Source organism: Dipodomys spectabilis, unplaced genomic scaffold (genome assembly GCF_019054845.1).
Source record: "Dipodomys spectabilis isolate Male_0828 unplaced genomic scaffold, ASM1905484v1 ptg000360l, whole genome shotgun sequence".
Taxonomy (NCBI): domain Eukaryota; kingdom Metazoa; phylum Chordata; class Mammalia; order Rodentia; family Heteromyidae; genus Dipodomys; species Dipodomys spectabilis.
The window spans coordinates 3782957-4066636 of NW_024871037.1; the positions used below are offsets into that span (position 1 = coordinate 3782957).

General features: G+C 46.2%; 5 protein-coding genes and 1 non-coding gene across 9 annotated transcripts in view; 4 read left to right on the forward strand and 2 right to left on the reverse strand.

The window, feature by feature from the left end:
• The first annotated feature begins 17398 nt into the window (after window positions 1-17398).
• Col6a6 (collagen type VI alpha 6 chain) lies at window positions 17399-76059 on the forward strand. The gene is made up of 37 exons (XM_042666002.1): window positions 17399-17459; window positions 19477-20073; window positions 21580-22200; window positions 23420-23980; window positions 25493-26050; window positions 30255-30830; window positions 33650-34219; window positions 35621-35964; window positions 36082-36160; window positions 37799-37956; window positions 39249-39341; window positions 40083-40136; window positions 42202-42273; window positions 42369-42395; window positions 42764-42808; window positions 42916-42969; window positions 44170-44232; window positions 46187-46252; window positions 48225-48278; window positions 50933-50968; window positions 51711-51773; window positions 55227-55289; window positions 58791-58853; window positions 60552-60614; window positions 61233-61283; window positions 61776-61811; window positions 62151-62213; window positions 63455-63517; window positions 64046-64081; window positions 64175-64211; window positions 65706-65717; window positions 66235-66728; window positions 68089-68185; window positions 71541-72212; window positions 73784-73877; window positions 75392-75706; window positions 76027-76059. Exons 1-36 carry the CDS (start codon window positions 17399-17401, stop codon window positions 75666-75668), a joined length of 6873 nt encoding a protein of 2290 aa, XP_042521936.1. The 3' UTR covers window positions 75669-75706; window positions 76027-76059.
• Pik3r4 (phosphoinositide-3-kinase regulatory subunit 4) lies at window positions 58612-123144 on the reverse strand. Of its 3 annotated transcripts, none has more exons than XM_042666005.1 (21): window positions 123046-123144; window positions 118722-119495; window positions 114906-115039; window positions 113163-113745; window positions 108187-108321; window positions 105144-105365; window positions 104016-104189; window positions 100193-100338; window positions 99177-99380; window positions 95759-95960; window positions 94078-94265; window positions 85413-85623; window positions 84632-84797; window positions 83108-83272; window positions 80777-80988; window positions 79852-79983; window positions 79377-79477; window positions 78949-79037; window positions 78661-78769; window positions 77651-77839; window positions 58612-58794 (listed from the first exon to the last, which is right to left on the reverse strand). In XM_042666005.1, exons 2-20 carry the CDS (start codon window positions 119452-119454, stop codon window positions 77669-77671), a joined length of 4077 nt encoding a protein of 1358 aa, XP_042521939.1. In that variant the 5' UTR covers window positions 119455-119495; window positions 123046-123144; the 3' UTR covers window positions 58612-58794; window positions 77651-77668. The 3 variants fall into 3 exon arrangements, with proteins under 3 accessions (XP_042521939.1, XP_042521938.1, XP_042521937.1); XM_042666004.1 differs by lacking the exon at window positions 58612-58794 and adding an exon at window positions 75699-75775; XM_042666003.1 differs by lacking the exon at window positions 58612-58794 and having other exon boundaries at window positions 77406-77839.
• A 26165-nt stretch (window positions 123145-149309) lies between these two features.
• On the forward strand, window positions 149310-149435 carry LOC122095760. Its single transcript, XR_006145194.1, has one exon. It is a non-coding gene; the product is annotated as a U6atac minor spliceosomal RNA (small nuclear RNA).
• Window positions 149436-171323: 21888 nt separating this feature from the next.
• Window positions 171324-252878, forward strand: Atp2c1 (ATPase secretory pathway Ca2+ transporting 1). Of its 2 annotated transcripts, none has more exons than XM_042666099.1 (27): window positions 171324-171507; window positions 193981-194091; window positions 196042-196158; window positions 198624-198713; window positions 199704-199739; window positions 205112-205173; window positions 205950-206058; window positions 209657-209812; window positions 211032-211100; window positions 211647-211722; window positions 213242-213308; window positions 216375-216499; window positions 218109-218206; window positions 219158-219253; window positions 219342-219431; window positions 229071-229175; window positions 230425-230581; window positions 233880-234050; window positions 234845-234942; window positions 238844-238894; window positions 240033-240199; window positions 242408-242476; window positions 245251-245367; window positions 247646-247793; window positions 248945-249040; window positions 250527-250668; window positions 250872-252878. In XM_042666099.1, the coding sequence occupies exons 1-27, from the start codon at window positions 171502-171504 to the stop codon at window positions 251003-251005; spliced, it is 2763 nt and encodes a 920-aa protein (XP_042522033.1). In that variant the 5' UTR covers window positions 171324-171501; the 3' UTR covers window positions 251006-252878. The 2 variants fall into 2 exon arrangements, with proteins under 2 accessions (XP_042522033.1, XP_042522032.1); XM_042666098.1 differs by lacking the exon at window positions 171324-171507 and adding an exon at window positions 173073-173092.
• A 3488-nt stretch (window positions 252879-256366) lies between these two features.
• On the reverse strand, window positions 256367-267410 carry Aste1 (asteroid homolog 1). Its single transcript, XM_042666100.1, has 5 exons — window positions 267309-267410; window positions 263857-265182; window positions 261101-261311; window positions 258647-258833; window positions 256367-256889 (listed from the first exon to the last, which is right to left on the reverse strand). Exons 2-5 carry the CDS (start codon window positions 265162-265164, stop codon window positions 256559-256561), a joined length of 2037 nt encoding a protein of 678 aa, XP_042522034.1. The 5' UTR covers window positions 265165-265182; window positions 267309-267410; the 3' UTR covers window positions 256367-256558.
• Window positions 267411-270202: 2792 nt separating this feature from the next.
• Window positions 270203-283680, forward strand: part of Nek11 (NIMA related kinase 11) — a 65066-nt gene continuing 51588 nt past the window's right edge. Inside the window, exons 1-2 of the mRNA XM_042665917.1 lie at window positions 270203-270250; window positions 273690-273932. Of these exons, the coding sequence (XP_042521851.1) occupies window positions 273763-273932 (170 nt within the window). The 5' untranslated portion in view covers window positions 270203-270250; window positions 273690-273762. The remainder of the gene's footprint in view (window positions 270251-273689; window positions 273933-283680) is intronic.

Consider the following 283680-nt stretch of genomic DNA (forward strand, 5'->3'; position numbering starts at 1 on the left):
GGGGCTGGGAAGGTGGCTCAGTAATAGAGTGCTTGCCTCCTATGCCTGGATCCTAGGTTCGATTCCTCAGCACCACATAAGCAGAAAAAGCCAGAAGTGGCACTGTGGCTCAAGTGGTAGAGCGCTCGCCTTGAGCTGAAGAGCTGAGGGACAGCACCCAGGCCCAGAGTTCATGCCCCACGACTGACACAAATACATAAATAAATGAGTACAAATCTCTCAAAGGGATTGCAACTTGCTGCTAAGGTAGCACAAGCAAGCTTTCCCATTGGATATGATCTTTGCTCTAGTCCCTCTGTGAGCTCATGATGTTCAAGAGCCCTTCTATGTGACTGCTTTTCTTATGGGAATACCAGAATAGGTGTTATTTGCATATAGGATGTACTTTTCAAAGTAGCTTCCGGTGGACTGATGATTAGCTAGAAACCCTATCACCCAGGAGTCACGCACCTGTCTCTTTGATATGTTTGTACCGTGCAGCTTTAAAAATAATGCTGGGCTGGGAAGGTGGATCAGTGGTAGAGTGCTTGTCTAGCATGCATGAAGCCCTGGGTTCGATTCCTTAGTACCACATACACAGAAAAAGGCAGAAGAGGCACTGATGGTTGGAGTGGTAGAGTGCTAGCCTTGAGCTAAAGAAGCTCAGGGACAGTGCCCAGGCCCTGAGTTTAAGAAGTCTCAGGACTGGTAGTAGTAGTAGTAGTAGTAGTAGTAGTAGTAGTAGTAATGATAATAATAATAATGCTTTGGGTGCCATTGGTTCATGCTTGTAATCCTAGCTACTCAAGTGGTTGAGAGATCTGAGGATCAGTAGTTGAAGCCAGCCTTGGGCACAAAAGTCTGTGAGACTTTCATGGGGCCAGAACTCTGGGCCTGGGCACTGTCCCTCAGTTCTTCAGCTCAAGGCTAACGCTCTACCACTTGAGCCACAGTGCTACTTCCGGCGTTTTCTGCTTATGTGGTGCTGAGGAATCCAACCCAGGGCCTCGTGCATACAAAGCAAGCACTCTACCACTGAGCCACCTTCCCAGTCCCCTGTGAGACTTTATTTCCAGTTGAGCAGCAAAAAGCCTAAAGTGGAGCTGTGGTTCAAGTGGCAGAGTACTTGTCTTGAATTAAAAAAATAAAGATATGCCCAGGCCTTAGTTCAAGCCCAGGACTGGCATACATGCCAAATAATGCTATATGATAATATAAAAAACTTGAAAGAATTGGTTTGTTGTAATTTTAGGTGAAAATAATCCTAGTCTGAGCAATGTGAATATTGGCTCTTGTGTTTTTTTGTTTTTTTTCGGTCATGGGTCTTGAACTCTGAGCCTGGGCGCTGTTCCTTAGCTCTTCAGCTCAAGGCGAGTGCTCTACCACTTGAGCCACAGCACCACAGTACACGGAAAAGGGGGAAGTGGACACAGGAAATGGGGGCAGATGGGAAAGGTCTTTACTAGTTAAGTTCACTTGAGAAAGAAACTGAGATGAAGAATGTGGCAAGACTTTCCTTCCTTCCTTCCTTCCTTCCTTCCTTCCTTCCTTCCTTCCTTCCTTCCTTCCTTCCTTTTTTTGTTGGTCGTGGTGCTTGAACTCAGGGCCTGGGCGCTGTCCCTCAGCTCTTCAGCTCAAGGTGAGTGTTCTACCATTTGAGCCACAGCGCCACTTCCAGTGTTCTGGTGGTTTATTGGAGATAAGAGTCTCACGGACTTTCCTGCTCGGGCTGGCTTTGAACCACGATCCTCAGATCTCAGCCTCCGGAGTAGCTAGGATGACAGGCGTGAGCCACTGGCAACCGGACTCGGTGTGTGTGTATTTGTGGGGAAGTTGTAGAATTTGAACTCAGGACCTCACACTCACTAGGCAGGTGCTCTACCACGTGGGACATGCCTCTGTTTTGTTTTGCTTTTGTTGTTCTTTCAGGTAAGGTCTTACCTGTTTGCCCTGCCCTGGCCTCAGAGGATGAGCCTCCTTTTTACAGCCTCCCCCCTTCGCTGGCATGGATTACGGGTAAGTATCCTCATGCCTACATTATTGAATGGGATCTCCTTAACATTTTGCCCAAGGCTGCCCGTGAACCTTCATCTTCTCAATCTATACCCATTTTAATCTCTTTCCATTCTGTGTCTTGTTCCAACCAGCTAGGGGTGCTGAGATCTCACCTTACCGTGTGTGTGTGTGTGTGTGTGTGTGTGTGTGTGTGTGAGAGATATTCAGGCACAGATAAACAAAACAATAACATTATTCTTTGCTTGGAGCAAAGAATAGTGGGCTATTCTAGGGGTGGGAGGGGGTTCCCGAATTTGGAGCCGAGGGGCTCCTTGGTTAGATCTTGACCTCCTAGGCCCAACATAAAATTAAAAATAAAAGAGAGACAGACCTTCCCACTGCCCAAAGACTCTCGGATAACTTCCCGGCCAGGCTGCTTTGTCCACAGAAGATCCACCAAAGCAGTCCAAGCAGCAGCTCCGTGGTCCGTGCGCCCTAGCGCACACGCCTAGAAGGGTGCAGAGAAAAATCGACACCCAGGATCACCCCAATTTCCTCCCAGGGTACTCAGCTGAGGGTTGGAGATCCTGGGGGGTCAGGGGGGTGTAGGGGGCAGTGGGAAGCCCCCAGGAGAAGCAAGCGCTTGAGTCATCGTTGTCCGCCTGGGGCCTCAGTAGGGGCGGGGAAGTGGGGGGTGTCTGGCTAGGGGTGGGGGTGGGTGGGCGGGGAGACCAGGGTTTATATAGATCCAACCCAGGGGGGAGGCCCCGAGGGGTGTGGGAGCTGCCCGCAGGACAGCACAGCTCCGGACACCAGACGCGCGCTCGGGGTCTCCCCGTCTCGCGCGCTCGGGGTCTCCCCGTCTCTCTCCGTTGGCCGTGCGCCCTGGGCGCACGCGGAGCCGATCCAACCCAGCCGCAGCTCGGGGCCCCGGCCCCAGCCCCAGCCCACCCGCGAGGTAGGTATGGGCGCTGAGAAGTGGGCAGGGGCAGGGCAGCCGGCGGGATGAGTGGGGCTGGTGCCAGGGCCAGGGGAGCGGGGCGGGCGCACCCCGAGGGGATCCCAGGGCTCACGGCTGCCTGCCTGCCTGCTGCGCTTCTCTCTTCCTTCCTTCCTTCCTTCCTTCCTTTCTTCCTCCCTCCCTCCTCTCTCCCTCGCTTGCTTGCTTGCTTCCTTCCTCCCTCCCTTCCTTTTTTCTTTTCCTTCCTTCCTCCCTCCCTCCCTCCCTCCTTTCTTTCTTTCTTTCTTTTTCTTTCTTTCTTTCTCTCTTTCTTTTCCTTGCTTGCTTCTTTCCTTTCTTCCTCTCTCCCTCCCTCTCTTTCCCTCTTTCTCCCTTCCTTCTTTCTTTCCCTCCTTTCCCTCCCTCCCTCCCTTCCTTCCTTCCTCTTTCTTTGCCTTTCTTGCTTCCTTCCTTCCTTGCTTCCTTCCTTCTTTCCTTTCTTCCTCTCTCTCCCTCTTTCTCCCTTCCTTCCTTCTTTCTTTCCCTTCTTTCCCTCCCTCCCTTCTTTCCTTCCTTTCTTTCTTCCTTCTTTCCTTCCTTCCTTTCTTTTCCTTTCTTGCTTCCTTCCTTCCTTCTTTCCTTTCTTCTTTCCTTTCTTCCTCTCTCCCTCCCTCTTTCTCCGTTCCTTCCTTCTTTCTTTCCCTCCCTCCCTCTCTCCCTTCTTTCTTTCTCTCTCTTTCTTTTTCTCTTTTCTTTCTTTTCCCTCCCTCCCTTCCTTCTTTCTTCTCTCTCTCTTTCTTTCCTTCCTTCCTTTCTTTCTTTCTTTCTTCCCTCCCTCTCCCCTCCCTTCCTTCCTTCTTTTCTCCTCATCTTCCTCGTCCTCCTCCTCCTCCTCCTCCTCCTCCTCTTCTTCTTCTTCTTTTTCTTTTCTTGCTCACTTCTTGCCTACCTCTGTTTTTTCCTTTTCTGCATCCAAAGGCTCAGAGAATGCACAGCACGTTACATTGTTATTTTCTGCTTTGGGTGCTGGGTTCCTCTACTTGCACAGCGGGGTGTCTGCAAGGATGGGAGGCCTCCCTCCCACCGCCCCCTGCGACAGGGCCTGGTCCACATGGGAATCAATCCTGCATCTTCCCAGCTTGTAATTAACAAATTGTTCTTCTGGACAGGGCCCAGGCCCAGAGTTCTGGAGGGGAAGCCAGTAGAAAAGCATGCATTTGTAATCAATGACGGTTCACACCGACAGGCTCATAAAATAGGGTGAAGATCTCGGCTTCTCCTTACGCTCCTGAATGTTTTGTGAATTAGAAGATTTTTCTCAGTGTTGGCCATATATGTTTGTTTGGTTTTTTTCTTCCTTCCTGATGTGTTTGTTAATATTTTTCCCCTGCATCCCCAGCATCACTTTCAGCTTTTTGTTTTTTGTGGTACTGAGGAATTGAACCCAGGGCTTCATGGATGCTAGGCAAGCACTCTACCACTAAGCCACATCCCCAGACCTTTTGGCATTATTCTTGTAAGCAATGGCTTAGCTTGGTTCTTAGCCAGACAGATGAGCTTGGCAAAGTCACCTGAGCTCTCTTGAGTCTTCCTTCACTGGGGTGTGTGGCAAAAATAGAACCCAGGCTGGGAAGGTGGTTCAGTGGTAGAGTGCTTGCCTAGCATGCATGAGGCCCTGGGTTCAATTCCTCAGTACCACCTACACAGAAAAAGCCAGAAGTGACGCTGTGGCTCAAGTGTTAGAGCACTAACCTTGAGCAAAAGAAGTTCAGGGACAGCGCCTAGGCCCTAAGTTTAAGCCCCAGGACTGGCAAAGAAAAAAAAAGTGCATTCCGTGGTTTCTTTTGTTGTTGTTTCCACAGATAGTGATACTAAAAATAGCTTTCTATTTTAAGCAGAAGTAATTGGCTGTTAAAATTTCAAATCTCTGGCTGACAAATATTTCTTGTGTAAAACTGGAGCAGATGCATTATTTAGAAATTTTGATAAGGTGTAAAATTTTAGAGTCCTTTAAAAATCCATACCAGGTATATTTAAATTTTTAGAAGTGTGTGTGTGTGTGTGTGTGTGTGTGTGTGTGTGTGTGTGTGTGTGTGTGTGTGTTACTACTGGGACTTGAACTCAGGCCTTTGCTCAAGGCTCTATCAGTTGAGCCACAGTGCCACTTCCTATTTTTTGGTGGTTCATTGGAGATGAGTCTCACAAACTTTCCTGCCTAGGCTGGGTTTGAGCCAAGATCCTTAGATCTCAGCCCCTTGAGTAGCTAGGATGACAGGCACAAGTCACTGGTGCCTGGCTAGAGAAAATCTTTAATATACAAAATCTCCATCCAGCAAGATACCAGAAGTACCATTGCTTTTATTTGTGGTCCTGTCTCTGAAATTCAATCTTGTGACAGGAACAACTGGTTATTATTATTGTTATTATTACTATTATTTTGTGCTGGTCCTAGGGCTTGAACTCACTGTCCCTGAGTGTTTTGTTTGCTCAAAGCTAGTGCTGTACTACTTTGAAACTTCCAGCTTTTTGGTGACTAATTGGACTTCCCTGTCTGGGCTGGCTTTGAACCATGATCCTCAGATCTTAGGGTCCTCATATCTCCGTCTCCTGAGTAGCTAGGATGATAGGCTTGAGCCACCAATGCTGGCTTGACTCTAAATCGTTTTGCCTTCATGAGTTATCTTGTTTGACTGATAACTCTAAAAGCTGTCTTTTTTTTATGGTTCCATGTATAACAAGCCTAATGAAATTTACTGATTTAATTTTGGCATAGTGAGGAAGATTCTTTTCCCCCCTCCAGATGCTCAAATGATAGAAGAGAGAGAAGAAGAAAAAAAACACATGTGAACTAACTTAGTTTTTATGAATGTAAACTTCAACAAAACGGAAACTTTAAATATATACTTATTTATTCTATAACCATCAGCAGTTAAAGGACACTGATTTGACTGTAAAATATTGTGTGATGAGCTAAGAGGATTATATACTAGAAGCTAGAGGAGAAGAATTTTGCCAGAGTCCTTTCTCCAACACGTTTTTATCTTGGCTTGTAAAACCATAAGCTAAGCTCTTATTGAGTCCCTTAAAAACAACTTGATGAATGTTTGGCAAAAAATTCTGTCCCAAAGTCTCCATTCTGTGGGTCCAAAGGCAATCAGGCTTTGAAGATCATAAGCAAGTCAGTAATATTAGGCCAGTTTTTTATTTTTTAATTTGATTTTTTGGTGCTGGTCCCAGGGCTTGAACTCAGGACCTGGATGCTGTCCCCTGAGCTTTTTATTTTTGTCAAGGTTGACAATCTACTACTTGAACCACTGTTCTTCTGCTCATTTTTTGGTGATTAATTGGAAATCCAGAGTCTCACAGACTGACCTCTGGGCTTGGGCACTGTCCCTCAGCTTTCGAGTTCAAGGTTAGCACTCTCCCACTTGAGCCACAGCACCATGTCCAGTGTTCTGGTGGTTTATTGGAGATAAGAGGCTCATGGACTTTCCTGCCCGGGCTGGCTTTAAACCATGATCCTCAGATCTCAGCCTCCTGAGTAGCTAGGATGACAGGTGTGAGTCACTGGCTCAACTTCCACTTTTCTTAGAATCATTCAGTGCCAAGCTCCTTTTTGTTTTGTTCTGTTCAGACAGACTCCCTTTGATGTCTTGACCACAGAGTTCTTCCAGCCACAGGACATTGGTACCAGCCAGCTCTACTTCTGCAGTGCCATATTGTTCTTGGCTTGGTAAATTCTCTGTTTGGCTGGGCATCTATAAAGGGTGGCATTATTGGGCTGGGAAGGTGGCTCAGTGGTAGAGTGCTTGCCTCGCATGCATGAGGCCCTGGGTTCGATTCCTCAGTACCACATGAACAGAAAAAGCCAGAAATGGTCTTGTGGCTCAAGTGGTAGAGCACTAGCCTTGAGCTGAAGAGCTGAGGGACAGCGCCCAGGCCCAGAGTTCAAGCCCCAAGATCACCACCACCACCAACAACAAAAAGAGTGGCACTATTATGCTAGCCATCTTGGAGGCTCTGTTGGGGGCATCTTGAATCTTGTGATATGTCTTAGCTTCTTTTCTTCTTTAGTCCAGGCTGCTTTAACTTTTCTCCTCATTGCTGAGTGTCAGGCTGGGTTCCAGGAGAGTCAGACTAGGCCATCTGACTTGTGTCTTGTTTTGAAAGGTACTACAGATCATTGGCCAAAGGCAGCTGCTCTACTTAATCTTCGCACGAGATGTTAGCCATTCACAAATCTCCGCTGTCTCCTAGAGACATTGTGGGTCCAATCAGCTGCTGGTCAGGCCAGCTCTGATAAAGAGGGAGAAAGAGTAGGGAGAGCAATCATTTTATTTTATTTTTTTTCGGTTCTCTTGGAAGGAACTAGGAGCCCGAAATGCAACTTTCTCAGGCTGTGAGGCTTTTCTTGGCCCTCCGCCTTTCTCATTAAGTTCCTGATAGATAGGGATGTTTCAGTTGATGAACAGCTGGGGAAATTGGATTCTTGCTCGGTGCACACTTTTTTTTTTTTCAAACCAAAGCACTTTAGAATTTCTGTGTGACTGGATACGGAATATTTAACTCCATAATGCATAAGGAGGAAGTTCAATCAGGGAGATCTCAGCATCTGCCACCTGAGGTTTCATCCATTGTCATTTGTTCTCTCCTTATTTCCCTCTCTCTTTTTTTTTTTTTTTTTCTTTTTCAGTCGTGGGGCTTGAACTCTGGGCCTGGGCGCTGTCCCTCAGCTCTTCAGCTCCAGGCTAGCGCTCTACCACTTGAGCCACAGCGCCACTTCTGGTTTTCTGATGGTTCATTGGAGAGAAGAGTCTCATGGACTTTCCTGCCTGGCCTGGCTCTGAACTGTGATCTTCAGATCTCAGCCTCCTGAGTAGCTAGGATGACAGGCGTGAGCCACCAGTGCGCGGCTCCTCTTTTTTTATTTTTTATTGTGAAAATACTGTACAGAGGGGTTACAATTACATGGGCAAGATAATGAGTTCATTTCTTATCAAGCATAGTAGCCTCCTCCTTTGTTTCCCCTTCCCATCCCTTCCCAGCCTCCCCCCGCCCTCCCACGTGGCTCCTCTTTTTATTCTTTCTTTTTTCTCTTTTTTCTTTCCTCTTCTCTCTCTCTCTCTCTCTCTCTCTCTCTCTCTCTCTCTCTCTCTTTCTCTCTTTTTGTGCTGGTTCAGGGGCTTGAAGTCAAGGCCTGAATGCTATAGCTCAGCATTTTTTTTTTAAATTGTCAAACCATTTTATTTTATTTTAGCTTCTTTTTTTTTAAATTTTTTATTGTAAAGATACTATACAGAGGGTTACAGTTACATGAGCAAGGTAATGTAGCTCAGCATTTTTGCTCAAGGCTAGTGCTCTACTACTTGAGCCACAACTCCACTTCTGGCTTTTTTGGTGACTAATTGGAAATAAGAGACTTACGGATTTTCCTGCCCTAGTTGACTTCAAACAGTGATCCTTAGATTTTAGCCTCCTTAGTAGCTAGAATTGTAGATCATCAGCCACATGCCAAGCCCTCTTCCTTCCTTCCTTCCATCCTTCCATCCATCCTTCCTTCCTTCCTTTTTTCTTTCTTTCTCTCTCTCTCTCTTTCTCTCTCTCTTTCTTTCTTTCTTCCTTCCTTTCTTTCTTGCCAGTCCTGGGGCTTGAACTCTGGGCCTGGGCACTGTCCCTCAGCTCTAGGCTAATGCTCTACCACTTGAGCCACAGCACCACTTCCACTTTTCTGAGTGGTTTATTGGAGATAAGAGTCTCATGGAGTTTCCTGCTCGGGCTGGCTTTGAACTGTAACGCTCAGGTCTCAGCCTCCTGAGTAACTAAGGTTGCAGGTGTGATGCCTGGCTTCTTGCCTAGTTGTTTTCGTGTTGGCTCTCGGCTGCAGATTGGAACCACCTGGCTTTCCCAACCCAGTCACCAGACCCCTCTGATCATGAGACTGGGAACTGGTTTGTTTGCGTCTATGTAGGCTCACTATTTAAGGTGTAGCTCTCAGAGTCAGATTGAATCTTGGCTCTGTGGCTGACAGACTGGTTGTGAAGAGTCTGTCTTGCTGTGGGGGGCAGTGGGTGTGTACAAATGGAGTGGAGAAAAAACTGCAGCCGGGCACCAGTGGCTCACGCCTGTCATCCTAGCTACTCAGGAGGCTGAGATCTGAGGATCACGGTTCAAAGCCAGCCTGGGCAAGGAAAGTCCGGGAGACTCTTATCTCCAATGAACCACCAGGAAACCAGAAATGGCTCTGTGGCTCAAGCGGTAGAGCGCTGGCCTTGAGCTGAAGAGCTGAGGGACAGCGCCCAAACCCAGAGTTCAAGCCCCACGACCGACCAAAAAAAGCAGTGTCTGCAGTCAGCTTACAAGAGAGGAATGGTCACACTGTTTTCCAGAACCTGCTCCAAGTAAGTGAAGGGATTTGAAGTAGGTTATTTGTTTACAAGTTACATGCTTGCAGGGTTGCTGTGAAGATAATTTTGGTTTTTTTTTTTTTGGTTGTGGGTCTTGAACTTTGGGCCTGGGCGCTGTCCCTCAGCTCAAGGCGAGCGCTCTACCACTTGAGCCACAGCACCACTTCTGTTTTTTTCTGCTTATGGGGTGCTGAGGAATCGAACCTAGGCCCTTATGCTCCGAGGCAAGCTGAGTTGAATCTTTAAAATCAATTTCTTTCTTCCCCCAACCTCAAACACACATTGCTTGTCTCTTTGAAGATCTTGGAGCAATACCTGTTTTGTATTTGTAAGACTGGGGCTCTTGACCCAAAGAATTTCTTTATAGTTGATATTTGGATGGGGGGAAGGCAGTTAAGGGAGACAGTCCTAGCTTTCACCCAACTAGATGCCAAGAGCAACCCGTTCTTGGTCTAGCAATAAAATTAAAAAAATCTTCAGGCCAGGCACTAATACCTCATGTTTGTAGTCCTGGCTACTCAGAAGGCTGAGATTTGAGAATTGTGGTTTGAAGACAGTGCAGGAAAGTCCTCGAGACTCTTAATCGCCAATGAATCACCAGAAAGCCAAAAGTAGAGCTGAGGCTCAAGTAGTAAAGGCCTAGCCAAGAGCACAAAAACTCAGGGACAGTGCTCAGTCCCCGGTTCAAGCCCCAGAACCGACAGGGACACACACACATCTCTAGATAGGGCTGAACAAGCTGGAGGGGGTGGAAGGAAAATCCCGTCTAATTGAGAAAGGCTGGTACAGACAAATACAGGGGGGAAAAATGTAGGAGCCTTTTCACCTTAATTTCTGCCCCTGAACCTATGTTTACAGGGCTGCTCACAGCATGCCCAGGTACTCTGGTTATTGGCTTAATCTCCAACACCTGGCTGTACTTGGGGCTCCATTTGATCTTCTACACTTGGTTCTAGTTTCTCTCTCCTCTGGTCATCAGTTTCTCTCCAGCATCTGGCTAGAGTTGGGGTTCAGTGTCTCCTCCGATCCTCTGTTTCTGTCTTGCATCTGGCTAGAGTTGGGGTTCAGTGTCTCCTCCGATCCTCTGTTTCTGTCCTGCATCTGGCTAGAGTTGGGGTTCAGTGTCTCCTCCGATCCTCTGTTTCTGTCCTGCATCTGGCTAGAGTTGGGGTTCAGTGTCTCCTCCGATCCTCTGTTTCTGTCCTGCATCTGGCTAGAGTTGGGGTTCAGTGTCTCCTCCGATCATCTGTTTCTGTCCTGCATCTGGCTAGAGCTGGGGTTTGGTTTTCTCCGCTGGTCATTGGTTTTATCTCCAAAACCTGGCTCAGATGCTGGTCGCGGATGGCCTGCCCTGGACTTCCATCTTGATTTGCAGAGGGCAGCGTGGGGAATAAGATGTGTGTCACACCCCACAAGCCTGCCTGGGGTCATGGCTCAGAACATTCTTTAGGTTGTAAATCTGGGGGTTCACCTCCTGATGCAACCATTCCTCAGCTTCTATGAAGCTGGCTGTAGCTCCCACTTTTCTTCCTATTTCCTCATTGGGGGAAAGAAAGAGGTGGGAAGTTATGAAAGCTCAGACCCCTGTGCTATGTGGACCTCTTTCTATGGAACCTTCTGGAAGTCGGGTGGCCCTGAAAAAAGATGAAAGAACTGGGTGGTTTGGCATCTTGCGGCCTTGGGGGAGGCCCTGTGGTGTGTCTGGAGTTTTCAGTATTCGGATTTGGAAAGGAGAGAGAATCGGTCGCCTTGATGCAAGGGTTATAAAGTCAAATGAAGCCCCGCACCGGTGGCTCACGCCTGTCATCCCGGCTCTGCCGGAGGCTGAGATCTGAGGATTGTGGTTTGGAGGCAGCCTGGGCCGAGAAATCGGTGAGACTCTTATCTCCAGTCAGCAAAAAGCTAGCAGTGGAGGTGGTGGCTCACTCAGATGGTAGAGGGCCTACCCGAAACTGAAGCCGGACTGATGGGGGGTGGGGGGTTGGGGGAGAAAATGGCGTAGGACAGAGACCCAGCTTTGACGGTTTGGAGAACTCAGATCGTGTTGGGCCTTGAACAGGGCAAGTTGGAGAGGTGTGTGATTTGAGGTTGTGTTCTGAACTTAATGGAATAATCCGGTTGGATAAGAGGAAGAAAGTTGTCAAATTAGGTTTTTTGTTAAATCCAAGTGAGATAGGGTCTCAATTTAGGAACTATAAAGGGTGTGGGTATATACACATTTATATATAATTATATGTAATACATACATATATTCCATATGTTACATATAATCTATAATACATAAGATTATATATATTATTATAATCTATAATCTATGGAATATATGTTATGAATTATATATAATATATAGAATATACGTATATATTTACCTTATATGATATTTTTATACATTTATGCTTATATAATATCTGTTATATTTATATGAATTTTTACATATGTATATATATATTTTTCGGTGTTATGTGTGTATGTGCCAGTCTGGAGGCTTGATCTCAGGCCCTGGGCACTGACCCTGAGCATTTTTTTTGCTCAAGGCTAGTGCTTTGTCACTTGAGCTGCAACTTGACTTCTGGGCTTTTTGCTGATTAATTGAAGAGTTACAAGGACTTTCCTGCTCAGGCTGGCTTTGAACTTTGATCCTCAGACCTCAGCCTCCTGAATAGCTAGGATGACAGGTATGAGCCACTAGTGTCTGCTTTTTGTGTGTGTTTGTGTTTGCATGTTTGGGTGTTTGCATGTTTGCCAGTCTTGGGCCTTGAACTCAGGGCCCCTGGGAACTGTCCCTGAGCTGCTTTTGCTCAAGGTTAGTACTCTACCACTTGAGCCACAGTGCCACTTTGGTTTTTCTGTGTATGTGGTACTGAGGAGTCAAACCCAGGGCTTCAAGTATGCTAGGCAAGCACTCTACCACTGAGCCACATTCCCAAGGCCTCTAAGGTGTTTTATTACCTCATAAAATAATCAAATATGTTTCACTCTAGCCAATGTCTTTGTGGACTTTTATGAGTTGTGTCAGATGAGCTGCCCTTTTGTATTGTGGGCCAAACAGAAAACCAGAGCCTTGGAAATGTAGAATCTGTATTCAGGAGATCTAGAATCTGTGTTCAGGATTAATGGGTTCATTTCTCAGTGGCAAGAGTTCACAGTAATGAGTCCTTATTCCCTGAGAAGAAAGATACCTGAAGTAATCATTTCCAGCAAAACAATATGGTAATTTGGAACATAGATTAGCTGGAGGCCTGAGAAAATGCCTTTCTCTAGAGTGCGAGATAAGATGCAAAACTTTGCTTTAAGGAAAGCATTAGAAATGGTGAAATAAAACATTCTACCTCCATCCCAAGTGTTGGCTGTGATCTAGGGAAATGAATGGCTTTCCCAAGCCTCCAATGTTTCTTTGCAGAATATTTTGCCAATGAGAAAAAGCATCAGATATTGTTTAAGCCTTAGTCTCAAATGAAAAAAAAAAAAAAAAAAAGAGTTGGGCAAATGGCTCAAGTGGTAGAACCACCTACCTAGCAAATGCTAGGCCCTGAGTCCAAATACCAGTACCAAAAAAAAAAAAAGGAAATTCTCACCTTTTTCCTGATTTTGGTGGGACATCTTCTAGCTGTTGGTTGTGGGCTTGAACTCTGGGCCTGGGAGCTGTCTCTGAACTCTTTAGCTCAAGGGTAGTGTTCTACCACTTGAGCCACAGCGCCACTTCCAGTTTTCTGGTGGTTAATTGGATATAAGAGTCTTATGGATTTTCCTGCTCAGGCTGACTTTGAACTGTGATCCTCAGATCTCAGCCTCCTGAGTAGCTAGGACTACAGGCATAAGCCACCAGTGCCCAGCTTTGCTTTATTTACTTAAGTGTTTGGTAAACTCAACTGGATCTACTGTGTTATCTTCTAGAAGAGAATTATGGTTTTCATTTCTTTGGTAAATATAAACGTGTTCAGAAGGTATGTTTTATTTTTGTGCCAGTCCCAGGTCTTGAACTGGGGGTCTGGGATCTGTCTCTGATCTTCTTTTACTCAAGGATGGTGCTCTACCACTTAAGCCACACCTCCAGTTTGGGCTCTTTGGTAGTTGATTGGAGATAAGAGTCTCATCAACTTTGCTCCCTGGGCCTGATCTGAACTGCAGCCCTCAGATCTCAGCCTCCTTCTGGAAGTAGAGCTGTGGCTCAAAGTGGTAGAGTGCTAGCCTTGAGCAAAAGACAGGGACAGTGCCCAGGCCCTGAGTTTAAGTTCCATGACCCCCCAGAAAAAGGTCTTCTAAGAAGTATTTCATCTGGGTTGTCTAATTTGTGGGTATAGAGTTGTTTGTAATACTCCCTTTACCAACATGCTAATAGCTAGTGATGTTATTTAATTCCGTGTGTGTGTGTGTGTGTGTGTGTGTGTGTGTGTGTGTGTGTGTGTGTGTGTGTGTGTGTGTGTGTGTGTGTGTGTGTGTGTGTGTGTGTGTGTGTGTGTGTGTGTGTGTGTGTGTGTGTGTGTGTGTTACAGCTTTAACTGAGGACTTCAGGTCCTTGCTTGTCTTTTCCTATTGAATCTGGTGCTCTAGCACTTGAACCATACCTCCGTTTTTTGGCTTTTTGCTGATGATAGGGGATGATAGTCTCTCAGATTTGTGTGCCCTGACTGGCTTTGAACCGTCATCCTCAGATCTTCTGAGTAGGATTACAGATGCGAACTCCCATTTGCCTGGCTTTTGTATTTTACTTCTAACAGTGATTTATGTGCTTTTAGCCTGGCTAAGATATAATCAGTTTCATTGATTTTTTTTTTTTCCCTTCCCCAAATTCGGTTTTTGTGGTGATTTTTTTTTCTGTTGAGTTTTCTTGTCTTCAATTTTATTTATTTCTTCTCTAATACATATTTGCTTCAAATTTAATTTTGCCTTTTTCTTGGTTCTGAAGCAGAGATAACTTTTAGCTCTGTCATCTGATACAGGTGTTCAATGTTATATAAATTGAAGCATTGATTTTTGCTGCTGAATCTCCCCCAATTTTGATAAGTTGTGTTTCTATTTGCATTTAGTTCTTAATACTTTTTACTTTTCTTGAGATTTAATCATCAACCTATGTGTTAGTTTGGAATATGTTTGATCTCTGTGTATTTTGGGTAATCTATCTCCTCTTTTTATTTTTTGTCAAGTCTTGGGGTCTGAACTCAGAGTCTGAGCGCTGTCCCTGAGCTCTTTCATTCAAGGCTAGTGCTCTACCACTTTGAGCCACAGCACCACTTCTGGCCTTTTCTATGTGGTACTGAGTAATTGAACCCAGGGCTTCATGCAAGCTAGGCAAGTACTCTACCACTAAGCCACATTCCCAGACCCTGTCTCAGCTTAAATTTTTTAAAATTATTGAGGTGTTGTACAGAGGGGTTATCATTTCATAAGTCAGGTAATGAGTACCTTCTTTTTTCGTTGGTCATGGGGCTTGAACTCAGGGTCTGGACTGTGTCCCTGAGCTCTTTTGCTCAAGGCAAGCACTCTATCACTTTGAGCCACAGCTTTACTTCCAGTTTTCTGGTGGCTCATTGGAGGTGAGAGTCTCATGGGGACTTTTCTGCCCAGGCTGGCTTCAATCTGCGATCCTCAGATCTCAGTCTTGTGAGTAGCTAGGATGACAGCTGGGAGCCACCGGTGACTGGCATTGGTTTTGATTTCTAGTTTAATTTTATTGTCCTCTGATAGTTGACATGTGTGAGTTCTTAGTTGAGATTTGTTAGGTTTATTTTTCTTTTATTTTCTTGTGCTAGTCCTGGGCTTGAACTCAGGGCCTGGGTGCTGTCTCTGTGCTTTTTGGCCACAGTTCCACCTCCAGCTTTTTGGTGGTTCATTGGAGGTAAAAGCCTTATGGACTTTCTTGTCTGAGCTGGCTTTGAACAGTGATCGTCAGATCTCAGCCTCCTGAGTAGCTAGGATGACAGGCATGAGCCACTGGCACCTGGTTGTCTATTAGATTCTTACCTACAATAAATTACCAAAAAAGAAAAAAAAGAAGCTATAAGTGGAGCTGTGACTCAAGGGGTAGAACATTAATCTTGACCAAAAAAGTTTAGGGAGGTGCTCAAGCCCTGAGTTCAAGTCTTAGGACCAGAAAAAAAAAAAGTTAAATAAGCAAGCACGCTTCTATGTTTAACCCAGTGGCCAACACCCAGTGTTGACCTTAAGTAAAACAGCTGGTAATGTTGTTTCTGCAGAAAAAGGAAATCATTAAAAAAAAAAAAAATGTTGTGTCTTCCGTGTCTCCTTTTAAAGGAAAGGAATGACATTTGCCTCCATTGTCCTGAAGGCTCTCTGGTATCTCTTTAGGCTGGAAACATCTTCTGCACAGATCTGGCCTAGATTCGAAGTTGGCTTGTGTAGGTCAGACAGACATCTCCCGAAGCCTTTGGTTCCCAGAGCCTTAGCACAACACGTGTCCAAGTTCTGCACATTCTGGGTTTGCAGCCAAGGCCTGGGTGGTGCAGCTTCCTTCTGCAGCTGTAGTTTAAATGAGAAACAGTCTACCTCCTCAACAGGAATTTCAGAAGAATCCTAGATTTAGAAACGGGATTATTTTTTTCCCCTTTTATTGGCCATGAAGCTTGAACTCAGGGTCTGGGAGCTGTCTTTGAGCTCGTTTTGTTCAATGCGAGAGCTCTACTACTCTAAGCCAACACGCCACTTACTGGTTTTTGAGTGGTTCGTTGGAGATAAGAGTCTTAGATCTAGCTGGGTGTGCGCTGGTGGCTCACGCCTGTCATCCTAGCTACTCAGGAGGCTGAGATCTGAGGATCATGGTTCAAAGCCAGCCTATTCAGGAAAGTCCATGAGACTCTTCTCTCCAATGAACCATCAGAAAACCGGAAGTGGCTCTGTGGCTCAAGTGGTAGAGTGCTCGCCTTGAGCTAAAGAGCTGAGGGACAGCGCCCAGGCCCTGAGTTCAAGACGTACAACTGACAAAAACAAACAAAAGACCAAAACAAAAAAAACTATGCATGCATTGGCTTGAGCTTGCTGGTTTGAGAATGGATGGGAGAATGACATGAATGTCCTTTGTAGAATGACAGGCAGTCTATTGCACTGAAGTCAGATTAAGATAGGAAATCCTGCTGGGTTCCTGTGCTTCATGCCTGACATCTTAGCTACTCAGGAGGCTGAGATCTGAGGATCATGGTTCAAAGCCAGCCTGGGCAGGTAAGTGCATGAGATTCTTAGCTCCAGTAAACCACCAAAAAAAAAAAAAATCTGGAAATGGAGATGTGGCTCAAGTGGTAGAGTGCCAGCCTTCAGCAAAACAAACCTCAGGAACAGTGCCCAAGCCCTGAGTTCAAGCCCAAGGATAGGGGAAAAAAGTCCTGTGTATTTCATTGAATGCTGATTTATGTTAGGTATCTTTTTCATTCTCATGATCAGGTTTTTCAAAATCCTGGTCCTATCTGATAGAACAGCGTACAGATCATGCGCACTTCATATTTTTTCGTATGTCTATTCTGCTTGCTAGGCAGGTGCTTTTACCACTTGAGGCACAACTCCCATAGTTTTTTTTTTTTTTTGTCAGTCATGGGGCTTGAACTCTGGGCCTGGGCACTATCCCTCAGCTCTTCAGCCCAAGGCAAGTGCTCTACCGCTTGAGCCACAGCGCCACTTCTGGTTTTCTGGTGGTTCATTGGAGATAAGAGTCTCACAGACTTTCCTGGAGGGCTGGCTTTAAACCACGATCCTCAGTTCTCAGCCTCCTGAGTAGCTAGGATGACAGGCGTGAGCCACCGGGGCCCAGTTTGGGGGTTCTTATATATATGAGTCTTGATTCCCAAATAGCATCTGTAGTGATCTTATTATTTTTCTTTTATTTATTTATTTTTTGTTGTTGTTGTGGTCTTATTATTTCAGTAGCTTGTTCAGAGAGGTTTCAACTCAACAAGCCAGATTAGGGGTACAATGCATCTTGTTCAATGTCACCCCTTCCACCATTCTTCTCCCCGTTTTCCAACCCCACCCCACCTCTCAATACAATGATCTCCCCCACCCCCCCCCCCCCCCCGTTGATGCTTTTGTCTTTTTCAGATTTCAAGGTGGAGATTTTTCAGGTCCCAATATGAAAATGCTGGCCATTTTATTTCTTATTGCCGTTTGTTCCTACGTTTGTGAGAACCAAGATTCTGGTAAGGAAAACAAAATGGGGAGGATTCTTTCACAATATTTTTACATATAACAACTAGGTAATAAGTGAGTTGAACCCAATTAAATGATGTTCACCTTTTGATTTTGGTACTAGCAAGGGTAGGTGTTGAGAGACAGTTTTCTTTCCTTTTTGCCAGTCTTGGGGCTTGAACTCAGGGCCTGGGTGCTGTCCCTGAGCATTTGCTCAAGGTGAGCGCTCTACCACTTGAGCCACAGTGCTACTTCTAGTCTTTTCTGTGTATGTGGAACTGAGGAATCGAACCCAGGGCTTCATGCATGCTAGACAAGCACTGTACCACTAAGCCACCTTCCCAGCCCCAAGAGACAGTTTTCTTGAAATTATATTATGTTCCTTTGAAAATCCTAGACCTTATTCCTTAGTAACAATGAAAAGGCAAAAAAGGTGGCATTTTTGCTGGGTACTGGAAGGAGGAGGCTGAGAGTTGAGGATTGCGGTTCAAAGCCAATTCGGGCTGGAAAATCCATGAGACTCTTATGTCCAATTCACCACCAAAAAGCCCAAAGTGGAGTCATGGCTCAAGTCGTAGAACACTAGCCTTGAGTGAAGAAGTCAAGTGAAAGGTTGGGGCCCTGAGTTCAAGTCCCAGTACTAGCCCAAAGAAAAGAAAAGGGGCTGGGAAGGTGGCTCAGTGGTAGAGTGCTTGCCTTGCATGCATGAAGCCCTGGGTTCGATTCTTCAGTATCACATACACAGAAAAGGCTAGAAGTGGTGCTGTGGCTCAGGTAGAGCGCTAGCCTTGAGCAAAAAAAGCTCAGGGACAGTGCCCAGACCCTGAGTTCAAGCCCCAGGACTGACAAAAGAAGCAAGCAAGCTGGCATTTTCTCTTCTGAGTCAACCCATTTTAGGTCTGCTGGCAGGTTACATAAAAGTTCCACGACTCTTAGGTTCAGGTCTCAAAAATTTGTAATGTCTCTGCTGCTTCTGTGCCAAAAGTCTATCTTGGCTACATGTTTACATTTTTGTATTAACATGAGCGGTTGACCTGTTTCTTGTAAAGAATATTCATTCTTGTGTACACTCTGAAACGTTTCTAGCTGTCCACCATCAACAGCTGTGGTTAGCAGTTTATATTCAGTGGAATTAAAGTCAGAACATGTGGTCTGTCCTTGCTCAGTTCTGCCTCTTCTAACCAATTTTCTCCCATGCTGCCTCCTTTGGGGCCAGCACCTCCTCCCAAATTGGCTTTTATGCTGACTTAAGGACTCTGGCCTTGGAAGCAAATTTATTATTTTCTAGTCCTGGGGCTTGAACTCAGGGCCTGGGCACTGTCTCTTGAGCTTCTTTTGCTCAAGGCTAGCATTCTACCACTTGAGCCACAGCTCCACTTCTGGCTTTTTGGTGGCTCATTGGAGGTAAGAGTCTCTCAATTTTTCCTGCCCTGGCCTGGCTTTGAACCACAGTCCTCAGATCTCAACCTCCCAAGTAGCTAGGATGACAGACATGAGGCTACCAGCACCTGCCAATCAGCTAAATCTTTGCAAAAATGATCAGTGTAATTTTGGGATCCATTTCAACTGAGAAGGTCTATGAAAGAAATAGCCCAAGACCGACATCTTTTCCCTAGAGGAAAAAGTATAGTTTTAAGCCATTATTTTCAGTCTATTTGGAAGTGGCTAAAAAAGAAAAAAGTAATTGAAAGAGAATTTTCTTCTTCTTTTTTTAATCATTGGCATGCTGGGTGCTGGTGGCTCAAGCCTGTCATCCTAGCTACTCAGAAGGCTGACGTCTGAGGATCATGGTTCAAAGCCAGCCCGGGCAAGGAAAGTCTGTGAGACTCTGATCTCCAAAAAAACACTCAGGAAACCTGAAGTAGCACTGTGGTTCAAGTGGTAGAGCATTTGCCTTGAGCTAGAGAGCTGAGGGACAGCGCCCAGGCCCAGAGTTCAAGCCCCACAACCGACCAAAAAAAAAAAAAAAAACCCAAAAAATCATTGACATGAAACATTTTTGTTTTATTTGTGTTCCCGGTGATACAGGCCCTGAGTATGCAGACGTGGTATTTCTGGTGGATAGCTCCGATCACCTGGGAATTAAATCCTTCCCTCTGGTGAAAACGTTCATCAACAAAATGATCACCAGTATCCCCATTGAACCCAACAAATACCGTGTGGCGTTGGCCCAGTACAGCAATACCCTGCACAGTGAGTTCCACCTGAACACCTTTCGGAGCAGAAATCCCATGCTCAACCACCTCAAGAAGAACGTTAGCTTCCTTGGTGGTTCCCTGAAGATAGGAAACGCCTTGCAGCAAGCGCACCAGACCTATTTCTCTGCGCCTGCCAATGGGAGAGATAAGAGGCAGTTTCCCCCCATTTTGGTGGTGCTGGCTTCGGCAGAGTCTGAGGATGATGTGGAAGAGCCTTCCAAGGCCCTACAGCGAGATGGGGTGAAAATCATCTCTGTGGGGCTGCAGAAAGCATCTGAGGAAAACCTGAAGCTCATGGCCACCCCGGGGTTCCACGTCCACCTCCGGACTGCCAGGGAGCTCAGTACCTTCTCCCAGAACATGACCAAGATCATCCAGGCTGCCATCAAGCATCAAGATGGAGCAGCTGATGACATCCATGTAGAAGGTAGGCCTTGGGACTGCATGCGTGAGAAAGCTAGGAAAATCTTCCTGATGCTGGTAATCCCGCCTGTCTTCCTAGCTATTCAGGAGGCTGAGATCTGAGGATCACAGTTCAAAGCCAGCCTAGGCAGGAAAAGTCTATGAGACTCTGATCTCCAGTGAACCAACAGAAAACCAGAAGTGGTGCTGTGGTTCAAGTGGTAGAGCACTCGCCTTGAGCTGAAGAGCTGAGGGACAGCACCCAGGCCAGAGTTCAAGCCCCACGACTGACAAAAAAAAAAAAAAAAAAAACCATACAAGAAAAACAAGCTAAGGTAATTTAGTAACTAAGGCAATTTATTATTATTATTGTTATTATTCAGAGGGGTTACCACTACATTAGTCAGGTAACGGGTATAGTTGTTAGCAGTAATTTAAATTTTAAAACAAACTCATATTAACCAACTTTATAGAAAGCGAGTAACATTTTCCTAAAATTAAAATGAAGACTTGGTGAGGAAAAAAGAATTATAACACCGTGACAGCAGAAAATTAAGTCTAAGGTCCTGTATGACTTCACGTGACTCATTTTCTTTTCTTTTTAAAAAAAATTAACCATTATGAAGTTTATTTCTGCATAGCTCAGATATAGCCATAGTTCAAACACAGTGATGCATTCTTTTTACAATAGTTATTACAGTTTCGTGAGTCAGGTAATGAGTACATTTCTTTTCTTTTTTTGGTCGTGGGTCTTGAACTCTGGGCCTGGGCGCTGTCCCTCAGCTCTTCAGCTCAAGGCGAGCGCTCTACCGCTTGAGCCACAGCGCCACTTCTGGTTTTCTAATGGTTTATTGGAGATAAGAGTCTCATGGACTTTCCTGCTTGGGCTGGCTTTGAACCGTGATCCTCAGATTTCAGCCCCCTGAATAGGATGACAGGTGTGAGCCACCGACGCCCGGCTTTCTGTTTCATTTTAAGATAGGGTCTTTTCTTTTTCCCAAATGAGTCTGGATTGCAGTCTTTCTACCTATGGCCTCCTTTCTAGCTGGGCTGACACAAGTTTTTTTTAATTTAAATTTTTGCCAGTCTTGGGGCTTGAACTCAGGGCCTGGGCGCTGTCCCTGAGCTTCTTTTACTCAAGGCTAGCACTGTACCACTCAAGCCACGGCGCCACTTCTGGCTTTTTCTGCGTATGTGGCACTGAAGAATCGAACCCAGGGCCTCATGCCTGCTAGTTGAGCACTCTACCACTGAGCCACCTCCCTGCCCTGAGCTGACAGAAGTCCGCACCCTACTCCTTGCTTGTTTGCTTATATGATCAAGTCCTGTTTACATTATTTTTTTTTTGGCTTGGGCTGACCTCCAAATGCAATCCTCCTTTTTCTCTGCCTCCCCCAGTAGCTGGGATTATAAGCTTGAGCTACGGTACCTGGATTCCTCTTTGTTTCCATATGCCCCTGAGTTTGGCTGGTGTTCAGTAGAGAGAGTGAGCCTGGCGTTAAACCTGTCCTGTTCATTCCTCTCCACGCAGTGTGCCAAGGTCCTTTGGTAGCCGACCTGGTTTTCCTGCTGGACATGTCCCTCAACGACAGCCAGGAGAATCTTGACTCCCTGAAAGCCTTCCTGGAGGAGAGCGTAGCTGCCCTGGACATAAAGGCAAGCTGCACGCGGGTTGGCCTGGTGGTTTACAGCAACGAGACCCAAGTCATCAGCCATCTGAGCGCAGGCCTGAATAAGTCAGAAGTTCTCCAGCACATAGAAGACCTGGTGCCGGAGCCGGGGCTGGCCTACACGGGGGCTGCCATCAGGAAAACCAGGAAGGAAGTGTTCAACCTCCAGAGGGGCAGCCGGAAGCAGCAGGGGGTCCCCCAGATCGCAGTGCTGGTGACCCACCGAGCGTCGGAGGACAATGTCACCAAGGCGGCCGCTAGCCTCCGCCGAGAGGGCGTCACCATCTTCGCCATGGGCGTGGCAGGGGCCAGCCAATCCCAGCTGGAGAAAGTGGCCTCCCACCCTGCGGGCCAGCACCTCTCCATGCTGAGTACTTTCTCCGACCTGGCAGCCCACAACCAGACGTTTCTGAAGAAGCTCCGGAAGCAGATCACCCACAGTGTGACCGTGCTGTCGGAAAGGACACAGTCCCTGAAGTCTGGTGAGGCCTGGGCAGGCCGCCAGGAGTTTGTAGCCTTCTTCCCTTCCTTCCTTCCTTCGTGGTCCTGGGAATATCAGTGGCTCCCGCCTGTCATCCTAGCTATTCAGGAGGCTGAGATCTGAGGATCACGGTTCAAAGCCAGCCCCCAGGGAAGGAAAGTCTGTGAGACTCTGATCTCCAGTGAACCACCAGAAAACCAGAAGTGGCGCTGTGGTTCAAGTGGTAGAGCACCTGCCTTGAGCTGAAGAGCTGAGGGACAGCGCCCAGGCCCAGAGTTCAAGTCCCATGACTGACCAAAATAAATAAATAAAAATGGGGCTGGTGGGAACAAACCGGGTGGACAGAAGGAGTTACTCCTTTTTAGCCTCAGGATTTAATCTGGTACTCCTGGCTGCTAGGATTATAGGCAAAAGTCACCAGTGCCCAGCTTTATATTGTGTGTGTGTATCTGTCTGTAAGCACTTCACCATGTGCTACATTCCCAGCTCTCTTTTCCTTCCTCTCCTTCCCTTATACCCAAATTCCAACATAGGGAATAAATGAAGTTTAGACAGAAGATAAACACTTGATTAAGTACCAGTCAAGTCTGCAGTTTAGAGAGGAGACAGGGTGATATATTTCATCTGGATGCTCTCTGCATGGGGATGTATGTTATATAAATATTTCTACGGAGGGGTATATACATTCATGTGCATGTATAAATTCTGCAGCAAATATTTATATCATGCTTCCTCTGGATATGTCTTAGATGGGGTCACCATAATTGGGTGCTGTCCCTGAGCGCATCAGCTCAAGGCGAGTGCTCTACCACTTGAGCCACAGCGCCACTTCCAGTTTTCTGAGTAGTTTCTTGGAGATCAGAGGCTCACGGACTTTCCTGCCTGGGCTGGCTTTGAACCGCGATCCTCAGATCTCAGCCTCCTGAGTAGCTAGGATGACAGGTGTGAGCCACCAGCACCCAGCATGAGTGAAGACAGTAAAGCTGGGCTCTTCCTGTTTACCCAGATTCATGACACGGCTCTAGATAAATGGTCTTGAAGGAATCAGAAGTGATTGTATTTGCTCCAATAAATGCTAAGATTCCCAGATTCCCCCCTCCATCCTACAACCCTCCAATTCTGGCCTAGCAGAGCAAGTAGCCTGTATTAAAACCCCTTTCTTGTTTTCTGTCCATTCTTCCCCTTTCTGAATTCCCTTTCCCCCTCTGGTCCTATTTCAGCTTGCGTGGACACCGAGGAAGCTGACATCTATCTACTGATCGATGGCTCGGGGGACATCCAGGCGGCAGACTTCCACGAGATGAAGTCCTTCCTGTCCGAGGTGGTAGGGATGTTCAACATTGCTCCCCACAAGGTACGAGTTGGGGCCGTTCAGTACGCGGACAGCTGGGACTTAGAATTTGAGATCGACAAGTACTCCAGCAAGCAGGACCTGGGGAAAGCCATCGAAAACATCCGTCAGATGGGGGGCCGAACCCACACAGGGGCGGCCCTGAACTTTACCCTGAAGCTGTTGCAGGAGGCCAAGAAGCAACGGGGAAACAAAGTGCCCTGTCACCTGGTGGTGCTCACCAACGGCATGTCGGAGGATAACGTCTTGGAGCCTGCACACAGACTGAGAAGTGAAAACATCCGGGTCTACGCCATTGGCGTTGGGGAAGCCAACCAAACCCAGCTGCAAGAAATGGCAGGCGAGGAGAAGAGGGTCTACTACGTGCACGACTTCGACGCCCTGAAGGACATTCGGAATCAAGTGGTACAGGAGATCTGTGCCGAGGAAGGTAGAAGAGGCACCCTGGATTTCAGTGCCCATGTGCATGCCGGTTAGGTTAGGCTTTGGTGCTGTTGGAAGAGCATCTGGCTCACACCTGTAATCCCAGCCACTCAAGAGGCTGAGATCAGAGGATCGCCATTCGAAGCCAACCCAGACAGTAAAGTCTGTTGAAACTCTTGTCTCCAGTCCACCAGCCGGAAGTTGCAATTGGGGCTGTGGCTCAAGTAGTAGAACACCAGCCTTAAATGAAAGAGCTAAGCAAGACTGAGGCTCTAATTGTTGCTTTTGTTGTTGTTGGTCATGGGGCTTGAACTCTGGGCCTGGGCGCTGTCCCTCAGCTCTTCAGCTCAAGGCAAGCGCTCTACCACTTGAGCCACAGCGCCACTTGTGGTTTTCTGGTGGTTCATTGGAAATGAATCTCATGGATTTTCCTGCCCGGGCTGGCTTTGAACCACGATCCTCAGATCTCAGCCTCCTGAGTAGCTAGGATGACAGACGTGAGCCACCGGTGCCTGGTGAGGCTCTAGTTTTAACCTCAACACCAGCATACAAACACATACATACTTACAGGAAGGAATTGCTTCAAATATCACTGTTTAGGTATTAATATCACTAGATATTAAAGCAGCATGACAAGAGGCTCTTAGTTGTATTCTAGAGAGCATAATTATAAAAGTCAACCCAGCTCCACATAGGAACAAATACTTATTGTGTGTGTGTGCGTTGGTCGGTCGGTCCTGGGGCTTGAACTCACACCTTGGGTGCTGTCCCTGAGCTTTGCTGCTTAGGACTAGCACTCTACCAAGTGAGCCATGCCTCTTACTAGTGTTTTAGTGGTTCATTGGAGAAGAGTCTCATGGACTTTCCTACTCAGGCTGGCTTCTAAGCAAGATCCTCAGAGCTCAGCCTCTTGGGGTAGTTAGTGGACAGGTGTGAGCCACCGATGCCCAGCTCTTTTATTGTCTTTTTTCTTTTTTTGTTGGTTGTGGGGCCTGAACTCTGGGCCTGGGCGCTGTCCCTCAGCATTTCAGCTCAAGGCGAGCACTCTACTACTTGAGCCACAGCATCATTTCCAGCTTTTTCTGTTTATGTGGTGCTGAGGAATGGAACCCAGGGCCTCTTGAATGCAAAGCATTCAAGCTACCTTCCCAGCCCTTCTCTTTCTTTCTGGTTGGTTGTGGGGCTTGAATTGAGGGCCTGGGTGCTGTCCCTAAACTTTTTTGCTAAAGGCCAGCACTCTACCTCTTTGAACCAGTTTTCTGGTCATTTATTGAAGATAAGAGTCTCACAGACTTTCCTGCCCGGGCTGGCTTTCAACCATGATCCTCAGATCTCAGCCTCCTGAGCAGCTAGGATGACAGGCGTGAGCCACTAGCACCTGGCTTATTTGCCTTTCTTTGTTTTTTTTTTTTAACTTACCTACTAGGTATCACTGCTGAGCACGTTCTTCAAAATAGAATTCTTAGTGACTCAGATTTTTGAATAGACTTGATTAACACCCCGATGTCTTCCCTCACAGCCTGTAAGGACATGAAAGCTGACATCATGTTTCTGGTGGACAGTTCTGGCAGCATTGGTCCTGAAAACTTCAGCAAAATGAAAATCTTCATGAAGAATCTAGTGAGCAGATCTCAGATCGGGGCGGACAGGGTTCAGGTTGGTGTGGTCCAGTTCAGTGACGTCAACAGGGAAGAGTTTCAGCTGGGCACGTTCGCCACCCAAAGCGACATCTCCAACGCCATAGACCAGATGGCTCACATCGGAGAAACTACCTTGACCGGAAGTGCCCTGACCTTCGTGTCCCAGTACTTCAGCCCCACCAAGGGGGCTCGGCCCGGAGTCAGGAAGTTTCTTCTCCTCATCACAGACGGCGAAGCTCAGGACGCGGTGAAGGAGCCGGCCGAAGCGCTGCGACAAGATGGCGTCATTATCTACTCTGTGGGAGTCTTCGGCTCCAATGTCACCCAACTGGAGGAGATCAGTGGGAGGCCCGAGATGGTTTTTTATGTGGAGAACTTTGATATTCTGCAACACATCGAAGATGACCTTGTTCTGGGCATATGCAGTCCCCAGGAAGGTGAGCCTGGGCCTAGTCACATCTTGAACTTTCTCTCCAAAGATTATGTCTGGAAGTGGGGTGGGTGGTTGAGGGGAGTACTGGGAGTTGAACTCAGGACTTCATGCTTAATAAGCAGCTACTCTCCCATTTTACCTCTTCTTCCAGCTCTACCCGTTTTTTGTTGTTGTTGTGGGTCAAGGGGCTTGAACTCTGGGCCTAGGCGCTGTCCCTAAGCTCTTCAGTTCAAGGCAAGTGCTCTACCACTTGAAACACAACGTCACTTTCCGTTTTCTGGTGGTTCACTGGAGATCAGAGTCTCACTGATTTTCCTGCCTGGACTGGCTTTCAACCATGATCCTCAGATCTCAGCCTCCTGCGTAGCTAAGATGACAGGCTTGAGCCACCAATAGTTGACTTTTTTTTTTTTTTGCCAGTCCTGGGGCTTGAACTCAGGGCCTGGGCACTGTCCCCGAGCTGCACTCTACCATTTGAGCCACTTTCCCAGCCCCCACCTTCTTTTTTTATTTATTTTATTTATTTATTTATTTATTTTTGGGTTCGTTTGTAGGGCCTGAACACTAGGGCCTGGGCGCTGTCCCTCAGCTCTTCAGCTCAAGGCTAGAGCTCTACCACTTGAGCCACAGCCCCACTTCCAGCTTTTTTCTTTTTGCTTATGTGGTGCTGAGGAATCGAACCCAGGGCCTCATGCATGCAAGGCAAGCGCTCTACCACTGAGCCACCTTCCCAGCCCCCACTTTCTTTTTTTAGAGGAAGAAATAGTTTTAAAATAAAACAATCATTTAAGTCACATACATCATGATAAGAAGCAGGACTTTTATAAAAAAAAAAAAAGATAACTTGTTTTGTTTTATTTTGTTTGCCAGTCCTGGGGCTTGAACTCAGGGCCTGGGCACTGTCCCTGAGCTTTTTTTGCTCGAGGCTAGCACTCTACCACTTGAGCCACAGCCCCACTTCCGGCTTTTTCTATGTATGTGGTACTGAGGACTCAAACTCAGGTCTTCATGCATGCTAGGCAAGCACTCTACCACTGAGCCACCTTCCCAGCCCCTATAAAAGATAACATTTTAACTAGCAAGCAACATCATGTGCACATATGCAGAACTGAAAAGATGCATGTATTTAAAGTCAATATTAATTGTGTAGTATGGATCAATTATGACTCAGAGGAAGCATATTTGCTGGGTTTATTTTTTTTTTTTGGTCAGTCGTGGGGCTTGAACCCTGGGTCTGAGCACTGTCTCTCAGCTCTTCAGCTCAAGGCGAGCGCTCTACCACTTGAGCCACAGCACCACTTCTGGCTTTTTCTGGTTATGTGGTGCTGAGAAATTGAACCCAGGGCCTCATGCATGCGAGGCAAGCGCTCTACCACTGAGCCACCTTCCCAGCCCCTTGCTGGGTTTATTCAAGGCTTTTCCACTAAACACAGGCAGTCCTGATAGTTCATTGCTCGGCATACACCAGGCCATTTGCTCTTAACCGTTAGTCTCTGGAGATGCCAGTGCTATGTGTAGCTCCCCTCCTCCGAAAACTCCAACTCCCACCGCAGTACACCAAGATCTGGAAAGAACACAGTGACTTTATGATATTCTTCTGAGTAACTGGAACAGAACAGGAGGTTACTGAAATTTGGAAATGAGAAGAATCAAGTATTCACTGATTTATTGAGGCTTTTATGCTAGAAACAAAGAAGGAATTGCACACAGATTCCTTCAAAGGTAAATGAGGTTGTGACTCTTCCTTTGATCCTACAAGAGGCTTAGAAATGGTTGAATGTAGCTGGGCGTGGTGGCTCACGCCTGTCATCCTAACTACTCAGGAGGCTGAGATCTGAGGATCACAGTTCAAAGCCAGCTTGGGCAGGAAAGCCTGTGAAACTCTTATCTCCATTAAACCACTCAGAAAACCAGAAGTGGTGCTGTGGCTCAAGTGGTAGAGCACTGGCCTTGAGCTGAAGAGCTGAGGGACAGCGCCCAGGCCCAGAGTTCAGGCCCTATCACCAATCAAAAAAAAAAAGAAAAAACAACAACAACCCACCAAGAGAACCCAGTGCTGAATATGAGCCTAATAACAGAGGCCCTCTGCAAAATTTCTAGAAAGAGATGGAACTTACTGGAGTTCTAAGGGAGGAAAACTTCTTTCAAGTCACAGTTCCATTAACTCCCACTAAAACATTTGATAAGACCTGGTCTGTGTTTCGTAGGAAAAAAAGGAAAAAGAAAGGAGTCTTCTTGGCTTTTTATTCCCTGGTAATTCCATCCGTAATAAATACACACTCTCGGCCACTTGGCAACCTTCAAGCAGTCTTAGCCCCAAGTCTCCTATGGGATGGCAGCTGGCTTCACAGCTCACCAAAGGGCCACGAGAGATCTGGGATCTTTTGGTGAGATCAGCTTTTCTGAAGAATGAGGTCTTAAGGCTTTGTCCACATGGCTTTGTGGACAGTGGTAAGGATCTTTGGTTTTCTCATGTTCAACAGCTTACCACGTGGCTTCCTTGTGACTTCTTAGGAAAGAAGCAAATGTAGGAGGCCTGTGTGTATGTGGTGTGGGGGGAAATACTTTCTGACAGTTCTGTTTCTCAGGAACGGTTGACATCATGTTTGGATCCTAGGTCTGGATCAAGATGGCGCCATATAAGGACGGGATGATTAACCGTCTTTCAATCCCTCTTCTCCAACTTGGCATGGCTGAATTCCTTTCTGTGGGCCACCGTGTCCTTCCTGCTTTGCTTTTCCCTGGCATTGACCTCCACTTTCAAACACTGAGGAAGACGGGGGGGGGGGGGGGGGGGCTAGGACCACTCAGTGAGGCCGAATGAGAAATGAGTTCATTTGTATGATGAGGTCCAATCATACAAAGCGATCTTTTAAGAAAGTCAAAAAGGGAGAAATTAGAATCTTCCAACTGAGCTACGCGAGAACCATAAAAAAAAAAAGAGCATGGCCAAATTCATTTTTATTTGGTCATTTCCCCCAAGGTTTAGTTTGAGAGTGAAGTCTCAAGATCCCTAGGTCTTAAAAAAAAAGACAATATTTAAATAAATGAAAACACATGTTGAAAGAACCCGTTATAGGAGAAAAATGACACGGAACTGTGATTTTCCTTTTAGCCTCAAAGATTTAGGAATCCTTCTTGCCTTCCCTCCCTTCTTTTGCTCTCTCCCTCCCCTCCTCCCTCCCCTCCTTCCTTCCCTCCTTTCTCCTTTCTCCTTCCCTCCCCCTTCCTTCCTTCCCTTCCTCTACTTCCTTCCTTCCTTCCTCTCTTCCTTCTTCCCTCCCTCCCCCCTTCTCCTCCCTCCCTCCCTCCCTCCCTCCCCCCTCCCTCCCCCCTCCCTCCCCCCTCCCTCCCCCCTCCCTTCCTCCCTCCCTTCCTCCCTCCCTTTTTTCCTCCCTCCCTCCCCTCCTCTACTCCTTCCCTCCTTTCCCCTTTCTGTCCTTCCTTCTTTCCTTCCTCCCTTCCTCCCTCTCTCCCTCCCTCCTTTCCCCTATCCTTCCCCCCTTCCTCCCCCCTCCCCCCTCCCTCCCCCCTCCCCCCTCCCCCCTCCCTCCCCCCTCCTCCCTCCCTCCCTCCCTCCCTTCTTCCCTTCCCTCTCCTCATTTCCTTCTCCTATCCCTACCTTCCTTCTTTACTCCATGTCTTCCTCTCTTTCCCTCCGCTCCTTCCCTTTCCCTCCCCTTTCCTTCTTTCTGTGCCCTGGCACTGTCCCCTAACTTTTTATTTATTTATGTTGCCAGTCCTGGGGCCTGGGCACTGTCCCTGAGTTTCTTTTACTCAAGGCTAGCACTCTACCACTTGAGCCACAGCGCCACTTCTGGCTTTTGCTGTGTATGTGGTACAGGGGAATCAAACGCAGGGTTTCATGCGTGCTAGGCGAGCACTTTACCACTGAGCCACCTTCCCAGTGGCTCCCCGCCTCCAGCTTTTTCATTCAGGGCTGGTGCTCTACCACTTGAGCCATACCTCCACTTTGGGATTTTTGCTAGTTCATTGGAGCTAAGAGTCTCAAGGACTTTCCTGCCTAGGCTCACTTCAAACCTTGCTCCTCAGATCTCAACCACTTGAGTAGCTGGGATGTCAAGTGTGAGCCACCGGTGCCTGGCACCACCAGAAATGTAAGAACAAAGTCGAAGGCATTTCCCATGCTACCCAGAGCTGGTGTCAGCTGATTCCCCCCCCCACCCCCACCTCCCCTTCTCTTCCAGAATGCAAGCGGATTGAAGTTTTAGACGTGGTGTTCGTGATCGACAGCTCGGGCAGCATTGACCATGACGAATATAGCATCATGAAAGATTTTATGATCGGCTTGGTAAAGAAGGCCGACGTGGGCAAGAACCAAGTCCGGTTTGGCGCTCTGAAATACGCCGACGACCCCGAAGTGCTCTTTTACCTGAATGCCCTGGACACGAAAGCAGAGGTGATTTCCACCATCCAGCACGATCAACCTATGGGAGGCAACACGTACACCGCCAAAGCGCTGGCTTTCTCCGATCACATGTTCACCGAGGCCCGGGGCAGCCGTTTGCACCAGGGAGTCCCCCAAATCCTCATGGTGATCACCGACGGGGAATCCCACGACGCCGAGAAACTCAACGCCACGGCGAAGGGCCTGCGGGATAAAGGCATCGTGGTGCTGGCCGTGGGCATCGCGGGCGCCAATCCCGTGGAGCTGTTGGCCATGGCCGGGTCACAGGACAGGTACTACTTCGTGGAGACTTTCGGAGGCCTCCAGGGCATCTTTTCGGACGTGTCTGCCAGCGTGTGCAACTCTTCTAAAGTAGGTAAGGCTCGTCAGGAAGCCACCCCAACACCTTCTCCAGAGAGAAAATAAGGGCCAGGATGGGTTTGAAAACTTAGCACGGGACCAAGTAGCAAGCATTAGAAAGAGCTCCAGGATGGATGGATAGATCACCTATATCTGTCTGCCTCCCTTCCCCTCTCCTCCCCTTCCCTCTCCCTCCCTCCCTCCCCTTCCTTCCCTCCCTCTCTCTTTTTATTTCTTTTTTTTAAACTCAGGGCCTAATACTCTTGCTTGTTTTTTTTTTTTTCTTTTATTGTGTTGAGCCTGAGCATTGTCCCTGAGCCTTTCTGCTCAAGGTGAGTTAGTGTACTTGATCCACAACCCCACTTCCAGACTTTTCTTTCTTTTCTTTTTTTTTTTTTTTTGCTGGTTAATTGGAGATAAGAGGCTCAAGGTCTTTCCCTAACCAGGCTGACTTGAATCCACCCTGCTCAGATCTCAGCCTCCTTGAGTAGCTAGGATGACAGGTGTGAGCCATTGGTGCCTGGCTGAACATATTTTTTCATTAGATGAGTTGCTATTCGTCCAGCAGTGCCAACATCTGGGTACAGTTCCTTTGCAAAATCATTTGGCTTCTCTAGTTTTCTTTTTTCTTTTCTTTTTTTTTTGTTGGTAAGTCGTGGGGCTTGAACTCTGGGCCTGGGCGCTGTCCCTCAGCTCTTCAACTCAAGGCAAGCACTCTACCACTTTGAGCCACAGAACCATTTCTAGTTTTCTGGTAGTTCATTGAAGATCAGAATCTCATGGATTTTCCTGCCCAGGCTGGCTTCGAACCATGATCCTCAGATCTCAGCCTCCTGAGTAGCTAGGATGACAGGCGTGAGCCACCAGTACCCCGGCTGCTTGTCTAGTTTTCATACGCCTTGTCTCCTGGAAATGTTGGGTTTTTTTTCTTTTGACCAAACTAACAAAATCTCTCTGGATCTTACTAAAAACAACAATTTTTTTTTTTCACCTCTTGGTGATGAATGGCTAAAATTTGATCTATTCCTCTCAAGTGTCCTTGGAAAGTTGACATCTATTTTTGTGTTTCTAATTGGAAGTTCTCCTTGAAGCAGGAAAACAGTACTTACTTGTGGTTCATTGGAGATACGAGTCTCACAGACTTTCCTGCCTAGGTCTAGCTTTGAACTGAGATCCTCAGATCTCAGCCTCCTGAGTAGCTAGGATGACAGGCGTGAGCCACCGGCGCCCAGCTCATATTCTTTTTATATTTTCTATGTTAATACAGGGAAGGCATCGTACTATATTGTGTTGTGTACTCAAGAATATTTTCTCTAAAATAGGTAGTTTTGTTTTGTTTTGGTCTCCATGCACCACAAAGAGAGCTGATGTAAGATGAAGCCAAATAGATACGCATCAGAAATCATGCTTTTACACTCTCCCCTCACTTCTTCCTTCAAAATCGAGAAAAAAATTTATTGCTCAACTAACCAAAGAGGCTAAGTCAATAATACACACCATCTGTTTCTATTTGAATCCCTACATGGATAAATGTCATTATTAATTATTATTAATTATTATTATATGCTATGTTACTACTAATCGTAGGCTTTCCAGAAACTTTAGACTAAAGATAAGAAGTTTTTGTGTGTGTGTCATTCCATAACTAGTTCTCTGACTTTGCAGAAATGAAAATAGTGTAATACCAAAGTGGACAGGCCAAGAAAAATAGAAAAGGCCACGTGAGTGGTTTATCTCTTGTTGCCTTTTTAAAAGAATTCTTTGGACTTATTTCCTATCCAATTAAGTGTTTCACATGCTAGCATAAGATAAGACACTGCTTTGAGAAACATGATTTATTATGTATGAATTTGTTTATTTTTGTCGGTTGTGGGGCTTGAACTCTGGACCTCGGCGCTGTCCCTGAGCTCTTCAGCCCAAGGCAAGCGCTCTACCACTTGAACCACAGCACCGCTTCTGGCTTTTTCTGTGTATGTGCTGCTGAGGAATCGAACTCAGAGCCTCATGCATGTGAGGCAAGCACTCTACCACTAGCCACCTTCCCAGCCCCTATCATTTATTTTTAAATTAAAATATTATCTGGTGGCTAGTGGCTCATGCCTACAATGGTAGCTACTCAGGAGGCTGAGATCTGAGGATCACAGTTCTAAAGCTAGTCTGGGCAGAAAAATCCATGAGACTCTTTATCTCCAATTAACCACCAGAAAACTGGAAGTGGGATTGTGGTTCAAAATGGTAGAGCACTACCTTTGAGTACAAAAGCTCAGGGACAGTGCCCAGGTCCTGAGTTCAAGCCCCACTATCGACCATAAAGAAAAAAGAAACTTATCAGCATTAATTAGTTGAACAAAGGGGGAGTATTCACATTACCATACATGAGAACAATAGATTTCTAGCAACACCGTCCATTCAAATTACTGTCCAATATTCTTTCCTCCTTTAATTTTTTGTGTGCTAGTACTAGGCCTTGAACTCAGGGCCTAAGTGCTAAGTGCTATCTCTCAGCTTTTGCATTCAAGGCTGGTACCACTTGAGCTATATTTCCATTTCTGGGTTTTTGTCAGTTAATTGCAGAGAAGAGACCCATGGGCTTTCCTGCCCAGGTAGCTTCAAACTACGATCCTCAGATCTCAGCCTCCTGAGTCACTAGGAGCACAGGCGTGAGCCACCGGTGCCCGACATTGTTCTTTTCATATGTGCAAATAAACCGAGACCATCCTCATCCTCATTTTACCCTCTTCATCGAAATCATTTCTATGTAGATGCAAATACTCCTGAGGGGTGAAAGAAATCACAGCTCCTGCTGCTAATTGGCTCTCTTCCTTCCTTTTCTAGACTGTGATATTGACAAGGTAGACTTGGTGTTCCTCATGGATGGATCCAACAGCATCCACCCAGAGGACTTCAAGAAGATGAAGGCGTTCCTCACGTCGGTCGTTGATGACTTTGACGTTGGTCTCAACAGGGTGCAGATAGGCGTGGCCCAGTTTAGCCACACATACCGCCCTGAGTTTCCCCTGGGCACCTTCACGGGCAGAAAGAAGATCGGGCTGGAGATCGAGAAGATCCAGCAGATTTTCGGGTACACTCACATTGGGGCTGCGCTCCGGCAGGTGGCTCGTTACTTCCAGCCAGACACGGGGAGTCGGATCCAGGAAGGTACTGCGCAGGTGCTGCTGGTCCTCACCGATGGCCAGTCCCAAGACGACGTGGCCCCGGCCGCCCTGGAGCTGAGACACCAGGGTATCACCATCTACTCCGTAGGCATCGGGGACGTGGACCACCAGCAGCTCTTGCAGATCACCGGCTCTGCCGACCGGAAGCTGACAGTTCATAATTTCGATGAACTCAGAAAGGTGAAGAAGAGGATCGTTCGCAACATTTGCACATCGGGGGGTGAGAGCAGTAAGTATTTCATAAAGGTTCCATATATATCTATATATATGTACATATGTAAAATGTCCCTTCTGTCTTCCCGGACATTTTCCTCCCCTCCAGAGCTTTTCCTAAAGTTGCTGGGAGAATTTCGATTGGTTGGCTCCGATTGGAATGGGAGCTTTTTCCACAGTTGTGTGTGTGTGTGAGAGAGAGAGAGAGAGAGAGACAGACAGACAGACAGACAGACAGAGGCAGAGAGACTGTGTGTGAGTGACTTGTGGATATTTTGTGTCGTTTTCTCTTTATTGGGGGAACGTGAGCCCGCCCTTGTGTAGGAATGCTTCCATTTGGAAAGGTGTAAGACAAAGACAGACAATTGCTTACGATCTCATTGCCTCCCATTTCTCCCTTCTCTTTCCTTCCCTTCCTTCTTTCTTTTCCTTCCTTCCTTCCTTCCTTCCTTCCTTCCTTCCTTCCTTCCTTCCTTCCTTCCTTCCTTCCTTCCTTCCTTCCTCTCTCTCTCTCTGTCCCTGACTTTCTTTTGCTTAAGGCTAGCACACTACCACTTGAGCCACAGCGCCACTTCTGCCTTTTTTTTTTTTTTTTTTTTTGCCAGTCATGGGGCTTGAACTCTGGGTCTGGGCGCTGTCCCTCAGCTCTTCAGTTCAAGAAGAGCATTCTACCACTTGAGCCACAGCACCACTTCCAGTTTTCTGGTGGTTCATTGGAGATTAGAGTCTCACAGTCTTTCCTGCCCGGGCTGGCTTTGAACCGTGATCCTCAGATCTCAGCCTCCTGAGTAGCTAGGATGACAGGCGTGAGCCACCAGCTCCTGGCAGCAGCTGCTTCTTCCTTCCTTCCTTCCTTCCTTCCTTCCTTCCTTCCTTCCTTCCTTCCTTCCTTCCTTCCTTCCTTCTTTCTTTTCTTTCTTTCTTTCTCTCTCTCTTTCTTTCTCTTTCTTTTACTTTCTCTTCTCTTTCTTTTTCTCTGTAGTTTAGTTTAGTCTCACAGACTAGGGCTGGGAAGGTGGCTCAGTGGTAGAGTGCTTGCCTTGCATGCCTGAGGCCCTGGGTTCGATTCCTCAGCACCACATAAGCAAAAAGAAAAAAGCCGAAAGTGGCGCTGTGGCTCAAGTGGTAGAGCGCTAGCCTTGAGCTGAAGAGCTGAGGGACAGCGCCCAGGCCCAGAGTTCAGGCCGCACGACTGGACCCAAAAAAAAAAAAAAAAAAAGTCTCACAGACTTTCCTGCCTGGACTAACTTCAGATCTTGATCCTCAGATCTCAGCCTCCTGAATAGCTCAGATTACAGGTCTGAGCCACCGGCACACAGCCCAACTCTGGTTTATAAAGAATAAACCAGGAAAGGGGAAAAGAATCAAATGAAAGTTCGCTGTTAATGTAAACACGCTTCTTTGCTTCAAATCCTAGATTGTTTTGTGGACGTGGTGGTGGGGTTTGACATCTCCACGCAGCAGCCGGGGCAGAATTTGCTGGACAGTCAGCCCTGGATGACATCGTACCTTCCAGAAGTCTTACGTGCCATCAGCTCCCTCAATGGGGTAAGCTGTGAGGTGGGTACTGAGACGCAGGTCAGCGTGGCTTTCCAGGTCACAAATGCCGTGGAAAAATACTCCCCCAAGTTCGAGATCTACAGTGAGAACATTCTACACAGCCTGAAGGGCGTGGCTCTGCGTGGGCCTGCGCTTCTCAACACACACTTCTTGACTTCGCTCTGGGATGCCTTCCAGAACAAGTCAGCCGCCAGAGGCAAGGTAACCGTGATTTTATTTTTCCTTACAGATCTGCAGTTGCCAAAAACAAAACAAAACTCTACTTTGAAAAACATGTATTTTTTTCTTTTTCCTTTTTTCTTTTTGGAACGTGCGCAGGTGGCCCTCTTATTTTCAGATGGCGTGGATGATGATATTGAAAAGCTTGAACAAAAATCCGATGAACTGAGAAAAGCAGGTACTGGATGAGAGGGAAGGGTAGAAAAGAAGGTGCGTGCGTGTGTGCGTGTGTGCGTGCATGTGTGCGTGCGTGTGTACGTGTGTGTGTGTGTATGCTGATACTGGAGCTTGAACTTTGGGCCCCAGGCTCTCAGCTGGCTTTCTTGCCAAGTGGGAGCTCTACCACTTGAACCACACCTCCAGGGCAGCCTTTTGTGGGCATATTGAAGATAAGAGTCTTCAAAGACTCTTTACTCCCTGGCCTTGCTTCAAACCACCATCTCTCAGATCTTCTGAGTAGCCAGGATTGTAGGTGTGAACTACCAGTATCCTGTTTAAAATCCTTGGAATTTAAGAATGTGTCTGCTGTACATATGCTCAATAAGGAGAAGGGCTCAGAGGAACATTCTGTTACCGGCTTTTCTTTTCTTCTCTTTTTTCTTTTTGATTGGTCATGAGGCTTGAACTCTAGGCCTGGGCGCTGTCCCTCAGCTCTTGAGCTCAAGGCCAGCGCTCTACCACTTGAGCTACAGCGCCACTTCTGGCCTTCTCTGTTTATGTGGTGCTGAGGAATTAAACCCAGGGCTTCATACATGAAGGGCAAGCACTCTACCGCTGAGCCACCTTCCTAGCTCCTGATACGGGCTTTTCTGCTCATGTTCTGTGTGTATAGAACAGCAATTCCTGTCCTGTATTTCCTCTTCTGAGCCTTTTCCTCTTCCTTTACCCCAGCTGATGTAACATTGCTATTTCTGCTGAGTTTACAGTATTTCTCCTTCACCGAAGAATGTAGGAGTCACATTATTTTCTTCTAACATTAGAAATGTGTCTGGACAGTTGTTTCATGTTTCTAAAGCTTTTCTATCCATTCCTTCAGACCTCCAGATGGACCAACCGTGGTGTTTATGACCTCGTTAAAAAAAAACCAAACAAACAACCTGGCTTTTTCTATTCTAAACCCAATGGTCAGTCTGACTTACTGTCTCTTCTTAATAAAACAAGGATGGATGGAGACTCCCTGCAGCCATGTGTTCTGGCTTCAATACGAATAGCAATCTGGAAGCCGGGTGCTGGTGGTTCACGCCTGTCATCCTAGCTACTCAGGAGGCTGAGATCTGAGGATGGGGAGTTGAGGCCATCATAAGCGAGGGAAGTTCATGAGATTCTTATTTCCAATCAGCCACCAAAAAGCTGGCTGTGGAGGGTATGCTCTAAGTGGTAGAGCACCCAGCTCTACCACTTAAAAAAAAGCTCTGGGACAGCACCCAGGCTCAAGTTCAAGTCCAAGTAACAGTCCAAAACCCCAAACCAAACCAAAACTACAGGCATTCCCCCACTTCGTGGCAAAAATACAAGCCTTCTTTTTTCTTTTTCTTCCTCCTCCTCTCGCCTTCCTCCTCTTTCCTTTTTCCTCTTTCTCCACCTTCACTCTCTGACTTCAGATCACCAGGGAATTAAAAGCTCTGTGCCAGTGTTCCCAGGCTCCAACTTCATTCCTTTAGGATGGTTGCATTCGCTGTACATCGTGAAGCTGGGTGAGGGGAGAGGGTGGATGGGATTCTCTCAAGGCCATTGGTTCCTGAGATGGGTGATTGCAATATGCAAATAAAGACCCAAGTGGCCACGCCCACCTCACCCGGACACACTTGTTGCACAGGCCTGAATGCCCTTCTGACTGTGGCCCTGGACAGAGCTGGCCATCCCAGCGACGACCTGGCTGATCTTCTCTACATTGAATTCGGGAAAGGACTTGATTACAGGACTCAGTTCACCATGGGCATGAGGGATCTCGGGAGTCAGCTGGCAAAGCAGTTGGTGAGTTACTTACAAAGAGCTGATGGGGGGGGGGGGGAATGGGAAGGTGGCTTAGTGGTAGAGTGCTTGCCTAGCATGCTTGAAGCCCTGGGTTCCATTCCTCTGTCCCACATACACAGGAAAAGCCCGGAAGTGGCAGAGTGTTAGCCTGGAGTAAAATAGAAGCTCGGAGACAGTGTCCAGGCCCTGAGTTCAAGCCCCAGGACTGGCAAAAAAAAAAAACAAAAACTGATAAGTTTACATTTTCAGTTGTTTGTCTGTTGACTTCCTGTTTGTGGGTTTGAATTGAAACTCACCCTGATCCCTTGAGAGCCAAGAAGGTCTTCTTCTCTGAATTAACCAGCCGCCTAAAGAACGGGTTGTTTGAAAGAAATATTCTATGGTAGAGAGAAATCAATGCATGTGAAAAATACAGTTGGAGCCAGGCCCCAAGCCTGTCATTCTAATCACTCCCAGCCAGGGCAGCAAAGTCCAGCGAGACTCTTCAGCTTTACAAAAACCGGGCTGGGCACTGGTGGCTCACGCCTATCATCCCAGCTACTCAGGAGGCTGAGATCTGAGGATCACAGTTCCAAGCCAGCCTGGGCAGGAAAGGCCGTGAGACATTCATCTCCAATAAACCACTCAGAAAACTGGAAGTGGCGCTGTGGCTCAAGTGGTAGAGAGCTCGCCTTGAGCTGAAGAGCTGAGGGACAGCGCCCAGGCCCAGAGTTCAAGCCCCACAACCGACCAAACCAAAACTGGAAATGGAGCAGTGGCTTGGTGGTGGAACCTTGAACAAAATAGCTAAAGGACGCCATCTAGGCTTTGAGTTCAAATCCCGGGCACCATTTAAAAAAAAATTGACATTGGGGCTGGGAAGGTGGCTCAGTGGTAGAGCGCTTGCCTTGCATGCCTGAGGCCCTGATTCCTCAGCACCACATAAGCAAAAAGCTGGAAGTGGTGCTGTGGCTCAAGTGGTAGAGCGCTAGCCTTGAGCTAAAGAGCTGAGGGACAGTGCCCAAGCCCAGAGTTCAGGCCCCACGACTGGACCCCCCCAAAAAAAAAGAAAGAAAAAAAATTGACATTGTTTTTGGGAATTGTTCAAGAGGAGGAGAATATAGGACTTCCCCCACCCCCAAAAGGTGGGGACACCCCCTGAGAACATAATCCCTGAAGTGGTGACCAGGCCTCTTAAACTGCAGCAGAAACCCATGTGGCACCATGAGCGAGCATGCTTGTGTGCATGTACACGCGTGTGTTGTATTTAGGAAGCAATATTACAAGTGCCGTCTGTTTCCTCCACTCCTCAGATCAATGTGGCAGAAAGGACCTGTTGCTGTTTGTTCTGCAAGTGTGTGGGTGAAGATGGCACCATGGGCCACCCTGGGACACCTGGGAAAAAGGTGATTTGCATGTTAGACCGCCCCTCCCTTGATTTGGATGGTGGAATGACTCTCAGACTGGGTTTTAGGAGGAAACAACGAATCTCTGTGCATCACGAAGAGCCTGAGACTTGGAATGACACAGACCCACATTCGAATCTGACTCCCTCATTCCCTGATACACCTGTTCACCGAGTTGAGTAGAAAGGATCATTTCTGCTGGGCCCCGGTGGCTTAGGTCTGTCACCCTAGCTACTCAGGAGGCTGAGATCTGAGGATCACACCTAGTTCAAAGCCAGCCCGGGTAGGAAAGTCCATGAGACTCTTATCTCTAATGAACTACCAGAAAACCAGAAGTAGTGCCCTGGCTCAAGTGGTAGAGCGCTCACCTTGAGCTGAAGAGCTCAGGGACAGCGCCCAGGCCCAGAGTTCAAGCCCCACAACCAACAAAAAGTAAAGAATTGTGTGTGCGCTCTCTTTTCCTATGTATAGCATAAATCCTTATTTTAAAAAATTGATTTTTTTTTTCTTAAAAAGTAAATTCTGTCAGGGGTGAGGATGGTTTTGTTGGTTGGAATGCTTGTCTGGAAAGGAACTTGAGCACTGTATTCTGCCCCTGTGAATTATCCAGCTACTTATCTGGACAGTTCATTTCTTTTTATGAGTATAAATGAAGCCTGTTTTCTCGCACCTTGGCAATTTAAGATGTGCTTGGATAGTTTCTAAAACAGAAAATGTTCACGTTTTCCTTTTCTTTTTCAGGGAAGCCCGGGTGTCAAAGGCAGTGAAGGCTACTTGGGAGAAGAGGGCATTGCTGTAGGTCCAGTCTGTCTTTCCTTCCTTCCTTCCTTCCTTCCTTCCTTCCTTCCTTCCTTCCTTCCTTCCTTCCTTCCTTCCTTCCCTTTCTTTCCTTCCTTTCCTTCCTTCCTTCCTTCCTTCCTTCCTTCCTTCCCTTTCTTTCCTTCCTTTCCTTCCTTTCTTTTTTATTTTCTGAATTGCATGTCTATAATATAAAATCTCACAGGTTGGGTGTGATTGAAGCTCTTTTAGAAATCTCAAGGTTGGGGGGTAGGAAGGTGGCTCAGTGGTAGAGCGGTCCCCTAGCATGCACGAAGCCCTGAGTTCGATTCCTCAGTACCACAGACACAGAAAAAGCCGGAAGTGGCGCTGTGGTTCAGGGGGTAGAGCCTTAGCCTTGGGCCAAAGAAGCTCAGGGTCAGCGCCCAGGACTGGCAAAGAAACAACAACAACAAAAGAAATCTCGAGGTTTTCTTAAACTCTCCCTGAGCTTGGTCTCCAGCACTCAGCAGCCGTCTCTGCGTTTTACCTTTTCCTCCATCATTCCCCACTGAACTTGATGCCAAGTGACCTTTTTCTCTGGGGAGTCAGAGCTCTGCCTCCTTTCCCCTGTCCCTGGTCCACTCTGCCCAGGCAAATCAGGAGCCTGAGATCTGAGGATGTCGAGGTGGCAAGCTAGCTGGGGGCAGACCATGCTAGGGACTTTATCTCACAATGATCCAGCCCAAAAAAAAAGCAAAAAGCTGGACGTGGAGGTGTGCTGGAGCAGTTGAGTGCCACAGCCCTGAGTGATCAAAGACAAGATGAGCGCGTGGGAGGAGAGGAGGCGTGCGCAGGCGCTGTGTGGGTGGGCTCTGGCGCCTAGCGCTGATGGTGGAGCCCTGTGATTTGTTTGAGGTCTTTATAAGCATGGATTCTGGTTTGTAAACCTCGGTCACACTCTCCTCCTCCCCCTCCTCCTCAGTCTCCTCCTCCCCCTCCTCCTCCATCTCCTCCTCTTCCTCTTCCTCCTCCTCCTCTTCCCCCCCTCCTCCCCCTCCCCCTCCTCCTCAATTTCCTCCTCCCCCTCCTCCTCCCCCTCCTCCCCCCCCTCCCTCCTCTTCCCCCTCCTCCTCCTCCTCTTCCCCCTCCTCCTCCTCCTCCTCCTCCTCCATCTCCTCCTCCTCCATCTCCTCCTCCTCCATCTCCTCCTCCATCTCCTCCTCCTCCATCTCCTCCTCCTCCATCTCCTCCTCCATCTCCTCCTCCTCCATCTCCTCCTCCTCCATCTCCTCCTCCTCCATCTCCTCCTCCTCCATCTCCTCCTCCTCCATCTCCTCCTCCTCCATCTCCTCCTCCTCCATCTCCTCCATCTCCTCCTCCTCCATCTCCTCCTCCTCCATCTCCTCCTCCATCTCCTCCTCCTCCATCTCCTCCTCCTCCATCTCCTCCTCTTCCATCTCCTCCTCCTCCATGTCCTCCTCCTCCATGTCCTCCTCCTCCATGTCCTCCTCCTCCTCCTCCTCCTCCATGTCCTCCATCTCCTCCTCCTCCATCTCCTCCTCCTCCATCTCCTCCATCTCCTCCTCCTCCATCTCCTCCTCCTCCATCTCCTCCTCCTCCATCTCCTCCTCCATCTCCTCCTCCATCTCCACCTCCTCCACCTCTTCCTCCTCTTCCTCCCCCTCCTCCCTCTCCTATTCTTTCTGTCCTTCCTTCTTTCCTCCTTCCCTCCCTCCCTCCTTCCCTCCCTTCCCTCCTTCCTCCCTTCCCTCCCTCCCTCCCTTCCTTCTTTCCTTCCTTCCTTCCTCCCTCCCTCTCTTCCTTCCTTCCTTTCTTCTTCCCTCCCTCCCTTCCTTCCTCTCTCCCTTCCTCCTTCCTTCCTCCCTTCCTCTCCCCTCCTTCCTTCCTTCTCTCCTCCTTCCTTCCTTCTTTCTTCCCTCCCTCCCTTCTTTCCTTAATCCTCCCTTCCCCCTTTCCTTTCCTCCCTTCCTCCCTTCTTTCTTCCTTCTTCTTTTTCGGTTAATAAAACAAATGTACTGAGCGTCCACGCAGGCCCCTGGTTACCGTCATCCAGCTCATCTAGACCTGTGTTGTTTCTCAGGGAGAGCGAGGAGACCCTGGACCAGCAGGAGAGCCTGGCACCAAGGGTTGCCATGGCAGCAAGGGTCCGAAGGTAAGCTCCTGCACAGACAGACCCCGAGCAAGATGTCTTCTCCAGCAGCCGGCTCCACCTCCTAACCACCGCTGTCCTGTCTGTTCTGTTGGCAGGGGTCCAGAGGACTGGATGGCCAGCAGGTATGATGCCATGCCCCATCGAGTTATCTGCCCCTCTGGTCTCCAGAAGCCGTTTGACGTGGGAGACGGCTGGCAATGGATGGACTGGATCGCCAACATCGCTGCTGCCCTTCCTTTCCCCAGAGACTCATTTCTGTCTTTGATTATAGACTCTGTTTATGGCTTGCTTGTTGACAGTTCTTCTGAAATCCATCTTTGAGACTCTTCAGGCACTGCCGAACAGAGAGGCTGTTTTGTTTTATTGAGTGTGTGTGTGTGTGTGAATGCCTGGTTTTGTTGGATATCTGACTTCTTTCCACACAGATGTGACACATTGTATTCTTTCTTTTTTCTTTAATTTTATTGATTTCACATTGTATTCTTTTCAGGGAGAAGCTGGGGAAAGTGGGATTGATGGCTTAAATGGAGAGCAGGTAGACTCTTTCCTTCTATTCCCCCCACCCCCAAACCCTTCTGAGCTATTTCCCACCCAGAATAATGAGAATTTGAGCTTTTCCTTCTCTTTCTCTCTCTCTTTTAGGGTGACAGTGGTCTTCCTGGAAGAAAAGGAGAAAAGGGCGATGAGGGGTCCCAGGTAGGGTCTCAATAGAGGGAAAAATCCAAAACTCTACTTGAAAGCTATTATTTGTACAGTAAAAGAAATACCCTAAGGGCTGGAAAAGGTGGCTCAGTGGTAGAGTGCTTGCCTAGCATGCGTGAAGCCCTGGGCTTGAATCCTCAGTACTACATAACACAGAAAAAGGCAGAAGTGGCGCTGTGGCTCAAGTGGTAGAGTGCTAACCTTGAGCAAAAGAGGCTCAGGGAACAGTGCCACAACACACACACACACACACACCACACACCAACAACATGATGTCTTTAGTGGCTGAGGCGTTGGCAGTTCTATGCTGACCTGGGCCCAGTTCTGGAGGTTGGCTGGGAGTTGTGTTCACAGGTTTGTCATTCTCCTGGCCAGAGCTGAGTTCCATAAAGCACAGAGAGAAACAGAGCCTGAGGCTTAGCCTTGAACCTTCACAAAGCAGCGCGCCTGTCTCTTCCCACAGACCCCCATCAAGTCGTAGAGCCGATCAGGGGAAGGGATCATGCCCACTCCAGTGGGAAACCACCTCCACCCCCTGGGAAAGAACCTGATAAGAGAAGGAATGAAGTTTGGGGGGCAGCAAAGCAGCTGCCCCACTGAGCACAGGAGGGGGGGGGCATTGGTGACGGGGTATAGGTAGCTCCAATCTAGAAGCCACCTCTAAAGTCATCTTTCGAAAGGGAATACCTGGCCCTACAACCTGCTTTCTAGTTGAAGCCCAGACCTTGGGCAACAGGCATGGTGACACACACCTGTAATCCCTGCACTCAGGAAGCAGAAATGGAGCATCCCACATCTGAGGCCGGCCAGGGGCTACTTGGCAAGGACTCTTGTCTATCTTGATAAAGACATAAGTCGAGCCAGGCGCTGGTGGCTCACGCCTGTCATCCTAGCTGAACTCGGGAAGCTGAGCTCTGAGGATCACAGTTCAAAGCCAGCCGGGGCAGGAATGTCTGTGAGACTCTTATCTCCAGAAGGGGCGCTGTGGCTCAAGTGGTAGAGCGCCGATCTTGAGCTGAAGAGCTGAGGGACAGCGCCCAGGCCCAGAGTTCAAGCCCCACGACCGAACTTCCCCCCCAACCCCCCCCCCAAAAAGACATAAGTCAAAAAAGTTTAGGGTTTTTTTAAAAAAAATCTGAATTTTATTAAAATTTCTCATGCTGTTTTTATTCTGATTTGTGCTCGTGTTGTCAGGGAAGCCCAGGAACACAAGGGGCTCCTGGTGATCGTGGAGCAAAGGGCCTACGAGGAGACCCGGTAGGCACGTGGCTGGGGGGTGGGGGGCGGTGAGGGAGGGTGTTGACCCGACTGGCCCTCTGAGAGACAGACAGACAGATGCCTCTATCTTGGAAGTATTACAGGAGAAATCCCAGTCCAAACTTTAGAGTTGAAAAAAGCAGTATCTGTGGGCTAGGATGGTGGCTCAGTGGTAGAGTGCTCGCCTACCATGCACGAAGCCCTGGGTTCGATTCCTCAGTACCACATACATAGAAAACGCCGGAAGTGGCGCTGTGGTCAAGCGGTAGAGCGCCAGCCTTGAGCTGAAGAAGCTCAGGGACAGTGCCCAGGCCCTGAGTTCAAGTCCCAGGACTGGCAAAACAACAAAAGGTAGTATCTGTGCTTGATCTTGTTCATAGGTAGGAATTCCAGTCCATGCCAGTATCTTCCATTATTGTCCGTCTTAGTACTGCAACACGTGAACGGAGTTATTCTTGGTCTTGGTCTCTGTATCTCTTCCTCTGTCTCCTCTCCTTATTGCTTCTCCTTTCCTCTCCCCTCTCCGCTCTCAGCTCAAGGCTGGCATGCCACCGCTTGAACCATACTTCCATTCTAGTCTTTTGCTTGTTCATTTGAGATAAGTATTTGGATTTGTTGGCTTGGGCTGGGTTGGTACTGTGATCTTCAGATCTCAGCCTCCAGAGAAGCTAGGATTAGAGGTGTGAGCCAGAGTGATCTTTATTTTAAAAGAAATGTTCTATACCCTCAAGATGAGTGACAATTCAATCCACTGTGATGTGCTGGGGTTTTGTTTAACCATTACTAACGTTAGAGAGGTTTCAATATATAATGGTTCTTTCTATCCACTTGTGGTTTTAGTGGGTGATTATTTCAGGAAAAATCTGGAAGAACAAGGTTGATACAATAAATAGAATATACATATGATCAGATTTTTAAAAAATAGGAATGCAAGCAAAGGACACATTTTTTGGGGGGGGTGGGGGAGGGGTCCGGTCGTGGGGCCTGAACTCTGGGCCTGGGCGCTGTCCCTCAGCTCTTCAGCTCAAGGCTAGCGCTCTACCACTTGAGCCACAGCGCCACTTTCGACTTTTTTCTTTTTGCTTATGTGGTGCTGAGGAATCGAACCCAGGGCCTCAGGCATGCAAGGCAAGCACTCTACCACTGAGCCACCTTCCCAGCCCCAAAGGACACATTCTTGAAAGTCTAATCGGACTCAGAATTTTCTAGTTACTGGAATGCTCAGTTGGCATTTGGCACTTTCTATTTGGACTAGAAGTTTTTCTTTTTTTTGGTGCCAGTCCTGGGGCTTCAACTCCAGGCTTAGGTGCTGCCCCTGAGCTTTTTCAATCAAGGCTGGTGTTGTATCACTTGAGCCATAGCTCCGCTTCTGGCTTTTTTGGTGGTTCATTGAAGATAAGAGTTTCACAGACTTTCTCATCTAAGCTGGCTTTGAATCCTAATCTTCAGCTCTCAGCCTCCTGAGGAGCTAGAATAACAGGCGTGAGCCACCAGTGCCTGGCTCCTTTCTTTCCATTTCTTACCTTTACCTCCAAAATATAATTTTCTAGTGTTTTAAATTAGATAGTCTCTGTATAGTGTGTTTAGGATGCAACTATGTGACCAGGCGCCGGTGGCTCACGCCTGTCATCCTAGCTACTCAGGAGGCTGAGATCGGAGGATCGTGGTTCAAAGCCAACCCGGGCAGGAAAGTCCGTGAGACTCTTCTCTCTAATGAACCACCAGAAAACCAGAGTGGCACTGTGGCTCAAGTGGTAGAGCGCTGGTCTTTTTGCTGAAGAGCTGAGGGACAGCGCCCAGGCCCAGAGTTCAAGCTCTATGACCACCAACAACAGTAGCAAAAAGGCAACTACTTGAGACTTTCAGAGGCTCACTTCTGTAATTTCAACCCATTTCTGCTTTCTTTCTCTTGTCAAACTCCAAATCTATTAATCTTCTATTTGCTATTTTTTAGGGGATTCCTGGATTTGACAATAACATACAAGGATCCAAGGGCTTGCCAGGAGAACGTGGCAGACAGGTAATTAATGATGTGGGCGTTGAAAATCAACTTGTCAGGAATGGCAGGAAGGCTTAAGTTCTCAATCATAGACTTGGAAATGCCTGCTAAAAAATCTGAAATGGGGGCTGGGAAGGTGGCTCAGTGGTAGAGCGCTCGCCTTGCATGCATGAGGCCCTGGGTTCGATTCCTCAGCACCACATAAGCAAAAAGAAAAAAAGCTGGAAGTGGCGCTGTGGCTCAAGTGGTAGAGCGCTAGCCTTGAGCTGAAGAGCTGAGGGACAGTGCCCAGGCCCAGAGTTCAGGCCCCATGACCGGATGCAAAAAAAAAAAAAAAAAATCTGAAATGAAGCCAGATACTGGGAGTTCACACCTGTAATCCTAGCTACACATGAGGCTGAGATTTAAAAGTTTGAGGTTTAAAGCCAGTCCTGAGGCTTGAACTCAGGGCCTGGGTGCTTGAGCTTTTTTGCTCAAGGCTAAGTCTTTACTACATGAGCCACAGCTCTACTTCTGTTTTTTTTTTTTTTTTGTTTTGTTTTGTTTTTAGTGGTTAATTAGAAACAAAAATCCTATGGACTTTCCTGACCTGGTTGGCTTTGAACTGTGATCCTCATATCTCAGCCTCCTGAGGAGTTAAGAGATTATAAGTATAAGCCACCAGCACCCAGCTACCTTAATTTTCTTTTTTTTAAAAAGCTATTGAAGCTGGGTACCAGTGGCTCACACCTGTCATCCTAGCTACTCAGAAGGCTGAGATCTGAGGATCACAGTTCAAAGCCAGCCAGGTCAGGAAAGTCCGTGAAACTCTTCAATGAATCACCAGAAAACTGGAAGTGGTGCTGTGGCTCAAGGGGTAGAGTGCTCACCTTGAGCTGAAGAGTTGAGGGACAGCACCTAGGCCCAGAGTTCAAGCCCATCACACACACACACACACACACACACACACACACACACACACACACACACACACACACACACACACACACACACACACACACACACACACACACACACACACACACACACACACACACACACACACACACACACACACACACACACACACACACACACACACACTCTTGACCTTCCCAATGTTCAGAAGATGCATAGTCTTAGAAGACATCTGTCATTAGCACATGACAGAAGAGGATGTGGTTGGTGTGTAAGTCTCATGAGTCTCTCGGGATTGCACACACACGTACTCTCACCAATTACAATTGGCTCATATTAGCCTGTTTTTTACGATTAAAAAAAAAGTTACCTGGGTAATGTGAGTCTCTGGATTCTCTTGATGAGAAATGTAGGGGACAGTTCTGGTCTGAAGGAGACGGCAGGCCTGTGTCCTCCCTTAGCCCTGTCCCTTACCAACTTTGAGGTCTGGAGTGACTTTCTTTTTTTGTTTTTGGTCGGTCGTGGGGCCTGAACTCTGGGCCTGGGCGCTGTCCCTCAGCTCTTCAGCTCAAGGCTAGCGCTCTACCACTTGAGCCACAGCACCACTTCCGGCTTTTTTCTTTTTGCTTATGTGGTGCTGAGGAATCGAACCCAGGGCCTCAGGCATGCAAGACAAGCACTCTACCACTGAGCCACCTTCCCAGCCCCTACCTTCTTTGTCTTGACTCATCAATTACCGCACACTTTTGCATCTGAGAAGACTGTGAGTCTCTTGAGACTAGTGGTGTGAACACATCCATCACAGGTGAGCCAGGGAAGACGTCTACAAGGAGCCATCTCAGCTGCTGATAGCCAATCTGTGACTCCTAGCTCTACTTGCTGGCCACCCAAGGGGGGCGGGACTTCATCTGCATACTCCATTAGACAGTGGTGATGAGCCAGAGAAGCCAGGGCGTGGTCCTCATCCCTCATGTCCCGCCCACGAGGAGATGTGATTGGTGGCCAGTAGAAGCGACGGCACATTCCAAAGGAAGGCAACACTGTCATTGGACTGGAGCTCATCATAGCCTCCTGTGTCTGTCTGTTCCTTTGACAGGGGAGAAGAGGTTGGCCAGGTCCCCCAGGAACACCGGGCTCCAGAAGAAGGACGGTAAGAGCCCTTCCAGACCGTGATACCTGTAGCTTCTGCAACTCTATGGAAATGACACCTGATATCAGAATGCATGCTTACCAAATGTGAATGGTTACTCCTGTATGGAGGACTGGGGTGATGTATGTATTCTATTTATTATTATTATTTTGTCAGTTGTAGGGCTTGAACTCTGGGCCTGGGCTCTGTCCCTCAGCTTTTCAGCTCAAGGCTAGCGCTCTACCACTTGAGCCACAGCGCCACTTCCAGCTTTTTCTGCCAATGTGGTGCTGAGGAATTGAATCCAGGGCCTCATGCATGCAAGGCAAGCGCTCTGCCACTGAGCCACCTTCCCAGCCGTATTATTATTTTGGTGGTGGTGGTTGTGAGGCTTGAACTCTGGGCCTGGGCGCTGTCCCTCAGCTCTTCAGCTCAAGGCAAGTGCTCTACCACTTGAGCCACAGTGCCACTTCTGGTTTCCTGGTAGTTTACTGGAGATTAGAGTCTCACAGACTTCCCTTTGAACCGCAATCCTCAGATCTCAGCCTCCTGAGTAGCTAGGATGACAGACGTGAGCCACCAGTGCCCAGATAGAAATGTCATTCAGGAAGAAACTGATCTCTAAGGTTCAGAATAAAATGGTAGGCTGGGCACTGGTGGCTCACACCTGTCATCCTGGTTACTCAGGAGGCTGAGATCTGAGGATCATGGTTCGAAGCCAGCCTTGGCAGGAGAGTCTACCAGATTCTTATCGCCAATGAACCACCAGAAAACTAGAAATAGAGCTGTGGCTCAAAGTGGTAGAGCATTAGCCTTGAGCAAGGAACAGTACCCAGGCCCTTGGTTCAAGCCTCATGACCATTACCACCACCAACGAAAAAGAACAATATGGTAGAATGTATGTAGTCTCTGGGTTGAGTTGGTAGCTCAGGGGTAGAGTGATGATCTAGTATCCCCAAGGGCCTGGGTTCGATCCTCAGGAGCACTGAAAAGTCCATAGTGTTATGAAATGCTGGTGAATGGTTGAAGTTGTATACACCCATGAACATCAGGTGGACAGATCTGATCTTTATGCATTCCACAAACGGTTATTAAACACCTAGAGGGCAACATCAAGTCCACCAACCATAGAACTATGAAGCAAGCCAGGCATTGGTGGCTTACTCTTGTAATCCTAGCTACTCAGGAGGCTGAGATGTGAGGATCCTGATTTGAAACTAGCCCAGGCAGGAAAGTCTGTGAGACTCTTACTGTCAATGAACTACCAAGAACAAAAAAGCCAGAAGTGGGGTTGTGGCTTAAGTGTTGAGAATTATCTTTGAGCAAAGAAGGTCAGGAACAGTGCCCAGGCACTGAGTTCAATCCACAGGACTCACACACAAAGGATCTTTTCTCTCAAGGAGCTCAGTACCATTGGCACTTTGGGTGAATTGGTCCTGGTTATCTGTGGGCTGTCTGTGTATTCTAGAATGTTAATATCATCCTGGACCACTGCTCATGGAAGGCCAATAACATCTCTAGCTTGTGACAACAAAAGAACCATACTGCAACAGGTCTTTAGTAAATGTAAATCATGTTACTTAAATACATTAGAGGACAAGCTAAGCTCTCTCTTCCAGTTGAGAAGTGGTATAGAGGGAAGACAGACCTGTAGCCTTTTTTTTTTTTCCAGTCCTGGGGCTTGAGCTCAGGGACTGGGCACTGTCCCTGAGCTTCTTTGGCTCAAGGCTAGCACTCTACCACTTGAGCCACAGCGCCATTTCTGGCTCTTTCTGTTTATGTCATACTGAGGAATTGAACCCATGGCTTCATGCATGCTAGGTGAGCATTCTACCACTGAGCCACCTTCCCAGCCAGACCTGCTGGCTTAAGCTGCTATCAACAGCTCTCCCTGGAGGCAGAGAGGAAGGATTCAAGCCAGAAAGCAGCAGTTCTCATGAACTTTCCTGCCTGGGTTGGATGTGAACTTTGGACCTCAGACCCCAGCTTCCTGAGGATGACAGCTAGGATTACAGGAGTGAACCATGCGTGCCGGGTGTCTTTGCCTTTTAACTTCCTGATCCATTGACATGGCTCTCCTTACCTTCCCCAGAATGAAAAATGCACTGATTGTTTGGTTGGCGATCTTTTATTAATAATGCTAAATTGAGTAACTCGTGAATGTTTCAGATGATTCATTTCTGACAGGCATTCAGATTGCTTGGCCTTAAAACATTAAAAAAACCAAAATCCCCGCTCTTCTGGCTTGCTTTCCTCTCTGAATTCAAGCCATGACAAAGTTCCTGGAATTTATTCTGGTTTTTTTTTCCCTCTGGTCTCTGCTAGTCCACTGCTGACTTTTGGTGAACTTGGAGAAGAGAAAAAGAAACAATATTGGAAGCAGTCAATTGTGGGACTGGAAAGCAGCTGTAGTGAAAGTCCAATATAGGCCACATTGCTGCCCACGGCCCGTCTTCTTTCCATTAGCTATGATTTTTGTTAGAAAGGCAGGGCTGGCACCGTGTTGCTTGTCAATGAAGTGCATGATTGAATGGTTTAAGCACCCTGTGGAAATTTATCTATTTGTTGGTGCTTCAAGGTAGTTATTACTAATTGAAAGAAAACTGTGAACTGCCTTTTGTCTTGTAAATTCACACTATTTCTTTTCTTTCCTTTTTTTTTTTTTTTTTCTATAGGTAGCTCATGGCCCAAGAGGACATACAGGCCCACAGGTAACTGGGTTTTTATGTAATTATTTTTTTCTGGTCCTAGAACTTGAACTCAGGGTCTGAGTGCTGTTCCCAAGCTTCTTTGGCCCAGGGCTAGTGCTCTACCACTTGAGCCAGAGCTCTACTTCTGGTTTTCTGGTGGTTTATTGGAGATGAGAGTCTCACTGACTTTTCTGCCTGGGCTGGCTTTGAACTGCGACCCTCAGATCTCAGCCTCCTGAGTAGCTAGAATTATAGGATTACAGGCGTGAGCCACCAACTGGTGTTTGCTTTATGTTTTTTCTGTTTGTTTTTTTTTTAAACACATACTGCATTAAAAACAGAATAAGACTAGCAAAGTGGCTCAAACTTTTAATTCTGGCTACTGGAGAGAGAGAAATTGAGTAGTCATGGTTTGAGGCCAGTCTGATCATCAATAAAAATAATTATGAAGCCAGGCGCTGGTGGCTTATGCCTGTCATCCTAGCTGCTCAGGAGGCTGAGATCTAAGGATCGAGGTTCAGAGCCAGCCCAAGCAGGAGGATCTGTGAGACTCTTATGTCCAATGAACCATCAGAAAACGGAAGTGGCATTGTGGCTCAAGTGGTAGAGCACTCTCCTTGAGCTGAAGAGCTGAGGGACAATGTCTAGGCCCAGAGTTCAAGTCCCACAACCAACCAGAAAACAAAAAAAATCCTGCTCTTGAACCTATGGACCTCAAATTTCCAGGCCACAGAACTAACAGCCTAATTCATTCTCACCACAGGGTAGACCCGGGGTCCCAGGCCCAGATGGACCAGAAGGATCACCAGGACTTCAGGGCCCTCAGGTATGCATTGAGACCAGCCAAGGTATGGGAGCAGTACAGAGGAAATCTGAGTGTTGAAGAACCTTTTAAGCCTTGATCAAATAACTTCCAAAGCCAGGCACTGGTGGCTCACACCTGTCATCTTAGCTACTCAGGAGGCTGAGATCTGAGGATCCTGGTTCAAAGCCAGCCCAGGCAGGAAAGTCCATGAGACTCTGATCTCCAATGAGCTACCAGAAAACCGGAAGTGGCACTGTGGCTCAAGTGGTAGAGTGCTCGCCTTGAGCTGAAGAGCTGAGGGACATGCCCAGGCCCAGAGTTCAAGCCCCACGACCAACAAAATAAAAAAAAAAAAACTTCCGCCTTGCACAATTCCAGAGGTTTCAACTAATAAGAAGCAACCCAATCGGGCTTTGAACAAAGCACTAGATCTCTTTGATCTAAGTTGTGTCGTGGGCCAGAGAAGAAAAGAGAATGAACACAGAGGACTGCAGGCCCTGTGCAGGCTGGGTTCAAGGTTAAGAAATAATCCTGGGAACCCTTGGGCCAAAGGAAATGTTGATGCTCAAAACATCTGGGACCTGGGAGGCTCAGCCGGCACAGGAATGGTTCCATGTTGCATCTCTGGATGTCCGTGGTGTTGAGATATTGGCTCTGCTCTAGGAAAAAATTGGTCCTAATGCAGCTGGATAATTGACTGTGTGTGTGTGTGGGGGGGTCCCATCCAATCATAGGGCACTCTGCCTGTCTTTTCCAGTTCACTTCTCGAGGGAGCTGCCTTCAGCATTTTTATTTTTCTTTGCAGGGAATAAGCCATTGTTGGCTCTCTGCACAGGTCACACGAGGAGAGAGCAGAAGCGCAGGCCAGACAGGGTGAAATGTAGCCTAAAGGGCTGGGAAGGTGGCTCAGTGGTAGAGCGCTTGCCTTGCATGCATGAGGCCCCGGGTTCGATTCCTCAGCACCACAGAAGCAAAAAGAAAAAAGCCGGAAGTGGCGCTGTGCCTCAAGTGGTAGAGCGCTCGCCTTGAGCTGAAGAGCTGAGGGACAGCGCCCAGGCCCAGAGTTCAGGCCCCACGACTGGACCCCCCCCAAAAAAAATGTAGCCTAAAATAACAATGACACCTGTCATCCTAGCTACTCAGAAGGCAGTTATCTGAGGATCGCAGTTCAAAGGATCACAGTTCAAAGCCAGCCTGAGCAGGAATAGTCCATGAGAATCTTTTTGTCAGTGGTGAGGCTTGAACTCTGGGCCTGGGCGCTGTCCCTCAGCTCTTCAGCTCAAGGCGAGCGCTCTACTACTTGAGCCACAGCACCACTTCCCATTTTCTGGTGGTTCATGGGAGATAAGCGTCTCATGGACTTTCTTGCCTAGGCTGGCTTTGAACCAGGATCCTCAGATCTCAGCCTCCTGAGTAGTTAGGATGACAGGTGTGAACCACCAGCACCTGGTTATGATAATCTTTATCTCCAGTAAACCGTCAAAAAGCTGGAAGTGAGCGGGCACCGGTGGCTCACGCCTGTCATCCTAGCTACTCAGGAGGCTGAGATTTGAGAATCATGATTTGAAGCCAGCTCAGGCAGGAAATTCTGTGAGACTCTCTAATTAATCACAGAAAAAGCTCAAAGTGGTGTGGTGGCTCAAGTGATAGAGTACTAACTTTGAGCCAAAAGAGCCCACGGACAGAGCCCAGGCTCAGAGTTCAAGTCCCAAAAAAAGAAAGCTGGAAGTGGAGGGGTGGCTCAAAGTGGTAGAACATCAGCCTTGAGCAAAGCTAAGCAAGGGTGCAGGGCCCTGAGTTCAAGCCCCAGTACTGGCACAAATTAAAATAAGAGCGTCTGACATGAAAGAAGACAGAACGCAGATACGACTTGACTTTGGCCTCTTCAGACTTACTTATGAAAGCACGAGAGATAAAAGATGTTTGGCTTATGTCAGGCCAGTTGGTAGTTCTGCTATCTTTCAAAGTTTTCAAACAAACACTTAAGGAAATACAAGCCTTACACAATGATAGTGTGGTGCAGGGGAGTTGGGTAAGTTAGCCTTCATCAAGAGAAGCCAGGCGTGGCCTACATCTTACCAAGATTTCTGAGCAATCAACCATCTCTTAGCTGCCTAGTTCTCAGCAGCTGGTATTGCTTTGCTGTGTCGCTCTTGCCAGCCCAGCAAAGATCCATTTCCTTCCTTGTAAGTGGGAAATATTGGCCACTGAGATTGAAGAGACACATTTCTTTCCTTTGGCTGAGAGCAGGACTTGAACTCAGTACCTGATGCTTCTACTCACTGGCTGTCCCTCTACCAACTGAACCATGGCTCCATCCCCTAAGGGTCTATTTCTTTTCTTTTTTTTTTATTTTTGGTCATGGGCTTGAACTCTGAGCCTGGGCTCTGTCCCTCAGCTCTTCAGCTCAAGGTGAGTGCTCGCTCTACCACTTGAGCCACAGCACCACTTATGATTTTCAGGCGGTTCATTGGAGATAAGAGTCTCACAGACTTTCCTACCTGGGATGGCTTTGAACCATCATCCTCAGATCTCAGCCTCCTGAGTAGCTAGGATGACAGATGTGAGCCACTGGTCCTGGCTTTCTAAGATGCATTTCAGTAGCTAAACAAGTAACAATACAGGATCCTTTCTCCCATCTTTTCCCCCACAACATAATTTAGAAGAAGCCTAAACCAAGCACGGTCTGGAAATTTCTTAGTATATCTATGGACAATCTGAACACTAACAGGCAGGTGAGATGGCTCATGCCTTCATCCTAGCTACTCAGGAGGCTGAGATCTGAGGATCACCAAAGCTGGGCAGGAAAGCCCCTGAGACTGTGTGTGTGCATGCATGCGCACGTGCATGCCAGTCCAAGGGCTTGAACTCAGGGCCTGGGCGCTGTCCTGGAGCTCTGTGTGTGTATGTGTGTGTGTGTGTGTGTGTTGGTTGTGGGGCTTGAACTCTGGGCCTGGGTGCTGTCTCTCAGCTCTTCAGCTCAAGACAAGCACTCTACCAATTGAGCCACGCCACTTCGGGTTTTCTGGTGGTTTATTGAGATCAGAGTCTCACAGGTGTTCCTGCCGGGGGCTGGCTTAGAACAGCAATCCTCAGATCTCAGCCTGCTAAGTAGCTAGGCGTGAGCCACTGGCACCGGGCTTTGGAGCCCTGCTTTATATGGCCAGTCTTTAGTGTGGCCATGGAGTAGAAAATGTATTTAAATGATCTGGTTTTAGATTTACATAATTGACTTCTTTTTCCCCCTTTGCACCTAACAAAGTCATGGATTTAGCATATGGATCTTGAAGACAGCAATTGGGCCCCTTGCCCTAGATGAGGAAGAACGTGAATGATCCACTGTGACCTATGACGTGACTGGAGCGATGGAATCTCTATTTCTCTGTCTTACTTGGCCTTTCCATGTGTGCGAGATACTACATTCGCAAGTGTTCCTTTTTAGGGAGAAACGTAACTTCCATTCTGTACATTTAGGGACCCAGAGGAGAGGCTGGAACAAGAGGAGAAAAAGGAAGTCTGGGAATGAAAGGCCCTCAGGTATGCAATGACAGGGTGGGAGGGAAGGAGGGAAGAGAGGGAAGGAGGGAAGAAGGAAGGGAGAGAGAGGGGGAGAGAGGTTATAAGCCAAAAGTACATGTAGCTTTGATCTTGGCTTTAATGTGGAAGGATTTTTTGTCTTTTTTTGTTGTTGTTGTTCTGATCCTGGATCTTGAACTCAGGATCTGGACACTGTCCCTGAGCTCTTCAGCTCAAGGCTAGCACTCTACACTTGAGCCAGAGTGCCACTTCTGGTTTTCTGGTGGTTTATTGGAGATAAGAGTCTCATAGACTTTCCTGCCCAGGCTGGCTTTGAACTGCGATCCTCAGATCTCAGCCTCCTGAGTAGCTAGGATGACAGGCAGGAGCCCTCTTGCCCCCAGCCCATCAGTTTTCTTTTTCATCTCAATTTGTGGTGTGAGCAAACTCTTTCTTTGAATCCACAATTGTCAACTTTCCAGCAATTTAGTTCTATAATACAGTGATCAAGTTTCATGCTGCTCGAGAGAGTACTTTCGTCAAAATTGAAAACCAGTGTCTCTATGACAATTCTGTGGCAAGCTGGGCACCAGTGCCTCACACCTGTCATCCTAGCTACTCAGGAGGCTGAGATCTGAGGATCACGGTTCAAAGCCAGCCCAGGCAGGAAAGTCCGTGAGACTCTTAATCTCCAATGAACCACCAGAAAACTGGAAGTGGTGCTGTGGCTCAAGGGGTAGAGCACTTGCCTTGAGCTGAAGAGCTGAGGGACAGCGCCCAGGCCCAGAGTTCAAGACCCACGATCGAACCCTCCTCACCAAAAAAAAAGCCAGAAGTGTTGCTCTGGCTCAAGTGGTAGAGTGCTAGCCTTGCACAAAAGCAGCTCAGGGACAGCACCCAGACCCTGAGTTCAAGCCCCAGGATCTCAAAAAATAACACTGTGGCATGTTCTAGAAGACACTACTAGATGGGTTTCATCTTGGAGAAGAGGTAAGTTCAAGGCCCAGAACGAGCTCACGCCCACAGGGCAAGAAACATGGCAACAGATGCCAAAGGAAAGTCTATTGGGTGATGACCTCACTGGTCTTTGATTAAGTCTGTAGATGCAGCATGGATTACAGTCTCTTGTTGTTGTGGAATTGGTACCCACCAGCATTCCCCTTGCTAGGCAGGGCAGCTCTGGTGGGAATGGCTTGTGTTCTCTTTCCTCTTGCTTATGGTTGTCATAAATCATTCACCCTCTGGACATTGCCAGTTAGGCAAACAAAAGACTTCTTCTTGCCAGGCTTCCTTTCCATTTGGCTGGCTGGGTACCATGGCTTTCTGTGCTTGATTTTTTTTTTTTTCTGAAGCCGTCTACTTGGCATAGAGAAAATGCTGTTGGCGATTGGGGTTATTACAATTATTTATTATTATTATTTTTCTCCAGCATGATGGCCGTTGTAATTAAAACGTTGTGAATATGATTGGAACTCGCTAGTGTTTGAATGACTTTGAAGAATCTGTAGAGGGCGTTTGCCCCATGGAGATCGCTCTCGATATTATTTGGATATTCCAAAGAGGGAGATTCCCATCCAGTGTTAGGAGGAGAGAAAGGCAACTTGTGTGTGAATTGGTGTTGTAAGATTTTTGGCTCTGGAACTATTCCAGGAAAACAGGCTTTCTGGGCAGCAAGAAGGACTTATTGCACTGGTACATCATAGATTTTCCATATAGATATATTCTATGTCTATCTGTTTTGAGGGTTTTTTAAAAAAATATTCTTCAATAAGATTTTTTTTTGGTTGGTCTTAGGGCTTGAACTCTGAGCCTGGGCGCAGTCCCTGAGCTCTTCAGCTCAAGGTAATGCTCTACCACTTGAGCCATAGCACCACTTCCAGTTTATTGGAGATAAAAATCTCATGGACTTTTCCTGCCTGGGCCAGCTTTGAATCGAGATCCTCAAATCTCAGGCCTCCTGAGTAGCTAGGATGACAGGTGTGAGCCACCAGTGCCCAGCCAATAAGATCTTAAGGGCTTTCTTTCCGTGTGTCTGTGTGTGTGCATTTGTGCCAATACTGAGGCTTGAACTCAAGGCCTGATGCTTTTGCTAAAGTTCACTGAGTCTCTTATCTTGAATGAACTATCAGCAAGCAAGCAGGAAGTGGCCTGTGATTTACCATTTGAACCCACAACTCACCTTTCAGTTTGCTGATAGTTCATTGGAAATAAGAGTCTCAGTGAATTTTCCTGCCCAAGCTGGCTTTGAACTGTGATCCTCAGATCTCAACAGCCTATGTAGCAAGGTGTAAGCCACTAGTACTTGGTTTAAAGCTTTCTTTGATAAATCTTGTTAAATTTATCTTAAGGATTTCACAGTGTTTCAAACCCTCTCCCCCCTTTTTTTTTGTTGGTCTTGGGGCTGGGCGCTGTCCCTCAGCTCTTCAGCTCAAAGCAAGTGCTCTACCACTTGAGCCACAGCACCACTTCTGGTTTTCTGGTGGTTCATTGGAGATCAGAGTCTCAAGGACTTTCCTATCCAGGCTGGCTTTGAACTGTGATCCTCAGATCTCAGCCTCCTGAGTAGCTAAGATGATAAACATGAGCCACGGGTGCCAGGCACAATTGCCTTTTTTTTTTTTTTAACAGTTTCTAAGGACTATTCCAGAAGATTTATCTGGCACTTCCTGAGAAGTTTTTGTTATAAAGTGCTAGGTATTTTTCTTTAATATCTTGAGCTTTCAAATGCACAAGATGTCATTTGCAAATAAAAGTACATTTACTTTCCAAAATAATAATAAAAATAATAATAAAAGACTGATCCCTTTCTTTTTTTGGGGGGGGGGGTCTGGTTGTGGGGCCTGAACTCTGGGCCTGGGCGCTGTCCCTCAGCTCTTCAGCTCAAGGCTAGCGCTCTACCACTTGAGCCACAGCGCCACTTCCGGCTTTTTTTTTCTTTTTGCTTATGTGGTGCTGGGGAATGGAACCCAGGGCCTCATGCATTGCAAGGCAAGCGCTCTACCACTGAGCCACCTTCCCAGCCCAAGACTGATCCCTTTCTGAGGTAGAACTCATTTTTTAAGGCCAATGTCATTTGGAATAAATTTCTTCAACTATTAGACATTTTAATAACATCTGCCCCAGAAGCAAAAAACATTGAGAACCTGAATTCTCTTTCTTTCCCTCCTTCCTTTGTTTTCTTTTCTTTCTTTTCCTTCCTTCCTCCTTTCTTTTTCTCTCTCTCCATCCTTCCTTCCTTCCTTCTTTCTTTCTTTCTTTCTTCCTTCCTTTTTTGGGGGGAACCCTCCCAAGAAAGCATAAAGTCATTTGGCCACCATCTGGCTTGCTTTATTCGTTTTCTTTTATTCACTAGGCTTTCTTTGACAGCTGCAATCCTTTTTTTTCTTCCCCAGGGCAGGAGTCGGCCCGCCCTGACCATCCTCACATCTGCGCTTGATTTCACCTCTTAGAGGAGACACGGGAGGTTTCGGGGAGAGTCAGTCTGTGTGGTGCTGAAGCTTTTCGATCCTCGTTTCATTCCAGGGGCCTCCAGGACCGGGAGGAGCGGCAGGAAATCCAGGCCGTGTGGGAAGCCAAGGAAATAAAGTAGGTCACATTCTTGACACCCCTAAACTGGACCATTTCCCCCCCACCCCTCCTCAAGAGAGCTACATCGGTCTGCTGGCATTAGCCAGAACCCTTTCAACACAAAGACATAAAACACAGCTCAGCTGCCCCAGAGCCTGACTTAATTCTTCGAGAGTCAGCACCCTCCCAGGTCTAGGGTGGGGACCAGGATGAGCTCAGCCATTCCAGCTCAGCCTAATCTCATTTGCTGGGGTCCACCACACCCCATCTCCAGCCCAGGGATGGCCTGGAGTGGCCAGCTTCCTTTCTCTGCCCATTCATCTGCTCCTTCCCCCTGCCTCCTGGCCTGCCTCTTCATCTGCCTCCTTCCTTTTTTTTCCTTCTATTTGTCAGTCGTGAGGCTTGAACTCTGGGCCTGGGCACTGTCCCTCAGCTCTTCAGCTCAAGGCAAGCGCTCTACCACTTGAGCCACAGCGCCACTTCCAGTTTTGTGGTGGTTCATTGGAGAGAAGAGTCTCATGGATGTTCCTGCCCAGGGCTGGCTTTGTACCGTGATCCTCAGATCTCAGTCTCCTGAGTAGCTAGGATGACAGGCGTGAGCCACCGGCGTACAGCTGCCAGCTGATATTCCTGAGGACCCCTTCTTGAATTTTCCTTCCTAGAAATCAGCATATTTTCCTCTTTTTTTCCCCCCTTCCCACCTAATTATAATTCATTGCCATCTTCTTTCCTCTTACACATGTTGTCTGTTAGTGAGGACCATGTTTATTCTTCAAAGAAGCCTTTCTCTGCTGGGAGATGGTGTCTCATGCTTGTCATCCTAGCTACTCAGGAGGCTGAGATCTGAGGATCTCAGTTCAAAGCCAGCTGGGGCAGGAAAGTCCCTGAGACTTTTATCTCCAGTGAACCACCAGAAAACCAGAAGTGGCGCTGTGGCACAAGTGGTAGAGCACTAACCTTGAGCTGAAGAGCTGAGGGACTGAGCCCAGGCCCAGAGTTCAAGCCCCATGACTGACAAAAAAACAAAAACAGAACAACAACAAAAACCAGAAGTAGATCCATGGCTGAATTGGTAGAGCACTAGCCTTGAGCAGAAAAGCTCCAGGACAGTGTCCAGGACTAGAGTTCAAACCCTAGTATTGGCACAAACAAGAAATGAATTTTCCTTGGTTTTTTGTTGGTCGTGGGGCTTGAACTCTGGGCCTGGGCACTGTCCCTCCGCTCCTCAGCTCAAGGCAAGTGCTCTACCACTTGAGCCACAGCACCACTTCTGGTTTTCTGATGGTTCATTGGAGATAAGAGTCTCACAGTCTTTCCTGCCCAGGCTGGCTTTGAACCGTGATCCTCAGATCTCAGCCTCCTGAGTAGCTAGAATGACAGGTGTGAGCCACCAGTGCCTGTTTATGAATGTTCCTTTGTAAACCCGAATCCTACGAATGTCCCATGTAGCTGCTTCCTCCCAAAGCCCATGTGAGGTGGGTTTGTCATCGATGGGGACGCATGCCCCTCTTAAGAGGCCCCCCGCCTCCCAGGCCATGTTGAGCTTCCTGGCTGTCTCACACTTGGCCGCCTCAAAATGGACCAAGACACCTGCCATTTCTGCAGCAGCGACATCATGATGGCGCGCAGCCATGGTGCTGCGTGACTCCCATAGGCACCGCTGAACGCTGCTGCTTTAGTGCCATCTTCCTGATGCTCACTGTTGTGTTTGTGCAGGGAGAGCCTGGAGATAGCGGGAGGAGAGGCGCCGCCGGCTTCCCCGGCCCTCGAGGTGCTCAGGTGCGATCGCTGCTCTCTTTCTGGGTCTGGGAGTCATTCACTGTAGTGGCAGCTCAGGAGCAATGGATAGATGCTATCTCAATATGGCAGGGGGTGTGTGTGTGTGTGTGTGTGTGTGTGTGTGTGTGTGTGTGTGTGTGTGTGTGTGTGTGTGTGTGTGTGTGTGTGTGTGTGTGTGTGTGTGTGTGTGTGTGTGTGTGTGTGTGTGTGTGTGTGTGTGTGTGTGTGTGTGTGTGTGTGTGTGTGTGTGTGTGTGTCCTGAGGCTTGAACTCAGGGCCTGGGTCCTATCCCCCGCCCCCCGATCTGTTTATGCTCATCTGGAGCTCTACCACTTGAGCCACGGCTCCAATTCTAAAGCTATTTTTGGGAGATCAGAGTCTCACGGACTTTTCCTGCCCAGGCTGGCTTTGAACTGTGATCCTCAGATCTCAGCCTCCTGAGCAGCTAGCATGACAGGCGTGAGCCACCGGCGCCCGGCTGGGAAAAGGGTTCTGGCTTCTTCATGGACCCCAATCAAACCCAAACCCCTTGTTGTGTGTCTCCTTGTGAATAACCTGCCCCCGCTTCTGCTCCCAGTCCGTATTCCGCGGTGTTTCTCACTTAGGCTCTTTTTACAGGGTGACGATGGCCTTCCGGGTTATGGCCGTGTTGGGCGCAAAGGGGAGAAGGTAAGGCCCAGGTACCGGCATCGACCTTGGGAAACTGAGTATTCCAGGTTTGGGGTGGATGATGAATGGGGCCGAGCCTCCTATCTTGGCTCCCTCCCTGCTCCCTTAGGTCTCTTCAGGAATGGAGTCTGTGATTGGTCCATCCATAATTGTTTGCTTTCGCTATTAGCATAAGAGTTTACAGGGTTTCTCTTTGAACCAAATAGTAACTTCAGGATACTGGCCTGTCATCCTAGCTACTCAAGAGGCTGAGATCTGAGGATCGCGGTTCAAAGCCTGCCCGGGCAGGAAAGTCCATGAGACTCTTATCTCCAGTAAACCACTCAGAAAACCAGAAGGGGTGCTGAGGCTCAAGTGGTAGAGTCTTGAGCTGAACAGCTGAGGGACAGTGCCCAGGCCGAGTTCAAACCCCATGACTGACCAAAAAAAAAAAAGGGTGAATGTACCCGGTGACGCATGCGTAGATTGATTTTTCTCTGCTGTCCATTGTAGGGGCAAGAGGGATTCCCTGGAGAAATCGGACTCAAGGTACTGTGAACTTCACTGCATCTAAAGAACTGTCAGAAATACCCTCTTGGGGAGTCAGAGGTCAGTGGCTCACACCTGTCATCCTAGCTACTCAGGAGGCTGAGATCTGAGGATCACAGTTCAAGGCCAGCCCAAGTAGACAATTTAGAGAGAGACTCCCAGCAAAAAGCCAGAAATGGAGCTGTGGCTCAGGCAGAAGAGCTCCAGCATTGAGTGAAAAATCCAACTGAGCGAGGCCCTTAGTTCAAGCCTAATACCGTCTCATCCCCAATCATAACACCACAGACCCCGTGAGGTCGCTGATTTCAATAACCATTGTATTTTCATGCATGTATCTAGGGTGAGATCGGGGACCCTGGTGATCTGGGAGAAACTGGACCCAAAGGAGCCCCAGGCAGAATGGTGAGCTGCTGCCCAGGTTCCCAAGAAGGGGGCCTCTCCAACCCCTGGAACTTCTAGAAACTTGCAAGGTTATAAATGCAAAAGAGAAAAGAAAAGAAATGCCGGATGCTAGTGGCTCACACACCTGACATCCTAGCTACTCAGGAGGCTGAGATCTGAGGAGCAGGGTTCAAAGCCAGCCCCGGGCAGGAAAGTCTGTGAGACTCTAGTCTCTAATTATCCGCTTCACAATTAACCAGGAAAAAGTTGGGCTTGAGGCATAGCTCGGGTGTTAGATGCCAACCAAACAAGCCTCTGAGTGCAAGACTCTGGGTTCAAACCCTGGGACTGGCCAAAAACCAAAACAAAAAGTGACCCAATCAAGTAGTATTTTTTTTTTTCTAGTCCTGGGGCTTGAACTCAGGGCCTGGGCACTGTCTCTGACTTTCCTTTGCTCAAGGCAAGTGCTCTACCACTTGAGCCACAGCGCCACTTCTACTTTTCTGGTGGTTCATTGGAGATAGGAGTCTCACAGACTTTCCTGCCTGGGCTGGCTTTGAACCACAGTCCTCAGATCTCAGCCTCCTGAGTAGCTGGGATGACAGGCGTGAGCCACCGGTGCCCAGCCCAATTTTTGTTTGTTTATGTGTACTGAGGATTGGGCTTCATGCATGCTAGTCAAGCACTCTACCACTGAGCCACCTTCCTAGACCCCATCAAGTAGTATTTTAAAAAGAACATATCTTAATATTAAGTGAATAAGAAAATTCACTAACATGTTAGCAAGGATTATTTGGAGAAGAGATACCTGGGAAATTCCCCCTCCTTCTCTGAGTGTGTGTGTACGTGTATGTGTGTACTTTTAAATCTCTCAATTCTGTAAAATGGAAGTAAAAGATTCACTTGTGGGCTGGGAATGTGGCTCAGTGGTAGAGTGCTCACCTAGCACGCATGAAGCCCTGGGTTCGATTCCTCAGTGGTAGAGTGCTCACCTAGCACGCATGAAGCCCTGGGTTCGATTCCTCAGTATCACATACACAGAAAAAGCCGGAAGTGGCGCTGTGGCTCAAGTGGTAGAGCGCTAGCCTTGAGCAAAAGAAGCTCAAGGACAATGCCCAGGCCGAGTTCAAGCCCCAGGACTGGAAAAAGAAGAAAAAAAAGGTTCCCTTTCCACTCTTTGGTCTTTAAGTATTTTAGAACTAAATTGAAAAGACACAGGCGCATTCAACTATGATTTTCTAATCAGTCACTCTTGCTTTGAGGTGTCTTCTGGATTTCCTGGGGAGCCGGGAATTCCCGGGGAGCCAGGACCTCCAGGACGAAAGGTAAGTGGACAAGTTACCCACCACCCCAAGTCCTCTTCCATTTCAAAAGTACAATAAACTATCCAGAAAAAGCCAGAAGTGGCGCTGTGACTCAAGTGGTAGAGCGCTAGCCTTGAGCCAAAGCAGCTCAAGGACAATGCCCAGGCCCTGAGTTCAAGCCCCAGGACTGATTAAAAATGTCAATGCAAGGCTGACTCTAGTAGCTCCCGCCTGTCATCCTAGCTACTCAGGAGGCTGAGATGTGAGGATTAGAGGTTCAAAGCCAGCCCAGGTAGGGAAGTCCCTGAGACTCTCATCTCCAGTGCAGAAAAGTGGAAGTGGCGCTGTGGCTCAAGTGGTAGAACGCCAGGCTTGAGTAACAAAGCTCAGAGACAGCGCCCAGGCCCTGAGTTCAAGCCCAGGACTGGCCAAAAAAAACCCCCAAAAACAAAGCTGCTAAGATCGGTCCCCTCCCGTGACAGTGCTGGTCACCTTCCGGCTCCTACTGTGTGTGACTATGAGATCCTAAAACATTCGTTTGTCTCCTAGGGCGTGAAGGGAGCCCGGGGCTTACCCACATTCTCTGTAAGTATTTCCTCCCTCCATTTCCCCGATTGCTTTGTCAATGTGGTCACCCAGCTCCCTTGGTGAATTCTGTGTTTTGTTTTTCAACTGCAGACTTGTGACCTCATCCAGTACGTGCGGGACAGCAGCCGTAAGTACCTGCTATAGTACCCCACCGTGTGAGCTGCCACAGAAATGCCGACACAGCAGACACCATCAGCCGCCCAGTGTGGGTTTTGTTTTGTTGTCCTGTTGTTCTGGTTCTGGGGCTTGAACTCAGGGCCTGGGCTCCGTGTCTGAGCTTTTGTGCTCAACGCTAATGTTGTACCACTTGAACCATGCCTCCACTTCCGGCATTTTTGCTGGTTAATTCAAAGACTTTCTGGAGTGCAAAGCCAGTCTGAGTAGAAAAATTGTGAGTTTATCTCCAGCTAACCAGCAAAAAGCTAGACTAGAGGTGTGATCCAAGTGCTAGCCATGAGCAACGGGAAAATGGGAGACTCTGATTTCAAGACCCAGCACTCCAGGCTGGGACTGTGGCTTAGTGGTAGAATACTTGGCCTAGCATGCAGGAAGCCCTGGCTCGATTCCTCAGTCCCACATCAACAGAAAAAAAATAATAAAACTATATTTTAAAGGCTGCATCGCTGGGCACCGGTGGCTCACGCCTGTCATCCTAGCTACTCAGGAGGCTGGGATCTGAGGATCACGATTCAAAACCAGCCCAGGGCCAGGAAAGGCCCTGAGACTCTTACCTCCAATAAACCACCAGAAAACCAGAAGTGGTGCTATGGCTCAAGTGGTAGAGCGCTTGCCTTGAGCTGAAGAGCTGAGGGACAGCGCCCAGGCCCAGAGTTCAAGCCCCACGACTACCACCACCAACAAAAAGGCCTAGTATCCATGTACAGAAAAAAAAAAGTATACTAAAAATAATATATAGTTACTCTGAGGGACATGTATCAAGTGTGTACGAAACATAATTTTTTGTTGGTTGTGGGGCTTGAACTCTGGGCCTGGGCGCTGTCCTTCAGCTCAAGGCGAGCATTCTACCACTTGAGCCACAGAGCCACTTCCAGTTTTCTGAGTGGCTTATTGGAGATAAGAGTCTCATGGTCTTTCCTGCCCAGGCTGGCTTTGAACCGTGATCCTCAGATCTCAGCCTCCTGAGTAGCTAGGATGACAGGTGTGAGCCACCAGTACCCAGAGGATGAACTTCATTTTAGACTTGGATCCCATTAACGGTGAATTTATGCCAAATTCTGAAAAAAATAATCTGAAACACTTGTAATGTCAGATAGGAGTTGCTTGGCCTGCATATGCACATAAATTGTGTGTGTGTGTGTGTATTGGCAGTCATAAGTGTGTACAGACAGAGTCTCTACTCAGGTAGAGACGGTCTGTCCTTGGCTGGCCACAGGCTGCTGATGGATCACTGTGTGCTGTTCCCCCTTCTTTTCTCACCCCCCTTAAAATCAGGGGGGTGTCTCAGTGCAGATGGTAGGGTTTCTCTGCCCCATGTCTCAGCCAATTTCTGAGTGTCCCACCAAAGCATCGGGGGCAGGCAGCCGTGATATCTGTGCACAGTACAGCTCTGTTCCTTCTCTTACCGAGCATTAACCCAGTCTCCTCCATTTTTTCTCCCCAGCTTGCAGACAGGGTAAGTCGTCTCTACTTCTGGCGTGTTTGGATGAAGTTCTAAGAATGTCACACGCGGGGACAGATGGGTTCTGGCCAGTAGAAACTTTCTCCGGGCTTCCCTTCTGGCACAGCGGCCTGCAACTTCCGGCACCCCGTGGGGTTCCCCAGTGATTTGTCCGAAGAGCCAGGAGGAGGCCATTTTAGTATCAGTCGTTTGTGTGTGTGCTGGTACTGGTGCTCTACCATCTGAACCACACCCCCCGCCTCTGGCTATATTGTTGAGTCATTTACTGGAGAGAAGAGTCTCAGGGACTTTCCTGCCCGGGCTGGCTTTGAACCGTGATCCTCAGATCTCAGCCTCCTGAGTAGCTAGGATGCCAAGCGGGAGCCACCGGCGCCCAGCGTTTGTAGTTCTTATTAAGGTGCTGTGCAGAGTGGTTCTAAGTCAGGTGATGAGTGCATTTCTCTTTTTTGGGGGGAGGGCCATGTCACCCCTCCCTCCACCAGGAAGCCAGCACGCCTCACCTGTCTTTCAGGAGCACCCCGATGCCCGGTGCACCCCACCGACTTGGTGTTTGCCCTGGACGGGTCCCGCGAGGTGACGGCGCAGGAGTTCGAGCGGATGAAGGCCATGGTGGTCTCCCTGCTGCAGGACGTGCGGGTCCGCGAGCATGGGTGTCCCGCGGGCGCCCGCGTGGCCATCCTCACCTACGGCTCCCACGCCCAGCACCGGATCCGCCTCTCCGACAGCCACACGAAGCAGCAGCTGCTCCGAGAGATCGAGACGCTGCCGTTCCAGCCGGGCTCGGCCCAGAGGGAGCTGGGCCAGGCCATGAGGTTTATCTCCAGACACGTCTTCAAGCGGACACTGCCCGGGGCTCACACGAGAAGGATCGCCGCCTTTTTCACCAGCGGTCCGTCGGCTGACGCCCAGATGATCACCACGGCCGCCATGGAATTCAGCGCCCTGGATATCATACCTGTGGTCATTGCCTTCCGCCCCATACCCTCTGTAAAGCGGGCCTTTGCGGTAAGAATGAAGGCTTACAGGAAGGTGGTTCATCTTCCTTGATGGCGTCTGCAACCTAGAAACCTAGTGAGAATGCACACACACCGCATTTCCTTGTCTTCAAGCTCAGCTGGGTGCAGTAGTGCATACCTGTAATCCCAGCTACTAGGGTGAAGGTGTGGGGTGGGGATCTTGGCTCTAGGCCTGCCTGGGTGGAAAAGCCTGTGCGATTCTCTCTCAGTGGGAAGACACTGGGTGGGGACCGGTCATCCTGGCTACACCAAAAAGCCTGAACTAGGCAGATGGTGGTTCAGGGAGAAAAAAAAACTTCTGTTAGATGAGCTAGACACCCATGGCTCACGCCTGTCATCCTAGCTACTCAGGAGGCTAAGATCTGAGGACCCTGGTTCAAAGCCAGCCTGGGCAGCAAAGGCTGTGAGACTCTTTATCTCCAATGAAAATGGGAAGTGGCGCTCTGGCTCAAGTGGTAGAGCGCCTGCCCTGAGCTGAAGAGCTGAGGGACAGTGCCCAGGCCCAGAGTTCAGGCCCCACGACCGGCCTCCCCTCCCCCAAGAATGACAGCGTTTTCTGGAATTATGATGATTATAGTTCAGCAGCTTGATGCTTGGTTTGCTGACGGGAGTCTGGGAGATGCTGATGAGTTTGGCTCTGGTCTTGGAATTACGCAAATGAAGTGGTCAGTGGGGTGGGGCTTAGAGAGAATGCATGCAAATCAGGAAGGACGGGGCCAGGCTATGCAAATGACAGGGCTGTGACAAAGCCACAGCTTCAGAATTCTCTGATTATTTTCTTTTCTTGGTGCCAGTCCTGGGGTTTGGACTCTGGGCCTGGGAGCTGTCCCTCAGCTCTTCAGTTCAAGGCGACCGTTCTTCCACTTGAGCCACAGCGCCACTTCTGGTTTTCCAGTGGTTCATTGGAGATAAGAATCTCAAGGACTTTCCTGCCCGGGCTGGCTTTGAACCACGATCCTCAGATCTCAGCCTCCTGAGTAGCTAGGGTGACAGGCGTGAGCCACCGACACCAGCCCTTCTGATTAACTCAGTTTCTCCGCGTGTAGCTGAAGGCCAGGATGCGTGTGCTCTTGGGGTGATAGGCACCTGGGACAGGAAGATGTTTGGGGGGCTGCTCTGGACCCACGTGGGTCCCACTGGCCTGGGCACCAGCCAGGGCCGCTCTCAGAGTATTCCCACTTCACAGATGAGCTAAACCGAAGCAGAAACGAGTCATCAGGCTGTGGGGAGAGCCGGGTGCTCTTTACCCATACCCCCCCCCCCCCCCGCCATCTCAGGGTTGTGCAGTAGAAGAGGGAGGGTCTCACGTGCATACCCTTCACTGTCCCTCCCTCCGCCTCTGCCCACAGATGGATGACACGGGCGCGTTCCGGGTGGTCGTGGTCCCCTCGGGAGAGGACGCCGGGCCAGCCTTGGCGGCGCTGCAGCGCTGCACTGTCTGCTATGGTGAGTCCCACGCTCATCGTACCGTTATTTTTTTTGTCGGTTGTGGGGCTTGAACTCTGGGCCTGGGCGCTGTCCCTCGGCTCTTCAGCTCAAGGTGAGTGCTCTACCACTTGAACCACGGCGCCACTTCCGGTTTTCTGGTGGTTCACTGGAGAGCAGAGTCTCACTGATTTTCCTGCCCAGGCTGGCTTTGAACTGCGATCGTCAGATCTCAGCCTCCTGAGTAGCTAGGATGACAGGCGTGAGCCACCGGCGCCTGGCGTTTCCTTGGCCTTTGGAGGGTCCTCCCAGGGTTCTGGCCACACCCCACCCCACTACAGCAACCCCCACACATAGGGACTCGCCCAGCCCAGCCCTGTGGGTCTCTTCCCTGGAGGGCCGTGGGAGGGCACATTCCACGTCTCTGTAATCTCGTTTCCAGGAAAGTTTCATGGTTTTTAGGAAAAAAAGGAATATGGAGCCCGTATCTGCCAAGTGTTTCGTGCTATAAAATATTTTATAGGTGTTTTTCTTGGGTTAGTGTTCACAGCTCACAAAGAAATGGTATCCTATATTAATCTATTAAAGTGATGCATAATTATGCACTTATAAGATCGACATACTGTATTAATATAATTAATAAATTAATGTAACACGGCTTGATATAATACCCTAATTATATTAGGATATAAGCTATAAATATTACGTTAAATATATGAACATATTTTAATTAGGTGTACATATATGTATATACCTATGTGTATATGTGTGTATACACATGTATATACTTATGTATGTGTATATATGTATATACATATGTATGCATATACTTATGTGTATACGTATATACATATATATGCACATACTTGTGTATATATGTATACATATGTATGCAGTTATGTGTATATATGTATACACATGTATGCAGTTATGTGTATATATATGTATACGTATGTATATGCTTATGCGTGTGTATATGTATATGCGTATATCTGTGTGTGTATACATACATACTCATACGCACAAGCTAACATGGTAGTAGTAGTAGGAGGTCATGCATTTCTCACGGAAAGACGTCGTCCGAGATCCCCGGGGTTACGGGTGCGCACGGCTGCACGGTGATCTGTGTGCTTTGGGCGTGCTGGCGCTGGGAAATGCCCGTCCTCCGCCTATGCTTCCTAGTGATTGCCAAGACGGCGGGGAAAGCCGCTGAGATGGTGGAGGACGCCCAAGCTGCAGAACTCAGCTTTGCCAGGGGTGGGAGCTGCGTGGAGAGAGGTGGACGGTGGGGGGGGGGGGGGGGCGGGGGAGGAGGCGGCTGCTGCTGAGGCTTCGGCTAGCGCTGCTGGTGCCTCCCCAGCTCCTTTCCCTCCCCAGCTCCTTTCCCCACAGTCACCCTCCTTTGCAGTGGACTTGATGAGGAGCAGGAAGCTTAAGAGACAAAGAACTCACTTGCCAGGCACCCGTGGCTCCCGCCTGTCATCCCAGCTACCCAGGAGGCTGAGATCTGAGGATCACAGTTCAAAGCCAGCCCGGGCAGGAAAGTCCGTGAAACTCTTACCTCCAATAAACCACCAGCAAACCGGAAGTGGCGCTGTGGCTCGAGGTAGAGCGTTCACCTTGAGAACAGAAGCTCAGGGACGGCGGCCCAGACCATGAGTTCAAGCCCAGGGGGTGTGTGTTGTGTAATTGGGGGTTCAAGGCTGGAGGAAGCCCCCACAAGGCTGCTGCTCACATGCTCAGGGCTCATGAGGAAGGGAGGGGCTCTTCCTGATCTTGGCAGATCTCCAGGGGGGTGCCGCGTGCTGACTCTCAAGAGTGCCAGGCTGAGGCTCGTCCCCTCTCCTCCTACGCCACGCCCACGTCGTGGGTCACCAGCTGCAGCTTCCCACTAGGTCCACACAGCTTCATGGCACACGCCACCCAGTCAGAACTCCCATGTCCATGGCTGAGTTCCGGCTCCATTTCTTGGCTTAAGGAAGATAGTTTGGTTGTTGTTTCCAGCAATTAAGACAAGACAGAAGTGAGGGAGTGGACAGCCTGCTGTGACTGATTTTCACGAGGGGCTCTGCAGTCAGGATCAAGATGCGGAGGTCGTGAAAATCTTCGTACATTTCAGATCAAAGTCTTAATTTAGCACCATATGGCGGTGTCTGGTTGAATGTCTGCATTTGTGTTCTTCCTTCTAATTGCTCTGTTTTGTGTTTTTGTGCCAGTCCTGGGGCTTGAACTCAGGACCTAGGCACTGTCCCTGAGCTGTTTTTTTTTGCCCAAGGCGAGCACTCTCCCACTTGAGCCACAGCGCCACTTCTGGCCTTTTCTGTGTCTGTGGTACTGAGGAATGGAACCCAGGGCTTCATGCATGCTAGGCGAGTGCTCTACCACGGAGCCACCTTCCCAGCCCGCATTCTTTTGTTAAACGAGATGGGCCTGCTTATTTGAAAAGATGAGCTCACATGCTAGGGAAGCCCATGAATATGCATCAGCTCTAGTCACTGGCTTTTAACTAACGTGTCTCACTCTTTCATCTAATGAGCATTATGGAGATTTTTTTTTTTTTTTTAAGATGAGCTGTAGCTTTGCCTTTACAATGAGGTGAAGGCTTTACATCAAAATCAAAAGATGAACCGGCATTGTACTCTGCCGCTGTCAGCACATGAATCGTTCGTAAGATGACAGAAGTGCGGTGATGAGTGCATTGCTTTAATCAACAGATCAAAACACTTTTGCACCACAATGCAGTTGTCTGTCTCTTGCACTCACCAAGCCTGGAGTGAGTGGCTCACGCCTGTCATCCTAGCTACTCAGGAGGCTGAGATCTGAGGACCCAGGCTCAAAGCCAGCCCTGGCAGGAAAGTCCATAAGACTCCAATGAACCACCAGAACACCAGAAGTGGTGCTGTGGCTCAAGTGGTAGAGCGCTCGCCTTGAGCTGCAGAGCTGAAGGACAGCGCCCAGGCCCAGAGTTCAAGCACCAGGACTGACAAAAGAGGAAAAAAAAAGTAAAAAGCACAGATAAGCCAGGCGCCGGGGGCTCTCGCCTGTCATCCTAGCTACTCAAGAGGCTGAGATCTGAGGATTACGGTTCAAAGCCAGCCCAGGTAGGAAAAGTCGCTGAGACTCTTGCCTTCAATTAGCCACCAAAAAAACAGAAGTGGATCTGCGGCTCAAATGGGTAGACGCTAGCTTTGAGCATAAAAGTTCAGGGACAGTGCGCAGGGCCTGAGTTCAAGCCCCAGGATGGACACATGGACACACACACACAAACAAACTTACTGCAAACTGTGCTTGGGGAAATCCTGTCATTTCCTAACGGTGGCCCCTGACCATCTTTCCATGTCTTCCTGCGTGGTAACCCTGCCCACTTGGTTCACAGATGTGTGCCAGCCCGAGGCTTCCTGTGAGCCAGCCCGTCCACCCCCGGAGCCGGCCTACATGGATGCAGCTTTCCTGCTGGACGCCTCCCGGAACGCCGGAGCAGCCGAATTCGCAGACCTCCGCCACCTCGTGGGGTCGCTGTTGGATCATTTCGACATCACCCCACATCCCCAGACTTCCACCACGGGAGATCGGGTGGCGCTGCTGAGCCACGCGCCCCCCGACTTCCTGCCCAACACCCCGAGGAGCCCCGTGCGGACTGAGTTTAATCTCACCACCTACGGCAGTCGGCGGCTCATGAAGAGACACGTGCAGCAATCCGTGCGGCAGCTCCACGGGGAGGCGGCGGTGGGCCACGCCCTCGGGTGGGCCGTGGACCAGGTGTTTCTCAGCGCGCCCAACCCCCGAAGAAACAAGGTGATCTTTGTGATCTCGGCCGGGGAGACGAGCTACGTGGATGGGGACACGTTGCAGAGAGAGGCACTGAGAGCCAAGTGTCACGGGCACGCCGTGTTTGTGCTGTCCTTCGGCCCCGCGTGGAATGACAAGGAACTGGAAGAGCTGGCCAGCCAGCCTTTGGACCAGCACCTGATCCAACTCGGTCGAATTCACAAACCTGACTACGCATACAGCGTGAAGTTCGTGAAGTCTTTTATCAACTCAATCAGACGTAAGTCCTGAAATCTGATTTTTTTTGGGGGGGGAGGGGGGTCAGTTGTGGGGCTTGAACTCTGGGCCTGGGCGCTGTCCCTCAGCTCTTCAGCTCAAGGTGAGCGCTCTCCCACTTGAGCCATGGCACTACTTCTGGTTTTCTGGTGGTTCATTAGAGATGAGTGTCATGGGATTTTCCTTCCCAGGCTGGTTTTGAACCACGATCCTCAGAGCTCAGCCTCCTGAGTAGCTAGGATGGCAAGTGTAAGCACCAGCGCTTGGCTTCAAAAATCTGTTATTTCTTGCATATTAAGAATGAATTTGGAGGGCTGGGAAGGTGGCTCAGTGGTAGAGTGCTTGCCTCCCATGCATGAAGCCCTCAGTTCGATTCCCCAGTACTACATACACAGAAAAAGTCAGAGGTGGTGCTGTGGCTCAAGTGGTAAAGTGCTAGCCTTGAGCAAAAGAGGCTCAGAGACAGTGCCTAGGCCCCGAGTTCAAGCCCCACAAATCCCTTTCCTCCCCCCACCAAAAAACCCAAACAAAGCCAAGCAAGGGCACAAGGCCCAGATTTCTAACACCAGAAGTGGCACCAAAAATAGTATATTTGGTATTCCCCAGGAGAAGACTGACATGTTCTTGGAAACCGCTTGTGTGTCTTCAAGGGCACTTCAGGGTCAGGGAGGAAAAATCCGGCGTAATGGGGTGAAACGCGATTCCTTCGCATTGAATTTCCTGGCCGTCTTTTTTATGCCTCTGGTTCCTATGGAGAGGCAGGCATAACAGCCAGCTGTTCCCACATCTGTCAGCGTGGAGCACAGTCATCCGGGGATGCGCTTCTAGCTCCTTAGTGGGACCCTTGCCATGTTCATGTTAGCTGGCCGCCCTCTGATGGAGGCTACTGGGTAACGTGCCAAGGGAGGAGGCCAGAGAAAAGTGAAGCCATTTTGGCTTGGCTTTAATGGAGTTCGGAAGGTAGAACTTGGTGAAATGCTAGGTGACACTTCATCTACCCGTGAACGACACAGCCTTACAAAACACTCTTGTCCAGCTGGCATGGGGTGGCTCGCCCCTGTTAATCCTAGCTCCTTAGGAGGCTGAGATCTGAGGATCGGGTTTAGAATAAGGAAGTCCACTTTTTTTTTTTTGTGGGTCGTGGGGCTTGAACTCTGGGCCTGGGCGCTGTCCCTCAGCTCTTCAGCTCTTCACTACTTGAGCTACGCCACTTCCAGCTTTCTGAGTGGTTCATTGGAGATAAGAGTCTCACATGGACTTTCCTGCCCGAGCTGGCTTTGACCTATGAGCCTCAGCTCTCAGCCTCTTGAGTAGCTACGATGACAGGCGTGAAGCCACGGGCAGCCGGCTAGTCTGTGACTCTTATCTCGAATGAACTACACAAAAAGCCAAAGTGGAGCTATAGTGGTTCAGGTGGCAGAGCACCAGCCAGCTCAGCAGCAGTGCTCAGGCCCTGAGTTCAAGCTGGCAGATGTGTTGCTGCTGTGTGTGCGCATGTGCAGGGCTGTGCTCAGAACCAGCACAGCGGTGGTACCCTGGTCCTGCTCAGAACTCCCTGGGCTCCTCTCTCCCTAGGTGCCATCAACAAATACCCTCCGGTGAGCCTCCGAGTCAAGTGCAGCAGGCTCGGCTCCAGCCAGTCCACACAGTACCCACGCCAGTCTCGCAGGTAGTGTGCTGGGTAAAGCGCCACTCACGGAGCTACGCTCCCCCTTCCTGTCCGTCCCTCCTCTTCCTTTGCCTTTCCTTGCTCTCCCTCCTCCATCTTATTCAGACAGAAGTCTGTTGCAACACACTGACCTCTAACTGGAGGAAATGAGAGGATTTAAAACAAAAGTAACCAGGTGAGATTACAGGCATGCACCACTGTAACTGTTTGACAGAAAGTGTTCTGGTTTCTTATACACCTCTAAGTAATCTTAAATTCTTCATTACTTTTTTGGTGTCCCATTACTTATTTAGGAATGTGCTTTAATAGAAAATATGTGGGATTTAATATAGTTACGAACTTGTGGTTAGATAAACGGGGGCCAGGTGCCAATGGCTCACACCAGTCATCTTAGCTACTCAGGAGACAGATCTGAGAATCACGGCTCAAAGCCAGCCTGGGCTGGCTTTGAGGGAAGACTGAGACTTTTCTCCAATGAACCACCAGAAAACTGGAAGTGGTGCTGTGGCTCTAAGTTGTAGAGTGCTAGTCTTGAGTGAAAAAGCTCAGGGACAGTGCCCAGGCCCAGAGTTCAAGCCCCATGACAGAAAACAGGGTTGGAGGTATGGTTAAAAACTGTGCAATGCTGGGCTGGGAAGGTGGCTCAGTGGTAGAGCACTTGCCTTGCATGCAAGAGGCCCTGGGTTCGATTCCTCAGCACCACATAAGCAAAAAAAAAAAACAAAAAAAAACTGTGCAATGCACACCCGCACAACTCTCTATCTCCATTCAGCACTTGTGAAATGATCTGCACGTTTGTGACCCTTAAAGCGATGTATGCGAATAGTGCTTCTTCCCAGATAATCAGGCATTCGAGGCCAGAACCTCACTCCTCGGCTGCAGCCTAGAGCTCAGCGTTTCTGGGGAAGAAACCAACCTTGTGGGAAATGGTCTTTAGAAACCAAATTCTGGTCAAGAGCTTTGCTCATTGCCAATGGGGTGTCTCAACTGGGGTGTCTCAACTGGGCGTTTTATTTCAACAGTTAAAAATGACTTGGCATTAAAATTAAGTTCTCTATGTAGAGGTTTGGCCTAGATCAACCTGGTTATTTTTTTGGTTGGTTGTAGGTCTTGAACTCAGGGCCTGGGCGCTGTCCCTCAGCTCTTCAGCTCAAGGCAAGCGCTCTACCCCTTGGGCCACAGCACCACTTCCGGTTTTCTGGTGGTTCATTGGAGATGAGTCTCATGGATTTTCCTGCCTGGGCTGGCTTTGAACCGCAATCCTCAGAGGTCAGCCTCCTGAGTAGCTAGGATGACACAGGTGTGAGCCACCGACACCTGGCCAAATTATGATTTGTATGTGCTGGTTCTGGGGCTTGAACTCAGGGCCTTTTTTGGTCAAGGCTGGCACGCTACCGTTTGAGCCATGCTGCCCTTCCAGAGGAGTCGCTTGTCTGCTTCTGGTGTGCTTGCAGGCTGTGCTGGGGGCAGGGAGGGTTATTCATGTGCTGCACTGTGGCTTTTTTGTGGCACAGCTCGGTCCCCATTCCACACTCCGTGGCCGTGTCTGCGAAGGCCAGGCTCTTGCGAGGCTGGAACTCTGCGTGGATGGCCGCGGCTCGTCGGAGCCTGGCGGGAAGCACACCCCGCGCCGTTGGGAAGGTGCGAAGGGCGCCGCAGCGTGGTGAGAAGCCTCGTCAGGCCCAGGCCTTGGCTGATGGAGGGCAGGGCGTGGCTGGCAGGGACGTGGAGGTGCGCTGTGGGTCCCCTGAGGAGAAATCTAGGCCGTCTGTGTGCATCCCGAGGCTCTGAGCTGGACAGGCTGCGCGCCGCTGGTCTCCGTGGCGATGGTGAGGCGGGGCTGGTGACAGGTGGGGTGTGGACACGTGACCGTGGGCCAAGGCGAACTGTTTCCAGTGCTGGGGGGGAGGGGGGGGGGTGTTAAACCCTTTTGTGCTCTAGCTTCCTCTGCTGGGTGCAGTGTCGCTTCTCACTCCTGTGCTTTGTGCGGCACATGCCATGCTGTGGGTGGATGCTTTGTCTCTGGTAGCCTGCTGAGCCGTGGCGGGGCGCCCACCCCTCCCTCCACGCATGCCTGGTGCGCGAGAAGGCACGGCTTCTTCCCTGCTATGGCCGTGAATGGCCAGTAAGGCCTTTTTTTTTTTGCCAGGCCTGGGCGCTGTCCCTCGGCTCTTCAGCTCAGGCTAGCTCTACCACACTCGAGCCACAGCGCCACTTCTGGCTTCTCCTGTGCTGAGGAATCGAACCCAGGGCCTCATGCATGCGAGGCGAGCACTCTACCTCCTCTCCACGACGCCCAAGCTGCCTTCCCGCCCCTCTGCCGTGCTGGTCAAGCCCCTCTGCTCTCCATACTACACGGAGTGGAGCGCCCAACTCAGGAAGCAGTGCAGAGCTGGCAGGGACACGGGCTGCGGGGCCAGCTGCGCGTCAAGTGCAGGAAACTGGTGAGCAGTAGTATTTCAGAAGCATTTTAATAACAGGGACTTTTGTTTTTTAACTTTGGATTAAACAACTTCCTTCTGATTATTATTGGAAATAATTGGTAACATTTGTTCTGTTGTTGCTGGCAAGTCAAGTACACCAAACGAACATTACCTGTTCATTTCACGCCCAAGGAGAGAACACTTCTTTTTTCCCTTGAAAAGGATGGGCTGGGAAGGTGGCTCAGTGGTAGAGCGCTTGCCTTGCATGCATGAGGCCCTGGGTTCGATTCCTCAGCACCACATAAGCAAAAAGAAAAAAAGCTGGAAGTGGTGCTGTGGCTCTAGCCTTGAGCTGAATTGCTGAGGGACGGCGCCTAGGCCCAGCGTTCAGGCCCCACAACCGGACCCAAAAAAAAGATGAGGCCAGGCCTCAGTGGCTCACACCTGTCATCCTAGCTACTCAGGAGGCTGAGATCTGAGGATGGAGGTTCAAAGCCAGCCTGGGCAGGAAACTCCATGAGCCTGTTATCTCCAATGAAACACTAGAAGTGGTGCTGTGGCCCAAGGGGTATGAAGAGCGCAGGGACAGCGCCCAGGCCCAGAGTTCAAGCCCCACAACCAACAAAAAAAGGAAAGAAAAACAAAGCTAGGTGCCTGTGGCTTAGCTCAGGAGACTGAGATTTGAGGATCAAAGTTTAAAACACACCTGGGCAGGAAACTCTAAGAAACCCAGAAGTGAATTTGTGTGTGACTTAAGTGGTAGAGCATCAGCCTTGAATGAAAAAGCTAAGGGAGAGTGTCCTGACCCTGAGATCAAGCCCCAGTACAAGGAGGGACAAAAGAGGGAAGAGGAGAAAGAGCACCGGGTCACATTCTATCACTGTTCTGTGCGCCACTTAACCACTTAAAAAATGGCAGGTGGTGTTTTGTCAGTTGTGGGGCCTGAACTCTGGGCCTCAGCTCAAGGCGAGCCCTCTACCACTTGAGCCAAAGCACCACTTCTGGCTTTTTCTGCTTATGTGGTGCTGAGGAATAGAACCCAGAGCCTCATGCATGCAAGGCAAGCGCTCTACCACCGAGCCACCTTCCCAGCCCCCGCCCGCAATACCAGAGATGCTCTCATGACAATCCAAAGCATCGTACCTGCGAGCTGTCTGTCCTTTCGGAAGAGCATTTTTAATAGCAAAAACCTGTTTACAATAGCTTACAACCATTTTTCTATACAAATTTGCCTCCTGTGTGATACAGGAGAAAGTCCCACAGTGTTGTCTGTCTGACTCGTAAGAGATTCGCGTAAACCGTACACTAGACATGACTTTCAACGTGTGAGCAAGTGCACGTGAGCATTACCGGTCGGTCCGCAGGCTTCTACTTCCACACCTTCACGATGCCGTCCCGGGAGGCGGTGACGATGAAGCCCTGGGTGGTCTGGAAGGTGGCCACGTCCGTGATGATGTCGTGATGGCCCACGGGGAGCGACTCAGGGCCCCGGCGAGGGGTGTCGTCACTGGGTCCCGCCTTCTGCTTGTTTTGAATTTCCTGTGGGGTGAGGGGAAGTCAAGGAGAGAGCTGGAAGTGAACGCTTAAGCCATAGCCTACCTGACATCCGGCATCGGTGGTGCAGCCCTGTGTCCCCAATACAGAAGCGCGGCCAGAGCGACACGGTGGACCTGCACCGCCCACACTGGGGAAGGACCTGGGACGTTCTGCCAATTCCAAAGCTCCCACATGGAGGTGCACCTCCAGCACACACTACTGAAACCTGCGTCTCAGAGCCAGAGCTTTAAACTTGCCAACATCCAGGTCTGAATTGTGGTTTTCCGTCTCCTAAATAGGAGACACTTCTTGACCTTATTGTGTCTACCATTCTCATTTATATAAGTGCTTTCTTATCATTTTTTTGTTGGTTGTGGGGCTTGAACTCTGGGCCTGGGCGCTGTCCCTCAGCTCTTCAGCTCAAGGCGAGCGCTCTACCACTTGAGGCACAGCGCCACTCCGGCTTTTTTCTTTTTGCTTATGTGGTGCTGAGGAATCGAACCCAGGGCCTCAGGCATGCAAGGCAAGCGCTCTACCACTGAGCCATCTTCCCAGCCCCTAGACTTTATTTATTTTTGTCAGTCGTGGGCCTTGAACTCTGGGCCTGGGCGCTGTCCCTCAGCTCTTCAGCTCAAGGCCAGCGTTCTACCACTTGAGGCACAGCGCTACTCCCGGTTTTTGGCTTTGAACCCTTGATCCTCAGATCTCAGCCTCCTGAGTAGCTGGGATGACAGGCGTGAGCCTCCGGCGCCTGGCTTTTTTCGGTTCTTTACTGTTCAAATGCTCATGTCACCCAAAACTGGAAGAAAATGCCAGCGCCCTACCTGGACCACCTCGGTGCCTTCTATGATCTTCCGGTAGTAGGAGGCGGAGGAGCAGCCCGCGATTCCGGCCACCACATAGGACCTTTCCGGATAAGCCAGGTCCCAAAACCTAGGGAGCAAACGGGCGGTCACCGTCGGTGCAAGGTAACGGGAGGCCGAACCGCCACTGCCTTGCGCTCACGGCACTATGTGTGCGCAAACCATCTTCTAGTGTCAACAGCATAACCGCTATTTAATTCCTTGATTTGAATAAGCATGGTGGGGGGGGGGGGGGTGCACATGCCGTACCTGATCTTCATGTCTGAGCCAGCGGTGAGCAGGATGGGGTTGCCGTCCGCGGGGCTGCAGTACAGGCCGTGCACGCTGTGAGGGGATGGCTGGAAGGACACAGACAAAGAGCTGAGCATCACGGTTCAAAGCCAGCCCGGGCAGGAAAGTCAGTGAGACTCTTATCTCCAATGAACGACCAGAAAACCACAGGTGGCGCTATGGCTCAAGTGGTAGAGTGCTAGCTTTGAGCTCAAAAGTGCAGGGACAGAGCCTACACCTTGTTCAAGGAGATCACAGTGGTCAGAACACTCCACACGGCGTACATGAGCAGGCCCAAGGACCTGGACATACCTATGTGGCAGCGGCCACGCTGACATCGTGAGCAACCCAAACTTAAACTTGGAAACCCAGTGCAGACTAGATTGCATGCGCATGCGCAAGGGTACCTGTAACTCAGAGAGCGGTGGTGCGCTGCTGGCCCAGAGCGTGAACCTGCGGTCCCCGGTCTCCATGTCCCACATGGACACTTCGTTGTTGCCCTGCACAGCTGGGGGACACAGAGGGGTGGCACGGTCACTCTCGCCCCTGCCCTGGCTTGTGCACGGCTCAAAGCCAGCCCGGGCAGGAAAGTCCAAGAGGCCCTTATCTCCAATAAACCACTAAAAAACTGGCAGTGGCGCTGTGGCTCAAGTGGTAGAGCACTCGCCTTGAGCACAAAGCCGCCAGGGACAGCGCCCAGGCCCTGAGTTCAAGCCCCACACCAACAAGCCCAGGCCCTGAGTTCAAGCCCCACACCAACAAAGAAAATGAGAGCCGGTGGGTGTGTAGGAAGGAACAGTGCAGGCGGTGGCTGGTGGCGGAAGGGCAGGGTGCACCTGCCAGGCCCAGCCTCCACCTGGGAGCGGGGGCTGCAGCGCTCACCTGCGATCACCCAGGACTGGTAGAGCGGGTGCATGGAGAGGCGGCGGATCCGCGCCCTGGAAGGGTGGCAGTGACTGGAGATGGGCAGCTGGAACCTCATGTCCCAGCAGGCCATGGCGCCGCTGCTGGTGCCTGCGAGGAGAGCAGACGGGATGGCCCGGGAGCAGAGCCCACGGGCCGCGAGCGCATGGGTGGGGAGGAGCACCTGGACTTCGCGCTCGCTCGACAGTCCCCCCGCACCCACACAGCACCTGCTTGCTAAGCGCTCAGCGGCATATCCTCACAGGCCAGTCTCACGGAGATAAACTCGAAATGAATTCATTCGTGACACCGTCATGAACGGCCAAAGGCACCCACCAGACTCCCCTCCTTCTGCAGCCCAAACACGCTGTGTAGACACTCATTCAGAATGACAGAAGCCTAAATTCCAGCACATAAGACTGCAATTCAAACGTGAGGGAAAAGGATGACCGCTGGGAGCTTTCCCAGGGGTGGGCCCAACGCACAATGGGCTGTGTGCTGGGGGGTGGGGGAGACACTTAAATCCTGAAAAAGGGCCAGGCTTAGTAACTCACTCCCACAATCCCATTTAGGTGATGGTTAATGAAAAGGAAAATGCAAGAGTTAAGAAAAAAGATGGGTGACTGGTGGCGCACACCTGTCATCCTAGCTACTCAGGAGGCTGAGATCTGAAGATCAGGGTTCAAAGCCAGCCCGGGCAGGAACGTCTGTGAGACTCTGATCTTCAACGAACCACCAGAAAAGGGGAAGTGGGGGCTATGGTTCAAGTGGTAGAGCGCCAGCCTTGAGCTGAAGAGCTGAGAGACAGCGGCCAGGCCCAGAGTTCAAACCCCATGACCAGAAAGAGGAAGAAGAAAGATGGGAAGCAATCACTGGTGAGGGGCGGGGCGGGGGGCAGACTCACCAATGCAGAGCCAGCACTGGTGGATGTCCACAGCGAAGGAGGTGATGAGGCCTGACTTCAGGTCGTGCTTCAGCGTCCAGGCGTTGCTGGAGGAGCGCAGGTCCCAGCCCACCAGGGAGCCGTTGACGGTGGCGTAGGCCAGCACGGACTGCGGGCCGGAGTTGAAGTGCTGCATGTCCACCACGCAGCCATCCTGCTTTGGATCCAGAATCCTAGGGGGCAGGCGAGGGCAGGCGCGCACACGCACGCGCGCACACACACACGCTCAGTCACCAAGGTGAACTGAGGTTCTAATTCACCATCGTGACCTCCTGGAGGTCACGTTTGTAACTAGACATTGGGGGGAAAAAAGCAATTTTTTGTCCTACAGAATGACAACTCTTGTGTTCCCTTCCCTCACGGTCGCATCTTGTGTAACCTAGGGCACCTACCACAACACCAGTAAGTGCAGTACCATTTATACAGAGCAAAACACATTTTTGGTTGGTTGTGGGGCTTGAACTCTGGGCCTGGGTGCTGTCCCTGAGCTCTTCAGTTCAAGGCGGGTGATCTACCACTTGAGCCACAGCGCCACTTCCAGTTTTCTGGTGGTTGACTGGAGATAAGAGTCTCATGGACTTTCCTGCCCTAGGCTGGCTTTGAACTGCAATCCTCAGCTCTCAGCCTCCTGAATAGCTAGGATGACAGGCGTGAGCCACCAGCGCCTGGCAAACCCACTTTTTTTTTTGTATAAGTTAAATGGTTTTGTGGTGGTACTGGGACTTGAACTCAGGGCCTACATGCTGTCCCTTAGTTTTTTTTCCACTCAAGGCTGATACTCTACAACTTGAGCCACATCTTTACTTCTGGCATTCTGCTGGATAATTGGGAGATATAGAGTCTCATGACTTTTCTGCCTGGGCTGACTTTCCTCAGATCTCAGCCCGTGTAGCTAGGGGTTGGCGCCTAGCCAATGACATAATGACATAAAACTGCTTTGCCCGCCCCCCATTATCTGGTATGGCTCACTTTGTATTCCCCAACCCAACCCCTCAACTTGTGGCCAACCACATATCTGTTCTTGCTCCTTTATATTTTACAGAATGACCTGTAACTGGCAGCACACACTGCATACACAAACGTCTTTCATTAGCAAAATCCATTTAGATTCATCAGTGTTGCGCAGGCCAAAGGTTCAGTCCTTTATACTGTTCGGAACTATTTTTCTTACAAGCTGCCCAGCATGCATGAGGACTTGATCCCGGGGGTGGGGGGTGGGGGGTGGGGGGAAGGCCGATGGTATGCCAGCCACCATAATTAGTTCATGTTGTGCTTTTGCACATACTTTTTTTCTTAACCCCTTAGAGTTTAGCAAACATTTTCAATGAAGACCCAGTATTTTAGGCTCTCCAAGTAATATGTACGTCTGTTGCACAATTCTTGCTTTGTAAAGCCTTTTAAACATAAGATCATTAGTAGTGTATTCATCATTTGCAGACCATAGTTTGCTGATGCCCTATTTTATATCAACAATTATAGCAAGAAATTCCCTATGTCTGACTAAACTTCCATACAGAGGGATGGTTTTAAAAATCAAAACGGGGCCAGGTGCCCGTGGTTCATGCCTGTAATCCTAGTTACTCAGGAGGCTGAGATCTGAGGTTCAAAACCAGCCAGAGCAGTCAAGTCCATGAGACTTTTATCTCCTGGAAATGGCACTGTGGCTCAAGTAGTAGAGCATTTGTCCTCAACTGAGGACCTCAGCAGCGCCTAGGCCCAGAGTTCACGCCCCATGATCAACAAAATAAAAACTAAGGGCTAGGAAGAGTGCTTGCCTTGCATGCACGAGGGCCTGGGTTCCATTCCTCAGCACCACATAAGCAGATAAAGCCCGAAGTGGCGCTGTGGCTCAAGTGGTAGAGCACTAGCCTTAGCTGAAGAGCTGAGGGACAGCGCCCAGGCCCTGAGTTTAGGCCCCACGAACAACATCAACAACAAAATAATTAAAAATGTCACCAGGCACATGTAATCCCAGCTACTCAGGAGGCTGAGATTTGAGGGTCCTAGTTTGAAGCCAGCCAGGACAGGGAAGTCTGGGTGAGACTTTTTTCACCAATTAACCACCAGAAAACCGGAAGTGGAAATGTGGTTCAAGTGGTAGAGCACTAGCTTTGAGCTCAAAAAGCGCCTAACACCTTGTTCAAGGCCCACAACCAGCAAAAAAAAAAAAAAAAAAAAAAATTAAAAGATGAAAGTTAAAGATGTCATCAGGTGAAGCAAAGCACACTGGGAGAGGCTCCGGTCCCCCCCGTGGTGGGAAATGTAGCGTGTGGAGGGGCGCGGGACAGGTACCTGCTCTGCAGAGGGTGGATTTTAGGAGACTTGGGCAGCTTGGACGCCTCAATGCCAAGCAGCTGCACAGCGCCATTGTCCGACGCCACGGCTAAGTAGTGGGAGCCCTGGCAGAACGTGAGCGTCTTCACGCGCCCTCCGATGCGGCTATAGGTGAGAATAGACCTGAGCGGAGAAAAACAAGTTCAGTCACGTGGTCGGTGTTGAACATCCGCGGGACCATCAGCAAACACAATTCCTCTCTCCTCTGTAGACTTCAGAACTAGAACAAGGACAAGCGGGGCGCCAGTGGCTCGCGCTTGTCATCCTAGCAACTCGGGAGGCTGAGACCTCAGGACTATGGTTCAAAGCCAGCCCGGGCAGGAAAGGCTATGAGACTCTTATCTCCAAGGAACCATCTGAAAACTGGAAATGACACTGTGGCTCATGTGGTAGAGCGCTAGCCTTGAGCTGAACAGATGAGGGGACAGTGTCCAGGCCCTGAGTTCAAGACCCACAACCAACCAAAAAAAAACAACGACCAAACAAAAGTAATGGTGAAGTCGCCTCAGGGCCGCCCTCGCTCGCGCGCAGTTACAGGGCTGAGCGGCTTTCTAGGCACACTCTAGTGCTGGGGTCTCCATCCCCACAGCCCCTACTTTGGGCCGGCATGGTAGGAAAGCAGAGATGAGGTCTATGCTCAACTACCTAGCTGACCTGCCCTGTGCCTCAGTCTACTTACTCATCCGTCCGTAAGATCTGGGGGAGATGGAGTGATACGCAATCCACGAAAGCATTCAGAAACACAGCCGAGGCCCTCGCAGCCCTTCAAGCGAGCTAGCGGCTCTGTCCTCTGCTTCTCAGTTCCTCCCTCAGACGCCACTTGTCCCTGCGACTACGCCCGCGTCCACTTATCTCACATCCGCCCCGCATCCCCTCCCCCGTTCCCCATAACATCGTCTTCAACGCCTTACACCACACTTCAAGACTTCTCAGGGCTGGGAAGGTGGCTCCGTGGTGGAGTGCTCGCCTGGCATGCATGAAGCCCCGGGTTCGGTACCTCGGTGCTGCATACACAAAAAAGGCTGGGAGTGGCGCCATGGCTCAGGGGTCAAGGGCTACCCTTGAGCAAAAAAAAAAAACAAACAAAAACAAAAACAAGCCCCGAGTTCAAGCCCCCACGAGCGTCAAAATAAAACAGCTATGGGCTGGGAAGGTGGCTCCGTGGTGGAGTGCTAGCCTTGCATGCATGAGGCCGTTGGTTCCATTCCTCAGCACCAAATAAGTAGAAAAAGCCAGAAGTGGTTGCCCTGAGCTGACCTTCTTGAGCTGGTCTTCCTAAGAGCTGAGGGACAGCGCCCAGGCCCAGAGTTCAAGCCCCACAACCAACCAACCAGCAAACAAGACTTCCCATTTCTCACCAAGCTTGAGCTCCAAGAAGTGCTTCCCACTTTGTGGTGATGCTTCCCCCACCCCACCCCGGCCCCCTGAAATGGTGTCAGTGCAGAAGCATCCCGAGGCCTCTGTGGTTGGGAGACACTCTACCTCGTCGTGGTCGTCTTCCCCTCCATCTTCTGACTGTTCCAGATTTTCACCGTGCCGTCATTGGAACACGTTGCGAAGAGCGAATGTTCATCAGAGACCCGGATCCGGTTGACGGCGGATTTGTGCTCGTGCAGGTGTGCGACCAGCAGCCCTTTAGGACGCCACCCTGGGAAAAAGCAGGAGGGTGGCAGCTGAGGTTCAAGTTTACGAGCAGCTTGGGAACGATCCCAAGAACAAAGCCAGTGAGAGGCGCGAAGAACCAGTGAAGCCGTCTACCACCGCAAGACAGATGCTATTTTTGATTTATTTTTGTGCGGATCCTGGGGCTTGAACTCAGGGCCTGGGTGCTGTCTCCGAGCTTTGGTGCTCAAGGCTAGCGCTCTACCACTTTGGGCCACAGTGCTATTCCTGGGTTTTTGTAGTTAGTTGGAGATAAAAGAGTCTCAGGGACTTTCCTGCCTGGGGCTGGCTTTGGACCTGGATGCTCAGATCGCAGCTCCTGAGTAGCGAGGATGACAGGTGTGAGCCACCAAGCGCCCCGCGCTAAAGTGATAACTTTTGTTCTCATTCCCTACGGGTGGTAAAATACTTAAGGCCAAAAATATCTCAGCTTTTTGAGGTTTTCTGAACATCTCTTACCAAAATAAGCACATGAGTAAATAAATCCATAACCCAAGACGCTCAAGAAGCCTCCACCTTGTGCAGGTTTGGGGTTTGGGGACCAGGCCCGGGGGGGCGGGGACTCGGGCATCAGCGCACGCCCAGGAGGGCCGGTGCTCACCTGGGGGCGGCGGCTTGCTCTCCCACTCGGCGCTCTCCATCATCTGCTTGGCCACCCTCTCCGCACTGCACTGCTCCCGCTTCTGCTGTATGAGCTGCTCAAGCTCCGTTTTGCAAGTCGTGATCCGAATCTGATAGGTGGACGGCAAAACGGTGCTACTCAAAACCTGTACTACTGGTCTTTTACTTGGAATATTGGTTACTTCTGAAACCTGCAAAAGCAAACGGAACGGTAGGTATTAATGTGTTACCCGCAAAGCGTATCTGAAGGTAGCAATGCACTCGTGTTGTACACATTTTTATGGTCATGTGTCCTTGCTAATGTACTAATTTTAAAATCCATCTATACACACTGGCCTTGTTTTTGGTAATAACCTAGCTAAAATAAGGGTTAACTGTAAGTCCTACATTTTAAAATGTCTGTATCACATTAAAACAATTTGTATGTGTGTGTGCGCCAGTCCTGGGGCATGAACTCTGGGCCTGGGAGCTCTCCCTTAGCTTTTTTTCCCTGGTCTTAGCTTTTTTTATTCAAGGCAGGCGCCTTACCACTTAAGCCACGGCTCCACTTCTGCATTTTTGGTGGCTAAGTGCAGTTAAGAGTCTCATGAACTTTCCTGCCTGGGCTGGCTTTCAACTGTCATCTTCAAATCTCAGCCTCCTGAGTAGCTAGGATAATAGGCATGAGCCACTGGCATGCAGCTCATTTTAATTTTTTTTTTTTTTTAGTATAAAAATAACATTAAACAAAACCCTCACTAACCTAAGTAAAAAGAAGAAAAGGAATTTCAGTTTCTCAGTCTGCAATACTTCTTTGAGTATAAGGGGATAGACAGCAAGGAGTTGTGGGGCACGCCTTTAATCTCAGCTACTCAGGAGGCCAAGGCGAGGACAGAGCAAAGTAAGTGACGAGATTCTGTCAAAAGAACACAACATACGGGGCTGGGAAGGTGGCTCAGTGGCAGAGCGCTGGCCTCGCCTGCATGAGGCCCTGGGTTCCATTCCTCAGCACCACAGAAGCCGAAAAAGCCGGAAGTGGCGCTGCGGTTCAAGTGGTAGAGTGCCAGTCTTGAGCTGAAGAGCTGAGGGACAGCGCCCAGGCCCAGAGTTCAAGCCCATGACTGACAAAAATAAATAAACACAGCTCAAGTGTCAGGGCACTGGCCTTGCATGCACGAGGCCCTGGGTTCAATTCCCCGGAGCCCCTCACTACTACATATACATATACATCCCCACAGGTGGAAAGTTTCCATTACAGACTCACTTCAAACGTATCCAAATCATCGTGATTTGGGGACTTCTTCCTAGAAGTACTTTTAAGACTCGGTCATTCAAGGAGGAATAAAAAGAGACTGCAGGGGAGGAGTTCTCAAGATGGCGACGGGGCAGTAGGGAAACGCCACAGCTCTCTCCAACCAAAAAGAGAGTTCGAGTTCCAACCTTTAATCTCCCCAAGAGACCGACAACAACAAAAAGACGAACACTCAGAGAAAAACCAGAGGTGGAAAATAACAAAAAAAGAAAGAGAGGAAAAGAAGAATTTCAGAACAGAGAAGAGCGAAGACCCCTCCCCCAACCTTTACTGGCCGCGCGGCAGTGCGCCAAGCCGCCGGCCAGCCGGCCCGGCAGGGGCTGCCGGAGCCACAGAGACACAGGGGGCTGCTTGCAGATCACCAGGTACCGGATTGCAGAACAGCGGATCGCCAGGAACAGAGAAACCTACCAGCCGGGAGTCTCCACGAGGATCCCACCCCACCCATCACTCTCCACCGGAGCGGAGAGGCTCCATCCCGCCAAAGCCGCCCGGCACCAGCAGCGCCACAAAGGGACCTGTCCGCAGACCACCCGCCCAATCGCGATCGCAACGACCCGGCGGGGGGCCGCCCAACCCAGCCCGCAACCACCCCAACTGAACTCGGACTGCAACAACAACTGACGGACTGCAACAACAACTGACGACCTACAGGGTGAGTACCCATCAGGGGACAGGGAATCCATCAAGGGAGACCAGAGCTGGAGGGAATCCCCAGACCCTGACCTAGACTCCCTACCCCAACACCCGGACCACAGGACCCACTAAAACTGGGAACTGTTCGAGAGCCCCACCAGCCGGTGGAGCACACTCTGCTGGCCAGGCCAGAGCAAGAGCGCCCCGGGAAGGGAGCGTAAATGCTCAAGCCAGGAACAGTGCCCCTGGGTCAAGACTACCAACAGTAGAAGAAATTTGAACTGTGTCCTCCAGGCTGCATAACCAAGGTGGTATACACATTAGCACAGGCCTAACGAGCGCGCTCCAGGCTGGGGCCGGAACCAGGCCAGGGGACCGGCGCCTGAACAAAGCAAAAAGGGTCAGAAGTGGGGCTGTGGCTCAAATGGTAGGGTGCCAGCCCTGAGCTGAAGAGCTGAGGGACAGCACCCAAACCTAGAGTTCAAGCCCACAACCAGCCCAAAACAAACAAACAAAAACACATCAGGAGCCCATAGCAGACTCCAGTATTTGGGAGAGTGCATCCAGAGCATCTGATCTTCCCAAGAGCACCCGCAGGAGCAAACACAAGCAGTCTAGGCTGCTCAACCCTTCCAAAGGCGGGAATTGCTACAGCAGAGAGCTGAGAATCCTAAGTGAATAGCAGCTGGAAATAGGCTCCCAACAGAATCCAGATCAGACACAGACTCTCTCTACCAATAGAGAATCAGCAACCAAGCAAAGACAGACACACCAAAACAAGATTGAAGAGCAGTCTCCTGAACCCCCATGCGAAAATCACAGAGAAAAATCACAAGGTTTACCACTACCCAGGACAGCAAGCTCACCTCAAAAGCCAGCAGCCACGCAGGGGAGAGCCCCAGTGGGAGCAAAGCAGGAATGGAAGACAAAAACTACATCCAAGGGTTGCTGGAGGCAATGACTCAAGAAATAAAGCGAGAAATGGATCAGAAATTGAAAGAGCACAAGGATGAACTATCAAAAGATATACAGGATATCAAACAAAAATTGGATGCAAAAATAGAAGCTGCACAAACCTCAGTAAGAAGTGAGATAAACGCCAAATTAGAGGTAATGCATACTGATATCACCTCATTGAGAGGTGAGATCAGTACTCTGAGAACCAACATTGAATCCATAAAGGGATCCATTTCCACCATGCAAACCACAATAGAAGCCACGGTCAACAGAGTGAATGAAATGGAAGGTAGAGTGTCAGATACAGAAGACAGAATACACCAACTGGACCAAAAAGTGACAGATATGGAAAAATCACTCAAATTAAACCAAAGGGAAATTCAAGAGCAAGCAGATAATGCTAAAAAATTTAACCTTCGCATAATCGGAGTGGACGAAGGTGAGGAATTCCAGAGCAAGGGAATGCAACACCTATTTAACAAGATAGTCAATGAAAATTTTCCCCACCTCAAAAACGACCATCTTAACTACATCACAAAAGCTTATCGAACACCCAACAAGCAAGATCCCAGGAGAAACACTTCTAGGCACATAATAGTAACAATGATGGATCTGAATAATAAGGAAACAATCCTGCATGCAGCAAAAATGAAGAAGGAGCTATACTACAACGGGAAAAAAATTAGAATCACTGCAGATCTCTCCACACAAACAATGAATGCAAGAAAAGCCTGGGAAAGCACCATACGAGCCCTGAGAGCCAATAACTGCCAACCCAGACTGATATACCCGGCAAAGCTAGCATTCACATTCGATGGAGAACTGAAAACTTTTAATAGCAAAGAAAAACTAAATGAATACATAAACATTAAGCCAGCATTACAAAGAATTCTAAGAGGGGGGACACAACCTGAAGAAAGCAACCAGGAACTGGGACCTGCCCCAAACAGGCATTACTCAAAGTCTAACTGAGCAAGCACAGGAGGAAAGGAAAGAAGAAAAACTTAGGAAAACGGAATGGCAGGGACAACAATGCATCTCTCTATACTTTCTCTTAATATAAATGGGCTGAATTCGCCAATTAAAAGAAAACGAACTGAGGACTGGATCAGAAAACAAGACCCATCCATCTGTTGCCTTCAGGAGACCCACCTCTCAGCCAAACATACAAACAAACTCAGAGTGAAGGGGTGGAAAAGGATCTACCAATCAAATTCCCCCAATAAGAAAGCAGGTGTAGCTATCCTGATATCTGACAAAATAAACTTTTCATTAAAATCAGTACAGAAAGACAAGGACGGACATTACATATTAATAAAGGGAACAATCCAAGAGGAGGATATAACCATCATCAACTTATATGCCCCAAATATCGGTGCACCCAGATATGTTAAACAAATGCTCTCAAACTTACAGAATAAAATAGATCCCAATACGATAATACTAGGAGACTTTAACACGCCACTCTCACCAAAGGACAGGTCTACCAACCAGAGGATTGGCAAAGAAGCTACCGAATTAAGTGAGGCCATACTTCAAGCGGAATTAACTGACATCTACCGAGTATTTCACCCTAAAACAACACAGTACACATTCTTCTCAGCAGCTCATGGAACTTTCTCCAAAATAGACCATATCATAGTTCATTCAAGGAACTTAAGCAAATACAAAGGGATCGACATAATCCCCTGTATCCTATCTGACCACAGTGGAATCAAGCTAGCTCTCAATAACAAAGCATACCGCAGAAATTTCTCTAATACATGGAAATTGAACAGCACACTCCTTAACAAGGCCTGGGTAACAGAAGAGATCAGAGAAGAAATAAAGCATTTCCTAGAACTCAATGAAAATGAAAACACCTCACAAAGAAACTTGTGGGACACAGCAAAAGCAGTCCTGAGGGGCAAATTTATTGCCCTCAGTGCCCACATCAAGAGAATGGAGACAGACCAAGTAAATAATCTCATGTTGCAACTAAAACAGCTAGAAAAACAAGAAAAAATGGGACCTAAAGCTACTAGACGAAGCCAGATAACCAAATTGAGAGCAGAGATTAACCAATTAGAAAATCAGAAAACCATAACCAAAATAAACCAAACAAAAAGCTGGTTCTTTGAAAAAATAAACAAAATTGATGGCCCGTTGGCAAGATTAATTAAAAAAAGAAGAGAGGAAACCCATATTAATAGGATTAGGGATGCCACGGGAAACATCACAACACGTACCCAAGATATCCAAACAATTCTAACAGACTACTTTCAAAAGCTATACTCTCTAAAGGAAGAAAATCTGGCGGAAATGGATGCATTTTTAGAGAAATACAAGTTACCCAAACTGAGCAAAGAAGAAGTTAACCAATTAAATAAGCCAATATCCTATAATGAGATACAGGAAGCTATCAAAAGTCTTCCAACAAAAAAAAGCCCAGGACCAGATGGATTCACAGCAGAATTCTACAAGACCTTTAAAGAAGAACTAATACCCATACTCCTCAAGCTCTTCAGAGAAACAGAGAAGGAGGGAGCTATCCCAAACTCATTCTACGAAGCCAATATCACACTCATCCCCAAACCAGGCAAAGACCCAACCAAAAAGGAGAATTACAGGCCAATCTCCTTGATGAACACAGATGCAAAGATCCTTAACAAGATTCTAGCTAACAGAATCCAGAAACACATAAAAAAAATAATACACTATGATCAGGTAGGCTTCATCCCAGAGACACAGGGATGGTTTAACATACGTAAGTCAATAAATGTAATCCAGCATATCAACAGAGCCAAGGTCAAGAATCACATGATTATCGCCACAGATGCAGAAAAGGCCTTTGATAAAATTCAACATTCATTCATGCTAAAAGCTCTGGAGAAAATAGGAATAGAAGGAACATTTCTAAAAACAATAAAAGCCATTTATGACAGACCAATAGCCAATATTATACTTAATGGGGAAAAGCTACAACCAATCCTCCTAAAAACAGGAACAAGGCAAGGATGTCCACTGTCTCCACTCCTCTTCAACATAGTCCTAGAACCCTTAGCCAGGGCAATAAGGCAAGAAAAAGACATTAAAGGGATCCGCATAGGGAAAGAAGAAGTGAAACTATCCCTTTTTGCAGACGACATGATACTATACCTCCATGATCCCAAAAACTCCATCCCCAAACTTTTAGAAATCATAAGTCACTTCGGCAAAATAGCAGGATACAAAATAAACCCACAAAAATCAGTTGCCTTCCTATACACTGATAACGCACAGGAAGAGAGGGAAATAAAGGGAGCAACCCCATTCACAATAACCTCCCAAAAAATAAAATATTTAGGAATTAACCTAACCAAAGATGTAAAAGAACTATTTAATGAGAACTATAAAAAGTTAAAGAAAGAAATTGCAGAAGACACTAGGAAATGGAAAGACCTCCCATGCTCCTGGATAGGCCGACTTAATATAGTAAAGATGGTGATACTTCCAAAATTAATATACAAATTCAATGCAATTCCTATTAAAATCCCAATGACGTACATCACTGAAATACAGAAAACAGTCCAAAAATTTATATGGAACAACAAAAGACCTAGAATAGCCAAAACAATTCTAGGGGATAAAGACAATATGGGAGGGCTATCCATGCCGAACTTCAAACTCTACTACAGAGCTATAATCACAAAGACAGCATGGTACTGGCACAAAAACAGACCCGAAGACCAATGGAACAGAATAGAAGATCCAGATATAAATCCACAGGCCTACAGCCAGCTGATATTCGACAAAGGAGCCAAAGACATACAATGGAAGAAACACAGCCTCTTCAACCGCTGGTGCTGGGAAAACTGGGCAGCCACATGCAGAAAACTAAAAGTGGACCCCAGCCTATCACCATGCACCAACATCAACTCAAAATGGATTAAAGACCTTAACATTAAACCTGAATCTCTGAAACTACTGCAGGACAGAGTAGGAGAGACACTTGAACTAATAGGCACAGGAAGGAACTTCCTGAACAGAGTCCCAGGGTCACAACAAGTTGGAGAGAGACTCGACAAATGGGACTACCTTAAAATAAAAAGCTTCTGCACAGCTAAATCTATCGCAACTAAGCTAGAAAGACAACCAACTAATTGGGAAAAAATATTTACCAGCAATATATCAGACAAGGGGTTAACATCCTGTATATACAGGGAACTCAAGAAACTAATCCCTCCCAAACCTAACAAACCAATTACTAAATGGGCAAGGGAACTAAAGAGGGACTTCTCAAATGAAGAAATAAAAATGGCAAAGAAACACATGAGGAAATGTTCATCATCCCTGGTGGTGAAGGAAATGCAAATAAAGACAACCCTGAGATACCACCTTACCCCAGTCAGAATGTCCCACATCCACAAATCAGCCAACGACAAATGCTGGAGGGGATGTGGAGAAAGAGGAACCCTATTACACTGCTGGTGGGAATGTACACTTATACAACCACTTTGGAAAGCAGTCTGGAGGGTCCTTAGAAAGCTAAAGATTGACCTCCCTTACGACCCAGTCATACCACTTCTAGGCATCTACCCTGAACAACAGGAACCAATATACAAGGACACGTGCACCTCCATGTTTATTGCAGCACTGTTCGCAATAGCTAGGATATGGAAACAACCTAGGTGCCCCACCACAGATGAATGGATCCAAAAATTGTGGTATCTATACACAATGGAATATTATGTAGCCATTAGAAATGACAAAATAATGGCATTTGCAGGGAAATGGATGGAGCTAGAAGGAATCATGTTGAGCGAGGTAAGCCAAGAACGAAGAGACAAACGGTACATGGTCTCCCTCATAAGTGGATGCTAAATCCAAAAGGTTAGTGATACGACAAAACTAACAGGACTTAAGAAACAAAGAACTCCCGCTCATCTGGTTGAACCACTACTAAATATCCTCATGCTGCTGATCACAAATATGGTATATAACATGTGAACACTGTTATATATTACAGACTGTGGTAGACAATTTGCTCCAGGGAAGTTAGAATGAACTTGTGACTTTGAAATTATGTAATCATTTAATCACAATCAAAAAAAAAAAAAAAAAAAAAAAGAACCTCGGGGAAGGGAGGGAGGGAGGGGATGGTAGGGGGAAAACAATGGAGGGGGTAACAATGTTCAAGAGGAAGTGTACTCATAACCTCACTCATGTAACTGTGACCCTCTGTATAGTAGCTTTACAATAAAAAAATAAAATAAATAAAAAAAAAAAAAAAAAAAAAAAAAAGAGACTGCAAAGCTCCCTTGCCTAGTGTTAATTAGTTTCTAATGTCTCACGTGATCAGTTCACCTTTATCTACTGACGAGTACTACTCTTCTGTGTGGGTGCCTATCTTAGGGCTTGAACTCAGGAGCTGGGGGGCTGTCCTTGAGCATCTTTGTGCATAGCGAGTACTCTACCACTTGAGCTACAGCTCCACTTCTGGCTTGTGTGTGTGTGTGTGTGTGTGATAAGAGTCTCATGAACTTTCCTGCCCAAGCTGGCTTCAAACTGTGATCCTTAAATCAAAGCCTTCTGATAAGTTGGCATTACAGGCATGAGCCACTGGGGCCCGATTTCCCCTTTGCTATGAAATGAAAGTGAACCTGTTGTAGAAAGAAAGACAACCTCCCTATACACAATTTGTCTTCCCACCGATTTTCCCCGCGTAGCTCACGGTGGACAGGACACACATAGATGGGCGCACAGGGCCGGGAGCGGGAGCCCGCTGCCCGGGAGACGGTACCTGGGGAGAAGCTGCCGCGGGGCCGCAGAGGCCGGCTGAAGATTCGGAGCGGGGCGGCCTCCCGGCCTGACCCACCTCCTGCTCACTGGCTTTCGGCAGTGCCTGGGCGATGGCTGGTGGGTCCAGCGATCCAAACATGCTCTTCCACTCTTCGTTAACGTTTGAGTCTTGCTTTACGTGTTTCCTGGCTATGGAAATACAGTCAGAACACTTAGTCAGAGGTAACCACCCTGGTGCCGTTTATTGCCGTTTTTGCTTTTTGGTCTGAGATAGGGACTTGAACTCTGGATCTTGATGCTTTCTCTCAGAGACTAGTGTCTCCAAGCCCCTCACTGCTCGGTTTTGAAGAGGGTGGGGGTGGACTTCATGTCCTATCTGTTGACTCTCCACTTTATTCAGCTATTTTTTTGTTGGATGTGGGGCTTGAACTCTGGGCCTGGGCGCTGTCCGTCAGCTCTTCAGCTCAAGGCTAGTGCTCTATCACTTGAGCCACAGCACCACTTCCAGTTTTCTGGTGGTTTACTGGAGAGTCTCATAAGACTTTCCTGCCTGGGCTGGCTTTGAACCGTGATCCTCAGATCTCAGCCTCCTGGGTAGCTAGGATGACAGGCCTCAGCCACCAGTGCCCCACTTTGACTATTTTTGGTTTTTTTTTGTTTTTTGTTTTTTTTTTTGGTTCCAGTCCTGGGGCCTGAACTCTGGGCCTGAGCACTGTCCCTCAGCTCTTCAGCTCAAGGCTAGCGCTCTACCACTTGAACCACAGCACCACTTCCGGCTTCTTTTTGCTTATGTGGTGCTGAAGAATCGAACCCAGGGCCTCATGCATGCAAGGCAAGCGCTCTACCATTGAGCCACCTTCCCAGCCCTACTTTTGACTATTTCTTATCTGTATGAAGTGCTTATTTCCTAGGACTGTGTTCATGCTAGCTACTACTAGTCTATGCACATCACACAGAAACTGCCAACTTTACATTTGCACTCATGTAATTATTTGCTTTTCCTTTTGGTGAGCTAGCTGTTTTCTTTCTAATTTGAATGACATATAGATGTCAGTCATTAGTGGTTAAGTTGCAAATACTTCATCCTAAGTCTGGAAATTAGAGGTTTAACTTCAATATAATTTGTTTGCTGTCCTCTAAGTCTGACACTAGGATTTTGGAGGGGGGGGGGTGTATAAGTTTTGGGGCTTGACCTTGGGACGTGGGTACTGTCCTTCAGCTTTTGTGTTCAAGTCTGGCACTCTACTTTGAGCCACAGTACCACTTCCAGCTTTTTTGGTGGTTCACTGGAGGTAAGTCTCGCAGACTTACTTTCTCTGGCTCTCCAAATTCTTCCCTATCTCCATACTGAGTAACAGAGTCACTGCATCTGAAAGTTCTGTATCTGAAGCCTATTAATTGGCTAAACACCAGTCTGGTGAGAATACCAGGCCGGGTCTATTGGTTCGCGCCTGTCATCCTAGCTACTCAGGAGGCTGATCTGAGGATCGCAGCTTGAAGTCAGCCTGGGCAGGAAAATCTGTGGGACTCTTTTATCTCCAATTAATCACAGAAAAAGTGGGAAGTGGTAGAACGCCAGCCTTGCCCAAACAGGAGCTTAGGGATAGCACGCAGGTGCAGAGGCTGAGACCCAGGAATTGTAAACGTAAAGATTAGTAACAGCAAGATGAGTGCACACGTACCCCGCCTGTCCTCGGGCTCCTGCCGGGCCTTCACGAGGTCTACCTGTCTCCCGGTGATGCCCAGGGCGGCCAGGTCGATGGCCCCTTTCTGACTGCTGTCATGAAGATGGCTCTGGTCTACTATATTTGCCTTGGCTCTGTTAGATTTCATCATGAAGTCTTTTAGTGCCAGCAGTTTGTCTTCCTCTTCCTCTGTCATTCCCTAAAACCAAAGCAAACCATATTCTTTTAGATTTTTCAAAAGTAGTAACAAAGAAGGCCTCAGCATGCCGGGCGCCGGTGGCTCACGCCTATCATCCTATCTATTCAGGAGGCTGAGATCTGAGGATGGCGGTTCAAAGCCAGCCTGGGCAGGCAAGTCTGTGAGACTCTTATCTCCAATGAACCACCAGAAAAATATGGAAGTGGCGCTGTGGCTCAAGTGGTAGAGTGCTAGCCTTGAGCTGAAGAGCTGAGGGACAGCGCCCAGACCCAGAGTTCAAGCCCCACGACTGACCAAAATAAATAAATAAATAAAGCACCAACTACCTCATTGAAAACCAAGAGAATCGGAAAGATGAAATAAGCAATCAAAAGAGAAGACAGAGCATCAATACAGAGCGTACCACTGCTCTACAGAGGGGGCCCACCGAGGCCAGAGGCGCGCTTGGCTCTCGCTTCCAGGACCCGGGCCTGCCTCCCTTCTACTGGCTGAACACTGCAGGCGACTTAACCTCTGCCATCACCAGAAACAATGTAAAATGAGACCATCTGTTCCTCTCCTGTCCACTCAAAGCGAGGGATACTTGACATTTCAGAGGCACAGTGAGCTGCAGTGATGTTCTCAGCACCCAGGGGCTGGCACGGAGGGAGCAGCACTATGTAGCAGCAGCCGAGACTGGCGGGGCACGGTGAGTGGAAAGACTATGGGAACTGCTCCTCCTCCTCCCTCCTCGCACCCTGGCAAGGCCGCAGTCTCACTGAGCAAGGCGGGGAGCGAGGGCAGCTCCACGGAGTAACTAATTACGATCAAAAGGAAATAGAGCCTTTCAAGTTTAATAAACAGTTTTGGCTGGTAAGAGAGGAATACAATGAACGACAAGGGTCTAAGCCTGAAGAATCTAGTTTGGGATAGCTTTTACTGCATGCTGAAATCTTTTTGATAAAGATTTACCTACTCAGAAGACACAACCGAAAAAAATGTAATTCAGAATCCCAATTTTCCATACATTGCTTTTTTTTTTTTTTTTTTGGTCGGCCTTGGGGCTTGAACTCTGAGCCTGGGCACTGTCCCCGAGATCTTCAGCTCAAGGCAAGCGCTCTACCACTTGAGCCACAGCGCCACTTCTGTTTTTCGGATAGTTAATTGCCCAGACTGGCTTTGAATCATGATCCTCATAGCTCAGCCTCCCAAGTAGCCAGAATAATGGGCATGAGCCACCAGTGCCCAGCCCATACATTGCTTTTTTTTTTTTTTTTCAGTCATGGGGCTTGAACTCTGGGCTTGAACACTGTCCCTCAGTTCTTCAGCTCAAGGCTAGAGCTCTACCACTTGAGCTACAGAGCCACTTTCAATTTTCTGATGGCTTATTGGAGATAAGTGTTTCACGGGAGGAGGGGCTGGGAAGGTGGCTCAGTGGTAGAGAGCTTGCCTTGTATGCAGGAGGCCGTGGGTTCAATTCCTCAGCACCACATAAGCAGAAGTGGGGCTGTGGCTCAAGTGGTAGAATGCTAGCCTACAGCTAAAGACCTGAGGGTCAGTGCCCAGGCCCAGAATTCAGGCCCCACGACCAACCAAAAAAAAAAAAAAAAGCAGTTTCACGGACTTTCCTGCCCAGGCTGGCTTTGAATCGCAACCTCAGATCTCAGCCTCCTGAGTAGCTAGGATGACAGGCGTGAGCCACCTGCGCCCGGCTATACGTTGTTTTCTAAAAATACAAAACACGTCTAATGTAAAGGTTAGAAGAGACCTAAAGAAAAAGCTCTTTTATCCCATTAAATATTCTAGAAAATGGGAAACAGCACCATCCTGGAAGAGAAAGTTGGAGGCAGCTTAGCTGTCAGGCAGAGTTGCATCTAAACACCAAGCCACTGGGGCTAGGAATGTGGCTTAGTAATAAGAGTGTTTGCACAGCATGCATGAAGCCCTGGGTTCGATCCCCAGTGCTGAGGATTTACATTTGCAAAACTGATAAAAATTCTCAGTCTGACACCGAATGAATTTTTCATCATCTTGTTAGGCAAGATATAACTGACAAGCATTCTCTTTATGACAGGCATTCTCTTTATAAAATTAAGAGCAGTCACTAAAGTTGTCCCTTAGTATTTTGCTTATAGCTCACAGTGCTTAATAGTCATTATAATCTTTATTTCCAACCATTTTAATTCCTATTTCAGCTCTCTAGGTCCCTCACATCCCCCATAAAACAGGCAGATGAATCTCTAATGCCTCTAAAGAGACCTGACTACTGCCAAGAATAATAAAAAGACTACTTCCTAGTTCTAACAAGATTTGTTAATTGGTCCAAATTCACAGGCTTTTAAGATACAACAATAAACCACTGGTTTCTTCACCTAAGTAAGATACACGAGAAATCCAAGTTATAAGGTGAACAAATGCAGGCATGGAACTCAGTAGACACCAAGTGGAAAATGAGCTAGGTAAAACTTCTGGGCAGTGGCGAAAAGTGAACAAAGGGGTGACACCGTCCAAAAAAGAAATGCACTCAGAAGCCAGGCGCTGGTGGCTCACGCCTGTCATCCTAGCTACTCGGGAGGCTGAGATCTGAGGATCACGGTTCAAAGCCAGCCCCAGCAGGAAAGTCCGTGAGACTCTCATCTCCAATAAACCGTAGAACACTGGAAGTGGCGCTGTGGCTCATGTGGTGGAGCCCTCGCCTTGAGCTGAAGAGCTGAGGGACAGTGCCTAGGCCCAGCATTCAAGCCCCATGACCAACAACAACAAAAAACTGCACTCATTACCTGACTTAAACAGTAACCTCTTTGTACATCACCTTAACAACAATATCATATTGAAAAAAAAAACCAAGTTGTTTCTACTGTTTCCATGGAGTGAGAACTCAATGAATCGGGGCTGAAACAGAATTTCTTGAACAATGTATCTGTGGAGTGTTTTAGCTGGACTTCACCCATTCGGTGAAATTTAAGGAAGCAAGAGTGATACCTAACTCTCAGGCTATTCCTTCTACTCTCCTTCATGTGCTTGGTCACCACAAAGGCTGGGTCTTTACCCCTCCTCGTGTGGCTCATCCCAAGTTTTGCCAGGGGCCTGGTACCTTTGCTTCACCAACAAAACAGATGCAGAAGGTGTCTGCTGGATGTGGTTTCATTAGGTCATGTGACCTAATGGGGAAAAAAAACCTTCATCCCTAAACAGATGCTCTGACGGGGTAGGGTGAGGGGAGGAGGGAGCTACAACCTGGGAGAGCAGCTTCTTCAGGAGCTGGGCCACGGCAGGGTCCTCGGGAGGAGGGCAGTCGGCCAGGGAGCCACTGCGCTTCCTCTGCCGCAGGTGAAGGTGCCTGAACAGACTGCTGATGTCCTTGGACCGCAGGGCGTAATCAAATATAGAACGGCTCACTGGCTCTTTTAAAACACTGAGGAGAACGAGTTTCCTTTCGATCTAAATGTAGAGAGAAACAAGCAGCAGCAGTCCAACATGCCATTTCTAGCTGCATGTATTTTTCAAATTCAGTACATACAACCTGTGCAAAGTTAACGTGGGTTATGTATTTTCTATGAACCAGAGAGGTTTCAGTATGAGATCTTTTCAGGCAAAATCGAAGAATGAACTCTAAACAGTAGTTTTTATGACCATCTGTACCCATCACTGGAAGACTAGTAACAAATCCCCATGTAAGAGAATTTCAGACGGCCAGAGTTTTGTTGATTCCAGTATGTCTGAATATCTCCTACACCTAACAAAACCTGCAGCTCACAGTTCTGACACAAAGCAACTATGTCAGGCGCCAGTGGCTCACGCCTGTCATCCTAGCTACTCAGGAAGCTGAGATCTGAGGATCACGGTTCAAAGCCAGCCCGGGGAAGGAAAGTCCGTGAGACTCTGTATCTCTACTAAACCACCAAAAAACCAGAAGTGGTGCTGTGGCCTAAGTGGTTGGGTGCCCACCTTGAGCTGAAGAGCTTGGGGACAGCACCCAGGCCCACAGTGCAAGCCCTGTGACCCCAAAAATAAATAAGTAAAATAAAATTGAAAGTACTTCTAACTTCTTCTAAATGACCACTGTGGCTGGAAATCAGTTGTACTTTTTCACTTGAATGGCAGACACTTGACAGTCCAGCACAGAGTGAATAGTCACGTTTCTCTCACCTAAAAGAAGGGGCTGGTTTAGAGCTTGAAAGTGCCATCGCCCAAGGGAACTATCTGCAGGTAAGACTCTAGGAACACATTTGAAGGCCAGTCTGGGTGCCTACCTGGACGATGGGCTGGGTGATGTAGGGGTGGAGGTACGGCATGAGCTTGCAGTACACGTCTGCTGGGTTTATCTGATGGGCGAGCATGGTGATGAAGCCCACGGCCCCATAGCGGATCCACAGGTTGGGGTGACACAGGAAGGGGGCTGCAGGGGGGAAAGGCCGCAGGGATCAAACCAGGTTCCCACACAGTTGCAAACTATCACAACGGACCGAGAGAGGTTGCGCTTCCCTGTCACTGTGAAGTGCTTCCCCATACTCAATTAGCAAGTGTAAACTCAACCATTTGAACACAGGGTTCTTGTAAAATTCCCTTCTTACGTACCATAAAACCGCCTCCTTCCTGAACATTTTAAATCTTTTTTTTTTTAAGCCAGATGAGGCTGTACAATCAATACGTGTTAGTAACACTAGAATAAGAACTATTACCAAGCCAGGTGCCACTGGCTCATGTCTATCATTACTGCTGCTCAGGAGGCTGAGATCTGAGGATCCAGGTTCAAAGCCAGTAGGACAGGAAAGTCCTTGAGACTCTTATCTCCCCTCAAGCACCCTAAGAAAGCCAGAAGTGGAGCTGTGGCTCCTGTAATAGAGCACTGGTCTTGAGCTGAAGAGCTGAGGGACAGCACCCAGGCCCAGAATTTAGGCCCCACAACTAAAAGAAACAAAAACTCAGGGACAGTGCCCAGGCCCTGAGTTCAAGCTCCAGGATGGACACACACACCCACACACGCACAAACACACCAGAGACATTAAAAAAAAAATCAAGCTGGATGCTCACACCTATAATCCTAGCTACTCAGGAGGCTGAGATCCGAGGATTGAGGTTCAAAGCCAGCCCAGATGGGAAAGCTTGTGAGATTCTTATCTCCAATTAACCACCAAAACAGCTGGAAGTGGCAGAGCACTAGCCTTGGGCATAAAAGCTCAAGGACAGCACCCAGGCCCTGAGTTCAAGCCCAAAAAAAAAACTGACTGACAAAAAAAAAAAAGAATCTCAACACCAAATGCCTTAAGTACTAGTCCTACATTTACAGCCCCGGAGGGTTCAAACACAACATGCAGCACACAGGGCAGAGAACCTGGAGAGCGTTCTTCTGAAAACCACCCCGAAGGAACAAGAGGATCCTCAGATGTCCTTTTTGATGCTGGTGTTTGATCAAGTCTAGCACCCAATTCACGTATGTTCAAAAGGCATCATGACAAACTAAAAAAGATAAAAGCTCATGCCCATACTTCAAAAAGTTCAAAACCGGGGCTGGGAAGGTGGCTCAGTGGTAGAGCGCTTGCCTTGCATGCCTGAGGCCCTGGGTTCAATTCCTCAGCACCACATAAGCAAAAAGAAAAAAGCCGGAAGTGGCGCTGTGGCTCAAGTGGTAGGGCACTAGCCTTGAGCTGAAGAGCTGAGGGACAGCGCCCAGGCCCAGAGTTCAGGCCCCACAACCGGATCCAAAAAAAAAAGTTCAAAACCAAAGAAATTAAACCAGTGTCTTTTTTTCCCTCTTAGTGATTTTATGTATTAAACCTAAAAATCAATTATTTCAACCATATACTGTCGTGCTTTAGAATAAACATATCTTACAACCAATGAGAATTATGTGCCAACTAAATTATGTGCAAAGAAATGGGTTATGCGAAATGATAATTTAACTGTACAAACTCACATGCAGGAAACACATGTAAGTATAAAGGATGTTCATTGGGCTGGGAAGGTGGCTCCGTGGTAGAGCGCTTGCCTTGCAAATATGAGGCCCTGGGTTCTATTCCTCAGCACCGCAAAAGCAGAAAAGGCTGGAAGTGGTGCTGTGGCTCAAGTGGTAGAGCGCTAGCCTTGGGCTGAAGAGCTGAGGAACAGCGCCCAGGCCCAGAGTTCAGGCCCCATGACCAAAAAAAAAAAAACCGGGCTGGGAAGGTGGCTCAGTGGTAGAGCGCTGCATGCCTGAGGCCCTGGGTTCGATTCCTCAGTACCACATAAGAAAAAAGAAAAAAGCCGGAAGTGGCCCTGTGGCTCAAGTGGTAGAGCACTAGCCTTGAGCTGAAGAGCTGAGGGACAGCGCCCAGGCCCAGAGTTCAGGCCCCACAACCGGACCCTCCCGCCCCCCCCCAAAAAAAAAACCATGTGCATTAACACAGAGTACCAGCTGAGTGCTGGTGGTTCATGTCTGTCATTCTAGCTACTGAGGAGGCTGAGATCTGAAGATCATGGTTTGAAGCCAGCCCATGCAGAAAAGTCCAGGAGACCCTCATCTCCCTCTATTCCTTAGCACCACATAAGCAGAAAAAGCTAGAAGTGGTGCTGTGGCTCAAGTGTAGAGCGCTAGCCTTGAGCTGAAGAGCTGAGGGACAGCGCCCTCAGTGTTAATTTTATTTATAAATAAAATTAAAAAAGATAAAACAGATTACCATTTCTGCTCTACCCACTGCTATTCAATCTACTCTAGCCTGCCTAGCCATGGAAGGCATGAGAAGGAAATCAAAGGGATCGAATAGGAAAGAAATCAAGTCATCTCTCTTTTCAGATGCCACACTCCTATGTTTAACTGGCCTCCAGATTCCAACCAAGAATTTTCAGATCTGATAAACACCTTTGGAAATGGAGTAGGTTCCAAAATCAGCAAAAAAATCAGCAGCTTTGTTGGGCTCCAGTGGCTCATGCCCGTCATCCTAGCTTCTCAGGAGGCTGAGAAGATCACCTTGAGCACAAAGAGGCTCAGGGAGAGCGTCTGGCCCAGAGTTCAAGCCCCATGACCAACAATGCCAGCAAAAAAAAAAAAAAAAAAGAGGAAGCTGGCTCAGTGGTAGAGTGCATGCCTCACATGCATGAGGCCCTGGGTTCAATTCCTCAGCACCACACAAACAGAAAAGGCTGGAAGTGGCGCTGTGGGTAGAGTGCTAGCCTTGAGCTGAAGAGATCAGGGACAGCACCCAGGTCCAGATTTCAAGACCCTCAACTGACAAAAAATAAAACTGGAGGAGGTTACAATGCTTGATAAGAAATGTACTCATTATCTTGCCCATGTAATTGTAACCCCTCTGTACAGTATTTTCACAATAAAAAATAAAAATTAAAAAAAAAAACTGATCAAGTTTTCCCCCAAGGCTCACAAAGACAACAGCTAAAAATACAACACCGCCAACCATGCGTCAGTGGCTCACGCCTGCCATCCTGGCTATTCAGGAGGCTGAGATCTGAGGATCAACATTGAAGCTAGCCAGGGCAGAAAGTCTGTGAGACTCTTATCTTCACTAGATTACTCAAGAAAGCCAAACGTGGTGGTGTGGCTCAAGTGTTAGAGGGCTCCCCTTGAGCATGAAGAGGCTCAGGGACAGTTCCCGAGCCCTGAGTTCAAACCCCAGGACGACCACCACCAACAACAACAACAACAAAAATCACTATTTTCCACCCTCAGCAGGCAGCCCAGCCAAGTCTGTTTCTCTTACACACACACACACACACACACACACACACACACACACACACACACACACACACACACACACACACAAAAACCAATCGAGGGCTGGGAAGGTGGCTCAGTGGTAGAGTGCTTGCCTTGCATGCCTGAGGCCCTTGGTTCGATTCCTCAGCACCACATAAGCAAAAAGCCGGAAGTGGTGCTGTGGCTCAAGTGGTAGAGCGCTAGCCTTGAGCTGAAGAGCTGAGGGACAGCGCCCAGGCCCAGAGTTCAGGACCCACGACCGGACCAAAAAAAAAAAAAAACCAATCAAGGTGCCAAAATGACAAAGTAGGATGTAGACATTTCACCCCGTTAATTCCCGCGTGCTCATGTTCCCCTGCTACCTTTCCCTGACAGAAACTGACCGATGTCACTGGCAAATTCATAGACGTGGGGTTTCTGCAGCAGCCCCAGCTGGCACATACAGGTGAGGGCGTTGAGCGCTTTCACGATCACAAATTCTTCTGCGTCGCTGAGGCCTTGCTGCAGGAGAGGCTTCAGGATCGACGAGCTTTGCCAGCCAACGTAGGCAGCGACGCCTGAGAAGGAAAAGCAACGTCACCTGAGTTTTCAGTACCTGGAAATACACATGGAGGGAAACGCTGCAATGAGCCAGAGCCGGACAGACCGACAGACCCACAACCTGGGGAAAGAACACTGCACTTCCTGCCCAGCAAGATAAAACAAAGGAAACAAGACCTGCACCAAAGCCCTTTGGGAAAATTCTGGGGGCTCTAAGGGGAAACAAAACGAAACAACAGATTCTAAGAACGTTCAAAGAGGAAAACACAAGCCAACAGTGGAGGCAAGAACGTGATCACTGTTTGTGTAGGATCTTCCAGCCTCTTAATAAAGATTCAGCTTCTGCCCACCTATGCAACTGGAAGCCACACTGCATGTAGACTTACAACTTCCTTCAGGGTGCTTGTGGCTCATGTCTGTAATCCCAGCCACTCAGTAGGCTGAAACCTTAAAGATCTCAGTTCAAAGCCAGCCTGTGAGACTCTTACCTCCAATTAATCATCAAAAAGTTGGAAGTGGAGCTGTGGCTCAAGTCATAGAGCACTAGCTTTGAGCTCAAAAAAGGATCAGGGACAGGACCCAGGCCCAGAGTTCAAGACCCAGGACGGGCAAACAATAACAACAACAACAAAAAAAAAAACAAAACACCTTCCTTTAGTTACTTCAAAACTATTTCATTCTAGTCCCTCAGAGGTCATTGCTCTTTTAAAACGTAAGGTTTTAATGACCACATTCTATTTCTTCCAATGCACGAAGATTAATGAACCTTGATCAGCTAAAATATATCATCCAAAAGCAATACGATGACACACTGAATGACAAGAACTCGCTTCATTGTGAAGGGAATGTGATCACGTCCTTCCCCATCTGTGTCTTCCAGACTGGGCGGGTAGTGCCCTTGCGGGTGGAGCTAGCCAGGGCAGTGCCCTTGCGGGGGGAGCTGACCAGGGCAGTGCCCCCAGGACGCCTACCCACGATGCTGTCAAAGAACGCCCCCCGCAGCTGCCAGTCATTCTTGTCGTTCAGGAAGGTGATCATGTGGGAGAGCAGGACGTCGTTGGCCTTCTGCCGCCCGAAGAAGACACACAGCCGCGTTATCCCGTTCTCCATCAAAGTCTGCTTCACGATGTTTTCAGGGTCGCTTAACAAAGTGACAACTTTCTGTTGGACCATTTCATGTAAGGCTTGGAGTTCTTTAAAAACAAACAAGAAAGCTCAAGATCTATTTTCCTCACACACATAGGGTCCAGTCTCCCTCCTCCCTCCCTCACCCCTCCCTGGCCCTCACTCTTCCCCTCGTTCTTTTTCAGTTAAAGGTAGGATCTTCTTTTGTAGCTCATGCTGGCCTTGAACTGCTGGAAGGCTGGGATTACAGATGTGTCCCAGCCCATAGGGTAACAAAGGGATCACAGAAGGCAGCACATGAAGTCTGCACCCCCTAAGCAACTTCCCACTGGAAGCTCTGAGGGTGAGGATGAAATGTAAACTGATATATCCTACCAAGACGACACCAGCATGGCTCCCAGCTCACTATTTAAACAGGGCTGATGAGGAAGTCAAGAGAGTTAGGAGGCAGCAGAGGATCACGATCTTCCCCCCCACCCCTCCAAAAATCCATGTAAACACCAGGCTGGCTCAGGATATAAGACTGTACTGAGCAAACTTTCAGAAAGCTTTATTATTAATTATTATTATTATCATTTTGTGGTGGTGGTGCTAGAGTTTGAGCTCAGGGCCTTGCACTTACTAGGCAGGTGCTCTACCTCTTGGGCCACATTCCCGGTCCTCTTTGTTTCGGGTACTTTTTTCCCAGGGGCCAGCCTTAGAGAGACAGCCTCCTGCCCATGCCTCCCATGTGGCCAGGATTACATCACATCCAGCAGGGAAAGCATTTTTTTTGTTGTTGTTGTTCTTTTTGGTCGGTTGTGGGGCTTGAACTCTGGGCCTGAGCGCTGTCCCTCAGCTCTTCAGCTCAAGGCAAGCGCTCTACCACTTGAGCCACAACACCACTTCCAGTTTTCTGAGTGGTTTATGGGCGGTAAGAGTCTCACGGACTTTCTTGTCTGGGCTGGCTTTGAACTGTGATCCTCAGATCTCAGCCTCCTGAGTAGCTAGGATTACAGGCGTGAGCCACCGGCACCTGGCTGGGAAGGCATTTTTTACAAGCAGGTTGACTGGGCTGGGAAGGTGGCTCAGTGGTAGAGCGCTTGCCTAGCAGCTGTGAAGCCCCGGGTTCCATTCCTCAGTACCACATAAACAGAAAAAAAGCCTGAAGTGGTACTGTGGCTCAAGTGGTAGAGCGCTAGCCTTGAGCCAAAGAAGCTCAGAGACAGTGCCTAGGCCCTGAGTTCAAGCTCCATGACAGGAAAAATAAAATAAATAAATAACAAGTTGATTACATTTGAGAAATCCAGAAAATACCCTTCCAGGCCAGTCCAAGCTTTCTTGGATCTGATCGGCCTTCTCACCAACCTTCTCCTGTATTTACTTAGCTGACCTTCCCTTACTGAAATGTAAGGTCAAAGGCACAGGCCATTCTGTTTCACGGAGCACAATTTCTCTGGTGCCTGGCGTTGGCGGGTCAGTGCCTGGTGCAAAGCACATGTGTAAGGAGGAAATGAGAGAAGGCAGAGGCCCCTGCGCCACCCAGCTACTATCCAGGCGAAAGGTGGCTGCTGCGCTGATGTGCAGTATTATGTGCTCACATCCACATTTAAACCAGATTCACTCCTCAAAAGTTTCGCTATCTAGGGGCTGGGAAGGTGGCTCAGTGGTAGAGTGCTCGCCTAGCACGCATGAAGCCCTCCCTGGGTTCCATTCCTCAGTACCACATACGCAGAAAAGGTCAAAGTGGTGCTGTGGCACAAGTGGTAGAGTGCTAGCCTTGAGCTAAAGAAGCTCACGGACAGGGCCCAGGCCGAGTTCAAGCCCCAGGACTGGCAAAAAAAAAAAAAACCTTTTCATATCTAGCCAGGCACTGGTGGCTCAGATCTGTCATCTTAGCTATTCAAGAGGCTAAGATCTGAGGATCCCAGTTCAAAGCCAGCCCAGGCAGAAAAGTCCATGAGACTGACCTCCAGTTAACCACCATAAGTGGGAAGTGGAGCTGTGGTTCAAGTAGTAAAGCACTAGCTAGTTGTAAGCAGAAAAGCTCAGGGAAAGCACACAGGCCCTGAGTTCAATGATGCCCCACCCCCCAAAAAACTTTTAATATCTAAGTTCATTATCTATATACAAAGATACAATTGCTATTACAATGGTCTGCAGCACAAAAATTTATAAGCGGGCCTTTTCTTAGTATTTTCTAGCTAGAAAATAACTATCCTGAAACAGACTTAAGGATGCTGCTTTCCTTCATTCCATAGATGCTAACTACAAGCCTTATGGTCTAAAGATGGAGAGCTGGGCACCTGTGGCTCACGCCTGTCATCCTAGCTACTCAGGAGGCTGAGATCTGAGGATCGCAGTTCAAAGCCAGCCCGGGCAGGAAAGTCTGAGAGACTCTTATCTCCAATAAACTACTGGAAAACCGGAAGTGGCACTGTGGCTCAAGTGGTAGAGCGCTCACCTTGAGCTGAAAAGTGCAGGGACAGCACCCAAGCCCAGGGTTCAAACCCCATGACCGACAATAAAATAAAGATGGAGAGCTGAATGAATTTATCACCACAGCTTATGACTGAGAATACTCAAAATTACATAAAGAGAAAGGGTTTAGCTTCTTTAGCTATGACGTTTGTACTTTGCATGAGATTATACATTTCTGCTGGCTTTACAGTTCGTACCAATCAATTCTGCGTGGGAGGGAAAAGAAATGGAAGTCTGGAATCTTTGTGGCCAAGCTGGTAATTTTCCACCTAGATAAACAGTAGGTGAGGTGAAATGAGAAAGGTCAGTTAGCACCGACCCTTCCTCTCTAAGTAGCTAGTACTCCTGCACTTTAGGTGAAAACTACAAATAATGTTTTTGCAAGTAAGCATTAGGAATGCTTTCTAAATGAACAGAAAAGTACCACACCTGTGTCGTAGTTTCCTTCCGGGTGGGAAACTTCATCCATCTCTTCGCTGTTAGGGTCGTTTTCCATGTTGAGGTTTTTCAGCTGTACCAATTCCAGGAATCTCAGAGCCGTCTCTGCCAGCAGAGCTATGTTTTCTGTAAGATTTAAAAAAAAATTATATGTCATTGTTGACTTTTCATCATACTTGTAACTTTTCCCCCTGATTCATTTTGGGTTTGGTTTGTTGCTGGTGGTGGTAGCTTTTTTTTTTTGGGGTCCGGTCGTGGGGCCTGAACTCTGGGCCTGGGCGCTGTCCCTCAGGTCTTTAGCTCAAGGCTAGCACTTTACCACTTGAGCCACAGCGCCACTTCCGGCTTTTTATTTTTCTGCTTGTGTGGTGCTGAGGAATCAAACCCAGGGCCTCATGCATGCAAGGCAAGCACTCTACCACTGAGCTACTTTCCCAGCCCTGGTGGTAGCTTTTGATTTTGGGGTTTTCTCTTCTTTCTTTTTCTAGGTCTGAGACTAGAACTCAAACTCAATACCTGATGCTTTGGCTAGAACTCTACCAGCTGAGCCACACCTCCAACCTCTCTTTTCTTTTGAGGAAGTTTCTTTATGAAGCTCAGATGGGCCTTGAACTTGAGATCCTCCTGCTGCTGCCTCCTAAGTGCTGAAATTACAGCCCATACTCCCTAAATCTTTTTTTTTTTTTGTCAGTTATGGGACTTGAACTTTGGGCCTTGAGTGCTGCCCCTCAGCTCTTCAGCTCAAGCAAGAGCTCTACCAGTTAAGCCAGTGTCATTTCCAGTTTTCTGGTGGTTTATTGGAGATAAGAGTCTCATAGACTTTCCTGCCCAGGCTGGCTTTGAACCACGATCCTCAGATCTCAGCCTCCTGAGCGGCTAGGATGACAGGCGTAAGCCACTGGTGCCTGGCTCCCTAAATCTGTATAGACAGAATCATCATGGAGGGAAAGTAGGACTTTCATGTTAGCATTTAGTCAGATTGTTAATAATTAACCTCATTTCTCTGCCTGCCATAATCTCCAAACTGCCAGTTTTCACAATCTATGCTTACTTCTCCATGTGACTCTCTAGACACATACACTTGAAAGTTCTCTTTACACAAGATATGATTCTATATCTGTCATGAAAGAGAACACTGTAAAGGAAAAATAAAATCTGGTTCTCAACTTTTCTACTGACATGTATGATTTAGTCACGCTTAATCACACAGGTTCAGTCTCTTGAACCTGTGTAGAGGCTGCTTCATCATGCGCTAGCCCGAGACAGAACACTTGGGGGGGGGGGGGGGCGGGGTGCAGGCATGGATAGTGGGTTGTGGGTGCTCACTACAAAGGCCCAGGAAACCAAAGCAAATGGACTGCTTCAAAGCTCAGGTCTAGTCTAGCGGTGCTAAGGGATGAGAACCAGACCACACACGGGTGGGTTAAATTATTTGGCCTTTCCTAACCTTCAAGGTACAGATAATGTAACAGTTATTACTCAAGGTGGTTGCAAGATTAACTTGAAAGATACCACAACAGGCCCAGCAGCAATACTGTGTAGCAGACGCTATTACTTCCACGCTGGCTAGTGGAAACTGGATGTCCGTGATCATGGAACGCCGACACATCAGAACTTATTTAACACAAGTGAAAACAGGTAAGATGCACTGAGCCTGAAGGAGGGTCCTCAGAGTCTAGTAAGAGGCACAGCTTAGCCGGGCGCAGGCGGCTCCAGGCTTGTCATCCAAGCTACCTAGGAGGCTGAGATCTGAGGATCGTGGTTTGAAACCAGTGGGAGCAGGAAAGTCCGAGAGACTCTTTATCTCCAATTGGGGGGGGGGGGGGGGTCCAGTGGGAGAGCAAACGAAGGAGTCACAGACATTGTCCAGGAAGAATTATACTCATTACTTATGAAATTGTAAGCCCTCTGTATAACACCTCAATAATTAAAATACATATATATTTTTTAAAAAGCAGAATTGGATCTATGATTTAAGTGGTAGAGTTCAAGTCCCAACACACACACACACACACACACACACACACACACGCACCCACACACCCACGCACGCACGCACGCACATAAAAATAAACTTTATTTTTTGCTAGTCTCAGGGCTTGAACTCTGAGCCTGGGCACTGTCCCTGAGCTTCTCTGGCTCAAGGCTAGAGCTTGACAATTAAGTCACAGCACCACTTCCAGCTTTTTCTGCATATGTGATACTGAGTAACTGAACCCAAGGCTTCATGTGTGCAAGCAAGTACTCTACCACTAAGCCACTTGTTTTTAAAAACTGTTACATTATTTTGTCTGGCTCAATCATTTATATTTGTCGATTATAAATATGCTTGTGATAAAAATCTGATGCATCTGGGCTGGGAAGGTAGCTCAGTGGTAGAGCGCTTGCCTTGCATGCATGAGGCCCTGGGTTTGATTCTTCAGCACCACATAAGCAGAAAAATAAAAAGCTGGAAGTGGCGCTGTGGCTCAAGTGGTAGAGCGCTAGCCTTGAGCTGAAGAGCTGAGGGACAGCGCCCAGGCCCAGAGTTCAGGCCCCACGACCAGACCCAAAAAAAAAAAAAAAATCTGATGCATCTTAAAGAATCCTGGTTTTATAGGTGTAAAGGCTTAAAGTCTAATCTACATCATTATGAAAGGCAGGAACCACAACTAACCAAATATACATTGAGTTAAACTGAAGTAACACCACGTGAAAGAAAAGTGCTCACTACAACCAATGCCTCTGAAGATGTGGCTAGGCCTAAGGCTGGTCTCCAGAGACTGTGTTTCACAATAACTAAGCATGCTTCTTTCCAAACGATGATAACAGCAACACACACACACACACACACACACACACACACACACACACACACACACACACACACACACACACACACACACACACACACACACACACACACACACACACACACACACACACACACACACACACACACACACACACACACACACACACACACACACCCTCCCCCCCAACGTCCAAAGACTGAAGAGCAGAAGCTGTAGCTTCCACTGTGTTAGAGGTGTATATTATAGACTTATGCAAATGTTCCAGTATGGTTTCCTGAAATGCAGAACACAGGCAGAACACTGCAGCACAAGCAGAAGCCACTCTTCCATAGCATGAAGCGGCTGGAGGGACCTCCAAATACAGAGCACAGTAAGCCGGGCTCTTTCTTTTTTTTTTGGTCAGTCATGGGGCCTGACCTCTGGGCCTGGGCGCTGTCCCTCAGCTCTTCAGCTCAAGGCTAGAGCTGTACCACTTGAGCCACTTCTGGCCTTTTCTCCTTATGTGGTGCTAAGGAATCGAACCCAGGGCCTCATGCATGCAAGACAAGCACTCTATCACTGGGCTACCTTACTAGCCGGCCAGGCTCTTTCAACATTAAAGTCATTCAACAAAATTCATTTTTTTTTCTTTCTTGTCTGTTGTGGGGCTTGAACTCTGGGTCTGGGCGCTGTCCCTAAGCTCTTCAGCTCAAGGTTAGCACTCTACCACTTGAGCCAAAGCACCACTTCTAGTTTTCTGGTGGTTCATTGGAGATAAGAGTCTCACAGACTTTCCTTACCTGGGCTGGCTTTGAACTGCAATCCTTAGACCTCAGCCTCCTGAGTAGCTAGGATGACAGGCACGAGCCACTGGTGCCTGGCTTTTTGCTTTTTACAAGTCCTGGGGCTTGAACTCAAGGCCTGGACACTGTCCCTGAGCTTCCTTTTTTGATCAAGGCTTGCGGTCTACCGCTTGAGCCACAGCTCTACTTCCGGCTTTTTCTGATTATGTGGTACTGAGGAATTGAACCCAAGGCTTCATGCATGCTAGGCAAGCACTCTACCACTAAGTCACGTTCCCAGCCCAAAATTCATCTTTTTTGAACAGCAACACAATGTTGTACACTACAACTGAGAGTCAGACAAGGGCATCTATTAATGGTTTGTAAAGGCTCAGAGACACTAGATTAGAAGCACGTACTTAAAAACATGAGTCGTATTCCAAGTTAAATGTGATACTGCCATTAAAACTACACAATTCTTCTGTACTGTATACGTTTTCACTTGAGAGATCTGATCACTTCAAATGTAAAAGAACAGGGCTGGGAAGGTGGCTCAGTGGTAGAGTGCTCGCCTAGCATGCATGAAGCCCTGGGTTTGATTCCTCAGTACCACAAACACAGAAAAAGCTGGAAGTGGCGCTGTGGCCCAAGTGGCAGAGCACTAGCCTTGAGCCAAAGAAGTTCAGGGACAGTGCTCAGGCCCAGAGTTCAAGCCCCAGGACAGACAAAAAAAAAAAAGGTTAAAAAAAATACATAGAGGTTGGGTCCCAAGAATATATTATATTATTAAAAATGTACACACAGGGCTAGGAAGGTGGCTCAGTGGTAGAGCGCTTGCCTTGCATGCCTGAGGCCCTGAGTTCAATTCCTCAGCACCACATAAGCAAAAAGAAAAAAGCCGGAAGTGGCGCTGTGGCTCAAGTGGTAGAGCGCTAGCCTTGAGCTGAAGAGCTGAGGGATAGCATCCAAGACCAGAGTTCAGGCCCCACGACCGGACCCCCCCCCAAAAAAATAAATAAAAATAAAAATGTACACACAGCCAGACATCAGTGGCTCATGCCTGTAATCTTAGCTTCTCAGGAGGCTGAGATTTGAGGATCGCAATTCAAAGCTGGCCCAGGCAAGGAAAGTCCGTGAGACTCTTTATCTCCATTGAACCACCGGAAAGAAAACCAGAAGGGGCGCTGTGGCTCAAGTGGTAGAGCGCTCCCCTTGAGCTGAAGAGCTGAGGGACAGCACCAAGCCCAGAGTTCAAGCCCCATGACCAACAAAAATAAATAAAAATGTACATACAGTTTAAAGAGCAAAGCTCACACTTAGGATTCCCAAAGAAGTCAGAAACACAGGCAGTAGGGAAATCATGGTCATTAACGTTAATAGTGCAAGTATCTAGTTCTGCAGAACCCCTTACCAGCGTAGGCCAGCCTCACGATGGTGGCGTCGTCCTGGGCTAGGTGGGCTATGCCTGGCAGAATGTACTCTGGGTAGATATTGACATCATTCCGAGGAACTTCTTTCACAAGGGCAAGCACTTTGGTCAGCGTCCTCAAGGCTTCTGCTCGTACCCGAGGGACAGAGTCGTTGCTGAAGTGCAAAAGATACGGAGTGATCCGATCTAGAAGGATTTCCACACTTAGCCTGGGAGCCAGGTGGAGGGTGAGCTCCAAAGCGGCCAGCTTGGAATCGCAGTATTTGAGAGTCTGTAGGCAGGACGTTATCACGGACACCAAAATCACCAGCCCGTTCTCCTTTGGCTCTCCGTCGGCTTTGTCTGGTAGATCAGGTCCACAGAGGTTGTGAATAATGTTGCCCAAATCCTTCCGTATAACCAGAATACGCTCATCTGCAGAGAGGAAAGTTTCCTTGGCGAACTGGGCCATGTAAGGCTGAAGGAAGGTATAAAATACCTCAGGGAAGGCGTTGCCACGTTGCTGTTTTAAGTAATCTTCAGCCTGTAGACGTTTATCTGGCTCACGATGGATCATCTGAGTAACCTATATAGAAGGGGAGGGAGACAAGGAATAAAAACAGATTTAAGGAGAGGAAATTAGGGTGGGAAGGTGGCTCAAGTGGTAGAGTGCTTGCCTAGCAAGCATGAAGCCCTGGGTTCGATTCCTCAGTATTACATACACAGAAAAAGCTGGAAAGGGCACCGTGGCTCAGTGGTAGAGAGCTAGCCTTCAGCATAGAGAAGCTCAGGGAAAGTGCGTAGGCCTTCAGTTCAAGCCCCAGAACTGGCAAAAAAAAAAAAAAAGGAGGAAATTAAACCAGATCAAGTTTACACAGGGAATGTACATGTGTTTAAAGATTTGTGAGGTTAATTCTGATTCCTCTCAATAGTCACCTGAGGGCTGGGAAGGTGGCTCAGTGGTAGAGCACTTGCCTTGCATGCATGAGGCCCTGGGTTTGATTCTTCAGCACCACATAAGCAGAAAAACCTGGAAGTGGCATTGTGGCTCAGTAGAGCACTTGCCTTGAGCCGAAGAGCTGAGGGACAGCACCCAAGCCCAGAGTTCAGGCCCCATGACGGACCAAAAAAAAAAAAAGAAAAAGCTGGGCGCCGGTGGCTCACACCTGTAATCCTAGCTACTCAGGAGGCTGAGCTCTGAGGATCAAAGTTCAAAGCCAGCCCGGGCAAGAAAGTCCGTGAAACTCTTATCTCCAATAAACCACCAGACAACCAGAAGTGGCGCTGTAGCTCAAGTGGTAGAGAGCTAGCCTTGAGCTGAAGAGCTGAGGGACAGCAATCAGGCCTAGAGTTCAAGCCCCACGACCAACCAAAAAAAAAAAAAAAAAGGTCACCTGACAAATCTCCTTTAACAATCTAAAAACTAAACAATACAAAACTCTACTGCTGGGCACCAGTGGTTCACACCAGCAATCCTAGCTACTCAGCAGGGTGAGATCTGAGGAATGTGGTTCAAAGCCAGCCTTGTCAGGAAAGTCCAAAAGACTCTTATCTCCAACCAATCAGCAGGGGGGGGAAAAAAAAAAAGCCAAAAATGGAGATATAGCTCAAGTGTAGGGTACCAGCCTTGAGCAAAAAAGCTAAGGAACAGAACCCAGGCCCAGAGTTCAAGCCCTAGTTCCAGCACGAAAAAAAAAAAAAAAAAAAAGGAAATAACTTCACAGCAAATGTTTATAATATACTAACCAACTCTCTGATGCTACGATCTTCAATTTTATTCAGCACTTGTTCAGGGAAGAAATGTCCATTTCTGTATGCCAAAAGTTGAGAGAGATCGAACAATGGTACGCCTTCTGTAAATAGTTCAGCTATCACACAACCTGAAAACAGTGGATAAAAAGTACATTAGAGCTCATGCTGGTGGCTCATGCCTGTATCCTAGCTACTCAGGAGGATGAGAGTTGAGGGTCATGGTTCAAAGCTAGCCAGAGCATGAAAAGCCCGTGAGACTCTTAGCTCCAATTAGACAGCAAAATGCTGGAAATGGGGCTATGGCTCAAGTGGAAGGGTGCTAGTCTTGAGCAAAGACACTCACGGGCAGTGCCCAGGGCCTGAGTTCAAGCCCCAGGACCAGCACACATACACCAAAGAATTAAAACATTTAAAGAAACAAACATTAGAAATGAAATTCATAGGCTTGACACTTGTGGCTCACGCCTGTAATCCTAGCTCCTCGGGAGGCTGAGATCTGAGGATTGAGGTTCAAAGCCAGCCCAGGCAGAAAAGGCCTTTCTGAAACTCTTACCTCTAATTAACCACCAGAAAACTGGAAGTAGAGGTATGGTTCAAAGCGGTAGGGTGTTATCATTGAACAAAAGAGCTCACAGGCAGAGCCCAGGCCCTGAGTTCAAGCCTAATGACCGACGACAAAAAAAAAAAAAAGAAAAGAAAAAAGGAAAAGAAATGAGATTCATGAGATCACACAATACAACTCAGAATTCAGGAAACCCAAAAAACTCAAAATGCAAAACCAAAATGAAACGAATTAAAACGTATTGTGTAACATGCAACTGTAATCAAGCAGATGTCTCCAACTGCTTGACCAGCAGTTTCTAAAGTCCCTGTTAAAACTTTGAATGACTTCCCAGTTCTAGAACTTAAAATGGCAGCCAGGAAACCTAGAGGTACGATAAAGAGCAAGCCAAACCATGGCAACATTTACTGATTTATCAGTCCTGTCGACGAGGCCTTCCCCTGCCCAGCCTCTGGGTTCTGAGAAAACCTGCATCCACGCTGCTGCTTCTCGTGGTCTGTGTGTGAGGTACTGTCTGTGACAAGATGCACCTTTTTTCTCCTGAGGCAGGAGACCAATGATCTGAACAAATTCTGGCTAGAATCTTACTCCCTGGACTCCAGTTCCCACCTATTTCCTAGTTATGTCCCTAAAGTCCATCCGAATCTCCAACTCAGCTTTCTTCACCCCTCCTTTTCGTATTATCTTTGAACGGCTGTACAAACGAGTTGCCGTTTAATGAAGCAGTGCATGAATACTGATCATCTTGATCAGTGTCGCCTCTTACAATTTTCTCATTGAACCCCCCCGCCCCCCACAGCATTCCCCCTTAATTTTGGAGTACATGCAATTTATTTTTTGCCAGTGCTGGGGCTTGAAATAAGGGCCTGGACATTATCCTCAAGCTTTTTTGGCTCAAGGCTAGCATTCTACCACTTGAGCCACAGCGCCACTTCTGGTTTTTTTCTGTTTACGTAATACTGAGGAATCAAACCCATGGCTTCATGCATGCTAGCCAAGCACTCTACCACTAAGCCACATGACCAGCCCTAAAATCAATTCTTGACTGCATTCTCCCCCACGTCTCCTCTTCCTTTACTTACCCCTCCTGACTTGGTCCCAATTTCCCCTCTTGAAAGTATCCTGGTGCTTTTGTTTTGTTTTGTATCGGGCTTGGGGCATGAACTCTGGGCCTGGGTGCTGTCCCTCAGCTCTTCAGCTCAAGGCAAGCGCTCTACCACTTGAGCCACAGCACCACTTCTGGCCTTTTCTGGTGATTAACTGGAGTCTCACAGACTTTCTTGCCTGGACTGGCTTTGAACCACGATCCTCACATCTCAGCCTCCTGAGTAGCTAGGATGACAGGAGTGAGTCCCCCCGGGCACCTGGCTATGGTGCTCATTTTGTTGGGCTTTGACTTCGTCTAAGGAATGACATTATTTAAGCTCTCCCCAGAGTCTACCATGTTTCAGTTAATACATGTCACCACGTGCATACCTCCCCTTGTGTTTCCTTATAGATTTATAGGCAAGCAAATTCTAGCTGCAGAGGAAGGTTTAGAAGCAAATTCTAGCTACCACAAAGGAGGCTTACTTCGCTTATATACCAGACCTTGCTAGCCAACTACCTGCAGCATATCTTCTCCTAGACCCTCCAGCTTAACCTCCATCTTCTCCCACTCTGGCCCCCTCCCCTCTTGCGCCTCCGTCAGGCCCACAATCAACACCCACCGAGGAAAGGAGGCAGAGTGTTCCCCACTGCATCTACCAATCACAGAGTCCTAGCAGAAGCCAGACACCATTATGCAAACACTCCAGTGAAGATGCTTTCTCAATACGTGTCCGCCCTCCCCTATGTTCCAGCGTAAACACCCTTTTTAGAAGGTTCAAGGTGAACTTGGTACCTGACACCTCCACTCATTGGCTGCAGTTCTACTTCATGCCTCCAACCCCCTCAGGCATAAGCATTTTGAAGAGGGTCCATACATTATCCATCTGCGTTACTAGCACTTTTTTTTTTTTTTGCCAGTCCTGGGGCTTGAACTCAGAGTCTGGGCACTGTCCCTGAGCCTCTTTGTGCTCAAGGATAGTGCTCTACCACTTGAGCCACAGAGCCACTTCTGGCTTTTTCTGAGTAGTTGACGATAGGAGTCTCATGGACTTTCCTGCCCAGGCTGGTTTTGAACCATGATCCTCAGATCTCAACTGCCTGAGTAGCCAGGGTGACAAGTGTGAGCCACGGACGCCCGGCTATATATTATCCATCTGTGTCGTCAGCACTTCTAAGCATTCAAAAAACAATTTTAACTGGTAGTTAGAGTCAGGATTTCATGCTCTACCACCTGAACTATGCCCCAGTGCTTTATTTATTGGTACCTTTACTTTTCCAGGAGGGTCCTGTGTGCATGTCTGGGCCCAGGCTGCACAGTAACTGGCCTCCTTACACTTCCCACACAGCTAGGCTCACAGGTGAACACTACCTGGCTCTTTTTGTTGTTGTTATTGTTGTTGGTCATGGAGCTTGAACTCTGGGCCTGGGCGCTGTCCCTCAGCTCTTCAGCTCAAGGCGAGCGCTCTACCACTTGAGCCAATGAGCCCACTTCCGGCTTTTTCTGCTTATGTGGTGCTGAGAAATCGAACCCAGGGCCTCATGCATGCAAGGCAAGCACTCTACCGCTGAGCCACCTTCCCAGCCCCACTACCTGGCTCTTGACTTAGATGCAGTGTCACACGTATGCCTAGGGCTGGCCTTGAACCATGATCTTCCAGATTACCACCTCTAGAGTAGGTAGGATTACAAGTATGAGCCACCTGCTTCAACCATTTTTGAACAGTTAAATGAGTGAAATCCTTTTTGCATTTTCTTAAACGTGTCCCATAAATGATGCAACTATCTAAATTAATAGAGTCTGAGACAGAACCAAATAATTTCCAAATGTTTGTCAACTCTTAAAAAAGCTACAGTTGTTTTTTGTTGTTGCTGTTGTTGGTTGTGGGGCTTGAACTCTTGGGCCTGGGCGCTGTCCCTCAGCTCTTTAGCTCAAGGCGAGCGCTCTACCACTTGAGCTACAGCACCACTTTCAGTTTTCTGGTGGTTTACTGGAGATAAGAGTTTCACAGACTTTCCTGACCGGGCTGGATTTGAACTGAGATCCTCAGACCTCAGTGTCCTGAGTAGCTAGGATGACAGGCGTGAGCCACCAACACCTGGATTACATTTCTGTTTTGACCATTGAAGACACATCAATCTCCAAGCCACCATGCAGTTACCTGCTGAAAAGATGTCCATGGCTCGCTTCAACTCTCCTCTTGTTCTCTGGTTGCTATTTAAGTCTACCAGCGGGGTGGAAGCGTCTCTCATGTACTCCAGCTCAGTGGCAAACATCCCACCGTCAACGAAACGTTCCGGGGCGATGTAGCACGTCCTCCTCCGGGAGGTGTCGAAGAAGTAGTTGAAATCGGCTGGGTTGTCCTCTGGGAGGTAAGTGGGCTTGAAACTGGCAAAGTCGGTGAGGAGAACCCAGTTCCAGCTGGTCACCATCACGTTCTCCGTCTTGATGTCGCCGTGGCGGACTCCGGATTTGTGCGCCTGGTCCACGGCGGTGAGGATCTGGAAGGCGATCCAGCGCTTCTCGATGTTGTTTAGGAACGGCCGGGTGCTGATGCGGTCGTAGAGATTGTCCCGCACGTACTGCCGGAACAGCATGGCTGCTTTCTCAGAGGCTTTCTCTGCGGCTTTCTGGAAAGGGAGGCAGTTCTGGGCTGAGTGAAGCCTGATTTTGAGCTCCTCCAGCTCTTGCTTATAGCTGGTTAAGGGCAAGGTGGGGTCCTGAATCGCAAAGACCTTCACCACCACCAGGCCCTCACGGTGCTTTGCTCGAGCCACTTTAAAAAACCGAGTGCTTCCCAGGCTCTTGTCATATTCGAAGTCGTGGATGTCTGAGAAATAGCTCTCCACAGAGAGGATCTGGGAAGGAGCAATGCCAGCAAGTTGATTTCCCATAATGGCAAGTATCACTGGATCATTCAGTAAGGTTACAATGCCTATTTAAGAGAAAGAAAATTAAGAGAATTGAAATAGAGGAAAATACAATGGAAAATAAGGCTATCTAGCAACATCTGGAAAGTCCATTTCAGACACACTTATCTGGCGTTTTTGGTGTTTTCTTAAAAACTTTTTATTGGTCATGGGGCTTGAACTCAGGGCCTGGGTGCTGTTCCTGAACTCTTACCACTTTGAGCCACAAGGCCACTTCCAGTGGCTCACTGGATATAATCTGAGTCTCAGACTTTCCTGACCAAGTGGACTTTGATCCTTAGACCTCAGCCTCATGAGTAGGTAAGATTACAGGTGTAAGCTACTAGCTCTGGGCGTTTATCTTGTTACTTTATCTAAAAGGATGCTATAATTGCATACCCTCACCCCCACCAAGGGCTGAACAACATTTACATAGGTCCCTCTAGCCAACTGCTGGTGGCTCTGTAACCCTAACTACTCTGGTAGCTGAGATGTGGAGACTGACAGTCTGCTTGGTGTTTTGTTTTTTTTTTGCTGGTCCTGGGGCTTGAACTCAGGTATTGTTGTTGAACTTCTGTGCTCAAACCAAGTGCTCTACGACTTGAGCCACAGCGCCACTTCTGGCCTTTTCTGTTTATGTGGTACTGAGGAATTGAACCTGGGGCTTCATGCGTGCTAGGCAAGCACTCTACCACTAGGCCACCTTCCCAGCCCCAAGAGACTGACAGTCTGAAACCAGTGTGGGCAGAAAAAAGAAATCTGAGGCTCCAACTCCAAATAGCCAGCAAAATGATGGACTGGAAGCATGGCTGAAGTGGTAGGGCACCAGCCTTGAGAAATAAGCAAGCAGAGCCTGCATTCTGGCATAAAATTAATCAATTAATCATAAAGGTCCCTCTAACATTAAGCTGACAATGTTATTCAGATTTGCTGGTATGGGGATTGAAAACATGAATGAGCCTTTTTACTCAAAGTTCAGTACTGAATTTGGGGGATGTGAGAGTCTTCAAAATACTGTGTATGAGTCAGCCCTTGTCCAAGAAAAACAAACACACAAGCACTCCTTCTGAAAAGAAGAAACAATTTAACAGCTAAAACTAAATCACCTGATACACAAAGGCCATTTACAGCCTGGTGGATGTCTCACACTGGTAATCCTAGCTACTCAGGAGGCTAAGATCTGAGGATCACAGGTCTAAGCCAGCTGTAGCAAAGTAGTCCCTGTGAGACTCTTATCTCAAATAAACTACTCAAAAACAGGAGTGGCTGTAGCTCAAGAAGTAGAGTAGCAGAGCACAAAGAGAATCAGAGACAGTGCCCAAGCCCTGAGTTCAAGCCCCACAACTGACAAAAAAAAAAGTCCAGCTACTCAGGAGACTGAGATCTAAGGATCGGTGTTCAAAGCTAGCCGGGGCAGGAAAGTCCGAGGAACTCATCTCCAAGAAAAACACCAAAAAACCGGAAGTGGTGTTGTGGCTCAAGTGGTGGAGTGCTAGCATTGAGCTGAAGAGCTCAAGGACAGGGCCCAGGCCCAGAGTTCAAGCCCCAGGACCAACAACCAAAAAGAAGGGGGGGGGGGGGGAGTTGAGGGGGGAGGGGAGAAGAAAGAAAGAAAAAATAGAAAAGAACGATCTTGCCCCATGCTGGTGGTTCATGCCTGCCATCCTAGCTACTCAGGAGACTGAGATATGAGGATAGTGGTTCAAAGCCAGCCCGGGCAAGAAAGTCAGTGAGACTCTTATCCCCAATTATTCGCCGAAAAAGCTGGAAGTGGCACTGTGGCTCAAGTGGTAGAGTACTAACTTTGAGCAAAACAAGCTCAGTAGGGCTGGGAAGGTGGCTCAGTGGTAGAGCACTTGCCTTGCATGCATGAGGACCTGGGTTCGATTCCCCAGCACCACATAAGAAAAAAGAAAAAAGCCGGAAGTGGCGCTGTGGCTCAAGTGGTAGAGCGCTAGCCTTGAGCTGAAGAGCTGAGGGACAGCGCCCAGGCCCAGAGTTCAGGCCCCATGACCGGGCCCAAAAAAAAAAACAAGCTCAGTACACAGAGTCCAAACCCAGAGTTTGAGCTGCTGGACCAAAAAAAGAAAGTCCATTTAGTTGGAACATTTTGTAAACCCCTGTGAAAATATGAAGCAGTGGTTCACACCCATAATCCTAACTTCTCAGGAGGGCTGAGACTTGTGGCGATTTAAAACTAATCCAAGCCGGGCGCTGGTGGCTCACGCCTGTAATCCTAGCTACTCAGAAGGCTGAGATCTGAGGATCGCGGTTCAAAGCCAGCCGAGACCGTGAGACTCCTATCTCCAATAAACCACCAGAAAACAGGAAGTGGCGCTGTAGCTCAAGTGGTAGAGCGCTCGCCTTGAGCTGAAGAGCTGAGGGACAGCGCCCAGGCCCAGAGTTCAAGCCCCACGGCCGACAAAAAAAAAAAAAAACTAATCCAAGCAGGACAAACACTATAGGACATTCCATCTCCAATGAACCAGCAGAAGTCCACAAGTGCAGGTGTGGAGCGGGTAATAGAGCACCAAAACAAAAACAAACAAATAAAAACCAGAAATCAAAGAGTGTGAGGTCCCTGGGTGTGGGAAGGTGGCTTAGTGGTTGAGAGCTTGCCTGGCATGCATGAAGCCCTGGGTTCCATTCCTCAGTAGCACATACACAGAAAAAGCCAGCAGTGGTGCTGCGGCTCTCAAGTGGTAGTGCGCTCGCCTTGAGCCAAAGCAGCTGGTGACAGCGCCCAGGCCCTGAATTCAAGCCCTAGGACTGGTGAAAACAAAACAAACAAGAATATGCTTAAAAAAAAAAAAGTCATTTGATCCCAGGAAGAATTAGCCTAAGAGCCACAAAAGCCAGTCTCTCCTAGGGCCCTTGCAGCCTAATTCCAACATGCCACCCCAGCCCACCCCCCCCCAAGCAGGGGTCCAGCCAAACTTTTGTTTTTTGTTTTTTTGGGGGCGGGTCTGGTCGTGGGGCCTGAACTCTTGGCCTGGGTGCTGTCCCTCAGCTCTTCAGCTCAAGGCCAGCGCTCTACCACTTGAGCCACAGCGCCACTTTTGGCTTTTTTACTTTTTGCTTCTGTGGTGCTGAGGAATCGAACCCAGGGCCTCAGGCACGCGAGGCAAGCGCTCTACCCCTGAGCCACCTTCCCAGCCTTCCAACCAAACTTTGGAACAGGAAACTCTGCCAGAATGACAAACCCTGTTGAGAGACCACCACCCACACGGGTCCCAAGTAATCCTCACCAGCATTTTGCAGCAAACCAGCCTCTCCACCCCCCCCGCCATCTTCCTCTCCCCACCTGAGGCTTTGCTCTCCCACCCACATCCACCTAGGCCTCTGGGAAAGTTCTAGAAGAGGCTCTTCCTTCAAAGGAAGGAGGCAGGGTGTGGGAAGGGGTTGTTGGGGGGGGGGTGTATGTGAAGAAAGCAACCCCCCCCAATAACCAGGAGCCGGGGTGGGGGTGGTGCGGAGCCCAGGCCCCACCCCCCACCCTCTCCCCCCGGGGACCCCCTCCCCCGTCCCGGGCGTGGGGGGGGAACCTCGCGTTCCCGGGACTCTGGTTCCTCTTACATGAGTCGCTGCACCCCCGCGGACCCTCCTCGGGGGTGAGGGAGGTGACGGGTGCGGACGCTGGAAGGAGACACAGCGCAGCGCACCAGTTCCAGCAAAAGTCAACGCCGAACTCCCGGGGAAAAAGCCGCGGGCTGACGCCACTTCCGGCGGCGGAGCGGAAGTGACGCGCGCGCGTGAGGAGGCTTAGGGAGGAGCGGCCCTCGGGAGCTGGTTGCTAGGAAACCGGCGAGGGGCGTGGCGGGGCTGCGCCCGTGAGGAACCAATGAGGTGCTTGCCTTCCTTCCCCCCTCCCCCCTCCAGCCTTTCCCCGCCCCCTGGAGGGTGTGGCCTCGGCTCAGCCCCGCCCTTCCTTCCCAGCGCGGGGAAAACCTAGAGGCTGGAGCCGCGGGTTCAAACCCTACCACCTCACGAGGTCCGGATTCTGCAGCCTTACACAGGAAAGGTTATTCCCCACCACGGAATAATTTTCAGATGTGGTTCGTGAGTTCTTGTAGGGTCTTTGGTGGTGGTAATGTTGGGGCCTTCCATTTCCCAAGTATAGATCCCACTTCCCTCCCCCACACCCCCCCCAGGAAAATACCCCGTTCTCAGCGTTTAACCACCTACCCATTAATTAAAATATAGTATTTAAGGGCTTGGAAGGTGGCTTGGTGGTAGTAGAGTGCTTGCCTACCATGCATGAAGCCCTGGGTTCGATTCCTCAGTACCACATACACAGAAAAGGCCAGAAGTGGTGCTGTGGCTCAATTGGTAGAGTGCTAGCCTTGAGCAAAAGAAGCTAAAGGATAGTGCCCAGGTCCTGAGTTCAAGCCCCAGGACCAGCAAAAAACAAACAAAAAAACATGCAGGACCAAGTGGCTCATAACCTGTAATCCTAGCTCATCACGAAGCTGAGATCTGGGCTGGGAAGGTGGCTCAGTGGTAGAGCGCTTGCCTTGCAAGCCTGAGGCCCTGGGTTCAATTCCTCAGCACCACATAAGCAGAAAAAAAAAAGCCGGAAGTGGCGCTATGGCTCAAGTGGTAGAGCACTAGCCTTGAGCTGAAGAACTAAGGGACAGCGCCCAGACCCAGAGTTCAGGCCCCACAAGCGGACCAAAAAAAAAAAAAAACAAAGAAGCTGAGATCTGAGGATCACCATTCAAAGCCAGCCCCAAGCAGGAAAATCCATGAGACTCTTATATACAATTAAACAGCAAAAAGCCAGAGTAGAGCTATAGTTCATATGGAAGAGCACCAGTCTTGAGCAATAAGAAAAAAGTCTAATGGATAGCACCCAGACCCTGAGTTCAAGCCCAGTACACACACACACACACACACACACACACACACACACACACACCAGACTAGCTCAGAAAAGGTTGGAAAGTATGGCTCAGTAATTGAACATCTTCCTAGCAAACATGAAGGGCTGAATTCAAACCCTACAACTGCCCAAAATTAGATAAAGGGATGTAAAAAGTAAGACCATCCAACATCCAGTCTCAACCAACATTTCCCTTGCCCACTTGTGTGATGGAGTCTGGGTAAACTAAATACTTGTTTGTCTAGTCTTCCTTATGCTCAAGCATAAGCTCAATGATCTATAAGGAGAAATCTGCTGGTAATACTCATTTTACATTTGGACCTTCTGCCAGCTTTGAATGCAGATGTGATGTCCAGAGCTGCAGTAGCCACTATGTGATCATAGTTAGACACCTGAGGAAAAGGTAAAGTAACAGGAGCCGGGCACCGGTGGCTCACGCCTGTAATCCTAGCTACTCAGGAGGGTGAGGTCTGAGGATCAAGGTTCAAAGCCAGCCTGGGCAGGAAAGTCCGTGAGGCTCTTATCTCTAATAAACCAGTAGAAAACCAGAAGTGGCGCTGTGGCTCCTAAGGTATAGCTCTTACCTTGAGTGAAGAGCTGAGGAACAGTGCCCAGGCCCAGAGTTCAAGCCCCACGACAACCCCCCCCCCCCCCCCCCCCCCCGCCACACACACACCAAAAGTTGGCTCACTTATCTTGAGTTAGAACTTGAAAGTCACTCAGTTCCAGGGGACATCATGGTTCGGAGTTTACGCTTATACTGGAGATGGCTTTTCTGTAACCATCTGACCTTTCCAGTCCCCTTGTTTGCAGCAGGTGGCTATGCCCGTGTGGCTTGAAGAATAAAACTAAATCCATGGCCTTTAGTGTGTGTGTGTGTGTTTTTGACAGCTGAAAGGGGTTTGCTTGTGGGAATGAAAATGCCCCTCAAATGTTAATTGATTCAGTTTGACAGTGCTTGCCGTATCATAAATCAATACCACTATGTTTTTGTGAACTGGTGATAAAGATGCTGTGGGGGGGGGGAGTGGCGGGGAAGTCGTAGCTACTAGATGGAATGGTTGGTTTTGATCATTTGAGAGTTTTGGGTGGCCAGAAGAGGAGCTCGAACTCAGGGCCTTCAGCTTGCTAAGCTGGCGCCCTACCACTTAAGTCACAGTTCCATTGTGGCTTTTGGCTGGGTATTTTGGACATAGGGTCTGGCAAACTGTTCTGCCTGGGTTGGCCTCGAACCACAGTCCTCGGCATTTCAGCCTCCTGAGGAGCTAGGATTACAGGCGTGAGCCACCAGCCCTTGGCTGGTGCTTTGTGAGACTCTTTTTTTGTTTTTTTGTTGGTGGTGGGGCTTGAACTCTGGGCCTGGGCGCTGTCCCTCAGCTCTTCAGCTCAAGGCGAGCGCTCTACCACTTGAGCCACAGCGCCACTTCCAGCTTTTTTTTTTTCTTTTGCTTATGTGGTGCTGAGGAATTGAACCCAGGACCTCATGCATGCAAGGCAAGCGCTCTACCACTGAACAACCTTCCCAGCCCGAGATGTAATTTTCTTTTGGACCATTCTGACCTTTGTTCCCTATTGTAGATGCCTTAAACTGTTGGCTTTGCTGCCTCTCTTTTTGCACTTTGGTCATTCTTGAAGAATAATAATCTAATTTTTTTTTTTTTTTGTCAGTCATGGGGCCTGGGCGCTGTCCCTCAGCTCTTCAGCTCAAGGGGAGCGCTCTGTCACTTGAGCCACTGCGCCACTTCTGGTTTTCTGGTGGTTTATTGGAAATAAGAGTCTCACAGACTTTCCTGCCTGGGCTGGCTTTGAACCATGATCCTCAGATCTCAGCCTCCTGAGTAGCTAGGATTGCAGGTGTGAGCCACAGGCTCCTGGATGGTAATCTAATTTTTAAGAGCTAGCTCTCTACTGAGAATGAAACTGGCCATTTCCTCCCCCTCCTCCTCCCCCTCTTCCTTATCCCCTTCCTCCTTCTCCTTCTCCTCTTCCTCCCCAGTCCTCCCCCTCCTCCTCCTCTTCCTCTTCCTCCTCTTCAGCTTACACCACTGGCTCCACACTAAGTCATTACCACACACCACTCAGCCCTTTCCAAGTGTGATACTATCAGCAATTGTTGCCCAGGGCTGCTTCTTTTGATGAACAATAGCAGAAATAATGGCCTAATTTGCTCCAAAAAAAAAAAAAAAAAAAAAAACCCCATTCCTGTTGCTTACTACAAAATCCAATCCAATATAAGCTTGAGTCCTTTCTAATTAAACCTAGGCCATCCAATGATGCTATTTCATACTAGGATGATTTTTTTTTTTTGCAGTGCCAAAGTGGAAGAGATCCCATGGGGGGGTGGCGGGGGGATAATTTTAAAAACGGAGGAGAGGAAAACCAATTTTGATGCATTTGAATCTTCTGTGTTTTAACTACACATCCACAGACCATCTCTGTCCAGGACGCCTTGTGTCTCTGTGTTAGCTCTAACACAATCTGGCAGACCGTCAAGCTTTTAAATGTAATTTGAGTAAAGATGCTTGATTTGCTCCCATTTACTTGGGAGAGCGCCCGATGCCAGTCTGATTTCAACGCCATGATCATGAATTGCTATCTCATTTCTTGGAGTGCATTTTGAATTTCTCTGAGCTGTTTTTTTTTGTCCACCTGCATTAGAACAATCCTATTACCCTGTATTAGAGATAAATAAAAGGCTATATATATCTTATTATATTTCAGATGAAGCAGTAAGGGAGGCACATTTTCATCCTGAGGGAACAGTAAAAGGCATTATTGTTGGTTTTTTTTTTAAGCAAACTTCCACTAGGGGGCAGGGCATGCCAGTGGAGGTTAGGAAGACATCAGCTTTAAGATGTGATCAATACAGGAAGTGTCAATATAATTTTTGTTGTTTTGTTTTTTTGTCGGTCGAGGGACTTGAACTCAGGGCCTGGGCGCTGTCCCTCAGCTCTTCACTCAAGGTGAGTGCTCTACCACTTGAGCCACAGCACCACTTCTGGTTTTCAGGTGAGTCATTGGAGATAAGAGTCTCATAGACTTTCCTGCACAGGCTGGCTTTGAACCATGATCCTCAGATCTCAGGCTCCTGAGTAGCTAGGATGACAGGCGTGAGCCACCGGCACCTGACACCTCAGTTTCTTTAATCTGTAACATGGACATAATGAAGGATACCACATGAAAAACAATCATGGATGTAAATTGGGCACTAGTGGCTTGCACCTAGCATCATAGCTGCTCAGGAGGCTGAGATGTGAGGATCATGATGTTCGCGAAGCCATCCTAGGCAAAAAGGACTGAGAAAGTCAGCTATGTGCAAGAGTGTAAAACATCCAGCATGATATCAAGCATATAATACTGCTCAACTTTGGGTTGGAGGCATGGATCCGGTGGTAGAACACCAGCCAATCAGAAAGCATCAGATACCAAATACAAGTCCCAATCTCAGACAAAACAACAACAAAAAAAAGAATTGCTCAACAATTAACCCCCTTTCTCCCTCCTCCCCTCATACACACACAAAAGTAAGAATGGGCTGGGACGTAGCCCAGTGGTAAAATGCTTGCCTAGAAAATGCAACATCTTGAGTTTAATGCCCAGTACCAAAGAGAGAGAGAGAAAAAGAGAGAGAGAGAAAAGCTGGCGCTGGTGGTTTATGCCTGTCATCCTAGCTACTCGGTTCAAAGCCAGCCTGGGCAGGAAAGTTCGTGAGACTCTTATCTCCAATAAACTGCTAGAAAACCAGAAGTGGTGCTGTGGCTCAAGCGGTAGAGCGCTCGCCTTGAGCTGAAGAGCACAAGGACAATGCCCAAGTGCAGAGTTCAAGCCCCACAACTGACAAAAAAAGGGAGAGAGAGACAGAGAGAGAGAGAGAGAGAGAGGACCCAAAAAAAGAAAAAAGGGGCTGGGAAGGTGGCTCAGTAGTAGAGTGCTTGCCTTGCATGCCTGAGGCCCTGGGTTTGATTCCTCAGCACCACATAAGAAAAAAGCTGGAAGTAGTGCTGTGGCTCAAATGGTAGAGCACTAGCCTTGAGCTGAAGAGCTGAGGGACAGCGTCCAGGCCCCAAGACCGGATCAAAAAAAAAAAAAAAGAAAAAAGAGGGAAAAGAAAGTCAAGATGATGAGGGAAAAATACTCCTAAAAAAGGAGTCAAATCATTTTTAATTATTGGATTGAGTTGTTATGGGCCTATGACTTTTTTTTTTTTTTGTCGGTCATGGGCCTGAACTCTGGGTCTGGGCACTGTCCCTCAGCTCTTCAGCTCAAGGCTAGCACTCTACCACTTGAGCCACAGCGCCACTTCCGGCTTTTTCTGCTTATGTGGTGCTGAGGAATGGAACCCAGGGCCTCAGGCATGCAAGGCAAGCGCTCTACCACTGAGCCACCTTCCCAGCCCATGACATCATTTTACCTTGTTAAATTTACACTGGCATCGGAGATGGAAAACATGTATTTTAACTAATCTGAAATTAAATTTTTCTCTTCCATAAGCCTGTTTTTTTCTAACACCCTATGTTCAGCACTTGAAGCTCCAGAGAGAAGATTTTTTATGTAGCTACAAAAAAATTGCTATTTTTGTCATTTTAATGACTAGAATACCATTATCACAATTTTTTCCCTATTTATTTCCATTTCTTAACGAAATGATCTCCCAACATCCCAAAAGAAGAAAAACAATGGAATATAGAGCTAATTTATCTCCTAATACTTTTAAATATTTTATACTTTGTAGGCCGTAGTGCATTTCTCATAGAATTCTCAGGGTAAGAAATTTTCAGCCCATGGAAAGTTAATATATATATATGTATATATATATATTATGTATATATATATATATATACATGTATATATATATATGTAATACATTTTTCCATGTGACAGCAACTCTTTACAAAATGATATCTTTGTTTTTTTTTTTGCCAGTTGCGGGGCCTGACCTCTGGGCCTGGGCACTGTCCCTCAGCTCTTCAGTTCAAGGCTGGCATTCTACAACTTGAGCCACAGTGCTACTTCCGGCTTTTTTTTCCCTTCTGTTTATGTGGTGCTAAGGAATCGAACCCAGGGCCTCATGCATGCAAGGCAAGCGCTCTACCACTGAGCCACCTTCCCAGCCCCTTTTTTCTTTTTTTGGGTCCTCTCTCTCTCTCTCTCCCTTTTTTTGTCTGTCATGGGGCTTGAACTCTGCGCTTGGGCATTGTCCTTGTGCTCTTCAGCTCAAGGCAAGCGCTCTACCGCTTGAGCCACAGCACCACTTCTGGCTTTCTCTGTGTATGTGGTGCTGAGGAATCGAACCCAGGGCCTCATGCATGCAAGGCAAGCGCTCTACCACTGAGCCACCTTCCCAGCCCACAAAATGATATCTTTTTTTTGTTTTTTGTTTTTTGTTTTTTGTTTTTTGGGTCCGGTCGTGGGGCCTGAACTCTGGGCCTGGGTGCTGTCCCTCAGCTCTTCAGCTCAAGGCTAGCGCTCTACCTACCACTTGAGCCACAGCGCCACTTCCGGCTTTTTTCTTTTTGCTTATGTGGTGCTGAGGAATCGAACCCAGGGCCTCATGCATGCAAGGCAAGCACTCTACTACTGAGCCACCTTCCCAGCCCCACAAAATGATATCTTAAATGTGAATCCCACTAATCATTTCCCAGTCCCTTTGTGAAATCTGAGGCAAAAGGGTGCAGTAATTTACAGCTCAAATAGTCCTTCACTGGCCGGAAAAGGTCACTCAAAAATAAAAGATTTAAACCTCAGAAATGACAGGGTGAGTCAAAATGGAATTCATTACATTGATTAAACCTTGATTTATACATCGTCACTCTGTTCTTAGCCTTTAAAAACTAGCTGACCTGAGCGGGTGCTGGTGGCTCACGCCTGTCATCCTAGCTACTCAGGAGGCTGAGATCTGAGGATCGCGGTTCAAAGCCAGCCCGGGCAGGAGAGACTGTGAGACTCCTATCTCCAATAAACCACCAGAAAACCGGAAGTGGCGCTGTAGCTCAAGTGGTAGAGCGCTCGCCTTGAGCTGAAGAGCTGAGGGACAGCGCCCAGGCCCAGAGTTCAAGCCCCACGGCCGACAAAAAAATAAAATAAAATAAAAACTAGCTGACCTGAGCGGGCGCTGGTGACTCACACCTGTGATCCTATCTACTCAGGAGGCTGAGATCTGAGGATCATACTTCAAAGCCAGCCTGGGCAGAAAAGTCTTTGAGACTCTTACCTTCAATTAACCAGCAAACAAAGCTGAAAGTAATGGGATTGGGAAGGTGGCTTAGTGGTAGAGTGCTTGCCTAATATGCATGAAGCCCTAGGTTTGATTCTCCAGTACTACAAACACAGAAAAAGCCGGAAGTGGTTCTGTAGCTCAAGTGGTAGAGCGTTAGCCTTGAACAAAAGAAGCTCAGGGGCAGCGCTCCGGGCCTGAGTTTTTCAAGCCTCTGGACTTGAAAATATATATATATATACTTACAAATATGTGTATATATATACATATATATATATATATATATATATATATATATATATATATAAAATAGCTCTCTCACATACCTGAAAAATCTATTTGTTCCTCTTTGTTTAGGATTCTTTTTTCATATATTTTTTTATTGTAAAAATACTGTACAGAGGAGTTACAGTTACATGAGTAGGGTAATGAGTACATTTCCTATTGAGCATTGTTACCTCCTCCTTTGCTTTTACCCTACCATCCCTTTTTTTCTTTCTTTTTTTTTTTTCTTTCTTTTTGTTGGTCTTAGGGCTTGAAATCTGGGCCTGGGCGCTGTCCCTCAGCTCTTCAGTTCAAGGTGAGTGCTCTACCACTTGAGCCACAGCGCCACTTCTGGTTTTCTGATGGTTCATTGGAGATAAGAGTCTCATGGACTTTCCTGCTGGGGCTGGCTTTAAACCAGGATCCTCAGATCTCAGCCTTCTGAGTAGCTAGGATGATAGGCATGAAAAACCAGAACCCAACTGTTTAGAATTCTCATCAAGCATGTTGGGTACGGCGCTATGTCCCCTCGGTGGCCCCCACTTGGTAGTGCCCCTTTTACCTTCATCTGTCAGATCATAGGGGATTTACATGTGATGGATGATCTCATTATTCTCTCCTCAGTAGGTTTCCCCACCAGGAGGAAGAAACTGTGAACATATGGCTTTAAGAATATCCTTACGATGTGAGCAGAAGTCTTCTTTCCCAACTTAGCATCTGAAACTCAGAGCTCAGTTGTGCATCATGCCCGACTGTGAAATCCCAGGGAAGATCTATACCACAAAGCAGCTAATTCCCTCATAATGTAGAAAGGCTAAGCACTTGGCGCCATTCATATGCACCTGTGTTCTTCATTTAACCTAGATCCAGTGTGCAGATAAGGACCTGGCACAGTGACCAAGGCTATTTGTCTAAGGACAAATATAATTTGTTTATGGGATGTGAAGAGAGACTCACAGATGGGCACCCTGGCTCACGCCTGTCATCCTAGCTACTCAGGAGGCTGAGATCTGAGGATCACAGATCAAAGCCATCCTGGCAGGAAAGTGCAAGATTCTCCAATAAACCACCAGAAAACTGGAAATGGCACTGTGGCTCAGGTGGTAGAGCGCTCGCCTTGAGCTAAAGAGCTGAGGGACAGTGCCCAGGCCCAGAGTTCAAGCCCCTCCACCAACAAAAAATAAACACAAAAAGAAAGTATTCTGAGTAGTTTTTATTGGGGGAGGGGAGTGGTGTTTGTCGTGGGGTTTGAACTCAGGGCTTGGGTGCTGTCCCTGAGCTCTTTTGCTCTACCACTTTGAGTCAGAGCTCTACTTCCTTTTTTTTTTTTTTTTCTGTAACTAATTGGAGATAAGGGTCTCATGAACTTTCCTTGCCTGGGCTGGCTTTGAACCATGATCCTTAGATCTCAGCCTCCTGAGTAGCTAGGATGACAGGCGGGAGCCATCAGGGCCCAGCTCAAGAAATAGGTCTCTTTTAAGCAGAATTTTTAAACTTCAGGATGTATCAAAAGGGGGAAAAAAAAAACTGAGCTAAAGATGAAAGTACTCACAGGAACTAGAACAAAGATGAAAAATAACCAGACTTACAAGCCGGCAAAGGAGACTGCATCTGTTCAATTTGGCAGAATTCCTTGAAATAGCTTCTCATCGTCACCTCCCGGCTGATGATCAGCAGCCACCAAGAGGCTTCCAGACCGAATGAACCGAAATCTCCTCCGGCCAGTTAGAAACAATGGCCTCTAATCTCACTCATTCTCTTCTTTTCCTTTTTTTTTTTTTTGCCAGTCCTAGGGCTTGAACTCAGAGCCTGGGCGCTGTCCCTGAGCCTCTCTGTGCTCAAGGCTAGCACTCTATCACTTGATCCACAGCGCCACTTCTGGCTTTTTCTGTGTATGTGGTACTGAGGAATTGAACCCAGGGCTTCATGCATGCTAGGAGAGCACTCTACCACTGAGCCTGGCCACGCCTTCACATTCACGGTTGCCATCTTGGATTCCCCCATTGCCACTATGGCCTAATTTCCTGGCCACAAAACCATTGACCACCTGAGTCAAATACCTTCTCAGTTTGACTGGGGTGTTTATTTGTTTGGCTTTTGTCAGTCTTGGGGCTTGAACTCTGGGCCTGGGCGCTGTCCCTCAGCTCTTCAACTCAAGGCCAGCGCTCTACTACTTGCGTCACAGCGCCACTTCTGGCTTTTTCTGTGTCTGTGGTGCTGAGGAATCGAACCCAAGGCTTTCATGCATGCTAGGCTAGCACTCTACCACTGAGCCACCTTCCCAGCCCCTCTCCTGTTCTTCTATCATGAATAATTCCCTCTTTTCCCTCTTTTGTGTTCTGCTATTATAAAGTGTGTGCAGTTAACTTACATTCATAGTTATTTCTCTGCTCCACAGTTTATTTTTATTTTTTTTTTATTTTTGGGGTCCTGTCGTGGGGCCTGAACTCTGGGCCTGGGTGCTGTCCCTCAGCTCTTCAGCTCAAGGCTAGCGCTCTACCACTTGAGCCACAGGGCCACTTCCGGCTTTTTTCTTTTTGCTTATGTGGTGCTGAGGAATCGAACCCAGGGCCTTGAGCATGCAAGGCAAGCGCTCTACCACTGAGCCACCTTCCCAGCCCTCTGCTCCACAGTTTAAAGATAGATACAAAGTTCCATTTCATTTGTGTGTGTGTGTGTGTGTGTGTGTGTGTGTGTGCGTGTGTGTGTGCGCGCACACACTACTATCAGGACTTGAACTCAAGGCCTGGCACTCTTGCTCATGAACAAGCAATACATGCTGCTTCATTCACATTGTGTTCTGTGATAAGTTTGGCTTGCCTAGGCCACAAATGAAGATCTGGACTGGGAGCTGGTGGCTCACACCTGTCATCCTAGCTACTTAGGAGGCTGAGATCTGAGGATCATGGTTCGAAGTCAGCCCAGGCAGGAAAATCTACGAGATTCTTATTTCCAATTGTTTACAAAAAGCTAGAGTAGAAGTATGGCCCAAGTGGTAGAGAAGCAGTGTTGAGTGAAAAAGCTAAGAGTGTAAGGCCCTGAGTTCAAGCTCCAGCACAGACACATACACATACACACACACATGGAGGAAGGAAGGAAGGAAGGAAGGAAGGAAGGAAGGAAGGAAGGAAGGAGCTGGGTGCTAGTGGCTCATGCCTGTCATCCTAGCTACTCAGGAGGCTGAGATCTGAGGATCGCGATTCAAAGCCAGCCTGGGCAGGAAAGTCCATGAGACTCATCTCCAACAAACCACCAGAAAACCGGAAGTGGTGCTGTGGCTAAAGCGGTAGAGTGCTAGCCTTGAGTTGAAGAACTCAGGGACAGCGCCCAGGCCCAGAGTTCAAGCCCCACAACCGACAAGGAAAGAAAGAATGAATGTTACCTTCTGAAGGGAAAGGAGGGAGACTATATATCGAGGCTACATTTGTATCATTTAAGAACCATACACACCAACATCAACACCAAGAGTTTGGTATGAATTAAGTAACTCCATCTGATAACAGCCCTGAAGAAAGATGAGAGCTGTCTGCGCCCAGCTAAGCATGAGCTGCCCAGAACGATGTTGGTGACTGCTGGTAGTACTTGACCTGCTGCTTTTCAAAGCTGCTGCTATCTCCCCCCCCCCCCCCCCCCCCCGCTCCCCACCCCAGGGAAAACAGCTGGAAATAACAGGTAGAACTGGAAGTCCTGAGAGTCTTTTCCACTTCCAATCTTCTGAACTCAGGGCCTAGCCTGGGCTTGTCCCTTAGGTTTTTTTTCTCTCTATACCACTTGAGTCACAGCTCCACTTCTGGCTTATTTTTCTAGTGATTCATTGGAGATGAAGCGCCCTCACTGGTTTTTCTCTCTGGGCTGGATTTGAGCTGGGATCTTCAGATCCTCAGCATCCTGAATAGCCGGGACTATAGGCATCAGCTTCAACCCTCCACCACCACCCCCCCCCACACACACACGTCAGCTGTTAGTTGCTAAGGACACATCCTTAGCAAACAGATGGCTGGTCCGTGATGTGGAGAGTTCTGAAGTTTTTCATGATGGAATCATTTACATCTTGATCTCATGAGGTCTAAGCCAATTTCCTTTGTAAATTCAGTTCCTCCGCTCCGCTGCATTGAAAGCAAGCAAGAACTTGCCCAGTGAGTTTGTAGGAGAGGCTGGAGTCATAAAACACATTCCAGAGCTATTAGAAAGACATTTCAGAGAAAGTTAGTTCTCATTCTTCCCTCTTCAAGATCATCAGTTTCTGCAAGCCACTTTGAGGCACAGCACCACTTCTAGCTTTTTCCAGTGGTTCACCGGAGATAAGAATCTCATGGACTTTCCTGCCAGGGTTGGCTTTGAACCACGATCCTCAGATCTCAGCCTCCTCAGTAGCTAGGATGACAGGCATGACAGTCCTGGGCTTGAACTCAGGGCCTAGGCGCTGTCCCTGAGCTTCTTTTACTCAAGGCTAGCACTCTACCACTCAAACCAGAGCCACTTCTGGCTTTTTCTGTGTACGTGGTACTGAGGAATCAAACTCAGGGCTTCATGCATGCTAGGGGAGCACTCTACCACGAAGCCACATTCTGAACTTGTTTCTTTCTTTTTTATTTTTGTGTATGCAGATACTAGGGGGTTGAACTGAGGGCCTGGGTCCTAACTTTTTGTGCTGTAGTCTGATGCTCTACTACTTGAGCTACAGCTACAGCTCCACTTCTGGTTTTCTGAGTAGTTCATTGGAGATAAGAGTCTCATGGACTTTCCTGCCAGGGTTGGCTTTGAACCATGATCCTCAGATCTCAGCCTCCTGAGTTGCTAGGATGACAGGCATGAGCTACTGATGCCCCGATTTCAGGAATCTTTTTATGTTTCGCTACTCCTGGTGGGATCAAGCTGAATCGGGAACTTCCCTGCAAATCACACAGTTCCTAGATTTCTTCCCTTCCTTCCTCTGCTTCCCAACACCCTTCACCATTTCTGTTGAGGGCATCTTTTTTTCCTTAGTGGTCCTGGGTATTGAATTCAGGATTTCCTATTAGGCAAGCACTCTACCACTGAGCCACACCTTCAACTCTTTTCACTTTAGGTTACCTTTCAGATAGGAAGTTTTGTTTTGTTTTTGGCTCTGTGTTGGCCTTAGACCAAGATTTTCCTGATAATTCTGCCTACAGCAGAACAGCTGGGATTATAAGGCATATACATCCAGCCCTGGAGCTCATTCTTAAGAATTCACTTGAGGGGCTGGGAAGGTGGCTTAGTGGTAGAGTGCTTGCCTAACATGCATGAAGCCCTGGGTTTCAAAGTACCTTCCAGTATCTGATTCTGTGCAGCCCTATCTTGTCTCTCTGAGAAATGTTAGAATCCTAATTTCACAGATTAAAAACAAACAAATAAATAAAAGCAGTCGGCACCAGTGGCTCACACCTGTAATCTCAGCTACTCAGGAGGCTGAGATCTGAGGATCATGGTTCAAAGCCAGCCTGGGCAGGAAAGTCTGTGAGACTCTTATCTCCAATGAACCACTAGAAAACTGGAAGTGGCATTGTGGTTTAAGTGGTACTAACCTTGAGCTGAGGAGCTCAGGGACAGCACCAGGCCCACAGTTCAAACCCCATGACCACCACCACCACCACCAACAACAAAATGCCAGGGCACCGGTGCTTCATCCCTGTAATCTTAGCTACTCAAGAGGCTGAGATCTGGGAGTCACAGTTCAAGCCAGCCCAGCCAGGAAAGCCCATGAGACTCTAACCACCAGAAAACCAAAAGTGGTGCTGTGGCTCAAGAAGTAGAGCACTCACCTTGAGCTGAAGAGCTGAGGGACAGTGCCCAGGCCCAGAGTTCAAGCCCCACTGACAAAAAGAAAAAAACACTTTGGAAGTTGCAAATCAGATAAACAAGACTTTAGATTCTTCTATCGTATTGTCTTGGTAATCAAACCCATTGTTTTGGAATCCTAGCCACTTGGGCTGGGAAGGTGGCTCAGTGGTAGAGGGCTTGCCTTGCATGCATGAGGCCCTGGGTTCAATTCCTCAGCACCATATAAGCAGAAAAAGCCAGAAATGGCGCTGTGGCTCAAGTGGTAGAAGGCTTGCCTTGAGCTAAAGAGCTGAGGGACAGTGTCCAAACCTAGAGTTCAGGCCCCACAACCGACCAAAAAAAAAAAAAAGGTATCCTAGCCACGTAATAGGCTGAGACTTGAGGATCAAGTTTCAAAGCCAACCAGGGGAGAAGAGTCCTGGAGACTCTTATCTCCAATTAATCAAGAAAAAGCCAGAAGTAGCGTTGTGGCTCATGGGGTAGAGAGCTAATGTTGAGTGGAAAAAGCTGAACGAGAACATAAGAGGTCTTCAGTTCAAACCCCAGAATTGGCACCAAAGAAAATACTATTTTTTAAAGCATTGTGGATATTGTTAATTTTATTTCTATAGATATTTAGCATCTCCTTTAAAAAAAAAATGAGCTGTAGTTGCTGTGATGCTTTTAGAAGAATTCACCTACATTTTTTTCGTAAGTTCTGACTAATATTGGAAACAGCAGAGCTAAATGAAAAGTAGCAAACTCATTTGCTCAAACCATTTTCTCGGACCGAAAGATAATGACAGAGATAGCCTAGAATGAGAAAAACGGTTAAAGATAAGTGAAAATCCAATCTGTGCACCTGCTGAGAATCCGAGATACAGTATGATGGGCCAGCCAGGCATGATGGCCCATAAACACATGTTTGTGGAAGGTCTGTGACACAGAGAATGTGCTTTTAGGTGTCATATGAGACCCTATATAAACATCACTCCTATCTACTCTTCCTGAGAGAGTCTGCTGCGACTCATCTGGGAAAAAGAAACACATACTTGAAAATGAGACAGAATGTCTGAACAATGGCCTATACATGTCTGTGAGGATGCTCTCTACTTCAATAAGAGAAAACGTAAATAATAAAAGGGATTTAAGCCAGGTGTTGGGGTTCACGCCTGTAATCCAGCTGCTCCAGAGGCTCAGATCTGAGGACCGTGATTCAAAGCCAACCTAGGTAGGAGCATCTGTTGGGACTCTTACCTCCCATTAACCATCAAAAAGCTGCAAGTGGAGGTATGGTTCAAGTAAGGGACCTGGGGGGGGGGAGAAAGGAGAAAAAGAAGAGAGAGGGAGAGAGGGCTGGGAATGTGGCTTAGTGGTAGAATGCTTGCCTAACATGTATGAAGCCCTGGGTTCGATTCCTCAGTACCACACACATAGATAAAAGCTGCAAGTGGCCTTGTGGCTCAAGTGGCAGAGTGCTACCCTTGAGCAAAAGAAGCTCAGGGACAGTGCCTGGGCCCAGAGTTCAAGCCCTGGGACTCACAAAAAAAAAAAAAGAAAGCAAGCAAGCAACGGGCTGGGAAGGTGGCTCAGTGGTAGAGCGCTTGCCTTGCATGCCTGAGGCCCTGGGTTCGATTCCTCAGCACCACATAAACAAAAAGAAAAAAGCTGGAAGTGGTGCTGTGGTTCAAGTGGTAGAGCGCTCGCCTTGAGCTGAAGAGCTGAGGGACAGTGCCCAGGCCCAGAGTTCAGGCCCCATGACTAACAAAAAGAAAGAAAGAAAGAATAAAAGAAAGAAAGGAAGGAAGCCAGGCCCTAGTAGCTCACACCTGTCATCCTAGCTACTCAGGAGGCTGAGATCTGAGGATTGTGGTTCAAAGCCGGCCTAGGCAGGAAAGTCTGTGAGATTCTTATCTCCAATGAACCACCAGAAAAACGGAAGTGGCGCTGTGGCTCAAGCGGTAGAGTACTTGCCTTAAGTAAAAGAGCTCAGGGACAGCTCCCAGGGCTTGAGTTCAAGCCCCAGGACTAACCAAAAAAAATTAAAAAGGAAGGAAAGGAGAGAGAAAAGACACAAGAAAGGAAGAGAAATAGAGACAACAGAGAAAGTCTTAGTATGTCACTATAAATAATTCCAAGGTTCACGTATTTAAACAAATTTTCCTTTTTTGATATTCCTGTTGCATCCTCTGGATCACTTCTACTCCAAGGCTAGCTTTATGAAGTGGTACAGCTAACTACAAGATAATAGAGACATGATTAATGACTAGCGCACGCTAATAACATTTTTATGGCTCTACTTCAAGTCTTGCTGATGAACTGATTTTAGGCAAGGTTACTTAGACTTCAAGGCAGAGGGAAAGTAGTAGGTAAAAAAAAAAAAAAAAATTCCCTGACTCAAGCAGTTATTGGAAGGGTTAATGGGCCGGCAGGGAGGGGGGGGGGCGGCGGGGAGCTAAGAGTTATGTAATGTTGAGTTTCAGTGAGGTATAAAAGGGACTCAATTATAGACGGGCCAAAAAAAGTAATTAGGCTGTGTGATGAGTGGCAGAATGAACTGGAACAAGAAAAGTGAGACCGAGATGCTGTCACCTACATTAGCAAGACAAAGATGCCTCTCTGTGAGGTGGCATCCCTTTTCCCATCTTCCAAGGCCTCTTCACAGCTTTGCCAATATTTCTGGCAGCCTTAATCTTTTCCTCCTTCTAGCAATCAAAGCAGTACAATCAAGTGATTCCCTCCCCCCACTTTCATCATCATCATCATCATCATCATCATCATCATCATCATCATCATCATTATGTTGGTCATGGGGCTTGAACTCTAGGCCTGGGCACTGTCCTCAGCTCTTTTCCTGCCCAGGCTGGTTTTGAACCATGATCCTTAGATCTCAGTCTCCTGAGTAGCTAGGATGACAGGTGTGAGCAACTGGCTTCCAGCCCCCACCCCAGGATGAAACCCAAGGCCTTACATATTCTAGGCAAGTGCTCTATCACTAAGCTACTGCAATCATTCTCCTATTCCTGTCACAAGAAAATCATTCATGAGGGACTGGGAACGTGGCTTCCTGGTATTGTGCTTGCCTAGCATGCATGAAGCCCTGGGTTCGATTCCTCAGTACCACAGACAAAGAAAAAAGCCAGAAGTGGTACTGTGGCTCAAGTGGTAGAGCGCTAGCCTTGAGCAAAAGAAGCTCTGCAACAGTGCCCAGGTCCTGAGTTCAAGCCTCAAGATTGGCACAAAAAAAAAAAAGAAAGGAAAATCATTGAGCAATCATTTTGATTCATTCTGCTCAAAATGGCACATGGAAATCCAGTAGATGGAATAACAAACTCTTGAACAGACAAATGCTAAAATGAGATTATTTTTTTTTTTGGTCGGTCATGGGGCTTGAACTCTGGGCCTGGGCGCTGTCCCTGAGCTCTTCAGCTCAAGGTGAGTGCGCTATCACTTAAGCTACAGCAACACTTCTGGTTTTCTGGTGATTCAAAGGAGATAAGAGTCTCACAGCTAGGAAGGTGGCTCAGTGGTAGAGTGCTTGCCTTGCATGCATGAGGTCCTGGGTTCGATTCCTTAGCACCATATAAGCAGAAAAAGGTGGAAGTGGTGCTGTGGCTCAAGGGGTAGAGTCCTAGCTACCTGGATTGACAAAAAAAAAATTAAAAAAAGAGTCTCACAGACTTGCCTGCCAGGGCTCACTTTGAACCTCGATCCTCAGATCTCAGCCTTCTGAGTAGACAGGATGACAGGCGTGAGCCACCGGAGCCTGGCAAGATTTGTTTTGAATGTGACTAGAATGTTCCTGTGCAAAAAAAAAAAAGGAGAAAGCAAACCCTTTCAAAGCTTTTTTCTGAGAAAGGTGGAAGAATCCAATTAACTGTTTTCCTAATACCAGCTGGTTTCTTGAAGCCAAAAGAAATACCAGCTCCCAGGAGGAAGTCTTCCCTTCACTTCCAGTTAGAAATGCAGTCAGCTGCTTCACGGAGAGATCACACTACCTGTGAGACAATATTGGTGGTAATTACGATGACAAACAAAGACAAGCCATCAGGACTCTCACTCTCTCACCTTGTGGCTCTTCTCTATTTTTTTTTTGTTGTTGTTGTTGTTGTTGGTCATGGGTCTTGAACTCTGGGCCTGGGTGCTCTTCAGCTCAAGGCGAGCGCTCTACCATGTGAACCACAGCACCATTTCCGTTTTTGGGTGGTTCATGGGAGATAACAGTCTCACCGCGCGCGTACTAAGGTTTGAACTCAGGGTCTGGATACTCTTAGCGAGCTCTTTTTCTTAAGGCTAACATTCTTCCATTTGAGCCGTAGTTCAATTTCTTGGATTTTGGTGGTTTATTGGATAGATAGAATCTCATGGACTTTCCTGCCCAGGTTAGCTTTGAAGGATGATCCTCAGATCTCAGCATCCTGAGTAGCTAGGATGACAGGTAGCTGCTTTTAGTGCTCTCCTTATGAAAACACTTCCCTTCCTTATATAACACACACACACACACACACACACACACACACACACACACACACACACACGATTACAAAGAATATTCTTTATTTTTTATTTTTTTTCTCAGTTGTGGAGCTTGAACTCTGGGCCTGGGCACTGCCCTTCAGCTCTTCAGCTCAAGGCAAGTGCTCTACCACTTGAGCCACAGCGCCATTTCTGGTTTTCTAGTGGTTTACTGCAAATAAGAGCCTCACAGAGGGGCTGAGAAGGTGGCTCAGTGGTAGAGTGTTTGCCTTGCATGCCTGAGGCCCTGGGTTCGATTTCTCAGCACAACATAAGCAAAAAAGAAAAAAGCCGGAAGTGGCACTGTGGCTCAAGTGGTAGAGCGCTAGCCTTGAGCTGAAGAGCTGAGGGACAGTGCCCAGGCCCAGAGATCAGGCCCCACGACTGGACCCCCCCCCCCAAAAAAAAAGAGTCTCACAGACTTTCTTGCCAGGGCTAGATTTGAACCCCGATCCTCAGACCTCAGCCTCCTGAGTATCTGGGATTACAGGCGTGAGCCACCGGCTCCTGACTTGGATCGTTATTATTTTTTTTGGGGGGGGGGGTCCGGTCGTGGGGCCTGAACTCTGGGCCTGGGCGCTGTCCCTCAGCTCTTCAGCTCAAGGCTAGTGTTCTACCACTTGAGCCACAGCGCCACTTCCGGCTTTTTTTTTTCTTTTTGCTTACATGGTGTGGAGGATTCGAACCCAGGGCCTCATGCATGCAAGGCAAGCGCTCTACCACTGAGCCACCTTCCCAGCCCCTGGATCATTATTCTTTAATGAATAATGAAATCCTATATTTGAGGGAAGTCTTCTTTCCCTGTGATGAAGTCACTGATGCTGGTGTGAGGGAGGGAAAGTGAGAAAGTGGAAAGAAGAAGAAAACAGACAATAGTTTCTTAGGAGAATCAGCAGAAAAGGCCTTAAACTTCTGGTAGATAAGGGAAATTGCTTTGAGGTATTAAGGTGGGAAGAGGCTGCTGTTCTCTGGGAAAAGGAGATAGTGCTAGGGCTGTAAATCACCGCCAAGGTCGCAGTCAGTACTCTGTGATTGAAAAAGCACAAAGCAGTGGTCCAGTCCTGGACGAGAAGGGCCTCCTTTTGCTATTTCCCAGGACAGTCAGTGGTTCACGTGCCTGCGGTTTAGTTCTCACAGTTGGGGACAGGGGACTCTTGTTGGATGTTCTTGCACGAGGAGGAAACGAACTTAACACCCGTATTTTTTTTTCTTTTCTTTTTCTTCACCGCAGCTTGAAAAATTGAATTATGATGATAGAGATCAGGTAATTGTCTTTCTGAAATAATAGCCCACGTGCTGATCTCTAATCTTGTTTCTCTTTGTTGGGAGAGGGCAAAGGAATCAGCACGTTATGTCCTCATCGGACCAAGGTGAGGCAGGAGGATGATTGTTATCAATATTGACCTGTGACAGACGATCTTTCTGATGAACACAGTCAGCAGTCAGCTGTACAGTCCCGTCCCCCCTCCCCCCCCCCCCCCCCCCCCCCCGTCAGTTGTGGGGCTTGAACTCTGGGCCTGGGCGCTGTCCCTCAGCTCTTCACCTCAAGGCGAGCGCTCTACCACTCTGTCTCTTCGGCAGTTATCTTTTTCCTCAGAGTTGTCCATCTTCCTTGTCACTGGCTCTTTCTATTTGTTTGTTTTATTTCCTAGTCCTGGGGCTTGAACTCAGGGCCTGGGCTCTGTCCCTGAGCTTCTTTTGTTCAAGGCCAGCTCTCTACCATGTGAGCCACAGCGCCACTTCTGGCTTTTGAGCAGATAAGCGACTCACTTGGAGTTTTCTGCCTGGCCTGGCTTTTCGAACCATCATCTTCAGATCTCAGCCTCCTGAGTAGCTGGGATGACAGGCGTGCGCCACAGGCACCCAGCTTCCCTGAACATTTTCTCTCCTCTGGTTTCAAATGGATTGCTCCTGGTTAGAATGACTGCCCAAGCCTGGGCACTGGTGGCGCACGCCTGTCATCCTAGCTGCCTATCAGGAGGCTGAGATCTGAGGATCACAGTTCAAAGCCAGCTGGGGCGGGAAAGTCCGTGAGACTCCTATCTCCAATGAACCATCAGAAAACCGGAAGTGGTGGCTGTGGCTCGCGTGGTAGAGCGCTGGCCTTGAGTTGAAGAGCTGAGGGACAGCGCCCAGGCCCTGAGTTCAAGCCCCACAACCAACAAAAATAAGACAAAAATCTGACCCAAATAATCAGCTTTTCTGAAAAATATTCAAATCCAAAATGGCACACACACACACACACACACACACACACACACACAAAGGGGGGGTGAGGAGAGCTGAAGATCAGAACCAGAGAGTGTACATATTCCAAGATCTGAAGTGGAAAATCCGTCCTTCCTTTCCTTCCTTCCTTTCTCTCTTTTCCTTCCTTTCTTCCTCTTCCTTCTTTCCTTCCTTCTTCCTTCCTTTTTTTTTGTCCCAGACAGGGACTCCAACTTGGTATGAGGATTGCTTTTGCTCACTGGCTGGCTTGTTACAACCTGAGCCACACATCCAACTGTAAAAAGAAGTTTCTCAGGAAACACATTATACCCCTTTATCCCCCCTTTTTTCTTTTATTGTGGGGCTTGAACTCTGGGCCTGGGCGCTGTCCCTCAGCTCTTCAGCTCAAGGTGAGCGCTCTACCACTTGAGCCACAGTGCCACTTCTGGTTTTCTGAGTGGTTCATTGGAGATCAGTCCCATGGACTTTCCTTGCCCAGGCTGGCTTTGAACTTTGATCTTCAGATCTCAGCTTCCTGAGTAGCTAGGATTGCAGGCGTGAGCCACCAGCACCCAGCTTGACACATTATATTCTCGATTGTCAAGCAGAACGGAAAGGACTGTAAATCATCTGCGCTGAGTATATGTAATATTTCCAATGTGTTTTCTCTATGTCCTTTGTGGTTCCCCGCCCTCCCCCCCCTTTAATCAAAAGTTTGACTGTCAAAGCCAATAGAAGTTCTGAGACTTTATGACCTTTTAAAAACAAAGCACCAGCTAGTCCTCACAGGGCTCAAGCTGGAGTCAGTTTCTTTGAAGGTACTCTGTCACCGTGATCTGATGAAAGGTGAGAAGAATATTTCTGGAACTTCGCAAGACACACTGTACCTGCCACCATCCACATTTTATTAGCCTTCTGCTTTATGTGAATGTTGCCATGGTAAAGACCTGGGTGGAGGGCATTCCCAAATCACTCTGTCAGATCGCCGTCACATCCTAGTTGTCAGGAGATGAAGGAGTCCATGTGCTCCCACAGATGGCTGTTGAAAAAAAAGAATCATGCTTTTATCTATGTGGGGGAAAAAAAAAAACTAGAAAGAAAAGATCAAGGAAGCCAGGCGCTGGTGGCTCACACCTGTCATCCTACCTCCTCAAGAGGCTGAGGTCTGAGGATCACAGTTCAAGGCCAGCCCTGGCAGAAAAGTTCCACCTTCCCAGGTCCCGCCTCCTCTCCGCCCCCCGACTTTAATCTCCAATTAACCCCTCACAACTGGGAAGTGGTCCTGTGGCTCAACTGGTAAGCGTGCCAGCCTTGAGCACAGAGAGGTTCAGGGACAATGTACAATGTCCAGGCCCTGAGTTCAAGCCACAGGACTGACCAAAAAAAAAAAAAAAAGGCTCACTCCTATCATCCTAACTACTGAGGAGGCTGAGATCTGAGGATCACAGTTCGAAGCCAGCTTAGGCGCAAATGTCCATGAGACTTTTTTTTTTTTTGGGGGCGGGGGAGGGGGTCTGGTTGTGGGCCTGAACTCTGGGTCTGGGCACTGTCCCTCAGCTCTTCAGCTCAAGGCTAGCGCTCTACCACTTGAGCCACAGCACCACTTCCGGCTTTTTTCTTTTTGCTTAAGTGGTGCTGAGGAATGGAACCCAGGGCCTCAGGCATGCAAGGCAAGCACTCTACCACTAAGCCACCTTCCCAGCCCCTCCATGAGACTCTTATCTCCAATTAGCTACCAAAACACAGACACAGACACAGACACACACACACACACACACACACACACACTGAAGCAAGGCTGTGGCTTAAGTGGCAGAGCCCCAGTATTGGGTAAAAAAGACAAGTGTGCTGAGTACCAGTGGCTCAGGCCTGTCAGCTACTCAGGAGGCTGAGATCTGAGGATCACGGGTTGAAGCCAGCCTGGACAACAAAGTCACTAAGATTTTTTTGTTTTTGCCAGTCCCAGGGCTTGAACTCAGGGCCTGGGCACTGTCCCTGAACTTCTTTTGCTCAAGGCTAGCATTCTACCACTTGAGCCACAGCGCCACTTCTGGCTTTTCCTGTTTCTGTGGTACTGAGGAATCGAACCCAGGGTTCATGCATGCTAGGCAAGCACTCTACCACTGAGCCACCTTCCCAGCCCTCACTAAGCTTCTTATCTCCAGTCAACTATTTGTTATTGTGTCCAAACTTATCTGTCTCTGGTGTCCAAATTTCCCCTATACGTGCTGACAATCCATGTTGAACGTGTTTACTCTAATTTAATTTGAACATCATTGCCTCTGTAAAGAGATAACGCGTCACTTCCTGAGATTCGGGACCTCAAGACTCCAATATACCATTTTCTTTTTTCTGGTCGGTTGTGGGGCTTGAACTCTGGGCCTGGGCGCTGTCCCTCAGCTCTTCAGCTTGAGAGCACTCTACTGCTTGAGCCACAGAGCCACTTCTGGTTTTCTGGTGGTTCATTGGAGATAAGAGTTGGACATTCCTGCCCTGGCTGGCTTTGAATCGAGATCCTCAGATCTCAGCCTCGAGTAGCTAGGATTACTGGCGTGAGCCACCAGTGCCTGGCCCCAATATACCATTTTCAGTGAGATGTAATTGAAATTATAATACTGGCCTATGCATCTTTTTTTTTTTTCTGTTTGTTTTTTGGAGCTGTTAGTATTTGAACTCAGGATCTTCCTACTATAGCTAGGATGTCAGGTGCCAGCAAATATTCAATGAGATGGCCTCCCATGAAGTTATTTGCCTGAGCTGGCCTTGAACCAAGATCCTCCCCAATTTCACCTCCCAAGTAGCTGAGATTACAGTTCTGAGCCACCGCACCTTGCAGGCTCTCCTGTGTTTAAAATTAGCCAAGCCGGGCGCTGGTGGCTCACGCCTGTAATCCTAGCTACTCAGGAGGCTGAGATCTGAGGATCGCGGTTCAAAGCCAGCCCGGGCAGGAGAGACCATGAAACTCCTATCTCCAATAAACCACCAGAAAACCGGAAGTGGCGCTGTAGCTCAAGTGGTAGAGCGCTCGCCTTGAGCTGAAGAGCTGAGGGACAGCGCCCAGGCCCAGAGTTCAAGCCCCACGACCGACAAAAAAATAAATAAAAAAATAAAATTAGCCAAGTGCCAGGTGCCGGTGGCTCACGCCTATAATCCTAGCTACTCAGGAGACTGACGTCTAAGGATCACTGTTCAAAGCCAGTGCAGGCAGGAAAGTCTAGGAGACTCTTATCTCCAAGTGACTACCAAAAAGCCAGAAGTAGCACTGTGGCTCAAAATGGTAAAGTGGGGCTGTGAAGTTGACTCAGTGGTAGAGCGCTTGCCTTGCATGCCTGAGGCCCTGGGTTCGATTCCTCAGCACCACATAAGCAAAAAGCTGGAAGTGGCACTGTGGCTCAAGTGGTAGAGTGCTAGCCTTGAGCTGAAGAGCTGAGGGACAGCGCCCAGGCCCAGAGTTCAGGCCCCAGGCCCAGAGTTCAGGCCCCAGGCCCACAGTTCAGGCCCCACAACCGGACCCCCCCCCCCCAAAAAAAATGGTAACATGCTAGCCTTGAGCAAAAAGAGCTCAAGGGCAGTGCCCAGGCCTGAGTTCAAGCCCCATGACTTGTCAAACAAACCAACAAATCACAAAGGAGACAAATCCTGGAGGAAAAGAAAACCTTGACATGCTCTTGGGAGAAAACAAAAGCAAACAAAAACCCCATCTGACTCCTTAATCAATGAAGGGCAACTCAAGCCATGCTGTCATTTTGAGCTACTTTTCCAATCCTGCAGGGTGGTTATAATAACAACATTTTTGTCTCTCCCCCTCCCCCCCGCCCCTCAATCTCTTCAACCTTCTTTCTTCTTTGAGTTTGACAAGCACAGAGCTAAAAACATTGCTCTCTCTCCCAGAATCATAACATGTCAGATCTAGACAGGACCTTGAAGCAAGAGAAATCATCAAGCACTGGAAGGGATTCTGTAGCAATAAAAAAAAAAAATGTTCTCAGTATAAACAAAGCCCTCTGGGGAAATAGAGTTCTAGGTGAGGGTCTGAAAACTAATATTAAAGAAGGAAAGATACCGTTCTGAGTCGTTCAAGGAAATAACGCTAAAACACTTACAACAAAGCAACTGTGAGTTACACTGGGAATTATGCTTTAAGGCTGAAGGTAAATGGTTATGGAGCTGGGGGCTTGTGTGTGTAATCCTGTTGTATGGGAACTCAGTTGCAAGAACCAGAGAAGCTACTTGCTTTTTTGGTCAGTTGTGGGGCTTGAACTCTGGGCCTGGGCACTGTCCTTGAGCTGAAGAGCTCAAGGAGAGAGCTCTACCACTTGAGCCACAGCGCCACTTCCGGTTTTCTAGTGGTTCATTGGAGATAAAGAGTCTCATGGACTTTCATGCCTGGGCTCCTGAGTAGGTAGGGATGATAGGTGTGAGCCACGGCGCCCGGCTTAGAGGAATCTCTTGATTAATTAAACCCTAACTTTTTCGAGACTGGATGAATAGAGAAGGAGAAGAATAGAGAAGAATCTGTCCAACGAGTCACGTTGAAAGCAGAGATGAGCAGATTCTACTGGGTAGGCTGATAGGGGGATGTGAATGAAATCCTTGTCTCAGTTTGGAGGATCAAGGACTGGATGCTTCGGGGCACGAGGAGATGGAAGGTGTGTGCGTACCACTGGCTTTGAGTATTTTGAGCCCTGTTTTTGGAGAAAGGATTAATCCAAGAGTCTCTGAGCTGACGGTGTCATTGTCGCTCGATAAGAAGGTGACAGGGAGAGTAATCTGATATCAAGTCAGAGATAGCTCCTGTACTGTGAACCAGCTGAGGGGCCCCAGCGAAACTTGATCTTTGCTGCAGGCTTCTCGCCAGGAAGTGTGACTGCCAGGAAAGAGAAGATAAGAGGAGTCCTGTCTTTCTCTGCTGTAATCTCAGCCACTGGGGAAAACTTAAGTATAAAGATCATGATCTGAGTCTCTCCTGGGGTTGGGGGAGGGGAAGGTGGGACGCTAGACTCCATCTGAAAAAAAAATAACGGAAATAAAGGGCTGCAGGCATGGCTCAAGTGTAAGAACACGTGCCCAAGTCCTTAAATTCCAACTCTAGGACCTTAGAGAGAAAGCCAGGCGCTGATGGCTCATGCCTGTCACCCTAGCTTCTGAGGAGGCTGAGATATGAGGATTATGGTTCAAAGCCAGCCCTGGCAGGAAAGTCCTGAACACTCTTATCTCCAATAAACTACCAGAAAATCCGAAGTGTTGCTGTGGCTCATGTGGTAGAACGCTTGCCTTGAGGTGAAGAGCTTGGGGACAGTGCCCAGGCCCAGAGTTCAAGACCCATGACTGACCAAAAAGAAAAAGAGAGAGAGAGAGAGAGAGAAAGAGACATAAAAGAGAAACAGGTAGACAAAGAGAAAGATGAGATAGAAACTGGGAGATAAAGAGATAACCATAGATGGAAAGAGAAACAGAGATGTGTGTGTGTGTGTGGAGAGGGAGAGAGAGAGAGAGAGAGAGATGTCCCCAAGGAAGTGCTTTTTATTTATTATTTTTGTCAGTCATGGGGCTTGAACTCAGGCCTGAGCACTGCCCCTAAGCTAGCACTTTACCACTTTGAGCCCCAGCAACTCTGGTGGTTAATAGAGACAAGAGTCTTACAGACTTTCCTTCCCAGGTTGGCTTTGAACCATGGTCCTCAGATCTGAGCTTCCTGGGTAACAGATAGGATCACAGGCATGAACCAACAGTGGCCCATTAGGAAGTACTTCTTAAAATGTGCATCTGATGGGCTGGGAAGGTGGCTCAGTGGTAGAGTGCTTGCCTTGCATGCCTGAGGCCCTGGGTTCAATTCCTCAGCACCACATAAGCAAAAAGAAAGTGGCACTGTGGCTCAGGTGGTAGAGTGCTAGCCTTGAGTTGAAGAGCTGAGGGACAGCGCCCAGGCCCGGAGTTCAGGCCCCATGACCAGACCCCCCCAAAAAAACAAAACAAGTGTTGTATGAAAGGAGAGAAGGTTAGCACTCCCCTTTACAAGGATGGAAGAGGCCCTTGGGCCTGACAACACGCATACGGTTAAAGCATTGCCACCTACTTCCTGGCATCTAACCATCGTTTTTAGTAGATGAATGGATCAAGAAAATGTGGTATATATACACAATGGAATTCTATGCCTCCATCAGAAAGAATGACATTGCCCCATTTGTTAGGAAATGGAAAGGCTTGGAAAAAATTATATTAAGTGAAGTAAGCCAGGCCCAAAGAAACATAGGTCCCATGGTTTCCCTTATTTGCAATATCTAGTATATGTATGAGTCAAGCAGAAAAGGTCAGATAATGTGATGTTAGGAAAATGAACCCTTAGATATGTATTTAAATGTTTTCTTTTCTTTCATGCATTTGTTTCTAACGCATTTATAAATTATTTCTTTGTTGCTTTGTATGCCCTTCCCCCACAGTATAACCCCTGCTTTCACTATATTTGATGTCGGTATAATTTGTGGAGGAGATGGGGAAAAACAAGTCCTTTAAGGATACAGGTAGACCCGTTGCAACAATGAGAAGTACAAAATGTCATGTGGAAAACGAACCTTACAACTTTGGTGAGGGGGGGGTGGGGGGAGGGGAAGGGAGATTAGGTGGAGGGGGGGGTGGGGGGGGAGGCTGGGAAAGGATGGGAAGGGTAAACAAAGGAGGAGGCTGCAATGCTTGATAAGAAATGTACTCATTATCTTGCCCATGTAATTGTAACCCCTCTGTACAGTATGTTCACAAAAAATAAAAATTAAAAAAATTAAAAAATTAAAAAAAACACAAAAAAGTACATCTGATAATAATAAAAATAATAAAAAAGATATGATTGCTCCAGCAATCTCTCCCCCCTCTCTCTCTCTCTCTGTTTCTGTCTGGGACTTGAACTTAGGGCCTGGGTTGCTGTCCCTTCGCTTTTTCCACTCAAGGGGTGGCACTCTACTACTTAAGCCACAGCTCCACTTCCAGCTTTTTGGTGATTAATTGGAGATAAAGAGTCTTGCATCTTAGGGCTGGGAAGGTGGCTCAGTGGTAGAGTGCTTGCCTTGCATGCATGAGGCCCTGGGTTTGATTCCTCAGCACCACATAAGCAGAAAAAGCCAGAAGCGGCGCTGTGGCTCAAGTGGTAGAGCGCTCGCCTTGAGCTGAACAGCTGGGGGACAGCACTCAGGCCCAGAGTTCAGGTCCCACAACCGACAAAAAAAAAAAAAAAAGTCCCATGGATTTTTCCTGGCCGGGCTGGCTTTGAACCGAGATCCTCAAATCTTGGCCTCCTGAGTAGCTAGGAAGACAGGGGTGAGCCACCAGTGCCCCACCCTAATGTGATTTAAAAAAAAAAAAAAAATCAGGCATCTTTATGCAGGCCCCAATAAAATGTCTCATGAAAGACAGAAATGCTTTAATCCTGGTATAAGGTAAAATCTCATATAGTATATCCTTGACTTCATGGTCAAGGTTAAACACACTCCCTTCCTCTCTTCCCTGATTTGATTGAATTTAACACAGTCCTTGGATGAGCCAAAGACTCGACGACACTCAACACATGGGTAAGATGAGAGAGATTTCTCAGTGGAATCTGTTGTTAAAAAAAAAAAAATGGTTTCTGTTTTCTGGGCTAACAGCCTCTCCATTATCCTGGCTGCTTGCTCTTCACTCTATTTCTGGGCTAGATTAATTCCCAGAAAACTTCTGGAGCCATTTTCCTGATGGAAGTTCTCAACACTGATTAGGAGATAAGGTAGGATTCCAGATTTTAGTTTTTGGAGACTGATAGATGTCTCTTCTTCTTTTTCTCCTTCTTTTGCTAGTCCTGGGGCTTGAACTCAGAGCTTGGGTACTGCCCCTGAGCTTTTTTGGCTCAAGGCTATTAACCTACCACTTGAGCTACAGCGCCACTTCTGGCTTTTTCTGCTTATGTGGTGCTGAGGAATTGAACCCAGGGCCTCATGCATGCAAGGCAAGCGCTCTACCGCTGAGCCAAGTTCCCAGCCCCACATCATTATTATGGTCAGTAGACAAGTACAGGATTGGACAGGGACTGTGGCTCAGTGACAGAGTACTTGCCTAGCATGCATGAAGCCCTGGGTTTGATTCCTCAGTACCACATACACAGAAAAAGTGGTGCTGTGGCTCAAGTGGTAGAGCACTAGCTTTGAGCAAAAGAAGCTCAGGGACAGCGCCCAGGCCCCGGGGTTCAAGCCCCAGGACTGGAAAAAAAAAAGTGCAGAATTTTGCTTTGGTGGTTTTGGGGTTTCCCCCGCCCCCCCCCCCCCATATCTTTTCATCTGTGCTGTCAGCCTAGGAAAAGGTGCTCATGAAACCACCGTGTGAAATGAAGTCTGCTTTGTATGGACAAAGGCTTTGATCAGCAGCAGCTGTGCTGTGCTTTAAAGCTATGTGGGTTTGGGGTTTGGTTTGGTTTTCTTTTTTTTCTTTCCTGGGATGGGGGCATTGCAAGGTGTGTGTGGGGGTGCCTGCAGAATTCAGTGGGTTCACAGGCATGCTGCTTCTTTCTGATCTTCATTAGTCAGCTGTCTTCCCCCTACCCTCTCCACACTCCCCCCCCCCGCCCCCCCCCCCCCCCCCCGTCCCCCCAGCACAGAGGGGAGGACTTGCAGAACCTCTTGTGTGCATGTCACCCTGAACCTAGAGGGGAGAGGGGGCAGCCCCAGGGATCTCCTTCTAGGAGCCAGCCCCCACCCAGCAGCAATATGGAAATGACTTCTTCCAATTGCTGGGAGAGTCTGCAAGATCACCTTGCAGGAGGGTCCCATGCCAGCGGACAGATGGGCTGGGCTGCGGGAGGCACAGGCTGCTCTGGGCTGTCTGGTGAAGGTTTCCTAAGGCTGGTGGTCCATCCAGCGGGGCCAGGGAGGCTGTTTTGGGAGAGGGAGCTCAGGCCACGCCCCCAGGCTCTGCACACAGCCTTGTGTGCCTCCCAACCACTGCGCGCCCCGCTCTCTCTCTGTCTCTGTCTGTCTCTCTCTTGCCAGTCCTGGAGACTCAACTCAGGGCCTGGGCACTCACTGTCCCTGAGCTTCTTTTTGCTCCAGGCTAGCACTCTACTACTTGAGCCACAGCACCACTTCTGGCTTTTTCCTGTGTATGTGTCGCTGAGGAATCGAACCCAGGGCTTCATGCACGCCAGGTGAGTACCACTGAGCCACCTTCCCAGTGCTGCTCTGTCTCTTGAGAAAGAAAAACTAGCTCTCTGGTCTCTCATACTTAGAGCAAATCTCCGGGCCATGTTCTTTCGGACTGCTGCCCCACCTTAATGCCCACAGGACAGCGCCTTAGCAAGGTGGCTGAATGAGTCCTTCAAATGAGGTAGCTACTGCAAGAGAGTAAGGCTGGGGCTGGGAAGGTGGCTCAGTGGTAGAGTGCTCACCCAGCATACGTGAAGCCCTGGGTTTGATTCTTCAGTACCACATACACAGAATAAGTGGCGTTGTGGCTCAAGTGGTAGAGCGCTAGCCTTGAGTGAAATGCAGTTCAGGGACAGTGCCCAGGCCCTGAGTTCAAGCCCCAGGACTGGCAAAAAAAAAAAAAAAGATAATAAGGCTGGATGCTGCTAGCTCCTCATGATTATAATCCTAGCTAGTTAGGAGGCTGAGATCTGAGGATTCTGGTAGAGCGGAGGAGCAGAAAAGTCTGTGAGACTCTTGTCTCCAATCAATTAGCAAAAAGTTGAAAATGGAGGTATGGTTCAAATAGTAGAACATCAGCTTTTTTTGTTGTTGTTGTTGGTCATGGGGCTTGGGCTCTGGGCCTGGGCACTGTCTCTCAGCTCTTCAGCTCAAAGCTAGCGCTCTACCACTTGAGCCACAGTGCCACTTCCGGTTTTCTGGAACCAGAACACCACCTTTAACCAAAAAAAAAGAAAGAAAGAAAGAAAGAAAAGCCAAACAAGAGTATGAGGCTCTAGGGGCTGGGAAGGTGGCTCAGTAGTAGAGCGCTTGCCTTGCATGCCTGAGGCCTTGGGTTCGATTTCTCAGCACCACATAAGCAAAAAGAAAAAAAGCCAGAAGTGGCGCTGTGGCTCAAGTGGTAGAGCACTAGCCTTGAGCTGAAGAGCTGAGGGACAGCGCCCAGGCCCAGAGTTCAGGCCCCACGACCGGACCCAAAAAAAAAAAAAAAAGAGTATGAGGCTCTGAGTTCAAGTTCTAGTCAGTACTAGCACCACAAAAAAATAAAAAGGATAATAAAATCAACAAGGTAGGTTAGTTTAGTTAGTTTAGGAATAGTACAATCTTGCTGGGCTCCAGTGGCTCATGCCTGTCATCCTAGCTACTCAGGAGGCTGAGATCTGAGGATCGTGGTTCAAAGTCAGCCTGGGCAGGAAAGACCATGAGACTCTTATCACCAATAAACCACCAGAAGACCAGAAGTGGCGCTGTGGCTCAAGGGGTAGAGCGCTAGCTTTGAGCAAAACAAGCGCAGTAGACAGAGCCCAAACCCAGAGTTTGAGCCCCTGGACCAGCAAAAAAAGAAAAAAAAAAAGAAATAATGCAATCTCTAGAGCTCACTAAGAAAATGAACTTTGAGATTTATGCTTTTATATCCCTGAAAACTCCTTTCTTTTATTTATGCCACAAATCCTTTAAAAAAAAAAAAAACCCAATAGTTAGAAAGTGCATGTGTGTCATTCTCTCTTATACTTGGAATAAAGCTGAGGAAATTTAATGTTTCTGAATTACAGCCTGTGGATTTGTGATAAGGACTCTAAGCGAGAAGCCTTTTAATTCAGAGCAGAATCTGTTTCCAGCTATTGTTCAATGAATGTAAAGTGTCTGGCTAGTGGACATGTTGTATAATGTAGCTAAGTGCCAGGCAAACAAACCTTTGTAGGGCTAGCGCTGAACTCCTGAATACCCATGAATAGTGAGCTAATTTGCTATTTATTTGGAGTTTTCCTTGAAAAATAATATTAATATTATTAATAATAATAATGCTTGTCAAAGCCGAATGAGAGTTGGGTGCCAGTAGCTCATACCTGTCATCCTAGCTACTGGGGAGGTTGAGATCTGAGGATCCCGGTTCAAAACCAGCCTGGGCAGGTAAGTTTTTGAGATGCTTATCTCCAATAAACCACCAGAAAAACCAGGAATGGGGCTGTGGCTCAAAGGGGTAGTAGAGTGCTAGCCTTGAACACAAAAGCTCAGGGACAGCGCCCAGGCCTTGAGTTTAAGTCCCATGACCGGAAAAAGAAAAAAAAGAAAAGACGAGTCCCATGAGTTGACAGGATGAAGCGAAGTCAGAGCTGAGTGAGGATAAGTAATCTAAAAGGAAACTGGGCACAAACCACATAGTGATGCCCTCTTTAAGCAACTAGAAAAGCTGTCAGAAGACTGGGAATGACAGCTCCTGAGTCTCTGGAGACCAGCAGTTCACCGGCTCTAATATTAACATAGCTTGCAACAGAACACTGTCACTAGAAATAGGACAGCCCGTGTCACTTCCACTTGGGCAATTTGCATTCTGGGAAAACAGCTCCTAATTTCTTCCTGTCTTTTACTATCCTCGGGCATTGCATTTTTTTTTTTTAAGCTGCTTTGAGACATCGTTTATAGTCTCTTTGTCTACTTTCTGGAGAAACTCTATTCTCCCCACCCCTCCTACCCCCAAAAGAGGCAGACGCAAGAAATCTGCTTTGTTTGCCAGGGGAAACTGGTGGAGCTCAGAGGAATGAAATCTTTAGGCTTGTGAAGAACTGGGAAGTCTGTTTTCGTTTCGTTGCTAACCCAGAGAAGCCCCCCTCCCCCATACACACACATACACACACACACATACACACACACACCACACACACACACACACACACACACACACACACACACACACACACACACCGGCTTTCCTCACGATGGATAATCTATTACCTCCCACCAGATTCTCTTCTTTCAAAAAATACCCTCTTCAAGCTCTCAGGAAGTATTTAGCGTCGGTGAGAAACGGAAGAGCTGAAGATCAGGTAACGTTTTGCTTCTATTACCTTTGAACATGATTTTGGGGTGGGGTGAATTACATAGCAGAGTGGTTTGGCTTTCTGTTCATCTACATACGCCTTTTCGTAGGCCCTGGTTAGATTCTGCTCAGATGTAGCAATTGGAACAAGAGACAGGCTTGCTGGGGCTTATTTAAACGTGGAACATTTGGATCTTGAGCTTAAGCTGAAGTTCTGTCATAAAACCACAGGCTCTTTCTTCTGAATATCTGAACTATTGTATCAAGAGTTAAGATTTTTTTTTTTTTTTGCTTCATAGCTTTGATAATTATCCAGGGCGTGGAATGTGAAACTTTGGGAAACTATTCAATGAGTAATTTTGAACTATTAATAGGTATTCATTTCAAAGGTTGAAACTATTAATATCTCAACCAAAAAAAAAGTCTCAAGCCCTAGAAATTCATTTGTTTTCCTGTATGTATTTGGGGTTACATATGTATTTAGGGTTATATTAATATTACTAGGGTTTGCAAAAAAAACAAACCATTTTTTGCAGCTTGTAAATGGTTCATGGATGAGCTGTAAAAGAGTAATAAGGAGACAGGGCTGGGAATGTGGCTTAGTGGTAGAGTGTTCCCCTTGCATGCATGGGTTCAATTTCTGAGTACGGCATAAACAGAAAAAGGCAAAAGTGGTTATGTGGCTCAAGTGGTAGAGCGCTAGCCTTTAGCAAAAAAGCAGCTCAGAGACAGTGCCCAGGCCCTGAGTTCAAGCCCCAGGACTGTCTTAAAAAAAAAAAAAAGCCAGGCTGGGAAGGTAGCTCAGTGGTAGAGTGCTTGCCTTGCATGCGTGAGGCCCTGGGTTCAACTCCTCAGCACCACATAAGCAGAAAATGCCAGAAGTGGTGCTGTGTAGAGCGCTAGCCTTGAGCTGTAGAGCTGAAGGACAGTGCCCAGGCCCTGGGTTCAAGCCCCAGGGGGAAAAAAAAAACCAACAAAAAGGGTAAGAAGATAGAATTGATCATTTCTTTTTAGCACAGGAGAATGTTATAATTTTCAGTCTTTTTTTTAAGCCAATCAAAAGTCAGTTTCTAATAGGAGACGCTCTCATGTGGGCGTAGGAGCATTTTTTTTTTTTTTATTTTTTTTATTTTTTTTTTATTGTAAAGCTACTATACAGAGGGTCACAGTTACATGAGTGAGGTTATGAGTACACTTCCTCTTGAACATTGTTACCCCCTCCATTGTTTTCCCCCTACCATCCCCTCCCTCCCTCCCTTCCCCGAGGTTCTTTTTTTTTTTTTTTTTTTGATTGTGATTAAATGATTACATAATTTCAAAGTCACAAGATCATTCTAACTTCCCTGGAGCAAATTGTCTACCACAGTCTGTAATATATAACAGTGTTCACATGTTATATACCATATTTGTGATCAGCAGCATGAGGATATTTAGTAGTGGTTCAACCAGATGAGCGGGAGTTCTTTGTTTCTTAAGTCCTGTTAGTTTTGTCGTATCACTAACCTTTTGGATTTAGCATCCACTTATGAGGGAGACCATGTACCGTTTGTCTCTTCGTTCTTGGCTTACCTCGCTCAACATGATTCCTTCTAGCTCCATCCATTTCCCTGCAAATGCCATTATTTTGTCATTTCTAATGGCTGCATAATATTCCATTGTGTATAGATACCACAATTTTTGGATCCATTCATCTGTGGTGGGCGTAGGAGCATTTTTTAAAAAAAGACTTGGAAAATGTCTACTCCTCGCTCTAAATCATGCATTCCTTATTCTGCTTGCAATGTCCTTCCACCTTTGCCATCTGTGGAAAAAGGATTGCTACAAAAAAAACCCTGCTTTTTATAATTGTGGTGGATTGTTAAGAAGAAGTAACAATGTCTAGTGCTATTTTTAAATCCGGTGGCTCAGTTCGAAAGACGTGAGACAGTGAGACACAAAAGGGGTAGGACAGATCTGTCACCACATAGCGGGCCTAGAGTCAAACAACCTGGCCCCTGTGCTGATGACTAGAACAGCGGGACCAGGGCAGGGGACATGACTCCTGTCTTGTGTTTGTTCTTTGTGACAGCAGATGACCCATTTATTCAGACACTTCTAGGAAAGGAGAGTGAAGGACCCTTTCATGACAGGCTTTCCAAAGAGTTTGTTATCTAATTTGGGGGGGAAAAAAAGAAAGTCAGTGCTACTGTTGGACAAAGAGCTGCTTTTCTGCCCCCCAATTAGTTGGTTTTTTTTTTTTCTTTTTTTTAAAACAAGAGCTGGAGAATCAAAGAGATTCCCTTCATTAAGGGAGCTAGGCTGCTCCAATTTCCTCTTGCTTAGTGAAGGTGTCACACTTAAAAAGAAAAATCTCCTGGGTCTCCAAGTCTCAACATGCACTTGGCTTTGAAGTAGAAAGCCAGAAAGCCATGAGGCGATGTTCAGGGGTTTGGGGTGTCAGGCTTTGGAATGTCACAGGCTTTTGGAAGGGGAGAAGGGAGGTGGTCAAGATGGAACTGAACCTATGGAATTTAGATGAACTGATTTCTCCCCTTCTCTCAGTAATTATACATTGTGTATGTGTATGTGCATCTGCGTGCCAATACTGGCAGTCGAACTTAGTGTCTAGACACTCTCCTTTAGCTTTGCTGCTCAAATCTAGTGCTCTGGGGCTGGGAAGGTGGCTCAGTGGTAGAGTGCTTGCCTAGCATGCATGAAGCCCTGGGTTCGATTCCTGAGTACCACAGACACAGAAAAAGCCACAAGTGGCGCTGTGGTTCAAGTGGTAGAGTGCTACCCTTGAGCAAAAGAAGCTCAGGGACAGTGCCCAGGCCCTGAATTCAAGCCCTAGGACAGACAAAAAAATAAAAAAAAAAGCTAGTGCTCTACCACTTGAGCCACATCTCTACATTGGGCTTTTTGCTGGTAAATTGGAGGTAGTGTCAGAGACTTTTCTTGTTCAGGCTGGCTTTGAACCATGATCCTCAGATGTTAAACTCTGGAGTAACCAGGATTACAGTCATGAGCCACCGGAGGTCTGCACAACAGCCCTTGAATTTGAAGCTACATTCATTCTTGTGATTTTATTACCTATCATCTTCATCCCTTGTGGCTGTGAATTTTATTTATTTATTTAAAAAATTATTTTTCTGTCTGTCGTGGGGCTTGAACTCTGGGCCTGGGCACAGTCCCTCAGCTCTTCAGCTCAAGGCTAGTGCTCTACCACTTGAGCCACAGCACCACTTCTGGCTTTTTCTAGGTATGTGGTGCTGAGGATTTGAACCCATGGCCTCATGCATGTGAGGCAAGCACTCTACCACTGTGCCACCTTCCCAGCCCTATTTATTTACTTTTTTGGTGGCAGTACTGAGGCTTGAACTCAGGGCCTGAGTTGTTATACCTTAGGTTTTTTTTTTCACTCAAGGCTGGTGGTCTGCCACTTGAGCCACAGCTCCACTTTGGGCTTTTTGGTAGTTAATTGGAGCTAAGAGTCTCATGGACTTTCCTGCCCTGGTTGGCTTTGAACTGTGATCCTCAGATCTCAGCCTCCTGAGTAGCTAGGATGACAGGCACGAGCCACCAGTGCCTGGCTATTAGATGATTTTATTTCCTCCAAGGCAGGGCATACAATTTTTGTTCACCATTTCAGCCCTAGTGCCAAGTATCAACCTGGCACATAGAAGACCCATTTTATGTAACTGAATGAATGAAAGGCTTCATAATTGGTAAGAGAAGATGTGGGGTCAGGAGTCTACAGGGGGTTAAGATGCTCTCGTGTAAGGCAAGAGCTAGTAGAAAAAAAAATAGGGCGATTATCCTCTTTAAGCACAGGCGAGTGAGATCTAGAGTTTATTTGAGAGATGTGGGACTTGTGTTGGAGGTTAAGAGCTGTGAGTGAGTTCACACAGCTCTTGTGTGTCAGCGCTGAGATGAGAATTTCCCTCACTTGACTCCTGTGTTCTTTCCAATATTTGTTATGAGGCCAGAGTACAGGCAAAGAAAAAGGACATATGCGCAGAAAGAAAAGAGGAACATAGATCATGGCTGAGGGTCAACTTGCTCCTTTAAGCAAAGACTAACACAGAAAAGCCTCCTCCCTGTGGGACCTCCCCCTTTTTTTGTTTTGGGCCGGTCTTGGGCTTAAACGTGGGGCCTGGATGCTGTCCTTAAAGTATTCTTAAAATATTTAAAAATTTTTTTATTATTTTGTTGGTCGTGGGACTTGAACTCTGGGCCTGGGCACTGTCCCTGAGCTCTTCAGCTCTACCACTTGAGCCACAGTGCTACTTCTGATTTTCTGGTGGTTTATTGGAGATAAGAGTCTCAGGGACTTTCTTGCCCAGGCTGGCTTTGAACTGTGATCCTCACATCTCAGTCTCCTTAGTAGCTAGGATGACAGGCGTGAGCCACCAGTGCCCGACAGTGCCTTAAGTTTTTATCACTCTAGGCTAGTACTCCATCACTTGAGCCACATCTCCACTTCTGGCTTTTAGGTGGTTCGTTGGTAGTAAGAATCTCATGGACTTCCTGCCTCAGCTGGCTTCGAACTGGGATCTTTGGATCTCAGCCTTCTGAGTAGCTAGGATGACAGGCATGAGCCACTGATATATGTTTTGAAAAGCCTGGTTTTTGTTTGTTTCTGTTTTTGCCAGTCCTGGGGCTTGAACTCAGGGCCTGGGCACTGTCCCTGAGCTCCTTTTTGCTCAAGGTCAGCACTCTACTACTTGAGCCACAGTGCCACTTCTGGCTTTTTCTGTGTATGTGGTACTGAGGAATCGAACCTAGGGCTTCATGCATGCTAGGCAGGCACTCTACCACTAGGCCACACTGCCAACCCCAGAGATAAAGTGTTTCTGTGTAGCCTAGGTTGGCTACTCAAACTCATGATCATGCTCCTGGCCTTGGCCTCCCAAGGTGCTGGGATTATAGCTGTACACCACAATGCCCCGTGAGACCTCTCTCCTTTGGCTGATAATACCCTCCTCAGCCTCACTGATCTGAAACCTCCTCGTATATGTTCCCTGGAAGAGGGAGAGCAGAGGAAGGGATCAGAAAACACGCTGGCGAATTGAGCAGACAAGAATGTGAGAGGATCTTGATAATCATGAGGATCTTGCTTTCCTGAATACGGAAAGACTTCTTTCTGAATCAGAAACGCCATCCAAAGCTGACCTGACAAGTCTGGTCTATTTCACAGTGAGGAGAGCCGTGCTGGGGGCTGGGGGACACGCACCGCAATGCCATCTTAATTATGGAATAGAGCTGAAATCTGTTCTGTAGGCTGTTCTCCAGGGTTCCTCTCCAATGAAGCCAGGCGCTGGTGGCTCGCGCCTGTCATCCGAAGCTAGTTGGGAGGCTGAGATTGAACGATTGTAGTTTGAAGCCAGCCCTGGCAGGACAGTCTGAGACTCTTATCTCCAAGGGGCCGCCACCAAAAAGCCAGCAGTGGAGGTGTGGCTCAAGGGATAGAGCGTCAACCTGGAGTGAATAAGCTAAGGAACAGTGCACAGGTCCCAAGTTCAAGTCCCAGTACACCCCTCTGCACCCACACAATTATCCATGTGCAATTTAAGATACAGGGTTGAGATTTTACATCACCCCTGGGGAGGACTTTGTAGAATTATATGCACATAACATTGACAGTTAAATTGCTGTGATTGTATGAAGTTGAGCCTTAATGTTCCTATTAAATAGGATATTAAAAGTTCAGCTATTGGGCTGGGAATGTGGCTTAGTGGTGCAGGGCTTGCCTAGCATGCATGAAGCCCTGGGTTCAATTCCTCAGTACCATAGACACAGAAAAAGCCAGAAATGGTGGCCCAAGTGGTAGAGTGCTAACTCTGAGCAAAAAAAAAAGTTCAGGGATAGTGCCCAGGCCCTGAGTTCAAGTCCTAGGACTGGCAAAAACAATGTTCAACCATTTTATCATGGTAATTACAAAACTCCTCTAACAGGAGAAAACAAAAAGGTATGTATTTACTATCACCCCACCTGAGCAAAAAAAAGAAAGCTACCAATGTTTTATTTCCCTTAGCCAATAATTAAGCTGGGTGCTGGTGGCTCAGGCCTGTTATCCTAACTACTCAGGAGGCTGAGATCTGAGGATCGCAGTTCAAAGCCAGACCAGAACGGCACAACTCTTTAATACGCGAAAGTCCATGACATAGGGCAGTTCAGAAAGAGTATGTGTGAGTTCCTTCCTGAGCATCCTCAGCTCCTAATCTCACTGAATGAAGTAGAAGATGTTCTTCCTGTGTGTATTGTAAGCAAAACAATGACAGATGGAAATATTCTGGTATTGGGAAACCTCAGAGGTCCTTATCACCTTTGCCTCATTTGTCTTTTTTTTTTCTTTTCTTTTTTTTTTTTTTTGGGTCCGGTCATGGGACCTGAACTCTGGGCCTGGGCGCTGTCCCTCAGCTCTTCAGCTCAAGGCTAGTGCGATATCACTTGAGCCATAGCACCACTTCTGGCTTTTCTTTTAAAATGCTCATGTGGTGCTGAGGAATCGAACCCATGCATGCAAAGCAAGCGCTCTACCACTGAGCCACCTTCTTAACCCCCTTTTTTTTTTTTTTAAGAATTACCTTTAAGCTGGCACTGGTGGCTCACGCCTGTCATCCTCGCTACTCAGGAGGCTGAGATCTGAGGAGCATGGTTTGAAGCCAGCCAGGGGAGGAAAGCTCTCGAGATTAGGGGTTATTTGCAAATACAAATAGATCTCAAACTCCTCTACAATTCTAATTAATATTAAAGACACTATTTACTATCCTTCCAAGCATGACAAGTTAACACATAGAGCATGCTACTGCTGCTCAAGAACACAGTTAAAAAAATATATATACATACACACACATATACATAACAGCACTAAAGAAAGCCTTTAAAAATTCATTAAGACATCAAACTTCCGCAAATTCATCTGTTACTTGCAATTATAACATAGTTACTTGGGCTGGAAAGGTGGCTCAGTGGTAGAGTGCTTGCCTCGCATGCATAAGGCCCTGGGTTCGATTTCTCAGCACCACATAAACAGAAAAAGCCAGAGGTGGCACTGTGGCTCAAGTGGTAGAGCGCTCGCCTTGAGCTGAAGAGCTGAGGGACAGTGCCCAGGCCCAGAGTTCAAGCCCCATGACCAAAAACAACAACAACAACAAAAAACCCAAAAATCATAATTACTCTAACTTGTCTGATACTTGGGGAAAAGTCATCTTTAAAAAAAAGTTTTGGTGCCAGTTTTGCAGTTTGAACTCAGGGCCTGGGCACTATCGTTGAACTTTTTTTTTTTTTTTTTTGCTAGGGGCTAGCACTCTATTTCTTGAGTCACAGCTTTACTTCTGGCTTTTTAGTGTCTCCCAGACCTTCCTGCCCCAGTTTGGCTTTGAACCTCGAGCCTCAGATCTCAGCCTCAAGAGTACTTTGAGCCACTGGTATCCCACTGAGGATGTCATCTCTGCATTGCTTTTCTAAGTTTTGCTCATTGGCAAATGTATTCAAATACCCAACCTTTTCGTATATCCTCTCAGCAGAAACTCTTGAACCTTCTGTCCAATGTTTCTATGGATAATAACTTCTTAAATATAAACACTGCTTATAATTATGTCCTGTACTATGGTATTTACCATGGAACCAGGCTTATAAATTTATCTCAGGATACATAAGGCAGATTATAAGTATCTTAGTCCTATATAATGAATATATAAGCTTAAAATCCAAAAGTTTAAACTAAAAAGACTATGAGTAATGTACAACTCATTGACTAGCAGAACACACACACACACACACACACACACACACACACACACACGCCTGTTTCCAAAGAATGGCATTGTCTACTTGCTTTGTGAAGAAACTATTTTCTTTCTTCTTTCATCTTCCTGGTACTGCAAAAGCCTGATACCCTTGGTCAAAGAGGCATTGTTCCAAAGGGCCTGACCTGGGTTAAAAAAAAAAAAACAATAAAAAAAACAAAGACTGACTTCAGGCTTGGGATTCCAAGAGCAGCTCCATTACTAGGAATTGCTGTGGAACTTTTGCCCAAGCTCTGGATATGCTAATTGATACTCCTATTACCTAGTAGGGGAGAAATATGATCTCTTTATGATCATAATGCTTCCCCCTTTTGTACTTTAAAAAAAAAACACCCCACCCAGCTTTATACCAGGGTGTCTACTCAAAAATTCAAAGCCTTATTATGATTTAAGAATACTGAAGGGAGGTTGAAATATTGATATAAGCTGATATACTGATATTGTTTTTTCTTCCGTGTTTTTTTTTTTAAATTTATTGTTGTTATAAAGGAGATATACAGGGCTGGGAAGGTGGCTTAGTGGTAAAGTGCTTGCCTAGCATGCATGAAGCCCAGGGTTTGATTCCTCAGTGCCACATACACAGAAAAAGCTGGGAGTGGTGCTGTGGCTCAAGTGGTAGAGAGCTAGCCTTGAGCTAAAGAAGTTCAGGGAACAGTGCCCAGGCCCTGAGTTCAAGCCCCAAGAATGGCACACACACACAAAAGGTGATATACTGAGAGGTTATAGTGAGATAATTCAGGTAAGAGTTTGCTTGTTCGTTCGTTCCTTCCTTCTGGACCTGGGCTTTAACTCAGGGCCTGGGTGCTGTCCCTGAGCTTTTTTTTGCTCACAGCTAGTGCTCTATGGCTTGAGTCCAGTTCCACGTGTTCTTGTTCTTCTTTTTGCTAGTTGGAGATAAGAGTCTCATCGACTTTCCTTCCCTGGGCTGGCTTTGAACCATGATCCTCAGCTAGTCCTCAGCCTCAGTCCTGGGCAGCTAGGATTCCAGACGTGAGTCACTGGCACCTAGCAGATTCACAGCTTCTTAATCAATTGTTTTCAACCCTGGCAGTCCCATGTCTACTATTACATGTTTACTAATGCACGAAATGATTCAGTGATGCTATTGCTCTATGATCTAAGATGTTATGTATTTACTTCTTTCTTTCGTAGATGCTTACTGATTAAATTGATGTGGCAACTGAGAATTTCAGTTGCTGTTTAAATTAGATGACATAAAAAGGATGTAATAGTTATGTCCTCATATGATTTAAAGTCTTTATGAAGCCTTATTATTAAAAGAACAAGGTTTCCCTTGCCCCTTCTCTGGATAATATGCAAATACGATCTTAAAGAATGAGTGTTCTTAATACTGCTGAGTGGTTTTTAGATACTAGGACATATGTTTAATAGGTATTCTGTTGATTTTTCAATAGAGCACGCTAATGAACGTGTCTCAATTACCTATTGAATAATTTCTCTACAATGCCCGCCTGTGGTTATTTATTCATAAGATTATACTCCTTAGCAGCACTTTTCAACTCTTGAAAAGATAAGCACAAAGGATTCTTGAATAGTTTCAGCTTGGAGTGTGAATTTCCCAGTATGGTGGCTGAAGGGTAAATAACAAGCAAACAGAGGCTGACATGACCACGAATGAGCAGAAAGGCAATGACTTTACTTTTATTTTTTTGCCAGTACTGGGGCTTGAACTCAGGGTCTGGGTACTTTTGCTCAAGGTGAGTGCTCTACCACTCGAGCCGCCACTTCTGGCTTTTTCTGTGTATGTGGTGCTGGGGAATCAAACCTAGGGCTTCATGCATGCTATGCAAGCAACTCTACCACTGAGCCATGTTCTCAACCCCAAGGCAATGACTTTAGTAATGAATGTAGTCTTGATTTCGTCACTCCTAACATTACATTGTGCTTAACTTTTTTTGGGGGGGGGTAGTACTGGGGACTGAACTCAGGGCTTCATATTTCAAAGTCTGAAGCTCTACCACGAAAGCCATGCCTCCAGCCATTTATTGCATTGCCTGCCTGCCTTCCTTCCTTCCTTCCTTTGCCTGATGCCACTCCTACTTTGTAAGCTGCCCATTAAATATTCTAGACAGGGACACTACTCATTTAGAACACCGACACTTATAGTAGTTGATGTGGCAGAAAATTGTTCTCAAGAAAAGTTCTGCATTCAATTGTTTGAATTGGGGGCTGATTGGGCCAGATGCAGCTCCAAAGCTGCACTTAAGCTCACTTGTTTCCAACCTATAGAAAGGAGGCTGCCTCCAGGCACGGGTGGCTCATGCCTGTCATCCTAGCTACTCAGGAGGCTGGGATCTGAGGATCACAGTTCAAAGCCAGCTCGGGCAGGAAAGTCTGTGAGACTCTTATCTCCAATAAACTCTTAGCTCCAGAAAACTGAAGTGGCGCTGTGGCTCAAGTGGTAGAGCACTCACCTTGAGCTGAAGAGCTGAGGGACAGCGCCCAGCCCAAGTTCAAGCCCCACTATGAAAGAAAGGAAGGAAGGAAGAAAGGAAGGAAGGAAGGAAAGAAAGGCAGGCAGGCAGGAAAGAAGAAAGACTATCTCATGCTTCCTCTCATTTCTCCTATTCATCCTAATACAAGATGTTTAGCATCAATTATTATTATTTTTTTGCTGGTCCTAGGACTTGAACCAAAGGTCTGGGGCACTGTCCTTGAGCATCTTTTGCTCAAGGCTAGTGCTCTACCTCTTGAGCCACAGCACCACTTCCAGCTTTTTTCTGTGATTAATTGGAGATAAGAGTCTCACAGATTTACCTTCCTAGGCTGGCTTTGAACTGTGATCCTCAGATCTCAGCCTCTTGAGTAGCTAGGATTACAGGTGTGAGCCACTAGCACTATATTATTTTTATTTATTTATTTTTTAATTTAATTTTATTTTATTTGAAAACATACTGTACAGAGGGGTTACAATTACATGGGCAGGATAATGCATACATTTCTTACCAAGCATTGCAGCCTCCTCCTTTGTTTACCCTTCACCTCCCTTCCCAGCCTCCCCCCTCCCCCCCACCCAACTATATTATTTTTAAATATCTCCGTATACCGGCTTTTATGATCAGTGAGCAAAAAATAGTCTGGAGGCAGACTATAAATGCTTTTAGTTTTCCATCCGACCTTTATAGATGAAAAAAATTTTAACTTTAAGGTTTAGTTACTTACTTGTGTTAAAAAAGTCTTACCAACTTGTAATCCCTCTTCTCCATCTTCAAGCCATACTGCCAAACTGTAATTCTACCTTCTCAATCATTTTTAAACTAAAAAAAATTGTTATAAAGATGATATACAGGGTTGGGAATATGGCTTGGTGGTAGAGTGCTCGCCTAGCATGCATGAAGCCCTGGGTTGGATTCCTCAGTAACACAGACACAGAAAAAGCTGGAAGTGGCGCTGTGGCTCAAGTGGTAGAGTGCTTGTCTTGAGCAAAAGAAGCTCAGGGACAGTGCCCAGGCCCTGAGTTCAAGCCCCAGGACTGGCAAAAAAAAAAAAAAGTGATCTTTTGAGGGGTTACAGTTAGGTAAGTCAGGCAAGGAGTACATTTTTTTTTTTTTTACGTCACCTTTTCCTTGGCTTTGTTTATCCCTCTCATTCTAAATTGACTGTCTTATAAACTATCTTTGATATGGTGGGGGTCCTGTATTTTGTATAATGTAGTCAATGGGCACATTGGTATTAGAGGAATGGTTAAAGCCAGGGCTAACCTTCAGTATTCTCATAAAAGCTGTGGGCTATTTCTGTGCTCTGTATCTCACTCTTAAATTTATGATCATAATGGTATGTTTGTGCCTTTATTTTCTCATTTATTCTCACAATAGGAAACACAGTGGAGAGAGGAGATTTCTGCGGGGGGGGGGGGCAGTGGAAGGACATGAGACAAATTCAGGCGAAGTTGTGAACTTGGGGGGAAAAAAAAACAACCCCCAAACCGTTTGACTTCTAGTTGGGTTAGAAAACTTTTTAAAGTGAAAAAATGTGCCATTTTGAAAGTACAAGGAAATGAAACCTTTCCCAGAGCTGTCTCAGGCCCCAGTGGGCATCAGGTTCAAGAGATTGAAAATATTTCTGATGTGAAATTGAGATAGAATTTAGATGGCGGTTAGAAGCCTGGTCATAACCGCCAACAGCTGGGGGACACACAAATAGGATATGGATTGTATCTCATCATTTCAACCAAACTATCAGAAAAAAAAAAAAAGCCTTCAGAGTTGGTACAAAATACTGGCCAGTGGCAATTGAACTTGGCTATCCTTAATGACTGCATCTGAACAGCTTCCCAGATGTCTTGTCCAGGGATTAAGAGTAAATCTCTTGATTCCTGAGGTAATGACTGAAGACTGTGCTGGAGAGCTACAGTGCTTTGTCAGGTATTAATATGCATGGCTGTCCAAATCCAAAGCACCAGGCTCGGCTGAAATTACACTCGTGCATGTTATCAATGATCTTGACCTGTTCTTTTGATATCAAATGAGCACCTGGGCTCAAAATCTGGGTGTGAAACGTTCTCAGCTCTGGGTAGCTCTTAATTCTGAGTAGAACTTAAGTCCTGTTGAAACCAAGTGTCTTATTTAACTCTTTTGTGGTTTTGGAGACACATACTGATTTTTTTTGGGGGGGGTGCGTTGAGGGTCCGTTGTGGGGTTTGAACTCTGGGCCTGGGTGCTGCCCCTAATCTCTTCGGCTCAAGGCAAGCGCTCTACCACTTGAGCCACAGCACCATTTCTGGTTTTCTGGTGGTTCATGGGAGATAAGAGTCTCATGGACTTTTCTGCCCTGGCTGGCTTTGAACTGCCATCCTCAGATCTCAGCCTTCAGAGTAGCTAGGATGACAGGAATGAACCACCAGCTCCCGGCTACACATACTGATTTTTTTATAGGCTAAAAAAATAAGAATCTCTTCATTCCTCTGCTTTGCAGGAACGAAGTTGTTTTTTTTGCCGGTTGTGAGGCCTGAACTCTGGGCCTGGGTGCTATCCCTCAGCTCTTCAGCTCAAGGCGAGCGCTCTACCACTTGAGCCTCAGCCCCACTTCCGGCTTTTTCTGCTTATGTGGTGCTGAGGAATCGAACCCAGAGCCTCATGCATGCAAGGCAAGCGCTCTACCACTGAGCCACCTTCCCAGCCTGAAGTTCTGGGTTTTAGCTTGATGGAGGGCAGCAAGCAGCAAAGTCAAAGTGGAATCACGTTTATTTCATGAACACCCATTCTCACTATACATTAGTCCCCTTCCTATGAGGTGGAGAGTGGCATCCCATGGCAGGTTAGCTGGGTCAGAGGAGATACTGACGGAAGAGGGCTTCAAAAGCTTGCAACCTGGGCTGGGAAGGTGGCTCAGTGGTAGAGTGCTTGCCTTGCACGCATGAGGTCCTGGGTTCGATTCCTCAGCACCATATAAACAAAAAGCTGGAAGTGGCGTTGTGGCTCGAGTGGTAGAGCACTAGCCTTGAGCTGAAGAGCTGAGGGACAGCGCCCAGGCCCAGAGTTCAATTTCCACGACACACACACACACACACACACACACACACACACAACACACCAAACCAAACCAAAACAAGTAAAACTAACAAAACCCTTCCCCTCAACAAACCTGAAACCTTGCAACCTAAACATTCCCCTCTCTTCCAGTTTGAATGTTAATGCTCTCCTTCGTGTACAAAATAACAAATGTGCTTTTTCATATACATAGGAAGTTAAAGTTGGTGTATTGATGTTGGTTAGCTTCGTGGGAATGGTGTGGTACAGTATAGAAAGTCATTCTGTACAGAGATGTTGAAGAGGCTCAAGGATCAGCTAAATGAATTAGCTATCACTCCTGAGTCTTTTGAGGCCTCTGAGCCTAGGAATTTGTATGATGACTGAAGTATGTAACAATCATGCATAAAGTTGGTCTTATCCAGTCTTTTTTCCCCCTTTTCTTTGGCTTAACAACAGGGACAGTTGCTTTCATAATTTAGGCAACCAAAATTAAGATTTTAGTGTAAGTCACTGTATGTATAATATTTTTTTGAGGTGGGGGGGTCGGTCGTGGGGCTTGAACTCTGGGCCTGGGTGCTGTCCCTCAGCTCTTCAGCTCAAGGTGAGCACTACCACTTGAGCCACAGCGCCACTTCTGGTTTTTTGGTGGTTTCATTGGAGATAAAGTTTCACAGACTTTTCCTGACTGGGCTGACTTTGAACAGCGATCTTCAGATCTCAGCCTCCTGAGTAGCTAGGATGACAGGTGTGAGCTACCGGTGCCTGGCCAATTTTCTTTCTTCCTTGGGAGAGGGAGGGAAGGAGGGAGAGAAAGGGAGAGGGAGGGGGGAGAACTGCTTGGTGTGTAGGTGAGAAATTCTGGAGGGAGGGGCGTCTTTCAGGGATGCACCAAGAACCGAGCGGGTGTAGCCCTGCCCTCTAGTGGACAATATGGAAGAGATTTAAACCTGGGTCTGGCTCACCAAGTTACCAATCCAATCGTCCATCCCCTAAAGGGTCAGTGTGTCAAGGTGGGTCTGTGGGAAGGTTCACGTTTGTGTGTGTGTGGCAGAGACAATGTCTCAGGCTAATGCCCACCCTGCGGCCTCGATCGCTGGAACCATTTGCTCTTCTCGTCGCTGTCCAAGCCTGCTTCTCCTCCTCTCTCTGGAAAAATAATATAGGCGGGCACCGGTGGGCTCACACCTGTCATCCTAGCTACTCAGGAGGGCTGAGATCTGAGGATCATGGTTCAAAACCAGCCTGGGCAGGAAAGTCCGTGAGACTCTGGATCTCTAGTTAAACCACTCAGAAAACCAGAAGTGGCGCTGTGTGGCTCAAAGTGGTAGAGCGCTGGCCTTGGGCTGCAGAGCTGAGGGACAGGCCCCGAGTTCAAGCCCCACCACCAACTAATAATAATGATAATAAAATGATGATGATGTTCAGGAGACCTTCATGGAACCCCAACTTTGGAAATTCGTTCTTCCCAGAACTCCTCCTCCCCCCCCTCCCCATCATGACCTGATCTCAGCCAGAAGACTGTGGGGTGGGCTGGGGTGGGGTGTGTGTGGGAACCCCCAGCCTTGGTGACCCTCTGGGCCGCCTACCGACATGCGGTGCCAGCCGCCGGACCCGACAGGTTCATGACCCCCCCCCCCCCCCCCACGGACGGCGGGGAAGCGCGGCCATGATGGCGCGGCCCGCGCAGGCCTCGCGCGCGCGGCCCTCCTTCCCAGGCACGCACGCGGCGGGCGCGGTGGTGACGGGGGTGGGGAGGGTCTACCAACCCTCTCCGAGCTCCGCGGGTGCGTCGAAAAACGGACGACAGACCTGGTTTCGGGGGTGGGGGGGGGGGGGAGAAGGCGCGGTGACGGGGTGAGCAGAGGTATACGAGAAGAAAACGGTCCTCCGAAAGAAGCCGGCCCGGCGCGCACGCGCACTCGCGCTCTTCCGGAACGGACGTCTCACACCGCATCCCTCTGCCGCGCCGGGCCGCCTTTCCCGTGACAGCCTTCACTCACTTCCGGTTCGCGCCTGCGCCTGCGCGCGCCTCTCCCCAAGCGGAAGTCGTGGCGACAAAGCTCCGTCTTCCACTCGGCCTTTCCCCCCCCGCCCGCCCCGCGTCGCGCCCCTCCCTCCTCCTCCCTTAGCCGCACACGCACACGCACGCGCAGGGGCTCCCCCCTCCACCCCCCCCTCCTCCTCCACACCTCCCCGGGAGTGCGGGACGCGCCGGGGCGGCCCAGCGGCGGGGAGGAAGGGAGAGAGAGAGGGAAGGGCGGAGCGTGCGCGGGGCGCCCCCCGCCAGTGAGTCCCCGCAGCCCGGAGGTGCGGGAGGCCTAGGGGGTTCGGCGGGATAACCTAGGATGTCTTGACATCCCCCCCCCCCCGACTCCCCTCCCACCTTCCTTTATTTCTAGAAACTTCCAGGTCCTGAGGGAAGGGGTGTGTGTGTGTGTGTGTGGAGTGGGGGGGGGGGGCGTCCGAGGGATGCCCTGACTGACTGACTGACTGACTGACTGACTGACTGACTGGTGCGGGGTTGGTGTGAACTCGGGGCGGGGGTGTGTGTGTGTGTGGTGGGGGGGGTTCGCCCGCCCTCCCGCAGACCCTCCCTTCCTCTCTCCCTCCCCCTTTCCTCCCCCCTCCCCACCCTCACCCCGGGTCTCTCTCTCTCTCTCTCTCTTTTCTCGTTGTTGTTGCAGATGCTGCTGCTTCTTGGGGTGGTGGGAGTCAGCCGTGGGACCCGAGGCCGGGAGCGGGGGTGACAGCCTGGGAGATTCCAGCCTGGTGGGGGTTGGTGGTGGGGGACTTGGCGCTTCCTCCTCCTCTTCCTCTTCCTCCTCCTCTGTCTGTTCCCAGTTGTGTTGCCGAGGCTGACACTCAAAAGACTTTTGTAGCCATCCACCCGAGGGCAGTTTCCGATGGAAAATGAAGGTAATAAAGGCCCCTCTCCTCCTCCCCCCCCAACCCCCGGGTCAGATGGGTTGGCAGATGCAGAGTTGAGGGTGTGGTGGTGGTGGTTGGCTTTATGAAAAATGTGTTTCCTTTTTCTTTTCCACTGTGTTATTGGCATGATATGTATATATGTACATATGTATGTATATATGTATGTATATATGTATATGTGATTTTGGTCTTTACATGTGAAGTCTTGGAATATTTGCTTACTAGGGGTGTCTGGCTTTTATTTTGGTGACATGACGGTTTTGGAGATGGAAGGTTTTAAGGGAGGGTGTTAGCTTGATGTTTTTGTTGTTGTTGATTTTTTTCCCCCTTTTTTGCTGTCCTGAGAAATTTCTTATTTTCTTGAGCGTCAGGAATGAAGTTTTCTTCTTTTCTTTTCTTTTCTTTTTTTTAAATTGTGGGTAGTAGCTGTGCTTGTTTAAATAGGTATTTGTAAGGGATTACCTGAGGGGAATTGGAAATGAGAAGGTGGAAGGTAGATAGATGGGTCGTATTCCAGGTTTGATAATAAGTGGTTGGATCAGATTCAGTTACAGGGAAGGAAAGGATCTTTAAAGATTATTTTCTAGCCTTTGGGGGTGTGTGTGTGTGGGGGGAGGGGGGCAGGTGAGTGAAACAACTGCATTGTTTTTCAATACACAACAAACCAGCTGAGTTTGATGAAATCTTAGGAAGCCATTAGGCTTCTTAAAGTTCCACCCTATTTCAAAACCTGCTTTAGGAGGTTGGCAGGAGAACCTGTTTGTCCATTGTATACACTGAATTTGGACGCTTTAGGTAATTACTCACGTATTACTTGCTTCCTTTGGCCTTATTAAAATAATGCTTCAGACACAGCGATGGCATTTTTGTTAATTGTTGAATAACTGAATAAATGGTTCCCCCCATCCCTACGCCCTGGCTGTATTAACTATCCCATTCTTTGGATTGACTTCTGCCTTATGTGTGATCAATTTCCCCTTTTCCTTTTTTCTATTTTGTTAAACCTGGGTTGCAAGATGCTATAAAAGCTACTCATCACCTGAGTTCCCCCCCCCCCCCCCCCCCCACCTGTCTTTGGTCTTCAAAATCTGTCTCTGGTAGAAAGGAGTTGCAGTAGAGCTGCTAACTGCTAATTTGTTTTTCCATTGTTGAGAACATGAGCTTGATAGTCTAATAGGACTGATAATTTTAAAATAGACATTTCTTAAAAGATGCAGTCATATGTTTTGCTATCTGAGATCCCTGGCATATGTACGAAATATGACGGAGAGGCATGATTATATTACCCAGTTTTAGTCTGGATGGATAATTGGTGGAAGACATGTTCTGAAATACCAAAGTCTGTAACTGCAGAGGAGTTACACTGACTAATTGGATCTTGAGAAACTGCATTTGAAGGCAGTAATGTTTTTGTCTGGTGGTATGGAAAATTGCTTTTCTAAGGGCTTTTTCCTCTTTTGTCTTTATAGATTTGATAAAGGTGAATCTGTTTTGCATGAGCCAGGATTGAATGCACTCATGTAGCTGTTTCTTGGTGGAAACATCTTTAGCATCTGAAACTTGGTGTACATTTGTGAGCTTCTATTTTCAGAATGTCATCAAATTTAAGAGAGTAGCCTACAGTAGGCGGATTCTTGACTGTTGGTTTTCTTGATGTCATGGGATGAAGAGCATGAGTAATAAACCTGGACATTATTTACTGAGGTGAAAGGTGTTATAAGGTAGCACTGTGCTGCGTGCTTGTGCCTGTATTTTATGGCCAATATGAATCATAAGGCTTTGTAAGAAAAGATATCACAAGTCTGAAAACTTTGGGAGCTTTCTGCCCCACAATTGTTTTGCCCATTGAGAGACTATTTTTCTTAAATCTTACTTTCTGAACATATTTTCTCCTTTTTGAAAATATAGATATTTTTTAGAAGAACTTGTAGATAATTGAGGCATTTTTTTAAAAACCAGTTGACTGTCCTAAATATGTAGATATTTCTTTGCCTTTTATGTACCTTCCTTTGAGCTGGTATTACTATCAGTAGTTGAGAATTGTGAAACAAACGTATTCAAATTTTATTTTGTGACATTATAGAAATCAGTTTTTGCGCCCCCATTTCCTCATCTATAAATTGAGATCGATAAGGCTCAGGTCGTAATGTTGAGAGTGTTTCATGAGAAACCCTGTGTAAATTTTCTTGGGAGGGAGGAAAGTAAGAGCATGACTTGTTGAATGCTTACCATTATTTCTTCTTGTGTAAATGATTCTAGTTCTCTGGGAGTCAGCATCTTCACCTATAAAAGTAAGAATGGTAGAACCTCCATTAAGGGGTTGTTATGAGCACTTAGAATCTGAATCTAGCCTATGGTAAATGCTCAAGAATGCTAATAAGTAGCCTAGCCCACCGTTTGATGCATGCTAATGTGGAACCTGATATTAATTGATTTTTGGGAGGGGAAGGGGAGCAGAAATGGCTAAAATGCTGTGGTTGAAATTGTATTATTTGTTAAATGCTAGGTTAAATAAGGGATTTTCTTTAGTGTTAGCCCTTTACATAGAGAAAAGGTCAGGGTTCTACTAAGAAGCCAGGAGCTAGGGTAAAAACAGGCAAGTAATCTGCCCTAAAAATTAGCCGGTATCATGCATCTGAGCTGAATCATCTGTAAATCTGATAATGTGCACTTGGAAGGTTGGCGTTAGTAGTAAACGAAGCCAGGGCAAAGGCAGGCTGGCTGGCTGGCTGGCACACAGCTTTCATCTCACAAGTGGTGCAGATACTTAGATCCATAGATGCCAACAGGTTAGGACTGATAGCGGGTCTCCAGGGCCTCAGCGTGGAAGCTGCTTGGCTCCTGTGTCATTGTCCACAGTGGTGACAACGTAGAGGGAAATGGTTTCATCCTTTGCCACCCCTTCAGCAATGGTGGTATTTTTTCCTTGTCACTTAAATTTGGATTTTCCTTCTAGGGTCCTTTTGAAACTGTCAGGAAAAGCTTTTGATTATTATGTTTTCCTGTTTTTAGCCAGAGCCTTCAGAATGCTTCATAAATACTTCTGTCATTTAACTAGGAGCATTTGAAGTATTAATTTCTTGGATTGCAGGGACTAAACGTAGGCCTCCCTTGTTTGTTAGGATTGTATCCAGATCTTTCGGAAGTCCTTCTTAACATGTTTGTTTCAAGATAAATTTAATAATTTAGAGATGCTTTGGTATGGGGCTCTTTTTCTGAGTTTGAAAAATAGGTGACATGTTTAGGCTTACTTTTCTAGTAAGCTTACTAGAAAAGATATTTCTAGCTGGAGGATTGTGACAATAGTATTTCCTCTCATTAGTAGAATTAACCTTTGAAACAAAATAGGTCTTTTCCAAGGTAAAAAAAAAAAGCAATATAAATTTCATGCATATGTAACTTTACTGTTGCTTAAACTTTAATATTGCTTAAATGTATCTTTAGTGCATACAAATGTAATAATCTTAAGGATTTTAGGGTATAATGAATTTAAGATTGTAGACAAAAGCTGTTAAATCTAGAAAACAATTCCCTATCGCCTTTGTAGATATTTGAAAATGATAGTATTTGTGTGTATATATAATAGTGTGTGTTTATCTATATATGTATATGTGTGTATATACGTATATATACATGTATGAATAAATATACTTTTTTTTAAAACTCAGGCTTCTTTGCCTTGTTTGCTTGGGTGGTGTTCTACCACTTAATTTTCTAACCAGGCTCATTGCTGGTTATTTTGGAGATGGAGTTTTGTGGACTTTTCTGTCTGTCTGGCTTTGAACCACAATCCTCTAGGATTACAGATGTGAACCATTGGTGCCTGGCCTGTTTTTTGAGATATAGTCTTTCTGAAATTTTTTCACCTGGTTGGTCTTTTTTTTGGGGGGGGGGAGGCGCCAGTCTTGGCACTTGAACTCAGGGGGATCTGGGCACTGTCCCTGAGCTTCGAAGCTCAAGGCTAGGACTCTACCACTTGAGCCACAGCACCACTTCCAGCTTTTTCTGTGTATGTGGTACTGAGGAATCAAACCCGAATCTTCCTGCAGGCGAGGCAAGCACTTTACTACTAAGCCACATTCCCAGACTTCAAAATAATTTCTTCTTTTCTTTCTTTCTTTGCCAGTTGTTGGGCTTGAACTCTGGGCCTGGGCGCTGTCCCTCAGCTCTTCAGCTCAAGACTAGCACTCTACTACTTGAGCCACAGCGCCACTTCTGGCTTTTTTTTTCTGCTTATTGGTTGAGATTGGGTCTCACTGATTTTTTTTTTTTTTTGGTTGGTCATGGGGCTTGAACTCTGGGCCTAGGCTCTGTCCCTGATCTCTTCAGCTCAAGGTGAGCACTCTACCTATCACCTGAGCCACAGCTCCACTTTGAAAGGTCTCACTAATTTTTTACTTCGGTTGGCTTTAAATTGTGGAGTCTCCCAGTCTCTGCCTCCAGCTAGAATTATAAGCATGAGCTTGTAACCATATCTAGCTAATGTGGAAAATGTAGGTTTATTTGCATTTTTGTCAATAAATTGGTGTGTGTGTGTGTGTGTGTGTGTGTGTGTGTGTGTGTGTGTGTGTGTTGACTGTAGGGCTTGAACTCAGGGCCTAAGTAGTGTCCCTGAGCTGCTTTTGCTCAAGACTAGCATCTACCACTTTGAGCCACAGCTCCACTTCCAGTTTTCTGGTGGTTAATTAGACATAAAAGTCTCATGGACTTTCCTGTCCAGCCTAGTTTCAAAGCATGATTCTCCCCTCTCATCCTCCTCAGTAGCTAGGATTACAGGCATGAGCCACCGTTGCCCAGCACTAAATTGATAATCAGTGCTGTGGAAAAGATGAAGCAAAATGTGATTGTGGGACTAGGAATGTGCTTGCCTAGCTTGTATGAAGCCCTGGTTCGATTCCTCAGCACCACCACATACACAGAAAAAGCCAGAAGTAGCACTGTGGCTCAAGTGGTAGAGTGCTAGCCTTGAGCAAAAAGAAGCTCAAGAACAGTGCCCAGGCCCTGAGTTCAAGCACCAGGACTGGCCAAAAAAAAAAAAAAAAAAGCAATTGTGTGTTTAACAGCATTTTATAAAACTGTAGTTAAGAATGTCACAGAGATTATTTGTAAGCAGAAGCTTGTGACAATTGACTCTTAAATACTTTATACATCTTAATATTATTACCATTCATTTCGTGACAGCAGAATTCAACTCAACCGAAGTGTTATGAAACAAGTTTCCTAGGGAACATGCCCCCGGGGCCTACGGCTTTTTTATTTGTTTTTTTCTTTCCTGTTCTTGCTTGACTATAATCTGTTCTACAAGGTTAAGATTTTGCTTTAAAGGTGGAAAGAAAGCATGGTTTTGTGTTAAAGTTAGGTGGGGTGATTTTTAAATTTCACTGTTGTTACAGGTAATATCTTAAAGATATTTTAAAAATACCTTAAAGAATCAGCTCAAAAGGTTATTTACATTTCCTTTATTAAAAGAAGCTTTCCATAATGGTTCCAGGTTATCTTTCTGCTTTTCACATGAATTTAAGTGTTGGTAAAAGGCAGTAAAGTAAAACTGGTTGAGTGAGTTCTGAGATTAATGCCACACTTTTCTGCAGGAAATGATTCCTTAAAAAAAAAAAAAAAAGTCAGGTTAAATTGATAAATCTCCTCTTGAAGTTTTATGGCCAGACTTTATATGCATTTGTTGATGTATTTTCTGTCTTCAGGCTTTCAGTTGCTATTGACTGAAGTATAAATCTTAAGACTTACGAGTAAAATACTCAAATTATGTTATATTAGGTTAGCTTAAGCTAAACCTGTTGATGTCTTTACATGTTTGAAATGCTTAAAAAGAGTGACCAGGGATTAGAGGTAGTAAGTTTAGGATAGTAGGACAAGGTGTCAGAAACATTACAGTGTTTGTAACTGACATCTATTTACTTTCCATCACGACCTTTTTTTCCCTTCCTGCTATGTTATTAGAGAATGTGGGAATCGAAATGATTTAATATACCTGTTAACTGTAATTGCTTGTTTAAAGCAAGGCCTTTTGGTTTGACATCTGATCATTTCATAAATGTGCTGAACAGGACTTGCACTCCTTAGGAGGAAATAGAGCAATTTAGCATGACATTTATAAAGGTTTTGAGGTGTCCATGTAAAAATTATTTACCTGTTTAAGACAAATAACCTGATAAAGTTAGAATGGCAGCAAGACCTAAATATGCTGCTCTAGACTGCTGTTCAGTATCCTGCCTTTTACAGGAAACTCAGAAATAACAACTGAAGTGCACATATTTAGGATGCCATTTATTATATTTCTTTTCAGCATCTTTTGTTTTTAATATGAAGTATAAGAAGTTTTGATTAAGCTGTGGAATTTGGAAATTGGATTTGTTTGGTGTCTTTTATTCGTTTTTGGCACATTAATAGTTCAGAGGGATGAAACACCGAGCTGGGGTAGAAACACAGTGGTAAAACCATGCCTCTCTTGTTCAAGGCCCATGGTTAGATTCCCAGTAGTGAAAAATCAAAATGATAATGTATTTCCTTAGGAACATTAGTAGAATAAAATTCTGTTATCTGCCTAAATGCAAGATCAATTTTCAAACAGGTTCTGGATTTCTTTCTAGCTTAAATCTAAGCTTTTTCATTTGCAGTATAACTAGAATACACTTGATGTTATTATATATATATATATATATATAATATGTGTATACATATATATGTATAAAGTCTTTGTGTGAATCATTATATTCTTTTTGCTTTTTTTTTTTGTCGGTTATGGAGCTTGAACTCTGGGTTTGAACTAGTGCTCTACCACTAGAGCCATAAACACGTACTTTTCTTGCCCAGGCTGGCTTTGAACTGTGATCCTCAGATCTCAGCTTCCTGAGTAGCTAGGATGACAGGTGTGAGCCATTGGTTCCGGCTTTTTTTGGGGGGGGGGGGGACCCTTGAACTCAGGGCCTGGGCACTGTCCCCAAGCTTCTTTTGCTTAAGACTAGCACTCTACCTCTTGAGCCACAGGGTCACTTCTGGCCTTTTCTGTTTATGTGGTACTGAGGAATTGAACCCGGGGTTTCACGGATGGTAGGTAAGCACTGTACCACTAAGCCATATTCCCAGCCCTTCTTGGCTGTTTTTGTGTTTCCCTAGCAGAATATTTATTTTGTCTACCTTTATCTGGGTTCCTTCATTGGCAGGTACAGAAATAAGTTTGGTTCAAACTTTCTTTGGAGGAGTGTCATGCTCTGTTGACCTATATTTCTTTGAATCTGGTGAAAGCTTTTCATGGCGTGAATATCAGAACTAGTACCCAAGTCACTCTGTCATGGCATGCAAACTGATCTCTGCTCTGTCCTTTTCTTAATGCTTGTGAGGGCTGCTATTTAGTGAACATTAACATCTGGCTTGTGAAGTTACTGTTGATGATCCAGTGGGAAATTCCAGCTTCCTTCCCACCCCAGAAAAAAATGGGAGCTTTGCCTACTTCTCCCTCTTTCTCCCCTCTCCCCCACTTTTGTAGTGCTGTGGATTAAACCCAAGGCCCATTAGAATGATAGGAGTGGAGAATATGGATGGAGAGAACTGAGTGAAAAGTAACTACAAGGTGTCGTCAGCATAAGTGGGCGAATGGAGGTGGTATTGACAGTGGCTGGCCACCGGGCTGCTGTGCTGAGTCTCACATGGCTGTGTACGGAGCATTTAGACCTCAGGCTGTGGTGCTGTTGTGTTTAGTCTCACATGATAGTGCAGGAAGTATGTAGAAGTCAGGCTGTGGTACTGTTGTGGTGTTGAGTCTCACAGGGCTATACATGGAAAGAGGTTTGAAACTCAAGTTGTCTGTTATTCAACTTGAACAGACTCGGGCACCTATCTCTTAATTCAAGGGTTCTCTCATCTGGGTGTGTTTTTTTTTTTTTTTTTTCTTTCCTCTTTTGGTCGGTTGTGGGACTTGAACTCTGGGCCTGGGCACTGTCCGTGAGCTTCTTTTGCTCCAGGCTAGCGCTCTACCACTTGAGCCACAGCTCCACTTCCGGCTTTTTCTGCTTATGTGGTGCTGAGGAATCAAACCCAGGGCCTCCTGCATGCAAGGCAAGCACTCTACCACTGAGCCACCTTCCCAGCCCCCCTTCTCTCAAAGAATTGTCTTGGCCTAATATCAGTTTTGCCAAGATTGAGAAACATTGCTTTAACCAAAGGCAAAGAGGTTGATTCTTTTTCTTTTTTAGATTTTTTTTTTTTTTTTTGGTTATCTTTAAGTACTTGTACAAAGGGGTTACCCATTCAGTAGGTCCGTTTATGAGTACAAGTGCATCTTGATCAAAGTTAATTTTTTTTTTTGTCAGTTGTGGGACTTGAACTCAGGGCCTGGGTGCCGTCCCTGAGCTGCTTTTGCTTAAGGCTAGTGCTCCACCACTTTGAACCACAGTGCAACTTCCAGTTTTTAAGTGATTCATTGGAGATAAGAGTCTCATGGGGACTTTTTGCCAGGGCTGGCTGATCTTCAGATCTCAGCTTCAGCAGTAGCAAGGAATATGCGTGTGAGTCACTGGTGCCAAAGTTAATTCTTTGTTTGTTTTTTTGGTCTGGTCGTGGGGCCTGAACTCTGGGCCTGGGCGCTGTCCCTCAGCTCTTCAGCTCAAGGCTAGTGCTCTACCACTTGAGCCACAGTGCCACTTCCAGCTTTTTTTTCTGCTTATGTGGTGCTGAGGAATCGAACCCAGGGCTTCATGCATGCAAGGCAAGCGCTCTACCACTGAGCCACCTTCCCAGCCCCAAAGTTAATTCTTGTAAACCTTGATTTCTTTGTTCATAAAGAGATGGATGACTCTTCTCAGGTTTGGGGGAGAGTGGCTACAAATGGCTGTCATGGAAGAGCTGCTAAGCAAATGCTAATTTCGTTTCCCTAAGTTGGTAATGTGGATTTAGGGAAGTTATTTTTGGTACTGATCTTCTAATTTATAATTTCAAGGCTTTTAAGGGCTTACATGTTTCTCCTTTGTTCCTGTAGCCATATAGGTCAGCAGAGCCCACAGTGTGAAGGATGTCACAATAGTGACTTTGATTTCCTAAGAGTTTAGCTGGTCATAGCTTATGCAATTAATGTGACTAGTTAATTGCCTTATGAAATGGGATGGAGGAGGGGAGGAGGAGTACAAATAGTATTGTGATCCATGTAGGTCTGGGTAAAACATTGAGACTGTATCTCAAAAATAACCAGAGCAGGGCTGGGAAGGTGGCTCAATGGTAGGGTGCTTGCCTTGTGTGCATGAGGCCCTGGGTTCGATTCCTCAGCACCACATACACAGAAAAAATTGCAAGTGGCACCATGGCTCAAGTGGTAGAGCTCTAGTCTTGAGCTGAAGAGCTGAGGGACAGCGCCCAGGTTCAGAATTGAGGCCCTACGACTGGAAAAAAAAAAGCAAAAAGGAGGCCTGACTCAAGTGGTAGAGCCGCTAGCTGCGTAGCAAGCACAAAGCCCTGAGTTCAAAGTGTATACCACCTTCTCCCCCTTCCAAAAAAAAAATCACTAACTGTGGACTTACCTACAAGGTACGAGAATAGTTGACCTCTCGAGTTCCCAGATATCCTTTGCTTAGTTTCCCTTATTAGTAATAACATATAACCATGTTATAATGATCAAAACCAGAATTTTCACATTTACAAAATATCTTCCAATTAGGTCCCATCCCACTTTATGTTTAATTGTCGTTGTCTTATTTTCCTTCTATCTACTACATTCTCCAGTCTTTCTTTTTGTTTTTGCCTTTCCTGATCTTGATTGTTTTTTTCTTTTTCTTTTTTTTGCCAGTTCTGGGGCTTGAACTCAGGGCCTGAAGTTGTTTTGCTCAAGGCTAGCACTCTACCGCTTGAGCCACAGCAACACTTCCTGCCTTTTCTGTGAATGTGGAACTGAAGAATCAAACCCAGGGCTTTATGCATGCTAAGCAAGCACTCTACCACTAAGCCACCTTCCCAGCCCAAATTTCTGTTCTTTTTCTGCCCTGGCTAGCTTCGAACTGCTGTCCTCAAATCACAACCTCCTGAGTAGCTAGGATTACCAGTGTGAACTTGGGGTACCTGGCTGCTTTCATATGGTGTGTGTGTGTGTGTGTGTGTGTGTGTGTGTGTGTGTGTGTGTGTGTGTGTACCTGGCTGCTTTCATATGGTGTGTGTGTGTGTGTGTGTGTGTGTGTGTGTGTGTGTGTGTGTGTGTGTGTGTACCTGGCTGCTTTCATATGGTGTGTGTGTGTGTGTGTGTGTGTGTGTGTGTACCTGGCTGCTTTCATATGGTGTGTGTGTGTGTGTGTGTGTGTGTGTACACACATACATATATGAAATATTTATTTATTTGGTCAGTGATGAGGCCTGAACTCTAAGCCTGGGCACTGTCCCTCAGCTCTTCAGCTCAAGGCTGGCGCTCTACTACTTGAGCCACAACGCCACTTCCGGCTTTTTCTGCTTATGTGGTGCTGAGGAATTGAACCCAGGGCCTCATGCATGGGAGGCAAACGCTCTACCACTGAGCCACCTTCCCAGCCCCTGCTTTCATATTTTGTAAACACTAGTTTCCTTTCTGGTATTACAGGATGTTCAGGAACCTCTTGCATTGTTCTTGCTTGCACCAGCCAGGGAAGTAGCCATTTTTTTCCAACTGAGCTGCGATCATTTTTGTTTCTAGCTACCACTGTAGCTAGAAACCAGCATCTGAGTGTTTAGTGCTATTGGGGTGCTGGAGTTGTCACATCCTCTCATTAGATAGAAGTAGCAGTACATATTTACCATACGTGCACACACATAATACATTTTCATTTCTTCTGTCTGTTTCTCCACATGCAAAAATACTGTAAGTGTATTACTCAATTGGCAAGGTCCAGCCTACTAGTTACCTCGTCTTTCTCTATTCAGGCTTCTTTCCTTGTTACTTCCTTCTTCGAAGGTGAGAAGTGTGTTCTTCTCTTCAGGAGTTTGACTTCCTTGTGTAATCCCAGCGAACACACGGAAGAAGGTTCAAAATTACTAACTATTCCTGTGAGAAACACATTTTTAAACTTAAGTGTAGTATTTTAGCTTTACAGTATATAGGCAAATTCTGTTTTCAAAGTTACTCCTGTTTTCTTCCTTCCTTCCTTTTGTATTATGTTACTTATGTGCAATACAAATTAGATTTATTGTATTATTGTATTACATGCAATACAAATTAATTTGTTGCCATTTATATTCTATTTTAGGTTCCTCCCGCATTCTCTTTGATTTACATCTTGTTTCTTTTTTTTAAACATTTTTTATTATTATCTTTAAGTAGTTGTACAAAGAAGTTCCCATTCTACAAAACAGTATGTGAATACAAGGTGTCTGACAACATTGTCACCCATTGCTCCTAACCCATCCCTTTACTTAAGTTTCTTTGAGGTAAATAGTGACCATATCCTTCTTCCATTAACTCATAAAAAGCTGTTCTTAAAAAGACCAGGTTTACATCAGAAAACCAGAAGTGGGGCTGCGGCTCAAGTGGTAGAGTGCTAACCTTGAGCTGAAGAGCTGAGGGACAGCGCCCAGGCCCAGAGTTCAAGCCACACAACCACAAAAAAAAAAAAAGAGACCAGGTTTAGCTAGGCTCACACCTGTAATCCTCCTAGCTACTAAGGAGGCTGAGATCTGAGGGTCACAGTTCCAAGCCAGCCTGGACAGGAAAGGCTGTGAGACTTATATCCAACAAACCACCAGAAAACCAGAAGTAGTAGAGCTTTAGCCTTGAGGGACAGTGCTCATTCCCTGAGTTCCAGTGCAGAACAAACTAAGAAGAAAAAGCCGGGCGTTGGTGGCTCACGCCTGTCATCCTAGCTACTCAGGAGGCTGAGATCTGAGGAACAAGGTTCAAAGCCAGCCTGGGCAGGAAAGTCCGTGAGACTCTTATCTCCAATGGACCACTCAGAAAAACAAAGTGGCGCTGTGGCTCAAGTGGTAGAGCGCTGGCCTTGAGCTGAAGAGCTGAGGGACAGCGCCGAGGCCCAGAGTTCAAGCCCCAGACCTACCAGAAAAAAAAAAAAAAAAAAAAGACCAGGTTTGCTTAAAGTTAGGTAGACCTGTAATTGCTTTGCCTAATAGAACTGGAGCTGAAAGAAGCTGTGTTTTGGCAGTCATTCCCTTGGGCTTACTTGCTTGGTTCCTTAGTTACAGCTCTGTCTTCTGCATCTTTTCACTTGGGAATTTATATGAGCTGTAGTTCCATAACTGTCGGTGCTTGAAGTTAATCTCCCAACTAACTCCTCGTTGTTTTGAATATATGATTTGAGACCAAGAGTCACTTTGGGCTCCATGTTTATTCTTACCCGTGTAAGGCATCGCTTTGCAGATCCTATTCTTTCATTTTTGGTCGGAGATAGAATTCACCTCCCATAAAATTCTCCCATGTTTTAATTGTGTAATCAGAGGTTTCTAGTGTAGCCAGAAAATTGTGTATCGATCTAATTCTAGAGCATTTACTTGCATTATCCCCCAAAGAAACCCCTTACTTATTAACATTCATCTTCCATTCTCTCCTCCCCCTTGCTCTTAGCAACCACGAATCCACTTTCTGTCTCTGAATTGTTCTGTGGTGGGCAGTTCATATAAATGGAATTCTACAGTAAGTTCCTTTTAGTGGAAATACTAGTATGATGTTTTCAAGGCTTGTCAGTGTTGCAGCATATAGTACTTTATTCCTTTTTGAGGCTGAATAATAATTCTTGTTTGTTTGTTTTTGTCAGTTGTGGGGCCTGAACTCTGGGCCTGGGCGCTGTCCTTCAGCTCTTCAGCTCAAGGAGAGCACTCTACCACTTGAGCCACAGTGCCACTTCCGGCCTTCTGAGTAGCTAGGATGACAGGCATGAGCCACTGACGCCTGCCTGGCTAGATTCTTTTTAAACAGTAGTATTTAAAACTGCTTTGTACGTTTCAGACATAGGAAATAGAAATAAATGATAATAATGAAAGTCTGGTTTTCTTTTCACTGATAGAAGGAAGTTAGAAGTAGGGAAAGGCTGGAATGAACTTCTGAGGAGTTAAATTAGATCTGGCAGGGTTTAAAACATATATACAACTAGCATTTATGTTTCTTAAATCTGTTGTGAAGGCCTAGAATCAATCTATGACACTTCTGAATACTGTTCTTCAGTAAAAGAAGCCAAGGCTCTCTGGAGAAATGGTTAAATTCCATTGCTGGGATTGGGAAAATACAAAGATAATCCTGGAACATTTGGTACCAGAAAGTAAGGAGGTGTGCAGAAACCATTGCACAAGTGTCAGAAGGACTTAGGAGGCAGCTCATCCAAACAAGAGCCCTGTGGGATCACCAGTTCTGTTGAATTAGAGACCCACCCGTGTGGCTTTATTTAATCTTTTACTTCAAGACTTTTCTCTCAGTGATGTTGGAAAACCACATTAGAGGTTAAAGTTGTTTTTTTTTTGGGTCCGGTTGTGGGGCCTGAACTCTGGGCCTGGGCACTGTACCTCAGCTCTTCAGCTCAAGGCTAGTGCTCAACCACTTGAGCCACAGCGCCACTTCCGGCTTTTTTCTTTTTGCTTATGTGGTGCTAAGGAATCGAACCCAGGGCCTCACGCATGCAAGGCAAGCGCTCTACCACTGAGCCACCTTCCCAGCCCCTAGAGGTTAAAGTTTTAATGTACAGATTTTGGCGAGGGGCAAGAAGACACATGATAACAAACATATACCTCTTGATACAGGCATCTCTGTGTTCCCTCCCTTCAGAATTCATCACTGGAATCTTAATGAGAAAACAGAAACCCACATTGTAGGGCTGGGAAGGTGGCTCAGTGGTAGAGTGCTTGCTTCGCATGCATGAGGCCATGGGTTTGATTCCTCAGCACCACATAAACAGAAAAAGCTGGAAGTGGTGCTGTGGCTCAAGTAGTAGAGTACTCGCCTTGAGCTGAAGAGCTGAGGGACAGTGCCCAGGCCCAGGGTTCAAGCAAAACACCAAAAAAAAGATCCAAATTGTAATTTGTAAAATGGCAGTATTCTATATAACAACCTGTTTGTTCTCTTCAAAAATGTGACGATATGACTGGGTGCTGGTGGCTCACACTTGTAATCCTAATTACTGAGGAGGCTGAGATGGAAGGATTGCTGTTTGAAGCCAAGTAGGGCAGGAAAGTCTGTGAGACTCTTAACCTCTACTTAACCACCATGAAGCTGGAAGTGGAGCTGTGGCTCAATTGGTAGAACACCGGTCTCACACACAAAAGTTCAGGGACAGTGAGTTCAAGCCCCGAATCGAAGCCCCAGAACTGGCACACAAAAAAGTGAGGATATGGAAGATACAGTCTTGAGGGAGTGTTTCAGGTTGAGAAGGCAAGAGACCAAACAACACAGTTTGCAATCTTGGGTTCAGTTTTGAAAGATTATAAAATCAAGACCCAAATATCAGCCCTTTCCCTCTACTGATTAGTGGTCCATGTCTCAGTTATCTCCTGGTTTAAAAATAACTTTTCCTTGTAGTTTATTTGTCGTCAGAATTGGGTTGATATTTCCGTAGAATCTCCCACAGCTTATATTTCACTTAGGTGCATTCTTTTGTGTGCTCTATATAGTTTTTTTTTTTTTTGTCGGTTGTGGGGCTTGAACTCTGGGCCTGGGCGTTGTCCCTCAGCTCTTCAACTCAAGGCGAGCGCTCTACCACTTGAGCTACAGCGCCACTTCCTTAAGTGCATTCTTTTGAAGTTACTCATCTCCTCTACTTCTAAATTGATACATAAATAGGTGTCGAGCATTGGCTGAACATTTTACATTACTACTTGGAAAGGAAAAGGAAAAATAAAGTGTCTGTGTGGGAACTATTCCTGAAGCCCATCCATCCTCAGGACCCACTATCTCTTATGGATTCTGTTCTAATTAGTTTGGATTTCTAACCTTAGGAATTAAAAGTCTCCTTAGGTGATTTTTTAAAAATCTGCAGTCAGAGATGAGAACCATTGCTATGAACCTGGTTACCACAAGGCAGGAGACTTGACCCGATTCAACTTGAACCCTTTGGTAAAGAATACCTCATAGCCCCTGTATTAGTAATTAGCACACCACCTCCACGTGGTTCCAAAACGCACACAAGGTTGAGATCTGCCACCTTGCCCTTGGGGGTGGTAAGACTGAATTTTTGTGTTGGGGATTTTGGCAGATGGAGTAGATGGGAAGTCTGGCAGCTTACAATATTGTAAGAGGCACTTGTGGATGTCTGAATATGTTGGTGTCTCTGAGTCTTGGACACATTACTCCAATTTGCACTCTACGCTTGGTTTAAAGTAGAATTAAACCTTGGCTAATGGCAGTCTTTGTTCAGAATGTTGGCAGTTTTTTATTTCCTGTTCCCGCATTCTTCATGGTGGTGCTGATCAGTTATCCCAAAGTAGTGAGACTTAGTGATGTGTGATGTTACGATATCTCAGCCTTCTGAGTCATTAGGATTACAAACTTGATCCACCGGTACCCAGTTATATTGTTACATCACACGTCACCAGCATCTGATTCTTTTTTTTTTTGGTTGATTGCGGGGCTTGAACTCAGGGCCTGGGTGCTGTCCCTCAGCTCTTCAGCTCAAGGCTAGCCCTTCTGGTTTTCTGAGTGGTTAATTGGAGATAAGAGTCACATGGACTTTCCTGCCCAATTTGGCTTTGAACCGCAACCCTCGGATCTCAGCCTGCTGAGTAGCTAGGATTAAAGGCGTGAGCCACCAGCACCTGGCTGCATCTGATTCTTAAACAGCTTCAGCAGAGACATGCGTTGCTTGATGACTGGAAACCTCAAATCTCAGCACTTTTCAAGGGTGAAATACGCAGTTTTGCCTAGTTCTTGAAGATGATGTACATCGTACATGGATTATGAAACAAATTACTTTCCTGAACAGTCCTGTTGGGGTGTGTGTGTGTGTGTGTGTCCTGTTGGGTGTGTGTGTGTGTGTCCTGTTGGGTGTGTGTGTGTATGTGTGTGTGTGTGTGTGCGCGCGCTCTGTGTGTGTGTGTGTGCGCGTGTGCGCGTTCCTGTTGGTCCTAGGTCTTGAACTCTGGCTGTGAGCGCTGACTCTTGAGATTTTATTTTTTGCTCAAAGCTAGAGCCACTGCTTCACTTGCAGCCTTTTTTTTCCCCTTTCCTTTTCTCTTTTTCTTTGTAGTTGATTCAAACTAAGAGTCTCACAGACTTTTCTTGCCTGGGGCTTGTTTCAAATCTCCATCCTCAGATCTCAACCTCCTGAGCAGCTAGGATGATGCACAGCCATTCCTGCCACCCCCCCCCCCCCCCCCCCCAGTTCTGTTGTCTTTTTTAAAAGGCGTACTTCGGAATAACAGTGCTTTTCTGTTTGCTGCCTAGTTGTCTATTAAAACAGGAAATATTAGAACCTTTTTCTCCCCTAATAGTAGTTTTTTGTTTGTTTGTTTTTGTTGGTCGTGGGGCCTGAACTCTGGGCCTGGCCGCTGCCCCTCACCTCTTCAGCTCAAGGTGAGTGCTCTACCACTTGAGCCACAGCACCACTTCTGCTTTTTCTGCTTATGTGGTGCTGAGGAATGGAATCCAGGGCCTCTGGCATGCAAGGCAAGCGCTCTACCACTGAGCCACCTTCCCAGCCCTAATAGTAGTTTTGAATATTGAATTTTATGCTGTTACAAAGTTCATCGTGGATATCAAGATGACAAAAATGAGATCATATGCCCTTCTGAAGACATACGGTGGGGATGAGACAGATGTATAAATGTTGTATCATAGGTGTTATCTTAGGGAATAGGGACTAGTATTTAAATATCTGCCATACCACTGTGTTACACAGGTTTTTTTTTTTTTTTTTTTGCCAGTCCTGGGACTTGAACTCAGGGCCTGGGCACTGCCCCTGAACTTCTTTTGCTCAAAGCTAGTTCTCTACCACTTGAACCACCGCACCACTTCTGGCTTTTTCTGCTCATGTGGTACTGAGGAATCGAACCCAGGACTTCATGCATGCTAGGCAAGCACTCTAAGGCCGAGCCACCTTCCCAACCCCTCCCCTTTTATAAATAGTGTTTGTTTTTGTTCCTGTTGAAATCAAAATAGGTATTGTCCCAATTTTTCACTGGGCAAAGGCTCAGAAGATAAGCGAGGACTTATTCTGGGTCACACAGCTGAGTCAGGTCTGACCTTGACTTCAGAAGTGTTGTTCAAGGTCCAGTCCCTGGACCAGCAGCAGCCTTGCATCACCTAAAAGCTGTTGGAAATGGGCTTTCCAGGATTTGCCCCAGACATGCTGGTTCAGAGACTCTGAAGATGTTTTATAAAGCTCTAGAGATTCCATCACTCACTAGTTAGTTTTGAGACCCACTGTACTGAAGCATTTGTATGTCTCCTTCTCTTCCCCCCTCCCTTTTTTATTGCTAGTCCTGGGGCTTGAACTCAGGGCCTGGGCACTGTCCCTGAGCCTCTCTCTACCACTTGAGCCACAGCACCACTTCTGGGTTTTTCTGTGTGTGTGTTACTGAGGAATCAAACATTACGGCTTTAGTGCTAGGCAAAGCGCTCTACCACTAAGACACCTTCCCAGCCCCATCTCCCCCCATTTTTTTTTTTTTTTAAGCTGTGAAACCCTTTGTTTCATAGCTTTATTTATTTATTTTTCTGCTAGGTTTGGTGGTATGTGCCTGTAAGGAGGATTGCCAGTTTGAGGCTGGCCTGGTTCCACACGTTAGACCCCTAAGGGTCGTAGGCCTCTGCTGAAGCCCAGGAGTACAACAGTAGAGCTGTTGTATGGAAGTTGGTGTGGAGTCTTGCACCTTGTCCTGCTTTCTCAGTTCTGAAGGAGAACGTGGTACAGGGTGATTATAGTTGGATTTATATACAGTGTTAACTGAAAACTACTGGCTGCCTTGTTTTCAACCAGAGATGAGTTAAAGAAACAGATTCATTTGAACATCTTCAGAACCAGAATTCACTACTTCAAATGGTAGTGTCATGGACCTTTCTATAAATAGGGCTTACAGATAAGGTGCCTAAAGTACAAACTCTGCCTGGATTATATTTACACATAAAAGCTTCTGTTGTAGTAAACCCCTAGTATCATTCACTTCAGCTTGATTTCTGTAGATCAGCTGAGAACAAGCAGTTCCTGGTTTGGGACTTGTGCTGACCTGTTGGATCTAGTGCATAAGTTTTCTTTCTTCTGCTCATAATATGACTTCTTAACATTTCTAAAGTAGAATTGCCTGGTTTGATTCCTGGTGTTCCCAAGATACTGCTTTTCTGTGCCAGAACTTCTAGCTGAACAGTTGTGGAGAGCTGTTATACAGAGGATTGAACTTAGGGCTTCTTGAATGAAGCCTCTGCCACAGAGATACACCCCTAGCCCTTGGTGGTTTATGTGGTACTGAGGAATTCAATCCTGGGCTTCATGCATGTTAAGCAAGCACTCTACCACTGAGCCACCTTCCCAGCCCCAGCTTTCAGCTCTTATGCCTCTGTCTGATACGTGTTCCCAGTTTACCGTGTTGCCAAACACAGTACACATCTCAGCTTGCACACAGTCCTGGTTATTCAGGAGTATCACCTGTGTCAGTGGAAGAGGAGATAAGAACCACCATGTATACAAGGTGGGGGAATCTCAGAAGAGAAAAGAGACGTGAACGCACAGATGTTCAGAGCGCACTAGAAACAAGCAATCTACCTTTTTTGTTTGTTTGTTGGTTGGTCATGGGGCTTGAACTCAGGGCCTGGGCACTGTCCCTCAGCTTTTCAGCTCAAGGTGAGCACTCTACCACTTGAGCCACAGCGCCACTTCCAGTTTTTCTGGTGGTTCATTGATGATAAGAGTCTCATGGACTTTCCTGCCTGGGCTGGCTTTGAACTGTGATCCTTAGATCTCAACCTCCTGAGTAGCTAGGATGACATAGGCCTGAGCCACTGGCGCCCGGCTCAGCAATCTACGTTGTTAAAATCTATAATGGAAGGCTGCTTGCCAGGTCAGAACTTTCTGCCTGCCACATCTGTTCTTGAACCCTAAAGTAAAAGCCGAGCCATTATTTATACTCGTGTACCTAGCTCTTCGAAGTGGGTATAGAACATCCATAGGTGAGTGTGAAAGTGAATCTGCTTGGAAACATGATGGAGCAAATCTTACTGGCCGCTGAATTCATGTCAGAAGAAAATGATCTTTAACAGTTACTTTTGTAACTTAAAAAAAAGAGGGAGGGCGGGGCTGGCAAGGTGGCTCAGTGGTAGAGTGCTCGCCTAGCATGCATGAAGTCCTGGGTTCCGTTCCTCAGTACCACCCACACAGAAAAAAAGCCAGAAGTGGTGCTGTGGCTCAAATGGTAGAGTGCTAGCCTTGAGCCAAAGAAGCCAAAGAGTTCAAGTCCCAGGACTGGCCAAAAAAAAAAAAAAAAGTGAATGATGAGCTTCTGGGGAAAGGTGAGAGATTGAGAAGACAGGCCTGGCTAAGAATTCCTATGGCCACATCTGGGGTTGCTAGGCCTGTCTAGAGGAACAGGTGCTGCTCCACCCCCCACAGAGGACAGCAGCTGTCTGAGCCCCAGAAACCCGTTTTCCAGGCCACACAAAGTTGCTGTAGCTCAAGTCATTACAACTTTTCAGCTCATGGTGACACAAGTCCCATTCTTTTTTTTTTTTTTTTTGGTTGGTCTTGAGGCTTGAACTCTGGGCCTGGGTGCTGTACCTGAGCTCTTCAGCTCAAGGCTAGCGCTCTACCACTTGAGCCACAGCGCCACTTCCAGTTTTCTGTTATTGGAGATAAGAGTCTCACGGACTTTTCCTGCCCAGGCTGGCTTTGAACCTCGATCCTCAGATCTCATGCCTCCTGAGTAGCTAGCATGACAGGCGTGAGTCACTGGCACCCGGCCCAAGTCCCATTCTTAAGAGATCCTGGGTGGTCTTCACTTGCAGCTTGTAAGCGACCACCGCTGCTCAAAGATGACAACCTTGTCATCGTCGCAGGGTCTGCTCTTTCCTCAGTGGCGAGCACCAGAGATGGTTCATTCTTGAGGAAGGTGCCAACTTGACCTTCCTGCTTTGTGTCTCGGTGGCTCCTTTGTACCACAGTCAAGGGTAAAGGCTTACAGAAACAATTCTTTCATCAAGCTTCCTGTGAGCAATGGATGCTGGTGGCTTCTGCTTATAACCCTAGCTATTCAGGAAGCTCAGATGGGATGATGGAGGTTCAAAGCCAGCCTTGGCAGAAAAGGCCGCAAGACTCTCATCCCCAGTTAACCATTTAATTACCAGAACTGACAGCGTAACTCAGTTGGTGGAGTGCCTGACAAGCCAGCACGAAGCCCTGAGTTCAGAACTCTAGAACTAACACATAGAACTCCATGAGCAATCCCCATGCGCCTTATTTTCACTGCCTCCCTTGTATCTGCAAAGGTCTTTCTACTTTCTGCTTCACTTGCTGGTCAACTTGGAATGACAGCGTTAAATGCCATCCTCCATCTAGACAGAATGATGTCATTTTCCATTTGCTCAGTCCACTTCCACTGGTGAACACATTTGCGGTGTTCAGGGAGCTTTTAGGATGTTCAGCGAGTTTTCACCGTGTCCCCTCCAAGTCTTATCCTTAGGCAAATGAAATAATTTTCTTCTGCTGAGATTTTTGGCTTTTTCAGACCCATGAAACTCATGGGAATGCTCCGGAGGGGTGTTAGGTAAAAATGTTTTGAAATGTAAGGCCTGCACATGTACCAACTGCCAAAAGATTTTCTTAGTATTCAGCTTGCGAATGGTTTCTTGTTTTAGTTTCTTGAATTTGAAATAAGAGCATTTCACTAGTTGTTTTTTGTTTTCAGTTTTTTTTTTTTTGGTCAGTTGTGGGGCTTGAACTTGGGGCCTGGGCGCTGTCCCTGTGCTCTTCAGCTCAAGACAAGCGCTCTACTGATTCAGCCACAGCGCCACTTCCGGTTTTCTACTGGTTTTTTAGAAATAAGAGTCTCACAGACTTTCCTGTCATGGCTGGCTTTAAAACGTGATCCTCAGATCTCAGCCTCCTGAGTAGCTAGGATGACAGGCATGAGCCACCAGCACTGGGCTTCACTAGGTTTAAAATATTTCTGTGTTGTTTATAAAATTCAGTTTTAAGTAATATTATGTTACAAAATTCAATAATTGTAATGAAAGGTAACCTACGGTTTCTTCAGAATTTTTAGTCACTAATAGCTTCTTATTAAAAGTGGAAAAATACTACGGAAACATTCAACAATGCCTTTTTAATAAGTGAGATTACAAAGCCTGTGTTTAGTTCCAGAAACTTAATCAGATTGAGGGAAATTTTTTTTTTTTTTTTTGTCGGTTGTGGGGCCTGAGCTCTGGGTCTGGACACTGTCTGTCTCTCAGCTCTTCAACTCAAGGCGAGTGCTCTACCACTTGAGCCACAGCACCACTTCCAGCTTTTTCTGCTTATGTGGTGCTGAGGAATGGAACCCAGAGCCTCATGCATGCAAGGCAAGCCCTCTACCACGGAGCCACCTTCCCAGCCAGGGAATATCTTTTATCCCTCTCAGCTATTTTTTTTTCCATAGTCAATTGAATGTTCTTTGTAGAGACAAGCCTTTTACTGACACTATAGATTTTATGTTTAAACTTTTCAGGAAAATATTTTCTTTTAAAAATGTTGATTTTTTTTTTTTCAGTTTGAAAAGATTTTTGTCTGTGTTTTAGCAGTGCCATGATCATTTTATCAGTATTTTTTTAATCAAGTGAATGTGCACCCACAGAAGTGTTTACCTTCTTTCTAGTAGCAAGGAGCTTTTATCTCCCTCTACTCATTCAAAACTGCTTGTTTATAAGGAATCTGAGCTTAGAGTCAAAGGCAAATCTAGATGGGAGGTTTGTCGTTAGATACTTTATCTATAGACGCTTCTAAAACTGCATGGAGATCAAATAGGCATCCTGGTTGCTGTCATTTCTGAGACTTCCTCTGTGTTTTTAGCCTACTCACTAACCTGTGTATCCTTGGCTTGTCTTCTTATTTGTCTTCTGGTCTGGGGGAGTAGATTTTTAAGTCTTACATGCTGTCTTGGTGCTTTGGAAGAAGAGTTAGCCAGGTGTCTTTTTCTGTGGAGAAAAGAAATGGGCTGATCACAGGAGCAGTTAAAATGGAGAAAGCTTAGCCGTACCCGTGTTTCTCATGTTAAACATAATGAGTTGAGAGGATTATGATTATGTGTAATCGTCAGAATCTGAATAGGCAGGACATCTGTTTTCCTTTTAACTCTGTGTTGATGAGGAAATAGCATCTGTTTAATGTGAAGATTTTGTGGTCTAGCTGGTATTGTGGCTTAACTTTTGAAATACACTTTCAAGAAAAACAGCATGTGGTTAGTATAAAGTTTTATTAGGACTAGCGGCTCATTAGTGTAGCACTGTAGGAGAGAAGTTGCTGTGGATGTTTGAATTTTTATTTGCTGTTCCACACTGCATCATATTCAGCACTGAGATTTTCCTTTGGTTTTATTTCCTAGGTTGCACGTTTTCAAAAAATACCCAATGGTGAAAATGAGACAATGATTCCTGTACTGACATCAAAGAAAGCAAGTGAATTACCCGTCAGTGAGGTTGCAGGCATTCTCCAAGTAAGTGCCTTGGTGGGAGGAAGGGAGCAGAGAGCTCGTCAGTCACTGGCCTCTGAGTCAGTGCTGCCCCATGGAATTCGCTTCAGCAAATGCATGGTGTGGTCCTGTGCTTTCCAAAGTAACAGTCACGAGTTAAACATGACTGCATGACTTGGAATTCGTTTAGCCTGACCGAGAAAGTGAGTTCATTTTAATGAACTTAAATAGCTGTATATGGCTACGGGGCACTTGATGGGATATCATGGCTCTAGATCGTTAGCATGACCAGGAGCTATTAGTTAGCGCTGAGTAAGCATTCGTGGGTTAGGAACATAATCAATGTAATTAGTGACACGGTAGCATTAGAAATTCATCTTTTTTCTTTCTTTTTTCTTCCTGTGTTGATACGAAGGGCTTGAACTCAGGGCCTGGGCACTGTCCCTGAGCTTCTTTTGCTCAAGCCTACTGCTCTACCACTTGAACCCCAGTTCTACTTCTGCCTTCTTCTTTTTTTTTGAGTTTATTGGAGTCTCACAGGCTTTATTGCCTGGTCTGGTTTCAAAATACTCAGATCTCAGCCTCTTAAGTAGGTAGGAGCCACCAATGCCCAGTTTTATCTTTTCTTTCTTTTTTTTTGTGGGGGGGTTGGGAGTGGGAAAGGGAGCAGTTTTCTAAAGTAAAGCAAAAGCTAAGAACAAGTTCTTAGCTGAAAATAAATTTTAATAACTAATGCAATTCTCTTCCCAGTTTTCAAAAGTATAATCTATTCAAACATAAAAGAGCATTTTTAACTTTTCCTTTGGACATCCACATATTTTAATAGTGGCATTAAAAACATGGCTGCTTACTTTTGAGGGCTTAAAAATTATTTATGCTTATATCTAACATCAGTTATTTAAAATATGCTTTAAATTTTGAATGGCTTGATTACAAAACTGAATTATTAAGCCACTGGCTAGGAAAATGTTATTTGATGGGCTCCATGAAATTTATTTTTTTGGGGGGAGGGAGGGGTTGTGGGTCTTGAACTCTAGGCCTGGGCACTGACCCTGAGCTCTTCAGCTCAAGGTGAGGACTCTACCACTTGAGCCACAGCACCACTTCCGGTTTTCTGGTGGTTCATTGGAGATCAGAGTCTCATAGATTTTCCTGCCTGGGCTGGCTTTGAACTGTGATCCTCAGATCTCAGCAACCTGAGTAGCTAGGATGATAGGCATGAGTCACTGGCGCCCTGCTTTGAAATTTCATTTTTTAGTCATAAACTCAGGAGAGACAGTAAAGGAATTAGTGATATTAGGAATCAGAGAAGTACTGCTGTATTTCAAGAATAAGCTTAATCTTGGGGCTGGGAATGTGACTTAGTGGTAGAGTGCTCGCCTAGTATGCATGAAGCCATGGGTTTGATTCCTCAGTACCACATACACAGAAAAATCCAGAAGTGGTGCTGTGGCTCAAGTGGGAGAAGGCTAGCCTTGAGCAAAAGAAGCTCAGGGACAGTGCCCAGGCCCTAAGTTCAAGCCCCAGGACTGGCAAAAACATCAATGAAAAATAAATTTAAAAAAAATGTAGTGATATTTTACTTTCACTGAGTTATTACAGCTGGTTTGTATTCCTTTTTTTTTTCCTATAGAAAAACAAGTTTGCTAAACACTCCTTATTTATATAAAAAAATAAATCCTGTTAAGGTATAATTTACATAATATAACACTCTTGAGTATACCATTTGAGAAATGCAACTGCCATGATTATTAAGACACAGAACATTGGTATGCCTCTAGAAAGCTTCCTTGTGTCCTATTGTACTGAGCTCTTGTCATGTACGGCTTCTGGTCCCCAGCAGCCAGAGGGGAGCTTTCTGTCACTACAGACTAGCTTCCTGTCTTGTGACCACAGGTCACACACACTCTTCGGTAGTATTGTTTTGTTCCGTGCTAATGTTGTCGATAACTTTTCTGTGTAAACTCTTAATAGGCTGATCTTCAGAATGGGTTAAACAAATGTGAAGTTAGTCACAGGCGAGCCTTCCATGGCTGGAACGAGTTTGATATCAGTGAAGATGAACCACTGTGGAAGAAATATATTTCTCAGGTAAGACTTGTTTTGCTTCCTTCTCTGCTTTGTAACTCATTTGTCTGCTTTAATAAGGCGATTGAAAGGAAGTAACGTTTCTTATTGTTGATCGTGGTACCATCCCTGAGGTTTTTGTGCTCAGGCTAGTGCTCTACCACTTTGAGCCACAGCTCCACTTCTGATTTGCTGGTGGTTCATTGGAGATAGAAGTTTCACAGGCTTTCCTGCCTGGGCTGGCTTCGAACTGCAGTCCTCAGATCTCAGCCTCCTGAGAGGCTAGGATCACAAAGCCTGGCAGGAAATAACTGTTGTTGTTGATGTTGTTGTTGTTGTTGGTTGTGGAGCTTGAACTTGGGGCTTAGGCGCTGTCCTTGAGCCTTTTTGTGTGCAAGAGGCTTCTGCCACTTGAACCACAATGGCATTTCCAGTTTTTGAGTGGTTAATTGGAGATAAGAGTTTCACAGGGACTTTTCTGCCTAGGCTGGCTTCAAACTTATTTTCCAATCTCAATGTCCTGAGTAGCTAGAATTATAGGCATGAGCCTGGCAGGAATTTTTTTCTCCCCATCCTGGGGCTTGAACTCAGGGCCTAGGCACTGTCACTGAGCTTGTTTTACTCAAGGCTAGCATCCTTATCACTTACGCCACAGTGCCACTTTTGGCTTTTTATGTGGTACTGAGGAATTGAACCCAGGTCTTCCTGCAAACTAGGCAAGCACTCTACCATTAAGCCACATTCCTAGCTCAGAAAATAGTGTGTGTGTGTGTGTGTGTGTGTGTCTGTCTGTCTGTCTGTCTTGTCTATATGGGTCTTGAACTCTGGGCCTGTGCATTGTCCCTTAGCTCTTCAACTCAAGTGAGGGCTCTACCACTTGAGCCACAGCACTACTTCTGGTTTTCTGGTGGTTAATTGGAGATAAGATTCTCACAGGGACTTTCCTGCTTGGGCTGGCTTTGAACTGAAATCCTTAGATCTCAGCCTCTTCAGTAGTTAGAATTACAGGCATGAACCACTGGCGCCCGCTTAGGAAATACAAATTTCCATTTGTTAGGATTTACAGTTCGGTTGGAATTCCTGTAAGTTTTAGTTTGTAACTTTTTTGTTGTTGTTGGTCGTGGGGCTTGACTGCTAGGCCTGGGTGCTCTCCCTGAGTTCTTCAGCTCAAGGTGAGCATTCTACCACTTGAGCTACAACACCACTTCTAGTTTTCTGGAGGTTAATGGAGAGAAGAGTCTCATGGACTTTTCTACCCAGGCTAGCTTTGAACTGTGATCCTCAGAACTCAGCCTCCTGAGTAGCTAGGATGACAGGCGTGAGTCACTGGTGCTGGGCTGCATTTTTTCTGTATTGATAAATTACATGAAGCAAAAAGCTCTTTTGCAAATACTATGCTTACACTTTTTCTGTGTGCTGGTACTGGATATTAAATTCAGGACTAGGCCCTGTCTCTTAGCTTTTTTTTTTTGTTTGTTTGTTTAAGATGTTCTGGTTTTTTTGTTTGTTTGTTTAAGATGTTTTATTTAAGATATTCTGTTCTGTTTAAGATGCTCCACTTCTGGCTTTTTGGTGGTTAGTTGGAGATAAGAGTCTCATGGACGTTACTGCATAGGCTGGCTTTGAACCGAGATCCCCATTTCTTAGCTTCCTGCATAGGTAGGATTACAGGTGTAAGCCTCTTGTGCTCAGCTGAATTTATACTTTTTAAAGAATAGGAATGCTAATTCATTTTAAGGTAATGATGGCTAGCTTAGAAAATTAGTTGTTTGATCCTTTAAACCCCCAAGTGCCGTGGTGTAAATTACAATTTCATTTCTTACCTGCTGTGTGATCTCTATTATCTTCTCCCTTAATTCCATTATAAAATGGTAATAACCTTAGTTGGTAGTAATAGGTGATGATAGATAATGATAGCTATTTGTAATTATTTTATCATTGTCCTAATCTTTTTCTCCTTCAATTATCATACTTTTTAAAGAAAGACTTATAGGGTTTTTTTGTCTTCTTAACAATTACATTAATGTAAAAAATTTTACCACCCTGTGGCCAATTGCAACTAGCAGGGTTGGTTTACTAAACAAGTAATTCCTTATTGAGGGGAGAAAAGATTCTATGCCACTTGATCTGCAGGATCTTATTTTTTTGGTTGGTCATGGGGCTTGAACTCTGGGCCTGGGCACTGTCCCTCAGCTCTTCAGCTCAAGGCGAGCGCTCTACCACTTGAACCACAGCGCCACTTCTGGTTTTTTGGCGGTTTATTGGAGATGAGAGTCTCATGGACTTTCCTGTCCTGGGCTGGCTTTGAACTGCGATCCTCAGATCTCAGCCTCCCAAGTAGTCGGGATGACAGACGTGAGCCACCGGTGCCCAGCTGTCATCATTTTTAACTTAATTTCCTTACAGTTTGTTTTAAGTAAAGCCTTTGATGAATAGAACAGAACCATCATTAATAAAGTATTGAACCACTGTTTGTTTTTTGCTTTCAGTTTAAAAACCCCCTTATTATGCTGCTTCTGGCTTCTGCAGTCATCAGTGTTTTAATGCATCAGTTTGATGATGCCGTCAGTATCACTGTGGTGAGTATAGGCCCGGGTGTGCATTTTAATCTGTTGATGAACTACTTCAATGGGAGTACTACTTACTTTGAACAACGATGACTGATCTTGAACCTCCTGAGAGTACATGGTGTCTCAGCTTCCTGACCAGCTGGGAGTGCAGGTGTGCACCACCGTACCCAGGTGTTATAGTAATCTTGCATAAAGTGATGGCACCCACGACAAGCGATTTAACAATCGGATCGGATCGCTTCATAGATAGGAAATACAATAACTTCTTAGCCATCCTTAAGATTTCTTCTGCTTCCCAGTTGATAATACTTAAGCTAATCGGTGAACTGAAACCTGACCTAGGAAATTAAAGGCACAAAAAGTAATGGTGTATAAAAACAGGTAGAGCCTTAGCACAAGTCAGAGTAATGGCCCACAATTGTTACTAGCCTTATTTTCATTTAGTGTATGTTTTGACGTCTGGGCATGATGATACATGCCAGTAATCCTAGCTGCATGGCAGGTGTATGCAGGAGGGTGGTGAGTTTGAAGCCTAATTTAAAAAAAAAAAAGATTTTTGATAGAACAGTAAAAATTAATTTGATTAAATCTTGCTTTGAGCATATACCTTTTTAATACAAAGCTGTGCAACATACTTGCATTTGTAGAAGCACCATGATTATCTCAAGGCAGTTGTTGGTGAGGCGGAGTATTCTTTTACGTGAAATAGTCATTAATGATATTAATGATAAAATTCAGGCTTCCAAGCGGTAGCTAGAGTTCTGGTAAATGTATGCTGCCGTGAGTTCGGATACTTTCCCCAGTGGCTCAGAGCTGCCTGGGACGGCCGTCCACTGTCCAGGAGCAGGTTCTTCCCTGACAGGCCTCAGGGCAAAGCTAGGGTTTCTTCTCCAACCTAGCTCAGTGTTTGAAATCTGTAGTCTGAAAAGTAAAACATGTTTTAACAGTTCCTTCTCACTAACGTGTGATTTTAAAAGGCTGTCTCTCTGTTCTGTTTAGGCAATACTTATTGTTGTTACCGTTGCCTTTGTTCAGGTGAGTAAGTTTTGTCAACATAAAAAGTGGTATGTTAATTACTGAAACAAGATCAGATTGGCTTATGAAAAGACTTTGAGCTGTTATGAGGCGGTAATGCATATCCTAATAATTCCTTCTGCGTTCTTGAAATCGTTTCAGACCCAGACAATGATGCAGGGAAGATTATAAGAGGAAAGGTTGCTTTGATCTAGATAGTGAGATGAACAAAATTTATTTTATTTGTCTGTCTTGAAGAATTACTGGAGCAGATGGAAATAGTGAAGCACAGGAGTAGAAATAAATTCTAGCAATAGCTTTTTATTATTCCAATTAAAAAATTAGATCAGGGTTTATAATTTTATTACATTGTGATGTTTTAGTACCTATTAGAGCTAAGTCTCAATGAAACAACAAAAGAGTATAGAATTAAATGGTTCATTTATTAAATACCATTTGAAGAAAATTCCTTACTTTTCTTTTTATTTCTTTTCTTTTTTTTTTTTTTTTTTGGGTCTGGTCGTGGGGGCCTGAGCTCTGGGCCTGGGCGCTGTCCCTCAGCTCTTCAGCTCAAGGCTAGCGCTCTACCACTTGAGCCACAGCGCCACTTCCGGCTTTTTTCTTTTTGCTTATGTGGTGCTGAGGAATCGAACCCAGGGCCTCATGCATGCAAGGCAAGCCCTCTACCACTGAGCCACCTTCCCAGCCCCCTCTTTTTTTGTTTTGTTTTGTTTTTTCTTTTTCGTTGGCCCTGGGGCTTGAACTGTGAGCATGAGCACTGCCTCCAAGCTCCATTTGCTCAAGGCTAGCACTCTACTACTTGAGCCACAGCTTCATTTCTAGTTTTCTGGTGGTTAATTGGAGATAAGAATCTCACAGGGCTTTTTTGTCCACGCTGGCTTTTAGTCATGATCCTCAGACTGCTCAGCCTACTGAGTAGCTAGGATGACAGGCGGGAGCCACCAGGTTTGGAGGGTGTGTCTGACCTACTGCTGTGGGCTATGTGTGAGGATAGAAATAGTCCAGACCACCCCAGGCTTAGTTCACATACTTCCGGTTGATTGGAAGAATGTCTGCCATTGTAGGGCTTGCCACATCTCCTCGTCCATTCTTTGTTCTTTCTAAGAAAATTTATTCCATTAAACCATTACTAAATTAGATGTTACATACAGATGATTGTCTTTGATTTCAGTGGCCATTAGATACCAAATATGAAATTATCTAGTTATAAGGCTCAATTATCTTAACTTTTAATCACTCAAAATTATATACTCTTGGGCTGGATGTGGCCAGTTTACACTTGAAATACCAGCTCTGCTGGAAGTGGAGATTGGAGGATTACGTGCTGAAGCAAGCCTGAGCAAAAAATTCTCCCAGGCCCTATCTCATAAAGAGAGAAACGGTGGGGGGGGTAGGGGGAGGGCCTGGGAAGGCGGCTCAGTGGTGGAGTGCTTGCTTTATATGCATGAGGCCTTGGGTTCAATTCCTCAGCACCACATAAGCAGAAAAAGGTGGGAGTGGTGCCATGGCTCAAGTGGTAGAGCACTAGCTTTGAGCTGAAGATCTGAGGGACAGCACCCAGGCCCAGAGTTTAGGCCCCACGACTGACAAAAAAAAGAGAGAGAGAGAAACTGGGTATAGTAGGCATTTCTGCAATCCCAGTTTCTTGGGAAGTAGGAGGATTACAGTCTGAGGCTGGCTTCAGGCAAAAGTGAGAGACCTATCTAGAAGATAAAGCAAAGCAAAGCACTGGAGGCTTGGCTAACAAGTGCATGGCCTTGAGATCAAAGCCTAGTATTTCAAGAAAAAAAGAAGTACTGTAGGCTTTTTGAACACACTAATACATTTTCATTTTTTTTCTAACATTAGGTTTGTACATTGAATATTAAAATGTAAGATTCAAAGTAATTATGAGAATTGTAATTGTTTGCTTTTTTGTCATTCCAAAAATAATCAATTGTGCATTAATACAGGAAAGCACATAGCTTAGCTTATGGTTCATTCTTCAAAGCTAGAGTAGCCACATTAAAAAGTTTAGCAGTTTTTACTTAAAAAAAATCCAGTCAGGGGCTGGGAAGGTGGCTCAGTGGTAGAGCACTTGCCTTGCATGCATGAGGCCCTGGGTTCGATTCCTCAGCACCACATAAGCAAAAAGAAAAAAGCCGGAAGTAGTGCTGTGGCTCAAGTGGTAGAGTGCTAGCCTTGAGCTGAAGAGCTGAAGGACAGTGCTCAGGCCCAGAGTTCAGGCCCCACGACCGGACCCCCCCCCCCCAAAAAAAAGAAAAAAAAATCCAGTCATGCTGGGCGCTGGTGGCTCATACCTGTCATCCTAGCTACTCAGGAGGCTGAGATCTGAGGATTGCAGTGTGAAGCCAGCCTGGGCAGGAAAGTCTGTGAAACTCTTATACCCCATTAACCACTAGAAAACTGGAAGTGGCACTGTGTCTCAAGTGGTAGAGCACTACCCTTGAGCTGAAGAGCTGAAGGACAGCACCCAGGCCCTGAGTTCAAGCCCCACAACCTCAAAACAAAACAAAACAAAAAAATCCAGTCATGAGTACACGTTGGGAACTTTTTTTTTTGCTTTTCTTTTTTCCTTTTTTGCCAGTCCTGCAGCTTGAACTCAGGGCCTGGGCTCTGTCTTTTTGCTCAAGGCTAGTGCTGTATTACTTGAGCCATACCACCACTTCTGGCTTTTTCTGTGGTACTGAAGAATCAAACCCAGGGCTTTATGCATACTATACAAGCTCTTTACTACTGAGCCACATCCCCCCCCCCCCCCCCAATTATTTTTTTGTCGGTTGTGGGACTTGAACTCGGTTTGGGCACTGTCCCTGTACTCTTCAGCTCAAGGCAAGTGCTCTTACTGCTTGAGCCACAGTGCCACTTCTGGTTTTCTAGTGGGTTTATTGGAGATAAGTCTCACAGAGTGGCTCACGCTTATAATCCTAGCTACTCAAGTGGCTGAGATCTGAGGATCTCGGTTCAAAGCCAGCCTGGGCAGGAAAGTCTGTGAAACTCTTTTTTTTTTTTGTACAGCGAAATAGTTATTTTGACATTTGACAATAATGTTCGTGAAACTTTTATCTCCAGTAAACCACCAGAAAATTGGAAGTGACGCTGTAGCTCAAGTGGTAGAGCATTCGCCTTGAGTTGAAGAGCTGAGGGACAGCGCTCAGGCCCAGAGTTCAAGCCCCACGATAGACCAAAAAAAAAAAAAGTCTCACAGAGTTTCCTTCCCAGACTGGCTTTGAATTGCGATCCTCAGGTCTCACCCTCCTGAGTAGCTAGGATTATAGTTGTGAGCCACTGGCAGGCACCTAGTGGTAGTAGGTGGTAGTAAGTTTTTGTCAGGAGGAAGAAATTGTAGAGGTACACTCACCTAGAAAGCCTGTCCACCTTCCTAGAACTCTGAAGAATCACTGAGCATGTAATTCTTTTGATCTTTTATGAGTAATCATGGTGGTTCTGAGAGTACATCCAACAAAGTTAGCCCAATTGTTTATCCAGAAAAATAGTTTTGTGATAGTAAGCTTTTTTTTTTTTTGGTTGGTTGTGGGGCCTAAACTCTGCACCTGGGCACTGTTCCTCAGCTCTTCAGCTCAAGGCTAGCGCTCTAGCGCTTGAGCCACAGCGCCACTTCCGGCTTTTTCTGTTTATGTGGTGCTGAGGAATCGAACCCAGGGCCTCATGTGTGCAAAGCAAGCACTCTACCACGGAGCCACCTTCCCAGCTCTTGAAAAGTAAGCCTTTAATGGGATTTCTAGAATCCTGGACTAGCAAGAGGCATCATTACAAGTTCTGCAAATAGAAGATTAGGTGTTGATTTTCGCCAGTAGCTTTTCAGTAGGAGATGTCTTTTGATTGATTCCTACAGCAAAGACAAGGTATGACCATAGGAGGGTCAGAAATCTTGGGACAGGCAGCTGATTAAGTTAAAGCTAGATAAGTACTCCAAAAAGAAACTCCTGTGGAGGTCCAAGGAGGTTAAGGGACTGAAATTCTGGCCCATGTGGAAAAGAGTGGTAAGCACACAAAAGCTTTACACAGAGCTCATTGGAGAAAGCGTTGGTGATGGCGGGCTATCTCACACTGTTGTCAAACCAGGAAGGATGACTGACATGGACCTGCTCCCAAGGAGTTGGACATAGGCAAGCTGTATGCATGGGGAAGCAAGGAGGATTCTCAGTTTCCTTAGGATTCTCAGTTTCCTTTTTCATTTTGGTCATGGGGCTTGAATTCAGGGCCTAGATGCTGTCCCTGGGTCTCTTTGTTCTGAATGCTAGTATTCTACCACTTTGAGCCACAGCGCCACTTCCAGTTTTCGAGTGGTTCATTGGAGATAAGAGTCTCATGGGGACTTTTCTGCTCGGGCTGGCTTCGAACCATGATCCTCAGATGTCAGCCTCCTTAGTAGTTAGGATATAGGCATGTGGCTAAACTGTAGCTTTTAAATCTAGCCATCAGCCTTCCTTTTCTTCTCTGTAAACTAGAAACACTCCTATGAAAACCAGAAAGTCTGTAGATGTCTTGAGTTACTTCATCTTTATGGTACTGTAATGTGAAAGTAGCCATGTTGAAATCAGGAACAGCTTTAGCAGCTGTTCTTCAAAACTTGTCCATCAGAGAAATGGATTCAATAAAAATGGTGGTATGGTTGAGTTTATTCTCTTCTGTCTCTCTCATTTTTTTTGGGTCAGTTGTGGGGCTTGAACTCCAGGCCTATGCGCCGTCCCTGAACTCTTTGGCTCAAGGCTAGCGCTCTACCACTTGAGCCACAGTGCCATTTCTGGTTTTCTGATTGGTTTATTGAAGATAAGAGTCTCAAGGACTTTCCTGCCAGGGCTGGTTTTGCACCATGATCCTCAAATCTCAGCCTCCTGAGTAGCTAGGAGGGACAGGCAGGAGCCACTGGTGCCCAGCCTCTTCTGTGTCTCTTAACTCCTACCTGCAAATGAAATTTCTCTGTAGCAACTGGAACTCAACATCCACGATAGTATATTCTAAACATCTAGCCATAGTATGAACTCTGAGATGAACTCAAAACTTGGTACCTGATGCTTTTGCTCATTTGCTGGTACTCTCCCAACTGAGCCATGCCTCCAGCCACAGCATTAAGTTTTGATTGGAGGCACAGAGGAAAAGGACAACACAAAGTTCACTTCTTCTCCACCCATGTGTATGAGCAGCTCGCATCTCCAAGCCCTAATAGGGATGTTTGCATGGGTTAGGAATAGATGCTAGAGTAAGGGAAAAGGTAGGCATTTGGGAAGTCTCAGTTCTTACTGAGATTAGTATACGAGTCTAAATTGAATGTGTTCGTGGGAATATAGATGTAATTTTTGTGAGGGTTTTATTAATACTAATTCCTGCTTTTGTTTCATTTTGAATAGGAATATCGTTCAGAAAAATCGCTTGAAGAACTGAGTAAACTTATGCCACCAGAATGCCATTGGTATGACCCGCCTTTTTTTTTTTTTTTTTTCCCTGTAAGATTTCTATCCCTGTAAGATCAAGCTGAATGTGACCAGTATAAGCAGTGTTGTAAACCCTGTTTGTCTCAATGTAAGGAAGAAATTCTTAGTCTGAAATGAAAATTATTTTCTGCTCCAAACAGTGTAGCTGATTCTCTAGATTGATATATTAAGAGACTGGTTTGCAGTGACGTCTATTTCCAGCAAACAACTTGTTCTAATAATGCTAATGTTTCTGAGGTGGTTGTATGCAGCAGATATTTCGTGTGTTTGTGCATGTTGATCATTGTACTGAGGAGAGTGCTGAAATCCCCACACGATTAAGGATGTTGTTTTAGTTTCACATTTTACATTTGAACTCTTTTTTTTTTTGGGGGTCCGGTCGTGGGGCCTGAACTTTGGGCCTGGGCACTGTCCCTCAGCTCTTCAGCTGTAGACTAGCACTCTACCACTTGAGCCTCAGCCCCACTTCCGGCTTTCTCTGCTTATGTGGTGCTGAGGAATCGAACCCAGGCCTCATGCATGCAAGGCAAGCACTCTTACCACTGAGCCACCTTCCCAGCCCACATTTGAACTCTTCTTTCAGTGAATTTTCTGTCATTAGAGCATATAAACAAGTCTTCATTTTAGTACTTCTACTTGACTTACTGCCTTCAAAGTGGTGATATTGATGCTCTTCTTCAGACAAGCCATTGGGAATGATTTAGATAACTAGCGTGGCTTTCTTTCTTTGACTTATCATTTCTGTTTTGCTTAGTGTGCGGGAAGGAAAATTGGAGCATACACTTGCCCGAGACTTGGTTCCAGGTGACACAGTTTGCCTTTCTGTGGGGGACAGAGTTCCTGCTGATTTACGCTTGTTTGAGGTAAGTTTGAGGTTGTATGTGTAAGAAGAGAAATTACTTGCATGTCAGTCACAAGATAAGCAGTAGCAGTTATAAGGATTATCATCTAGCTAATTTGAAACATTTGATATTTTTAGTTTAAAAGGGACAGATGCAAACATGTGCTTTCCTATCCCTTCTATAAAATCTCATGACATAACCCATGTAGAGAATCAGCAGATCTTTTTTTTATTTTTTAATTTTTTTTTGGTCCGGTCGTGGGGCCTGAACTCTGGGCCTGGGCGCTGTCCCTCAGCTCTTCAGCTCAAGGCTAGCGCTCTACCACTTGAGCCACAGCGCCACTTCCGGCTTTTTTCTTTTTGCTTATATGGTGCTGAGGAATAGAACCCAGGGCCTCAGGCATGCAAGGCAAGCGCTCTACCACTGAGCCACCTTCCCAGCCCAGAATCAGCAGATCTTATGGAAATTTACACATTAGGTAGAAAAGGAAACAGAAAATTCTAATGATAAGGATGCATACTTACGTGTACATAAATCACCAGAAAATAAGATGGAGCAGTCGAGTTAGAAAGGTTCAAAGAATAGGTTAGGAAACTTAGAGAAGGGAGAAGTACTTGTGATGTGGTTGATATCAGAGAATAACTCTTAGAGCCTGAGACCTGGTTACACTGATAGGCTTGCCTCATTTACTAAATATCTCTTTTGTTAGAAATAATCACCTTCGGGCTGGGAAGGTGGCTCAGTGGTAGAGTGCTTGCCTTGCATGCCTGAGGCCCTGGGTTCGATTCCTCAGCACCACATAAGCAAAAAGAAAAAAGCCAGAATTGGCGCTGTGGCTCAAGTGGTAGAGCACTAACCTTTAGCTGAAGAGCTGAGGGACAGCGCCCAGGCCCAGAGTTCAGGCCCAACGACCGGACCAAAAAAAAAAAAAGAAATAGTCACCTTCTTTCTCCTTTCCCCCAAACTGCTTGTGAAAACTTTTATCATCACTATTAAAAGAAAATAACTTGGTAACATAGAAAATATTATTTTCTTATTTTTTGCTGATCCTGGGGCTTCAACTCAGGCCCTGGGCACTGTCCCTGAACTTCTTTTGCTCAAGGCTAGCACTCTACCACTTGAGCCACAGTGCCACTTTCAGCTTTTTGTGTGTGTGTGTGTGTGTGATTTATCAGAGATAAGTATCTAAATGGACTTTCCTGCTTGGGCTGGTTTCAAGTCTCCTGAGTAGCTAGGATTATGGGCATGAGCCGCTGGTGCCTGGATTAGAAAATAGTCTTTGCAGTTTTGGGCAGTGAATGCTATTATTTATATTTTTGTGATAATGTGAGTTTTCATTATGAATTTATAGTTATATAGAAACCCTCCTCCTTCCCCCAAGGGGCCCACGCTTCTCTATCAACTTTTCTTTTGTATTAGACAAGTATAGTTTTTGCTAGAAAAGTCTGATTTAACTAAAAGTTCTCTCAAATTGTTCTGCTAAGGCGAAAAACAGAGGAGCTAGCTCACCAATAAGGTCAATGAAGCCTTATCTTTCTTTTCTTTTTAAAAGTCTGGTGTGCCAGAGGCCCATGCTTATAACCTTAGCTACTTAAGAGGCTGAGGTCTTGAGGATCACATTTCAAAGCCAGCCTGGGCAGGAAAGTCTGTGAGACTCTGAGACTCTTAACTCCACTTAGTCTCCAGAAAACCAGAAGTGGCACTGTGGCTCAAAGTGGTAGAGCACTAAGCCTTGTGTGAAAAAAGCTTAGGGACAGCGCCCAGGCCTTGAGTTCCAGCCCCATGACAGTTGGGAGAAATAAAGGTGACTTCTATTCTTTCTTCCTATAGAAAGTGATGGGATTGCACTTTGAGAAGCCCTGCTGTTTCTGTATCCTCTTAAGGTGATTGACACTAATGTAGTGAAGGTTTTGAATAGTACTGCAATAAGGAAAGCTATTTAGCTATTAACGCATTTCTAAAACTTAATTAGATCCAGTATCCTCCCCCCCACCGTCTGTCTGTGTATGTGTGTGTGTATGTGTTGTATCCCAGTCAGCAGGAAAACAAAGAACGCCACAATTAATAAGCCGAATTATAGGAATCTTTATAGTTGCCTCCACAGGCCTGCGGCTGTACAGGGGTGTAGACTTCCCAAATCGTGCAGCACTGAGATAGCTCAGAGTTAGTCTTTTTTTGTTGTTTGTTTTTTTGTCAGTCATGGGTCTTGAACTCTGGGCCTGGGCGCTGTCCCTCAGCTCTTCAGCTCAAGGCTAGCGCTCTACCACTTGAGCCACAGTGCCACTTTTGGCTTTTTTTGCTTATGTGGTGCTGAGGAATTGAACTGAGGGCCCCATGCATGCAAGGCAAGCACTCTACCACTGAGCCACCTTCCTAGCCCTCAGAGTTAGTCTTTTAAAGACACAAACTGCATTTTTTTTCTTTGTTTAGCAAAGCTGATACAGAAGTGAAATTAACCATTATCAGTAAATACAGACTTAACTTCCTGGATTACTGGGGGGCTGGAACATTTTTGGGGAATTGCAGAACTTGATGAGCAAACAGCTTTTTGCAAAACCTGCTTGAGCAAACCACAGTTCTAGGGTCAGGGGACCATTTTCCTTGGGGGATAAAATGGCTTTACTTCTGTCAGGCTTCAGGCTTAAGGATATAACCTACTTCGTGTGTATCTACCAGTTAGACATCTGTTATATTACACCCCATGCTTAGGTTCATCCATCTGTGCGCTATACTTTTGGAAAGAGGCAGGTCACACCTATAGCATTTTCCATATATAAAATGATATTTTTTTTAAGCTTGGGTAGTTAAATAGATACTTCATTATACTGTAAGTGAAATCCTCAGAATTGACCGCTGTTGTAAAGTCAAAAGGTACTTTGGTAGTCGTAATCTGCATGGATTCTTGCAAACTTTAATTTGGAATAAATGTAGGGGTGTAGAACAAGAAGTCTGTGAAAACAGAGCCCTTAATAATGCTTGTCACTTTTAGTACCTTTCACTCCTGTATTATCTTTTTGTTAGAGTTGGCTTGAATCTGCCAAACACACTTCTAGAACATTAGGAAGTATGACAAAAACGAGGGAAGTTTTCTTTCTATGGAGTCTTAGATAATGTCTCCTTTGTGTATTTTTCCTCTTTCTTTTTGCTGGTCGTAGGGCTTGTGCTCAGCCTGGGATCTGTCCCTCAGCTTTTGCGCTCAAGGCTGTGGTGCTCTACCACTTGAACTACAGCTCCATTTCCAGCTTTATTGGTAGTTTATTGAATGTAAGAGTCTCATGGACTTTGCTGCCGTGTCTGGCTTTGAACCATGATCCTCAGATCTCAGCCTCCTGAGTAGCTAGGATGACAGGCGTGGGCCACCAGCGCCCAGCTTCCTTCATTGTACTTTGAATTTCAGTTTAATGTGGTCTTACCATATCATAGCATCGTGTTTTTTCAGGTCTCAGACTTTGTTGCTTCATAAAATTTTTTTTTTTGACTGAACTGCTTCTGGTCTTGAGTAGTGAATAAAAGATGAAAGACATAGTTAAAGCAGCGGTGATATTTGAATTAAAAACGGTGCTTATGAGCAATGACATGCAGCTCAGCTCTGTGTTTATGGAATGCCTCTGTCCCCTAGGCTGTGGACCTTTCCATTGATGAGTCTAGCTTGACAGGAGAGACAACACCTTGCTCTAAGGTAACAGCTCCCCAGCCAGCAGCCACTAATGGAGATCTGGCCTCAAGAAGTAACATTGCCTTCATGGGAACTCTGGTCCGATGTGGCAAAGCAAAGGTGATTTTCTTTCTTCTTTTGAAAAAGGCTGTTTTGGTTTTTAAAAAAAAAATGATTTTCTGTATATTCATTTGCTAATTTTATGTATATTGTATTTATTTAGTCAGTCAGTCATGGGGCTTGAACTGTGTGGGCCTGGGCGCTGTCCCTTAGCTATTGAGCTCAAGGCGAGCGCTCTACCACTTGAGCCACAGCACCACTTCCAGTTTTCTGGTGGTTCATTGGAGATAAGACTCTCATGGATTTTTCCTGCCTGGGCAGGCTTTGAACCAGGATCTTCAGATCTCAGCCTCCTGCGTAGCTAGGATGACAGGTGTGAGCCCACCGGCGCCTGGCTGTATATTGTTTTTAAAAAAGCATGTGGCAAAGAAAAGGCAGACTTGATTCTGACACTGGACTGCTGTGTGTGAGATTGGAGAAAATCTATATCCCCAAAATACAGATGTATGAAATACAACTTATTGATAGTTTTGTCATGGATTAAATAAGGTTTAGTCCTCACTATCTTTTTTTTTGAAGAGAAACAGTGGCTCATGGGTATGTGCATTTCTATTATAGTTAAGATTTGAATCTAGTTTAGATACTGATTATAATGTTTTTTGTTTTTGTTTATTTTTTTTGGTCGTTTGTGGGGCTTGAACTCAGGGCCTGGGCACTGTCCCTCAGCTCTTCAGCTCAAGCTGAGTGCTCTATCACTTGAGCCACAGCGCCACTTCTGGTTTTCAAGTGGTTTATTGGAGATAAGACAGTCCCAGACTTTGCTGCCCGGGCTGGCTTTGAACCACGATCCTCAGATCTCAGCTGCCTGAGTAGCTAGGATGACAGGCGTGAATTTCACTGAGAATAGCATTCAACAACATAGGAGGGGACAAGAAATTATAGACTATCATCTGTTGAGTGTAAGATTTGAATTTCTGCACATATTAATGGGCAAAAATGAACCTCAATTCAGTATTAAATATGACAAAATGTAATATATATGAATGTATATGAAATATGTCATCTATAATATGATATATAATATATATGAAATATAATCATTAATGATAGGAATATAAAAAAATCAATTTGCTGAGGGAACCTTAGGATGCGTATGTCAGGTCTGTGGGTAAAGACTCTGAAGAAAGGAAATGAACGGCTCTTTGCTTTTTAAACGCCTTTGGTTGGGAGAATTGGTTCCATCTGAATGTAAATGGATTTTTCTGGACTTTCCTCTTAGGGTATTGTCATTGGAACTGGAGAAAATTCTGAATTTGGAGAGGTTTTTAAAATGATGCAAGCAGAGGAAGTGAGTACTTGATAGGTGAATGATGCATCTCTCCCAGGGCTGGAGTTCTCCGGAGGAAAAGAGAGCATTTACGGGCTCTTTTAGATGTTCTGGAAAAAAACGTTTTATTCAGAATATTACTCAACTTTTGCTTAGAACTGGTATGCCTAGAATATAAAAAAATAATGCAAACATATGTGGAATAAAATATGAAAAATAAAATTCAGATCAATCATAAGAAAATTTGAAAAAAATTCACCAAGGAAGGGCCTGAGTTTACACTTCCAGTATTCTTAGAAGATTGTGCTTTTGATTCACTGTTTACAGTAGAAATTTATTTAATAGCTTTTTTGTGTCTTGTTGAAAACTCTCCAAGTGTGTATGTGGGATTGACAAAGGACCTGGAAGACACTCTTGTCCTAAGGATAAAATTCCCCCTCTCCTATGATACTCGGGTCTTCCTTGCTTACTGACACTTGAGCCATGCTCCCTGCCCCTTGTTAGTTACTTTTCCCATAGTCGTGCTTGGAGCTAATTGGGATGACACTCTTTTTCTAATTTGTGAAGGCGCCAAAAACCCCTCTGCAGAAGAGCATGGACCTCTTGGGAAAGCAGCTGTCCTTTTACTCCTTTGGTATAATAGGTAAGAGAAGAGTGAGTATGTATGCATTATATTTTCACTTGGGTTTGTTTCTTTGTTTGTTTGTTTTCTGTGCTGGTCCCAAGGCTTGAACCTGGGGCCTTGTGCTTTCTCAGCTTGCTTGCTTGACTGGAGCACTAGCATTGAAGCCACACCTCCAGGCTGGCTTTTCCCCCAGTTATTCAACAGATGCTCACCTAGAACAAATTCAAGGGTTGCATTTTACGAATCTATAATATGACCATCTTTTCAGATTATTTTTCCTCACACAAGCTATTCTTCAGTGTAGATATCTTGTTGTAAACATTTGTCATTTCCTTAAATTTTTAGAAGCAAAATTATTGAATCAATGGTTGTTCATGTAGTTTTCAATTTTGGACCTTAGCATTGTTACTGCCTTTTATCTTATCAAACCTCTGATAATGCAGTATGTTTTTGTTCCTAATAAATTTGGTGGTATACATTTTACCCATTTTATGATAAAAAGGTTCAAGTAGGGAGTACAGATCATGATTAGCTTGCTTTTAAGTGTTTTAAAATGCCACGCCTATAGTTATTTTAAATGTCACTGTAGTTTCAGGGGTTATACATTATATCATACTTTGAGCCAGGTCACATGCAGTACAAACTTCACAAATGACTTCTGGTATTGAGTTATACAAAATAATATCATAGCATTTGTTTTTGCAACCTTGCTGGCAAATGGAAGCTCCATATACTGTCTTGGTCTGCTTCTTTGTTTTCATTAGTGGTAGTATTTTCTTGGAACATACTATTGTTTTGAGGGATGAATGCAATGCCTGGAACCAAAGGTTTCTGCATGTGCTATGTACATGGACAGCATTACTTTAGACCAGTGTTAACTTTAATCCTCTACCTTAATGGAGTTTTATAAAAATCTTGTTATTATAATACTCTCTTTTATTTTATTTATCTATTTATTTTGTCAGTTGTGGGGCTTGAACTCTGGGCCTGGGCGCTGTCCCTCAGCTCTTCAGCTCAAGGCGAGCGCTCTACTACTTGAGCTACAGCGCCACTTCCGGTTTTCTGGTGGTTTATTGGAGATAGGAGTCTCACGGTCTCTCCTGCCCGGGCTGGCTTTGAACCGCGATCCTCAGATCTCAGCCTCCTGAGTAGCTAGGATTACAGGCGTGAGCCACCAGCGCCCGGCTTATAATACTCTCTTTTAATTCAAGGCACCTCGATTTGTTATTTCATCTCTTACAGGTGGTTTTTTTTTTTTGTCGGTCGTGGGGCTTGAACTCTGGGCCTAGGCACTGTCCTTCAGCTCTTCAGCTCAAGGCAAGCACTCTACCACTTGAGCTACAGCGCCACTTCCGATTTTCTGGTGGGTTATTGGAAATAGGAGTCTCACAGTCTTTCCTGCCCGGGCTGGCTTTGAACCGTGATCCTCAGATCTCAGCCTCCTGAGCAGCTAGGATTACAGGCGTGAGCCACCAGCGCCCGGCACAGGTGGTTTTTTTTAAGGAAAGAAAAAACTAGCTATTTGGTTTTGTTCTAGGTATCATCATGTTGGTCGGCTGGTTGCTAGGAAAAGACATTCTGGAAATGTTTACTATTAGTGTAAGGTAAGTTCTTATACCTTGTCTGTAAGTGAAATTTCTTTGCCTCTCTTACTTTTTTGCTAGTCTTAGCTTACCTTTCATTATGGAGTATTACATGAAGCCCATATGAATATAATACCTCTACTTAAATAGTTGAAAACCCATGAGAAGTGACCTGAAAGGAAAGTACAAATCTACCTAAATGCTAGAGAAGAAAATAGGCACTAGATGCCTGGAATTACTAACCCAGAATCACATAACACTCACCTCAGGCATCCTACAGGAGAGAGGTCGCAGCTGGCATCTCCTCCAAGGCCTAGGAAGTAAAAGCTAAAATATTAGAACAAAAATACATGTATTTCAAGACAAATTGAAAAGATTAAAGAAATAGGCAGAAAGACTTAAGAAGTGAAAAGTACTGTGGTACAGGAAAGGAATACATTACATAGAGGAGCAGAAGTACATTTTTGAAGTGTGTGGTTTAAAAATAGGTATAAAATAGGGGTTAAAAATAGGAGTTAGCTGGGTGCCAGAGCTTATGCCTATCATCCTAGCTTCTCAGGAGGCTGCGATATGAGAATTGGGTTTGGAGCCAGCAGTATCAAAGTCTGTGAGACTCCTGTCTCCAGTTAACCACCAAAAGCTGGAAGTGGAGCTGGGTTCAAGTGATTGTGTGTTAGCCTTGAGCAAACAAAGCTCAGGGACAGCACCCAGACCTTGAGGTTCAAGCCCCAGGACTGCAACCAATTAATCCTAGCTATCAGGAGGCTGAGATCTGAGGATCATGGTTCAAAGCCAGCCCAGGCAGGAAAGTCTGTGAGACTCACTGGAGATGGTCTCATGGACTTTCCTGCCCAGGCTGGCTTCGAACTGTGATCCTCAGATCTCAGCTTCCTGAGTAGCTAGGATGACAAGGGAGAGCCGCTGGTGCCCGCAATGACAATCTATTTTATCACTGCATCAACCTTCCAATAAACCACTCAAAAAACCAGAATTGGCACTGTGGCTCAAGAGGTAAGCTCTAGCCTTGAGCTGAACTGGTGAGGAACAGTACCCAGGCCCAGTTAAAGCCCACGACCAACTAACTAACTAGCTAAATAAATAAATAAAATTAATTAAAAACATGGGGCATGAGTTTTAAATACTGTTGACATAATTAGACCCAATTAGAGTTTTGAGGATTTTGTTTTGAGTGATTTCAACTGTTTGTAAAGATCAACAAACATATGACCTTTATGCTTTTTCTTCAAGGTCTTCTAGATATGAAATTTAAGAATATTGATAGGAAAAAAGTCATTTAATTTTGTGATTATAATGTGGATCAATTGGACTACTTTATAAGTCTCAAATACAATATTGGATAGCTGATCATCTAATTTTTCCTATTTTTTGAAATATCTTGGTATCTCATTACCCTAAGAATTATTTTAATATTTATTTCCAAATGTACTAAATAAGACTGTAGAAGGATGAACTTTCCTGGAAGGTTGATGCAGTGATAAAATAGATTGTCATTGCGGGCACCAGCGGCTCTCCCTTGTCATCCTAGCTACTCAGGAAGCTGAGATCTGAGGATCACAGTTCGAAGCCAGCCTGGGCAGGAAAGTCCATGAGACCATCTCCAGTGAACCACCAGAAAACCAGAAGTGGCGCTGTGGCTCAAGTGGTAGAATGCTTGCCTTGAGCTGACAAGCCCATGGACAGCACCCAAGCCCAGAGTTCAAGCTCCGTGACTGACCCCCTCCATCCCCCCTCAAAAAAATTGTCACTATTCGTTCTCTTTTTTGTGTTGACCAAATTATCACATCATCGATTTAAAAAGATGTAAAAGAAGTCTGGAGACACAATCTTTGTAGGTTTCTTTCTTCTAAAAAAAAAAATTGTTGTTATAGTATTCATTGAGCGAAGGTGAAAATTCAGGATTTTCTACTTTCCACATAATGGCAAAGAGGATAATTGACAGAGAAGGCTTCACAGTTATTACACAAATCAATAGATGAATGCAGAGAACTAGATGGAAGCATTGTGGGCTGATAATGGGGTGAAATTAAGCATATAATTAAAATCTCAGGACCATGAGTCCTTGTCAGTACTGTGAATTGTCTCATCCTCCTGAATTGATGAGGGAACACATTGTATTTCTACAGACAAAGAGAAACAATCCACTTACTCGAGAGCAGGAGTGGGACTGTTTTGCACTCACCCTGTCAGGCTGTGTTAGACCTGAGAAATCACTTGGTAGGAGGTAGGACAGACACAGGCGTCTCACGGGCTGCCTGCAGCCCCCTCCCTGTGTTGTATTTTTGTATTGCTTGTGATGTTACAGCATCCAGATAGCACATGCCAAGAAGATTTCTTTTCATGACTGAATGTAACTGCATTTTAAGGATATCACAATTTTAGGCATTCATCAGTTGATAGGCATTGTGAATAATGTTGCTACAAACATTCATTACCCTTTTTTTTTTTTTAAAATATCTGTTCTTACCATACTTTTTTCTTTTTTCTTTCTTCTTCTTTTTCTTTTTTTCTTTTTTGCCAGTCTGGGGGTTTGAACTCAGGGCCTGGGCACTGTCCTTGACCTTCTTTTGCTCAAGGCTAGCTACCACTTGAGCCACAGCGCCACTTCTGGCTTTTTCTGTGTGTGTGGTTCCAAGGAGTCGAACCCAGGGCTACATGCAAGCAAGACAAGCACTTTACCAGAGAAGTCAAACCCAGGGCTCCATGCATGCAAGACAAGCACTCTACCACTAAGCCACATTCCCAGCCCTGTTCTTACCATACTTTGGCAACCAGGAAACTAAACTCTAGAGGTGGATTAATAAGCAGCCAGTTACCCAGATCACACACAAGTTAAAACGAGGTGAAGCCTGGGATGCAAAACAATGCAATTTCATTGTGGAACCTATATTGTTTAATGATGTGCTAGTTGATATTCAGTAACGCAGCCTCTCTTCCCTCTTTGCAAAGTTCCAATTTTGAGAACCAGCTGTTTGAATTTCACATTGTATAGCCTTCAGTGTCCCCTTCAAATTATTGCAGTTGTAGCCATGTAATGTAGCTGACAGTGTGTGTGTGTATTGGTTATAGTTTGGCTGTAGCTGCGATTCCTGAAGGGCTGCCCATTGTGGTCACGGTGACGCTAGCCCTTGGAGTCATGAGAATGGTGAAGAAAAGAGCCATTGTGAAGAAACTGCCTATCGTGGAAACCCTGGGTAAGGAAGGCACATTGCGCAATGACACTCTGAGCCAGGTCACCAGGAAACTTGGCCTTATACTTTATGGAATGTTCTAATGCTAAAGATAATTTTAAAATACCATCTGGCAAATAAAATCTTAAAAGTAAAATTAATAGTTTTGTTTTTTGGTGGTTGTGGGGCTTGAACTCTGGGCCTGGGCGCTGTCCCTCAGCCCTTCAGCTCAAGGTGATCTCTCTACCACTTGAGCCACAGTGCCACTTCTGGTTTTCTGGTGGTTTATTAGAGATAAGAGTCTCATGGACTTTGTTGCTCCTGCTGGCTTTGAACCGTGATCCTCAGATCTCAGCCTTCTGAGTAGCTAGGATGACAGGCATGAGCCACCAGCGCCTGGCCCAATAGTGCTATATTTTTTTTTGGGGGGGGGGGGTCCGGTCGTGGGGCCTGAACTCTGGGCCTGGGCGCTGTCCCTCACCTCTTCAGCTCAAGGCTAGCTCTATACCACTTGAGCTACAGCGTCACTTCTGGCTTTTTTCTTTCTTCTTATGTGGTGCTGAGGAATCGAACCCAGGACCTCAGGCATGCAAGGCAAGAGCTCTACCACTGAGCCACCTTCCCAGCCCCAATAGTGGTATTTTTTGACATGTCAAGGAAAATAATTTGTTATTACAGATCTTGAGTTGAATTTGATTATAAGAAAGTAACATATACAATCTATAATGCTGTCGCATAACTTCCTGATATCCTGTAAAACTTGCTTTTTTTTTTTTTAAGAAAATGAGGCTATTCAAAATGTATTAAATTTAATTTCTAGTTTGCAATTTAGTATTGAGAAGGTCAAAGACCTTGGAAAATGTTTTTGAAAAAATTGCAGAGTTGATATATAAGACTCCTCCAGAGCTGGGAAGTTGGCTCAGTGGTAGAGCACTTGCCTTGCATGCATGAGGCATGCAAGGGTTCCATTCCTCAGCACCACATAAGCAGAAAAAAATGGAAGTGGTGCTGTGGCTCAGGTGGTAGAACACTAGCCTTGAGCTGAAGAACTGAGGGACCGCACCCAGGCCCAGAGTTCAGGCCCATGACTGACCAAAAAAAAATAAAGAATCCTCCAGAGTCAGGTGCTTACGCCTGTCATCCTAGCTATTCAGGAGGCTGAGATCTGAGAATCATGGTTCAAAGCCAGCCTGGGCAGGAAAGTCCTTGAGACTCTTATCTCCAATAAACCACCAGAAAACCAGAAGTGGCACTGTGGCTCAAGTGGTAGAGTGCTAGGCTTAAGCTGAAGAGCTGAGGGACCATGCTTAGGCCCAGAGTTCAAGCCCCATGACCAACCAACCAAAAAAAAAAAGAACCCTCCAAACTTCCCCAATTATGTTCTATAAAATTGTTATATAAAGTAATACGAAGTAACTGTAGAAACTTAAATAATAAGAAATTCAGTTTTTATCTTTAATTTCAGAAACTTTACCTTATGACGAACCAAGCATAATGTGAAAAATTAAAATGATCAGAGGAGTTCTCAGTAAAATTCAGAGAACTAGGACAAGGTTCTAGTCTGATTTATTTTCTGATTCAACTCGTTTTTCTCCTTGGTTCCTTTGATGACACACAGTGATTTGTTCTTTAGGCTGCTGCAATGTGATTTGTTCAGATAAAACTGGAACATTGACGAAGAATGAGATGACCGTCACTCACATATTCACTTCAGATGGAGTGCATGCTGAGGTACTTATAAGTTTAAGTGTGTTTTCCCACCAACAGTTTGCTTTTGTTGAGGTTACTTTGAGCAGGTTGGCTTAAATGTTTGATGTAGGGTAATTGCTTTGAGTTCCTTGTAAATGTTAATATGTGAGAGGAATATAGTGTTATGTGCATTTAAATTTAGTTCCATATCGAGATTTTCATGATTTACCTGTCAGTTTTATATTGTAAGCAGAGGACAGTATCTGTTTAAGTTCATCACTAGCTGAAAGTGAAGTCTATATTTGGTCTAATTACTAACAAATATTCTTTTATTTTTTTTTTCCTCCGGTTGTGGGGCTTGAACTCTGGGCTTGGGTGCTGTCCTTGTGCTCTTCAGCTCAAGGCAAGCGCTCTACCACTTGAGCCACAGTGCCACTTCCAGTTTTCTAGTGGTTTATTAGATATAAGAGTCTCGTGGACTTTCCTGCCCGGGCTGGCTTTGAACCGTGATCCTCAGGTCTCAGCCTCCTGAGTAGCTAGGATTATAGTTATGAGCCACCAGTGCCTGGCTACAAATATTCTTTTTTTTTTTTTTTTTTTGGTTAGTCATGAGTCTTGAACCCACCCTGAGTCATGTCACTGAGCTTTTTTTTCCTTGACCCTGGGGCTTGAACTCGGGGCCTGGGCGCTGTCCCTGAGCCTATCTGTGCTCAAGTCTAGCCTTCTACCACTTAAGCCACAGTGTCACATCCAGCCTTTTCTGTATATGTGGCACTGAGGAATCGAACCTAGGGCTTCAGGCATGCTAGGCAAGCACTCTACTACTAAGCCACCTTCCCAGCCACCGAATATTCTTTCAGATACTTTTCACGGCTCAATACCTTCTCTGCCAATGTCAGGTTGTAGAAAGTGAAGTGAATGAGCACAGTGCAGGGGAGTGTGTGGCTCCTCTGTCTAATATTTGTACTGTCACCCCCATTTCCTGTTTTATAGGTTACTGGAGTTGGCTACAATCAGTTTGGGGAAGTGATTGTCGATGGTGACGTTGTTCACGGATTCTATAACCCAGCTGTTAGCAGAATTGTTGAGGTAGGCTTTTATTCTCCAAGAAGGTAACTTTCATGGTCATGATTTAAGATTCAGCGTTAGGTTCATAGAGTGTATGCATTTCTCTTAGGCCGGCTGTGTGTGCAATGACGCTGTAATTAGGAACAACACTCTCATGGGAAAGCCAACCGAAGGAGCCTTAATTGCTCTGGCAATGAAGGTACGTATGATTTCTTTGACATATGAAACATCCCCTGATAACAGAATGTAAGGCCAATGAATTTAGTATTACTGTTTTTTTTTAGGTTATCTAGAGGAGAAGAGTCACATTTCATTGTGTTTATTGCCTTTTGGGGACCAGTTTGATTTCCGTAAATACAAGCATATGACTTCAGTATAACCTTCTTCCTTAAACACATGGAATAGAGTCATGAGCAGGGATGGATCTGTTCTTTTAGGAAATTATATTCTTTAATATTGAGGTCTGTCTGTGAAAAGCTTTATCATTATGTCCAGTTGCTGATAAATGTTAACTTTTATGTGATTAAAAGGCAACATTCTGCATTATTCCCATGTAAAGATAATTTCTGTCTTCCCTTTTCCTGTAGCAGTGTCTAAAAATGAATGCAACTTATCATGTGTGTTGGTGGGAATGCTGTTCTCCGTAGTTTGAGAAAGCATGAGACTTGTGAAGCAGGGTACTTCTAAATGAGGTTACTGGAAATGGGAACCAATAAATTGCAGATTATTGTAGTATTCAATTGGATAAAGTAAGCAAACTCACTTATTTATTCATTCACTCACTTATTTTCATGATTCTGAGACTCAAAGCCAGGCTTTTTACAGGCTAGGCAAATATACTAACTCTGTGTTCAACATCAAGCCTGATGGTAGGATATTTGTTTTTTCTATAGAACACTTTTTTTTTTTGGTAATTATTTGGTCTCCTTGTAACTAAAACATACAACCTTTTTTGTGGGGGAGCAGAGGAGGCTGCTGGGGACTGAACACAGGGATTTGTTGTGCATGGTAGGCAAACACTTCTACTTGAGCCATGCCCTCAAGTCCTTCTGCTTTTAGTTTGTTGTTGAGATAGTCTTGTGCTTTGGGTCTATTAATTTATTGCCTTTACTTCTGGCCTTGCTCGAATTATATGTGTGCATTACCATGTCTGATTTGTATTTGAGATAGGTGTTACTAACTTTTGCTCAGACAGGCCTTGAGCCATGATCCTCCTACATCTGCTTCCCAAGTAGCCAACATGCTTGGCTTGTTCTTGAGATAAGGTCTTGCTACCTTTTGTCTAAGCTGGCCTCAAGCCATGATCCTCCTAACAGCTTCTTGGGTAGATGTGATTATTGACATGAATTATGCCTGGCTCAGTATAGTGTTTTATTTTTTTATTTTTATTTTTTTTTTAGGGTTTTTTTTTTTTTTATTGTAAAGCTACTATACAGAGGGTTACAGTTACATGAGTGAGGTAATGAGTACACTTCCTCTTGAACATTGTTACCCCCTCCATTGTTTTCCCCCTACCATCCCCTCCCTTCCCCGAGGTTCTTTTTTTTTTTTTTTTTGATTGTGATTAAATGATTACATAATTTCAAAGTCACAAGTTCATTCTAACTTCCCTGGAGCAAATTGTCTACCACAGTCTGTAATATATAACAGTGTTCACATGTTATATACCATATTTGTGATCAGCAGCATGGGGATATTTAGTAGTGGTTCAACCAGATGAGCGGGAGTTCTTTGTTTCTTAAGTCCTGTTAGTTTTGTCGTATCACCTAACCTTTTGGATTTAGCATCCACTTATCAGGGAGACCATGTACCGTTTGTCTCTTCGTTCTTGGCTTACCTCGCTCAACATGATTCCTTCTAGCTCCATCCATTTCCCTGCAAATGCCATTATTTTGTCATTTCTAATGGCTGCATAATATTCCATTGTGTATAGATACCACAATTTTTGGATCCATTCATCTGTGGTGGGGCATCTAGGTTGTTTCCATATCTTAGCTATTGCGAACAGTGCTGCAATAAACATGGAGGTGCACGTGTCCTTGTATATTGGTTCCTGTTGTTCAGGGTAGATGCCTAGAAGTGGTATGACTGGGTCGTAAGGGAGGTCAATCTTTAGCTTTCTAAGGACCCTCCAGACTGCTTTCCAAAGTGGTTGTATAAGTGTACATTCCCACCAGCAGTGTAATAGGGTTCCTCTTTCTCCACATCCCCTCCAGCATTTGTCGTTGGTTGATTTGTGGATGTGGGACATTCTGACTGGGGTAAGGTGGTGTCTCAGGGTTGTCTTTATTTGCATTTCCTTCACCACCAGGGATGATGAACATTTCCTCATGTGTTTCTTTGCCATTTTTATTTCTTCATTTGAGAAGTCCCTCTTTAGTTCCCTTGCCCATTCAGTAATTGGTTTGTTAGGTTTGGGAGGGATTAGTTTCTTGAGTTCCCTGTATATACAGGATGTTAACCCCTTGTCTGATATATTGCTGGTAAATATTTTTTTGTTGTTGGTTGTCTTTCTAGCTTAGTTGCGATAGATTTAGCTGTGCAGAAGCTTTTTATTTTAAGGTAGTCCCATTTGTCGAGTCTCTCTCCAACTTGTTGTGACCCTGGGACTCTGTTCAGGAAGTTCCTTCCTGTGCCTATTAGTTCAAGTGTCTCTCCTACTCTGTCCTGCAGTAGTTTCAGAGATTCAGGTTTAATGTTAAGGTCTTTAATCCATTTTGAGTTGATGTTGGTGCATGGTGATAGGCTGGGGTCCACTTTTAGTTTTCTGCATGTGGCTGCCCAGTTTTCCCAGCACCAGCGGTTGAAGAGGCTGTGTTTCTTCCATTGTATGTCTTTGGCTCCTTTGTCGAATATCAGCTGGCTGTAGGCCTGTGGATTTATATCTGGATCTTCTATTCTGTTCCATTGGTCTTCGGGTCTGTTTTTGTGCCAGTACTATGATGTCTTTGTGATTATAGCTCTGTAGTAGAGTTTGAAGTTCGGCATGGATAGCCCTCCCATATTGTCTTTATCCCCTAGAATTGTTTTGGCTATTCTAGGTCTTTTGTTGTTCCATATAAATTTTTGGACTGTTTTCTGTATTTCAGTGATGTACGTCATTGGGATTTTAATAGGAATTGCATTGAATTTGTATATTAGTTTTGGAAGTATCACCATCTTTACTATATTAAGTCGGCCTATCCAGGAGCATGGGAGGTCTTTCCATTTCCTAGTGTCTTCTGCAATTTCTTTCTTTAACTTTTTATAGTTCTCATTAAATAGTTCTTTTACATCTTTGGTTAGGTTAATTCCTAAATATTTTATTTTTTGGGAGGTTATTGTGAATGGGGTTGCTCCCTTTATTTCCCTCTCTTCCTGTGCGTTATCAGTGTATAGGAAGGCAACTGATTTTTGTGGGTTTATTTTGTATCCTGCTATTTTGCCGAAGTGACTTATGATTTCTAAAAGTTTGGGGATGGAGTTTTTGGGATCGTGGAGGTATAGTATCATGTCGTCTGCAAAAAGGGATAGTTTAACTTCTTCTTTCCCTATGCAGATCCCTTTAATGTCTTTTTCTTGCCTTATTGCCCTGGCTAAGGGTTCTAGGACTATGTTGAAGAGGAGTGGAGACAGTGGGCATCCTTGCCTTGTTCCTGTTTTTAGGAGGATTGGTTGTAGCTTTTCCCCATTAAGTATAATATTGGCTATTGGTCTGTCATAAATGGCTTTTATTGTTTTTAGAAATGTTCCTTCTATTCCTATTTTCTCCAGAGCTTTTAGCATGAATGAATGTTGAATTTTATCAAAGGCCTTTTCTGCATCTGTGGCGATAATCATGTGATTCTTGACCTTGGCTCTGTTGATATGCTGGATTACATTTATTGACTTACGTATGTTAAACCATCCCTGTGTCTCTGGGATGAAGCCTACCTGATCATAGTGTATTATTTTTTTTATGTGTTTCTGGATTCTGTTAGCTAGAATCTTGTTAAGGATCTTTGCATCTGTGTTCATCAAGGAGATTGGCCTGTAATTCTCCTTTTTGGTTGGGTCTTTGCCTGGTTTGGGGATGAGTGTGATATTGGCTTCGTAGAATGAGTTTGGGATAGCTCCCTCCTTCTCTGTTTCTCTGAAGAGCTTGAGGAGTATGGGTATTAGTTCTTCTTTAAAGGTCTTATAGAATTCTGCTGTGAATCCATCTGGTCCTGGGCTTTTTTTTGTTGGAAGACTTTTGATAGCTTCCTGTATCTCATTATAGGATATTGGCCTATTTAATTGGTTAACTTCTTCTTTGCTCAGTTTGGGTAACTTGTATTTCTCTAAAAATGCATCCGTTTCCGCCAGATTTTCTTCCTTTAGAGAGTATAGCTTTTGAAAGTAGTCTGTTAGAATTGTTTGGATATCTTGGGTATGTGTTGTGATGTTTCCCGTGGCATCCCTAATCCTATTAATATGGGTTTCCTCTCTTCTTTTTTTAATTAATCTTGCCAACGGGCCATCAATTTTGTTTATTTTTTCAAAGAACCAGCTTTTTGTTTGGTTTATTTTGGTTATGGTTTTCTGATTTTCTAATTGGTTAATCTCTGCTCTCAATTTGGTTATCTGGCTTCGTCTAGTAGCTTTAGGTCCCATTTTTTCTTGTTTTTCTAGCTGTTTTAGTTGCAACATGAGATTATTTACTTGGTCTGTCTCCATTCTCTTGATGTGGGCACTGAGGGCAATAAATTTGCCCCTCAGGACTGCTTTTGCTGTGTCCCACAAGTTTCTTTGTGAGGTGTTTTCATTTTCATTGAGTTGTAGGAAATGCTTTATTTCTTCTCTGATCTCTTCTGTTACCCAGGCCTTGTTAAGGAGTGTGCTATTCAATTTCCATGTATTATAGAAATTTCTGCGGTATGCTTTGTTATTGAGAGCTAGCTTGATTCCACTGTGGTCAGATAGGATACAGGGGATTATGTCGATCCCTTTGTATTTGCTTAAGTTCCTTGCATGAACTATGATATGGTCTATTTTGGAGAAAGTTCCATGAGCTGCTGAGAAGAATGTGTACTGTGTTGTTTTAGGGTGAAATACTCGGTAGATGTCAGTTAATTCCGCTTGAAGTATGGCCTCACTTAATTCGGTAGCTTCTTTGCCAATCCTCTGGTTGGTAGACCTGTCCTTTGGTGAGAGTGGCATGTTAAAGTCTCCTAGTATTATCGTATTGGGATCTATTTTATTCTGTAAGTTTGAGAGCATTTGTTTAACATATCTGGGTGCACCGATATTTGGGGCATATAAGTTGATGATGGTTATATCCTCCTCTTGGAGTGTTCCCTTTATTAATATGTAGTGTCCGTCCTTGTCTTTCTGTACTGATTTTAATGAAAAGTTTATTTTGTCAGATATCAGGATAGCTACACCTGCTTTCTTATTGGGGGAATTTGATTGGTAGATCCTTTTCCACCCCTTCACTCTGAGTTTGTATGTTTGGCTGAGAGGTGGGTCTCCTGAAGGCAACAGATGGATGGGTCTTGTTTTCTGATCCAGTCCTCAGTTCGTTTTCTTTTAATTGGCGAATTCAGCCCATTTATATTAAGACAAAGTATAGAGAGATGCATTGTTGTCCCTGCCATTCCGTTTTCCTAAGTTTTTCTTCTTTCCTTTCCTCCTGTGCTTGCTCAGTTAGACTTTGAGTAATGCCTGTTTGGGGCAGGTCCCAGTTCCTGGTTGCTTTCCTCAGGTTGTGTCCCCCCTCTTAGAATTCTTTGTAATGCTGGCTTAATGTTTATGTATTCATTTAGTTTTTCTTTGCTATTAAAAGTTTTCAGTTCTCCATCGAATGTGAATGCTAGCTTTGCCGGGTATATCAGTCTGGGTTGGCAGTTATTGGCTCTCAGGGCTCGTATGGTGCTTTCCCAGGCTTTTCTTGCATTCATTGTTTGTGTGGAGAGATCTGCAGTGATTCTAATTTTTTTCCCGTTGTAGTATAGCTCCTTCTTCATTTTTGCTGCATGCAGGATTGTTTCCTTATTATTCAGATCCATCATTTTTACTATAATGTGTCTAGAAGTGTTTCTCCTGGGATCTTGCTTGTTGGGTGTTCGATAAGCTTTTGTGATGTAGTTAAGATGGTCGTTTTTGAGGTGGGGAAAATTTTCATTGACTATCTTGTTAAATAGGTGTTGCATTCCCTTGCTCTGGAATTCCTCACCTTCGTCCACTCCGATTATGCGAAGGTTAAATTTTTTAGCATTATCTGCTTGCTCTTGAATTTCCCTTTGGTTTAATTTGAGTGATTTTTCCATATCTGTCACTTTTTGGTCCAGTTGGTGTATTCTGTCTTCTGTATCTGACACTCTACCTTCCATTTCATTCACTCTGTTGACTGTGGCTTCTATTGTGGTTTGCATGGTGGAAATGGATCCCTTTATGGATTCAATGTTGGTTCTCAGAGTACTGATCTCACCTCTCAATGAGGTGAGATCAGTATGTATTACCTCTAATTTGGCGTTTATCTCACTTCTTACTGAGGTTTGTGCAGCTTCTATTTTTGCATCCAACTTTTGTTTGATATCCTGTATATCTTTTGATAGTTCATCCTTGTGCTCTTTCAATTTCTGATCCATTTCTCGCTTTATTTCTTGAGTCATTGCCTCCAGCAACCCTTGGATGTAGCTTTTGTCTTCCATTCCTGCTTTGCTCCCACTGGGGCTCTCCCCTGCGTGGCTGCTGGCTTTTGAGGTGAGCTTGCTGTCCTGGGTAGTGGTAAACCTTGTGATTTTTCTCTGTGATTTTCGCATGGGGGTTCAGGAGACTGCTCTTCAATCTTGTTTTGGTGTGTCTGTCTTTGCTTGGTTGCTGATTCTGTATTGGTAGAGAGAGTCTGTGCCTGATCTGGATTCTGTTGGGAGCCTATTTCCAGCTGCTATTCTGACTTACTTAGGATTCTCAGCTCTCTGCTGTAGATTGCTGGCAATTCCCGCCTTTGGAAGGGTTGAGCAGCCTAGACTGCTTGTGTTTGCTCCTGCGGGTGCTCTTGGGAAGATCAGATGCTCTGGATGCACTCTCCCAAATACTGGAGTCTGCTATGGGCTCCTGATGTGTTTTTGTTTGTTTGTTTTGGGCTGGTTGTGGGCTTGAACTCTAGGTTTGGGTGCTGTCCCTCAGCTCTTCAGCTCAGGGCTGGCACCCTACCATTTGAGCCACAGCCCCACTTCTGACCCTTTTTGTTTTGTTCAGGCGCCGGTCCCCGGGCCTGGTTCCGGCCCCAGCCTGGAGCGCGCTCGTTAGGCCTGTGCTAATGTGTATACCACCTAGGTTATGCAGCCTGAAGGACACAGTTCAAATTTCTTCTACTGTTGGTAGTCTTGACCCAGGGGCGCTGTTCCTGGCTTGAGCATTTAAGCTCCCTTCCAGGCGCGCTCTTGCTCTGGCCTGGCCAGCAGAGTGTGCTCCACCGGCTGGTGGAGCTCTCGAACAGTTCCCAGTTTTAGTGGGTCCTGTGGTCCGGGTGTTGGGGTAGGGAGTCTAGGTCAGGGTCTGGGGATTCCCTCCAGCTCTGGTCTCCCTTGATGGATTCACTGTCCCCTGTTGGGTACTCACCCTGTAGGTCGTCAGTTGTTGTTGCAATCCGAGTTCAGTTGGGGTGGTTGCGGGCTGGGTTGGGCGGCCCCCCGCCGGGTCGTTGCGATTGCGATTGGGTGGGTGGTCTGCCGACAGGTCCCTTTGTGGCGCTGCTGGTGCCGGGCGGCTTTGGCGGGATGGAGCCTCTCCGCTCCGGTGGAGAGTGAGGGGTGGGGGTGGGATCCTCGTGGAGACTCCCGGCTGGTAGGTTTCTCTGTTCCTGGCGATCCGCTGTTCTGCAATCTGGTACCTGGTGATCTGCAAGCAGCCCCCTGTGTCTCTGTGGCTCGGGCAGCCCCCGCCGGGCCGGCTGGCCGGCGGCTTGGCGCACTGCCGCGCGGCCAGGAAAGGTTGGGGGAGGGGTCTTCGCTCTTCTCTGTTCTGAATTTCTTCTTTTCCTCTCTTTCTTTTTTTGTTATTTTCCACCTCTGGTTTTTCTCTGAGTGTTCGTCTTTTTGTTGTTGTCGGTCTCTTGGGGAGATTAAGCGTTGGAACTCGAACTCTCTTTTTGGTTGGAGAGAGCTGTGGCGTTTCCCTACTGCCCCGTCGCCATCTTGGTCCCCCCTCCCAGTATAGTGTTTTAAAAGATACTCAAGGGATTAGACATTGTGGTGCACAACTGATCCCAGCTAACTAGGAAACAAGTAGGAGAATCACCGTGTAAGATTGGCCCTGGGCGCAAACATGAGACCTTTTCTTAAACTAAAATGTTGAGAATGTGGCTTGCTGGTAGAGTGCTTGCCCAGCATGCATGAATCCCTGGGTTTGAGTCCTCAGTGCCACTTTCACAGAAAAAGCTGGAAGTGGCGCTATGGCTCAAGTGGTAGAGTGCTAGCTTTGGGCAAAAGAAGCTCAGGGACAGCACCGAGGCCCTGAGTTCAAGCCCCAGGACTGGCAAAACAATGAATAAAGCAAAAAGTGATGGGACGTAAGGGGAAGCATAGTCGCATAGGAAGCACAAGGTGTGGATTTTAAACATCCCAGAACTCCTCCCTTTACCCCGCAAAAAGGAAACCAAAAAGATACGCAAAAGAGTGACTCAGAGACCAACTATTTCCTGTATCCTGCTTAACAAAGTTTTAGCTTCTTGAAGAGGTGAAGTGCAAAACCACCTTATATGAGGTCATTTTAGAGTGGAGTTAAATACTGATATTTTTTAAATAAATGAAAGTAGACTCAGTTACATCCAACACCTTGAGCCATGTGTAAGCACAGTGTAAATTCAGAGCTAGGAGGAGGGCTTCTAGGGCTCAGAAGGGGAAGGGGGGTCAAGCTGATGGAAAGATCTGGAATGAAAGCATGTAGGGATAAGCATAGACTGGATTTTGGCTCACATGTTAACTAATGTGGATGACATGAAAGATAGCTGAGTAGAAAGGAAGATGGCTCACTAGGCTGCATCGAGGGATTTCCACAAGACCCTCAAATGCTAGAGAGAGCCGAAACACTACAGTAGCAAACAAAAAGCACTCACCTGTGGAATTGTGAGTCGTTTAAAAGTATCTTGGATATTTGGAAAAAGCTACAAAGGGCACTGGGATGGAGAGCCAGCACTGTGACATTGGTTCTTGCCAGTAGATAAAGCAGTGGAGGGGGAAGACCAGGCTTGTTGCAAGACAGTTTTGAGGCCCCATCGAGAGAGGGGTTGAATCTGAAGGTTTTATTGGTTATAAAACGTCACACTCAGTGTCGGACAGGACCATCTTTCTTTCTTTTTTTTTTTTTTTGGGTCCGGTCGTGGGGCCTGAACTCTGGGCCTGGGCGCTGTCCCTCAGCTCTTCAGCTCAAGGCTAGCGCGCTCTACCACTTGAGCCACAGCGCCACTTCCGGCTTTTTTTTTTCTTTTTGCTTATGTGGTGCTAAGGAATCGAACCCAGGGCCTCAGGCATGCAAGGCAAGCACTCTACCACTGAGCCACCTTCCCAGCCCGCACCTTTATTTCTATCTTGCTTCCTTTTAGAATTTGAGCTGGTAGAAAGATTAATATACAGTCAGCAGTGAAGGCCTGGTGAACACACAGTACACTTCTGTATCTACACACTCCCAGGCTCTCCTGTTGAAGAGGTACGCTGCTGTGCAGGGAAATGCAGTAGATATGGATGGGACATGGCTGTTATTCCTCCATTGTTTGAAAATAATCCAGACACCTCTTAACCAGATAAGCTATACACCATGACTTTGTTGCTTGTTAAAGGAAAAGAAAATCAGCACATATTAGATAGGATTAACTTACTTTATTTTTGCCTTTTAGATGGGTCTGGATGGACTTCAACAAGATTATATCAGAAAAGCTGAATACCCTTTTAGTTCTGAGCAAAAGTGGATGGCTGTTAAGTGTGTGCATCGAACTCAGCAGGTATCTCTCTCTCTCTCTTTCTCTTTCTCTCCTCTGCCTCCTCTGTTTCCTCTGTCTCCTCTCTCTCCTCTCCCTCCTCTCTCTCGTTTAGTGGAGATAAGAGTCTCATAGACTTTCCTCCCAGGCTGGCTTTGAACTGCAATCCTCAGATCTCAGCCTCCTGAGAGTATTCAGGATGACAGATGTGAGTCACCAGCGCCCAGCATGTCCTACCTTAAGAACAAACAAAATCATACTGTTTTGTAGAAGAGTGGTTCCCAAATATATGTAGAATTACAAACTGGCAAAAATGACATGTACTAAGCAATCACTGTGTTTTTTGGGTGCTTTCTAAATTTTTATAGCTAGTGTAGAGAGTTCTGTTGTCTACAGTATATAATTATTCAGAGTTACTGTTACCAAATTGTGCTTTCATTACATAGATTAGGCTGGATGCAGTGGCTCACAATTGTAATCCTAGTCACTTGGGAGCAGAGGTCAGAGGATCAAGGTTCAGGGTCAGCCTGGGGGAAAAAAGTTCATGAGACTTCATCTCAGACAGTGACTAGACATCATCGAAGCTATGGGGAAAACACAAACAGAATTTTAGTCCATACTTACCAGGGATTGGAGAGGGGCTTGGGATTGGAGAGGGGCTTGGGATTGGAGAGGGGCTTTAGGTTTTCATTAATAGTTTTGAGTGTTATTTTTTGTTTTCGTGAACTGGGAATTGAACCCAAGGAGGCCTTATACATACAGAGCTGAATATTCTGCTATGCTTAAAAGAAAAAAATGCCTGGCAATGCCTTCAATTACAGGATGGTTATGAGAATTTAATAGGATTGCAAGTGAGTAGGTAGACATAGCTATATAAACAATAACCAATAAAGAGCTCAAACGATTGTCTGCAGGTTAATATTGCATCTCTTTCCTTTCCCTGTTGCGTTCTGAAGAGCCTTGTCCCAGATTTCACGAGCATTTCATTTGAGGCTTGGTATAGTGCTGCCCTCAATGTCTGCAAACATGTAGGGCAGATTCTGTTTTCTGTAGAAGAAGAGAGAAAGCTCTCGCATGAGTTGTTTCGTTTGTTTTGCCCCTTGGCACGCGCTCTCCCCCAACCCCCAGTGAGTTTTTAAATCTTCAGAGTTCAAGTGCCACTTGGAAAATTAGGCTTGAGCAAAACTGCCCTAGGGATTAGGAAAAACACACGTCACTTGTTTTGTATCCAAGTTAAATGACACTTGTATTTGGTCTATTTTTTTCTTCTTAGGACAGACCAGAGGTTTGTTTTATGAAGGGTGCCTATGAACAGGTGATTAAGTACTGCACTACATACCTCAGCAAAGGGCAGAACCTGGCACTTACCCAGCAGCAGAGAGAGCTGTACCAACAAGAGAAGGTACGCATGGGCTCAGCAGGACTCAGAGGTAAGCCCATCTCAGTGTCATTCTCGGAATGGAAAGTTCCGTTCTAACTGCAGAGGAGTCCGTACTTCACAGCCAGGCCATCCGATTCTGCTCCGGGCTTCATAGAACCCTCCTAACTAGCCCCTAAAAGATGGAAAGTCAAAGCTGGGAGCTGGTCGTAGTTACGCAGGAGGCTGAGATCGGAGGATCCAGGGTCAACACCAGCCCAGGCAGACCACACCAGGCCCTCTCTCCCAGGGATACCATGTGCAGGACGGAGCGGCAGGAGTACACAGCTGGCTCTTCCCTTCTAAATAGTTACTGGCTTAGGCAGACTGTATGAAGTCAGTCTCCAAAGAAATTGGAAGAGTTGCTGTTTGTTTTTTTTTCTCTAGTCCTGAGGTTTAAACTCAGGGCCTGGTTGCTGTCCCTGAGCTTCTTTAGCTCAAGGCTTGGACTCTACCACTTGAGCCATAGCATTACTTTTTACTGTGGTACTGAGGGATTAATCAAACCCAGGGCTTCCGTGCATGCTGAGCAAGCACTCTACCACTAAGCCACATTCCCAACCCTTTTTTTTTTAAATTTAAATTTTTATTGTAAAGGTGATATACAGAGAGGTTACAGTTACATAAATAAGGTAGTGACTACATTTCTTTCTGGACAGTGTTACTCCCCTCCTTCATTTTCTCCCACTTTTTCTCCCCTGTGCCCCCAAGTTGTATAGTTCATTTCCAACATAGTGTCTAGTGAGTATCACTGTTGAATTGGTTCACCCTTTGTCCCACCCTTTCTGCGATTCCCCTTCCCTTCCCTTCTGTACCAGTCTCTTTCTTAGCACCAAGGACTGTCAGACGGCTTTTCCTTCCCAGGGAAAGCCTTAGGGTCCCGCATCTATGTAAATAGTTAGGTAGATCACTCTTACACTGGAAAAACAGAAGTTACTTGCCTCTGACTTTGGTTTTCCATTTCTCTATACTGTCTGCTTGAATAAGAATAAATACTTCCTTAGATCTCTCTGGAACTTTTCAGTCTCACCATGAGGTACTTAGGGTTAGTGTGCTTTGGGATAGTTTTTGATGTGCCAGGCTAATAATTCCCCAGATACAGGCACATCCCTTTGGTTCATAAGGGAGATTACGAGAGGTTGCAGAATTCTGAGAGTAAGCTAAATGACACACGGAAAATGGACAGGATTTTCTTATGTCTTACTGTCCAAAGGTAACAGGAAACCATAAATAATGACATGATGGTGTCCAGTATTATAAACTTTTTGTTGTTGTTGTCGGTCGTGGGGCTTGAACTCTGGGCTTGGACACTGTTAGGTTTTTAAAAAGAGGTAGGCGAGTAAGAACAGCACCACGCACGTGGTATTCAGGTAAGGAGTAGGTTTATTTATTGTTCTGGCTGGCACCAGGCCACGTTGGCCCTTCTTTCGGCTGGGAAAGGCCTGGGAAAGGGCTGAGAAAGAGCTAGAAAAGAGAAGAGAGAGCTGGGAAAGACCTGGGAAATAGAGTGAGAAAGAGAGAGCTGGGAAAGAGAGCTGGGAAAAAGAGAGCTGGGAAAGAGAGTGTGTAGGCCTGGGCTAGGCCTTATCTAGGGTATGGGCGGAGAAAGGTGTGGCCACATCAAATTCAGATGTGACCTCAGCTGGTGCAGATGTGACCTCTTCCAGGTGTGCCAGTTGCCTAGCTAACACAGGTACTGGGTGAGGACTTTGCTGTGAGGAGGGTGGAGTCTGCTCACCATCTAGGAGTGGACCTTACAGACACTGTCCCTCAGCTTTTCAGCTCAAGACAAACGCTCTTCCACTTGAGCCACAGCACCACTTCCAGTTTTTGGTAATTAATTGGAGATAAGAATCTCACAGGCTTTCCTGCCTAGGTTGATTTTTGAGCCACAATCCTCAGATCTCGGTCTCCTCATTAGCTAGGATGACAGGCATGAGCTACTGGTGCCCATGCATTATATATTCTTACAGAACAAAGGTTGTAAGAAATGCCTGTTAATGTTAAGGAGAGAATGAAAGAATCCAAACTTACTTGGTACTAATGATCTTCTAACCACTGTTACACAACCCTTGTCTTCCACAGTTTGCCATGTTTGAAATTATAGGCTGTGTATAATTAATACAGCTTTCCCTCCATGCTGTTGAATTTTCCTTGGAAACCTATGAAATGGAAAGATAAAGATATTTGGTGTTGCGTTCAAAGGCCTATCTGCTTAAAATTGACTTAGTAAAGGTTGATGAACTCTAAACAGTTGGTTGTGTTTAACAAAGTTGCAGTAGTTTTTGTGCAAAGCAGCTGCAAGAAATTGGTTTATAGGGGCTGGGAAGGTGGCTCAGTGGTAGAGTGCTTGCCTTGCATGCATGAGGCCCTGGGTTCAATTCCTCAGCACCACATAGCAGAAAAAAAAGTTGGAAGTGGCGCTGTGGCTCAAGTGGTAGAGCTCTAGCCTTGAGGTAAAGAGGGGAGGGACAGCGCCCAGACCCAGAGTTCAGGCCCACAACCGGACAAAAACCAAACAAACAAACAAAGAAATTGGTTTATAAAAACCATCTTCAGCCAGGTGCCAGTGGCTCACGCCTGTCATTCTAGCTACTCAGAAGGCTGAGATTCTGAGGATCGTGATTCAAATCCAGCCCCGGAAGGAAAGTCCATGAGACTCTTATCTCCAATTAACCACTTAAAAGTGGAAGTGGTGCTATGGTTCAAAGTAGTAGAATGCTGGGCTGGGAAGGTGGCTCAATGGTAGAGCACTTGCCTTGCATGCATGAGGCCCTGGGTTGGTTCTATTCCTCAGCACCACATATGCAGGGAAAAAAAAGCCAGAAGCGGTGCTGTGGCTCAAGTGGTAGAGCGCTAGCCTTGAGCTGAAGAGCTGAGGGACAGCACCCAGAGTTCAGGCCCACGACTGGACGCCCCCCCCCCCCCTCCAAAAAAAAAAAAAAAAAAAAAGAAAAAGAAAAAAAGTAGTAGAATGCTAGCACAAAGAGGCTCAGGGAGGCGCCCAGGTCCTGAGTGCAAGCCCCAGGACTGGCAAAAGAAAAAAGAAAAAAAGATCTTCATTCTCTCTCTCTTGCCTTTTCTGTTTAACAGTTCTTTAGTTTTATTCCTTTTCATTTTTGATAGCTTAAAGCAACTCCATATCTAGACCCATTAAATTGTAATGTCCTAGCATATAGTAACTTTTGAATTTTATAAGATTGTTTAATAGCTACAAATGAATTCATAGTTAGTCTAAAATGATTGTCAGCTAAATTCTAATGTTTTGTGACTCACATTTTCTGGTTGGGATTCTGTTATTGTTTCCTAAGTTCTTGCTTTGGCTTCTGGTCCTGAGCTGGGTCAGCTGACATTCCTTGGCTTGGTGGGAATCATCGATCCTCCTAGAACTGGTGTGAAAGAAGCTGTTACAACACTCATTGCCTCAGGAGTGTCGATAAAAATGATCACTGGAGACTCCCAGGAGACTGCAGTTGCAATCGGTATAGCTAGCTGCTTCCTTTGGTTCCTAGTAGTTTTCCTTGAAATGCTGCAGTGCACTTGAGTGAACCCTGGGCACCATGCATGCTTATGTCATGCTGAGGCTGTGTGATTACAATTGATGCACTTTTTTTTTTTTTTGCCCAGACTTTATATAAAATTATGGGAAAGCTGATTATAGTTTTTTTTTTAAAAGAATATTGAGAAGTTATAACCAAGTCTTTATGAAATCACTTTATTCACAGAAAGATGATTGATTGTCACTTCATAATCCCATCAGTTGTAAGCTACACTTAACCTGATTGGGCTTCTTTTAGTTCTTAGATTTTACTGGATTAAATAGTGAAATTTCTTAAATTTAAACAAAAACCATAGTCAGGACTTAGGATAAATTCAAATGGTTTTGTGTGACTGATAGTATGTTTTGTGATTTTTATTTTTTATTTTTTGGCCAGGGGGTTGGGAGTAGGGGATCGGGGGCTTGAACTCAGGGTCTGGGTACTATCTCTGAGCCTCTCTGTGCTCAAGGCTAGCACTCTACCATTTGAGCTACAGTGCCACTTCCAACTTTTTCTGTTTATGTGGGACTGAGGTGTCGAACCCAGAACTTCATGCATGGTAGGCAAGCACCCTACCACTAAGCCACATTCCCAACTCCTTGTGATTTTTCTTTTTTAATAGACTTTTTGTTCTTAAAAAGAGTTAAAAGTCATTATTAACTAAAAGTAGTGTTGACTAAATCCATGAAGCAAAACTAATTTGGCTAATTTTTTTTCCCTCTCTCTCTCTGCTTTAGCCAGTCGCTTGGGATTGTATTCTAAAACTTCCCAGTCGGTCTCAGGAGAAGAAATTGATGCCATGGAGGTCCAGCAGCTCTCACAGATTGTGCCAAAGGTAGCCATGTGACCGAGCCGTTTAGAGCTTTGTTCTCAGAGTGAACCCTTACTACTGTTCTATAAACTGTTCACTGCCACATTGACTGGTTTAAATTCTCAAAAGCAGTTCCACTGAAATAGCCTTATTATTGAGTGTTTGCTATCATAAGGAAGGAATATTTTTTTTGTGGGAGGAGTGGTGGTGGGGTCAGTCGTGGGGCCTGAACTTCTGGGCCTGGGCATTGTCCATCAGCTCTTCAGCTGAAGGCTAGCTAGCACTATACCACTTGAGCCACAGCACTACTTCCAGCTTTTTCTGCTTATGTGGTACTGAGGAATCGAACCCAGTGCCCCTCATGAGTGTAAGGCAAGCACTGTACCACGGAGCCACTTTCCCAGCCCCAGGAAGGAGTATTTTTCCACAACCATTAACTTCAGCAAAAACTACATTTCCTTTAAGGAAAGTACTATGGACATTAACAGTACTTGTATTTATAAATTAAAGCTAGAGGGCTGGGAAGGTGGCTCCGTGGTAGAGCACTTGCCTTCCATGCCTAAGGCATGGGTTCAATTTCTCAGCACCACATAAGCAAAAAGATAAAAGCCGGAAGTGGTGCTGTGGCTCAAGTGGTAGAGCACTAGCCTTGAGCTGAAGAGCTGAGGGACAGCGCCCAGGCCCAGAGTTCAGACCCCACAACCGGACCCCAAAAAAAAAAAAAAAAAGCTAGAGAGACGTCATTACTACAAAGTAGTCCCTTATCCTTTGTCCTGTAGGGTTTTAATTTTTTTCATTGTTATAAAGGTTATGCACAGAGGGGCTACTGTTAAATGTCGGGTAAAGAGTATACTTCCCTTTGGATGATGTCATCCCTTCCCTTGCTCTCTCCCAGTTTTTCCCTCCCATCCCCACCCACGAGTTGTATTGTTCCACATGGTATCTAGTGAGTACCACTGCAGCATTTATTCACTCTTTTGCCCTCCATGTCTGTGACCCCCTTTACCTTCCTTAAGACAGACAAATGATCAAACAAGACAAAGGAAACAAAAACAGCAACGACGGAAAAAAATCCTCCTGTTTCCATTCCCTAGAGTTCATTTGGATAAGTATTATTTTATATGATCAGATGCACATAGGCCTTGCATCTCTGTTGAATTCCTCTCCTAAGAGTATCTTCCACGCACGCTCTGGATGTGTGTGTCCTGTATGTTTTAACTTTCTATTTTTAGGCAGAGTCTTACTGTATAGCCCAGGTTGTCATCACATTTGTCTTCCACGGAGTAAAAGTTGTTAATTTGCTGAAGTATGGTTTATTCTGTCTTTTATCAAAAAGCTTTACCTAACCCAGTCACAGAGATTTTTTTCCTGTGTGCCTTATATAAAAATTTTACACTTTTAAGTTTTAAGTATTTATTTCATAGTTTTTCCCTTTCCCTCCCCTGTTCCCCTCTCCCCTCCCCTCCTTTCTTTTCTTGTCCAGGCTGTAAACTCAGGGCCTCATACTTCCTATGCTGGTGTTCTATTACTTGAACCTTACCTCCAGGCTAGCTTTTTGCTGGTGGTTAGTTTAGATAAAGTCTCAAGGACTTTTCTATCTAGATTGGCTTCTTACTGTGATCCTCCCAATCTCAGTTTGAGTAGCTAGGATTATAGGAGTGAACCACAGACACTTGGCCTTTATCATTATTTTCTATTCATCTACCATCACTGTTTTAAAAGTTAAGAGTAGAAATAACTGAACTCCCCTTAGGGCTTGAATTATGGGCCTGGGCACTTGTCCTTGAGCTTTTGTGCTCAAGGCTAAAGCTCTACCACTTGAGCCATAGCTCCATTTCTGGTTCTTCTTGGCCCTGACTTGGAGATAAGAGTCTCACGGCCTTTCCTGCTGGGGCTGGCTTCGAACCACAATCCTCAGATCTCAGCCTCCTGAGTAGCTAGGATGATAGGCATGAGCCACCAGTGCTTGGCCAATTTTTTTTTTTTTTTTTGTCGGTCGTGGGGCTTGAACTCTGGGCCTGGGCGCTGTCCCTCAGCTCTTCAGCTCAAGGCGAGCGCTCTACCACTTGAGCTACAGCGCCACTTCCGGTTTTCTGGTGGTTTATTGGAGATAGGAGTCTCACGGTCTCTCCTGCCCGGGCTGGCTTTGAACCGCGATCCTCAGATCTCAGCCTCCTGAGTAGCTAGGATTACAAGCGTGAGCCACCAGCGCCCGGCATTGGCCAATATTTTTAATTTCATATTCTGTAAAGTACTGCAACCTGCCAAACACAGGACATATTAAAAATGTTGACATCAGAATAATTTTATTAATTTTTCATGCATGTTTGTTTTGAATCTGATATCTTTAGGCTTTCATTTTGTGATGATTAAATTTCGGTGTTTTTAACTCAATAGGATTGACTTGTTTGTGCTGATGCTTTAAGAACAAATTTTACTCCACGAGGTGCTGTGTCCCATATGTAAAAGGCCAGCTGGTTGCTCTGCTTGTCATTGAGAGCTACTTGGTCTCAGAGCAGTTCTTCTTATTTTCAAGGTGCTATCAAAAGCTTTGACATGCTAAAATCGTACATCAAAGTGATAGCTATGCAAGATGCATGCTAAGTAATTTGCTGTTACATAAAAGAAATAAGACTTCACAAGCCCAACAGTTAGTGGCTTGTCCATTTTGGTAACACACAGCAGTTATAAAGAAGTGATTGGGTAGGATCAGAAATTAAATTATGAGCCAGATGCAGTGGTTTACACCTGTAGTTTTAGCTCCTCAGGAGGTTGAGATCCAGAGGATCAAGGGTCACCCTGGGCAAAAACCCCCATCTCATCAAACATGCTGTTATCCCACCTACTAGGTAACACAGGTTAGGAGGACTATAGATTGAGACAGGCCCGAGGAAAATCTCAAATCCCTACTTGGTAAATTACTAAAGCGATAGGTGCATGGCTGAAGTATATACCTCAGAACTCTGAGGCCTTGTGTTTAAGCCCCAGTATTGATAAAAACAAAATCCCAAATTTTACTCAGTTTAATGCCAGCATTTGTAATTGGCCTTTTATTTATATTTGGTATAATCCAGGTATAATTTCAGTGCCCTATATTTCATGATTAATTTCTGAATAATTACAATTTTCACTTAGCTTGTTTCTGGTAGATACAGGGTACCGTGAAAGGTCTTTAGGACCCCAAAACAGACAGTGTCAGAAAAAGAGATTAAATACAGTTGGAGAAGGGGCTGGGGATGTGGCTTAGTGGTAGCGTGCTTGCCTCATATGCATGAAGCCCCTGGGTTCCATTCCTCAGTGCCACATACACAGAAAAGACTAGCACTGGAGCAGTGGCTCAAGTGGTAGAGTGCTAGCCTTGAGCAAAAGAAACTCAGGGACAGTGCCCAGGCCCTGAGTTCAAGCCCCAGAACTGGCAAAAAAAAAAAAAAAATACTGTTGGAGGAGTATGTTTTGGACCTACAGTAGAAAGGGCAGTAATGAATTACCTTATGTAAAAGTGAAGAAGCAAAATGGCAGATGCCCTACAGACATAGATAGAGAGGCGGCTGTTCTTCATCTCCGTGAAGGCAGAACGGAGGGCAAGGAAGCTTTCGTTGTGCCCCACTTCGAGGAAGGCACAAATGCTGGAAACTTTTCCCTTTTCCATCTCTGGACCACTGCAACAATGTGCAGTGAAACCCAGTGGTACAAATTGAGCTTCTGGTTTAAATGATGTATTTGCTATGATAAACCCAACCTTTCCTCTGGTAAAGGCTGAAGTGACTGTATCCAATGAGTGTCTAGGTAAATATAAGGCATTGATGCTTATTCATTTCTGTGCCGGATTAAATACAGTTTAAGCTGGTCAGTAAAATATCATTAGCTACGAAAGCATGGGTTATTCTGACGTTAACATTTTTAATTGTGTCCCGTGTGTTTACAGGTCGCAGTATTTTACAGAGCTAGTCCGAGGCACAAGATGAAAATTATTAAAGTAAGTGTCCAGAATTCAAAATTGTTTCACACAGAATGCTGCTTCGTTGGTTTGTATTTGAAGGAGTATGGATAGAGCATTACAGTCAGTGTAGTAAAAGCAAAACAAGCAAAATTTTTTTTTTGTCTGGTCGTGAGGCCTGAACTCTAGGGCCTGGGCGCTGTCCCTCAGCTCTTCAGCTCAAGGCTAGCACTCTACCACTTGAGCCACAGCACCACTTCCGGTTTTTTTCTTTTTTGCTTATGTGGTGCTGAGGAATCGAACCCAGGGCCTCATGCATGCAAATCAAGCGCTCTACCACTGAGCCACCTTCCCAGCCCCCAAGCAAAAATTTTTTTAAGAGCTTGACATAGAAATCTAATAGAGAATTTAGTTAGCATAAGGAGATGTAGAAGACAACTTCATGAAGTATTTGCAGATATAGCACAGCCTTCTTTAAGTGATTAAAAAGTATAGAAATACATTCTTTTTTTTTTTGTCCTGGGGCTTGAACGCAGGCCTGGATGCTGTCCCTCAGCTCTTCAGTTCAAGGAGAGCACTCTACCACTTGAGCCACAGTGCCACTTCTGGTTTTCTGGTAGTTTATTGGAGATTAGAGTCTCACGGACTTTTCTGTCTGGGCTGGCATTGAACCATGATCCTCAGATCTCAGCCTCGGTTAGCTAGGATTACAGGCATGAGCCAGTGGTGCCTGACTTAGAAATATGTTCTTGTTGGGGTCCAAATCATCTCAGTGCAAATTCAATAACTAGAACCAGAATAAATGCAACAAAAAAGTTGTATGAGTGTGTGAACAGTATTTCAAAGGTATGGTAATTTAGATTATGTAGTGAAATATAGCCGTCCGTTACTCAGCAATGAGGATACGATACAGAAATGTATCATTAGGTGACATTTTACATTATATAGAGTGTTCCCGTTCATGGATGGCACAGTAGTAACAATGTCTTCTAAGCTTTATCTGATTAAGCCCTTCATTCCTTTAAGTTTATTGAACAAAAAAAGGGCGATCTGTATTATTTTTTGGTTTTAATAATGTATATAAAAAAATTGAGCATTTGTGTTTGCTGCTATCTGTATGGAAGCAGGGTTTTTGTGCATACTTCTCCCCTCCCCCCTCTTCTCTGCTCCCCTTCAGTCTCTGCAGAAGACTGGGTCGGTGGTAGCCATGACAGGCGATGGAGTAAATGACGCCGTTGCCCTGAAGGCTGCAGACATCGGGATCGCGATGGGCCAGACCGGCACAGATGTTTGCAAAGAGGCAGCGGACATGATCCTGGTGGACGATGATTTCCAAACCATAATGTGAGTTTTGCTTCAGTGAGAATAATTGTCTATCCTCTCCTACACCCCATTCCCAGATGCCTCAAGTAGAAGAGAATGAGCATATTTCAGTATTGGATAAGTTAGCCCCATTTTCCACACTGATCTGGTTCTGTGTATCGTTCTACAGAAGATGGTTTGTGAGGCTAGAACAGACCGAACTAAAGGGCAGGGCTCTTCATTTCAGATGGAACAGAAGTGACCCCTCATGGGGGCAAGGCTTTATTTTCAATAAATTCAGTTTACAAAACTGTACCTGTGCATGTCCCTGCAGTAGGCATTGAAAAGGATGGAGTTCTGTCATGCCTGCTGCTTCTATCAGTAACTTGTTCTGTTACCCCCATTTCATGATGCAATGTGTTAAATCTGAATAGTTGTTCTAGCCAATTGCCATCTGACTTAAGACTCTAGAGTAATGCCTAGTAGTGTCAGGTTTGCAGTGTTTGGGTGGAGGTTATCTGAAATTCTGCTCATCTTCCATTAGATGACCTGATCAATTCTAATTACACATCCCAGAATGTTTCACTATTCAGTTGTGGCCTAAAGATACACTCAGGAGCCCAGGGCTCATAGTATGGGCCAGGCTTTGAAAATAATACATCTCTCCTTTTTCTTTCCTTTTTTGGAAAAATACATTTTTTTTTTTTGGTAGACTAAATAAATAATTTGTATGCATTTTTAACTTTTTTTGTTTTTTTTTTGTCAGTCGTGGGGTTTGAACTCTGAGCCTAGGCGCTGTCCCTCAGCTCTTTACCTCAAGGTGAGCACTCTACTGCTTGAGCCACAGCACCACTTCCGGTTTTTTAGTGGTTTATTGGAGATAAGAGTCTCATGGACTTTCCTGCCCGGGCTGGCTTTGAACCTCGATCCTCAGATCTCAGTCTTCCTGAGTAGCTAGGATTACAGGTGTGAGCCACCAGCGCCCAGCTTTGTATGCATTTTTAAAACCAAGTCTTGGGCTGGGAAAGTGGCTCAGTGGTAGAGAGCTTGTCTTGTATGCATGAAGCCCTGGGTTCAATTCCTCAGCACCACATGAATAGCCGGAAGTGGCACTGTAGCTCAAGTGGTAGAGTGCTAGCCTTGAGCTGAAGAGCTGAGGGACAACACCCAGGCCCAGAGTTCAGGTCCCATGACTGACAAAAAAACAACAGCAACAACCAAAAAAAAAAAAAAAAAGTATTTACCTCTTATTACTTTACTTGTGTATAGAAGCAACACATAGCTTACATTCCATAATTCTTGCATATCTGATTGCTGTTTAATTCTGGACATGTACTAATATAACCCTTTAAAAATAATGAGCTTGCTGGGCACCAGTGGCTCATGCCTGTAATCCTAGCTACTTAGGAAGCTGAGCTCTGAGGATCACGGTTCAAAGCCAGCCCAGGCAGGAAAGTCCTTGAAACTCTTATCTCCCAAAAAACCACTAGAAAACCAGAAGTGACGCTGTGGCTTAAGTGATAGAGCACTAGCCTTGAGCTGAAGAGTGCAAGGGACAGCGCCCAAGACCAGAGTTCAAGCCCCATGACGGACCAAAAAAAAAAAAAAGTGAGCTTTTTGAAGGGTAAAAAATGTCATTATTGGGCTAGGAAGATGGCTCAGTGGTAGAGTGCTTGCCTTGCATGCCTGAGGCCCTGGGTTCGATTCCTCAGCACCACATAAGCAAAATGAAAAAAGCTGGAAGTGGCGCTGTGGCTCAAGTGGTAGAGCGCTAGCCTTGAGCTGAAGAGCTGAGGGACAGTGCCCAGGCCCAGAGTTCAGGCCCCACAACCGGACCCCCCCCCCCCCCAAAAAAAATGTCATTATTTTAGCATAAAAAATGTGTACTATTATCTCTTGTAGAGACACAGTTATGTGTGTGTGTGTGTGTGTGTGTGTATTTGCAGTACTGGCTTTCCATTTTTTAGACAGGTGCTCTTCCACTTGAGCCATGTTCCCAGCCCTGAAATATATTTTAAGAGTAAAATTTTTTAATATTGAATAATGAAATAGGTTTAGATAGAGCATAATAGACTTGATTTCAATTCCTTGCTAAAATAGTTTTGCTGTATTTTTTTCTAATCTTATATGAAGAAAAAAATTTGATATTCTTTAAGATACATATGATGTTTAACTGGAAATTTAGTTTCAAAATTAGTTTCAGAATTAAAAAAAAATGTAATATTTTCTTCTTTATTTTTAAAATTTCAGGTCCGCAATTGAAGAGGGTAAAGGCATTTATAATAACATTAAAAATTTTGTTAGATTTCAACTGAGCACGTAAGTTTGTAAGAGTTTTGTTACCTATGGGGTCTTCTATATAATTTATGAGAAAAATAAAACTTCAGCAGAATGTCTAAAAATTTTTCCATGTATGTTTTCCAAAAAGAAAATTGTGATTCTGGAATTTAACATGGCATCTGGGGGCCAGTACCTCAGGAGGCTAAGATCTAAGGCATGATTTGAAGCCAGCTCAGGCAGGAAAGTCCATGAGACTCTTATCACAGAAGTAGCACTGTGGCTCAAGTGATAGAGCGCTAGCCTTGAGTACAAAGAGACTCAGGGACAGTGCCCAGGCCCCAAGTTCAAGCCCCCAAACGGGCAAAAAAAAAAAAAAAAAAAGACATGATGTGCTTCTGAATTGATAACTAGGTGCTTATATCACCATTAAAATATTTATCCACAGGTTCCACCTCTGTGGGTCCAACTGTGGATTGAAAATATTCAGAAAAATTACATATGTTTGTAAACATAAGTATTGCCATTGTTATTACCTGAAACAGTACATGATTACAGCTATTTACAGAGCACTTAGATTGCATTAGCTATTATTGAGATAATTATAGAGGAGAATATAAGAGACTGGGATTTGGAACCTGAGGGGTACTGGAGCCAGTGCCCAATGAATACTGAAGATATAAGCATATACTTATATAAATGTTTGTAACTTAGTAGCTTCTGAAGTCTAAGGGCCTGGGCATAAATCACTGTTTCCTTTTAGAATCTTTTTCTGAAAATACAAGGCTCTTCTATAGTTAAAAAGCAATTGGATGGGCTGGGAAGGTGGCTCAGTGGTAGAGCGCTTGCCTTGCATGCCTGAGGCCCTGGGTTCGATTCCTCAGCACCACATAAACAAAAAGAAAAAAGCCGGAAGTGGCACTGTGGCTCAAGTGGTAGAGCGCTAGCCTTGAGCTGAAGAGCTGAGGGACAGCGCCTAGGCCCAGAGTTCAGGGCCCACGACCGGACCAAAAAAAAACCCAAAAAACAAAAAAGCAAGTGGAGCGAGGCATGGATGAATCACATCTATAATCCTAGCTACTCAGGAGGCTGAGATCTACAGATTGTGGTTCAAAGCCAGCTCGGACAGGAAAGTCTGAGAGACTCTTTTTTTGGCCAGTCCTGGGGCTTGAATTCAGGGCCTGGACACTGTCTTTGAGCTTCTTTTGCTCAAGACTAGCACTCTACCACTTAAACCACAGCGCCACTTCTGGCTTTTTCAGTGTATGTGGTACTGAGGAATTGAAGCCAGGGCTTCATGCATGCTAGGCAAGCACTCTTCCATTAAGCCACATTCCCAGTCCCCTGTCAGACTCTTATCTCCAATTAATCACCAGAAAACTGGAAGTGGCTCTGTGGCTCAAAGTGATAGAGCTCAAGCCTTGAGCAAAAGAATTTAGGGAGAGCGCCCAGGCCCTGAGTTCAAGCCCCATGACCCACCAAAAAGAAAAGGCAATTGGAACTGGACATGGGTGGCTTACCTTATAATTCTAGCTACTCAGGAATCTGAGATTTAAGGATTGTGATTTGAAGCTAGTCCAAGGAAAAAAGTCCATGAGACTCTTCCTTTCAATTAATCACCAGAAATACAGCTATAGCTGAAGCAGTAGAGTAGCTCACCTTGAGTAAAGAAGCTCAGAGATCATACATATGCTCTGAATTCAAGAAGGAAAAAAGCAGTTAGCTGTTGAAATGGTAACTGCTACATAGATTTTTAAAAAAGAAATCTTTCTCTCAGCTGCGTTTGGTAGCACATGCCTATAACACCAGGTTTGAGGAGACTGACATAAGAGGATTACAAGTTCCAGTTCAGCTTTGGCTTCCTAGAGAGATACTGTTTGTTGTTGTTGTTTGTTTTTTGGTCGGTTGTTGGGCTTGAACTCTGGGCTTGGATGCTGTCTTTGCGCTCTTCAGCTCAAGGTGAGTGCTCTACCCCTTGAGCCACAGCGCCACTTTCGGTTTTCTACTGGTTTATTGGAGATCAGAGTCTCATGGAGTTTCACGCCTGGGCTGGTTTTGAACTGTGATCTTCAGATCTCAGCATCCTGAGTAGCTAGGATTACAGGCATAAGCCACCGGTACCTGGCTTGTTTGTTGTTTGTTTTGAAGATGTTCTGCCAGGTGCCAATGGCTCATGCCTGTAATCCTAGCTACTCAGGAGGTTGGGATCTGAGGATCACAGTTCAAAGCCAGCTTGGGCAGGAAAGGCTGAGATACTCTTATATCTAATTAACCATTCAGAAAACCAGAAGTGGTGCTGTGGCTCAAGTGGTAGAGTGCTGGCCTTGAGCTGAAGAGCTCAAGAGACAGCTCCCAGGCCCATGACTGATTCCCCTTCCCCCCCTCCCCCCCCCAAAAAAAAAGATGTTCCTCTCTTTGCCAATGTCTAAACATCTTGGAAGTCTTATATTAAAATATTGCTATCTAGCCTGGGAATGTGGCTTAGTGGTAGAGTGCTTGCTTAGCATGCATGGAAGCCCTAGCTTTGATTCCTCAGTACCACATAGAAAAAGCCACAAGTGGCACTGTGGCTTAAATGGTAGAGTACTAGCCTGGAGCTGAAGAGCTGAGGGACAGAGCTTAGGCCCTGTGTTCAAGCCCCAGGACTGGCAAAAAAACAAAAACCCATTGCTATCTAAAATGTTCAAATATAGGTTACTTGAATAATAGGCGTTTAGGATATACTAGTAACATGAGATTTTTAAAATACTTTAAGAAATGTGTAAATTGGAAATTTTATTGCGCTGACAGATTTTTAAATGACTCTCTTCCAACAGGAGTATAGCAGCACTAACCTTAATCTCACTGGCTACATTAATGAACTTTCCTAATCCCCTCAATGCAATGCAGATTCTGTGGATCAATATCATTATGGATGGACCCCCTGCTCAAAGGTCAGAGTTTTTTCCATGTGTGAACTAGAACATCAACATCATTATCACTCTGATAATTAAGTTTTAAAACTTCATTATGGACAGTGTTAGAAAATATGGCAGTCAACATGTTTGCTACAAATTGTGTGATGTGCACATATCATTAATTCTCCTGGCTGGTAATTCACATAGTGTGGGTCTGAGCTTTGCCCTCTGTCCATCGCCTTGCCCTTGAGTGAGAGGGGATCAGGGAACAAGGTCACTTCCTGTCCTCAGGAAGTTAGCTTTTTTATTTCCAAAAATTACATTTAATAATGCTGGAGTCAGATTTCTCCATTATCTGTGTAGATTCCTGTCCGTTTTAGAGGCTTTGGGAAGTACTAAAGGAGTCTCATTTTATAATTATAGAGGAATCAAGTGTCATTAGCCATTGCAGCAAATCATCCTAGTAGAAACCATGTTGCTTAAAAAATACTGTTCAGCCAGGTGCTGGTTGTTCATGCTTGTAATCCTAGCTAAAACCCAGGAGGCTGAGATCTGAGGATCATGGTTTGAAACCTGCCTGGGCAAAAAAGTCCGTGAGAGGGGCTGGGAAGGTGGCTCAGTGGTAGAGCGCTTGCCTCCTATGCCTGAGGCCCTGGGTTCAATTCCTCAGCACCACATTAGCAAAAAGAAAAAAGCCGGAAGTGGTGTTGTGGCTCAAATGGTAGAGCGTTAGCCTTGAGCTGAAGAGCTGAGGGACAGCGCGCAGGCCCAGAGTTCAGGCCCCACGACTGGACCCCCCCCCCCCCCAAAAAAAAAAGTCCGTGAGACTCTTATCTCCAATAAAAACTGTTCAGAAAAAGCTGGAAGTGGCACTATGATAGAGTGGTAACTCTGAATACAAAGAGGCTCAGGGACGGGGCTGGGAAGGTGGCTCAGTGGTAGAGCACTTGCCTTGCATGCATGAGGCCCTGGGTTCCATTCCTCAGCACCACATAAGCAAAAAGAAAAAAGCCGGAAGTGGTGCTGTGGCTCAAGTGGTAGAGCACTAGCCTTGAGCTGACGAGCTGAGGGACAGCGCCCAGGCCCAGAGTTCAGGCCCCACGACCGGACCCAAAAAACAAAACAAAGAGGCTCAGGGATAGTGCCTTGAGTTCAAGCCCCAGGACTGGTATATATGTATATATATATATACTCATTGATTTTGTTTGTTTTTGTCAGTTGTGTAGCCTGAACTCTGGGCCTGGGCGCTGTCCCTCAGCTCTTCAGCTCAAGGCTAGCGCTCTACCACTTGAGCCACAGCGCCACTTTCAGCCTTTTCTGTGTATGTGGTGCTAAGGAATCCAACCTAGGGCCTCATGCCCATGAGGCATGCAGTCTACCACTGAGCCACCTTCCCAGCCCCTCACTGGTTGTTTCTGAAATTAAAAAAATTAAATGCAAATGAAATTGAACAAGTTTTTGGAAGTTGACTACCAAACACCTATTACTATGCCAAATAAATAAGGGTAAAAGCAGAAAAAAACCACAACAAACCATGATGTAATTATCATCTCTTCTTTCCTTTTTTTTTTTTTTTTTGGGTCCGATTGTGGGGCCTGAACTCTGGGCCTGAGCGCTGTCCCTCAGCTCTTCAGCTCAAGGCGAGCGCTCTACCACTTGAGCCACAGTGCCACTTCCGGCTTTTTTCTTTTTGCTTATGTGGTGCTGAGGAATCGAACCCAGGGCCTCAGGCATGCAAGGCAAGCGCTCTACCACTGAGCCACCTTCCCAGCCCTCTTCTTCTCTGTTACCCAGGCTGCCCTTCAACCCCTGGCCTGAGCCCTCCTCCTGCCCCAGCATCTGGAGCAGCTGGTACTCTGTAGGCATAGGCTCATGCCCAGCTGTAGTTTTTTTTTTTTTTAAAGAAATCACAGCCAGCGGGGCGCTGGTGGCTCACGCCTATAATCCTAGCTACTCAGGAGGCTGAGATCTGAGGATCACGGTTCAAAGCCAGCCCGGGCAGGAAAGTCCTTGGGACTCTGATCTCCAGTGAACCACCACAAAACCGGAAGTGGTGCTCTATAGCTCAAGTGGTAGAGCGCTCGCCTTGAGCTGAAGAGCTGAGTGACAGCGCCCAGGCCCAGAGTTCAAGCCCCATGACCGACCCCCCCCCAAAAAAAAAAAAGAAATCACAGCCAAGGTTTCCTTTATGAGTCAACCTTTTATTCTCATAATGAAGTATTTGTTTTCCTGGGTGAGGGAAGGTAAAGTCGGGAAAGTAAATCCATACCTTAATTCCTGCAAGTAATTCCAGCTTTTGGTTTGCTTTTAAAAGCCTTGGAGTAGAACCAGTGGATAAAGATGTCATCCGTAAACCTCCTCGTAACTGGAAGGACAGCATATTGACTAAAAATCTGATACTTAAGATCCTTGTCTCATCCATAATCATTGTCTGTGGGACTTTGTTCGTCTTCTGGCGTGAGGTACGTTCTCTGGATAAACTACTGTCTTGCCATACATTCTCTCTGATGAGGATTCTTAAGTTATCTTGGTATGTTACTCAAATGTTGATGGCTCTTTGCCTGAAAAAACGGGACAAACACATTTTGAAGAGTTTGGCTTCAGTCTGTTAGGGGTGTAATAGCATTATTTGTAATGGAAAGTCATTTAAAGCTACAGAGAATGGTCAGATATGGTAAAAAGTTAATCATGGAAATTTGTGGACATAGCTGTGCAGTGGAACCCCTTGAGTCCTTAGCCTGACCTTTGCACAACAAACTCCTCCTTAAGGCCATGTGCTTAGGGCGCAGCCTCTCATACGTATAGTTAAAACTATGGCGTGGCAAACCTGGGCATACACAGTCCCCCTCCAAAACTCTGTCAGGTTCATGACCCCTCCCTTCCCTAAGATCACCAGTGTCATTACTGTGAGGCCACTCTACACTCTTCAAATCCTAGAACATTGAATGTCTTAACCACACGTTAGATCTTGAACCACCTGTCGACCCCACCATTTCCCTTCACGGTGTACTTTATGAAACACCTTGCTTTTCCCATTTTATTATTTACTTACTTACTCACTTAAATTTCATTTTATTTTATTTTTTTGGTGCTGGTACTGGGGCTTGAATTCAGGGCCTAGGCACTGTCCTTTAGCTTTTTCCACTCAAGGCTGGTGCTGTACCACTTGAACCATATCTCCACTTCTGTATTCTTGATACTTAAGTGGGGGTAAGAGTTTCTCATGGACTTTGCTTCCCTGGGCTGGCTTTGAACCGCGATCCTTGGGTCTCAGCCTCCTCAGTAGCTAGGATTGCAGGCATGAGCCACTGGCACCCAGTTGCTTTCCCACTTAAAAAAGAAAGAAAAATTGAGATGTTTGGAAGCTTGGTCCTTAAATAGCTACTATTTATAATAGCATTTGATGTTCACCATTACAGCTCGTGATGGCCTCATTTTCTATAGGTGATTTGTAAACAAATGTAGGCTGTTAATAACATTTTGTATCTCAGACTACAGCTTGTTCATGGTAATTGAAGGAAAATACTAACATTTACAAAGCATGCACTATTTGTCTTACTTAATTCAGCCTTGAAAAGTAAATTGGTTGCTTTTTTTTTTGTCCTCTTGACAGCTGCGAGACAATGTGATAACACCTCGAGACACAACAATGACCTTCACATGTTTTGTGTTTTTTGACATGTTCAATGCACTAAGTTCCAGATCTCAGGTATGCCTAGGTGATCTTGTTTATTGAGCAGAATGTTCCCTAACAGGAAGTGGGCAAGGATAACTGGGGTTTTAAATTTGCTTGGTTTTGTAGCCACAGATTGATAGCCCCGGGCATAGCCTTCTAGAAATGTGTCATTGGTCAATAAAAAGAATAAGGGATTTGCATATAGAAACTTTAGCTTCAGTTCAAAGTCAAAGTAAATCTCAGGTGGATAGAGGCTGATCTTGTCGCTCTCACTGTCGCTGTGAGGTAGAGATAGGTTCAGCCTAACATTGGGACAGGGGACAAATCTCAGAGCTCCATTCACATGGAAGTTATCTCCTTTTACAAGAAAGCATTGTCAGAAGGAAATGAAAAATCAGCTTCTTGTCACGCCCACACCAAAGTTTTGGGTATTTATTTTTGCATTTCTTGTGGTTACTAGGAATGAATTCAGAGCCTTGTGCTTGCTAAATTGGTGTTCTTGATCATTTGAGTCATGTGTCCAGCTCGATACTTGGCTGGTTGTTTTGGTGATAGAGTTTATTGAACTTTTCTGTCTGAGCTGGCCTCGAATCAGGATCCTCCAGATCTCAGCCTCTTGAACAACTAGAATTACAGGCATGAGCCACTTGTGCCCAGCTTAAAAGTGTTTCAATAGAAAATAATGGACTAGAACCTCGTTGTCCCTTTTCAAAGAGAATATTGTTCTTGAAACCTAGTTCTATTTGAGGTGTGACTTCATTCAGTTTTAACATCCTTTATATACTCTGGTTTATCTTCCATTTGTATATATTAGCCATTCTAGAACTTTTCAAGTATAGTGGAATGAGCAATAATTTAGATAGTTTTTGGAGAGGTGGTAATATTTGTGTTTTTGTTTTATGAAAAGTAGTTTTACTTTTTCAGTTACACGTGACTAGGTCCATTTTACATAGAAGAATTTTAAATTATCTCCAATAATGAATGAATAGGAAAGATGTAGCAAAACATGAATCACATTTTTTACTGCCTTGGGCAACTGAAGTAAGATTGTAAACAAGATTTTTCTTGGTAATAAAAAGGTGCCTTAAAATTTACCCTTACTCCACCTGAGTTATTCTAGAATAATGGTTAAAACTAAGAGATGTCGCCAGGCACTGGTGGCTCACACCTGTCATCCTAGCTACTCAGGAGGCTGAGATCTGAGGATTGCAGTTCAAAGCCAGCCCAGGCAGGAAAGTTTGTGAGTCTCTTATCTCCAATAAACTACTCAGAAAAAGCCAAAAGTGGTGCTGTGGCTTAAGTGGTAGAGTTCTAGCCATGAGCACAAAGCGACTCAGGGACTGTGCCCAGGCCCTGAGTGCAATCCCTGGGACTGGCAAAAACAGACTTTTCATGGTATTGGCATTGTAGAATTCAGTGACACAACAAGGACTGGTTATTAAGAATCACAAGTGAGTACCTTCATGAAGAAATGATTTTTGTAGTCAGCTTCTAGTTGAACTCTCTGCTTTGCCAACAGACTAAATCAGTGTTTGAGATCGGACTATGCAGTAATAAGATGTTTTGCTACGCGGTTCTCGGCTCCATCATGGGACAGTTGCTAGTGATTTACTTCCCCCCACTTCAGAAGGTTTTCCAGACGGAGAGCCTAAGCATCCTGGGTAAAGAAATGTTCTTTTCAATATATCAAATATCTAGCCTCCATGCCTTTGGTAAACTTAGTTACTTCATACCTTTGAGCTTTCATCTTCATATTTGTAGCTCATGCTTTACAAGCTCTGCAGAATGCGAGGGAATAGAAACGGTTAAGCTTTGTGATCGCAAGTTTGGAAGAACTTAAAGCCCAGCTTGTTTTCTCTTGCAGATTTGTTATTTCTCCTGGGGCTCACATCGTCTGTGTGCATTGTGTCAGAAATTATAAAGAAGGTCGAAAGGAGCAGAGAAAAGATCCAGAAGAACGTTAGCTCAACATCGTCGTCATCTTTTCTTGAAGTATGATGCATATTGCATTTTTTTTTTTAATTTGCAAACTAGGAATTGCAGTCTGAGGATCATTTAGAAGGGCAAGTTCAAGAGGATAATGAAGATTTGAGAACTTTTTAACTGTTTATTGACAAAAAAAATGAACATTCATGTTAAAGACTTGATTTGAGACTTTAACCTGCTGGCAGTCCCAAATGAAATTATGCAACTTTGATAACATACTCCTTGATTTAAATTGGCGATTGTGAGCGAGTGGAACTTTATAAAGCATATGGGCAGGTACTTCATTACAAAAAAAAAAAAAAAAAGGCAAAACCTGAACCACCTTCTACACTTAAAGAGGTCTAATGTACACATACACTATCTATCTTAGATAGATATAAATATTTTTTTTTATTTTTAAATATTGTACTATTTATGGTGGTGGGGCTTTCTTACTAATACACAAATAAATTTAATCATTTCAAAGGCATTCTGTTTGGTTTAGAAGTTGATTCCCAGGAGTGCCATATTTCAACTACTGTATTTTCCTTCTTCTAGAATACAAGCAGCTTAGACAACTTGTGCTACTACCATTTTTATATTTCAAGTTTGTTTTTTTTTTTTGCACAGGATATGACCACTGTCAGATCACTGTTCTTTCTTTTTGTGATTGAAAAGCATATACTGCAGTTTGAAGTAAATGTTTGCTTTTCTTAGTAAGTGTAAATGGTTACTTTTTATTTTATTTTATATTTAAAGGTGTGAGTCTTTGGTCTAGGAGAATTAGTGCAGGGATCTCCAGTGGCATTCTAGTTAGAGTTACGGGGTCTGTAATGAACACTTAGTCATAGAGTCAAAGCCCTTTAAGACTGAGTGCAGTTTTATAACCAATTAACATGTCAGGTCTCCTTGTCAGTCAGATACAAATTATCTGCGTTGTCAATATCATCTTGCCATCCTTTAGATATAAACCTAAGAACTTCAGCTGAATAGCTGAGTTTCATTATTCTTACTGTTCCACATGTGCATTTCCATGCATATTTCTTAGGAAGCATACATCACTGTACTTAAAAGAATAAAATAGTCCCAGTCCTGACCAGATGGTTTAGGAACCAGGGTGCAAGCAGAAGATACTCCACTGGCCTTGCTCTTAGGGCATCTTTTTAGGCAGCTTTGTGGGCCTAGGTTGTAGCCCAAACATTAGTCTGCCCCTTCTTTCTTCTCCCATTGGTTTTCTATCTTCTTTGTGTCTCATTGGGCATGCTAGAGAAGTAGATGGGTTTGCTTTGTGTAGTGCCATCAGTTTTTATAAGAGCTTGGCAAAACATGGGTAACTTGAATGTGAGGCCAATTTGGGCCTGAAACTCAGAATCTAGAAACCCATTTTCCTGCTGAATATTTCTCTCTCAAAGCTAAAATGGGTTACCGATTCTTACAAGATTATTTGTTTTTGAAGGTAGCAAGCTTTACGTCTCATGAACCATCAGAACAAATCATTCCTAAGCTTTTGTTCAACTAGAAATTGCAAATGGTAACACTGAAATACTGTCATGGACAGGAAAATACCTATTCTTTGAGTCATTTTTACTGAAACCTGAGTATAAGAAGCTGAGATGTCTGCACTTTGTCCTTCACTCAGGCGAAGCAGTCAGTTGTACATTGTTCTCTATTACATGGAACTTGGAGGCCATTGTTTAATCAGCTCTACCTTTAACAATTTGATGTCTCATACCTAAATTTTGTAATGATTTTTTTATTCTGTTACCAACTTGAAATACCTATTACGTGCGTATCAATCATTTTTGTTTTGCAGCGTGGGTTCAGAGTATGATTTTTGAATGAAATAAATGTGCCTATCTTTTCATTTGGTTTTTGGACTCTAAAAATAAAATGACTTCTTTGTGTATGTTAATGTCTTCCCAGTTAGTACTGCTAACATTCACATTGTCGGTATGGATGCTAAAGACTCAGAAGCTTTTTGGTTTAAAAAGAATCACACAAATATATAGTAGTATGCAGCTTTTGTATATTAATGAAATTAGCATGGATGATTTAAGTGTGCTAATATCTAAAATCTTCATTCTCCCTCCAATTCCCAGTCCTAGAACTTGCTAGAGTTCTTTCTTAATATGATTCCCCCCCCCCCCCCCCCCCCAGCACCACACACACACAATTAGATTACTTCACTGACTGTTAAACATCAGAGAAGAAAAGAAAGGAACTTGAAACAGTTCACCAGTTAGGGAGATAATTTTTCAATGGTAAAAACGGGCCACCTAGAAGCAGCATTGAGAACACTGGAGATGTGTATTGCATGAAATCACACAGCCCCAAGGTGCTCCCAGCGGGATGGGTAGACAGCATTGTCTGTATCCACAGGATAAGATATCTGTCTTTACCTTTCTTACCCAGGCACAGGGCACCCGTTGGACTCACAACCATCCTAAACTTACTTTCCGTTGGACTCTCTTTCTTGTAGTATATGGGCCATACGTAGTTTCTCATAGGGATGAATACTTCATTCATTTTACCTTGCTTTCTTCCTGTGTCACTTGGCACTGCTGTGCAGTGTACGTCCACATCCACTCCTCAGTGAGTGAACAGATCATTTTGCTAAACATTTGTTTAGTACTCCCTGTGTACCAAGAATAGAAAGGTTAATGGCATCCTGTATGTGGGAAACTCATAGACAGGGAGGGCAGGTGATAAAACTGTGAATAAGCTGTTTCAGGAAAGCTGTTCATCATGATCTTTGCGGTGCTTTTAATTAAAAGCGCACTTGGCATTAGAAATGAATGCAGCCCACCTTTCACTTAGAATTGTCAGTGGAAAATCTGTAAAATGGCTTTTTAGATTGAGCTGTCAGCCAAAGAGTAGCTGATTGGTATATTAAAATATGGCATGGAGGGCTGGGAGGTGGCTCAGTGGTAGAGCGTTTGTCTTGCATGCATGAGGCCCTGGGTTCGATTCCTTAACACCACATAAGCAAAAAGAAAAAAGCTGGAGGTGGTGCTGTGGCTCAAGTGGTAGAGCGCTAGCCTTGAGCTGAAGAGCTGAGGGACAGCGCCCAGGCCCAGAGTTCAGGCCCACAACCAGACCCAAAAATAAAATAAAATATGGCATGGATAAATGTGAATCTGGACAGGTAGCTCATCCTGATAAGCTTTCTGAGCTGAGTTCATAATATGACTGTTGATTCTTATTTAACCAACTTATGTTTGACTTTGGGTTGTCAGAGTTAGCCATTGCCAATAATGGAAAAAGTTGAGTGACCAGTCCCTGATACTAATGTAGATGTAACTGTGTGTAAGCATTGCTACATGTTTAGATGTCCAAAAGAAATAAGTAGTATCTTACATCTTCTGAAGGTCCTTAGTCTTTTTAAACTCTGGAGATTAATGTCAAATACATCTTGTTAAAGAAGCTGAAGGAGAGAAATGAGTTTCTTTCATAAGCCCTATGGTTTTTGTTTACAAGGTGAAGCAATAAATAAGTAAACAGCTTTGACAGAGTAAGATGTTTCTAAAAGTTCTTTCAACACAGGTTTTGCCTAAGTAGCATGAATAGAAATTCAAACTGTCATGGGGCAAAGATATAAGAACACTGTAGTTTTCTTTTTACAGAGCTTTCAGAGTAAGCATTTTTAAGGCTACAAACTGGAAAGCCCTGATTGAACATCTCCTTTTGCATTTGTAGTAAGACTGTGTGTGTGTGTGTGTGTGTGTGTGTGTGTGGTGTGTGTGTGTGTGTGTGGTGTGTGTGTGTGAAATCCCAGCACTCAGAAGGCTGAGGAGGAAGGAGGATTGAGGAGTTTGAGGCCAGCCTGGGCTTCACAGTGAAAACCTATGTCTTTAAGAAAAAATCAAGTGGAGTTGGGCACAGGTGGCTCATGCCTGTCATCCTAGCTACTGAGGATCACGGTTCAAAACCAGCCCAGGAAGAAAAGTCCCTCAGACTCTTATTTCCAATGAACCACCAGAAAACCGGAAGTGGCGCTGTGGCTCAAATGGTAGAACGCTCACCTTGAGCTGAAGAGCTGAGGGACGGCGCCCAGGTTCAAACCCCATGCCCAACCCCCTCGACCCCCCCAAAAAAAGTGGATGAGGTGTTGGGGGTATAGCTCAGTGGTGGTGGGAGGGGAAGAGGGCCCGTGTTGCTTGCCTATCACTGATGTTCTCACGTCTTCTTATTGGTTCCTCCTCTAGATCTGGCAGCTCAGAATGTTCATGGTGCTGGGGCCATTACAGTTCAATGTCTCTAAAACTGGAGTGCATCATACATGCCGACCTTCCTTTGTTCTGTCTAGTGTCTTTCTGCCCTTCTGTCTTTCACAGCCCAGGGTTGTTTTTTTCTTTTCTTTTGTATTTACTGAATATGAAGAAGGTATTTAAAATTTTTGAAATGAGCTGGGCACCGGTGGCTCACACCTGTCATCCTAGCTACTCAGGAGGCTGAGATCTGAGGATCACAATTCAAAGCCAGCCGGGGCAGGAAAGTCTATAGACTTTTTTGGGGGGGAGGGGGGGGGTCTGGTCGTGGGGCCTGAACTCTGGGCCTGGGCGCTGTCCCTCAGCTCTTCAGCTCAAGGCTGTGCTCTACCACTTGAGCCACAGCACCACTTCCGGCTTTTTACTTTTTGCTTATGTGGTGCTGAGGAATGGAACCCAGGGCCTCATGCATGCAAGGCAAACGCTCTACTACTGAGCCACCTTCCCAGCCCTCTATAGACTCTTACCTCCAATGAACCACCAGAAAACCGGAAGTGGCACTGTGGCTCAAGGGGTAGAGCACTAGCCTTGAGCAAAAGGGGAGCCCAAGCACAGCGCCCAGACGCAGAGTTCAAGCTCCACAACTGAGAAAAATAGATAAATAAATTTTGAAATTATTATAACTTTTTGCTGTGGAAAATAACTGAAATAAGACTAATATCCTTGAAAATATAGCTGGCTAAGTTGTTGCAATTTAAAGGGTTTTTTTTTTTTAATGTGGTCTTGTAATTTTAAACTAGGGCCTTGGGCTCACTCTATTCCTTGAGCCGTGCCCACTGCTCTGTAGTTTAAAGTAGACAGAATATCACTGTAAGCTTATTGAAATAGAACATTAGAAGTACAAATGTGGTTTTACACACATATTTAAGAAATGTGGCTCATGCCTGTAATGCTAGCTACTCAGGAGTTTGCAATCTTAGGAATGTGGTTGAAAGCCAACCTGGTTTGGGAAATCTGAGACTCTTATCTCCAGTTAAGCACCAGAAACCCAGACGTGGGAGCCTATGGCTCCAAGTGGTAGAGCACTAGACTTGAGCAAAGAGCTAAGGGACAGAGCCCAGGGCAAGTTCAAGCCTCATGACCAGCCCTTATTCCCCACCCCCCTACCCCCAAAAAAGGACATTTCTTAAATCAGGTTGCATTTATTAAAAGTAGTATTTTTCAAAACCCTTAGAATTCCAAGATTTTCTGTTGTAATTTTTATCCCCTAACAGTTTTAGTCCTAAAGAACAAGGGTAATTGTTTTCAAGGGAGGTACGAGACCATGTTCAGTTGAGATCCCATTTGTACATTTGCACATTACGTGGGACGCACAGTCTTATGCAAGCTCACAGGCCTCCGTGTGCCCTTCTGGGGTTTCAGACCTCAATAGCTCAAAGCGATTGCTTCCGTCATGCCAGAGCCTGGTGTGTGGGGTAGTGCCCACTCTGTTCTTCGATCGGCTGGTCCCCTTCTTCTTGTGCTTGTCCCTTTTGGAGCTGGATTTGCGCTTTGGTAAGAATAACTCGGCTGGGGCGCAGGACTTTGTGGCAGTGAACAGGCGTTCGTAAAGATGCTTGGCCTCGGGACACGGGTTCAGGAGGCCTTCGACGGAGGCTGATGCCTGCAGGCGTTGGCACAGTCCATGCACCAGGCTTCCACTATACAGTCTGCACAACGGGAGGGAGGGGGAGTGTGGTTGTAAGTCATCTGTTCGGTGCAACTGTGATTAACCTGGCTTCCGCAAATGTTAACACCCAGAGCTTACTGTTCTGCTTAATTGCCTAGTTATTGGAGAATCTGCCCTTGTTGGAAGGAACTGACTGGTTAAGACAATTACTTCTTGGCTGGATATACTGGGGGGTCTTTTTTTGGGGGGGGCATGGGGACTTGAGTGGTCCTCTTTATCACGTCTGAGAAAAGGAATTGCCGCAATACCAGACAACTGTACAGTTGCCAGAGTTGTCTGCGAGGTTTTCATGTGGACTGAAGCTTACTTCACAGATAGATAGAAAGAAGACTGGATTCCGGGCCCACCTTCCCTCCCTCCCATTTAATCATATGACCAGAGTTGATCAAGATAGAGACATCGCTTTGTACTCTTAGTGTTTTCCTATTTGGTTGGGAAGGGGTTTATGGTTTATTCAGGCAAGAATGGTCACAGTTTTTAAAGGGGAGGAACAGGGAGTCCATAGGTCAGAAGCTAATTCACTTTGCCTGGTAGAGGGCTTTGGGGTTTTGCTCAGATATGAGGCCCAGAGATAGCACTGCTTAAGAACAAGTGGTTGAGGGCTGGGAAGGTGGCTTAGTGGTAGAGTGCTTGCCTAGCATGCATGAAGCCCTGAGTTTGATTCCTCAGCACCACATACACAGAAAAAGCCAGAAGTGGCACGAGTGGTAGGGTGCTAGCCTTGAACATCTATATGGATGGAAAGATGAACACACAGGACCAAATACTCCAGCTTCTAGCCATTCTGTAACCATCCCTTTCCACTTTCTTCCCTCCCTCCAGTCCCTCCTGAGTCACTGACAGGTACATATCACTGGTTCTAACACCACACCCCCATGGCCTTTGTTTCTGTCTACCTTAAACGTGGTGCAATCACTGTGGCCTTAGGCCCTCTCTGCCACTCCCTTCACCTGGCCAGACAGAAACCCTAACAGCTCAGGAAAAGAGTAGGCATTTAATCAAGATTGAAATGAATGTGCAAACATGCCGGGTGGTAAGAAAGGCAGTATTAGTAGAGCCCCGGTAAATGTGACTGACTTAGAGTTGAGAGAGGAAACAACTATACAAGGACCTTTTTTTTGATCATCCTACTTAAGAGTCCTCTCCACTATACCTCTTTCCCTAATGATTTTTTTCTTTTCTTTTTGGTTGGTTGTGGGGCTTGTACTCTGCCTAGGCGCTGTCCCTGCGCTCTTCAGCTCAAGGCAAGCACTCTTACCACTTAAGCCACAGTGCCACTTCCTGTTTTCTAGTGGTTCATTGGAGATCAGAGTCTCACAGACCTTCCTGCCTGGGCTGGCTTGGAACTACAATCTTCAGATCTCAGCCTCCTGAGTAGCTAGGATTACAGGTGTGAGCCACCAGTGCCTGGCTCTGTGTGTGTGTGTGTGTGTGTGTGTGTACAGGGGCTTGAACCTGGCTCTGTGTGTATGTGTGTGTGTGTGTGTGTGTACTGGGGCTTGAACTTGGGGCCACTTGCTTGAGTCACACCTCCAGTTCTTAGAAAACATTCCTTGAAAGTATGGAAATAGCATTATTATTTTTTTTTCTGATCTCTAGCTCTTCATTTAAAACACTGGCCTGAGGTCAGTTGTACACCAAGGTTGAATGTTTGCAAAGTAAACTCTTTGTTTTACAGAGATACAACCTTTCACTTTCCTGCGGGTGCAGGTGAACCAGAGCTTCGGCTGTGCTTACCGAGTTAGGTCTGGCTCTGGGAGGGGCGTGTTCAGCAGCTGGTTGAGATACAGACCCATCTGGAGGCAGCTCTGCCACTGGCAGAAGATGTGAGCGGTTTCTAGATGCAGCCGGCCTGCCATCTCCTTCACCTTTTGCAGCTCTTCATACAGCGTCTGAGCACCGCCTGGCTGCAGCTCTTCCTTCCCTAGGTAGAGACAACTCAAGAAACTGGCATCCGCTTGTCCTTCTAATTCCACAACCAACAACAACTCATTTCAAAATGAGTTGCTTGTCCTCTTGGCTTCCTGAATGCCATGTTGGATAAATTGAAATGCTTCTACCAAGCATGTCCCTTCATTTATTTTTCCACCCCGCTTGATATCAGATTTCTACCTCTCCACCATGTGTTCTTAAACAGCTCTACAATGATTGCTCTTAACATCCATCTGTGCAAAACACCAATGCCTAGTAAATACCATTGTCTTTTACTATTTGGAAAGAAACAGCTGGTTGAGCATGTCAGCTTCTTTCTGTAGTAGAGGATGAGCAGAGGGGCTCTCGCTCTCTCTCTCTCTCTGTTCAGCTGTAAGTTCTGTGGGTTGGTCTGAGCAGAGATACACACAAGATAGATAGCATTTGGACCAACTTGAAAGTAGTAAGGAAGAGGCCCACCTTTTTCAATTAGTGAGCAGCAAGGCACTGAGCCTACCTGGGTACGGGGTCCACATTTCCTAAAAGAAAAGAAACAGACCCTTGATATGTCCCTGTCGGAGGACTTAGGTACAAATCTGGTTTGCACACTGAGAAATCTCTCTACACTGTATGTATTATTCAGAGACAGGAGATCACACACACACACACACACATCTGTCTTAAAAGTAGCAGTGGGTGCTGTTTTTCCTGATAGCTTGGTGATCTTTCTGATGGCTTTGAGCCTTCATTTTGGGGATGTTCTGGAGTCTGTGCTGTTTCATTCTTTTTTTCTTTTTCTTTTTGGCCAGTCATGGGGTCTGAAGTCTGGGCCTGGGCACTGTCCCTCAGCTCTTCAGCTCAAGGCTAGCGCTCTACCACTTGAGCCATGGTGCCACTTCCAGCTTTTTTCTTTTTGCTTATGTGGTGCTGAGGAATCGAACCCAGGGCCTCATGCATGCAAGGCAAGCACTCTACCACTGAGCCACCTTCCCAGCCCCTTGACTCTCTTGTACAACTACTTAAAGATAATAAAGTATAATTTAAGAAAGAAAAATAAACCTTGAGCCGGAAGCTGGTGGCTCACACCTGTCATCCTAGCTACTCAGGAGGCTGAGATCTGAGGATCGTGGTTTAAAGCCAGCTCCGGCAGGAAAATCTGTGAGACTTATCTCTAATGAACCACCGGAAAACCATCTCCAAGTGGCAGCATGCTAGCCCGTGTGAAAGACCTCAGGAACAGCACACAGGCCCCAAATTCAAGGCCCACGACTGATAAACTGGAACAACATAGTGATAGAAATGTTCAATACCATTTGCTCAAAGTACACTGTATGCATTAGTATAATGAAACCCTCTTAACTGTTAGTGTATGATAATTACACATTTAGTTAAAAATAAGTTGGACAAATCTTTAAAAAAATTTCAATGCCTGTACTACTCAACCTGGTATCTTATTTGCATGCAGCTGCTAAACACTTGGGATGTGGCTAGTGAGACTGAGCTTTCTGCGTGTTTTAACTTGTGTACCGCTCTACCGTGTGGCAACTTCATACATGTTTTAAACATATGTATTATAACATTCATAGTCTTTTAAAATGAAAGAACTGATGTGCTGGTTGGGTGCGGTGGGTTACGTCTGTAATCCCAGCTACTTGGGAGATGGAGACGGAGAGAAGATCATGGTTTGAACCAGCACAGGCAGGAAGTTATCAAGACCCGGTCTCAAAAAAAAAAAAGCTGAGCCTGGTAGCACTTGTCTGCCATCCCAGCAACTGGGGAGGTATAAGGTTGGCCTGGGGGGAGGGGAGGCGGGATGCAAGACCTTACCCCCCCCCCCCAAATGAAAGCAAAAAGGGCTAAGGGGGTATGGAGCAAGGGGTTCAGCACCTACCTAGTAAGTGCAAGGCCCTGAGTTCAAACCCAGAAGCAAACTGAGGTGTTCAAGGTCTCAACACTTGATTGGACATTTGAAGTAGGAGGCACGGGGCACAGAATGTGGCTGGAAAACACGATTGCATTTCATAAGTGAAAAGCACCAAGTGCCCAGACAGGCACCATGGGGCAGCATTAGGATCTCACTGGTGGACTCTGCCTCCAAGGCCCTGGGCCCTGGCTGAGTTCAGAATTATCCTCCCAAGGTTACTGGATGGAATTCGGGTGGCTGCTCCCACCCCTGAGGTTCTGATCAGACACAGGGGGGCAAACTGAAATTCTTTGAATTCTGGAGTCCACGTAGTTCGTAAGTAACGACGTGCACTCCTGCAATTCCCAGATACCCACCAGGGCTGCTGGCCATGGTGTGCAGGGGCCCCAGCAGCATTCCCAGCAGCAGCGCTTGCAGGTGATGGAGCTTTGCCGTGGTCTCCGTGTGCTGCAGCCAGTAGCAGCTGACAGCAATGGGCAACTTCAGGGCAGCGGGGATCGGCTCCAGGATGGTCCGGTTCACCTGCAGGGTTTCTAACAGCAACCTCTGCCGCCTGAGCAAGGGGAGCTGGAGAGAGCACACCAGGCATCCTGGGCATTAATTCCGGGAATGTCTCACCTTGCGTACCATGCGGAGATTTAACATTGGCTGTGAAACTTGCCCTTCTTGCAAAGAAATCCGCCTACGTTGCGAACCAAAGCTGTACGTTGAACCCTCTGCCTTTACTGCCCCTGACTTCTGTGGGTACCACTGATAACTGATGCACCTTTTGGGATACATCCTGTCTCGTGTCTCTTCCCTACTGTATTTACATTCTCCTATACGGGGATTGTCTCTGGTGGCTACTTCAGAAGTATATGCAAGGGAGACAGGAGAGCTGGGGGTGTAGCTCAGTGGTAGAGTACTTGCCTGGCATGCTTACGGCCCTGAGTTCCATCCCTAGCACTACAAGAGGACAACAGGGAGAGAGGAGTATTTCAGGGATAATGCTGGCACTGCAGAGGAGTGTAACCAGACCAAAAGCAGCGAGCTAGGTACAGAATTGGCCAGTTTGTGCTAAAGGAAAGTCAAACAACAGCCACAGTACGGTTTCACCCTACCTGAAATACAGGTTACAAGCGCTGAGACACTTAAAGCTTCTCTACTTCGGGAGCAATATAACTAGAGTGCTTCATTTCACTGAGTTAGTTGGGTTTCACGTGAAGACAACGGCACGGACCTCTGTAATTGATACCTCTCCCTTTTCCCTTCTCTCCTGGATAGACTGTACTAAGAACTGTTTATTGAATGTACTAGAGTGGAAAGAGAACGGGAGAGGCTATTCACAGAGTATTTGATCGGTAGGCAAAAACCCCCCAGAAAAAAGATCTTCAGACGCTTCACACAACAGGAGATCCCAGTAGCTGCTGAACACACAAAAAAGGTACTGGAATCAGTCATTGCCCACCAAAATGGCTAGAATGAAATTACTGCCCAACTACCGTAGTCGCCATTTTTCTTTTATTTTGGTTGGCTGGTTGGTTGTGGAGCTTAAACTTGTACTTAAGTACTGTCTCTGAGGTAGTCATGGTTTTTCCCCCTACCATCCCTTCCCTCCCACCTTCACAATTACCCCCCCCCTCTCCCCACTGAAGTTGTAAAGATTGTTCGCAACATAGTGTTTTGTACATCTCATTGTTACAATGGGTCAACCTGTATCCCTATTTAAGCATTTTGTTTTTTCCCTTCCCCTCCCCGAATTAGAGAAGTCTATATGCAAGATGCAGGGCACCAACGTCAAATACAGTGAAAATGGGTTACAGCCAATGTTTTTTAAAGGTTAAAAAATAATCAAGCTGGGCGCTGGTGGCTCACGCCTGTCATCCTAGCTACTTAGGAAGCTGAGATCTGAGGATCATGGTTCAAAGCCAGCCCAGCAGGAAAATAGGCCCAGAGTTCAAACCCCATGACTGACACCAAAAAAAAAAAAAAAAAAAAAATCAAGTATCAGCGTATAAATACAAGAAGAAGGTCTCTCATACTGCTGGTAGCAATGTTACTAGGCCATTTTTTTTTCCTTTTGTCAGTTGTGGAGCTTGAACTCAGGGCCTAGGTACTGTCCCTGAGCAAATTTTGCTCTATCGGTTAGAGCTACTGCTCCACTTCCTGGTTTTTGAGTGGTTTACTGGAGATAAGAATCCCTCAGGGACTTTTCTGTTCAGGTTGGTTTTGTTTCTGTCTTTTTTTTTTTGTCCATTGTGGGGCTTGAACTCTGGGCCTTGGCGCTGTCCCTGAGCTCTTCAGCTCAAGGCTAGCACTCTACTGCCTGAGCCACAACACCACTTCCAGGTTGGTTTTGAATCTTGATCCTCAGATCTCAGTCTCCTGAGTAGCTAGGATTACAGGTGTGGGCCACCTGTGCCCAACCTCACTTATTAACCTTTTTTTTTTTTTTGCCAGGCCTGGGGCTTGAACTCAGAGTCTGGGCACTGTCTCTGAGCTTCTTTCACTCAAGGTTACCGCTCTACCACTTGAGCCACAGCTCTACTTCTGGCTCTTTCTGTGTATGTGGTACTGAGGAATCGAACCCAGGGCTTCATGCATGCTAGGCGAGCACTCTACCACTGAGCCACATTCCCAGACCCCACTCATTAACTTTTAAAGTAACTTATAAAAATTTCATTATTGCTGGGCGCCGGTGGCTCATGCTTGTAAACCACTCAGAAAACTGGAATTGGTGCTGTGGCTCAAGTGGTAGAGCACTAGCATTGAGCTAAAAAGCTGAGGGACAGCGCCCAGGCCCAGAGTTCAAGCCCCACGACTGACAAAAACAACAACAACAAAATAACCTTCATTATGGTCAGGCTCCAGTGGCTCAAGCCTGTCATCCTAGTTACTCAGGAGGCTGAGATTTGAGGATCTCGGTTCAAAGCCAGAAAAGTCTTGTGAGACCTCTCTAATTAATCACAAAGAAAAGCCAGAAGTGGAGCTGTAGCTCAAGTTGGTGGAGCATTAACCTTGAGCAAAAGCAGCTCAGAAGCAAAAGCAGCTCAGAAACAGCACCCTGAGTTGAAGTCTTAGGATCAGCACAAAACAAAAACAAAAAGCTTCATTATGATTCCCAGCTACTTACCTCCACCAGTTTTCCCAAGTCGCAGTGGTCCTTGGGCAGTTTGACTGGATCAACGAGTGATGTTTTGAGACTTTTATGAAGTCTTTCCACTTCGCTGATGGCTCCAGGCGGAGGAGGCAGCCTGCTCTTCTGGCCCATGTTCTCTTGATCGGCTGAGGTATTTAACAGGAGGCCATAGATGGTTTGCCGGATGGGCTGAGATACTCTGTGGGTGCTGGGTTGCTTCATGTTCTCTACCTGGGTGTGAAGAATAGTCCGTCTTAGCACCAAAGCATCACTGATCAAAGGAGACAGCTGGCCTTTGGCTAAAGCCACATGAACCCACTCAGGTAAACCTAGATTCAAGGCGTCAGGACAGACGTAAACCCCGCCTTGGAAGAAGTCGTGTAGCTTTGCCTGGGATTGCTGGTATTCCTCCATGGAAGAGCAGAGCAGTTCCTGAACGTTCTCGCGATCCTTCTTGGGGACGTATTGTAGAATCTTATCAAGTGCTTCTGTCGGGTCCACAAAATGAGACAGCCAGTTCAGAAGGGCCAGAATTCGGTGGTGTCTCCTCCCCTTCGAACCAGGACCTTGGAGAGGGAGACGTGCTTTACTTAAGAAGGCGTCCACGAAAGGTGGGCTCACGTAATCGTTGCCACACAGCACCGCGAAGAGGGGCAGGAGAGCTTTGTTCATATTGTGGAAGTGGTGGCAGAAGGCACCCAGGGAGAAGCACTTGGCCGGAATATAATAGTTCTGGGTACCTTTGATGGCGTTCACATTTCTCCACTGAAAGCTACTTAACGGGCAGAACCCAGCGTGGAGGTCAAAAATGCAAAAGTCGCTATCCGATGATAACACGGGACAGTTCCAGTGATTGGCGAGGGTCATGATGTCCCGATCTGCTTCGGAAAAGCACTGGACAAAGCCTACCTGCAGCTTGGTCAATATCTGGATGAACACTTCCCTGATGAGTAAGGGGCATACGTAGCCACCCCCACCCACGGACAGAGAATGGGCTGCCTGGATCTTCTCCCTGAGTCGATCCTTTAAGGTCGTCAGTTTTTTATCTGAAATGTCACACCCTCCATCTAATACCACGTATGGACGTATGTGACAAGCAAACAGTGATTCAAAGAACTTCTGTACAACGTCTGTGAAAGAATCATAATCGCCCCCATACCGGAGCTCCAAGTTCGAGTTGAAGCACAGTCTGTGGAAAAGTGCATAGCCGTCGATGACAAGTTTTGTGTCCCGCAGTTTCAAATCGGTGAAGAACTCGTTGCTGTGATCTTCCACAAAACTCATTAGTCCTCGGATGCCCATGATGGCAGTCCAAATCGCCTGTGCAAAGCAACAGAACAAGTTTGTTTGTTTGTTTAATTGGTGCTGGTTTTGGAGCACCCTATCATTGCTTCCAGCACCAGTAAATCAACCACAAATGTTGATTTTTAGAAAGTTCTCTGCAGGCCAGATGCCGGTGGCTCATGCCTCGAGTCCTAGCTACTCAGGAGGCTGAGATCTGAGGATCGTGATTCGAAGGCCAGCCCCAGCAGAAAAGTCTGTGATACGTATCTCCAATTGACCACCAAAAGACTGGAAGTGGAGCTGTGGCTCGTATGGTAGAGCATTAGCCTTGAACAAAAAAGTTAGGCACAGGGCTGGGAATGTGGCTTAGTGGTAGAGTACTTGCCTAGCATGCATGAAGCTCTGGGTTCAATTCCTCAGTACCACATACACAGAAAAGGCCGGAAGTGTTGCTGGGGCTCAAGTGGTAGAGTGCTAGCCTTGAGCAAAAGCTCAGGAACAGTGCCCAGGCCCTGAGTTCAAGCCCAAGCCCAGCACACACACACAAAGATCTCTTTAAATAAAATTCTTATCTAGATCCTTAGATAATAGCTAAGCTCTCTTTATTTCTTTTTCTGTTTTCCCTCTGTGTAAGACACAAATTCAATAATTTGATTTTTTTTTTTTTTGCCAGTACTGAGGTTAAAACTCAGGATCTTACACTTACTCAGCTGGCACTCTACCACTTGAGCCATGTCTCTAGCCTTGTGTTCACTGCTAATTTGGAGATAAGAGTCTCACAACTTTTCTCCCTGGGCTGGTTGGTCTTGAATGGTGATTGGTAGGATCTTCGCCTCCTGAGTGGGTTAGGTTTACAGATATGAGCCAGAGGCACCAGAAGTTTCATAGCTTTTGATCTTTAGGTAGGGAGGGAAGCTGCTCCTGATTCCAAAGAGACCTGGCTTCGTTAAAATCTACTATTCATACACCAGTTAGACGTTCTATAGATTTTGATACTCAGCTAACAGTCACCATTTCACAACACAAGAGTATTTGTTCTGTTGGGTCAAAACACAAAGACCTAAGCTATTAAAAAAAAAAAGTGGAATCCTTATCAACCTCATAACCCACAAAACACTGGACTTAGTAAACTACTGATGTGTGTACCACCCATGATAGGGCTCTAGTTTTTCTTCATGTCGTTTCTTCTTATTATTGTTGATGAGAGCCTGGAAACTTCAGTTCTTGGTAGAAGGGGGGATTAGAGGGCAGAGTTTTGGAGTCAGGAAAACTTAGCTAGAAGTTTCATGCTTCTGAAAACCCAACTTTTGTCGGGTGCTGGGGGCTCACGCCTGTCATCCTAGCTACTCAGGAGGCTGAGATCTGAAGATCCCCGGGTTGAAGCCAAGCAAGTCAGAAAAGTCCCTGTGAACTTTGTCTCTCCAATGAACCACTCCAACAAAACAAAACCCAAATAAATAAAGGGGGGGGGGGAGTGGGGCTGTGGCTCAAATTGGTAGAGTGATATAGCCTTGACCAGAAGAGCTCAGGGACAGTGCCCAGACGCGAGTTCAAGTCCCACATAGGACAAAAGGATGGAGGGGGGGAAGAGGAAGAGGTAGAAGGAGAGGGAGGAGGAGGAGGAGGAAGAGGCTCCCAACGTTGGCTGAGCATGGCACTGTGGCTATTCTGGTCTTTGTCTCAACTCTTTTTCTCAGCCATGGCCTTTGTGCATCTTGATTATTATTTTTTTTTTCCTTTTTAATTGTTGCCAGTCCTGGGGCTTGAACTCAGGGCCTGAGCTGCTTTGGCTCAACTCTACCACTTGAGCCCCAGCAGCGCCGCTTCCGGCTTTTTTCTGCTGAGGTGGTGCTGAGGACTCGAACCCAGGGCCTCGTGCACGCGAGGCGGGCGCTCTACCAGGGAGCCACCTTCCCAGAGCTGCCCACCCCCGCCCCCCATGAAGATGGATCCTGCATTGCACACTGGGGGGGCGTCTCCCCCCCCCCCCCCCCGGCCCCGATCCCAGCATCGAAGCCCCGCCGTCTCCACCCAAGGTTTGGGTCTAGGGTGAGCACCATCACAGAGCCCCGCGTGCACAGAACGGCTCCCACGCTGGCCTTCCCGCCACCCCCCCACCCTCACCGACCCCGGGCGCCGCTCGCGGGAACCGCAGAGCCCACCTGCTTCGTCCTCCCGCAGGACCAGCCAAGCCCCGTCCAGCCATCCGCGGCCCGCCTGGGCCCAAAGGCCCGCCCCGAGCCTGGAGGAGGCCGGGTGCGCGCCAAATAAGTCCCACCGGCCCGTCCCTCGAAGCCTAGGCTGGGATTGACAGGCCAGCTGCGTGAAATAAGTCCCAGGAGCGCGAAAGGGTGGGGGGGGCGGGAGAGAGACGGGAAGAGGAACCCGGAAGTCCTTGCGTATGACGTCACAGGGAAGCCCGGCTCGAAGAAGCCCCAGACCGTCAACGCGGCGACGGGAATGAATGGAGATGGCCACATCTCTTAAGCAAGACGTTCCGAAATGGTCGCCGTCTCTCTCTCTCTCTCTTAAGGACTTACGTGCCGACAAGGCCGCCATGCTTCCCAACCTCCCGCCCATTTGGGGCGTTAACGTCCGCGGGCCTGGCGGCTTCGCCCGCCTTCCCAGCATGCTGCGCGCCGTCTCCCGGGCGACGGCGCCAAACAACCCGCGCGCGCCCCCCCCCCCCCGGCTTCCCGGCGTGCCTCGCGCCGTTTCCCCGGCGACGGCGTCAAACAGCCGCGCCCAGCGCGTGGCTCGGGGCTCGGGGCGCGCGTGGCTCGGGGCGCGCGTGGCTCGGGGCGCGCGTGGCTCGGGGCGCGCGTGGCTCGGGGAGCGCGGGAGCGCGGGAGCGGCAGCTGCGCCGGCGGCCGCGGTCCCGGGCAGCTCGGGGAGGCCCGGTGAGGAGGAGCAGGCCCCAGGGCTGGGCCGTCCGGAGTGGGGGGGGTCCCCGCCCGCGTCACCCCCACCCCGACCCGGGGGTGTGTGTGTGTGTGTGTGTTCGCGCTCCGCCTCGGCGGGAAGGCCGCCCCGTCGGTGGAGAGGCGGGGCAAGTCGTTCCTTTCACCTCAGAGTGAAGCTTCCCCTCCGGAGGTTGGACTCCCCAGTGCCCCACCTGCTGCCCCTGGGTTACTTTGGTTTCGGGGGTCTGGCAAACACTTCCCTGGTCTGGCTCCGGCCAGGGGCCCGGCCCTCCCCTCCCCTCCCCTCCCCTTTCCTCCCTTTCCCTCCCCTCCCCCTCCCATTCCCCCCTCCCCTCCCCTGTCCTCCCCTCCCCTCCCCCTCCCCTCCCCTTCCCCTCCCCTTCCCCTCCCCTCTCCTATCCTCCCCTTCTCCTATCCTCCCCTCCCCTTCTCCTCCCCTCCCCTCTCCCTCTCCTCCCCTCCCCTCTCCCTCTCCTCCCCTCCCCTCCCCTCTCCCTCCCCTCTCCCTCTCCTCCCCCTCCCGTCCCCCTCTCCTCCCCCTCCCCTCCCCTCTCCTCCCCCTCCCCTCCCCTTCCTCTGCCCCCTCCTCTCCTCCTCCCCTCTCCCTCCCCCTTCCCCTCCTTCCCCTCCCTTCCCCTTCACTTCTCCTCTCCCCTCCCCCTCCCCTCCCCCCCTCCCCCTCCCCTCTCCTTACTTCCCCTCCCCTCTCTTTACCTCCCCTTCCCCTCCCCTCCCCTCTCCTGTCCTCCCCTCCCCTCTCCTCTCCACCCATCTCCTCCCCTCCCCTCTCCTGCTTTCCTACTCTCCACCCTTCCCCTGACCTCTCCTGCTCCTCCCCGTCCCTTCCCTCCTCTCCTACTCCTGCCCTCTCTCCTCTCCTCTTTTTTTTTTTTTTTGCACAGGTTCTGAGGCTTGAACTTAAGGCCCCGGGGCACTCATGGTCCTGGAGCTTTGTTTGTGTGTGTGTTTATCACTTGAGCCACAGCACCACTTGTGGCTTTTTTTGGTGTTTAAGAGCAGATAGGAGTTTCACAGACTTCCCCCCCCCCCCCCCCCCCCCCCCCCCCCCCCCGCCCGATTTAGAACTGTGATCCTCAGCTCTCTGCTTCCTGAGTAGCAAGGATTACAGACTGGCTTTTCCTTCTTCCTTCCTTCCCTCCTCCTCCTCCTCCTCCTCCTTTTTTGTCACTCATGGGGCTTGCACTCTGGGCCTGGGCGCTGTCCCTTGGCTCTTCAGCTCAAGGCTAGGGCTCTACCACTTGAGCTCTACAGCTTTGGGTTTTCTGCTGGTTCAGTGGAGATGAGTCTCACCAACTTTTTCCTCCCGGCCTGGCTTTGAACTGTGATCCTCAGATCTCAGGCTCCTGAGTAGCTAGGATGACAGGTGTGAGCCACTGGCGCCCAGCTCTTCCTTCCTTCTTTCTTCTTCCACCTTTTCCTCCTGCTCCTCTTTCTCCGCCTCCCTCCTCCTCCTTTCCAAGGTACCATCCTCCTTTCTTCCCTTTTCTTTTCCCCCTCCGTGGCAGGACTGCTAGATACTTACCTGTCCCCACAGGGACACTTGGCACTTGTAGGCCATTGTGGCCAGACTCCTGGGGTACAAAGATAGAGAAGGTGTGCCCCCTAACATTCAAACCCTCCTTGAGGGGAGGGTGGTGTTTACAAGCGAACTGGTAGCTCTGGCACTTAGATAGTGGGAGGGTCCTTTCCTGGATAGTTCTATGAGAATTCATGATTTTTTTTTTTTTTTTTGGAGGGGATTGAACTCAGGGCCTTGCACTCGCTAGGCAAGTGCTCACCACTTGAGCCATGCCCCGGTTCCTTGTGAGTAGTTCTTTGGTGCAAGGAAGAGACTGAGGAGAGGGGCCGCTCACACATGGACTAAGATGGAAGTGGCAGGACTGAGTATATGAGACGGGACCAGAGACCTCTTCAGCCCAGAGCCAACCAACCATCCCAGCACAGCTGTGGGTCTACACTCTCTTTTATGAACAAGACCCCTGGGGGCTCTGGACTTCCCACAACTGTTCTGTCCATCTCCAGTCCTGTCTGTGGCTAAACAAGGACCTTAATCTCCATCCAAAACAAAAATGATGGCAGGATCCAAAGGGCTTCCTTCAATGGAAGAGGCTGTCAGCCCAGAGAGCATCACTTTTATGACAGTGAAGAAACCAATGTAGGTATGAATATATGAAATGATACTAACCGAAATGAACTCCAAGATATGAAAATGAGAGGCTTTTGTGTTGTTTTGTTTTCCAGTCCTGGGGCTTGAACTCAGGGCCTGGGCGCTGTCCTTAAGCTGCTTTTGCTTAAGACTATAGTATTCTTCAACTTGAGCCACAGGGCCACTTCTGGCTTTTCTTGTGTATGTGGTACTGAGGAATCTAACCCAGGGCTTCATACGTGCTAGGCAAGCACTCTACCACTAAGCCACATTCCCAGCCCAAAAATAAGAGGTGGTTTTGGGTTTTTTTGGTGGTTTTGTTTTTAATGTACTGTGTGACACTATTTCTTTTGTTTCCCCCCACATACCCTCAACTTGTGGTTTATCCCCTATTGTCACTGTGTTTTATTTTGGTACTCTGTGTCTGATTTGGGGAAGGGAAGGGGAATGACATAATGGTGAGACTGCAATTGCAATACCAGTGCAATACAAGACACTATGTTGGAAATGAACTTTACAACTTGGGGATGGGAAGTCACGGGGGAGGGAAAGTGGGAGGAAAATGAGGGAAGGGGAAACTATGTTCAACAAGAAATGTGCTTATTACCTTATGTAACTAACCCCTCTGTATATCACCTTTACAATTAGAGGAGGGAAAGCACATGTAGAGTGCTGGGTGCTGGTGGCTCACGCCTGTCATCCCAGCTACTCAAGAGGCTGAGCTCTGAGGTTCGTAGGTCAAAGCCAGCCCAGGCAGAAAATCTCCAGTGAGCCACCAGAAAACCGGAAGTGGATCTGTGGCCCAAAGTGATGAGTGCTAGCCTTGAGCAGGAAAGCACAGGTAATTGCCTAGCAAGTATGAGGTTCTGATATCACCAAAAAGAAAAGAAAAAAGTGTTCATTTAGAAGCCTGTGTTCCAGTTTTTGTTTTTGGTAGATTTTACTAGCATTTCTTGAGGGTGGGTTATTTCATTGGCATCTGATGAAAATTAACTGATTATTATTATTATTATTGTTTTAGTGGTTCTGGGCTTTTAACTCAGGGCCTGGCTGTGTCCATCCACTTGTTAGAACTTAGGGCTGGTGCTGGCCAGGTGGGTGCTCTACAGTGTGAGCCACACCCACAGACTTTTATTGGTTTTTATTTCAGGTGGGAGTCAAATATTGATCTTCCTATTTAGACTTCCCCGTACTTACTCGAGACTCTTTTTTTTTTTTGTCAGTCGTGGGGCTTGAACTCAGGGCCTGGGCGCTGTCCCTCAGCTCTTCAGCTCAAGGTGAGCGCTCTACCGCTTGAGCCACAGCGCCACTTCCTCCCCGTACTTACGTATAGGTGTCTGATACCATCCCTGACCTATTTTGAGATGATGATGATGATGATGATTTTGGTACTGGAGTTTTCTAGATAGATGCTGTACTGCTTGAGGCTCTTGAGTCTTGCCATTTTTAAGATAGGGCCATACTTTTTGCCTAGGCCAGCCCTAGATTGTGATCTTCCTGGTGGTTTTCATGGTTTGTTGGTTTGTTGTTGCCAAGGCTGGTGTGGAACAGCAGTCCTCCTGATTTCTGCCTCCCCACATAGGCATGAAGCAGCAGCTAGCTGCTTTGGGAATTTTTGTGGTGGCTTTTGGTGGTTAGCTGACATGACATAAACAATAGCTTTGTCTTTGCTTTAGAATTGTTGAATATGGAAGTCTAACACCAAGGCACAGGTGGTCTTCAATTAAAAAAACATCTTTTCTAGAACAAAATCACTCCAAGAAGACCTTGCACATTTTTACAAAGCAAAAATGGTTTTTACTGTAAACCTCATATGACATATTTCTGCTTTTCATAACTCGGCCATGAATTTTTTAACTCCTCGAATTACTATTTTCCTCTAATACATATATATTCAGCTAACATTAAAATGCAATTTTCGGTTGGAATTGCATTATGCTACTTCTAATCCAGGGAGATTACTCTACTCCATTGTATAAGAAAAACTGCAGAAACTGGATCAGAATTTGCCCAGGATGGTAAAGTATTCACTCTGAAGTTGTATCCTTATTTCTATTCTAATAAATGCAAACACTAATTTAAAAGTCTGAGGAAAACTAGCCACCATTCTACTTTGTTTGGCTTTCAACTTACTCTTTATAAGCCAGACTAGACATAAAGTACATTAAAAAAAAAAATGTAGATACAGAGCTGGGTACCAGTGGCTCACACCTGTAATCCTATTCAGGAGGCTGAGATCTGAGGATCGCTGTTCGAAGCCAGCCCAGGGCATGAAAGTCTGTGAGATTCTTATCTCCAATGAACCCTCAGAAAACTGGAAGTGGCATTGTGGCTCAGATGGTAGAGCACTAGCCTTGATCTGAAGATCTCAGAGACAGGGCCCAGGCTCCGAGTTCAAGCCCCATAATCACCATCACCACCACCACCACCAAAACAAAACAAAAGCAAAAAATGTAGATACATCACCAGACTTCATGCCTATCATCCTAGCTACTCAGAAGACTCAGATTTGAGGATCTGAAGATTCTGGTTTGAAGCCATCCCAGGCAGGAAAGTCCGTGAGAATGTTCTTTAATCACCAAAAAGCTGAGAGCGGATCTGTGGCTCACGTGGTAGAGTGCCAAGTTGAAAAAGTCAGGGCTATGGCACGCGTGTGTGCGTGCATGCATGCACACACACGCACAAAGGTGACCCAAGAGTATAGATTTATGTTCCCCTGTTAAATATGGGAGTATTTTAAAGAGTTAGTAGGGAGTATAAGTCTTAAACAGGCTGTTCATGTTCACTATAAAAGCATATTTATCCCTGAAGTTTGTGGAACTATGGCTATAACTCAGTTTCAACAAATTTGGATATGCAAAGATTTTCTTTGGAATTTTCAGTATCTCTACATGATTCTTCTCTTCAGGTCATTAAAAAGCAAACCATTACTTTAATTTACATTTCTTTTTTTTGCTCCAGTAGTGGGGCTTGAACTCTGGGCTCTGTGCTCTCATTCAGCTTTTCCTGATCAAGGCCAACACTCTACCACTGGAGCCACAGCTCCACTTTGACTTTTTTGGTAGTTTATTGAAGATAAATGTCTCATAAGGGGCTGGGAAGGTGGCTCAGTGGTAGAGTGCTTGCCTAGCATGCATGAGGTCTTCAGTTCCATTCCTCAGTACCATATAAACAGAAAAAGCTGGAAGTAGTGCTGTGGCTCAAATAGTAGAATGCTAGCCTTGAGTAAAAGAATCTCAGGGACAGTGCCCAGGCTCTGAGTTCAAACTCCAGGACTGGCAGATAAAAAATTCTCATAAGTCTTTCCTGCCTGTGCCGGCTTTCAAGCCATGATCCTCAGAGCTCAACCTCCTAAGTAGCTGGGAAGACAGGTCTGAGCCATCAGCACCCTCCCGTGTTAGGAATCTTGTAGCATCTTTTAAACCTGATCTTGTGGACTTTGCCGGTTTCAGGTGTTCTTGGATGAATTTAAGCATCAGAGGAGACCTGGATGACAAATTTACATGAGTGAATAACATTTCAGCAATGCTGAAGTTCCAAGAGACTGCTAAGTGTGGGAATCGATCAGCAGATGTTCCCGTTCATCCACAGGCCTTGATTGCCAGAAGATATGTACTTCAACGGAAACTGGGCAGTGGGAGCTTCGGAACTGTCTATCTGGTTTCAGACAAGAAGGCCAAACGAGGAGAGGAACTGTAAGTAAAGATGCCTCCTACAGATCTCGAGTTTATGTGCAGCTACAGGCTGATCAGGATACCGAGTACTGGCCATAATGTTTATTAGTGGTACTGGAGTTGAACTCAGGGACTTTGAACTTGGCTAGGCAGGCGCTCTACCACTTGAGCCACACTTCCTGTAAAAGCTACCATAGATAGAAAAGTTCATTGATCTTTATGAATAAGGTGTGTTTGAGTGGGGGGGGGAAGGGAGGGAGGGACAGAGAGAGGATCTTGTTACCTCCAAGGTGGCAAGTGTGTCCGGCAAGTGCTATACAACTGAACTACACACCCGTTTAAAACTTGAGATGCTTTTAAAAGTTTTTTTTTTTTTTTTAAAGCATTTCATCTGGGCTGGGAAGGTGGCTCAGGGGTAGAGTGCTTGCCTTGCATGCACGAGGCCCTGGGTTTGATTCCTCAGCACCACATAAGCAGAAAAAGCTGGAAGTGGCGCTGTGGCTCAAGTGGTAGAGCGCTCACTTTGAGCTGAAGAGCTGAAGGACAGCACCCAGGCCCAGAGTTCAGGCCCCACACCAGACAAAAAAGAAAAACAAGCATTTCAGCTGTGAATAAAATATCCAAATCACATAGCAAAAGCAAAATGCTCTAGATTATATGAAAATAAAATTTGCATTCGCATATATCCCAGTCTCAATTACAAGATTCTTTTCCACTCACTTGATTGGGACTTCCTGAATGAGAAAAGACTTTTTTTTTTTTTTTTTTTAACAAATGTGATGAAATAAACAGTAATTCACATTGGAGGTAAATGGTGTATACTAAAAGAAATGTGGCATTAATTTTCTTTGCCTCCCCCCACCCAGACCTGAACTTGAACTTGGTACCTGATGTTTTTGCTCATTGGCTAGTGCTCTACCAATTGAGCCATGCCTCCAACCAGTTTCTTTGCTTTTTCTGTGGAAGGTATTTTCAAAATCTATAGTCAGAAGCAGTGGTTCAAGTAGTGGAACATCAGCCTTGAGCGAAAAAGCTGACAGTGTCCAGGCCTTCGTATCAGCATGTGTGCACACACAGGGAAAAAAACGAAAAAGAAATGAATAAAACTTTAGCTAGTAACCATCCAGTGATTGCAGTTGAAACTCTCCTCTAGATGAAAGTTTTTCTTCTACATTCTGGTATTTAAGAGAGAAAAACATTTTCTCAAGCAGAGTAATTGGAGAGCAGGTTTGTGATTTAAAACTTCTTCAGTGATCATTCTTGAGACTGGCAGTGCCATTGTCATCTGTCATTTGATTTCTTATTGCTGATATTCAGAATGTGAATTCTTTTAGCTGTGCCAGACACAACTCACCAGTGATTGTTAGATTTAACGTGTTATTACTTTTTAAGTTTTTCTCCTCCCCAAGTGTCAATGGCTGAACCTTTAGTATTTGAATAAACCACATTATTAGCACCACTTATGATCCAACCTAATTTGGTTAGATAGAATGTTAAGCTACAAACAGGGAATTAGTTAATACTAAAGTGGGCAAAAGATGAATATTTGCTAAAAAAAAGATTTATATGATGTTGTGAGTGAGTTTTCTTTGTTTTTGTCAGTCCTAGGGCTTGAACTCAGATCCTGGATGCTTTCTCTGAGCTTTTTCCCTCAAGGCTAGTATTCTACCACTGTGGGCTACAACACCATTTCTGATTTTCAGGTACTGGCTTCAAACCCTGATCCTCAGATCTCAGCCTCCTGAGTAGCTAGGATGACAAATGTAAGCCATTTGCTCATGGCTGAGTGCGTTTTCTTAATACATCAGAGTGGGTCAGATCCCTTCATTGGTTTGGAGACATACGCCCAAGCCTTTGAACTGATAAAGAAGGAGCTCCCTTCCTTACCTGTTAGATGATTCCTGGTGTTAATGTTAATTTATTTTAATTTTAATTTTTTTTTTTTACCAGTCCCGGGGCTTGAGCTTTGGGCCTGGGCACTGTCCCTGAGCTGCTTTGTACTCAAGGCTAGCACTCTATCACTTGAGCCACAGTGCCACTTCTGGATTTTTCTGTGATTAATTGGAGATAAGAGTCTCACAGACTTTCCTTCCCAGGCTGGCTTTGAACTGTGATCCTCAGATCTCAGCCTCCCCAATAGCTAGGATTACAGGTGTGAGCTACTGGCACCCAGCTAATATTAAAGGGCTGACTTGGGTACACTATGAATCAGAGCTGGGATGTAGGACAGTTATTAGTGGCTCTTATGACATACAGGTTCGTCATTTATAGACTTAGTAAAAAAAATTGTCAAAAGGTAATAACTGTGGTGTGTGTGTGTGTGTGTGTGTGTGTGTGTGTGTGTGTGTGTGTGTGTGTGTGTGTGTGTGTGTGTGTGTGTGTGTTTGTGTGTGTGTGTGTGTGTGTGTGTGTGTGTGTGTTCTAACTCTTGCACCTGAATGTTGCAGTTTATTCATATTGCCACTTGGGGGCACCATTCTATCATTGAGTTTTATATATACCAGGAACTTACGATTTTATTGAGTTTTGGATTAGCCACAGGATAAAAATTACAGCTACCAGCATTGCCCTTGATTAATGCACATGTTTGGAGAAATTTTTCTTCTGGTACAAATATGTGGAATTCCTTTTTAGTTTTCCTTGGTGGGATACAATTAAACTGAGTAGTGAAATGAGTTAGTTTTTTTTTTTTTTTCTTTATTATACAATCGTGACATTTTGAAGCAGTTTTGGGGAATTTTCGTTCATAATTACAGATACTCTTGTGTAATGGATGTATCTGTGTTGTCATATCCATGAAGATTTCTCTCTCTCTCTCTGTATATATGTTACAGTTTTAAGGATATATGAAACCGGTTTGAACTCAGGGCCTTGCTCTTGCTGAGCCATGTATCCAGCTCGTTTTTGTGCTGATTATTTTTGAGATGGAGTTTCATTTGCCCCTAGGTGTGCTCCTGGCCCACGAACTGCCTATTTGTGGTTTCCTGTCATAACTGGGATGGCAGGTCTGAGGCTGAGCCTCTCACTGCCTGGGCTGGCTCAGATCAGGATCCTCACAGGGGCTGGGAAGGTGGCTTCATGGTAGAGCGCTTGCCTAGCCTGCAGGAAGCCCTGGGTTCGATTGCTCAGTACCATATAAACAGAAAAAACCAGAAGTGGAGCCGTGGCTCAAGTGGTAGAGTTCTAGCCTTGAGTACCGAGAGACTCAGGGACGGTGCCCAGGCCCTGAGATCAAGCCCCAGGACTAGCAAAAACAAACAAACAAAACATCCTCCCAATCTCTTGCTCCCAAGTAGCTAGAATTAGAGCTGTGACCCATTGGCATCCAGCTTCTCATGTTTTTTGTTTGTTTGTTTGTTTTGTAGAAAAGGATTTCATCCATTTTATGACTGAGTAATACTTCATTGTACTTAATGTCCCACACTTTCTTTACCCAGTCATTGGTTGAGGGTATTTAGATCGATTCTGTTTCTTGGCTTTGGTGAACAGTGCTGCAACAACTTGTGACCACTGGTGTCTCTTTGGCATACTGTTTCACTGTGGGTATATGCTCAGGATCATACGGCTGTTCTACTTTGAATATTACCATATTTTTGTACTAATTTATTCTTATCAACCGTGCATTAGGATTCTCTTTTCTTTACTACCTCTCCGTACTTGGATGAATTGCCAGCCACAGTGGTGCGTGCTGTGATCCCAGCTACTTGGGAGGCTGAGATTGGAAAGGCCACTCAGGACAGAAAGTCTGGGAGAAACCAACAGCTGGACATGTTGGCATAAATCTCACTCTAGCTTCCTGAGACACTGTGATGGGAGGGATCATGGTTTCAGGCCATGGAGGTAGACGAGTCTGTGAGACTCAATCTTAGAGGCGGAAGCTCTGCGTAGGGGCATGTGCCTGTCATTCAGCTACGGGAGGAGGACTTTGGTCCAGGCGCTGGGAGAAATGGAGACCCTATCTCAAAAATAACCAATACAAACAAGGGCTTCTCAGTAATAGAGCACCTGCTTAGCAAGATCAAGGCCCTGAGTTCCGTCAAACTCCCCAAACAAAAAACAGAAACCAACACCCCCTCCAGAATATGCATATGAATTAGGGACAGCTGAGGACTTTTTCATAGCTTTGTTAGTCATTTGTATCATGTTAAGTAGGCTATGAAATAGTAGGTGGCAGCCTATTCCACGACTGCATAATGATCCTTGTGGGGCTTTAATATTTAGCTCCTTGTAAATCCTAGGTTCTGTCATGGATGCAAAGCTTATTAATTGTAGCTTTATTTTCGGTCAGTCATGGAGACTGAACTCTGGGCCTGGGCGCTGTCCCTCAGCTCTTCAGCTCAAGGCGAGCACTCTACCACTTGAGCCACAGCGCCACTTCCTACTTTTTCTGCTTATATGGTGCTGAGGAATCGAACCCAGGGTCTCATGCATGTGAGGCAAGCACTCTACCACTGAGCCACCTTCCCAGCCCCAATTGTAGCTTTTCACTATTATCAGAGAGTTTCTATAATAATTGTTTGAGTATATCATTCCTGCTAATTACACAGCTCTGGAAAATTAGCTTCAGTCACTTAAAAGTCACAGGACCTCTGTGCCATTCAATTTTGGCGTTAGGAATAAATTGTGGCTGAGAGGCTCACTTGTAATTAGAACAAAGGACTTTATCCATTTTCAAGTCTCTCTCTGACATTTTGGGAAATGAGGAAATCATTTTTCATAGTGTAGCCTGAACTGAAATTTCTCCTCTCTATAAGTTTTCACTGCTCATAAGAAAGACATTATTTCTTCTCAGAGGATTAATAAATTGATGCTAGTAGCCTGCTAGTGGCATAATCATTAAAAAAAAAAGAGTGATAGTTCTCAGTAGAATGTGCAGATTCTATAATACGGGAAGTAGGTTTCCGTGACTCAATTGTGACAGTATTTTTCTGCTATTTAATGGGCCTTCAGTTAACATATATACCTGCTCCTACTTCCTGGTACATTTCAGTGGCTTCTCCTGTATAATTGAATCATTTTCGTACCTTCTTACTGGCTTTGAGCAATTCTAGACAAAAATCAGTGGACTTAATGAGTGCAACTTTGGGCTCATTTGTGGTACTCTTATTAAAGCTATTATTTCATATGCTGGCCGGCATTCTGTGCCGTGGGTGTGTGCCGAGGATGACCAGGGCCGTGAGGGGGGTGAGCTCCCTTAATAGGATTTGCTCTTCCGCCTTGGTGAGTTATAAATGCAATTTGGAGGACACACGATTTCTCTCCATTTGGCCCTGCCAGGTCTCAAGACAGAGCTTTTCAGTTTAACACCACAGCAGTCAGTTTTGGTAGAAGCTTCAATTTTTGTATTTTAAGAGATAATATGAGAGTACGTCAGTTGCTTTTAAAAATAGTTCAGGCTCTGGGAAATCTGATGTGTAGGCTCCTACCCAGAGGCCGGTCTAGAGAGGGTCATTTGAACTTGGACTTCATGTTGGGCTCTGCGGGGTCTCTGCCCGAAGCAGGGTCAGGACCGAGCTTCCGGCCATCTTGCCAGCACTGAGGATTGGGAGCTGGAAGGGAAAAAGAGAGAAGGACACACAAAGGCATACACTCAATCCGTTGTGGCAGTGAAACAAATGTGCTAAAGTAAACCATTTCCCACAACCACTTGGCCTTAGTATGATAAGAGTGTGAGGGTCAGGAAAGCCAAGAAGCATGCAGTGGCTCATGCCGGTCATCCTAGCTACTCATGAGGCTGAGATCTCAGGATCGCAGTTCAAAGCCAGCCCAGGCAGGAAAGTCAGTGAGACTCTTATCTCCAGTGAACCACCAGAAGACCAGAAGTGGCGCTGTGGCTCAAGTGGTAGAGCACTTGCCTTGAGCTGAAGAGATCAGAGACAGCGCCCGGGCCCAGAGTTGAAGCCCCATGACCAACAAAAATATAAAAATAAAAATATTATTGGGGGGCTGGGAAGGTGGCTCAGTGGTAGAGTGCTTGCCTTGCATGCATGAGGCCCTGGGTTCGATTCCTCAGCACCACATAAGGAGAAAAAAAGCCGGAAGTGGCGCTGTAGCCCAAGGGGTAGAGTGCTAGCCTTGAGCTGAAGAGCTGAGGGACAGCGCCCAGGCCCAGAGTTCAGGCCCCACAACGGGACCAAAAAAAAAAAAAAAATATATATATCTATATTATTGGATATGCTGACTCATTTGTATTGTTATTATTGACTGTTATTGAGTTGGGGGAGGATTTCATGTGACTTTCCCCACTCAGGCATGCAGCATGTTCCATTCACTCTCACCCCTCTGTGACTCCTGTCCCACTCGCCTTCCTAAGACAATTTTCGCACTATTTTGTTCTATTTTCATGCATGTGAACCATCTACTTTGACCACATTGGTGCTCACGGGCCCTCCTTGTGAGCCTAGCCCCTTCCCACACGCTCCCCTCCCACCAAGCCCTGCTGCTCTCTCCCAACCCACCACCCCAATAAGTGCAAGCCTGTTTTTTTATTTTTAATATCCTCTCATATCATGTATGATAAAGTATTTTAGGCTGAACATAGAATTTTCGAGGGCAAGCCCTATGAATCTAGTGTGGCTCGTATGTTTTTCCTTAGGAGGGGAAGGGGGTTCTGCCGGGGTGTCCCCTCGGCAGCTGCCGAGGCCTCCCGTTATGCCACTTACCAGACTCACTCCAGGATTCCCTGAATAATTCATCACCTAGATCAATTATTCATCACTCATTATTCCAACTGAAATCAAGCCTAAAGGTGGAATCATTCGCCACTCTTGAGTATCCGAGTGATCTTCAGGAGGCTGCAGGGAGGTTTGAAGTCCTTGCGGTACCCCTCCACCCCCATCCCCGGCCTGTTGGTTTCTCTGAAGGGATTCTCAGAAGAGCCTTGGAGAGGGAGTCAGCACGGATTACAGCTGCAGAGGCCTGCCTCCCTGCTGGCTGGCCGACCGCCCGGGGGTCCATCTCTTCTGCTTTTTGTCTTTTCCTTTGGACCCCATTGACACCTTCAAGTAGACTTTCAGCTGAGAGAAGCCCAACTCTGTCCATTTATTCGACCATTTAAGGCAGAATATATTCCCCCTGCCCAGGGGGGTATATTTGTATTTTATCCAATTATCTTTAGAACATTTTTACTGACACTTGTGTTTATCCTAGCAAAGTCATAGCTGAGTTTTAACTGACTTACTCTGTACCATAATTTTCATATGAAGAAATGCCACAGCTGGGCACCGGTGGTTCACGCCTGTCATCCTAGCTACCCAGGAGGCTGAGATATGAGGATTGAGGTTCAAAGCCAGTCTGGACAGGAAAGGCCATGAGACTCTTATCTCCAATAAACCACTCAGAAAAATGGAAGTGGCACTATGGCTCAATTGGTAGAGAGCTCCCTTGAGCTGAAGAGCTGAGGGACAGCGCCCAGGCCCAGAGTTCAAGTCCAATAACCAACAAAAAAAATACCATATTTTTTTAGAAGTTAATTTACTTGTTATTATAGAGGTGCTGTACAGAGGGATTACAAAGCATGAGTCAGGTAATGAGTACATTTCCTTTCGTATAGTGTCTTCTGTTCCCTCATTTTCTCTCAGTCCCTCCCTCCTGTGTCCATATATTTTTGTATGTATTATATGGAAAGCATTTACAATGATAAGGAAATATACTCAAAAGAATGTTTTTGTTTTTTTAAATTCAGCTGGGCCCTGGTGGCTCACGCCTGTCATCCTAGCTACTCAGGAGGCTGAGATCTGAGGATCCCAGTTCAAAGCCAGCTCAGGCAGGAAAGTCCATGAGACTCATCTCCAATGAACCACTAGAAAACTGGAAGTGGCGCTGTGGCTCAAGTGGTAGAGCGCTCGCCTTGAGCTGAAGAGTTCAGGGATGGCACCCAGGCCCAGATTTCAAGCCCCATGACCAATCCCCCCACACCCCTGCCAAAAAAATATAGGAAATATTGCAGGTAGTTTAGCTTAAGACAGATGGATTCAGGGATGTTTGCACAAGATTCAATAAGAGAAATGAGGAAATTGGCCTTCCTGAACAGCAGATGGTGGTAATGTAACGTGCAGACCAACTGTTGGGACGCAGCAGTCTTTCTGATGGCAACATGAATTCAAGGCCAACATGTCTTCATTTAATTACAGTCTCACCAATAACATTAATTCCACCAGCTAAATGAATTAAAGGCTAAGCACAGGTCATTAACATACTTTAACTTTCCTTCTAAGGAAAGCACAGATCAGCTGCCAACTAAATTTGGAGAAGTCTTTTTTATCTCCACAGGTCATTTAACTGGGATGAGGTAGATTTGTTTTTCCTTGCTGTCTGTGCATAAGACGGATTGTCCTACCCCATGTGTATACAAACATGTACGTGTGTTCTTGCTGCCTTCGAAGAAAAATGCCCTGGGGACTGGGCTTTGAGGGTCACACCTGCAATCAAAGCTAGGAAAAGGCATAGATACAGGCAGATTGCAGTCCAAAGCTCGCCCCAGGCCGACAGGACCCTACCAGAAAAAAAGCACAAAACGGCTGGAGGTGTGGCGCTCGTGGTAGAGCACCTGCCTAGCAAATGTGTGGGCCTGATCTCCAAATTCCAGTACTGCCACAAAAGCTGAACAAAGAAGCAAAATCATAAATGTAACCTAAGTGGCGCTGTGGCTCAAGTGGTAGAGTGCTCGCCTTGAGCTGAAGAGCTGAGAGACAGCACCCGGGCCTAGAGTTCAAGCCCCACAATTGACAAAATAATAGTAATAATAACAATAGGATTAGTACACGTCGTAATTCCAAACATATTATAGGGGAGGTGGCCCGGAAATGGCCCAGACATGGTGGTGGGCCTTCTCAGCCATCAGTGTAGGTCTGTGGTAGAGCCTATGTCCTGGGATGGAACTCTTGTTGAGAGTCTGCATTGGAAACACACCACAAATCTGCAGCCGCTTCCTTTGGTCACTTCTTGTTAAATCTTGCTGTAGATGATGATCCCAGAGAGCTGTGGGGAGAGAAGGGGTCTCCAGTAAAGGAAAGCTGGGGCCTCCTCTTCTCTTGGGCGTGGCATTGCCTGTAGAGCGGGGTTTTATAGCCTGTACTGATGGATGTCCCTTTATGCTCACAAAGACCCTTCAGAGGGAAGTGAGCAGCTTGAGTTCTGGGCCTGGGCACTGTCCCCAAGCTCTTCAGCTCAAGGCGAGCGCTCTACCACTTGAGCCACAGCGCCACTTCCGGTTTTCTGGTGGTTCATTGGAGATGAGTCTTATGGGGAATTTACTGCCTGGGCTAGCCTTGAACCGCGACCCTCAGTCTCAGCCTCCTGTGTAGCTAGGATGACAGGCGTGAGCCACCAGGGCCCAGCTAACTGTAAAAGGCAACAGAGTGATCACGAGAAGGAAAGCAGTATTCACGTCAGTAATGTTCAGTGTGAATGTCTTCATCTAATCCCTGGTTGGTGTTAGGTTTTTAAAGAAGAAGTTGAGTAAGAAGTACACCACCCACGTGGTATTCAGGTATGGGGTAGGTTTATTCATCATTCCGGCTGGTACCTGGTCACCTTAGCACTCCACGAGGCTGGGAAAGAGAGAGCATCTGGTCCTGGGCTAGGCCTCATCTAGGGTGGGGGTGGAGAAAGGTGACCTCAGCGGATGCAGATGTGACCTCTCCCAGGTGTGCCAGTTGCCTAGGTAACACAGGTACTGGGTGGAGACTTTGCTGCAAGGAGGGTGGAGTCTGCTCGCCATCCAGGAGCAGACCTACCTTACAGTTGTTGGGTAGATCCCCAGGAGTGT

What these genes read in the sequence shown, in the direction of transcription:
- Col6a6 (XM_042666002.1), top strand. Translation starts at nt 17,399, where the DNA reads ATGCTGGCCATTTTATTTCTTATTGCCGTTTGTTCCTACGTTTGTGAG. An exon ending in AGGGCGATGAGGGGTCCCAG is followed by an intron (nt 42,970 to 44,169) that starts GTAGGGTCTCAA and finishes TCGTGTTGTCAG; the next exon opens with GGAAGCCCAGGAACACAAGG. An exon ending in TGGGAAGCCAAGGAAATAAA is followed by an intron (nt 58,854 to 60,551) that starts GTAGGTCACATT and finishes GTGTTTGTGCAG; the next exon opens with GGAGAGCCTGGAGATAGCGG.
- Pik3r4 (XM_042666005.1), bottom strand. Translation starts at nt 119,454, where the DNA reads ATGGGAAATCAACTTGCTGGCATTGCTCCTTCCCAGATCCTCTCTGTG. An exon ending in GTTCTTTGACAGCATCGTGG is followed by an intron (nt 104,190 to 105,143) that starts GTAGGCGTCCTG and finishes TTTCCTTCTCAG; the next exon opens with GCGTCGCTGCCTACGTTGGC. An exon ending in GGGAAGACGACCACGACGAG is followed by an intron (nt 83,273 to 84,631) that starts GTAGAGTGTCTC and finishes TTCTCCGCTCAG; the next exon opens with GTCTATTCTCACCTATAGCC.
- Atp2c1 (XM_042666099.1), top strand. An exon ending in GCCTATCGTGGAAACCCTGG is followed by an intron (nt 216,500 to 218,108) that starts GTAAGGAAGGCA and finishes TTTGTTCTTTAG; the next exon opens with GCTGCTGCAATGTGATTTGT. An exon ending in CAGATGGAGTGCATGCTGAG is followed by an intron (nt 218,207 to 219,157) that starts GTACTTATAAGT and finishes CCTGTTTTATAG; the next exon opens with GTTACTGGAGTTGGCTACAA.
- Aste1 (XM_042666100.1), bottom strand. Translation starts at nt 265,164, where the DNA reads ATGGGCATCCGAGGACTAATGAGTTTTGTGGAAGATCACAGCAACGAG. An exon ending in ACTTGGGAAAACTGGTGGAG is followed by an intron (nt 261,312 to 263,856) that starts GTAAGTAGCTGG and finishes TGCTCTCTCCAG; the next exon opens with CTCCCCTTGCTCAGGCGGCA. An exon ending in CACCATGGCCAGCAGCCCTG is followed by an intron (nt 258,834 to 261,100) that starts GTGGGTATCTGG and finishes GTCTCTACCTAG; the next exon opens with GGAAGGAAGAGCTGCAGCCA.